The sequence below is a fragment of the Pinus tabuliformis genome, chromosome 1_2, assembly GCF_031772625.1.
Source record: "Pinus tabuliformis cultivar Carrire ecotype Pingquan chromosome 1_2, CPIR1, whole genome shotgun sequence".
Classification (NCBI taxonomy): domain Eukaryota; kingdom Viridiplantae; phylum Streptophyta; class Pinopsida; order Pinales; family Pinaceae; genus Pinus; species Pinus tabuliformis.
Genome location: NC_142298.1, coordinates 501,738,999 through 502,027,356, shown reverse-complemented (window position 1 = coordinate 502,027,356; position 288,358 = coordinate 501,738,999). Strand labels below are relative to the sequence as shown.

General features: G+C 40.3%; 1 protein-coding gene and 1 pseudogene across 2 annotated transcripts; one reads left to right on the top strand and one right to left on the bottom strand.

Annotated features, from left to right (window-relative positions):
* Positions 1-91,571: 91,571 nt before the first annotated feature.
* On the top strand, positions 91,572-284,890 carry LOC149206539 (mitogen-activated protein kinase homolog MMK1-like). 2 transcript variants are annotated; one of them, XR_016252554.1, is made up of 7 exons: positions 91,572-93,176; positions 106,794-106,923; positions 203,171-203,308; positions 203,690-204,022; positions 204,258-204,441; positions 284,202-284,267; positions 284,471-284,594. XR_016252554.1 is itself a non-coding variant. In XM_089395468.1 (6 exons), exons 1-6 carry the CDS (start codon positions 92,995-92,997, stop codon positions 284,632-284,634), a joined length of 1,131 nt encoding a protein of 376 aa, XP_089251594.1. In that variant the 5' UTR covers positions 91,579-92,994; the 3' UTR covers positions 284,635-284,890. The 2 variants fall into 2 exon arrangements, 1 of the variants encoding a protein (XP_089251594.1); XM_089395468.1 differs by lacking the exon at positions 284,202-284,267 and having other exon boundaries at positions 91,579-93,176; positions 284,471-284,890.
* Positions 264,987-278,309, bottom strand: LOC149206540 (AP-5 complex subunit mu pseudogene; annotated as a pseudogene).
* Positions 284,891-288,358: the final 3,468 nt, after the last annotated feature.

Sequence of the window (288,358 nt, the reverse complement as noted above, 5' to 3'; positions counted from 1 at the left end):
GAGGCAGAGGCCATCAAGGTGGTAACATTGCATTTGGATGGCGAGGCCCAGGATTGGTGGTTTCATGGGATGGTTAAACTGGGGCACTCCACAATGACGACGTATGCCGAGTTTACCAGGAGACTGATGGAGTGATTTGATCGGAGGGATCTAGAGCAACATTTCATTGAGGGAACCCAGAGACCTACATTGCAGATTTCTTGAGGGTCTCCGTGATGGTGCCAGACCTATCCATGGATTGGAGGATCTATATGTATGTTGAGGGGTTAGCAGAGCCACTTCGGGGTCTAGTTAGATCCGCTAGACCGATCACCCTTCAGGATGCTATCAGCAGGACCCAAGACCTATAGGATGTCTTACCCAGGACCGGACATCTTACCCCCAGAGACAGACTTTCCAGTCTAAGGGGAAGGATGTGAGGATTCCACCTCCAAAGGGGAATCCAGGACGAGTGTAGATTGACGATGATGTCAAGAGGGAGTTGAAGAAGAAGCGGTTGTGCTTCACATGTCAGGAGCCATGGGCACCAGGGCATAGATGTGCTGATGGCAAGGAACATTTCATTGAGGTCTTCTCCAAGAGCAGTCGAGAAGAGGATGATGAGGAGGATGTGGAGGCAGGAGATAGTCATGCCATACAGGGACCTTTGCCACCTCCACCACCAGCAGTAGGTGGTGCATCTTTTGCACCCACCGGAGGGACCCTTGCAACGTTGTGAGGATTTCCAAAGTATCTGACGCTGTGCGTGCGAGGGACAGTACGTGGCCAGCACGTATCAGTTTTGGTTGACAGTGGGGCGACCCACAACTTCATCGATGAAAAGATGGTTGAGCGGAGAGGTATTCAGACAGAGAGCTTCGATGGGTTTTCAGTATTGGTCCCAGGAGATCAGACCATGATGTGTGCTCGTTATGTCCCAGAGCTTTTAGTGACGATGGGCACCTACACATTGACTAACCACTTTTTCGTGGTCGATATTCCGGACACCAACATGATACTGGGTGTTAAGTGGCTTATTACTCTAGGGAAGGTCATGACGGATTGGAAGACCCTAGAGATGGAGTGGGATGATGAGAAGACAGGGAGGCATGAGAAGATATGGGGACATCGCACATATCCGCCTCAGACTGTGTCGGCTCATCGGATGGAGGCAGTCTTCCGGAAGGCAGACATAGAGTGGGCAGTGGAGCTGCGTGCATCAGAGGCAGGGACTATAGGTCAGATGGTACATCCAAAGATCCAGTCCATCCTTGATCGGTATGCCATAGTGTTTGGAGAGATTCCACCAGGACAGCCACCGAATCGGGGGTTTGAGCACACTATCGAGCTTGAGCAGGGCATCTAGGCAGTGATCACCACCCCCTATAGGCATCCCAAGGCCTATCGGGACGAGATAGAACGGGCCATTCAGGAGTTGCTGGCTCTTGGGCACATCTGACTGACCACGAGTCCTTTTGCTTCTTCTATGGTGTTGGTGAAGAAGAAGGACGGTACATTGAGGATGTGCATTGACTACAGGGCCCTGAACAAGAGGACACTGAAGAACAGGTACCCCATACCCAGGATCGATGAGTTGATGGATGAGTTGAGAGGAGCACGGTTCTTCTCAAAGATTGGTTTGAGATCAGGGTACCATCAAATTCGCGTGAGGGAGCAGGACATTCCCAAGACCACCTTCAAATGTCATTATGGGCACTTTGAGTTTTTGGTGATGCCCTTCGGGCTAACCAATGCCCCAGCTACATTCCAGTCTTGCATGAATCACATCTTTCGTAGTCACTTGAGGAAGTTTGTGTTGCTGTTCTTTGATGATATATTCATTTACAGCAGGACGTGGGAGGAGCATCTCTAGCATATTGAGACTGTATTACGCATCTTGGAGGAGTAGCAGTTCTATGCCAAGCTCTCCAAATGTGAGTTCAGGTTGACGGAGATGTTATACTTGGGGCACATCATTGGAGTGGATGAAGTGAGGGTCCACGAGGAGAAGATTAGGGCCATCAGAGATTGGCCGAAGCCGTGAAACGTGACGAAACTTCGAGTATTCATTGGCATTTGTACTTACTACCGAAAGTTCGTCAAAGGTTTCTCACAGCTTGCTGCACCCCTGATAGATTTGATGAGGAAGGGGGCATTCAGTTGGTCGGGTACAGTGCAGCAAGCCTTTGACAGGCTCAAGGAGGTTATGAGCAGCTGCCCAGTGCTTGCATTGCCAGATTTTATGCAACCATTTGTTTTGGAGTGTGATGCATCGGGAGAGGGGATCGGCGTAGTATTGATGCAGGGAGGTCACCCTATAGCCTTTGAGAGCCGGAAGCTCCTTCCGCACGAGAGATTTTATTCTATATACAAGGAGATGCTGGCCATCATGCATGCATTGGCTAAGTACCAGAAATATTTGGTGGGGAACAAGTTTAGGGTGAGGGCTGATCACAACAGCCTCAAGTTCTTCTTGGAGTAGAAGCAGTTGCAAGAGAGGCAGCAGAAGTGGATCAGTAAGATCCAAGCATATGACTTTGACATTGAGTATGTCAAGGGTAAGAACAACGTGGTAGCAGATGCCCTTTCACATAGACTAGCCACATTGTCTCTTATGAGCTTGGATACACACTGGAGGGCTCGACTCCAAAGACAGGTTTGCATGTGAGGTTCTGGACGGATAGGTGGCAAATGACAAGTTCAGGGTGATCGATGAGATCATCTATTACAAGGATCAGATCTTCTTGACTGAGGGGTCTCAGCTCAAGAAGAAGATACTCCAAGCATCGCATGATTCACCATTGGCAGGCCATCAGGGGTTTACCAAAACCTACAGGGCCATTAGAGAGAGGTTCTCCTGGAAGGGCCTCAAGGAGGACGTACTCCGGCATATCAGGGAGTGCGATGTTTGCCAGCGGAACAAGGGAGAGATGAGCCATCCCGCGGGTTTATTGCAGCCGCTACCCATTCCAGAGGGGAAATGGGAGAGCATTTCGATGGACTTCATCACAGGATTTCCCACGGTACAGGGCAAGGATTGTATCTTTGTTGTCGTTGACCAACTGACAAAGTACGCGCATTTCTTTGCCATATCCGCACACTACATAGCAGCACAGGTGGCCGAGTTGTTCTTCAGGGAGATCTTCAGGCTACGTGGTCTTCCTAAGACCATCGTCAGTGATAGGGACAACCGTTTTATGGGTGGGTTTTGGCAGGTGCTTTTCTGGTTGGTGGGGACGGAGTTGACACCGAGTACCAGTTATCAGCCACAGACAGATGGGTAGACAGAGATAGTTAACAAGTGGCTAGAGGGCTACCTGCGTAACTATGTCAGTGGGCAGCAGCGAGCATGGTTGAGGTAGCTGCATCTAGGGGAGTACTGCTACAATACTTCACATCACATGTCCATTGGTATGTCACCATTCTATGCTTTATATGGGTATCATCCTTTATCTTTTGCTGACGTGATGTTTGGTGATAGTAAGGCTCCCAGAGCCAAGATATGGATCCAAGAGAGTCAGGATATTCTCTGAGCTCTCAAGGATAACATGGCTATAGCACAGAACCAGCAGAAGCTGTATGCCGACAGGGGTCGGGTGGAGAGACAGTTCGAGGTAGGGGACATGGTCTACCTATGGTTACAACCATACCGACAATCGTCACTAAAACAGAAGGGGGCTGAGAAGCTTAAACCCCGCTTTTATGGGCTTTACAGGGTGATACGCAGGGTTTGACAGGTTGCATATGAGTTCGAGCTGCCACAAGGCAGAAAGATTCATAACGTTTTCCATGTATCATGCCTGAAAAAGGCAATGGGGCAGAAGGTGACAGTGACAGATGAGCTACCACCCATGGATGACAAGGGGCATTTGGTATTGCATCCAGAGGCTATCATTGATACCAGGGAGAGGCAGCTGCGGAGCAGGACGGTCCGGGAATTCTTGGTGAGGTGGAAGAATTTTCCAGATGAGGATGCCACTTGGGAGAGTGAGAAGATGTTGCAGCATCCATCACTTCAGTTTCTTGAGGACAAGCAACTTTTTGCCAGGGGAGACTGTAATATTCCTAATTAGCTATGGCTAATTGAAATTTTCGATTTTGTTCAATTTTTGCCTTCTATAGTTATTTGTAAATAAATAAAAGTGAGGAAGTGGGACATAACTCACTTTAGAATAAAAAGTCACTTCCTAGGTAGCACAACGTTGTGACTTCAAGGGGAGCCAAGGGGGCCAAAGGGGGACGCAGAAAGGGAGCCCACGCAGACACATGGAGAGACTGCGTAGGAGGGAAGAACACGTGGCAAGAGGAGAAGCACGCAAGAGGAGGTGAGCCTAGGGATTACGAGAGGCAGAGGCTATAAAATAGAGAGGAGCTCCCTCATTTTGGATCATTCAGTTATGTGCATTTTGAGCTAGTCGTTTCGACTTCTGAGCATGCTGACTGTTTAGCTAGTCTGCAGCACTGTTTAGTGCATTGAGTGTCTCCGTTCGAAGAACTCAACCTTAGCCCAGGGGGACTTCGAGTGCCTGCTCGAGCAAGGTATTTCCTTTGGTGTTTCAGAAGTAGTTTCATCAGTATTCCAGCAGCAGTTTTAGTGGCGTTTTGAAGGACTGCGTAGCACTGGGAGAGGGACGCAGTTTTGTTTGGTTGTTGTGCTGGATTGGGGTCTTGCAGGTGGATTTTTACTGGGAGATTGAGTAGGGGTCCAGCTCTTGTCTCATTGGAGGATTTTGGCAGGGTTTCAGGCAGTGTTTTAGGCAGATTTTAGAGGGGTTTTCTTCAGGGGCAGCACAGGGCATTGGAGGACTACACAGAATGCCAAGGGGGTGTTTTTTAGGGGTCGACCATTCCAAGAAAGCTTTTTGGGTTTTTCTGGGTTTCTCGATTAGAGCCTGAATCCAAAGTTTCATCCCTTTCTGAGGAGGGGAGCAGCCCCAAATCATCATTTGTTTCCTAGTAGTAGCAGCAATGTCAACGAAAAGAGGCCATTTTGGTCATTCTGAGAGTATTTCTTCACTTGCCTTGTGCAAGTCGAGGTGCCATCTGTCTGTTCACCTCTTTTACTCAGTTTATTGCTCAGTATAATAAAATGGCTTAGCATTTTCTCGCTGCATTTCTTGTGTATCTGCTTATATTTGCAGTTTACATTATTATATGTTGTTCCACTATTCTTTTATCACTTCTGGGTTATTATATCATTTACACATATTTGGTTGGAGTTTTTGCTGGGGTTTTAGGAATATTCTAGGTTAGGAACATTACACGGTCCCACCTCTCTTCACTTGGGATAGAAAAGAATATCATATTCATGAATCTTTCATTCGCTTTGGTGTAAGTTTCAAAAGTAAGTTTATTTACAAAAAGGTGGTGGACTTCATGTTGGATATTCAAATCAAATTGTATTCCCTGTATGAAAGCTTCACCACTGATAACACCTTTGGCTTTTGCAAACTTGGAAGCATCAACACCTATGTTACACAATTGTTCTTGATAGTTTTCTAATGGGATCAATTTGCCATTAGAATTCCTGAGTGTGGGTAAGCCTTTTTCCTACAACAAAGTGAATTTCTTGTTGAATCTCTTGACTTGCAACTCAAGATCCTTGCATTTATTTTCCAATTGTATCATTAAATTTTTCTTTGTCAAGACCCTCTTGACCTCCATGATTGTTGTTGTTTTGTCTGGAATATTGAGGTCTTCAAGTTCCTCCTTGGTTTTGGAATTCAACAGCTTGATGATCTTTTGTGCTTCTTTCGGCCTGTGTTCTAAATCCACCTTTGTATTTTCTATAACTGCCTTAACTCTGTGTACAAGATCTTCTTGTTCAAAGATAATCTGTATGGAGGGCCACATATTTGTTATATTGGCATTTATATTCTGCCAAATATTGTTTTTAGCCTCAACTAACATTTGGATTACAAAGGATTGATCTTCATATTTCTGCACCTACTGCATGAGTTTATAATTTTTCTGCAATTCTGACAAATATGCATTGTCAGTTTTGAGTTTACTTTCCTCCATCTTAGCCAATTTTGTTGATAGTTTATCCTTTTCTGACTGAACAACTGATAATTCATCTAGAGCTCTAGTAAGCTCTTATGTGGATTCTGAAACTGTAGACCTCGCTGGAGTTTCTACCCGATGTAGATACTCCTGTTGCTTCCCCCTGTTGTTTTTTTTTCAATAGTGCTTCCATGCCCTGCTCCATCTTTTGAATTTGTGCATTTTGCTCAATTACTATAGTAAAGAGCTTCTCTTTTTCTATTTCTATGTTGGCAACCTCTTTAGCTTGAGGATGCTCTGTAGAGGGTAGCTTCAGTTGCTTCCTCAATGCTTGGATATTTGCTTCCTTGTTTTGATGAGCTCTTCTGTTGCTTTAACATCTTTAGGATCATGTCCTAGCTTTATGACCAAATCCTCCAGGGATTTGATTCTATTATCTTTAGCAAATGATGACATCTTTTCAATTTTTAGCTGAGAATTCATATTATTTAAAGATGATTGCAATTTAGAAACAGTCATTGTTGAACTAGTGAGTGATGAAAAGATAATCTCTCATGTCTGTTTATATAAATCGATCTAATTGATTTCATGTATTTTCTTGGTATCAATGGAAAAGATGGAGGCTTTATAATCTTCAGCACTCCTAGGAGCTGACACTAGTGGTTCCATGAAGGCCATCTGGAACTATCCCTTCTCTACATCAAATGCAGAAAGTAGTCTATGTTGGGTCTTGGTTGTTTGTTTCCAAAACTCAAAGTAAGTAGAAGCCTTCAGAGCTTCATTCTTCAACTTTATTTCTCTGTATCTGGAAAAGATACTCTGTTGAGTAGAAACCTGTGAACTGGTGGATACTAGAGATTGGACATTTTCTTCAATAGTATTTGATTGTACTGTTTCTTCTACTTGGGTAGAAGGAGTAATAGGTGTCCCTGATAAGATCATTGTGGTTGGTTTCTCCTTGTTTCCTTCATCTGCAGTTTCATCCTGAATATTTATTATTTGAGATCTATTCAAAGGATTAATTAGAGAATGTAATTTTTGAGTAGCATGGGGTTCCTTCTTCTTCCTTTTAAAAACAATGAACTCTACATCTGGATTGTCAGATTCTGTAGGAGGTTCTCTTTCCCTTTTCTGCACCTTCTCTTTAGAAATAGGTGTCTGCATGGATGACTGGGTGACCTATCATTCTTCGGCTTCTTGTAAAGTACCTTCTATCCATTCTTCTTGATTGGCATATTGCTCAATCTCAGGCCTCGGTGTGTGTGCATAAGGGGCGATTTTTTGCTCTAGCCTAAGCTTAGAAATAATACCTTGAGGATCATATGACCAGGAGAAATTGAGCTTGAACTTCATCTGACTTAAGATTGTATCTATTTATTTTGCAGTAGCTCTAGTGTTGGTGATGTATGGTCCTATGTGCGTTTTGAGCTTGAATTGTGCCTTCTTTTTGTAGGAAACAAAATGTACTTCATCCATGTTTAACATCTGCATATTGTACTCCAATGCAAAAATTATGATAGGTACAAAAACTGGCACCCTATAGGGAGGCAATTATGATCCATAAACTCTGATTTGAGTATAATTCTGGTATAAATACCAGTCTCCCACTTTGGCCTGCTCTGATAAGTGTAAAAAATTCTTAAACCCGGGAGAGATCCTTGGGATTACATCGCTTCTTAAAAAACATAGTGAGGTATACAAGAATTTTTCAATAAAATCAGTATAGGAATACTCCTTTGATTTATTTCTAACCAGAGAAGTCTAGTGAATGACTCAACAAGGGTTACCTTCACTATCATTTTCATGTAAAGGGAACTTGAATTTATCTACCTGATAACATAGCATAAGGTAAACTAGGACTGACTGGTATTTGAAGACACCTTTTGCCTTGAAATTAACAAATTGTTTATGGATTTCAATGGCCAAAAATTGACTGTAATTAAAAAGGAGAGAGGGTTGTTTACCAACTGCAAAAGTAGACATAAATCCTAACACTATGTCGTCTACCCATTGATCAGTATAATGCCCAAGCAATCAAGTTACCATGGAAATGACTTGCTTGGACATTTCAAGGAAAATGGAAGCTGGATATGGGGGACTAGTCCTGGGTAACTCAACATTCTAAGGAAGAAAATATTCAAAACTCTGGGCTCTCTGAGGGAATGTGAGTTTGTTGTACAATTCCATTAAGATTTCAGTAGAAAAAGGTGATGAGAAGGTTGATATTTAATTAGTGGGGCCTCACAGATGCTTTGAGGAGAAACAAAGAAAATGACTTCATTACTTTGGGAAATGACGACCCTTTGACTGGGTAAATACCTAAATTGACACCAAACAGAGAATTCAGGAAAGAAGTGAGTCTGGGGGAAAATGAAATATGGGAGAAAGGATTCCCAAATTCTCAATTCATCACTCTTGTCTAAATATTTTTTCTTAGCCCAATTATGTAGCTCGTAGAGGTCAAACTCTAACAGGGTTTTTGCAACTTTATATTGGGTGTCTATTAAAGGGGCTTTGTCGAAATCAGGGACTGGAGGAAGAAGGGGATTAGATTCTGTAGCTTTTCCCTTTCCCTTATACTTCGGCATTGTAGAGGATAAAAACCAGGTACATAAGATAATGCTAAGGAAAATTATGACAGAAGAAACTTTAAAAAAAAAAGAAGGTTTAAGCATAGGGTTACCCGCGAAAGCTATCAATAGTACACAGGGAGAAACACTATTAAAATGATGATAGTTGGCGGCAGATAGTTCTTCGTTCAGTAGAATCAATGGCGAGAAAAGGAAATAAATAATTAGCGTAAAGGGTTTTTTATAACAGGTGAATTGGTTGTATAACGACCAATTAAATGTTTATGGAGCAGGGGTTTTAATTGATTAAACAGATATGTGGTGGGAATAAATGATATAATGTTCATAGGATTTCATGGGAGATTCAAATGCTAGCAGATAGGTGACGTGGAGGGATAATGATGTGGCAAGACAGGTCGTAGGAGTGGAGTGGTGAAGGGTAACGGCTAGGTGGCGGAAGACGAATGGCGGAGGAGATAACCACTGGTAGGAGCGGAGGTGGTATTTTGGGGGGGTGGGGGTTGTCAGCAGTTTGTGGTATTAGGAGGTGGCCCCCCAAAATTCTCGAGTGCTTGCCACGTACTCCTCAGCAATTTCAGTGGAAACTTCTTCCCCCTCCCCCCCCCCCCCCACTGGTGTTAACTATAGGGAGTGCGGGGGGGGAGGGGCTAAAATGCCTTGCCCACCGTAGATCTTGGCAAAATAAATCTTAGTCGTTACTTTCAATGCTTTGTTTATTCACAAGCGAAAAAATCATTTTGTCATATTACAACTTTACCAAATGCATATAAAATCGAATAAATCAAACATCCAAAGTTTTAACTTAACAAAAATTTAACTTTTCTGAATTTAATTAGTGACATTTAAATGTGCATCGCTAATTTTTTTCTAGGGATTTCATAGATATATATATATATATATAATGTTTTTCTTTATTTTTCTTTATTTTTCATTTTTTGACATATAAATGTAAAAATGCAGAATAATGTTATAACAACTATCGTGGTCTTATTGAGGTATTTGTCTTAGTTATACATGTCATATTTGTCATTTGATAGTAAAGGTAGTGTAAATACCTATGATGTAATCATTGAAAAATTTCAGTCATGTATGGATTATCATGGTTAGTCTTTTTGGGCATGTGATGTAATTTGTAACCCCACTATGATTGGGTGGTTGATGTAATCATGAAGTCAAATATGTAAACCCATTGTGATTGGGTGATTGATGTAAGTTTGAGTCCTTGGTGATAGGAAAATTCATATTCAGTTGAGTCATAGAGTCATGTACTTCATTATACATTTGTCAGAAATTTCAGCATGTGCTCAGGGGGAGAATGGTCAGTATTCAGTACTTAGCAGTTTAGATCTACCACGCTCAAGAAAGAAGCCGTCATTCAACATTGGTCAACCCTTTAACCTTGATGTCAAAGGGGGGGAGTAACTTCGTGTTTGACTTGGTGTTTGTAAAGATTGGTGCTTAGCTTGATGTGTTTTACAAGTATTTATAGGTGGTGGTGACCAAACACCAAAGTGGCTGCCATCAAGTCCAAAGAGGGAGATTGTTGGTATTATGAATTATGTGTTCTCCTTGATGGAAACCTACTTGATGGGTTGTCCTTTTATGGCAATCTACTTGATGAAGACGTAAACAGGATGTGTCTACATGTGACAAAGAATTTGATCAAAGGCATAGCAGTTCAGAGGCAGAGGAATGACAAATTTGAAATTTCAAGAAGTATATGTGGGTTTTGTTAAGAAAAGTCACGTACACACGTGGGTATGAAGAAGAAAAGGTGCGTACAGTTTTCGCACCATGGTATTCTAAATACCAACGGTCGCTACCATGGTATTGCCCTATGGTATTGAGCCCAACAACAAATATTTAATATTGTCTAAGAATACCATCGGCATTAGTATGGTTTTGACCTATGGTATTGGATAAGAGCTAAGCTATATAAGGAGATGAAGATCAAAGTGGTAAAAGCGTGCAAGTGATGAATATTTTATGAAGAGTTAGATCTAAAGAAAATATGCATGTAATGGGGTGTTGATGTCTTGTTTGATCTAAAACTAAGTATACACCTAGGAATTTGATGATGGATCAGATCCAATAGATCTGAGATGAAAATCTTGATTATGAGATGATTTGATCTGTGTTGGTAGTGTCTTCACGCATGATTTTTTTGTGTATGCCAAGATCCGGGTATGTCTGAAGTTCTATGATGCAGCGAAGTTTTTGTGCCAGTAATTGCAAATCTGTGCCCAGGTTTTATAACCTGAAAGGCGTGTATACACGTGGGTTTGATACTGGTAAGTTGCATATATATCCTGATCTATACACAGGTTTGTTTCCTGAAAAGCGTGTGTACACGCGAATATTCTATGAGGAAAGCGCATACATAAACTAAGGTTTTGATAAAAAGGATGTCTGATAAGTTTAATCAGTCTTGTTTTGTTCCTGTTGTGTGTTAATGAAGTCTTCTAGGTTTAACATGTAATGTTTAAAAGATGAATTGACTAATTGAAGAATGATGAAGATACTTGATGGTTGTGATTGAAGTTCAGTAAAGGTTTTGTGATTATTTCATAATGATGTAGTGGATTTCTATGTGATTTAGATTTTATTTCATAGTAACAGTGGTTCAGTTTTCAAAATTCAGTGGTTTAATATTTGTACGCGGGTATGCTTCATGGAAAGTGTGTACACATGTGGGTTTGCTACTGTAAAGTAGCGTATATATTTTGACATATGGTTGATCAGGGTTTACCATAACAGAATCTCGTTTCTGTGATGTGCAGTATGCTGATTAGTATTCTCGTTATAGTGATCTCACTGTTTTGGTTGTTTAAGTTGATTGATTTGGATTTCAGATGATTGGTTGAGTTTTGGTTAATTCAGTGATTGGGTTTCAGTTGATGGTTGATTCAGTTGGGTTAGATATTGTTTCAGTTGATGTTTGAATGATTTATTGCACAGATTAATTTCAGTTTTGATATTTGGTTTTGGGCTTAAATGTCGGTAGTGGGTCTAGTCTAAAAATTTGATGAAATGTGGCATACAAGTTGTGATGTGTTGTAGCAGGTGGATCCAGTATGAAAATTTATGAAACGTGGTCCCTGAAGGTGTTGAAGGTTGGAGCATTCAATGAGGGAGTTGAAACTTCCTTCCAGTGGTAGCTAGTAAATCAGATCAGAGGGTTGGATCTTCCTTCCGGTGGGTGTCGGTAAATGAGATCAAGGGGTTGGAGCTCCCTTCTAGTAGGAGATGGAGAACAAGTGAAGGTTGTAGCCTTCTACAGGTGGGTGCTTGCATGTTGGTATGAGTCTACGCCGATACAAGATTCTAAGAAGTTTTTCTTTATATTAAAAAGAAGACAAAGATAACAACAATGGTAGTCTTTGTTGATTTTTGGTAGCATCAGATGTGATCTAGCCATGAAAATTGGTGGAGAGGCTAAGGAATATGAGATATCCAAGACCCAGAAATTGTTTGGAGAAATTCCACCCGAATGGAGAGATATTAAAATAATTAATATGTTTAATGGGGTTCCTAAGTTTAAACTTAGGAAAATTAAAATATTAATGTGTATTAATATAAAATGGGTGGGAATGTTCTAAATGACGAGGATCAAGCCAAATCTAATCTTAGTCGTTGATTAGGTACTTAATCTCGGTCGTTGAATCATCAATAGGAAAAGTATAAGAGGAGGCTTGAGGGTCAGTTGAAGATACACGAAGTTGATCAAGAATTCGATTTCCTGGGGTAGGGTTTGTTGAGAGAATCGAGTTAGTGATCTATTGCAGCGAGGGGAAGTTCAGAAAGAGGCCGAGAATACATATCAGAGAGGCAGAGAAAGTGTCAGAGAGACAGCTCACAACCTAGTAAGGCTAACGCAGAGGCAGCCATGACTATTGTAGAGGCTGAGGAGGCAAGTGCAAAAGAAACAGAGGGCCAAGAGGCTGACGTAGAGGCAGCAGAGGTTGCGCAGTGGCATGTAGCTCTGATGCTGGGAAGACAAGGTAGAGCTGAGGAATTTTCATGGGGCTAACTGGGAGTTGCGAGGCAGATGCAGAATAGAAGAGGGTGACACAGTTCCAGAGAGAATCTTAGAGCAACTTTTGCTATCCAGCTAAGGAACTGTCGAAGTTGTTATGGGATCAATCATCCGGTTGCTGATTAGCTGAAATATCTGTCTCTAAGGAGTGGTACTTCTGCCAAGGAAAATATCTGAAGGCTGAGCCATTTCTGGCACCCTAATTGTATTCAGAAACTGGATAATAATAAAGCCCTCATATATGTTGCACCGGTTTTCCCGCATTAGGTTTTTCCAGGGACAATTGTCCAAAAATAGCGGTGTCCCTTGTGTGGTTGTCTCAATTATTTCAGTTGTTTATCTGTATATGTGTGAAGGTTGCATTTGTGTTTATTTCGGTATTTATATTAATAAATAACTTGTTAATGGAATGAACAAGTAGGAGATAATAAACCAGATAATGGAGTAGGGATTTCTAGGCTGGTGTCTTCAGTCTCCTATGTTCTGCAATCGCTCAGTTATTTCAGTTGTTGATATGTATATGTGTGAAGGTTGCATTTGTGTTTATTTTGGTATTTATATTAATAAATAACTTGTTAATGGAATGAACATGTAGGAGATAATAAACCAGATAATGCAGTAGGGATTTCTAATGTGTCAGACATAGAAATTTCCACAGTTTTTTCCCACATTGTGTTTCCACCTTAAATTCTAGTGTTCATGTGTGTTTCTTATGTGTGATGGCTTATTTTGTTCTTACTTCACATGGTTACTCGTGAACTGGCTTAAGATAAACAGAAGGCGAATTAACTGAAAAATATGTTTTATTGGATATACATTAGTTGTATGAATAATAGTCGTGTACACACACGAGTTCCTTCAGTAAAATCGCATACATAAATCAAGATATGAAATTGAAAATATTAATGGTTTGAAAATATTGATTCACCCCCCCGCTATCAATATTTTTCCCAACACTTATTTTGGATTTTTTTCTCTCAACTTGTTGGGAGCATGATTCAATGATAGTTTCTACCCTGTTTTTTTAATAAAATTATCTAAATTTTCATTTTGTTTGCATTTGGCTAAGCTTGCAAGGAAAATTGCCATTTTTATTGAAAACTATTAACTTAATGCAATATGCCTATAAGGTAAATTACACTCCATAATCTAAAAATAAAATGTTTGGTTTTTTAGTGTTTTTGGGTAAGCTTTATTGAATTAAACAGAACAAATTCAGAACTGAATTAAATAGAACAATTTGGGTCAGCGGGCTACTTATTATCCAACATCCATGTGCAGAGTAGGATCTAATGAACTTAACATAGAAGAGTAGAAGAGTAAATGTTTGAAGAATAGACTTAGAAAATAGAAATAGAAAGTTGGAACTTGACTATACTAGAAATACAAATAAAAGCAATATTGTGCTTAAACTTGATTATAATGTGCACTCTCTCTAATGGTATGTCTCTAGGGTTGATAAGTACTTTGAATATTTAAAATCAAAATTTTGCAAGGGTTGCAGTTCTTTTGTAGTTATTTGTTGTTTAATTTTAATGGTAACAAGGATTAACATAGATTGCAATCTCTCAAATTTGAATGTGTGCTCTGGATTAATTTTGATGTGATCCAAAGGTTAGGAATTTTTTATGGTTGATCCTTGTGTTTTGATCTGTTTAATGGGGAATTTAATGGATTGGGTGTCATGTATTGAACTTAGTCGGTTGAATTGTTGAATAACCATGTATTTATGGCTGACATACATCAACCTTGTATATGTGCAGGTATGAATGTGCCTTGGGATACTTAGCTCCAACTGAGTTCAATGGGGGTTGAAGTGATGGGTACCTTGTACTGGTGGACTAGACAATGTTGGGATAATTTGTAGTTTTATTTGTTTTGTATGTCAAAACATACCTGGAGGTTGTTGGGACAAGATGTTTTGTACTCTTCATATTATAATGACTATTTATGGATAGTTGTGGGCCCAATCAACGTAAGAGCAAGTTTTTGACATAATTTAAAATACTTTTGCACTTAATATTATTTATTTTTATTTAAATATTGATGATATATGTGTCAAGTTTTGGTGGATTAGTGGGACCAATACTATGACAACTACTATGTAACAACCTCCTCCCACATTTACCCAAGTTAACTGGTTCGTTGGGGTAAACATGTGATGAGAGGCTACTACAATCTGAATCAACTCCCCATGTATAGTTAAGTAAGTGGAACCAACACAACACAACCAATCTGACCTTCAGCACATGTCACAGAAGGCATAAGAGCCAACCAACTCTTCCAGGCAATCAACCCCGAGACAAATTGACACTTCACTGCCCTAGAGCCTCAGTCTCTCCCATGACATGGGCATGCATTCAACTAGGGCCCTCCGGTCACTCTCACAGCAAGGACATGCAAGCGACTAGGGTATTTTTTAGCTAGTTTAGAGCCAGCGACCCCAGATTCTATGCCACTTTTCCAGGGCCAAGTCTCAGGTCGCTACCCAGAACTTCATGGAACTTCCATAAATGAAAAATAGCATTGAAACAATGATACAAATGCAAATACTTGAACCAGGACTTGACTGGACCCCTACTATCCATAATAGGCATTTCGTCAAACATGTCACAAATATGAATTCTAGAGGTCATAACAATAGATCTGAGCATAGGGGTCTTGTACTTATCTTAGAATCGTTAAGAAACATTGATGCCTTTTCACATTAGCTACATTATCATTTATTAGGTCATATATTCATTGTTCATTCATTTACAAGTCAAAACATTATGAGAGCCATACATCATCATTATCATAAAACATTCTCATAACCAACATATAACCAACAAGAATAGCAATGATATAATAGCCATAAAAACCACATATAAACAAGTATATGTACCCATCAAATACAAGAGGAAAGAAGATCTTATTAGCATATGTAAAATGTAACCAGGTCTGGGACTTCCACGAACCACCCGACCATAGACTAGGTTGAACCAAATCTCTCTTCTAGTCAGTCACCCCCGTGCCATATTCCAAGCATGAATGTGGGATCTCATGGAACACATCCAACAAAACCAAATTGAGGCTTCCATAGGTCAAACCACCTCAACCCTCAACTAGTGATTCCACCTCACGGTCGGACATCACTAACCATCAACTCTGTACCTGCAAGAAAAACCTGTTGTAGTTGTTGATCCCGATGTCCTCTTGCGCTTTCTTGCTCTTTCTTGTTTTCTTTCTCCAAAACTCCAAGTATGCCACACTCCTCCAAGAGTGCTCCAAAAAAACTCTAAGTGTCCAAGAATATGAGAGGGAGAGAGAATAGAGAGAGAGAGCTCCAAAACTGAACTAGTGAAAGTCTGTCAACTAATCCTCATAAGCCTTTTTATTAATGAGGTATTTATTTCTTCAATTTTCCATTATTTTCCTTCAATTTCCTCCTCACATGCAACTTGTGATCTTTCACCTTCCTTTTCTCCTAATTTCTATTATTTTCATAAATAAAATTCCAATTAGTGCCTCATGCCTTTCCAAAGCCTTTGTCATTGCCTTTGCCAATTTCCATAGCCATTAATTAATAACATTTGATCCCCATCACTATGTTTTTTCCTAAAATTTAGCTTAGAATATGTGTCCCATGACCATGGTGATTATTTTGCCTTTATTAACTTTATTACATGAAATTTTCACCAGGGTTGTTACAAACCCCCCCCCTTGAGGGAACACCATCCTCGGTGTTCAATGACAACTACAACCAACAAGACTGCTGAAAAGAAAAACATATTGCCTATGGCGCTTTGTAACTTATCTCATTGTAGTATTTACAATGATCATCCTGCTGAAAAATAAACCAACATGACAACCATAATGACCGGTTATTGGAGCTTTATAACACAACTCATGGCAGTATTTATATCCATATACATCTATACATATACCAAAACATCATACCAAATCATATACCAAAATCATTCGCTCAACTAGCGAACATAGAAGGATTCATAGCCTGCATCTGATCCCCATCTCCCATGTAGCTTCATCAGGCCCAAAGTGCTTCCACTGCACTTTAACTTGATCAATTGCTCAATTCTAGAGCATGAGAATCTTTCTCTGCAAAATGCACTAAGGTTCCGATTGAAATTCTCCTTCTGGCTCCACATGCAATAAAAAATATTCAATCACATGATCAACATCTTTAACATACTTCTTAAGCAATGACACATGGAAAACATCATGAACTTTCACTGTCGAAGGCAGTGCAAGTCGATATGCTACTGGTCCAATCCTCTCAAGAAATCTGAAAGGTCCACAAAACAAAGGTGCCAACTTGGAACATGATACAATCCTCAAGGATCTCTTCTTAGGCTTGATGTGCAAGTACACCTATTCCCCAACCTAAAACTCTTTAAACAACCTATTTTGATATGTATAACTCTTCTGTCTATCTTGTGCTGCCTTTAGAATCTTCTTGATTACCTGCATTTCCTGTTCCATTTCTGCCAACATGTCTAGTCCAATCAACACCCTGTTCACTGGATCACTCCAACTTATGGGAATATTACAACTCCACCAATACAAATGCTTTAAGCAGACTCATCCTCAAAGATTCCTGGTACCCATTGTTGTATGTGAACTCAACTAGTGGAAGATACTCTTCCCACTTTAGTTGTTGATGCATGACATACTTCCTCAACATGTCCTCCAATATCTTATTGACCCTCTCTATATGTCCATCTGTACGCGGATGATAAGTTGTAGTGAAGGCCAACTTTGTACCCAAACCGACAAATAACTCTTTCCATAACCTAGAAGTGAACTTGGCATCCATGTATGATACGATCTTATTTGGTACACCATGAAACCTCACTATATCTCTGATGAATATCTGTGCTACATCATTAGGTAAATATGTAGACTTCATCATAATGAAGTGCGCTACCTTTGTCAATCTGTCAACCATGACCATGATGGAATCATGTTGTCTAGATTTCCTCGGAAAACCTGTAATGAAATCCATGGAAATTACCTCCCATTTCCACTCTGGAATCGGAATCGGCTATAGTAATCCACTTGGATGCTTACACTTTGCTTTTACTTGTTGACAATCCAAGCATCTAGCCACAAAATCTGCCACTTCCTTCTTCAAATTCGGCCAATAGTAGAACATATTCACCGCTATCAATGTCTTTTTATATCCTTGGTGACCTGATATGACTTAGCATGAAATTTCCTCAAGATAAGCTTCTTGAGGTCACTGTCGTCTGAAACATATATCTTGTCCCTAAATCTGACAAAGCCATCTACTATGAGATGATAATCCACATCCTGATCACTTGTACCTTGTTGTAAACTATGCATAAGCTCCCTATAAATGTCATCCTGCGGTCCTGCCTGCAAGATCTAATCCTGTAAATATATCCCATAAGAACTCATAGCTGCTATGTGATTTACCTATATCCGCCTACTAAGAGCATCTGCAACCCTATTCTCTTTACCTTTAATGTACCTGATCTCAAAGTCAAACTCACTGATCGTGGCCAACCATCTAGCTTTCCTAGCATTTAGATTCGGTTGGTCAAATAAATACCTCAATCCACTATGATCACTCATCACGTTGAACTCCCTGTTAAGAAGATAGTGCCTCCACATCTTCAAAGCACAGATGATCACTGCCAACTCAAGATAATGCGTTGGATAATTCTTCTCGTGCTCATTCAGTTTCTGTGACTCATAGCATACTACCTGTCCTTCCTACATAAGGACTCCACCAAGACCTCTCTTTCTAGAATCTGTATATACCACAAATTCTTTGTCTGAATCTGCAATTTTTAACATTGAAGCATTCATCAACAACTGATTTAACTGCTCAAAACTCACTGCATATTCCTCTGTCCATTCAAATCTATTACCTTTCCTTGCAATGATGTAATCAGATAATCAATGCAAGAGAATTTCCTGATGAAACTCCTATAATAAGCTGCTAATCCCATGAATGATCTTACCTCATCCACATTCCTAGGAGCTTCCCATTCCATGATAGCCCTTATATTCTCCAGATCCACTGTTATGCCTTCCTTGGAGACCACGTGCCCCAAGTAATGTACTTTTGTTTGAAAGAAACTACATTTACTGAGCTTAGCATACAACTGATGCTCTCTCAATAATATCAATACTGTTGTTAAATGTTCGACATGCTCTTCCTCATTTTTAGAATATACCAATATATCATCAATGAATACAATAACAAACTTGTCCATATAAGGACACAACACACTATTCATCAAGCACATAAAAGTAGTTGGAGCATTAGTCAAACCAAATGGAACTACAACAAACTCATAATGCCCATACCTAGTCTGGAAAGCAGTGTTGTAGATGTCCTCTTCTTTAATGCATACCTGATGATATCCTGATCTTAGATCAATCTTCGAGAACATTGTTGCTCCCTTCAGTTGATCAAACAAGTCATCAAAATTCGGCAAGGGATACCTTCTCTTGATGGTCACCTTGTTCAACTGCCTGTAATCAATGCATAACCTGAGAGTACCATCCTTCTTCTTCACAAACAACACTGGTGCACCCCAAGGTGATACACTTGGCCTAATGTATCCCTTGTCAAGCATCTCCTTCAACTGCAAATTCAACTCCACCAACTCTAGTGTGCTCATCTTGTAAGGTGCCTTTGATGCTGGTGTTGCCCCTAGTACCAACTTGATAGAAAAGTCTACTTCCCTGATTTTGAAATATTTGTCGTAAATACATCCTGGAACTGTTATAGAACTAGGTACCTTCTCAATACATCTTCATCCTCAACTTACTTACCTTTGTCACTAGAAATATGCACTGCAAATAACACACACCTTTTCTTGCGATTGTGTTTCGCCTGCATAATTGTCACCATTCTAACTGATGTTGCCTTCTTCTTAGCCTGTGAGACTCTTTGTTCCTCATTATCATCCAATGACTCAATGAATTTGTCATAAAAGTCTACCTTGGTCTTATGAAGATATAACCAGTCCATGCCCAACAACATACTATATGATCCCAATGGAAGTACATTCAAATGTGCTGACGTAGGCATACCATTCAACTTAAATGCATAAGCTCTTACACGGTGATGAACTATCTTCTTTATACCTATAGCCAATTGCACTAACCAAGACTTTGCATGAACTTCTTTATTCAAATCATACTTATGCATTAGGTCAGGATTAACATAACTATAATTAGATCCAGGGTCAATCAAAATAGAAACAACTTAATCACAAAGCTTACTGCCCATCTCAATAATAGATGCCTAGTGATATACCTGCCTACTCTCCAATGTTGCATAGATCCATGGAATGATCTGCCCAACATCCCCAATTGTCTGCATGCCCTGTGCACTGTAAATATGAGGCCTACCACCCTGATGTTGTGGACAATCTATCCTACGATGTTCTCCTCCACAAGTTCAACACTGCAAGGGCTTCCAACCATCACCCTTGTTCTTCTCCTCGGACTGAAATCCCTATCCTCTATCAGATTCATTGAAATTCTTATGTGGGGTTCCATTCTCTTTGTTACTTGTGTCCTGAAATCTAGCTCGATTCTTGTTCCATTTTCCTTTACTCTTATCATTACCTTTCCAGTCCTGCTTAATCTCAGATCCATGCTTTCATTGCTCAAAATAATGTTTTAGCTTTTAGATGTCCTCCTCCAATGATCTAGGCTCATCAAACTCAATCCTGTCTTTGAATGCTATCGGAAACCCACGGATGAATATTTGAATCTCGGCCTTCTCCTCCTTGAGGTAAGGCACATACCTCAATAATTTCAAGAAACTGCTAGTGTACTCTTCATCAGTTATAGATCCCATTTTCAGTTCATACAATTATTTTGCCCTGTCGTCATATTATTTGTCCAATAGATACTTCTTCATGAATAGTCTCTCGAACTCACTCCAATTCAACTCCTCTTCATAAATACCTCTAACATTCTTTACATCTTCCCACCAACTTGAAGAACTTATTCATACCAAGGAACCATCCTTTTGCATCCCATGACTTCTTCATTTCCCCATCGAATGTAGGTGGCTTTGATTTCTTGAACTCATCTAGCAAATATACCCTATCAATCCTCCTGTAAGGATGATAACGATGATGACCATGATCCCTGTCAGAACGAGAACTAGAATAGTACCTGTGTCCATCACCTCTCCTATCCATAGTATCCGAGAACCTGTCATCTCTAATAGTGTCATCTCTATCCGATATGTGCCCACCATGAGATCTACTGTCATATGCCCCATTAGTATTGTCCTCCTGCTCATGGTTGATCTGAATTGGTCCTTGTCTCTGTAATTCTGACAAACTCTAAAGGAATATTACTGCGTTAACTTCTGCTTGTTTCTCTAGGCGCTGCATGATTATGTCATTATCTACTTTACAACTTCTTATTTTTTCCTTCAAACTTCTCAATGTGTCTGCTAAGTCAGAATAATGCCCAACACCACACTACTCATCTGATCCATAGGGAGAGTCTTGGGAACTGTAGTTTACCATCTTGCTAGTCATCTTTGTTGTTTTCTTCATGCAAGGTATATCATGTCAGATAAACCAAATCATGAACAAACCAACATACCGCATTGTAGTTCAGGGAAGGATATCTTGTCTGCAAGACCAACCAAATTAGCACAATATATCTATATATATATATATATATATATATATATATCAACATTTAATCATCATTTCAATCATTATTCAGTCATCAATGCATGACCATATTGACCACATACCATGACCTCGTGCATGACAACTACAACCATATCAATGTATAAGCACTGACATGCATAATCAATGCATAACCGACATACACTCATGGCAACCACATACAAAAACAACACTATCAACTTTCACATGGCAACTATGACCACCTCCATGCATATGCAATGAGCACATAGACCATAAGCATAAGGAACACATATATGCAACCGACATGAATGCATAACCAACGCACCGCCCATCCAATCCAAGGGGTGAACCATGCTCTGATACCACTTTGTATCACACTCCTCCCACATTTACCCAAGTTTGTAGAAATTTTGAATAATTTAACACATATTCAATGGAGATTATCCTGATCATGTACTATTGCGGAATACATACACAATACATAAGCTCCTCTACGTTGATCATCAATATAGCAGCATCAATAACAATAAAACATCAAGAGCATTCACACATTAACACAATATGTAACCCGGGGAAAGCATCTCGTTAAAAACCCCACACTATCTGTATATTAATGATTGAGACCATGTAACATTACAAAGTACAATGCTTATCACAAGCAATCCAGTACCAGCTCCACCTGTTACACACAATACAGCTAAGATCTAATCTCCAAATCTATTCCACTGCTTGCCTGTCTCCACTGCTCAATACCTGCTCAAGAATGAATGAGAATGTTCTACCAAACTCGTATTTCACCTCCAAAGAATCACTCACAATGTGTAAGACGTGAGAAGAAGCTACAAACTGGGAAAATACATGAGCAAACTCATTGGCATACTCAATTCCTTGATTGTGCAAGATCTGATGCACAACTATAGTCACAACTGATAGCAATCTGATTCTCTAACACCTGTCCCTACTGAACTGAACATGCACTGACATGCAACTGAGTTAACTGATGTATTCTATAGTTGTATTATGAGTTAATAATTAGTTTAACAACTCATCATTAGTCTATTTGCAATTAGACTAACTACAACTAGTTTAACCAAGTCAAACTGAACACAACTCCATCAACTCCACAATCAACTCCACCAAACTCAACTGATTGAGTTCTAACTGAAGTCATGCATGCACCAACTCAACTGACTCATAAGAAAAGCGTACTTCTTTCTAACAACTACATGGGCCACATCTGTAGCTCAAACTGAAGTCCTCCAAGAGAATAAGATCAAGTTTATAGTCCAAATATTATTATGAGACAATAATATTTGACTTTTCTATTTTTGACAGCCAGTCTAAAAATAGACTTTGATCACCCACACTGTGGTCACCCACACTTTGGTCACCCACATTTTGATCACTCACACTGTGATCACTCACACTGTGGTCACCCACACTGTGATCATCCACACTGTGATCAAAAATAGAACTTGCGCCATAATTTGTCTGCGGGCCCACTTAGTGAAGGCGACTCTTTCACTAAGCTCCATCATCTTGTTGCAATCTCAACACTCCCTCTCGACAAGATATGGATTATCAGCAACCCCTATCCTACCTCGGTGGTACTTGAATTTGCTCCTGGTGAGAGCCTTCGTCAGAATATCAGCATCCTGATCCTCTGTTGGAATGTATGAAAGCAACATGATCCTCTGATGCACACAATCTTTGATATGATGGTACCTGATGTCAATATGATTAGATCTATCATGAAATACAGGATTAGCCGAGAGTTTAATGCAACTCTGGTTATCACAGTAAATCACAGTAGGATCCAAATGAGAACCGAACAAACCAACCAGGATCTTCCTCATCCATATAGCCTCGCATGCAGCCAAACTTACTGCCATATACTCGGCCTCTGCTAAACTGAGTGCCACGGATCTCTGCTTCCTGTTGTACCAAGAAATTGCTTTCGATCCAATACTGAAGACCCCTCCTGATGTGCTCTTTCTGTCCGTTAGGTTCCCTGCCCAATCTGCATCCGTGAAGCCACATAGCTTCACCTCATCCTCTTGTCTGTACCACAAACCATATCCCGATGTGCCTCTCAAGTAGCGCAATACATGCTTGCCCGCCTTCCAGAAGAGCTTGGTAGGCTTAACCATAGCTTGTGAAAGCTGGTTAACTGCATAGCATATATCAGGTTGTGTATTGACCAAATACATCAGCGACCCCACCAACTGTCGATAAACAGTGGCATCCACTTCTTCTCCCGAAGTGGCATCCTCCTTCCTCCAACCTCCAGGAAGAGGAGTATCAACAGGCTTGCAGCCATGCATGTTGAACTTCTCCAGTATCTCCCGAGCATACTTGCCCTGAGAAACAAACAATCCACCACTGCGCTGCCATATTTCCAATCCTAGGAAATTGTGAAGGAGGCCCAAGTCCTTCATCTCAAACTCTGTAGCAAGATCCTTCTTGCATGACAGTATCAACAGCTCATCACCTGTTAGAATCAAATCATCAACATACAGTACAATGATAAGCAACTTACCCTCCACCACTATCTGGTATAGGTTAGGATCCGCCTCGCTCTTGGAGAATCCAAGTCCTGTGAAATAGCTGTCTATCCGTGTGTACCAAGCACGTGGTGCTTGCTTCAACCCATACAACGCTCTCTTGAGCCTGCACACATGCGACTCGCTGCTGAAGACCTCAAAGCCTTCGGGCTGCTCAATGTACACCTCCTCCTCAATGACTCCATTGAGGAACGCAGTCTTCACATCCATCTGATGAATGTGCCATCCCATCTGCGCTGAGAGAGCAAGAATCGTCCGTATGGAAGAATACCTTGCGACAGGTGCAAAGGTCTCCTCATAATCGATCCCCTCTATCTGTGAAAAGCCTCGGGCAACAAATCTTGCCTTGTACTTCTCCACACTCCCGTCAGCTGCCTGTTTGACCTTGTAGATCCATCTCAAACCCACCACTGATTTCCCTTCCGGTTTAGGAACAATCTCCCATGCATTGTTTCTGACAATAGAATCATACTCTTCCACCATGGCATCTACCCATGCGGGATCCTCCACAGCTTCCTCGAAAGAGGATGGCTCAGTCACAACACACTTGATCATCAGAGCCATGTATCCAGTGTACCGATCAGGTGACTGTCTCTGCCTGCGTTCGGCTGTAGGTGGTCCTACAACTTTCTCTGCATCTTGAGCCAGTCGTTTAGCTTCTGTCAAGCACTTTCACCCTCTGATGGTTGGCGCTGCATGAGTGGTCTCTTCCACTCCATGAACCTCGTCCTGTGGCTGATCCACGTCCTGAAGCTCATCCTTAGGAACTAATAGCTCCTCATCTGCATGCAAGTGTAGCTCCCTCTCAAGCGAACACTTCATGGCTTTCTCCTCCTGAAATTTTATATCCCGTCGCACAACAGTTTTACCACTGTCTGGCAAATACACATGATAGTTGTGGGGTGTATCAGTGTACCCCATAAATATCCCAACCTCTGCGGTCGGCTGCAACTTCTTCCTGGCATCCTTCGTCACATGCATGTAAATGTTAGCACCAAAAATCCTCAAATGAGAAAGATCAGGCTTCTTACCAGAATAAGTCTCCTCAGGTGTACTCATGCCAAGTATCCTATGAGGACAACGGTTCTGCACATAAACTGCTGTATTGCATGCTTCCGCCCACAAGTGAAGGGGTAGGCCCTGATCATGCAACATTGCCCGTGCAGCACCCACAATCGTTATGTTCTTCCGCTCAGCTACCCCGTTCTGCTATGGGTTATGGGGAGCTATGAGCTCTCTACGAATCCCTTCTGCCTTGCAGAAATCCTTGAACTCGTCCGAGATGTATTCACGACCATTATCGCTCCTAAGAGCCTTCACCTTCTTCCCCGACTCCTTCTCGACCAGTGCTTTGAATTCACAGAACTTTGAATATGTCTCGCTCTTCTTCTGCATGAAGAAGATCCAGCACTTACGAGAGAAATCATCAACAAAAATCACATAATACCTGTGTTTTGCTGTCGAAGCAACTGAGAAAGGTCCACACACGTCTGTGTGAATTCTCTCAAGGATCGTCGTGGCGCGACTATCCTTCTCGTGAAAGGTGGCTTTCACAAACTTCCCCAAAGTACACCCCTTGCACTGATCTGACTGCGCAAGTGTGCCTTTAGGAAGCCCTGTAGTGATCTACTGCAGTATCTTCAAGGCTCCATGGCGAAGGTGACCCAATCTCCTGTGCCACAACTCGCCATAATCCCGGCTCACCAATCCTTCTGCCTTGCCCGTCATTGCTGCGCATCCATCTACATGCAACTGATAAAGTTTCCTCACTCGAACCCCTATCTTCCGGGTCTCACTAGTTGTCTTGTTGCGCAGGAAAGCCTTTCCCTCACTAAAAACAACATCATACCCCTTGTCTTCTAACATCGCCACTGAGATGAGATTCTTCGTCAATCCTGGAACATGCATGACTTCCTTCAATATGAAGGGTTTACCAGACTCCCTCTCAAAGGAAATGGTACCGATACCGGTCGCGTTGTATCGACTACCATCATCGCCCATCTCGATGTGCACTCCAAGATCTTTGTCCTCCAGATCAGAGAACAAATCTCTATCTCCCGTCATGTGAAAAGACGCACCACTGTCCAAGAACCACACTGATCCCATCACACTTGAAACCAAGCATGCGATCAATGAAAAATCAAGCTCAAACTGTGAGGCTAGAGCCTCTCCTGCTGAAGATCCAGCAGCCTGCTTGTTCTTCTTCTTCTGCGGACAATTAGTGGCATAGTGTCCGTGCTGGTGACAGTGAAAACACTTCACCTTGAACATATCCTGCTTCTTGCCTTTCGCACCAGACTGAGAAGCTTTCTTGCTCTTCCCTTTCTTTGCTTTGGCAGCCAAAGCACAATTCTCTTCATCAGCTCCCTTTGACAAAGATCCGTCCCTGGTACTCCGCCTAATCTCCTCCTGCACAAGATCTGACCATAGTCTTTCCCATCCTGGCAATTTCTCCCGACCATTGACAGAGTCCTGATAGGAATGCCAACTCTTCGGAAGACCAAGGAGAGCCAAGCTCACCAAGTCCTCATCATTGACAGTAACCCCCACACTTCCCAGCTCATCTCGACACTGAGTGAACTTCGTGAGATACTTGGGAATACTGTCACCCTTCTCGCATTTGATGTTTCTGAGTTAATCTTTAAGCGCCAGCTTCCTCTGATCGCTCTTGCTTTGGAATAATTCTGTTAATGATTTCCACATCAAATATGGAGTAGCCTTTCCATGGAGGCTGGACACAATGTGATCCTTCACGCCCTCCAACAGAATCCTTCGACATTTTGCAGTCTTCTTTTGCCAAACTTCCGCCTCAGCAGCATTAGTAGGCTTTGGGATATCCGTATCTATGAACTCCTTCAGCCCGTTATCATCCAATACTGCCTCCATCTTGTCCTTCCATGCAATATAGTTTGAGCTGCCCTCAAGAGCATACTCCAATCGCAATCCGTTGAAAGACATTGTTGTGTTGTCACTAAGAAAACACTGCTGCAAATTCGAATTCCACTAGCAACCAACTCAACCGCCTCGGATCTAAGATTCGTGAGAACACAATATTTCTCGTACAGAGATTGACTGTATGGGCTTTCACCAGATATCTCACCTTCCAAAGGAAGGATGAATCCAGAGGCTACCTGGCCCGATTACAGACTATGCCTGAAGAAATAGAATGTAAACACTTCCTGAATAGTAGATCTGATGATCAACAGCTCCGATACCATGTAGAAATTTTGAATAATTTAACACATATTCAATGGAGATTATCTTGATCATGTACTATTGCGGAATACATACACAATACATAAGCTCCTCTACGTTGATCATCAATGTAGCAGCATCAATAACAATAAAACATCAAGAGCATTCACACATTAACACAGTATGTAACCCGGGGAAAGCATCTCGCTAAAAACCCCACACTATCTGTATATTAATGATTGAGACCATGTAACATTACAAAGTACAATGCTTATCACAAGCAATCCAGTACCAGCTCCACTTGTTACACACAATACAGCTAAGATCTAATCTCCAAATCTAGTCCACTGCTTGCCTGCCTCCACTGCTCAATACCTGCTCAAGAATGAATGAGAATGGTCTACCAAACTCGTATTTCACCTCCAAAGAATCACTCATAATGTGTAAGACGTGAGCAGAAGCTACAAACTGGGAAAATACATGAGCAAACTCATTGGCATACTCAATCCCTTGATTGTGCAAGATCTGATGCACAACTATAGTCACAACTGATAGCAATCTGATTCTCTAACACCTATCCCTGCTGAACTGAACATGCACTGACATGCAACTGAGTTAACTGATGTATTCTATAGTTGTATTATGAGTTAATAATTAGTTTAACAACTCATCATTAGTCTATTTGCAGTTAGACTAACTACAACTAGTTTAACCAAGTCAAACTGAACACAACTCCATCAACTCCACAATCAACTCCACCAAACTCAACTGATTGAGTTCTAACTGAAGTCATGCATGCAACAACTCAACTGACTCATAAGAAAAGTGTACTTCCTTCTAACAACTGCATGGGCCACATCTGTAGCTCAAACTGAAGTGCTTCAAGAGAATAAGATCAAGTTTATAGTCCAAATATTATTATGAGACAATAATATTTGACTTTTCTATTTTTGACAGCCAGTCTAAAAATAGACTTTGATCACCCACACTGTGGTCACCCACACTTTGGTCACCCACATTGTGATCACTCACACTGTGATCACTCACACTGTGGTCACCCACACTGTGATCATCCACACTGTGATCAAAAATAGAACTTGCGCCATAATTTGCCTGCGGGCCCACTTAGTGAAGGCGACTCTTTTCACTAAGCTCCATCATCTTGTTGCAATCTCAACAAAGTTAATTGGTCTACCAGGGTAAACATGTGAGGAGAGGCTACTACGATCTGATTCAACTCCCCATGTACAGTTAAGGAAGTGGAACCGACACAACACAACCAATTTGACCTTTTGCACATGTCATAGAAGGTACAAGATCCAACGAACCCTTCTAGGTGATCAACCCTTAAGACAACTTGGCACTTCACTACCTTAGAGCCTTAGTATCTCCCATGAAATGGGCATGCATGGGACTAGGGCCCTGCAGTCACTCTCATAGCAAGGGTATGCAAGTGACTGGGGTCTTTTTAAGCTGGTTCAGAGTCAACAACCTTGAATTTTGTGCCACTTTTTTAGGGCTAGGTCTCAGGCCAATGCACAGAACTTCATGGAACTTTCAAAAATGAAAAATAAAATTGAAATAATGATACAAATGCAAATACTTGAACCAGGACTTGATTGGACCCCTACTAGCCATAACAGGAATTTCGTCAAACATGTCACAAATACATATTCTATAGGTCATAACAACAAATTTGATCATAAGGGTCTCGTGATTATCTGAGAATCGCTAAGAAACATTGATGCCTTATCACGTTAGCTAAATTATCGTCTATTAGGTCATATATTCATTATTAATTCAATTACCAATCAAAATATGATGAGATCCATACATCATCACTGTCATAAAACATACTCAGAACCAACATATAACCAACAACAATAACAAGGATATTACAACCATAAAAACCACATATAAACAAGTATATTTACCCATCAAATATAAGAGGAAATAAGTTCTTATTAACATATGCGAAATGAAACCAAGTCTGGGACTTCCATAAACTACCCGACCATAGACTAGGCTGAACCAAGTCTATCTTTCAGTCAGTCACCCCTGTGCCATATTCCAAGCATGAATGTGGGATCTCATGGAACACATCCAACAAAACCAAACCAGTTCTTCTAGAGACCAAACCACCTGAACCCAACCAGTGATTCCACCTCATGGTCGGACATCACTAACCATCACTAGATTGGTCTCTACCCAAGTTGTTTAGGGCTCCAAAACATTTGTTCCAAGCAGGTCTTCTAGGACTAGTAACTCATCCTACAATTGTTTTCAAGGTTCCAGAGAGTTTGTCCAACCAGGTCTTCCAGGTCTAGTAACTCAACCCACCAAGGGCTTCCAGAGCGTTTGTCCAACCAAGGCTTCTAGGACTAGTAACTTAGCCCAAGATGGTACAGGGATTCCAAAGCATTTGTCCAACCAAGGCTTCCAGGAACTAGTAACTCAACCCATAGCCAAAGGAACATGAGAACCAACCAAAAAACAAAAGGAAAGAAACCCACAACACCATGGCTATCCAGGAAATGGAAAGGCTAAGCAAATCCACTGTCAATCCAGACATTCCTCCATGCCAATGATAGATCATAACCAAGAAACCACATGCATATGTCATGCATGCCAAAATTAGCAAGGAAATCATACATGCAACTCAATACCTACAAGAAAAACCCATTGTAGTTGTTGATCCTGATGTCTTCTTAAGCTTTCCTGCTCTTTCTTGCCTTCTTGCTCCAAAACTCCAAGTATGCCACACTACTCCAAGAGTGCTCCAAGAAAATTCTGTGTCCAAGAGGATGAGAGAGAGAGAGAGAAGAGAGAGAGAGAGCTCCAAAACTGGACTGACAAAAGTATGTCAACTGATTCTCAGAAGCCTTTTTATTAATGAGGCCTATATTTCTTCAATTTTCCATTATTTTCCTTCAATTTACTCCTCACATGCAACGTCTGACCTTTCACCTTCATTTTCTCCTAATTTCCATTATTTTCATAAATAAAATGTCAATTAATGTCTCATGCCTTTCCAAAGCCTTTGCCATTGCCTTTGCCAATTTCCATAGCCATTAATTAATCACAAGTGATCCCCATCACTATGTTTTTGCCCAACATTCAACTTGGAATACGTGTCACATGACCATGGTGATTATTTTACCTTTATTAACTTTATTACATGAAATTTTCACCAGGGTTGTTACATATTGGTACTTGCACAACAATAGATATATCTCCCCTAAATAATTATTAGTTGGAGTGGTTTTAACCTCTCCAACTATTTCCTTGATAGCATAAGTACTTTTGAAAAAGGGGAAAAAACTTGGTTGGTTAATCTTCTCACATAAATCTCTTGAGTATTAATCTATTTATTCGCTGCAATTTTGTCCTTTCTTGAATATGTAAACTAAATTTTCATTATTTTACTCTCAGTCAATTCTTCAAATCTTCCAAACACTAATAATGAAACGTTTTATAACTTGAGGAATAAAAATCTTATATTATTGTCTCTTGCAACAATGGTACTAAAAGCATTGTCCTTCTAAAGGTTATCAATCTAAATAATACTTTCAACCTTTTAATATTAAAGACTTAAGGCAGTGTGAGCTTAGATAGCCACTGAGCTCTATAACCTAGTAAATCATTGTGAATCCTAGGTGAGATTCTGTTACCAATTCTCCTTGGGTTACCTTGGGTAAGGCTAGAGCTCTAGAGGGGAAATTGTTTGGGTAGGATTTCCCAATGTATGGCCTAAGGGATGTCTGGAGACTCCCAAGGGTAGTGTAATTAGAGCTACATTACTATGAGACTTCGTGACTAGTTTATGTTGGAAGCTTATGAAGGGTATTGGCATAGCCTGAGGGACTTGATAGGTAGAGAACATGGTGCACTGATATTATAGGGTGGGGTGCTATTAGAGTTGGTGCCTTAGCCTAATACTATATGGTGGGGTGTTGTTAGAGTTGGTGCCTTATCCTAATACTATAGGGCGAGGTGTTGCTAGAGTTGGTACCTTAGCCTAATACTTGTTTACTACTAACAGCGTGACCATAGTTAGCTTTAGGTAAGCCTTTGTCCTAGTAGAGTCACAACCCCAAGTCGAGGAGACATATTGCTAAGATATTTAGAGTAGTGAGGTCTATGGCTGGGTGGAATATCTAAGGTACACAACTAGTCAATAGGCAATTGCAAAAGACAATTATTCTTGTATTTCATATGTTGTTTATTTGATGTTATCACGAGGTCGAGGTTGACCCACAACTAAGAGATTTGAAGCAGTGATATCTAATGGTTGGGTGGATTTAATTTGTTCTTGTATTCATGCGTTGTTTATTTGATATAATTGCTTGTATTAATTATTGTTGGTATATTAATCAATGAGTTGCGCTTATTCTATATAAGTCTAAGTCACAAGGTATCGTATGCATTTAGACTTTCATATATGTAGCACACACAATGCATGCTTATTATATGGTAAATTTATGCATACAATCGATAGACACTAGATTTGTACATGCAATCAATGAACAATAAATATATTATAGATCTATATAGAAAATTGACAAATAATAAATGTTCCATCTAAACTACGTTGTTATTATTATAGCAACAACTTCTCAAAAAAAAGTCTCTTATATTTTAGTTACTCTAAACAATCATGTAAACTCATGTAAAACTCATAGGCCAGTGCTTCTCTTACTTATACATTGTACCATGTCAATGAAAATGGCATTTACACAAAGCGCCATGTACAATTCATGCTCACAAGATAATCAAATAATACTATTTAATAAAATCATGATTTTTATAACATATGTTATAAATTCATCGTCTCTATTTAATCGTTAAGCAAATTTTATTAGAAGAATTTGGAATATAATAACTTAATGTTCTAATTAATTTAATATTTTGATAAATTGAAAAAATATATTTAATAACATTATTTTATTATATATATAATTTGAATTATAATGAAATAATCAGTCTCTAAAATTGATACTATTATTTTTTTTATTTGTTTGACGTTTAATTTTTATAAAGTCTCAAATTCAAATGGAAATGATATTATTATCAAAATTAAAAAATCTTTCTTACAAAATATGTATTTTTACTTATAAAAGTATTATTTTTTTTATTTGTTTGACATTTAATTTTTATAAAGTCTCAAATTCAAATGGAAATGATATTATTATCCAAATTAAAAAATATTTCTTACAAAATATGTATTTTTACTTCTAAAAGTGTGATTTGATTTATAAAATTATCAATTAAATATAATTTTTTATTTTTATTTATTCATAGAATAATTATCATTTAATTTTAATCTTTTAATTTTATTAAATTATCTCTATATTAAACTTAATAGAATAATTATCATTTAATTTTAATCTTTTAATTTTATTAAATTATCTCTATATTAAACTTAATTTATAATTTATAAAGTATGAATTGTTTAATTTTTATGAAGTTTAATTTATAACTTATAAAGTATGAATTGTTTAATTTTTATGAAGTTTAATATTGATAAAATTTCAAATTTAAAAAATGAGAAATTTTCAATGAACTTTAAAGATAAAACATATAAGAAAAAACACAACTCCTAATTAAAAATATGCTTATCTAATATTAAAGCTAAACCAATCTAAATTCAAGTTCTTACAACCACCATCCCAAAGAAAACCAAAAACTCCAATTATAAAAAGTTCATACTACAATGAAGCTATTTTTTTGTTATGGAGAAGTTCCTAAATGTGTATGAAAGAAGAAAGAAGAAAGAAATTATTTTAACGTCCACGAGGTTAAAGATAGCCTATGAGATAGATTGCTTCTTCATTTGCTTATGTATTCAGCCCTTTTTCTTTGAAGCTTCAAAATAAGTGCTTCCAACTTCTCGACAAACCCCTCGCTAAATAGGTTGTCCCAAGAACTAGTTGCTAGCATATCTGCATAACTTTCCCTGTTGTCTTTGAAGACCTCACATTCTAAAATGAAATGTTTTTCTGTTTCCACTTTTCCGAAAGAACAAAAAACGCATACTCTTTCCTCCCACACTTCTTTTGGCATTTTCGAACGCCCTGTTTCACAACGAAGTTGATGAGAATTAGTCTTTAACTGAGCAATAAGAATTTTGACTCTCCAAGAGATATTGGCCTCTATGTATGCTTTTGGTTGATGACTATGAGTGGGACTAAACACTTCAATATAGTACTTTTTCTTTATTCCTAGCTCCTTATCCCAAGTACGCTTGTGGGACTTTCCCATAACAAAAGATTTTATCTCTTTGCTATTTATGGGGCACACGTTCAAACAAATACCCCATTTACTAAGCCATTTGTTATTTTGTCACATCCAAGTTTTTTTTCTCTTGCACAATCTATCATTAAAGACAACCTTAGGCCATCTACCCTCTTCCATTTGCTCATTTTTTTTAAATACCTTATGAATCGCACCATAACAATTGCTTCAATAGGAGCAGTCCCTATTTCACTTAACAAGATAGCATAAGGAACTGCAATTTTAATCTTGAATTTGTTTGTAATCAAACGCTTCTGAATTTTCTCAATTTGTCTCCACTGCATGTTGGATGTACTGTTGGCCCACAGTTCACAACCATAGAGAATCATCGGAATCACTAGAAGCCCAAAAAGAGTTTGAGTGGTTTTCCAGTCCCATAACTCTGCCTCTCTACACCTATTTTGAAAAGCATAAAATGATTTCCAACCCCCCAAAGTTCTTTTCTTTCTACAACCATTCCAGCTTAGATTTTTGTTGCATTCAATTCCGAGGTATTTGTAATCCACAACTTCTTTTAGAACTTCAAAGTAGAACTTATGCTGGTTATGTTTTCTTTTCTTAGAGAAAAACACTACTTTCGTTTTGTTGATATTGACTTGCATCCCCACACTTCTACAAAAATGCTCAAGGGATAGTAAGTGCTCTTGCAAAAAAAGAGCCGATTTAGCAATCAGAATAAGGTCATTTGCATACAAAAGAAGCCTTATAACAAACTTGCCCAAATAGATACCATCACCCCCTTGGGAATTTAACCACTCCTCAAGCTTGTCAATATATAAACCAAAAAGGGTAGGAGAGAGTGGACAACCTTGCTTCACCCCGATATCGCTTCTAAAACTTTCAGAAATGGCTGTTGAAGTTCTAATTTTGACTTTCACCTCTTCATAGAGCCTATGCACAGCTTCTCTCAAATGTTTAGGAACCCCAAGTTCCTCCATTCTGTGCCAAAGCTTATCCCTAGGAGCTGATTCAAATGCTTTTCTGAAATCAACAAAGCAACAAAATACTTCTTCCTTTTTCTCTCAATCTTTTTCAATGATGTGCCTTAAAGTTATACAATGATCAACTATGGAATGTTTAGGTCTAAAACTTGTTTTCCCTTTAGCACGCTTATCTCTTTCTTCTGCCCACTTGCTAATTTTGTTTTCTAGCATGCTTCCAAATAGCTTTGCAAACAAAGGGTTTATCATGATGGTCCTATAATTGGAGGGATTATTGACGCCATCACTCTTGAAAAGAGGTATTGCCAGACTAGTTGTCCAATCTATGGGGAGTCCTTGTTGTATGATGTTGTTGAAGATTTTTGTAATGTGAGGTGCAAGAATCTTTGAGCCCCACTTTAGATATTCTGCTTGGAGTTCAGCTAAGTCTTTTGCTTTTCCAACACCCAAATTCTTAATACCCATCTCTACCTCTTGTACCGTGAAGAGTTCAACATCAGTGTTGACCAAGGGGGAGGGTCAATCTTGTGATCCAAGTGGATATTGGTGGCCACCCGCCTATTCCACTTGGACCCTCACCATTGTTGCTTTCGATTTTTTAGTTTCCTTAATTGTAGCACAATTTACATTTTTTGGTAGTTTTTTAGGTCCTAAACTTCCAGAGCCGTTTTGAGGCCCTAAACGACGTTTTTCCATTTTTCCAAAAAAATGTTGTTTAGGGCCTCAAAATGGCTCCAGAAGTTTAGGACCTGAAAAACTACCAAAAATAGTAAATTGTGCTACAGTTAAGGAAACTGAAAAATTGAAAGCAACAATGGTGAGGGTCTAAGTGGAATAGGCAGGTGGCCACCAATATCCACTTGGATCACAAGGTTGACCCTCCCCCCTTGGTCATTTTGCCAAAAAAACGTCGTTTATGGCCTCAAAACGGCTCCAGAAGTTTAGGACTTGAAAAACTGCCAAAAATAGTAAATTGTGCTACAAGTAAGGACACTGAAAACCTGAAAGAAACAATGGTAAGGGTCCAAGTGGAATAGGCAGGTGGCCACCAATATCCACCTAGATCAGTCCTCCCCCCCTAGGAAGCAATGGTCCCCATTGCATTGAGTTCCTCCATGAGATGAGGAAACTTCTGCTTAACTTAGTCCTTGGTGAGCCATTTGCCTTGGTGAAGGAGTTGGCCTACTTTGACAACTCTATATAGTTATATCCTCTGTTGTCAAGTGTTCTTGATCTATGTGTCCATGATCTGATCAGTTGTGGCCTGTTCCATGCAGTCTGAGTTGAGCTCTGTTGGTGTGAGTTGTTCTGCAATGTCAGATGTGTCCAACAATAGTGAAAAGTATGGCCGAAGGCGATCTACATTGAACACTGGGTGCAGACCAAGGAACGGTGGGATGCTGAGCTCAAAGGCATTGTCCCCGATGGCCTTGGTGATAGTGTATGACCCATATCAGAGCGGGAAAAGCTTGTTGTGGGATCCAGCAAGGCACTCCTTCTGCAAATGTAACCAAACTTTGTCGCCCACCTGTAATTTGTGCAACACTCAATGTTGATCATGGCACTAGTTGTACTTAGAATTGGATCTATCCAATATATCATGGACCTGTTGGCAGATGTGTCGAATGCGCTCAATGACGTTGTTAGCCCTTTCAGCTTCGGACTGCACATGAGTCGTACTTGAGTGGCTGTAAATGGTATTGCCACATCAATGGGGCATAATGGCTGAAATCCCAGCCTTGCCTGAAAGGGGTTGTGGCTGGTTGAGCCATGGAGAGCTCTGTTGTAACTGTGTTGGATATAGGGGAGACTTTCATCCCATGTGCATGGATGCTTTGAGTTGTACATGCACAGAATGTGGACAATCATCCTATTGACAACCTCTATTTGGCCATCAGTTTGGGGGTGGAAAGCTGTGGACTTAATGAGTTTTGTATCCAACATCGACCAGAGACTTGACCAAAATGCACTCAGGAATCTATTGTCCCAATCTGATATAATGGACTGTGGGATCCCAAAGTGTACCCACACTCGCTTAAAGAAGAGCTTAGCAGTGGCCTCTGCTGTGATACTCTTCTTGTAGGCTGCCATGATGGCCATCTTAGAGAATCTGTCGACGACCACAAAAACGCAATCGTTTCTGTGCTTATTAGAAGGAAGGCCCGACATATAATCCATGCAGACAGATTCCAAAGTCCGACTAGGAGTAGGTAGAGGAGTATACAGGCCTTGCTTCTTGATGGTTGGTTTGGCAATGGCATAGGCAATGCAGGATCTAATGTACTTCCCAACATCCTAATGAAGTTTCAGCCAATAAAAATACTTCTGCAATACCACCACAGTTTTCTCTACTCCGAAATGTCCAATGACCTGACTATAGTGCGCCTCCCAAATCATCTTGGCATGCTCACTTGAAGGAACACATATGTGTCCCAAGTGGCATAACAGTGCATCTTGAAGGTGAAATTTTGGAACTTTCTTCCCTTCCAGGAGCATCTGGTATATGTTGTCGAATTCTGGATCACTCTTGTAAAGATGCATCCACCCCGATGTCTCGTGCCCATAGGAGTCGAGCACAGTGATGATCGGTGAACAGTTGAGGCAATCAAGGACATTATTGGTGCTGCCCTTCTTATACTTAATGTTCAAATAAAATTGTTGCAGATAGGTGGACCATTTTTTATGACGATCATTCTGTAACTTCCCTTGTGTCTGTATGAACTGTAGAGGTCGGTGGTCTGTGTGGATGACCGTTTCCTTCCCCATAATGTAATGCTTCCATTGACAGCAGGCCTGCACAATGGAATACATTTCTTTGTCGTAAGTGGGGTACTTTCGGACTATGTCTGAAAGTGTCTCACTGTGGTAAGCCACTGGATGCCCATGTTGAGTAAGAACTACACCAATAGCATAGTCGGAGGCATCTGTCTCAATCTCAAATGGTTGTTGCAGGTTTGGTAATGTGAGCACTAGTGCAGAATAGAGGCGATTCTTCAACTCGAAGAACGCCCGTTGTTGGGTTTCCGACCAAAAGAACTTGGCTTTTGCTCCGCCCTTGGTGACTTGACTTAAAGGCCAAGCGATATGAGAGAACCCCAACACGAACCTACGGTAGAAATTGGCAAGACCCAAAAAGTTGTGGAGCTCTGTTAGAGTGGTTGGGGCTAGCCAATCCCGAATGACTTGTATCTTGGATGGGTCCACATGTACACCCTGATCATCAATGATGTACCCCAGATATTGAACCCGGGTCAGGCCAAAGATACATTTCTCTAAGTTAGCACACAGCTTGTGTTGTCGAAGGGTTTGAAGGACCTATCGAATATGGTGGAGGTGCTCTTCCCAACTCTGGCTGAAGATCAAGATGTCATCTAAATACACCACCACGAATGCATTGGTGAAGGGCCGCAAGATGTCATCCATCAGTCTCATGAAGGTTGCAGGGGCATTCGTCAATCCGAATGGCATGACCAACCATTCAAAAAGGCCCTCCTTGGATTTGAAGGTAGTATTCCACACATCAGAGGGTTCGATAGGCACCTAGTGATAACTTGATTTCAAGTCAATCTTGCTAAAATATTTGGCCCCCTTGAGTTGGTCCAGAAGGTCATCAATCTATGGGATTGGGTACCTATTCCGGACAGTGATCTTGTTCAGCGCCCGATAGTCAATACAGAGCCTCCAGGTCCCATCCTTTTTCTATACTAATACAATCAGGCTCCCACGGGGTGATGAGCTTGGCCTGATGTGCCCTTTCTGTAGTAGTTTCTCAATCTGCCTCCTGATCTCATCGTTCTCCAGAACAGAGCGTCGATAGATTGGTCTATTGGGCAGCAGCGCGCCCGAGGTCAGATCAATGGAGTGCTTGACCTAACAGTGCAGAGGTACCCCTGTGGGTGAGGCAAAAATGTCCCTATACTCTGCCACGACCTTGTCAATCTGCTATTGTTGTTGTGCAAAGGAGCCCTACTTGGAAGCCATGGCCACAACCTTCTTCTTGCCCTAAGGGCGAATCATAAGGAAAATGAATTTCCTGGTCTGGGAAATGATCTTACTACATTGCTTTGTAGTGATAAAAGAGATGGTGGTAGGTGAGACTACCTCCGGTATCTTATACAACTTATTAGCCAAAGTAATAATCACATAATGAGGTCTAGACTCATATACAACATGTCGTTTCCACAAGTATGGTTGTCTTAACAATACATTAGAAACTTCAAGAGGAGAAACGTCACACAATACCTCATCTATGAAGGGCTTGATGCTATAGGGAAGGCGACACTGTTGGTTGACGTGAAGATCTCATCCTTGGTGAAGCCACTCGATGGTGTACAACTGTGGATGTGCTATAGTCTTTAGGCCCAGCCGCTTCATCACTTCTACTGAAATGAGGTTCTTTTGGCTCCTGATGTCGACAACGAAAAACATCAAAGAACCCTTCACCCACATCTGTGAGTGGAAGAGGCGTTCCCCCTCCTCTGGATCTTCAGGCTCAATTTTCTGGATCTTTGTGGTGGCCACGATGGCACTGGGCTCCGCATCAATGATATTCTTCCCTTTGTCAGTCCCCTTATCGGGTTTTGATTCAGAGTCAGAACCTACGTCTGATTCGGAAGCCTTCAGCTCAGCCACCAATGACTGCTTGGCCCGACACTCACTTGTATTGTGAGTGGAGCTCTTATGGAACTCACACCATTTTCCCGTATCCTTCTTCATCTTCGTGGTGTTGTTCTTTACTTGCGGCTTCGGCGGGTTATCATGGGTAGTCCCGCCTTATTTTGGTCCCTTGTTCTGTGGTTTGGGGGTGCCTTTTCCTTGCTTTGGATTCACAAATCCAAAGTCCCGCTTCTTCTATTTAAACTTCTGCTCAATCTTTACAGCATATTGATACATTGTGTCATGCAAGGAAATGTATAAGAACTCCATCTCATCCTGGATGTCTTTGTGTAGACAGTCGCGGTACTTGAGCACCAAATGCCACTCAGTATCCTTGATACCCATCTTCATGCAAAGGGTATGGAAAGTATTTGTGAACTCCGACACATCTTGGTCCCTTCCCCACCGTAGCGTGGTCCACTTTACATATTTATCTTCATAGCTCCCGACAAGGTAATATTGTTCCTTGATGGCGTCTCGAAAGAATTCCAAGTGGGTGCAGCTGAAAACAGTGAGGGTTCACTCTCGTCCTTCCAATAGATTTAACCATTTGTCTACTGCGTCTGCATCTATGAGGCATTCGAATAAGGGAATATCGAAGTTAACTTGTACCTTAAAAGGAGTGATGCCTCCAGAGTGGCTGCTGGATGAAGATGCATCGCCTGTGGGTAGCCGTCGAAGGATCTAGGCAAAGTTATCCATCATCGCATCCCTCTGTCGCTCGAGGGCTTCTTCGAGCAACATTTTGAAAGGATCTCCTACCCCCTCATCTTTCTTTTCTTTCGCCATGGGAGGTCGTCGGGTTTTGCAAGGCTGATCCTGCAATGGTTCAACCAGATCAAGCCCTAACTCCTTATACCCTGACCTCGTTAGGGACATGCAAAGAAAAATAGAGAAAGAACAGACCGCTCTAATACCATTGATCCAAATTTAAACATGAACACAACAACTTACAGATATACTCATAAACATAGAGATGCAGCAGAAAAACACTTCATTTCATTAATAGAAAAATATTGAACTATGCTTACAAATAGAATGGAAATAAGATAGCTCGGGCGATGGTAGCTTATCTCTGAGAAGAGATTTGGTGGCTACATGCCTCTGAATTGAGTTACAATGAGGCTTGAGGGCCTTTTTATTATTGAACAATAAGATAAAACCATAAACAACCAAAACCCTAACCCTAGGAGATGTAACACCAACTTCCCAGGGTTGTAACTTGATCATATTATCTTCGTTTGACATGTATGATACCTCGTTGAAAATATCTCTCTGAGGACTACAAGTGCCGACGCGATTACCTACGTAATCGCTAGACAACCAACTTCCTAGGGTCGTAACTTAATCATATTATCTCTGTTTGACATGTATGATACCTTGTTGGAAAGATCTTTCTGAGGACTACAACTGCCAACGCGATTACCTACGTAATCAACGGCCTATAAACTCTTGGTGTTACATCTCCTCGGGTTATGGTTTTGGTTGTTTAGGGTTTTCTCTTATTGTTCAATAACAAAAAGGCCCTTGAGCCTCATTGTAACTCAGTTCAGAGGCATGTAGCCACCACATATCTTCTCAGAGATAAGCTACCATCACCCGAGCTATATTATTTCCATTCTATTTGTAAGCATAGTTCAGTATTTTTCTATTAATGAAATGAAGTGTTTTTCTGTTGCATCTCTGTGTTTATGAGTATATATGTAAGTTGTTGCGTTTCTGTCTAAGTTCGGATCACCTTGGGATCCTGCTCATAGAGTTGTCTTGCATAGTCAAACCATTTAGGAGTTGTAATACTATTTCCAGTTTGTATCTTTTTCGGTTGGAGATCCTTCCAAACTAATTTCGGATTAATTTTCCCAAGGAAGATTAGTTCTTCCCTCCTTGAAACCATGAAATCGAACTTTTTCTTGCTTAATAATTGCTTGCAAGCTTTGAGCTTTATGTTATCCTTGTTTGACTATTTCCACATTCTCCTTGCCTTTTCACATTCCTCATCAACCAAGCATTAACTAGAAAGAAATTTGTTTCAGACTTCTTAATTTTTGCTCTTTTGCACTTTGCAAGTGCGCATTGAATTAAATGTGTTAATCCATGACTATGAAAGCTGTGAATTGTGATTTTCTCCTTCTCAAAGAGCCTCTCTAGTGTCATTTTGAAGGTATTACAATTTTCTGGGGTCAAAATAATTCTACCCTGTGGGAGTTTTGTTGGACATGATAAATCTTTGACTCTAATTGTTTCTTTCCAATCCAAGAGAAACATAAATAAATTGGCTTGTGATCTGATTTTAAGTCCCACAGCTGATCTTGTTATGAAACCAGCTCAAGAAAAGATAGAAAAGATAGATCAACGCCTTAGAATTCAGCCTCTTCGAGGGGGCAACCTCCTTTACATTACATAAATGAACAATTCTTGGATGATAAAAATGAAAATACCTCCTTTATATATATAGGAGTATAAGGGGTCATAACATAATTAGAGCCGACATAACAATAATAAGGTAAGGGCACAATAATAACAATAGTGGGCTTCTATGGGGCACAATAGTAACAATATGGGCACTACATGGGTACATCAATATAATAAGTTGGTTGTACTAATAACAATAAGGGGTTACACTAGTAGTATAGGGGCCTAACATGCCCCTCTCCTTCAAAAAGCGTTGTCCTCAACGCTCGAATAGTTCTTGATGCTTCTGTATAAAATTCTTGTCCTCCCATGTGGAATCTTCAGTGGGTAAGTTCTTCCACTTGATGAGATACTCTGAAATTGATCGATTTCGTAGCTATCAGGTTCTTTTTTCTGTGATTGCTCCAGGTTCCAATATGATTTTACCTTCCTCTTCAATTTCTAGTAATATTGTTTGAATTGGGATCTTTTGCAACTTTTGAATAAGTGGCCATACTTCTTCGTCCTTCTTCCATTCATCCCTTGCTTCATTTATCCAATCTAGTTGGATAATAGAAATAGCACAAAACAATGCTTCCACATCCTCATCCTTGAAGAGTCTTCCCATTCGGTAAGGTCGCCATTTTTTAAGTGCATGTAGTATTGCCAACATTTCCTTCTCATAAATAGCTTTCTTGAGATGTAGTAGTAAAAATACCCAATCACCTACATCAAAAGATTTTTCACTACAATGTTGATCTACCAGTTGTTTCATTTGATTTTGCACCGAAGTGGCGTTATCCTTTAAAATTTGGAGAACTTGTTGTTGATGCTCAATGTGATCTTTCACTGCTTGAACCTTTTTCTTCTTGATATGTCCTTTTATCTCTAGAGTTTGAGGAGTGGTAATTTCTTCCAATCCTTTACAAGATATGGTTGGATTCATTTCTTGATGCTCGATGTGATCTTTCACTCCTTGAACATTTTTCTTCTTGATATGTCCTTCTATCTTGATAGTTTGAGGAGTGGTAATTTCGACCAATGAATTACAAGATATGATTGGATTAATTTCTTCTTTCTCGATGTGATCTTTCACTTCTTGCACCTTTTTCTTCTTGATATGTCCTTCTATCTTGAGAGTTTGAGGAGTGGTAATTCTTGCCAATGCTTTACAAGATATGGTTTGATTCATTTCTTCTTTCTCTGGGGTGGGGTCTTGGTGTATATCTTCTTCTTTTGATGTTTCTTGATCCTTTTCTTCCTCCTCTTCATATTCTATGTAAAATAATTTCTTCTCAGCACACTTATGACCTTTAGTGCATTTGCTATCACAATTATAACAAAGCCCTTTTTCTCTTTTTTCTTCCAATTGTTGTGGTGTAACCCTTGTAGGTTGTGGAACACTAGGAGAAACAACACTTCCATCTTTATAGTTGTGAGGGGTATGCTTCCTGGTTTCCATAATTTTGCTTTCCACTATGTCACAAAGCCCTTTTACTCTTTCCAATTGTTGTGTTGTTGCTCTAAAGAAGGTGTTGCTCTTTGTATCCTCATAATGTGCTATCATTTCCTCCATGAAAATTGACCACGTAACAAGTTGTTTACGAGAACAAAGCCCTTTGTACCATAAAAATTGATCCGGTTCTAAATATGAAGATGCAATACATACCTTTTGTAACAGTGGTACACCATGTAGATCAAAATATTGTTCCATTTGAAGTATCCAATTTACCGGATCCTTGCCATCAAACATCCTCATCTTGCTTTTTCTTGATTTTAGGAGCTCGATCTTGAAACGACTGTAACTCTGTACTTTCGAATCTTTAAGTTCTGAAATTGCGATCTGTAGTAGCCCTCTGTGTCCTCCTTCCAATGCCACTAGTCTGATCCAAATTGGATTCTCCAAGAAAGAGTTATGCACAATCTCCCAAGATGACCTGATTATAGACCTTTCCAGAAGAGTGAACTTGTATGAAGTGCCACATGTCACTGTTTCGACCTTTGGCTCTGAAAAATATCTACAAGTAACTATAGTCCGTCCTATTTCTATACCTTCTTACTAAATTTCAATCCGATGCTCAGAGAGAATGTTATGATGATTTTCCCCAAGTCACATGTTTGGAATGTAATTCAGGAATCTGCAAAAAGACCGACTTCCTCAGATCATATCTCCGCAAATGTAGCGTGAAAAGCTCTAAAATTCAGACCCGACGTTCAGCGCGATTTCTTCTCAAATGGGTTTTTTTTGCAACTTCTAAAACGTCGCAGAAACAAAGTTATAGCGAAAATGCCATGATGACCTGTTTGGAGCAGCGAAACCCTAGAATCCAAAGCTTTGATACCAAATGTTATGAAACCAGCTCAAGAAAAGATAGAAAAGATAGATCAATGCCTTAGAATTCAGCCTCTTCAAGGGGGCAACCTCCTTTACATAAATGAACAATTCTTGGATGATACAAATGAAAAGACCTCCTTTCTATATATAGGAGTCTAAGGGGTCATAACATAATTAGAGCCGACATAACAATAATAATGTAAGGGCACAATAATAACAATAGTGGGCTTCTATGGGGCACAATAGTAACAATATGGGCACTACATGGGTACATCAATATAATAAGTTGGTTGTACTAATAACAATAAGGGGTTACACTAGTAGTATAGGGGCCTAACAAATCTCCAGTCAAAACTTCCTCCATTTTCTCACACAAACCATGTGAGCAAATTACATAATCTACTACAGTTGTTCTATGGTAAGTATTGCAAGTGAAATTACTAGACTTTGCCCATCTAGTCAAGCCATTACAAATGACTAAATCAAAGGCCCCACATAGAGTAAGCAATTGTTCACCAAAGAGATTGCAGCCCTTGTCCTCTGAAATTCTTTCCCACTGATGATTACTCTCTTCTGTAAGCCAAATAGGGTCACAATCATCTTTACAACAAAGAATGCTAGCTTGCTCACTTGTAGTACTAGCATTGAAATCACTATAAGGACTTCACTTAGCTGTGAATATGTTGCAATATCTACTTTTAAGGCTGCAAATGGATCTTTGTGGTCAAAACCTCTACCTTTGTAGATTTTTGAAACCTGTGGCGCAAAATAGCATGCTGCAATTCTGATGTGGCTTCCATTTTATGATATTTTAAACCAAATGAATTGCTTATTTGAGTCTTCTTTTTCTAACTGAATGAGACAACCTTCTTTCTCCCTTACTAAAACCATGATACCCCAGTTCCCTTTGCCATTCCCTGCTACCTTGTTCCACACTCCCATCTTCCAGTTTCCTTCAAACAGAGGTGTCTTGCACCCTTCATGCTCATGTGATTCTATGAGGCAAATTATGTCTCTATCTTCCTCAATAGGCCTTAACCCAGGTCCTTGTCTCCTTGGGTAACCTCTGCATTTCCAACAAACTAATCTTAAGGAAACCCAGGTATGACTTGATTTCTTTTTATTTTGACATGCAAGACTCACATTTGAATCTTTGTCCCTGCTTTCCCATACTAACCTTGCTTTCTGATTTCCTATTGAAGAGTTTGTTGCCTCTTCTTTATTACCATATTTCTGCTCTGTTTTGGAAGGAGGTCCAAATCGCGCTATCATAACTTTGCCTTTATAGATCCTTGCTCTCTTGCCTTTATCTATTGCTACCCTAACCTTTAAAATTTCCTCCCTTGTTTCCTCCTATTGTTTTACAGTTAAATCTTCTTCTGGGAAAACAAGAGAACCCCTCAAGAGATGTTTCTTGCTTAGAATGATATATTTATCACACAAGCTAGGCATGATGACTCTTATGGGCTTGACTCTCTCCTCGTTAAACTTACCCACCCTCCATGCTTGGCATATTTGTCCTTGCAATAGCAACTTGTCTTTCAAGAAGTCTCTTGCAAGGTCAAGAGTACATTAATTTTTCCCATAGTCTTTCACCCCTTTAATAATTTTGTTGGCTGCCCTATTTTGTCTTTCCTTGCCTTCTCTATCTTGCATGTTGTCAACCTGAATATTTGTTTCTCCTTCCTTATTAGCAAAATTACTAATAACTTGAGCCCAAGTTTTGGAAACTTTGGTGGAATCTCTTTACATTTCTTCTCTTGCCTTCTCTTCATGGTTGATTATTTGGGCAATCATTTTCCCTTTATCCTGGGATGATTTCACATTCACCACCTCTGTACTTTCCTGATCAGAATTGGATCCTTGAAATCTCTTAAAGCTACCCAAACTCTATAAAGAAACTCATTCCGAAGTTCAAAGTCTTGTGGATATCGAGCTTATCAGAAATAACCTCTGAATAATGGTAATTTGTAGCCAGCATGAAGCAACGAGGACCTTCGGTCAAAGTGCTTGACCGTTGGCCCATGGAGACTATGCATGGCGAAAAAACGACATCTGGGAAGCTCAAACCCAGAAACGGAGGTTGTTTCTGATGTGCAATTAGCGCAAGGGCAAAACCCCTCGAGTGCACGATCACAAGGGGAAATCAAAAAACCATGGGAAAAGCGCTAAAACAACAGGCGGGTTCTTGTGCTCCAAAACCAATGGAATATCGGAGGCGTTTTGGGTGGTAAGTGGATTTGTCAAAGGACCAAGTGATGCCATACGTTGAATGACGCGTGTCTGGCAGATGAGAGAGAAAACCGCTCTTAACACAGGCTAATGATCAAGCAAGTCAACTGCGTGATAAGAGAAATGATTGTAGGATCTAGAGGCCCCAGATCTAACAGTGGAGATTGCACCCGATGGATGACCGGACCCGAGGGAGAAATAAGCTACGACGCATAAAGATTTGAAGTCCAACGTGGACGATGAGTTGGCAGAGATTCGTGTTTTGCGGGAATTCTTGGAGTAAACGGAAATAACGGTCGTTTCAAACGATCGAGTGTTTCCGGTGAACCTGACACTTATCTGTTAAGAAATAGGTGGCCACTTCCCTGTGAGGTGTGATAAAGTGATTGTAACAGCTGAAAGAAGGGATTCAAATGGACAGAGGCAGGGAACGAGAGAGTTGAAAGCAAAAATGAACAGTCAGGAAGTAGATGGCTTAAAGCCACAGACTGACAGAGATAAAAAAGCGGAATGCGTAGAGAGGATAGAAGAAGAGAGGAGAGTGAACAACAAGACAAGCTGAATGCGCAGAGAGTCCTTGGAGTCACTCGGAGGTCGAGTGGAAAGCCAGAGAGCTCAATTGACAACAGTATATTGTTGTTGAAGTTGCTTGGAGGTCTAGCGACTCACAAAGGAATGCAAAGGCTGAGAGAAAGAGCCAGAGGAGTGCTGAGAGCCAGAACCAAAGCCCGAGCCTAAGAGCCAAAGCCAGAGTCAGAGCCAAGAGCCAGAGCAAGAGCCAGAGCCAGAGCCAAAGACCCAGAGCTAGAGTCAGAGCCAAGAGCCACAACCAAGCCAAAGCCAAAGAGACAGAGCTAGAGTCATAGCTAAGAGCCAGAGCAAGAGCCAAAGCTAGAGCCAAGAGCCAGAGCTAGAAAGCCGAAGAGCTCCAAGAGCCAAGGGATAAGATGGTGTTCTCAGCCCAATGTTCCTGTGTAAAACATTGGAGTTGAGTGTGGAACTTGTAAAAAAATTGTTGCAATAATCCCAGAGAGCCTAATCGAGTTGATTAGAGCTCAAGGAGACGTAGCCCAAGATATCAAGGTGAACTCCATATTATATTGTTGTCTTATGTGTTTGTCTTTACTGCTGCTCTAACTACTGTTATATGCATTTATATATCAGTTTAAGCACATTCCCATATCAGCACAAACAACAGATTTTAAAGTAAATAATCAGTTGAAAGCAAATACAACCACACACCTTATTTTCAAGCATTTCTTAATTCCGCATTGGTTAATCATTAAGACTTGGGAAAATTTAAAGCTTTGGAAGTGGGAGAGTTTCTTGTAAGTTAGACAAGAATCCTAAGAGCCCCATTTTCAGACCAGGTGGTATCGCAGCTTAAGATTGATTAACCCCACCTTCAAAGAAGGTTGTATCAGAATGCTTGATTGACAGGGCAAAGATTGCTTTTCTGAAAGGTGTTTGGACAGTCAAGGATTGATTACCTCATCGATTGTATGCTTGGTTGCAAACTGACTATTGTTTGATTTTGCAGAGGTGAAGGGAAAGCTATTGATCTCTCAGTCCAGGAAGGACAAGAAGGAAGAAGGGTTGAAGGCATTCTTCTATCCCAAAGGACCTCAAAGCAACCCTTGAAGCACCAGAGGTTTGTTGCAAAAGGTTGCTTGAGTAAGCTCTTTATTAATCTTGTTTGAAGTTCTTTTCTTCATTGGCACAATGACAAATTCTACAAGTGAGTCCTCAAATTCTTCTTTCTTCACAAGAGTCTTTGATGAAGATATGAAGCAAGAATTGTCCACCATGATGGATATGGTGAGAGAAATGTATGAGGATGGTAGGAAGAGCAACCTACTTAGAGAGCAGTTGAATTCCATGGAGGAAGAGAAGCAAATGCTTTCTAACAAATTGCAGGAAATGGAGAGGCAACTTCATATTGCAAGTATGAACCTAAAAAGGATGCATGAGTTGGAGTCACAACTCTTTGTGGTAAAAGAAGCCTTGGCCAAGTATCAGCTTGACGAAGAGGTAAACCATTCCTGTTTGTCTTCAAACTCTTCTAAGAATGCTTATATTGGTTCTTTTGAAAAACATACTAGAGGCATAGGTTCCAAGCTAATGTCAAAGATGGGCTATGAAGGAAAGGGCTTGGGAAAACATGCACACGGTATTGTTGAGCCAATAATGGTTGAGGAAAGGCCTAAGTATTTGGATCTCGGCTATGGACAGTCTTATGGAGAGAGTTCCAAAGCTGCCATGAAGGCCATTGAAACAGTTCTGAAAAGGAGTTTCATTGCAGGTCCTCTACCTCAGAAGTGTGAAGATTGTACTCAGGAGGAATGCAATAGCTCGAAACATCATTCGCAGGATGTAGGTGTTAAAAAGCACATACTCGAACCAGAGGGTTGTGGAAACTCTGACAGCCTTGAAGAAAGTAATAGTGTTCCAAAGGGAGCTACTTCTTCATTTGTCTCACCTCCTCATGAAGGCAATAAAGGTGAAAGAGGCAGGTATAAATCTGATTCTAAACACATTCCTTTTGATTTTGTAAAGCATGGAAAAAGAATTGCATGTTCCTTTTGTGGTTTGGATAACCATTATGTTTCTAGATGTTTGAAGAGGATGGCCACATACAAGAAACCTTAGAAGAAAAAGGAGCAAGCAGCGAAAGGTCCACAGGACAAGGCAAATCATGTTGTCGAAAGGATGCACATGTGTTGAACTTACTGCCACAAGCAAGGGCATCTTGTTTAAGGGTGTTTGATTTTGAATCCAGCACTGCTTCCACCAAAGCTGAAGGAGAAGGTGGGAAAAGAAAATGGCAGGGATGGAAATAAAGATTCCATGATTGATGTGTTTCAGGATGATTCACATATTGATGTTGATGTGCAAACCAATGAGGGACCTTTGAAATGGATTGGAAAGAAATGGTTAGGATTCTTATCCAATTAAGATTGCATGTCCTTTTATGCATCTGTTTGCATTCCTTTGTGGAATAAATTCAAGTTGCAAGATCTTACCAAAATGGTAAATGGAAAGAGGTTGAGTAGGAAACCCATTTTATTGCTGCAACAATATGTTCATTTCAGCTTCAAAAGTACAGTGTCCTTAAGCGAAATTTGATAGATGGAATGCATGCGTGAGCATGAGATGCATGTAATGTTGTCTTGGGAGAATTTAACTTGGTCTCCAAAATGGAGATAATGATGAAGTGTTTCATCTTTTGGAAAAGAGTCCTAAAGGTCTTTTTCCTACATGCTTGACTTGAAGGGTCATTTGTTGTAAAGGCATGTTTTATTGGCTTGTTATCTAGTAAATCATTTGTATGCAGATATAAGACATGGAAGGTTTCACAAGATGTGAAATCTGTTTCTTTGTTGAAGCATGAGTTAGCCCATGCAATTGTTGTCTGTATGTCTGCTATTGTTAACAGTTGTTGTTGGCAGATTTTCAAATAGGAACAAATGAAATTTTTGTGGAGAAAATGTACTTCACATTTGTTTGAGCCACCTTAGATCAAGGATCAAGGCAAAGAAGTTCAAACTGCCTTTTGTAAACTTCATAGCAGAAGTTCTGCATGAAGTCAAGGAGGAAAACAGTTCTTCCCAAGACGACCAACCTATCCAAGAAGGGAAGTGGTTAGAGATTGTGGTTGAGAGGCACTATGCAAAGGCAAGTGTAGGGAGGCCGAAAGAAGAGGGTGTTGTTAATCTCATTACTGCTCAGATCAGTGTATTAGTCTTTTGGTGGACCAAAAGTTCTTTTAGTGGGAAGGCGTGATCCGAATTGGATCGGACCTTAAACTTTCTTAAAGTTACCAAAACTCTATAAAGAAACTCATGCTGAAATTCAAAGTCTTGTGGATATCGAGCTTATCAGAAATAACCTCTAAATAATGGTAATTTGCAGCCATCACGATGCAATGAGGACCTTCGGTCAAAGCACTTGATCGCTGGTCCATGGAGAATGTGCATGGTGCAAAAACGACAGTTGGGAAGCTCAAACACAAAAACGGAGTCTGTTTTTGATGCGCCATTAGCGCAAGGGCAAAACCCCTCGAGAAGGAAAAAGCCCCAAGCACTCAGTCACAAGGGGAAATCGGAAAACTGTGGGAAAAGCACTAAAACGAAAAGCGGGTCCCGCGCTCCAAAACTAGTGGAATATCGGAGGCGTTTTTTGCGGTAAGTGGATGTGTCAGAGGACCAAGCGATGCCATACGTTGAATGACGCGTGTCCGGAAGGTGAGAGAGAAAACCACTCTCATCGCAGGCTAATGATCGAGCAAGTCAACCGAGCGATAAGAGCAATGGCCATAGGATCTGGAGGCCCCAGATCTAACGACGAAGATTGCACCCGATGGATGACCGGACCCGAGGGAGAAATAAGCTACGACGCATAAAGATTTGAAGTCCAACGTGGATGATGAGTTGGCAGAGATTCGTGTTTCATGGGCATTCTTGTAGTAAATGGAAATAATGGCCGTTTCAAATGATCAAGTGTTTCTGGTAAACCTGACACTTATCCGTTACGGAATAGGTGGCCACTTCCCTGCGAGTTGTGATGTAGTGACAGTAACAGCCGAAAGAAGGGATTCAAACGGAGAGGGGCAGGGAATGAGAGAGCTGAAAGCAAAAAATAACAGTCAGGAAGCAGATGGCTTAAAGCCACAGACTGAGAGAGATAAAAAAGCGGAATGCACAGAGAGGACAGAAGAAGAGAGGAGAGCAAACAACAAGAAAAGTTGAACGCACAGAGAGTCCTTGGAGTCACTCGGAGGTCGAGTGAAAAGCTAGAGAGCTCAATTGACAGCAACATATTGTTGTTGAAGTTTCTTAGAGGTCGAGCGCCTCACAAAGGCATGCAAAGGCCGAGAGAAAGAGCCAGAGCGAGCGTTGAGAGCTAGAACCAGAGCTAGAGCCAGAGTCAGAGCCAAGAGCCAGAGCAAGAGCCAGAGACAGAGCCAAAGACCCAAAGCTAGATTTAGAGCCAAGAGCCAAAACCAAAGCTAGAGCCAAAGAGCCAGAGCTAGAGTCAGAGCCAAGAGCCAGAGCAAGAGCTAGAGCTAGAGCCAGGAGCTAGAGCAAAAGCCAGAGCCAGAGCTAGAAAGCTGAAGAGCTCCAAGAGCCAAGGGATAAGATGGTGTTCTAAGCCCAATTTTCCTGTGTAAAACATTGGAGTTGAGTGTGGAACTTGTAAAAGAACTGTTGCCATAATCCTAGAGAGCCTAATCGAGTTGATTAGAGCTCAAGGAGACGTAGCCCAAGATATCAAGGTGAACTCCATATTATATTGTTGTCTTATGTGTTTGTCTTTACTGCTGCTCTAACTACTGTTATATGCATTTATATTTCAGTTTAAGCACATTCCCATATCAGCACAAACAATAGATTTTAAAGTAAATAATCAGCTAAAAACAAATACAAGCACACACCTTATTTTCAAGCATTTCTTAATTCCCCATTGGTTAATCATTAAGACTTGGGAAAATTTAAAGCTTTGGAAGTCAGAGAGGTTCTTGTAAGTTAGACAAGAATCCTAAGAGCCCCATTTTCATATCAGGTGGTATCGGAGCTTAAGATTGATTAACCCCACCTTCAAAGAAGGTTGTATCAGAATGCTTGATCGACAGGGCAAAGATTGCTTGTCTGAAAGGTGTTTGGACAGTCAAGGATTGATTACCTCGTCGATTGTATGCTTGGATGAAGACTAACTATTGTTTGAGTTTGCAGAGGTGAAGGGAAAGCTATTGATAGCTCAGTCCAGGAAGGACAATAAGGAAGAAGGGCTGAAGACATTCTTCTATCCCAAAGGACCTCAAAGAAACCCTTGAAGCACTAGAGGTTTGTTGCAAAAGGTTGCTTGAGTAAGCTCTTTATTAATCTTGTTTGAAGTTCTTTTGTTCATTAGCATAATGGAAAATTCTACAAGTGAGTCCTCAAATTCTTCTTTCTTCACAAGAGTCTTTGATGAAGATATGAAGCGAGAATTGTCCACCATGATGGATATGGTCAAAGAAATGTATGAGGATGGTAGGAAGAGCAACCTACTTAGAGAGCAGTTAAGGATGGTAGGAAGAGCAACCTACTTAGAGAGCAGTTGAATTCCATGGAGGAAGAGAAGCAGATGCTTTCTGACAAATTGCAGGAAATGGAGAGGCAACTTCATATTGCAAGTATGAACCTGAAAAGGATGCATGAGTTGGAGTCACAACTCTTTGTTGCAAAAGAAGTCTTGGCCAAGTATCAGCTTGAAGAAGAGGTAAACCATTCCTGTTTGTCTTCAAATTCTTCTAAGAATGCTTATATTGGTTCTTTTGAAAAACATACTAGAGGCATAGGTTCCAAGCTAATGTCCAAGATGGGCTATGAAGGAAAGGGCTTGGGAAAGCATGCACAAGGTATTTTTGAGCCAATAATGGTTGAGGAAAGGCCTAAGTATTTGGGTCTTGGCTATGGACAGTCTTATGGAGAGAGTTCCAAAGTTTCCATGAAGGCCATTGAAACAGTTCCAAAAAGGAGTTTCATTGCAGGTCCTCTACCTCACAAGTGGGAAGATTGTATTCAGGAGGAATGCAATAGCTTGAAACATCATTCGCAGGATGCAGGGGTTTAGAAGCACATACTTGAACCAGAGGGTTGTGGAAACTCTGACAGCCTTGAAGAAAGTGATAGTGTTCCAAAGGGAGCTACTTCTTCATTTGTCTCACCTCCTCATGAGGGAAATAAAGGTGAAAGAGGCAGGTATAAATCTGGTTCTAAACACATTCCTTTTGATTTTGTAAAGCATGGAAAAAGAATTGCATGTTCCTTTTGTGGTTTGGATAGCCATTATGTTTCTAGATGTTGGAAGAGGATGGCCACATACAGGAAAATTTTGAAGAAAAAGAAGCAAGCAGCGAAAGGTCCACGGGACAAGGCAAATCATGTTGTCGAAAGGATGCACATGTGTTGTACTTACTGCCACAAGCAAGGGCATCTTGTTGAAGGGTGTTGGACTTTGAATCCAGCACTGCTTCCACCAAAGCTGAAGGAGAAGGTGGAAAAAAAAATGCCAGGGATGGAAATAAATATTCCATGATTGATGTGTTTCAGGATGATTCCCTTATTGATGCTGATGTGAAAACCAAGGAGGGACCTTTGAAATGGATTTGTAAGAAATGGTTAGAATTATTATCCAATTAAGATTTCATGTCCTTTGATGCATCTGTTTGCATTCCTTTGTGGAATAAATGCAAGTTACAGGATCTTACCAAAATGGTAAATGGAAAGAGGTTGAGTAGGAAACTCACTTTATTGCTACAACAATATGTTCATTTCAACTTCGAAAGTCCAGTGTCCTTAAGCGAAAGTTGATAGATGGAATGCATGCATGAGCATGAGATGCATGTAATGTTGGCTTGAGAGATGTTAACTTGGTCTCCAAAATGGAGATAATAATGAAGTGTTTCATCTTTTGGAAAAGAGTCCTAAAGGTATTTTTCCTACATGCTTGACTTGAAGGGTCATTTGTTGTAAAGGCATGTTTTATTGTCTTGTTATCTAGTCAATCATTTGTATGCAGATATAAGACATGGAAGGTTTCACAAGATGTGAAATCTGTTTCTTTGTTGAAGCACGGGTTAGCCCATGCAATTTTTGTCTGTATGCCTACTATTGTTAACAGTTGTTGTTGGCAGCTTTTCAAACAGGAACAAATGAAAGTTTTGTGGAGCAGATGTACTTCACATTTGTTTGAGCCACCTTAGATCAAGGATCAAGGCAAAGAAGTTCAAACCACCTTCTGTAAACTTCATAGCAGAAGTTCTGCATGAAGTCAAGGAGGAAAACAGTTCTTCCTAAGATGACCAACCCATCCAAGAAGGGAAGTGGTTAGAGATTGTGGTTGAGATGCACTATGCAAAGGCAAGTGTAGGGAGGCTGAAAGAAGAGGGTGTTGTTACTCTCATTACTGCTCAGATTAGTATATCAGTCTTTTGGTGGACCAAAAGTTCTTTTAGTGGGAAGACGTGATCCGAATTGGATCCTTAAACTCTCTTAAAGTTACCCAAACTCTATAAAGAAACTCATGCCAAAGTTCAAAGTCTTGTGGATATCCAATTTATCAGAAATAACCTCTGAATAATGGTAATTTGCAGCCAGCACGAAGCAATGAGGACCTTCAGTCAAAGTGCTTAACCATTTGCCCATGGAGACTGTGCATGGTACAAAAACGGTAGTTGGGAAGCTCAAACCCAGAAACGTAGGTTGTTTCTGATGCGCGATTAGTGCAAGAGCAAAACCCCTCGAGAAGAAAAAAGCCTCGAGCGCTCGATCACAACGAGAAATCGGAAAACCGTGGGAAAAGCGCTAAAACGACAGGCAGGTCCCACGCTCCAAAACCAGTGGAATATCAGAGGTATTTTGGGCGGTAAGCGGATTTGTCAGAGGACTAAGCGATGCCATACGTTGAATGACGCGTGTCTTGCGGATGAGAGAGGAAACCACTCTCATCACAGGCTAACAATCGAGCAAGTCAACCACGCAATAAGAGCGATGACCGTAGGATCTGGAGGCCCCAGATCTAACGGCAGAGATTGCACCCGATGGATGACCGGACTCGAGGGAGAAATAAGCTACGGTGCATAAAGATTTGAAGTCCAACGTGGATGATGAGTTGGCAGAGATTCATGTTTCACGGGCATTCTTGGAGTAAACGGAAATAACGGCTGTTTCAAATGATCGAGTGTTTCTGGTGAACCTGACACTTATCCGTTACGGAATAGGTGGCCACTTCCCTGTGAGGTGTGATGCAGTGACTGTAACAACCGAAAGAAGGGATTCAAATGGACAGAGGCAGGGAATGAGAGAGCTGAAAGCAAAAACAAGCAGTCAGGAAGAAAATGGCTTAAAGCCACAGATTGACTGAGATGAAAAAAAGTGGAATGTGCAGAGAGGACAGAAGAAGAGAGGAGAGTGAACAGCAAGAAAATTTGAATGTGCAGAGATTCCTTGGAGTCACTCGGAGGTCGAGTGAAAAGCCAGAGAGCTCAATTGCGTTATGAAACCAGCTCACAAAAAGATAGAAAAGATAGATGAACTCCTTAGAATTCAGCCTCTTCGAGGGGGAACCTCCTTTACATTACACAAATGAACAATTATTAGATGATACAAATGACAAGACCTCCTTTCTATATATAGGAGTCTAAGGGGTCATAATATAATCAGAGCCGACATAAAAATAATAATGTAAGGGCACAATAATAAAAATAGTGGGCTTCTATCGGGCACAATAATAACAATATGGGGACTACATGGGTACAACCATATAATAAGGGGGTTGTACTAATAACAATACGGGGTTACACTAGTAGTATAGGGGCCTAACATGCCCCTCTCTTTCAAAAAGTGTTGTCCTCAACACTTGAGTAGTTCTTGATGCTTATGTATAAAATTCTTATCCTTCCATGTGAAATATTCAATAGGTAAGTTCTTCCACTTGATGAGATGTTTTGAAATTAATCGATTTCATAGCTGTCGACTTCTCGGTTCTGTAAATGCTTCAGGTTCCAATATGCTTTTTCCTTCCTTGTCAAGTTCTTGAAATATTGTTGGAACTGGGATATTCATAAACTTTTGAATGAGTTCCCACCCTGCTTTGCCATTCTTCCATACATACCTTCCTTTGTTTATCAAATTTGGTTGGATAATTGTAGCAACCTCTAACATTTCTGCAACCATATATTCAATTTCACTCCTTCGGGCATATGGATACCTATAAGGCTTGACGTTTGGAGGAACACATCCTGAAATAAAATGAATAGCATGATCATGATCACGAATACGTGGGAGACCTTTGGGAGCCTCAACTACCTTGGAATGATTGTACAAGACTTTTTGGAGATCTGGAGAAATACATGATTTCGATGTGCGAATAGTTAGCGAACGTAATTGTGCAATTACGCCTCGTTGTTCTTTCTTTAGAATCTTTGTCATTCCATCAGAGTTGATTATCTTTCCTATTTTCCCTATGATACCCCTTAATTCAACTTCCTTTCCTTCCGAAGAAAATTTCATAAAACGTTCTTGAAAATTAAAAGCTATTGTACCCAAAGATTGTAGCCATTGGACTCCTAATACAACATCAGCACCACCCATTGGAACGGAAAACATTGGGCTATTAAATACATATTCTCCCATGGATAGCTTGATATTATGGCACTTTCCAGAGCAATTTATGGTTCCTCCACTTACAACTGTCACTTGACACTCTGGTGCTGGATCTAGGAAGCAATTCAAGTCCTTGGCTATATTACAATTAATAAAATTATGGGTACTACCCGAATCAATCAACACTATTACCTTTTTCTTCTTGATATGTCCTTCTATCTTTACAGTTTGAGGAGTGGTAATTCCGACGAATGCATTACAAGATATGGTCGGATTCATTTCTTCTTTCTCTGGGGTTGGTTCCTGGTGAGTATCCTTTTCTTTTGATGTTTCTTTATACTTTTCTTCCTAATATTTCACTGTTTGAACCTTCTTCTTCTTGATATGTCCTTCTATCTTGAGAGTTTGGGGAGTGGTAATTGCTTCCAATGCTTTACAAGATATGGTCGAATTCATTTCTTGATGCTTGATGTGATCTTTCACTTCTTGAACATTTTGCTTCTTGATATATCCTTCTATCTTGATAGTTTGAGGAGTGGTAATTCTGGCCAATGCATTACAAGATATGGTGGGCTTCATTTCTTCCTTCTCGATGTGATCTTTCACTTCTTGAACCTTTTTCTTCTTGATATGTCCTTCTATCTTGAGAGTTTGAGGAGTGGTAATTCTTGCCAATGCTTTACAAGATATGGTCAGATTCATTTCATATTTCTCTAGGGTTGGGTCCTGGTGCATATCCTCTTTTTTCTTCCTCCTCTTCATACTCTATGTAAAATAATTTCTTCTCAACACACTTATGACCTTTAGTGCATTTGCTATCACAATTGTAACAAAGCCCTTTTTTTCTTTTTTCTTCCAATTGTTGTGGTGTAACCCTTGTAGGTTGTGGAAGGCTAGGAGAAACAACACTTCCATTATTATAGTTGTGAGGGGTAGACTTCCTTGTTGCCATAATTTTACTTTCCACTTTGTAACAAAGCCCTTTTTCTCTTTCCAATTGTTGTGGTGTTGCTCTAAAGAAGGTGTTGCTCTTTGTATCCTCATAATGTGCTATCATTTCCTCCGTGAAAATTGACCACGTAACAAGTTGTTTACGAGAACAAAGCCCTTTATACCATAAAAATTGATTCGGTTCTAAATAATTAGATGAAATACATACCTTTTGTAACAGTGGTACACCATGTAGATCAAAACATTTCTCCATATGTAGTATCCAATTTACCGAATCCTTGCCATCAAACTTCTTCATCTCACTTTTTCTTGATTTTAGAAGCTCAATCTTGAAACGGCTGTAGCTCTGAAATTTCAGATCTTCCAGTTCTGAAATCACGACTTGCAGTAGTCCTCGGTGTCCTCTTTCCAATGCCACCAATCTAATTGAAATTAGATGCTAAAAGAAAGTGTTATGCACAATCTCCCACAGTGACTTGATTATAGACTAGTTTCATAGAGCGAACTTGTACGACGTGCCACATGTCACTGTTTCGACCTTTGGATATGAAAAATGTATACAAGAAACTACAGTTCGTCCTCTTTCTGTAACTTCTTACGAAATTTCAATCTGATGCTCAAAACAAAAGTTATGACTATTTTCCCCAGGTCACCTGTTTGAAATGAAATTCGAGAGTCTGCAAAAATTCCAACTTCATCAGATCATATCTCCGCAAATATAGCACGAAAAGATCTGAAATTCGGACCTACAGTTCATAACGATTTCAGCCCAAATGGGTTTTTTTTTAACGTCTGAAACGTCGCAGAAAAAAAGTTATAGCGCAAATGCCACGATGAATTGTTTGGAGCAGTGAAACCCTAGAATTCAAAGCTCTGATACCAAATGTTATGAAACCAGCTCACAAAAAGATAGAAAAGATAGATGAATGCCTTATAATTCAGCCTCTTCGAGGGCGCAACTTCCTTTACATTACACAAATGAAAAATTCTTAGATGATACAAATGACAAGACCTCCTTTCTATATATAGGAGTCTAAGGGGTCATAATATAATCAGAGACGACATAACAATAATAATGTAAGGGCACAATAATAACAATAGTGGGCTTCTATGGGGCACAATAATAACAATATGGGGACTACATGGGTACAACAATATAATAAGGGGGTTGTACTAATAACAACACAGTGTTACACTAGTAGTATATGGGCCTAACAAATTGACAGCAGCATATTGTTGTTGAAGTTGCTTAGAGGTCGAGTGACTCACAGAGGCATGCAAAGCTCGAGAGAAAGAGCCAGAGCCCAAAGCTAGAGTGAGCGCCAGAAGCGAGAGCTGAGAGACAAAACCAAAGCCCGTGCCCAAGAGCCAGAGCGAGAGTCAGGGCCAAGAGCTAGAGCCAGAGCCAAAGAGCCAGAGCTAGAGTCAGAGCCAAGAGCCAGAACTAGAGCCAGAGCCAAAGAGCCAGAGCGAGAGTCAAAGCCAAGAGCGAGAGCAAGAGCCAGAGCCAAAGCAAGAGCAAGAGCCAGAGCCAAGATCCAAAGCTAGAAAGCTGAAGAGCTCCAAGAGCAAAGGGATAAGATGGTGTTCTGAGCCCAATGTTCCTGTGTAAAACATTGGAGTTGAGTGTGGAACTTGTAAAAGAACTGTTGCCATAATCCCAGAGAGCCTAATCAAGTTGATTAGAGCTCAAGGAGACGTAGCCCAAGATATCAGGGTGAACTCCATATTATATTGTTGTCTTATGTGTTTTTCTTTACTGCTGCTCTAACTACTGTTATATGCATTTATATATCAATTTAAGCACATTCCCATATCAGCACAAACAACAGATTTTAAAGTAAACAATCAGCTAAAAACAAATACAAGCACACACCTTATTTTCAAGAATTTCTTAATTCCGCATTGGTTAATCATTAAGACTTGGGAAAATTTAAAGCTTTGGAAGTGGGAGAGGTTCTTGTAAGTTAGACAAGAATCCTAAGAGCCCCATTTTCAGATTAGGTGGTATCGGAGCTTAAGATTGATTAACCCCACCTTCAAAGAAGGTTGTATCAGAATGCTTGATTGATAGGGCAAAGATTGCTTGTGTGAAAGGTGTTTGGACAGTTAAGGATTGATTACCTCATCGATTGTATGCTTGGTTGCAGACTGACTATTGTTTGAGTTTGTAGAGGTGAAGGGAAAGCTATTGATAGCTCAGTCCAGAAAGGACAAGAAGGAAGAAGGGCTAAAGGCATTCTTCTATCCCAAAGGACTTCAAAGCAACCCTTGAACCACCAGAGGTTTGTTGCAAAAGGTAGCTTGAGTAAGCTCTTTATTAATCTTGTTTGAAGTTCTTTTGTTTATTGGCATAATGACAAATTCTACAAGTGAGTCCTCAAATGCTTCTTTCTTCAGAAGAGTCTTTGATGAAGATATGAAGCAAGAATTGTCCACCATGATGGATATGGTCAAAGAAATGTATGAGGATGGTAGGAAGAGCAACCTACTTAGGGAGCAGTTGAGGATGGTAGGAAGAACAACCTACTTAGAGAGAAGTTGAATTTCGTGGAGGAAGAGAAGCAGATGCTTTCTGACAAATTGCAGGAAATGGAGAGGCAACTTCATATTGCAAGTATGAACCTGAAAAGGATGCATGAGTTGGAGTCACAACTCTTTGTTGCAAAAGAAGCCTTGGCCAAGTATTAGCTTGAAGAAGAGGTAAACCATTCTTGTTTGTCTTCAAACTCTTCTAAGAATGCTTATATTGGTTCTTTTGAAAAACATACTAGAGGCATAGGTTCCAAGCTAATGTCCAAGATGGGCTATGAAGGAAAGGGCTTGGGAAAACATGCATAAGGTATTGTTGAGCCAATAATGGTTGAGGAAAGGCCTAAGTATTTGGGTCTCGGCTATGGACAATGTTATGGAGAGAGTTCCAAAGCTGCCATGAAGGCCATTGAAACAGTTCCGAAAAGGAGTTTCATTGCAGGTCCTCTACCTCAAAAGTGTGAAGATTGTATTCAGGAGGAATGCAATAGCTCGAAACATCATTTGCAGGATGCAGGTGTTCAGAAGCACATACTTGAACCAGAGGGTTGTGGAAACTCTGACAGCCTTGAAGAAAGTGATAGTGTTCCAAAGGGAGCTACTTCTTCATTTGTCTCACCTCCTCATGAAGGCAATAAAGGTGAAAGAGGCAGGTATAAATCTGGTTCTAAACACATTCCTTTTGATTTTGTAAAGCATGGAAAAAGAATTGCATGTTCCTTTTGTGGTTTGGATAACCATTATGTTTCTAGATGTTGGAAGAGGATGGCCACATACAGGAAAATTTTGAAGGAAAAGAAGCAAGCAGCCAAAGGTCCACAGGACAAGGCAAATCATGTTGTCAAAAGGATGCACATGTGTTGCACTTACTGCCATAAGCAAGGGCATCTTGTTGAAGGGTGTTGGACTTTGAATCAAGCACTGCTTCCACCAAAGCTGAAAGAGAAGGTGGAAAAAGAAAATGCTAGGGATGGAAATAAAGATTCCATGATTGATGTGTTTCCAAATGATTCACATATTGATGCTGATGTGAAAACCAAGGAGGGACCTTTGAAATGGATTGGTAAGAAATGGTTAGAATTCTTATCCAATCAAGATTTCATGTCCTTTGATGCATCTCTTTGCATTCCTTTGTGGAATAAATGCAAGTTGCAGGATCTTACCAAAATGGTAAATGGAAAGAGGTTGAGTAGGAAACTCACTTTATTGCTACAACAATATGTTCATTTCAGCTTCGAAAGTACAGTGTCCTTAAGCGAAAGTTGATAGATGGAATGCATGCGTGATCATGAGATGCATGTAATGTTGGCTTGGGAGATGTTAACTTGGTCTCCAAAATGGAGATAATGATGAAGTGTTTCAGCTTTTGGCAAAGAGTCCTAAAGGTATTTTTCCTACATGATTGACTTGAAGGGTCATTTGTTGTAAAGGCATGTTTTATTGGCTTGCTATCTAGTCAATCATTTGTATGCAGATATAAGACATGGAAGGTTTCACAAGACGTGAAATCTATTTCTTTGTTGAAGCAGGTGTTAGCCCATGCAATTGTTGTCTGTATGCCTGCTGTTGTTAACAGTTGTTGTTGGCAACTTTTCAAACAAGAAAAAATGAAAGTTTTGTGGAGCAGATGTACTTCACATTTGTTTGAGCCACCTTAGATCAAGAATCAAGGTAAAGAAGTTCAAACTACCTTCTGTAAACTTCACAGCAGAATTTCTGCATGAAGTCAAGGAGGAAAACAGTTCTTCCTAGGACGACCAACCCATCCAAGAAGGGAAGTGGTTAGAGATTATGGTTCAGAGGCACTATGCAAAGGCAAGTGTAGGGAGGCTGAAAGAAGAGGGTGTTGTTACTCTCATTACTGGTCAAATCAATATATCAGTCTTTTGGTGGACCAAAATTTCTTTTAGTGGGAAGGCATGATCCGAATTGTATCCTTAAACTCTTTTAAAGTTACCCAAACTCTATAAAGAAACTCATGCTGAAGTTCAAAGTCTTGTGGATATCGAGCTTGTCAAAAATAACCTCTAAATAATGGTAATTTGCAGCCAGCACGAAGCAACAAGGACCTTCAATCAAAGCGCTTGACCGTTGGCCCATGGAGACTGTGCATGGCACAAAAACGGCAGTTCGGAAGCTCAAACCCAGAAACAGAGGTTGTTTCTGATGCGCGATTAGCGCAAGGGAAAAACCCCTCGAGAAGGAAAAAGCCTCGAGCGCTCGGTCACAAGGGGAAATTGGAAAACCGTGGGAAAAGAGCTAAAACGACAGGGGGGTCCCGTGCTCCAAAATCGGTGGAATATTGGAGGCATTCTAGGCAGTAAGCGGATTTGTCAGAGGACCAAGCGATGCCATACGTTGAATGACGCGTGTCCGGCGGATGAGAGAGAAAACCGCTCTCATCGTAGGCTAATGATCGAGCAAGTCAACCGCGCGATGAGTGCGATGACCGTAGGATCTGGAGGCCCCAGATCTAACGACGGAGATTGCACCCGATGGATGACCGGACCCGAGGGAGAAATAAGCTACAACGCATAAAGATTTGAAGTCCGACGTGGACGATGAGTTGGTAGAGATTCGTGTTTCGCGAGCATTCTTGGAGTAAACAGAAATAACGACCATTTCAAATGATCGAGTGTTTCCGGTGAACCTGACACTTACCCATTACGGAATAGGTGGCCACTTCCTTGTGAGGTGTGATGTAGTGACTGTAACAGCCGAAAGAAGGGATTAAAACGAACAGAGGCAGGGAACGAGAGAGCTGAAAGCAAAAATGAACAGTCGGGAAGCAGATGGCTTAAAGCCACATACTGAGAGAGATAAAAAAGCGGAATGCACAGAGAGGACATAAGAAGAGAGGAGAGCAAACAACAAGAAAAGCTGAATGTGCAAAGAGTCCTTGGAGTCACTCGCAGGTTGAGTGAAAAGCCAGAGAGCTCAATTGACAACAACATATTGTTGTTGAAGTTGCTTGGAGGTCGAGCGACTCACAGAGGCATGCAAAGGCCGAGAGAAAGAGCCAGAGCGAGCTCTGAGAGCCAAAACCAAAGCCCGAGGCCAAGAGCCAGAGCCAAAGTCAGAGCCAAGAGCCAGAGCAAGAGCCAGAGCCAGAGCCAAAGAGCCAGAGCTAGAGTCAGAGCCAGGAGCCAGAACCAGAACCAGATCCAAAGAGCCAGAACTAGAGTCAGAGCCAAGAGCCAGAGCCAGATCCAAGAGCTAGAGCAAGAGCTAGAGCCAGAGCTAGAAAGCCGAAGAGCTCCAAGAGCCAAGGGATAAGATGGTGTTCTGAGCCCAATGTTCTTATGTAAAACATTGTAGTTGAGTGTGGAACTTGTAAAAGAACTATTTCCATAATCCCAGAGAGCCTAATCGAGTTGATTAGAGCTCAAGGAGACGTAGCCCAAGATATCAGGGTGAACTCCATATTATATTGTTGTCTTATGTGTTTATCTTTAATGCTACTCTAACTACTGTTATATGCATTTATATATCAGTTTAAGCACATTCCCATATCAACACAAACAACAGATTTTAAAGTAAATAATCAGTTGAAAACAAATACAAGCACACACCTTATTTTCAAGCATTTCTTGATTCCCCATTGGTTAATCATTAAGACTTGGGAAAATTTAAAGCTTTGGAAGTGGGAGAGGTTCTTGTAAGTTAGACAAGAATCCTAAGAGCCCCATTTTCAAATCAGGTGGTATTAGAGCTTAAGATTGATTAAACCCACCTTCAAAAAAGGTTGTATCAGAGTGCTTGATTGACAGGGCAAAGATTGCTTGTCTGAAAGGTGTTTGGACAGTCAAGGGTTGATTACCTCATCGATTGTATGCTTGGTTGCAGATTGACTATTGTTTGAGTTTGCATAGGTGAAGGGAAAGCTATAGATAGCTCAGTCCAGGAAGGACAAGAAGGAAGAAGGGCTGAAGGCATTCTTCTATCCCAAAGGACCTCAAAGCAACCCTTGAAGCACCAGAGGTTTGTTGCAAAAGGTTTCTTGAGTAAGCTCTTTACTAATCTTGTTTGAAATTATTTTGTTCATTGGCATGATGACAAATTCTACAAGTGAGTCCTCAAATTCTTCTTTCTTCACAAGAGTCTTTGATGAAGATATGAAACAATAATTGTCCACCATGATGGATATGGTGAGAGAAATGTATGAGGATGGTAGGAAGAGAAACCTACTTAGAGAGCAGTTGAATTCCGTGGAGGAAGAGAAGCAAATGCTTTCTGACAAATTGCAGGAAATGGAGAGGCAACTTCATATTGCAAGTATGAACTTGAAAAGGATGCATGAGTTGGAGTCACAACTCTTTGTGGAAAAAGAAGCCTTGGCCAAGTATCAGCTTGAAGAAGAGGTAAACTATTCCTGTTTGTCTTCAAATTCTTCTAAGAATGCTTATATTGGTTCTTTTGAAAAACATACTAGAGCCATAGGTTCCAAGCTAATGTCCAAGATGAGCTATGAAGGAAAGGGCTTGGGAAAACATGCACAAGGTATTGTTGAGCCAATAATGGTTGAGGAAAGGCCTAAGTATTTGGGTCTTGGCTATGGACAGTCTTATGGAGAGAGTTCCAAAGCTGCCATGAAGGCCATTGAAACAGTTCCGAAAAGGAGTTTCATTGCAGGTCCTCTACCTCAAAAGTGTGAAGATTGTATTCAGGAGGAATGCAATAGCTCAAAACATCATTCACAGGATGTAGGTGTTCAGAAGCACATACTTGAACCAGAGGGTTGTGGAAACTTTGATAGCCTTGAAGAAAGTGATAGTGTTCCAAAGGGAGCTACTTCTTCATTTGTCTCACCTCCTCATGAAGGCAATAAAGGTGAAAGAGGCAACTATAAATATGGTTCTAAACACATTTCGTTTGATTTTTTAAAGCATGGAAAAAGAATTGCATGTTCCTTTTGTGGTTTGGATAACCATTATGTTTCTGGATGTTGGACGAGGATGGCCACATACAAGAAACTTTTGAAGAAAAAGAAGGAAGCAGCCAAAGGTCCATAGGACAAGGCAAATCATGTTGTCGAAAGGATGCACATGTGTTGCACTTACTGCCATAAGCAAGGGCATCATGTTGAAGGGTGTTGGACTTTAAATCCAGCACTTCTTCCACCAAAGCTAAAGGAGAAGGTGGAAAAAGAAAATGGCAGGGATGGAAATGAAGATTCCATGATTGATGTGTTTCAAGATGACTCACATATTGATGCTGATGTGCAAACCGAGGAGGGACCTTTGAAATGGATTGGTAAGAAATGGTTAGAATTATTATCCAATTAAGATTGCATGTCCTTTGATGCATCTGTTTGCATTCCTTTGAGGAATAAATGCAAGTTTCAGGATCTTACCAAAATGGTAAATCGAAAGAGGTTGAGTAGGAAACTCACTTTATTGCTGCAACAATATGTTCATTTCAACTTTGAAAGTATAGTGTCCTTAAGCGAAAGTTGATAGATGGAATGCAAGCGTGAGCATGAGATTCTTATAATGTTGGCTTGGGAGAAGTTAACTTGGTCTCCAAAATGGAGATAATGATGAAGTGTTTCATCTTTTGGAAAAGAGTCCTAAAGGTCTTTTTCCTACATGCTTGACACTGAAGGGTCATTTGTTGTAAAGGCATGTTTTATTGGCTTGTTATCTAGTAAATCATTTGTATGCAGATATAAGACATGGAAGGTTTCACAAGATGTGAAATATGTTTCTTTGTTGAAGCAGGAGTTAGCCCATGCAATTGTTGTCTGTATGCCTGCTGTTGTTAACAGTTGTTGTTGGCAACTTTTCAAACAGGAATAAATGCAAGTTTTGTGGAGCAGATGTACTTCACATTTGTTTGAGTCACCTTAGATCAAGGATCAAGGCAAAGAAGTTCAAACTACCTTCTGTAAACTTCACAGCAGAAGTTCTGCATGAAGTCAAGGAGGAAAACAGTTCTTCCCAAGACGACCAACCCATCCAAGAAGGGAAGTGGTTAGAGATTGTGGTTCAGAGGCACTATGCAAAGGCAAGTGTAGGGAGGCTGAAAGAAGAGGGTGTTGTTACTCTCATTACTGCTCAGATCAATATATCAGTCTTTTGGTGGACCAAAATTTCTTTTAATGGGAAGGCGTGATCCGAATTGGATACTTAAACTCTCTTAAAGTTACCCAAACTCTATAAAGAAACTCATGCCGAAGTTCAAAGATTTTTGGATATCCAGCTTATCAGAAATAACCTCTGAATAATAGTAATTTGCAGCCAGCATGAAGCAACGAGGACCTTCAGTCAAAGTGCTTGACCGTTGGCCCATGGAGACTGTGCATGGCGCAAAAACAACAGTTGGGAAGCTCAAACCCAGAAACGGAGGCTGTTTCTAATGCAAGGAAAAAACCCCTTGAGAAGGAAAAAGCCCCGATTGCTCGATCACAAGGGGAATCGGAAGATTGTGGGAAAAGCACTAAAACAACAGGCGGGTCCCGCGCTCCAAAACTGGTGGAGTATCGGAGGCGTTTTGGGTGGTAAGCGGATTTTTCAGAGGACCAAGCGATTCCATACATTGAATGACGCGTGTCCGGCAGATGAGAGAGAAAATCGCTCTCATCGCAAGCTAACGATTGAGCAAGTCAACCGTGTGATAAGAGCAATGACCGTAGGATTTGGAGGCCCCAAATCTAACGACGGAGATTGCACCCGATGGATGACCAGACCCGAGGGAGAAATAAGCTACGGCGCATAAAGATTTGAAGTCCGACGTGGATGATGAGTTGGCAGAGATTCATGTTTCGCAGGCATTCTTGGAGTAAACAGAAATAACAGCCGTTTCAAACGATCGAGTGTTTCCAGTGAACCTAACACTTATCCATTACGGAATAGGTGGCCACTTCCCTGTGAGATGTGATGCAGTGATTGTAACAGCTGAAAGAAGGGATTCAAACAAACAGAGGCAGGGAACGAGAGAGCTGAAAGCAAAAACGAACAATCAGGAAGCAGATGGCTTAAAGCCACAGACTGACAAAGATAAAAAAGCAGAATGCGCAGAGAGGACAAAAGAAGAGAGGATAGCGAACAGCAAGAAAAGGTGAATGCGCAGAGAGTCCTTGGAGTCACTCAGAGGTCGAGTGCAAAGCTAGAGAGCTCAATTGACAGCAGCATATTGTTGTTGAAGTTTCTTGGAGGTTTAGCGACTCACAGAGGCATGCAAAGGCCGAGAGAAAGAGCCAAAGCGAGCGCTGAGAGCTAGAATGAGAGTCTGAGCCCAAGAGTCAGAGCCAAGAGCCAGAGCAAGAGCCAGAGCCAGAGCTAGAGTTAGAGCCAAGAGCCAGAACTAGAGCCAGAGCCAAAGAGCTAGAGCTAGAGTCAGAGCCAAGAGCTAGAGCAAGAGCCAGAGCCAGAGCCAAGAGCCAGAGCAAGAGCCAGAGCAAGAGCCAGAGCTAGAAATCCGAAGAGCTCCAAGAGCCAACGGATAAGATGGTGTTCTGAGCCCAATGTTCATGTGTAAAACATTGGAGTTGAGTGTGGAACTTGTGAAAGAACTGTTGCCTTATTCCCAGTGAGCCTAATCGAGTTGATTAGAGCTCAAGGAGACGTAGCCCAAGATATCAGGGTGATCTCCATATTATATTGTTGTCTTATGTGTTTGTCTTTACTGCTGCTCTAACTATTGTTATATGCATTTATATATCAGTTTAAGCACATTCCCATATCAGGAAAAACAACATATTTTAAAGTAAATAATCAGCTGAAAACAAATACAAGCACATACCTCATTTTCAAGCATTTCTTAATTCCCCATTGGTTAATCATTAAGACTTGGGAAAATTTAAAGCTTTGGAAGTGGGAGAGGTTCTTGTAAGTTAGACAAGAATCCTAAGAGCCCCATTTTCAGATCAGGTGGTATCAGAGCTTAAGATTGATTAACCCCACCTTCAAAGAAGGTTGTATCAGAATGCTTGATTGACAGGGCAAAGATTGCTTGTCTGAAAGGTGTTTGGTCAATCAAGGATTTATTACCTCATTGATTATATGCTTGGTTGCAGACTAACTCTTGTTTGAGTTTGCAGAGGTGAAGGGAAAGCTATTGATAGCTCAGTCTAGGAAGGACAAGAAGGAAGAAGGGCTGAAGGCATTCTTCTATCCCAAAGGACCTCAAAGCAACCCTTGAAGCACCAGAGGTTTGTTGCAAAAGGTTGCTTGAGTAAGCTCTTTATTAATCTTGTTTGAAGTTCTTTTGTTCATTGGCATAATGACAAATTCTACAAGTGATTCCTCAAATTCTTATTTCTTCACAAGAGTCTTTGATGAAGATATGAAGCAAGAATTTTCCACCATGATGGATATGGTGAGAGAAATGTATGAGGATGGTAGGAAGAGCAACCTACTTAGAGAGCAGTTGAATTCTGTGGAGGAAGAGAAGCAGATGCTTTCTGACAAATTGCAGGAAATGGAGAGGCAACTTCATATTGCAAGTATGAACCTGAAAAGGATGCATGAGTTGGAGTCACAACTCTTTGTTGCAAAAGAAGCCTTGGCCAAGTATCAGCTTGAAGAAGAGGTAAACCATTCCTGTTTGTCTTCAAATTCTTCTAAGAATGCTTATATTGGTTCTTTTGAAAAACATACTAGAGGCATAAGTTCCAAACTAATGTCCAAGATGGGCTGTGAAGGAAAGGGCTTGGGAAAACATGCACAAGGTATTGTTGAGCCAATAATGGTTGAGGAAAGGCCTAAGTATTTGGGTCTTGGCTATGGACAATCTTATGGAGAGAGTTCCAAAGCTACCATGAAGGCCATTGAAACAGTTCCGAAAAGGAGTTTCATTGCAGGTCCTCTACCTCAGAAGTGTGAAGATTGTATTCAGGAGAAATGCAATAGCTCGAAACATGATTCGAAGGATGCAGGTGTTCAAAGGCACATACTTGAACCAGTGGGTTGTGGAAACTCTGACAGCCTTGAAGAAAGTAATAGTGTTCCAAAGAGAGCTACTTCTTCATTTGTCTCACCTCCTCATGAAGGCAATAAAGGTGAAAGAGGCAAATATAAATCTGGTTCTAAACACATTCCTTTTGATTTTGTAAAGAATGGAAAAAGAATTGCATGTTCCTTTTGTGGTTTGGATAGCCATTATGTTTCTAGATGTTGGAAGAGGATGGTCACATACAGGAAACTTTTGAAGTAAAAGAAGCAAGCAACCAAAGGTCCACAGGACAAGGCAAATCATGCTATCGAAAGGATGCACATGTGTTGCACTTACTGCCATAAGCAAGGGAATCTTGTTGAAGGGTGTTGGACTTTGAATCCAACACTGCTTCCACCAAAGCTGAAGGAGAAGGTGGAAAAATAAAATGGCAGGGATGGAAATAAAGATTCCATGATTGATGTGTTTCAGGACGATTCACATATTGATGCTGATGTGCAAACCAAGGAGGGACCTTTGAAATGGATTGGTAAGAAATGGTTAGAATTCTTATCCAATTAAGATTTCATGTCCTTTGATGCATCTATTTGCATTCCTTTGTGTAATAAATGCAAGTTGCAAGATCTTACCAAAATGGTAAATGGAAAGAGGTTGAGTAGGAAACTCACTTTATTGCTGCAACAATATGTTCATTTTAGCTTTGAAAGTACAATGTCCTTAAGCGAAAGTTGATAGATGGAATGCATACGTGAGCATGAGTTGCATGTAATGTTGGCTTGGGAGAAGTTAACTTGGTCTCCAAAATGGAGATAATGATGAAGTGTTTCATCTTTTGGAAAAGAGTCCTAAAGGTCTTTTTCCTAAATGCTTGACTTGAAGGGTCATTTGTTGTAAAGGCATGTTTTATTGGCTTGTTATCTAGTAAATCATTTGTATGCAGATATAAGACATGGAAGGTTTCACAAGATGTGAAATCTGTTTCTTTGTTGAAGCACGACTTAGCCCATGCAATTGTTCTCAGTATGCCTGCTGTTGTTAACAGTTGTTGTTGGGAGCTTTTCAAACAGGAACATATGAAAGTTTTGTGGAGCAAATGTACTTCACATTTGTTTGAGTCACCTTAGATCAATGATCAAGACGAAGAAGTTCAAACTACCTTCTGTAAACATCACAACAAAAGTTCTGCATGAAGTCAAGGAGGAAAATATTTCTTCCCAAGAGGACCAACCCATCCAAGAAGGGAAGTGGTTAGAGATAGTGGTTCAGAGCCACTATGCAAAGGCAAGTGTAGGGAGGCTGAAAGAAGAGGGTGTTGTTACTCTCGTTACTGCTCAGATCAGTATATTAGTCTTTTGGTGGACCAAAAGTTCTTTTAGTGGGAAGCCGTGATCCGAATTGGATCCTTAAAATCTCTTAAAGTTACCCAAACTCTATAAAGAAACTCATGCCGAAGTTCAAAGTCTTGTGGATATCGAGCATATCAGAAATAACCTCTAAATAATGGTAATTTGCAGCCAGCACGAAGCAACGAGAACCTTCGGTCAAAGAGCTTGACCGTTGGCCCACGGAGACTGTGCATGGCGCAAAAACGGCAGTTAGGGAACTCAAACCCAGAAACAGAGGCTATTTTTGATGCGCGATTAGCGCAAGGGCAAAACCCCTCGAGAAGGAAAAAGCCCCGAGCGCTCGGTCACAAGGGGAAATCGGAAAACCTTGAGAAAAGCACTAAAACGACAGGCGGGTCCCGCGCTCCAAAACCGGTGGAACATTGGAGGCGTTTTGGGCGATAAGCGCATTTGTCAGAGGACCAAGCGATGCCATACGTTGAATGACGCGTGTCCGGCGGATGAGAGAGAAAACCGCTTTCATTGCAGGCTAACAATCGAGCATGTCAACCACGCGATAAGAGCGATGACCGTAGCATCTGGAGGCCCCATAGCTAACTGCGGAGATTGCAACCGATGGATGACGGACCCGAGGGAGAAATAAGCTATGACACATAAAGATTTGAAGTCCAACATGGACGATGAGTTGGCAGAGATTCGTGTTTCGCGGGCATTCTTGGAGTAAACGGAAATAACGACCGTTTCAAACGATCGAGTGTTTCTGGTGAACCTGACACTTATCCATTACGGAATAGGTGGCCACTTCCCTGTGAGGTGTGATGCAGTGACTGTAACAGCCAAAAGAAGGGATTCAAACGGATAGAGGCAGGGAACGAGAGAGATGAAAGAAAAAACGAACAGTCAAGATGCAGATGGCTTAAAGCCATAGACTGACAGAGATAAAAAAGTGGAATGTGCAGAGAGGACATAAGAAGAGAGGAGAGCAAACAACAAGAAAAGCTGAATGCGCAGAGAGTCCATGGAGTCACTCGGAGGTCGAGAGAAAAGCCAGAGAGATCAATTGACAATAGCATATTGTTGTTGAAGTTGCTTGGAGGTCGAGCGACTCACAAAGGCATGCAAAGGCCGAGAGAAAGAGCTAGAGCCAAGAGCCAGAGCGAGCGCCAGAAGCGAGAGTTGAGAGCCAAAACCAGAGCTCGAGCCCAAGAGACAGAGCCAGAGTCAGAGCCAAGAGCCAGAACAAGAGCCAAAGAGCCAGAGCTAGAGTCAGAGCCAAGAGCCAGGTCCAGAGCCAAAGCCAAAGAGCGAAAGCTAGATTCAAAGCCAAGAGCCAAAGCAAGAGCCAGAGCCAAAGCCAAGAGCCAGAACAAGAGCAAGAGCCAGAGCTAGAAAGCCGAAGAGCTCCAAGAGCCAAGGGATAAGATGGTGTTCTCAACCCAATGTTCCTGTGTAAAACATTGGAGTTGAGTGTGGAACTTGGAAAAGAACTGTTGCCATAATCCCACAGAGCCTAATCGAGTTGATTAGAGCTCAAGGAGTCGTAGCCCAAGATATCAGGGTGAACTCCATATTATATTATTGTCTTCTTGTCTTTACTGCTGCTCTAACTACTATTATATGCATTTATATATCAGTGTAAGCACATTCCCATATCAGCACAAACAACAGATTTTAAAGTAAATAATCAGCTGAAAGCAAATACAAGCACACACCTTATTTCCAAGCATTTCTTAATTATGCATTGGTTAATCATTAAGACTTAGGAAAATTTAAAAGCTTTGGAAGTGGGAGAGGTTCTTGTAAGTTAGACAAGAATCCTAAGAGCCCCATTTTCAGATCATTTCCACTACAAATTTCTTTATGTTTTGCACATTCTCCTTCATGCGTTGCCATTATGTCTTTCCTATCAAGAGAGCTTCCTGTAGCACTGCAACTTGTTCTTTTAAAACTTTATTGCTTTTTGCTAAATCCTTGTTCTCAGATGTTATTATATGAATTTTATGATCTCTTTCCTGCTCTTTAGCTTCTAAGACCTCCAACTTTTGTTTTGAATTTAACAATTCTTTCACGTAAAGATCAGATGACTAGGTGAGAGGTGTGGATGTGGGACTATATAAGGCATAATCATCAATGGCGGATGAGACAATTTTCACTTGTCCTAAATCATTTGTTTCCACATGTTTTGAAACTTCTTGTCCTTTGTCATGTTTGAATGCATTCATCATCCACCTTGTTCTGAAAAATATGTAGGTCTATAAAATTCCAAAATTACTTCGCATTGATCCCTAATGTTCAGGTTATCGCTGCTCCTTGCTCGCTGCTCGATACTTTTGCTGCATAAAAGCTCCCTGCTCTCACACTGCTCATTGTTCATTGGTCGTTGTTCTCACTGCTGACCACACTGCTCACACTGCTGTCCACGCTGCTCGCTGCTCATCTATTCGCTTCCATTATGTGCATTGGTGATCGACTATCCTCACTTTCCATTCAACACTCCCTTTGATATCTGGCTGGCCTATTTTCATGAAGGCTTTCTAGCTAAAGCACATTTTGTAAGAACCGAAAAACAGATGCAAAGAAAAACAGTAAGGGATTAATCATGAACCTGTAACATTTTCCTGAAACCTGACAAAATCAATTAACGGGACTGTTGAGGTACCTACCTGCACTCTTGCAGTTGAAGATGCCTTTGGATGCATTGCTACAGTTACCGAAAGACCGAATCCACCCAACCAGACTGAGCAGAGCATGGCTGCTCAATCCAGTAAGCTTCTTAATAGAAGCTGACTGTTTCCCCGTGCCCAAAACCTCAGAACTCTCAAGCTCTTCCTGTGGCTGATTCCCTTCTCCTTCACAATTCTTCCCTCTGGTTTCTGTCCCCTTCCCAAATCCATGTCCCGTGGTTTTATTCTCTTGTTTGGCGGTGGCCGCCCTTCCATCTGCAGCCACCGCTCAACCTGTTGATGACACGCCCTCTCTTACGTATCCCTCCCTTGTCTCATTTAAGGTCGTGAATGAATATCTTTTATGTTTGAAACCATATGATATTTTATTAAATATTCTTTTAATATAACCTATATATCGTATATACCACATTAGGATTTAATATATCATTAAAACATTATAAACATTATTTTTAACATATCACATTGTTTTAGTATATATTTGTTTTAATATAACATTATAAACTTTATACTTGGATCCCTTTTTTAATTAATTACTTATATATATTTTAACATTTATTTTATTAATTTATTAATATAATTTTTATCAATAATGTGGAATATATAATATATATAGTCCTCTTTTAAGATCTACCCATACATTAAGCAATATTGATGAATGAGTAGAACCTCTATTCCAAGAAGTGTCATGGTATTTAGCACTTATAATCAATTTAGTATAAAATACTAGTGCGGTGTATGCGACACATGCATATGTAGCTATCATATGCATGTACTGTATACCTGCTATTATGCTTGCGTTCTTTATATTTATAGATGGGTCGTTACACATTTCTTGTAAAAATATTCAACAAGAAATCCCTATTTTTCGAAGAATGGACGCCCTCATATTCATCTATAAAGCTTTTCTTATGAAAATAGTCTAGAAGGCTAGACACTGTGCCGATTTCATGCTGGAATCGTCAATCGGAATGCCATTTCAAACGCAGTTCAATTTCAAACGAAGTACCTCCTACCAGTTTTTCTTGTCTCGGTGGGAGTGGCGCTATTTGTGCGAAAGTTGGTGCTCTAGAAGTAATTTCTTTTCAGACCGAACACAAACCCTAGTGGCGAAGAAACGATTGAAGAATTGGGTAGAAAAAAAGAAGTACTACATTGAGGAATTAAACCTACATGTGATGTTTAATAAAAATAGTACAATGGAGCAAGCATTTCATGCAGGGCAAAGGTTCTTATTGCTCAATTAAGAACCAACTCGCATCAACTTAGGTGTGACACAGGATGGCGGAAAAGAACGGGTGTGTACATTTAGGAGCAATGGAATCGGAAAAACATTTCATTTTGGAATGTTATGCGTTCAAAGGCATGAGAGAAAATTATGATAATATGTTAACATGGGTTCAACATTTCATTTTGGAATGTTATGCGTTCAGAGGCATCAGAGAAAATTATGAGAATATGTTAACATGGGTTCAACATTTCATTTTGGAATGTTATGCCTTCATAGGCATCAAAGAAAATTATGAGAATATGTTAACATGGATTCCTTGACATTATTTTTTAGAGAAGAGAACCTCAGAAAATTGAACCAACTCATCATCCATTTAAATAAAAAAAATTATTAAATTATAAAAAAAAACCAAAAATAATAATCCTATATAAACTATTTTAACATCACAAATATTAAAATATCATTTCATTTTATTTCACAAATTTTCAGTAAACCACAACAAAGAAAAGAAGAAACACACCACACAATCGTTTATAAATGCCAATCCTATAACAGTGAAGGTTGCCGAACTTGCCCTGATAATATCGATGATATGATAATCACAAACCAACTCTTTTGACCAAATCGTGTGATCCAATTCGATACTGTAAGAAATGCCAAAACAATGTGCTGGTTGTCAAGTTGGCACAGGCCAGCCTATCTGATCAGAACCTATATGTAACAATAAAATCTAATGTGAGTCGACACCTGTCACTCCAGAATGGTCACATTCCAGAGTCAAGCTGCCCCAGTGTTTGTGGCGACAAGGTGGGTAAAGTTCAGATCTGCACACGCTGGGCGTCTCGTCCATCCTCCGCCTCAGATCCCAACAGTCTCGCCGCGGGCTTCACAGAGACAAACACGGCCGATTCTACCGGACGGGTCGCAATCACCATGATCGATAGATACAGTTCGAGGTGAATGGAAGCTTCGCCGTTGATCCAAGCCACCTCCGTGGAGGGACGTGTATTGTCTTGACTTTTGGCTGTACAAAAGAAAGAAGTAGCAAGTCAACCGTGTGATAAGAGCGATGACCGTAGGATTTGGAGGCCCCAGATCTAACGACGGAGATTGCACCCGATGGATGACCAGACTCGAGGGAGAAATAAGCTACGGTGCATAAAGATTTGAAGTCCGACGTGGATGATGAGTTGGCAGAGATTCATGTTTCGCGAGCATTCTTGGAGTAAACAGAAATAACAGCCGTTTCAAACGATCGAGTGTTTCCGGTGAACCTGACACTTATCCGTTATGGAATAGGTGGCCACTTCCCTATGAGATGTGATGCAGTGATTGTAACAGCTGAAAGAAGGGATTCAAATGGACAGAGGGAGGGAACGAGAGAGCTGAAAGCAAAAATGAACAATCAGGAAGTAGATGGCTTAAAGCCACAGAATGACAAAGATAAAAAAGCAGAATGCGCAAAGAGGACAAAAGAAGAGAGGATAGCGAACAGCAAGAAAAGGTGAATGCACAGAGAGTCCTTGGAGTCACTCAAAGGTCAAGTGCAAAGCCAGAGAGCTCAATTGACAGCAGCATATTGTTGTTGAAGTTTCTTGGAGGTTTAGCGACTCACAGAGGCATGCAAAGGCCGAGAGAAAGAGCCAAAACGAGCGCTGAGAGCCAGAACGAGAGTCCGAGCCCAAGAGCCAGAGCCAGAGTCAGAGCCAAGAGCCAGAGCAAGAGCCAGAGCCAGAGCCAAAGAGCCAGAGCTAGAGTTAGAGCTAAGAGCCAGAACCAGAGCCAGAGCCAAAGAGCTAGAGCTAGAGTCAGAGCCAAAAGCCAGAGCAAGAGCCAAGAGCCAGAGCCAAGAGCCAGAGCCAAGAGCCAGAGCAAGAGCCAGAGCTAGAAATCCGAAGAGCTCCAAGAGCCAACGGATAAGATGGTGTTCTGAGCCCAATGTTCATGTGTAAAACATTGGAGTTGAGTGTGGAACTTGTGAAAGAACTGTTGCCATAATCCCAGAGAGCCTAATCGAGTTGATTAGAGCTCAAGGAGACGTAGCCCAAGATATCAGGGTGATCTCCATATTATATTGTTGCCTTATGTGTTTGTCTTTACTGCTGCTCTAACTAATGTTATATGCATTTATATATCAATTTAAGCACATTCCCATATCAGCACAAACAAATATTTTAAAGTAAATAATCAGCGGAAAACAAATACAAGAACACACCTTATTTTCAAGCATTTCTTAATTCCCCATTGGTTAATCATTAAGACTTAGGAAAATTTAAAGCTTTGGAAGTGGGAGAGGTTCTTGTAAGTTAGACAAGAATCCTAAGAGCCCCATTTTCAGATCATGTGGTATCGGAGCTTAAGATTGATTAACCCCACCTTCAAAGAAGGTTGTATCAAAATGCTTGATTGACAGGGCAAAGATTGCTTGTCTAAAAGGTGTTTGGACAGTCAAGGATTGATTACCTCATCAATTATATGCTTGGTTGCAGACTGACTCTTGTTTGAGTTTGCAGAGGTGAAGGGAAAGCTATTGATAGCTCAGTCCAGGAAGGACAAGAAGGAAGAAGGGTTGAAGGCATTCTTCTATCCCAAAGGACCTCAAAGCAACCCTTGAAGCACCAGAGGTTTGTTGCAAAAGGTTGCTTGAGTAATCTCTTTATTAATCTTGTTTGAAGTTATTTTGTTCATTGGCATAATGACAAATTCTACAAGTGATTCCTCAAATTCTTATTTCTTCACAAGCGTCTTTGATGAAGATATGAAGCAAGAATTTTCCACCATAATGGATATGGTGAGAGAAATGTATGAGGATGGTAGGAAGAGCAACCTACTTAGAGAGCAGTTGAATTCCGTGGAGGAAGAGAAGCAGATGCTTTCTGACAAATTGCTAGAAATGGAGAGGCAACTTCATATCGCAAGTATGAACCTGAAAAGGATGCATGAGTTGGAGTCACAACTCTTTGTTGCAAAAGAAGCCTTGGCCAAGTATCAGCTTGAAGAAGAGGTAAAACATTCCTGTTTGTCTTCAAACTCTTCTAAGAATGCTTATATTGGTTCTTTTGAAAAACATACTAGAGGCATAAGTTCCAAACTAATGTCCAAGATGGGCTGTGAAGGAAAGGGCTTGGGAAAACATGCACAAGGTATTGTTGAGCCAATAATGGTTGAGGAAAGGCCTAAGTATTTGGGTCTTGGCTATGGATAGTCTTATGGAGAGAGTTCCAAAGCTGCCATGAAGGCCATTGAAACAGTTCCGAAAAGGAGTTTCATTGCAGGTACTCTACCTCAGAAGTGTGAAGATTGTATTCAGGAGGAATGCAATAGCTCGAAACATGATTCGAAGGATGCAGGTGTTCAGAGGCACATACTTGAACCAGTGGGTTGTGGAAACTGTGACAGCCTTGAAGAAAGTAATAATGTTCCAAAGGGAGCTACTTCTTCATTTGTCTCACCTCCTCATGAAGGAAATAAAGGTGAAAAAGGCAAGTATAAATCTGGTTCTAAACACATTCCTTTTGATTTTGTAAAGCATGGAAAAAGAATTGCATGTTCCTTTTGTGGTTTGGATAACCATTATGTTTCTAGATGTTGGAAGAGGATGGCCACATACAGGAAACTTTTGAAGGAAAAGAAGCAAGCAGCCAAAGGTCCACAGGACAAGGCAAATCATGCTATCAAAAGGATGCACATGTGTTGCACTTACTGCCATAAGCAAGGGCATCTTGTTGAAGGGTGTTGGACTTTGAATCCAACACTGCTTCCACCAAAGCTGAAGGAGAAGGTGGAAAAATAAAATGGCAGGGATGGAAATAAAGATTCCATGATTGATGTGTTTCAGGATGATTCACATATTGATGTTGATGTGCAAACCAAGGAGGGACCTTTGAAATGGATTGGTAAGAAATGGTTAGAATTCTTATCCAATTAAGATTGCATGTCCTTTGATGCATCTATTTGCATTTCTTTGTGGAATAAATGCAAGTTGCAAGATCTTACCAAAATGGTAAATGGAAAGAGGTTGAGTAGGAAACTCAATTTATTGCTGCAACAATATGTTCATTTTAGCTTTGAAAGTACAATGTCCTTAAGCGAGAGTTGATAGATGGAATGCACGCGTGAGCATGAGATGCATGTAATGTTGGCTTGGGAGAAGTTAACTTGGTCTCCAAAATGGAGATAATGATGAAGTGTTTCATCTTTTGGAAAAGAGTCCTAAAAGTATTTTTCCTACATGCTTGACTTGAAGGGTCATTTGTTGTAAAGGCATGTTTTATTGGCTTGTTATCTAGTAAATCATTTGTATGCAGATATAAGACATGGAAGGTTTCACAAGATGTGAAATCTGTTTCTTTGTTGAAGCACGAGTTAGCCCATGCAATTGTTCTCTGTATGCCTGTTGTTGTTAACAGTTGTTGTTGGGAGCTTTTCAAACAGGAACATATGAAAGTTTTGTGGAGCAGATGTACTTCACCTTTGTTTGAGTCGCCTTAGATCAATGATCAAGACGAAGAAGTTCAAACTACCTTCTGTAAACTTCACAGCAGAAGTTCTGCATGAAGTCAAGGAGGAAAATAGTTCTTCCCAAGACGACCAACCCATCCAAGAAGGGAAGTGGTTAGAGATTGTGGTTCAGAGGCACTATGCAAAGGCAAGTGTAGGGAGGCTGAAAGAAGAGGGTGTTGTTACTCTCATTACTGCTCAGATCAATATATCAGTCTTTTGGTGGACCAAAAGTTCTTTTAGTGGGAAGGCGTGATCCGAATTGGATCCTTAAAATCTCTTAAAGTTACCCAAACTCTATAAAGAAACTCATGCCGAAGTTCAAAGTCTTGTAGATATCGAGCATATTAGAAATAACCTCTGAATAATGGTAATTTTCAGCCAGCACGAAGCAACGAGAACCTTCGGTCAAAGAGCTTGACCGTTGGCCCACGGAGACTGTGCATGGCGCAAAAACGGCAGTTAAGGAACTCAAACCCAGAAACGGAGTCTATTTTTGATGCATGATTAGCGCAAGGGCAAAACCCCTTGAGAAGGAAAAAGCCCCGAGCGCTCGGTCACAAGGGGAAATCGGAAAACCTTGAGAAAAGCACTAAAACGACAGGCGGGTCCCGCGCTCCAAAACCGGTGGAACATTGGAGGCGTTTTGGGCGATAAGCGCATTTGTCAAAGGACCAAGCGATGCCATACGTTGAATGACGCGTGTCCGGCGGATGAGAGAGAAAACCGCTCTCATTGCAGGCTAACGATCGAGCAAGTCAACCACGCGATAAGAGTGATGACCGTAGCATCTGGAGGCCCCATAGCTAACTGCAGAGATTGCACCTGATGGATGACCGGACTCGAGGGAGAAATAAGCTATGACGCATAAAGATTTGAAGTCCAACATGGACGATGAGTTGGCAGAGATTTGTGTTTCTCGGGCATTCTTGGAGTAAATGGAAATAACGACCGTTTCAAACGATCGAGTGTTTCCGGTGAACTTGACACTTATCCATTACGGAATAGGTGGCCACTTCCTTGTGAGGTGTGATGCAGTGACTGTAACAGCCAAAAGAAGGGATTCAAACGGATAGAGGCAGGGAACGAGAGAGCTGAAAGCAAAAACGAACAGTCAAGATGCAGATGGCTTAAAGCCACAGACTGAGAGAGATAAAAAAGCGGAATGTGCAGAGAGGACATAAGAAGAGAGGAGCGAACAGCAAGAAAAGCTGAATGCACAGAGAGTCCATGGAGTCACTCGAAGGTCAAGTGAAAAGCCAGAGAGCTCAATTGACAATAGCATATTGTTGTTGAAGTTGCTTGGAGGTCGAGTGACTCACAAAGGCATGCAAAGGCTAAGAGAAAGAGCTAGAGCCAAGAGCCAGAGCGAGCGCCAGAAGCGAGAGCTGAGAGCCAAAACTAGAGCTCGAGCCCAAGAGCCAGAGCCAGAGTCAGAGCCAAGAGCCAGAGCAAGAGCCAGAGAAAGAGCCAAAGAGCCAGAGCTAGAGTCAGAGCCAAGAGCCAGGTCCAGAGCCAGAGCCAAAGAGCGAGAGCTAGATTCAAAGCCAAGAGCCAGAGCAAGAGCCAGAGCCAGAGCCAAGAGCCAGAACAAGAGCAAGAGCCAGAGCTAGAAAGCCGAAGAGCTCCAAGAGCCAAGGGATAAGATGGTGTTCTCAGCCCAATGTTCCTGTGTAAAACATTGGAGTTGAGTGTGGAACTTGGAAAAGAACTGTTGCCATAATCCCAGAGAGCCTAATCGAGTTGATTAGAGCTCAAGGAGTCGTAGCCCAAGATATCAGGGTGAACTCCATATTATATCATTGTCTTCTTGTCTTTACTGCTGCTCTAACTACTATTATATGCATTTATATATCAGTGTAAGCACATTCCCATATCAGCACAAACAACAGATTTTAAAGTAAATAATCAGCTGAAAGCAAATACAAGCACACACCTTAGTTCCAAGCATTTCTTAATTTTGCATTGGTTAATCATTAAGACTTAGGAAAATTTAAAGCTTTGGAAGTGGGAGAGGTTCTTGTAAGTTAGACAAGAATCCTAAGAGCCCCATTTTCAGATCATTTCCACTACAAATTTCTTTATGTTTTGCACATTCTCCTTCATGCGTTGCCATTCTATCTTCCTTATCAAGAGAGCTTCCTGTAGCACTGCAACTTGTTCTTTTAAAACTTTATTGCTTTTTGCTAAAGCCTTGTTCTCAGATGTTATTATATGAATTTTATGATCTCTTTCCTGCTCTTTAGCTTCTAAGACCTCCAACCTTTGTTTTGAATTTAACAATTCTTTCACGTAAAGATTAGATGACTAGGTGAGAGGTGTGGATGTGGGACTATATAAGGCATAATCATCAATGGCGGATGAGACAATTTTCACTTGTCATAAATCATTTGTTTCCACATGTTCTGAAATTTCTAGTCCTTTGTCATGTTTGAATGCATTCATCATCCACCTTGTTCTGAAAAATATGTAGGTCTATAAAATGCCAAAATTACTTCGCATTGATCCCTGATGTTCAGGTTATCGTTGCTCCTTTCTCGCTGCTCGATATTTTTGCTGCATAAAAGCTCCCTGCTCTCACACTGCTCATTGTTCATTGCTCGTTGTTCTCACTACTGCTCACACTGCTGTCCACGCTGCTCGCTGCTCATCTATTCGCTTCCCTTATGTGCATTGGTGATCGACTATCCTCACTTTCCATTCAACACTCCCTTTGATATCTGGCTGGCCTATTTTCATGAAGGCTTTCTAGCTAAAGCACATTTTGTAAGAACCGAAAAACAGATGCAAAGAAAAACAGTAAGGGATTAATCATGAACCTGTAACATTTTCCTGAAACCTGACAAAATCAATTAACGGGACTGTTGAGGTACCTACCTGCACTCTTGCAGTTGAAGATGCCTTTGGATGCATTGCTACAGTTACCGAAAGACCGAATCCACCCAACCAGACTGAGCAGAGCCTGGCTGCTCAATCCAGTAAGCTTCTTAATAGAAGCCGACTGTTCCCCCGTGCCCAGAACCTCAGAACTCTCAAGCTCTTCCTGTGGCTGATTCCCTTCTCCTTCACAATTCTTCCCTCTGGTTTTTGTCCCCTTCCCAAATCCATGTCCCGTGGTTTTATTCTCTTGTTTGGCGGTGGCCGCCCTTCCATCTGCAGCCACCGCTCAACCTGTTGATGACACGCCCTCTCTTACGTATCCCTCCCTTATCTCATTTAAGGTCGTGAATGAATATCTTTTATGTTTGAAATCATATGATATTTTATTAAATATTCTTTTAATATAACCTTTATATCGTATATACCACATTAGGATTTAATATATCATTAAAACATTATAAACATTATATTTAACATATCACATTGTTTTAGTATATATTTGTTTTAATATAACATTATAACTTTATACTTGGATCCCTTTTTTAATTAATTACTTATATATATTTTAAAATTTATTTTATTAATTTATTAATATAATTTTTATCAATAATGTGGAATATATAATATATATAGTCCTCTTTTAAGATCTACCCATACATTAAGCAATATTGATGAATGAGTAGAACCTATATTCCAAGAAGTGTCATGGTATTTAGCACTTATAATCAATTTAGTATAAAATACTAGTGCGGTGTATGCCACACATGCATATGTAGCTATCATATGCATGTACTGTATACCTGCTATAATGCTTGCGTTCTTTATATTTATAGATGGGCCGTTACACATTTCTTGTAAAAATATTCAACAAGAAATCCCTATTTTTCGAAGAATGGACGCCCTCATATTCATCTATAAAGCTTTTCTTATGAAAATAGTCTAGAAGGCTAGACACTGTGCCGATTTCATGCTGGAATCGTCAATCGGAATGCCATTTCAAACGCAGTTCAATTTCAAACGAAGTACCTCCTACCAGTTTTTCTTGTCTCGGTGGGAGTGGCGCTATTTGTGCGAAAGTTGGTGCTCTAGAAGTAATTTCTTTTCAGACCGAACACAAACCCTAGTGGCGAAGAAACGATTGAAGAATTGGGTAGAAAAAAAGAAGTACTACATTGAGGAATTAAACCTACATGTGATGTTTAATAAAAATAGTACAATGGAGCAAGCATTTCATGCAGGGCAAAGGTTCTTATTGCTCAATTAAGAACCAACTCGCATCAACTTAGGTGTGACACAGGATGGCGGAAAAGAACGGGTGTGTACATTTAGGAGCAATGGAATCGGAAAAACATTTCATTTTGGAATGTTATGCGTTCAAAGGCATGAGAGAAAATTATGATAATATGTTAACATGGGTTCAACATTTCATTTTGGAATGTTATGCGTTCAGAGGCATCAGAGAAAATTATGAGAATATGTTAACATGGGTTCAACATTTCATTTTGGAATGTTATGCCTTCATAGGCATCAAAGAAAATTATGAGAATATGTTAACATGGATTCCTTGACATTATTTTTTAGAGAAGAGAACCTCAGAAAATTGAACCAACTCATCATCCATTTAAATAAAAAAAATTATTAAATTATAAAAAAAAACCAAAAATAATAATCCTATATAAACTATTTTAACATCACAAATATTAAAATATCATTTCATTTTATTTCACAAATTTTCAGTAAACCACAACAAAGAAAAGAAGAAACACACCACACAATCGTTTATAAATGCCAATCCTATAACAGTGAAGGTTGCCGAACTTGCCCTGATAATATCGATGATATGATAATCACAAACCAACTCTTTTGACCAAATCGTGTGATCCAATTCGATACTGTAAGAAATGCCAAAACAATGTGCTGGTTGTCAAGTTGGCACAGGCCAGCCTATCTGATCAGAACCTATATGTAACAATAAAATCTAATGTGAGTCGACACCTGTCACTCCAGAATGGTCACATTCCAGAGTCAAGCTGCCCCAGTGTTTGTGGCGACAAGGTGGGTAAAGTTCAGATCTGCACACGCTGGGCGTCTCGTCCATCCTCCGCCTCAGATCCCAACAGTCTCGCCGCGGGCTTCACAGAGACAAACACGGCCGATTCTACCGGACGGGTCGCAATCACCATGATCGATAGATACAGTTCGAGGTGAATGGAAGCTTCGCCGTTGATCCAAGCCACCTCCGTGGAGGGACGTGTATTGTCTTGACTTTTGGCTGTACAAAAGAAAGAAGTAGCAAGTCAACCGTGTGATAAGAGCGATGACCGTAGGATCTGGAGGCCCCAGATCTAACGACGGAGATTGCACCCGATGGATGACCAGACCCGAGGGAGAAATAAGCTACGGTGCATAAAGATTTGAAGTCCGACGTGGATGATGAGTTGGCAGAGATTCATGTTTCGCGGGCATTCTTGGAGTAAACAGAAATAACAGCCGTTTCAAACGATCGAGTGTTTCCGGTGAACCTGACACTTATCCGTTATGGAATAGGTGGCCACTTCCCTATGAGGTGTGATGCAGTGATTGTAACAGCTGAAAGAAGGGATTCAAATGGACAGAGGCAGGGAACGAGAGAGCTGAAAGCAGAAATGAACAATCAGGAAGTAGATGGCTTAAAGCCACAGAATGACAAAGATAAAAAAGCAGAATGCGCAAAGAGGACAAAAGAAGAGAGGATAGCGAACAGCAAGAAAAGGTGAATGCACAGAGAGTCCTTGGAGTCACTCAAAGGTCAAGTGCAAAGCCAGAGAGCTCAATTGACAGCAGCATATTGTTGTTGAAGTTTCTTGGAGGTTTAGCGACTCACAGAGGCATGCAAAGGCCGAGAGAAAGAGCCAAAACGAGCGCTGAGAGCCAGAACGAGAGTCCGAGCCCAAGAGCCAGAGCCAGAGTCAGAGCCAAGAGCCAGAGCAAGAGCCAGAGCCAGAGCCAAAGAGCCAGAGCTAGAGTTAGAGCTAAGAGCCAGAACCAGAGCCAGAGCCAAAGAGCTAGAGCTAGAGTCAGAGCCAAAAGCCAGAGCAAGAGCCAAGAGCCAGAGCCAAGAGCCAGAGCCAAGAGCCAGAGCAAGAGCCAGAGCTAGAAATCCGAAGAGCTCCAAGAGCCAACGGATAAGATGGTGTTCTGAGCCCAATGTTCATGTGTAAAACATTGGAGTTGAGTGTGGAACTTGTGAAAGAACTGTTGCCATAATCCCAGAGAGCCTAATCGAGTTGATTAGAGCTCAAGGAGACGTAGCCCAAGATATCAGGGTGATCTCCATATTATATTGTTGCCTTATGTGTTTGTCTTTACTGCTGCTCTAACTAATGTTATATGCATTTATATATCAATTTAAGCACATTCCCATATCAGCACAAACAAATATTTTAAAGTAAATAATCAGCGGAAAACAAATACAAGAACACACCTTATTTTCAAGCATTTCTTAATTCCCCATTGGTTAATCATTAAGACTTAGGAAAATTTAAAGCTTTGGAAGTGGGAGAGGTTCTTGTAAGTTAGACAAGAATCCTAAGAGCCCCATTTTCAGATCATGTGGTATCGGAGCTTAAGATTGATTAACCCCACCTTCAAAGAAGGTTGTATCAAAATGCTTGATTGACAGGGCAAAGATTGCTTGTCTGAAAGGTGTTTGGACAGTCAAGGATTGATTACCTCATCAATTATATGCTTGGTTGCAGACTGACTCTTGTTTGAGTTTGCAGAGGTGAAGGGAAAGCTATTGATAGCTCAGTCCAGGAAGGACAAGAAGGAAGAAGGGTTGAAGGAATTCTTCTATCCCAAAGGACCTCAAAGCAACCCTTGAAGCACCAGAGGTTTGTTGCAAAAGGTTGCTTGAGTAATCTCTTTATTAATCTTGTTTGAAGTTATTTTGTTCATTGGCATAATGACAAATTCTACAAGTGATTCCTCAAATTCTTATTTCTTCACAAGCGTCTTTGATGAAGATATGAAGCAAGAATTTTCCACCATAATGGATATGGTGAGAGAAATGTATGAGGATGGTAGGAAGAGCAACCTACTTAGAGAGCAGTTGAATTCCGTGGAGGAAGAGAAGCAGATGCTTTCTGACAAATTGCTAGAAATGGAGAGGCAACTTCATATCGCAAGTATGAACCTGAAAAGGATGCATGAGTTGGAGTCACAACTCTTTGTTGCAAAAGAAGCCTTGGCCAAGTATCAGCTTGAAGAAGAGGTAAAACATTCCTGTTTGTCTTCAAACTCTTCTAAGAATGCTTATATTGGTTCTTTTGAAAAACATACTAGAGGCATAAGTTCCAAACTAATGTCCAAGATGGGCTGTGAAGGAAAGGGCTTGGGAAAACATGCACAAGGTATTGTTGAGCCAATAATGGTTGAGGAAAGGCCTAAGTATTTGGGTCTTGGCTATGGATAGTCTTATGGAGAGAGTTCCAAAGCTGCCATGAAGGCCATTGAAACAGTTCCGAAAAGGAGTTTCATTGCAGGTACTCTACCTCAGAAGTGTGAAGATTGTATTCAGGAGGAATGCAATAGCTCGAAACATGATTCGAAGGATGCAGGTGTTCAGAGGCACATACTTGAACCAGTGGGTTGTGGAAACTGTGACAGCCTTGAAGAAAGTAATAATGTTCCAAAGGGAGCTACTTCTTCATTTGTCTCACCTCCTCATGAAGGAAATAAAGGTGAAAGAGGCAACTATAAATCTGGTTCTAAACACATTCCTTTTGATTTTGTAAAGCATGGAAAAAGAATTGCATGTTCCTTTTGTGGTTTGGATAGCCATTATGTTTCTAGATGTTGGAAGAGGATGGCCACATACAGGAAACTTTTGAAGTAAAAGAAGGAAGCAGCCAAAGGTCCACAGGACAAGGCAAATCATGCTATCGAAAGGATGCACATGTGTTGCACTTACTGCCATAAGCAAGGGCATCTTGTTGAAGGGTGTTGGACTTTGAATCCAACACTGCTTCCACCAAAGCTGAAGGAGAAGGTGGAAAAATAAAATGGCAGGGATGGAAATAAAGATTCCATGATTGATGTGTTTCAGGATGATTCACATATTGATGTTGATGTGCAAACCAAGGAGGGACCTTTGAAATGGATTGGTAAGAAATGGTTAGAATTCTTATCCAATTAAGATTTCATGTCCTTTGATGCATCTATTTGCATTCCTTTGTGTAATAAATGCAAGTTGCAAGATCTTACCAAAATGGTAAATGGAAAGAGGTTGAGTAGGAAACTCAATTTATTGCTGCAACAATATGTTCATTTTAGCTTTGAAAGTACAATGTCCTTAAGCGAGAGTTGATAGATGGAATGCATGTGTGAGCATGAGATGCATGTAATGTTGGCTTGGGAGAAGTTAACTTGGTCTCCAAAATGGAGATAATGATGAAGTGTTTCATCTTTTGGAAAAGAGTCCTAAAAGTCTTTTTCCTACATGTTTGACTTGAAGGGTCATTTGTTGTAAAGGCATGTTTTATTGGCTTGTTATCTAGTAAATCATTTGTATGCAGATATAAGACATGGAAGGTTTCACAAGATGTGAAATCTGTTTCTTTGTTGAAGCACGACTTAGCCCATGCAATTGTTCTCTGTATGCCTGCTGTTGTTAACAGTTGTTGTTGGGAGCTTTTCAAACAGGAACATATGAAAGTTTTGTGGAGCAGATGTACTTCACATTTGTTTGAGTCACCTTAGATCAATGATCAAGACGAAGAAGTTCAAACTACCTTCTGTAAACTTCACAGCAGAAGTTCTGCATGAAGTCAAGGAGGAAAATAGTTCTTCCCAAGACGACCAACCCATCCAAGAAGGGAAGTGGTTAGAGATTGTGGTTCAGAGGCACTATGCAAAGGCAAGTGTAGGGAGGCTGAAAGAAGAGGGTGTTGTTACTCTCATTACTGCTCAGATCAATATATCAGTCTTTTGGTGGACCAAAAGTTCTTTTAGTGGGAAGGCGTGATTCGAATTGGATCCTTAAACTCTCTTAAAGTTACCCAAACTCTATAAAGAAACTCATGCCGAAGTTCAAAGTCTTGTAGATATCGAGCTTATTAGAAATAACCTCTGAATAATGGTAATTTGCAGCCAGCACGAAGCAACGAGGACCTTCGGTCAAAGCGCTTGACCGTTGGCCCATGGAGACTGTGCATGGCGCAAAAACGGCAGTTAAGGAACTCAAACCCAGAAACGGAGTCTATTTTTGATGCATGATTAGCGCAAGGGCAAAACCCCTTGAGAAGGAAAAAGCCCCGAGCGCTCGGTCACAAGGGGAAATCGGAAAACCGTGAGAAAAGCACTAAAACGACAGGCGGGTCCCGCGCTCCAAAACCGGTGGAACATTGGAGGCGTTTTGGGCGGTAAGCGGATTTGTCAGAGGACCAAGCGATGCCATACGTTGAATGACGCGTGTCCGGCGGATGAGAGAGAAAACCGCTCTCATTGCAGGCTAACGATCGAGCAAGTCAACCACGCGATAAGAGTGATGACCGTAGCATCTGGAGGCCCCATAGCTAACTGCAGAGATTGCACCTGATGGATGACCGGACTCGAGGGAGAAATAAGCTATGACGCATAAAGATTTGAAGTCCAACATGGACGATGAGTTGGCAGAGATTTGTGTTTCTCGGGCATTCTTGGAGTAAATGGAAATAACGACCGTTTCAAACGATCGAGTGTTTCCGGTGAACTTGACACTTATCCATTACGGAATAGGTGGCCACTTCCTTGTGAGGTGTGATGCAGTGACTGTAACAGCCAAAAGAAGGGATTCAAACGGATAGAGGCAGGGAACGAGAGAGCTGAAAGCAAAAACGAACAGTCAAGATGCAGATGGGTTAAAGCCACAGACTGAGAGAGATAAAAAAGCGGAATGTGCAGAGAGGACATAAGAAGAGAGGAGCGAACAGCAAGAAAAGCTGAATGCACAGAGAGTCCATGGAGTCACTCGAAGGTCAAGTGAAAAGCCAGAGAGCTCAATTGACAATAGCATATTGTTGTTGAAGTTGCTTGGAGGTCGAGTGACTCACAAAGGCATGCAAAGGCTAAGAGAAAGAGCTAGAGCCAAGAGCCAGAGCGAGCGCCAGAAGCGAGAGCTGAGAGCCAAAACTAGAGCTCGAGCCCAAGAGCCAGAGCCAGAGTCAGAGCCAAGAGCCAGAGCAAGAGCCAGAGAAAGAGCCAAAGAGCCAGAGCTAGAGTCAGAGCCAAGAGCCAGGTCCAGAGCCAGAGCCAAAGAGCGAGAGCTAGATTCAAAGCCAAGAGCCAGAGCAAGAGCCAGAGCCAGAGCCAAGAGCCAGAACAAGAGCAAGAGCCAGAGCTAGAAAGCCGAAGAGCTCCAAGAGCCAAGGGATAAGATGGTGTTCTCAGCCCAATGTTCCTGTGTAAAACATTGGAGTTGAGTGTGGAACTTGGAAAAGAACTGTTGCCATAATCCCAGAGAGCCTAATCGAGTTGATTAGAGCTCAAGGAGTCGTAGCCCAAGATATCAGGGTGAACTCCATATTATATCATTGTCTTCTTGTCTTTACTGCTGCTCTAACTACTATTATATGCATTTATATATCAGTGTAAGCACATTCCCATATCAGCACAAACAACAGATTTTAAAGTAAATAATCAGCTGAAAGCAAATACAAGCACACACCTTAGTTCCAAGCATTTCTTAATTTTGCATTGGTTAATCATTAAGACTTAGGAAAATTTAAAGCTTTGGAAGTGGGAGAGGTTCTTGTAAGTTAGACAAGAATCCTAAGAGCCCCATTTTCAGATCATTTCCACTACAAATTTCTTTATGTTTTGCACATTCTCCTTCATGCGTTGCCATTCTATCTTCCTTATCAAGAGAGCTTCCTGTAGCACTGCAACTTGTTCTTTTAAAACTTTATTGCTTTTTGCTAAAGCCTTGTTCTCAGATGTTATTATATGAATTTTATGATCTCTTTCCTGCTCTTTAGCTTCTAAGACCTCCAACCTTTGTTTTGAATTTAACAATTCTTTCACGTAAAGATTAGATGACTAGGTGAGAGGTGTGGATGTGGGACTATATAAGGCATAATCATCAATGGAGGATGAGACAATTTTCACTTGTCATAAATCATTTGTTTCCACATGTTCTGAAATTTCTAGTCCTTTGTCATGTTTGAATGCATTCATCATCCACCTTGTTCTGAAAAATATGTAGGTCTATAAAATGCCAAAATTACTTCGCATTGATCCCTGATGTTCAGGTTATCGTTGCTCCTTTCTCGCTGCTCGATATTTTTGCTGCATAAAAGCTCCCTGCTCTCACACTGCTCATTGTTCATTGCTCGTTGTTCTCACTACTGCTCACACTGCTGTCCACGCTGCTCGCTGCTCATCTATTCGCTTCCCTTATGTGCATTGGTGATCGACTATCCTCACTTTCCATTCAACACTCCCTTTGATATCTGGCTGGCCTATTTTCATGAAGGCTTTCCAACTAAAGCACATTTTGTAAGAATCGAAAAACAGATGCAAAGAAAAACAGTAAGGGATTAATCATGAACCTGTAACATTTTCCTGAAACCTGACAAAATCAATTAACGGGACTCTTGAGGTACCTACCTGCACTCCTGCAGTTGAAAATGCCTTTGGATGCGTTGCTACAGTTACCGAAAGACCGAATCCACCCAACCAGACTGAGCGGAGCTTGGCTGCTCAATCCAGTAAGCTTCTTAACAGAAGCTGATTGTTCCCCCGTGCCCAGAACCTCAGAACTCTCAAGCTCTTCCTGTGGCTGATTCCCTTCTCCTTCACAATTCTTCCCTCTCGTTTTTGTGTCCCCTTCCCAAATCCATGTCCCATGGTTTTATTCTCTTGTTTGGCGGTGGCTGCCCTTCCATCTGCAGCCACTGCTCAACCTGTTGATGACACGCCCTCTCTTATGTATCCCTCCCTTGTCTCATTTAAGGTTGTGAATGAATATCTGTTATGTTTGAAATCATATGATATTTTATTAAATATTCTTTTAATATAACCTTTATATCGTATATACCACATTAGGATTTAATATATCATTAAAACATTATAAACATTATTTTTAACATATCACATTGTTTTAGTATATATTTGTTTTAATATAACATTATAAACTTTATACTTGGATCCCTTTTTTAATTAATTACTTATATATATTTTAAAATTTATTTTATTAATTTATTAATATAATTTTTATCAATAATCTGGAATATATAATATATATAGTCCTCTTTTAAGATCTACCCATACATTAAGCAATATTGATGAATGAGTAGAACCTGTATTCCAAGAAGTGTCATGGTATTTAGCACTTATAATCAATTTAGTATAAAATACTAGTGCGGTGTATGCCACACATGCATATGTAGCGATCATATGCATGTACTGTATACCTGCTATAATGTTTGCGTTCTTTATATTTATAGATGGGTCGTTACACATTTCTTGTAAAAATATTCAACAAGAAATCCCTATTTTTCGAAGAATGGACGCCCTCATATTCATCTATAAAGCTTTTCTTATGCAAATAGTCTAGAAGGCTAGACACTGTGCCGATTTCATGCTGGAATCGTCAATCGGAATGCCATTTCAAACGCAGTTCAATTTCAAACGAAGTACCTCCTACCAGTTTTTCTTGTCTTGGTGGGAGTGGCGCTATTTGTGCGAAAGTTGGTGCTCTAGACGTAATTTCTTTTCAGACCGAACACAAACCCTAGTGGCGAAGAAACGATTGAAGAATTGGGTAGAAAAAAAGAAGTACTACATTGAGGAATTAAACCTACATGTGATGTTCAATAAAAAGAGTACAATGGAGCGAGCATTTCATGCAGGGCAAAGGTTCTTATTGCTCAATTAAGAACCAACTCGCATCAACTTAGGTGTGACACAGGATGGCGGAAAAGAACGGGTGTGTACATTTAGGAGCAATGGAATCAGAAAAACATTTCATTTTGGAATGTTATGCGTTCAGAGCCATGAGAGAAAATTATGAGAATATGTTAACATGGGTTCAACATTTCATTTTGGAATGTTATGCCTTCATAGGCATCAGAGAAAATTATGAGAATATGTTAACATGGGTTCAACATTTCATTTTGGAATGTTATGCCTTCATAGGCATCAAAGAAAATTATGAGAATATGTTAACATGGATTCCTTGACATTATTTTTTAGAGAAGAGAACCTCAGAAAATTGAACCAACTCATCATCCATTTAAATAAAAAAATTATTAAATTATAAAAAAAAACAAAAAACAATAATCCCATATAAACTATTTTAACATCACAAATATTAAAATATCATTTCATTTTATTTCACAAATTTTCAGTAAACCACATCAAAGAAAAGAAGAAACACACCACACAATCGTTTATAAATGCCAATCCTATAACAGTGAAGGTTGCCGAACTTGCCCTGATAATATCGATGATATGATAATCACAAACCAACTCTTTTGACCAAATCGTGTGATCCAATTCGATACTGTAAGAAATGCCAAAACAATGTGCTGGTTGTTAAGTTGGCACAGGCCAGCCTATCTGATCAGAACCTATATGTAACGATAAAATCTAATGTGAGTCGACACCTGTCACTCCAGAATGGTCACATTCCAGAGTCAAGCCGCCCCAGTGTTTGTGGCGACAAGGTGGGTAAAGTTCAGATCTGCACACGCTGGGCGTCTCGTCCATCCTCCGCCTCAGATCCCAACAGTCTCGCCGCGGGCTTCACAGAGACAAACACGGCCGATTCTACCGGACGGGTCGCAATCACCATGATCGATAGATACAGTTCGAGGTGAATGGAAGCTTCGCCGTTGATCCAAGCCACCTCCGTGGAGGGACGTGTATTGTCTTGACTTTTGGCTGTACAAAAGAAAGAAGTAGCGAGGAAAATCCGAGAAATATAAAATTCAGGTTCAAATTCTCAGGAAATAGCTTAAATTTCGCTTTCGATCGCTATCAGAGCCTTGAAAGTTCAGAAAAGATTGAAAACGCGGTCATTTTGGCAAATTGAAGAAACGGAAATACTTCGGAAGGATTCGGTAATCCCGCACGTTTGAGCTTCTTAGGTCAAGCCTTAAAGTTTTGTGGCTATGCATGGGGATAACTTGCTTTCAGGTGATTGAAAATTGAAAATTTACTAAACTTTGATGGCTTTGTTTTGAGGCTCGGTGAATTGATCTTTACGGTGCTTTATGTGAGAAATTCTGTGGAAAAATATGGTCTTCAGAGATCTTTAATGGTTTTTCTTGAAGAAATGATCATGCTCCAAAAGGATTCCGCAGTTCTGCACATTTAACTTTCTTAGCTGAAGCCTAACAGCTTTCCGGGTATGCATCGGGAATAACTTGGTTGAATTTGCTGAAAATTTTCAAAATTTACTGAAATTCGAAGGATTTGTTTTGAGGCTCAGTGAGTTGATCTTAACGGTGTTCTTTGTGAGAAATTCTGTGGGACAAATTGGACTCGAGAGACATTTAATGGTTTTTGCTACAGAATTGTGGAATTATCTTGTGTGACCTTAAAGGCTCTTGCGGTCTTCGTTCTTGCACGAATTTTGGCTAAAACTGCTGAAAGAAGTCCAGTTTCAACGCATTTAAGAAAACTACTCAAACATCGGTGAATTCAGTGGTGGAGTCTTCCAATCGAGGAGGCTGCAACAAGAAACTGTTCCTGCCGGGACTATTTATATCGGCAAATTAACCGAAGTTGTGAGGATACGGAATTGGCTCGGAAATGGTTCATTAGCGGGACAATTTGATAGGAATCATCAAGCTAAGCTTTTGCTTGGAACGCTTATATAATTTTCTGTTAGAGATCGGTCAATTTGAACTCCGGCAGATAAAAGTCTGGTTTTTGGTGTGGAGCGGAAGCGGCTGCTGTTGCAGTTTAATCTAACGATCCGGTAATGGCCCAACCAGCCCAACCAGCTTTAGATCCCAATGCTTATGGGAACGGCAGTATTCCCGGCGTTCTTACTCATGGAGGCCGGTTTGTGCAGTATAATATTTATGGCAACATGTTTGAAGTTACCGCAAAATATGTCCCTCCCCTATTTCCTATTGGACGAGGAGCATACGGTGTGATCTGGTAACTTTGCTTGCGCTCTGAGCTTTACATAAGATAGCCGATTATATTTCTACTTCTTCAAGTGAAATAAATGATTTTCGATATATATTTTTCGTCGAATACAAGATCCTAAAATGATTCCCTGAGATGGTGCAGTTGTGATAACCAACAAATCATAGAATTGTAGGACCTGAAGACAATAGGTTTCGTCTAACGGTTTTACATTTGGCTTTGTTTTTAGGGGTGAAATTCAGTGATATAATTTTTTTTGGTGGGTAAGGAGGAATTTTTTTTGTTATTTACATTTTTTTTTTTTTTTTTTTGAATGTATAAAGGATTTAACACTTTGAAAATTTTTAGGAATATTTGAATTGTACAAATTACACAATTTAGATTTGTGATTCAAATAAATATTTATTAGATTTTGGACAAAATTGACTGGAAAAAAGACTAAAATATAGAGAGTTAATCAGTGTAGTCTAAATCTTCTATTTTTGGTTTTTTAATGTATAAATAAATTATCTTGTAATTCCAATAAATTCTTATCAAATTTTAGTTAAAATAACTAAAAAAACATTATTAGAAAATAACTAAAATGTAAATGAGTTAAACTATAACTAATTATAATAGCAAAATTTTGCCACATTACTTTTGCCACATTAATCTTTTGTATACAGAAATTTGAAAAAAAATGAATTTTCTTTACAATACAAAAACTGTATGGTCAACTTTTTATTATATTTAAAATTGACCTAATTTTTTTTCCACCTGAAAGATTACCTTTTTTGTTATTCATTAATTGTTTTAGGATCTTTGAGAGTGTTTCTAACCTCATTGGTCTTTATATGGAGAGAGTAGAATTTCACATCCTATTCAAAATTCAATAGACTTAACAGCTTTCATAATTTCAGGACTATTTTCATTAGATTATATCACGTAGGAGGGTATGGAATCAGTAGTTAATCAAGAGCACCAAGCCCTTTATGTACTTTGATGTTAGCGATATTTCTTGTTGGACTCCTTTGTCATGGCCCTAGCAAAAATGTCTCCTTCAGTGAAAACAAAATCGTTGATCAGGGATGCTAGGACTTTCATAGAATATTTTAAAGCTAGGATTAGTTAGTTTCATTGAAATTGGGTGGTGTTGATTGATGTCCCTAGAGGATTGAGTTAGAGGCAAAGGGTGATACTAATGATGAGGATCCCAATATAAGTGATGGTGGAACATTGCTTGTCATATATATATATATATATAGATATATCATGTTTCCTTGTTTCCAATTTTTTGAGGTTTAGGTTTCTAGTGTGTTTCCATTTCAGAAACATGTACCTGTTTCCTCATATCATGCAACTTAGGTTCCAAGGTGAGTGCTTCAGGAGAAGTGTCTAATGCTCCTCCTCCAAAGGTTTTCAATGCTCCAGTGCTCCCTCCTAATCCACATGTACCTCTACGTCCACTACATCGATATGACGCTCCTCAACCCAAGTATTTGGAAGTCAATCACAAGCCTTCATGCAAGCAACTAAGTGTCCCTATGCTACCTAGTGCTCAATGCCCTTCTCTTTGATGCTCATTGCTTCTTCTCAAAAAGGGTTATCCTTCGAAGCGAGCAGCCAAGCCCTCTATGTGAGTGCCTCGTGAAGAATGCCACTTAGCTGCATAGTCCTCCAACCTTCCAAGAAGTTCACCACACAAGGACAAGTCAATGCATAGCAATCCAAGTGTAATCTATCTTCAATGTGTATGTCTACTACAATACAAGCAAGTGTGGTCGACACATTAATGCACTTGAAGCACCCCCAACATGTGTAAACACCTTTGGAACAACCCTAAAAGCTAACACTCCTTCTTTATGAGGAAAGTGTTGTCACCAACACTAGTATTCTCCCTCTACATCTTAATTAAACTTGCCATTTGCAAATGTAACTCTGCATTTGTCTTGAAATCAATCACTAGCCCTTCGAAAGGAATTGTCACCAAACATCACCTCCTCCTTCAAAGCATTGCACGTCAACTCCAACTAGAAAGCTCACAAATGGAAGCAACTAATGCAATATGGTTTGTGTTGCCTCAAAATCTAGCAGGCCTTGTGAGAGGCCTCACAAGGCAAAAGCCAGACTATGACACAACAATGAGGTGGATGCCACTATCACCTCAACACTCCACCTCTTGCTCTTTAGTGGAATTTCACCACACGGGAGGCTTCCCAGTATAGGTCACCTAAGGGTATTCTAGGTTGATAGGATCAAGGTGAAACTTTAGAAGGCTAAATCAAGGTACTTCACACTAGGAACAAGGCACAATTCTTTGTATTGTGGAAAAGCGTACCTATGAAAAAGCATATGAGATAAGGCTTGTAGCCTTGGGTTTTCAAAATGTAGCTCAACAATGGCAAATTTAGGCATACAAACAAAAAGAAAAGGTTTGTTTGCAAGATATAATCAACCAATGGAGAGACAAACCTTCAAATGACCCTAAGTTGAAGCTTTTATGCAGAATTAGGGTTTTACAAGCCCTAGAATTGCCTAGGGTTGATGACATCAACCCTAGAGAGACACTTCTAACCATGCAAATTGCTAGATTTGATGTTATAAGGTCGAGCAAGGTGAAATAGTCCCAAATTAGCTTAATGCTCAATCCATAGTTGAATCAGGCTTGAAACCCTAACCCAAGCAACTTTCCTTGAAGGGCCAAAATTTTAGGAATAGGGGAAAAGATGAAGTTTTGAAGTTTTTGGTCATCAAGTTGGTTCCCAGTGCCTTTTACTTACTTGGGTGATGGAGTCTTAGGAACTTTAACCATGGAAATATCAAACCCTTAAAGGGAGTAAGGGGGAAAACCCTAGGTTTTCACTTGCTAACCTTAGGTATCATAATACGAGGGCAGAAATTGACTAGAAAAATGCTCTTTAGGAGGTTTTCTAGAGAGTTCAATGATACAGGATTAAAGAATGCAAAAATACCAAGCATTCCATGTAAACATAAGCATTTAGACAAGGAACATAAAACCCCTAGCAATATTCCATTACATGCAATAACCATAAAGATATTCAACAAAAACTACTTAGGATATATCTAAGAACATGCCTTCTTTCAATCCCAAAATGAAGTCTCCACAACAAGTATTAGTCTCCAATAGCAAAAATTCAAATAAGATCACATCTCCATAAGTAGTGAAGTACAAAGAGCTAGGCCAATTTCTCTTTCAGAGAGGTTGAATTCACACAAGTGATCATGATACAATGAGAGAGGTGATACTCTACTTATATGAGGTCTACCTCTTCTAATTTATGACTAAAATCCCCTACACAAGTTTGATTTTTGAGTGGAGATAAGTAAAATTGGGTCACAAGCCAACCCATTAGCTTAACAACTAAACATGCCAAAATAAGCCCACGCGTGTGAGCCGTAATTGTAAAAGGGTGATGATGTCATGCCCTTGGCTCCAAATGATCCATTAAGGCAAAACAAAGGCCGAAAGTGTCTCCAAGCATCATGATCATCCTCCATTTGAGGGAAATCCTCAAATCAAGCCTCAAAGTAGCTCTGAGGGTCGAAAATCTAGTTGTGGGTGCCACATGTCATCTCCATGGGTGCCAAGTAGGAAACGTGGTGCCTTCTCTCTCTAGCATTGGGGCTCCATCAGGCGCAACAAGTCCTCCACAGTCATCCTAGGGATGGCCATCTCATCTAAGCCCTGGATCATGGGATGCTCATCAAGTAGTGTCAAGGCCAGCCTAGGGTCATGCTAGGTCCACTTGTACATCGTCAAGAATCCTCCATGCTAAGCAAGAGAAGCTCAATGTTCTGGCTCCTGGGGGTGCTATGGGATGTATATCAACTGCTCAAGACATCAAAAAGCCCAATGTTTTGCCAAAAGTGGGAAGCATTGATCTGCTGTTGAAAACTGTAGTGAGAATGGGTTCCTTGTTTTGTGCCTTGATTCAAGGAGTCTCAATGAGTTTCTCCTTGAGCATGCATGAGTTCCTATGAGTTAGGAGCTAATTCCTAAAAAGTAGGACGAGTTCCTAAAATTTAGGAAGTGTTCATGAAGCAGTTAACTGATGTGTCAAAGTGGAAGGCCTTGTTATCAATCTCCTAGTTCGAGTTAATTAAGGAAAAAAACTTGTGGTTGAGTCTCAAGAGATAGGACGAGTTGCATGAGTAGTTAACTCATGCTAACTCAAACAATCACAAAAGCAACCTCCTTAATTAGAAACTCACCAAATTTGGCCATTGGAATTGCTTTAAAAGGAGGAGCGAAGGCCCCTTGTTACTCATTGTTTTGTGAGCATGGGCTAGCGAGACAAAGCAATAGGAGTACGCACAAGGTTGTGTGTGAGCTTGTGAGGAAGAGTGTGCAAGAGGAACTTGTGCACTTAATTATTGTGAGGAACAGTTCCCTAGGGCAGTGCGCATAGAAATAGGAGGAAATTCCTATTTAATAGGAGCACCTATTGCACAAGGATTTAGGGAGCAGATCAAGCTACATCAAGTGTGTTTTTCAAGCCTGGGCAAGGCAGGGAGAAGGGTGTATTCTCTATTGAAAACAAAGTTGTATTGTAAGAGATCATTCCTCAGTTTCTATCAATAATATTCTCAACAAGCAGAGGGTTTTCCCAGTTGGGTTTCCTAGAAATTCTGTGTCTTGAATTGTGTTTATTTCTATTCGTATTCCATTGCAAAGTTTAGTAGAGATCTTATGTGTTTATATGAGAAGAAATTATATGTCACATCACTCATTTTAGCAGATCAGAATTTCGTGGATTTTCTACATGGTATCAGAGCAGAGAACAGAATAAAGACTAGCACAAGTTGAGAGCAACACATCATAGGAGAAGAACTTCTGAAGCAACCTAAGAACAATAAGTGTATGGACTGTTAGTGGCTGATTTGCAAGCCCTAGATCAGTCAAAGAGTTGACTGTGTGTGGGTAGTTTTGGAGGCCCTGAGGAGAGTGACAATAGGGTTGATGTGTCACAGTGACAGGGAAGATTTGTGTGCCCTAGGAGCAACATTTTGGAGCAGCCAAAATCTTGACAAGTGGGCAGTCCTTGAAGTCCTCATGTACAGTGATCATTGAAGGACTAATGAGTTGTTAGGAGGTAGAGTTGTGGAGTGCTAGTTTAGTGCGTTGAAGATGGCCAAACCACTGATAAAAAGGCAGATCCAGAAGACCCAATGAGCAGTCTTCTTAATGGAGTTAGAGGCCTACTAGTGGGAAGATCAGTAAACCAAAGTTCAGTGACACAAAAGGAGTTGTGATCGTTGATAGTGGCATATTGTGGACTCACAAAGCATGGTGGGAAAGAACAGGTCTTCAAAGAAGGTTTTGCAGAAGAAAGAAGGGAAGCCTTACAGTTCAGAGGGAGCAGTTGCATGCTCGGAGAACTTGTTAGAGTTGGAGATAGATCTAGGTGGATGATGTTCTTCTAGGAACACCTTCCTCGCTAAGAGGGAGTGTTGAAAATTGTAGCGAGAATGGGTTCCTTGTTTTGTGCCTTAATTCAAGGAGCCTCAATGAGTTTCTCCTTGAGCATGCATGAGTTCCTATGAGTTAGGAGCTAATTCCTAAAAAGTAGGACGAGTTCCTAAAATTTAGGGCAAATTCCTAAAATTTAGGAAGTGTTCATGAAGCAGTTAACTGATGTGTCAAAGTGGAAGGCCAAGTTATTAGTCTTCTAGTGTGAGTTAATTGAGGAAAAGAACTTGTGGTTGAGTCTCAAGAGATAGGATGAGTTGCATGAGTAGTTAACTCATGCTAACTCAAACAATCACAAAAGCAAACTCCTTAATTAGAAACTCACCAAATTTGGCCATTTGAATTGCTTTAAAAGGAGGAGCGAAGGCACATTGTTACTCATTGTTTTGTGAGCATGGGTTGGTGAGACAAAGCAATAGGAGTACACACAAGGTTGTGTGAGCTTGTGAGGAAGAGTGTGCAAGAGAAACTTGTGCACAAAATTATTGTGAGGAAGAGTTCCCTTGGGTAGTGCACATAGAAATAGGAGGAAATTCCTATTTAATAGGAGCACCTATTGCGCAAGGATTTAGGGAGCAGATCAGGCTACAACAAGTGTGTTTTTCAAGCCTAGGAAAGGCAGGGAGAAGGGTGTATTCTCTATTGAAAACAAAGTTGTATTGTAAGAGATCATTCCTCAGTTTCTATCAATAATATTCTCAACAAGCAGAGGGTTTTCCTAGTTGGGTTCCCTAGAAATTTTGTGTCTTGAATTGTGTGAATTGTGTTTATTTATGTTCCTATTCCGTTGCAAAGTTTAGTAGAGAAATTCTGTGTTTATATGAGAATAAATTATATTTCAGATCGCTCATATTAGCAAATTAGAATTTTGTGGATTTTCTACATGGTATCAGAGGAGAGAACAAAATAAAGACTGGCACAGGTTGAGAGAAACACATCATAGGAGAAGAACTTCTGAAGCAACCTAGGAACAGTAAGTGTATGGACTGTTAGTGGCTGATTTGCAAGCCCTTGATCAATCAAAGAGTTGACTGTGTGTGGATAGTTTTGGATGCCCTGAGGAGAGTGACAATAGGGTTGATGTCTCACAATGACAGGGCAGATTTGTGTGCCCTAGGAGTAGCATTCTGGAGCAGCCAAAATCTTGACAAGTGGGCAGTCCTTGAAGTCCTCATGTACAGTGATCATTGAAGGACTAATGAGCTGTTAGGAGGCAGAGTTGTGGAGCCCTAGTTCAGTGGGTTGCAGATGGCCAAACCACTGATAAGAGGGCAGATCCAAAAGACCCAATGAGTAGACTTCTTAGTGGAGCTAGAGGCCTGCTAGTGGGCATATCAGTGAGCCAAAGTTCAGTGACACAAAAGGAGTTGTGATCATTGATAGTGGCAGATTGTGGACTCACAAAGCATGGTGGGAAAGAACAGGTCTTCAAAGCAGGTTTTGTAGAAGAAGTAGGGAAGCCTTCTAGTTCAGAGGGAGCAGGTGCAGGCTCGAAGAACTTGGTAGAGTTGGAGACAAATCCAAGTGGACAAGGTTCTTCCAGGAACACCTTCCTCTCTAAGAGGGAGTGTTGAAAATTGTAGCGAGAATGGGTTCCTTGTTTTGTGCCTTAATGTAAGGAGCCTCAACGAGTTTCTTGAGCATGCATGAATTCCTATGAGTTAGGAGCTAATTCCTAAAAAGTAGGATGAGTACCTAAAATTTAGGGCGAATTTCTAAAATGTAGGAAGTGTTCATGAAGCAGTTAATTGATGTGTCAAAGTGGAAGGCTGAGTTATCAATCTTCTAGTGTTAGTTAATTAAGGAAAAAAACTTGTGGTTGAGTCTCAAGAGATAGGACGAGTTGCATGAGTAGTTAACTCATGCTAACTCAAACAATCACAAAAGAAAACTTCTTAATTAGAAAGTCACCAAATCTGGCCTTTTGAATTGCTTTAAAAGGAGGAGCGAAGGCACATTGTTACTCATTGTTTTGTGAGCATGGGCTAGTGAGACAAAGCAATAGGAGTACACACAAGGTTGTGTGTGAGCTTGTGAGGAAGAGTGTGCAAGAGAAACTTGTGCACAAAATTATTGTGAGGAAGAGTTCCCTTGGGTAGTGCGCATAGAAATAGGAGGAAATTCCTATTTAATAGGAGCACCTATTGCGTAAGGATTTAGGGAGCAGATCAGGCTACAACAAGTGTGTTTTTCAAGCCTAGGCAAGGCAGGGAGAAGGGTGTATTCTCTATTGAAAATAGAGTTGTATTATAAGAGATCATTCCTCAGAAACAATCAATAATATTCTCAACAAGCAGAGGGTTTTCCCAATTGGGTTCCCTAGAAATTTTGTGTCTTGAATTGTGTGAATTGTGTTTATTTCCGTTCCTATTCCACTACAAATTTTAGCAGAGAAATTTTATGTTTATATGAGAAGAAATTATATTTCAGATCTTTCATATTAGGAAATCAAAATTTCATGGATTTTCTACATCCCGAAGTCATCATGCTCTTTGAAAATGTAACATATGGCCTAGGAAACATGTGGAGAAGGATGTCCTCAAGGCCTCTATTGCACTGGACCACATGGCAAAACCAACTCAAACTCAAGCGAAAGCAACCATTCACGAGAGACTAGGATCATAAATCCATCTAAGTGGACCATACTTTAGTGTCTAGTGCATATTAATACTTCAAACCATGATCACCTTCAAATATCTAACTAGACTAACTCTTGTAGAAGTGTTCCCTCCCTTTGTAAGGGTGGCTATGTAGATAACCCTATTAGGTGCTTCTAGCCCCTAAGGGGAGGTGACATTTCCAAGGTCAACCCTTCAATCAATAGGTGTTAGTGTAAGTAGGTGGCAATGGAGGGGAAGGACTTTAGGACCAAGTGCCATGGTCATGGGACTAACTAATGGGAGTCTACATCTTGAGTGTATCGATGTAATGGAGGGAGAAAATGTGGATGTGTGAGTTACCCTACTTGGCCTGCTTTTCCACCCCTCTTGTGCGCCTTTTACTTCTTTTTGATAATTCTTTTTATTTTGGTGGATAGCTCAATGACCAAAGCTTTCTCTTTATCATATAGCACCCCTTAAGATGAGGTGGTTTATCTCTCATCAAGGTTGGGACATGCCAAGGTTCCTTTTAAAGGATTGAGCATCATGTTCTCAAGAACTAGATGATGGCTAATGAGGAAGGTAGAGCTCATGCTAGGCTTTTGCCCATGTGCTAACTTATATCTCGACCATCTCTTGCATTTTAACTTTCCTTTTCTTTTATTGTGGCCATATTATGCTTTTCCATTCTTTTAGCTGCATCAACCTCCAGGGCAATGTTTTCTGGCCCTACTCAAGGATGTGGATAAGAGAGTGCCAAATCCCAATGAACCAGTGGCAGTTAACCTGAAGAATGGAGGTGATATCAAAGGATAATAATGTGTCATGGAAAATGTTAAGTATGGTAAAGGAGAATGGACACACTATTTCAATTCAGGTCTTCCAAGTAGTGCCCCTCTTATAATCCTAAGGACTTAGGGGAGGTCCCACTAGACTAATGCTAAAGATTAACCCCTTTGGTAAGGTGAGAGAACAAGTTTACAGTCAAGATTGGTCAATCATTCAAATGACCCCTTTATCCATACTGAATGCCCAAAATATTAAGTAAAAACACTCAATTGCAAAATGATCAAAGTATTTTTTAAGTGGTAGCCCACCTTCATCCAAGAGGAATGTTGGTTGGTGAGAGGTGTACGACTGGTGTAGATGGTAGAGGAATTCACATATCATCATCAATAAGCAAATGTCTAGGTCTTTTGGTTGGTTAGCTATCCAAAATAGGAGAAAAAGTTTTCTTTTATGGGGTTACCCATTTTGGTGGGTAACAATTAGCATATCTCCTAGGAGGTGTACTCGTCCTCATCGAAGATATGGGCACTTCTACAAGTTCTTGTACATTATGACATATCTAAGTAAGTCATCTTGGCTTCTTGCAAGCTAGACTAGAGGTTGAGGTCACATCCTTCCTCAAGCTTTCTTTGCCCACACCTAGAGTTGACTCTTCTCTAACCTTTAATTTAGATTATGGAATAGCAACACCCTCACTCCCTTTATTCATAAGAAAGATATGTGTGATCTAGAGGACCACACATCTAAAATGTCCCCTCTGCTAGGGGTTTGATCACCTATGAATCTAAAATAATATAACCTTCAGTTTGTCAAACTCCATCATCCCTCAAGTCAACTTCATAGCCCAAAACTTAAAACACCACATTATGAGTTGTTTAGGGCCTCTTGAAAAGATGATCACATATCCATATAAGACCAATATAAATGGATTAGATCTATCCAAATCCTAAAGATAAAAACGTGCACAAATCTCATCCATCTTGAAATACCAAGCTCATAGTGCAAATGCCAATGCATGCAAGGCCTCTGATAACTATAAACATGGGTATCTCGCCCATGCACCTCAAAACCCAAAACAATTGAAGCAAAACCTTCAATATGGTCAATTCCCTCTTTTTGGGAGAATCCTCTAGTGATTGGAGTAAGAGTCTCATTAAGGTCAATTCTCTCTTTCCTAGAGAATCCAACAACCTTGTCTTGGTACTCTTGAATGCTCCCAGCAACTACAAGATTGGAACCAATCACAGATTCTAAAGTAGGTTTGGAACCTATAACCAAGGCCTCCTACCATACTTGTTTTGCATATGCCTCCTCAAAATTGGAAGGCTCAACTAGCTTCCTACTGATATGCGCAAGCACCATAGGATCAAGAAATAACCTATAAAGGCCACCGTCTCATACACCTCTAGGCAAAGTCTTCAGACTTGCTAGACTATAATCATTGATAGTGCAATGTTGTCCCGCGAATGCAACTCTACATTGAAAATCTACCATACAAGAAATTGAAAGAAGATTTTTTTCAAACCAAGAACAAACAAAACATGATTCACCTCAAGAACATCCCTTGATGCCATTCAAAAGGAAATGGATCCCACTCCTTTCATAGGATATGTAGCATTGTCATTGAACTCCACATTCATTCCTCGCTCTTGCTCCTGGAGCTTACTAAAGATTTTCTTATCATAAGTCCTATGTCTTGATATCCTATTGTCCACACACCATCCAACATTTGACATAGAGTTGGAAGATAAATGAGAAAATATGGAGAAGGTGGTCTCAAGCTAGGATGATAAGTAATCTATTCTTGCTGCATTACCTACATTCCATGCTATGTGTTTTTATTGCATGGCCTTCCCATTCTTCTTCTTTGGACATTGGTTGGCATAATGCCCTTCCAATGACACTTAAAACATTTCACATACTCAAATCCTTCTTACCTTATCTTGATTCTTCCTTCTTTCCCTTCTTATATGCTTTCTCGTTTTCCTTCTTTCCCTTCTTATATGCTTTCTCGTTTTCCTTCTTTCCCTTCTTATATGCTTTCTCGTTTTCCTTCCTCATCCTTCGGCCAAGTCTTTTACTTGTTTTTGCATAGCTAACAAGATTTGAACCTTATCTCTTGCTGCAAAAGGTCATCCTAAAGCCTCTTTTCATTGGCCTCTTTCTTAGAATGGACAGCCAATAGTTCCATATTGGTAGGTGCAATGATCACATTTTCAATACGTTCCCAAAACTTAGCCTCCTCCAACAACATTTCCGCCCTGCACTTCCAAGGTATAAAATTGAAAGCAATTTCCAACCTGTCACACTCTCTAAGACTAAGAGTAGTCATCCCTATAAATCTAATTCACACCTCAAAGAAAACTTAGCAACAAATCAAGTAGATGACCCTTCTAGGGTTCAACCTCTTCTTCCAATGTGCACTAAGGTTTCACACTTAACATTTACTAGGACAAGCATCTCTCCTATGTACAAAACAATTGAAATACATAAGTCCCTCTTCACTAATAGAATGATCTTGGTCGCATCAACTTTGAATCCATGTTGGAATTTCCCAAAATGGCTTTTAATGCAAATTCAAAAATTCCACGTCAACCTTGAGGTTTTCCAAATCTATTTCCTGTGAACTTGCAGTCTTAGGGCTGAATCTAAAATATAACTTATAGTAGTATACATTTTAATCTAGCCTAAACATTTGACATTTTTTACCTTTTACTAGTCACAATTTTCAAAGAGTTTGGCCCAAAATTTAGAAGAATAATTGAAATTGCAGAATCAAATGTTGAAATTACATAATCTAGATGGGGTTTTTTGGGGTGCCGAATCTATCTATGCCTTCAAAATTGCAATTTCAATAGTGTAAAACTGTATTTTCACCAATAATTGTATACTTGATTTCCGGTGATAGTTGCCATAAAAAAGTAAAAAAAGTTGAATGTTTAGACTTGTCCATATTTCTCTTTTGCCCATCCAATTATACAAAGTATCCCAAAAAAATACTTTAGACAAGTGAACTTCAAGGGAAATATTTTCCAGCCATTAGGGCACACTTCCAAACTCTCAAACAAAAATGAAAATTACTTATTATAGAAGATTTACAACAGTCATAAATCTGCCCACTTAGCTTCTATATGTGTGTCATATCACTTAACAAATTCCTCTATGATATATAAAATTAGTAATCACAATCAACTCTAAAAACTACTCAATCATCATGAGAACCTAAACTAAGAGTCAGATCTGCGAGTAAGTTTGAACAACAAAACATGCTTTATATATACATAAGATGAAGTTACAAGTACATGCCAACAACTTAATACAAGATAGTATAGGTTCTCTCCAAACCCTATCTAGGGCATCCGCCATAAGTAGCATGCCCTAGTCATCAACACCTCCTATTTAGTAATCACTTCCAATCAAAGCTGGTCATTCCATCAAAGATCCACAACAAGCAAGTTTACACACTAACAAGTCCTCTTTGGCGCCTGCACTTGCATCCCACAAGTGTACTAGAGAAAACAAGATAGTATCCCACTATCTTCCCCACTTCAAACTCTCCAAATAGCTCCAAGGTTGTCAAATGCCACAAAATCCTAGTCTTCATCTCTCACAAAAACCAGAAGAACAAGTGCTCCTTTTGCTCCTCCAATGTTCCTCACAAACCCTAGCATCCCTTGTTTTCTTAGGCAAGCCCGAACCCTAGTCTTCTTGAATCAACTCAAGGGCCCTTGTGCTCAAGACAAAGAGAACAAATATAATGAAGACGAGTACACATGAAAGAAACAAGTTTGTTGTAACTTTCACATCTCTAACACATGATGTGATTGATATGATTTATGAAAAGATCTATTTATGTGAAATGTGTAGGGACGCCAACAATGACAAAGGGGATGTCGACAACAGGCAACCTAACTAATCACTAGATAGATCAACATGTGAAGTGTTCCAACTCTAAGTGACCCATGTTAAGCTCCAATTTGTGCATGTTCAACAAGTAAGAGCCCCAAGGTGAATGCTCCACAAGAAATGTCCAACGCTCCGCCTCCAAAGGCCTCCAATGCTCCTATGATCACTCTTAAGCCATGTGTACCTCTGGTTCCACTACCCCTATATGAATACTCCTCAACCCAAACATCTTCACCTCAAGCTCAAGACTCTGTGCAACAAAGTGTTCCCATGCTACCTAGGGTTCAATGGCCTCCTCCAAGATGCCCAATGCTCCTCTTCCAAATCACTATTCCCAAGAAAGCAAAGAAGCCCTCTATGTGTGTGCCTCGTGAAGAATATCACTAAGCCACATAGGTCTCCAACCTCCTAAGGAAGTGCACCACTTAAGAATCAATTCAAGGCATAGCAATCCAAGAGTAATCTATCTCCAGTGTGTATGTCTGCTACAAAACAACCAAGTAATCAACACAACATGCACTCCACATCACATGAAGGACACCCAAGCATGGTGTAAATATTTTGGAGTAACTCCAAAGATAACATCCATGATAAGTAAAATGCATTTTTGAAATTATAGATGTCCTTAAATTTCGTGTCTGCTCCAAAGATAACTTCAAAAACACATCTGTTTGTGAATTCCTATTTCCAGCAACAACTTAGGCTTCTAACAGCCATGGGGGTCTTTTCACTGAATTTATTTGCAAGGATCTGCACATCTTTTTGATAATCAAAAATTCTTTTTGCGGCTATATTGGGTGTATTTGGTCAGTTTGTATGATATTACAGTGACATATTGTCTGTTGCATGTTGTTGTTTCAGCTCAGCACTGAATTCAGAAACCAATGAGCAAGTTGCATTAAAAAAAATATCCAATGCCTTTGACAATTTAATAGATGCAAGGCGGACCCTACGAGAAATAAAACTGCTTCGACACATGCAGCATGAAAATGTATTATCTTCTCCCGAACTTGAATTTTCTGAGTTTGCTACTTCTGAAAATGATTTAGTTGTTACAATTAGTTAGTATATATTTGTTGCTTCTCAGTGGTCCTGTATTGCCTTGCTCTGATTTTCCTACTTGTAAATTTGCAATTAATATGTAGTCATTGAAAGTAGTTAGTATATTTTTTCTGCTGCATGGTGGCTTTTCTTGATTAGGGAAAAACTTCAATGACTCTTTAAATCTGTATCTTGCCCATTTTGACAGAGAGAAGAGACTGCTACTTGCACAACAGTTCATTATTACGAATGTCTTTATTTTATTGGTTAAATATTTGCTTACAAGTATATTCTTGAATCTAGCAGTTCGATGATTGTGCAGAGAGTAATCAGTGGTTAATCCTAACGATTTATGACTTGTCCAAGTAAGAACTTGTGTTAAAAGCTCAACAAGATTTTTTTATGAAGTTTATCTCCTACAGAAGACTTGCCCATACAGACTGAAATAATTTCTTTGATCACCAAAATCACATCAGTGATTCCCAGGATTCATGACTGGGTTAGACTTAGAACTATTGTTTCATTTCATGTGTAGAGGACCAGTCCTTCATTGTCTAGAAATATCTTGTTATTACCCTTGTTTTTTCTTCTCTTCCTTTTATGGTGAATACGAAGAGAAAAAGGGGTTTTGTTACTTTCCTGGGAAGGGAATCTGGCATCTGAAATCCCATGCCATAGCCCTCTTATGTCATTTCCAACTCCTGATGCTGTCTTTTTCATACCATGTCCTCGTCAAAGGAAACCCTTATAATTCTCCCTTGAGTGCCACCCCAATAATTGATAAGGATTTAGAGATGCTCCAACTCCTTCTAGCTTGTCTATTTGGTTTGGTATTTACAGAGCACAATTCACAATGAATCACAGGGAAATCATTATCAATGTTATCAGAACCGAATTAGTGATCGAACCGAAACACCTTGTGGACTGGGAATCGGACCAGAACCAAAAAAAACAGGGAAAAAATGGTTTACCAAAAACACATAAAATATTCATATTTTAAAGAAAAAACATATATATATTCATGTGCATCCATATGAATCCAAACCATTTATACACAAATATGCAAAAGTTCTCATTTATATAGAGAGTAATAGTGCATATAACCAAAATAACACTGTGCAAAACATTGCTGAACCAAAAAGTTAAAAACATCAAGAAACAAGCTCTAAAAGGCCTTTATAGTCCAAAATAACATTATAGTATGATACTACAATCTACAATAATACAACTACAATCTACAAGTGCTAATTGTTAGTGCCATCAATCATCATCAAAATTATCATCCTGAACATCCTCCTCATCCTCATTTGAAGAATGAGTAGCAACCAAGTCTGCAATGGGATTATTGCTTGATACCCCTAGCCCTGAAGTTGCTACTGGTGCTTCTGGTATATCTGCCTCTGCAACCTATGGAGGTGGGTCCAAGTCCAACCAAGAAAATTTTCATTGTCAAATGCTAGTGCTTGAATCTCACAACCATTCTGATGTTGGATCAAAGTCAGCCAAGACAATGTTGCTTGATTCAGGGGTTGTATTCAACAATTTGTTGTTCCTCAATCTAAGGTTGTATTGAACAAAAACCATGTCATTCAACCGCTTTTGCTCCAAACGGTTCCTCTTCTTAGTGTGTATACTCTCAAACACACCCCAATTCCGCTCACACCCTGAAGCACTGCATGTCTGTAGTAATCATAAACTTGAAAGCAGGAACCATAAAAAATTTGATTTGCACTTACCTGAACTGCTATCTGATCCCGTGAAGTTGATGATGCTACTGCTGTTTTGCTCCAATTACCCAGGGAGACCAATGCCACCCAGCCTGATTGAGCAGAGACTGGCTGCTCAATCCAGCAAGCTTCTCACAGAAGCCCACTGTCCCCCGTGCCCAGAACCTCAGACGGATTAAAGCTCTTCCAATGGTAGACCTCTCTCACTGCTGAATTTCCTCCTTCTGGTTTCTAACTCCATTCTTCCAGCCCCCTCTCTCGGTTCAGGCCTCCGGTTTTTATCTGCGGGCTTGGCGGTGGACGCCCTCCTACCTGCAGCCACCGCCTTCCCTCGTCCCGACACGCCTTCCATGCATTTACGGCTCTCAGATATTTTCCCTGCTGTCATATGCGCTCTGTTATAAATATTCAGTTGGTTTTAAGCGCCCCCTTTGTATAAGGGTCCTTCTTTTGATTTTTGGTATTTTTAGTATATAGTTTAGTTTATTAAAGTTTTAATTTATATATGTTATAAAGTTTAAATTATATATTTTATAAAGTTTAATTTATATATGTTATAAAGTTTAAATTTATATTTATAAAACTTAAACATATTTATTATTTAAAATTCATCATATTTGTTTTATTATAAAGTTTAAAACTTTATATAGTGGATCAGTTTAGATGGGTCGTTACATACACTCCCCCTTCTGAAAACTTCGTCCCGAAGTTAGAGTTTTAGGTTTAAGGTTTTAATGGACATGACCTTTTTCTATCCAGGTCCCCAAGCTATTCTAAAATCATCCTATCCTTCCTAATCTCTTCTGCTCCCATCCTATCCGTCCTCTACCGGAGTATGCCATGGCGTCAGTTTTACTGACCTGACCATTCATAAACTCTAAGGTGACAGCGTCGGCTATACCGACCTGATTCCCAGTAGGCATCCGACAGTCATCATCACACGTCTAGGGGAGCGTGATCCGCACAGTCCTCCCATGACTCCAGGGTTCGAAGGATAAATGGTGGGCAACACCTCCACCCCTCCTAGTAGGATTTAGGGTTAATACCCTATCATAGAATCACTTGGAGCTTTAATTGTTCTGAGGTTCTGTCATCACGTGGTCATCCCGGTAACTGTCTATTACCTGCAATCAGACGCTTATCCATGCATTCGTAAAATGTGCATCAGCATATTCAAAATAACTCACATATTATTCCCTTATGAATTCATCTATGATACTATAGTACAACATATTTTGCCATATTCCACGCATGTCTTTTGACGTTCATCTAGAATGTATTCACTTCCTGATTTCTATCCCATTGATCATATTGACATAAATAAATAAATCAGATCTATAATATCTTAATTTCTATCAGAAGAAAATTTATTCAACTATCTTAACTTTACTTCAACAACTATAATTTAGTAAAATGAACCACATATATTGTTTTGGTATCCATGTACCAGCAGGAATTAAACATATATTATGCCACAAAATTTCATGTTTATCCATAATCATTCAAAATGTTTCTGAGTCTCTGATTGTAGTGAAGTAAATATATACTAAACATAGTGTAAAGTTCTTCAAAATGGACATAAATTAGGGTATCTCTGACATATGTCCTCTGTATTTTCCCAAGTTGCTGATCCAGGACTATACTTGTCCCATTGGACCTTAACTTGGTCCACCAGACGGTTCCTCAGCTGTCGAACTCTACATTCCAGTATACGTAACGGTTCGACCGTTATGACTCCCTCGTCCGATACCTGCAATTCTTTCCACTGGAGGTTATGAGATAGATCAGCTATATAATGTCTTAATACAAAAACATGAAATACATTATGAATTCTATGCAGGTGAGGTGGCAGGGCAAGACGATAGGCAACAGGTCCATCTCTTTCCACGACTTTAAACGGTCCAATAAATCGGGGTGACAACTTTGTCCCTTTTCCGAATCGAATAGTACTTTTATTTGGTTTGATGCGGATGAAGACCTGATCCCCTACTTCATACCTCCTATCAATTCGGTGAGTATCAACATAACTCTTTTGTCTATCCTGTGCTTCCTTTAATCGTTGTCTAATTTGTCTGATCTGCGCTTCCATTTCATGGATTAATTCTGGTCCTATTATCACTCGATCTTCTAACCTGTCCCAACTTAATGGTGTTCTGCAAGGTCTGCCATATAAAGCTTCAAATGGAGGCATCCCAATCGAACTGTGGTAACTGTTGTTGTATGCGAATTCGACTAAGGGTAAATACTTTTCCCAGTGTGATTGCTGATCCATCACATACATTCGCAACATGTCTTCAAGTACTTGATTTACTCTTTCAGTTTGCCCATCAGTCTCAGGATGGTAAGCAGTGCTTAAATTTAGCTGAGTACCTAAGGCTGTTTGCATGCAAGTCCAGAATCTGGAAGTGAATCGTGAATCTCTATCGGATATAATCTTCTTAGGTACTCCATGAAATTTGATAATTTCATTTATGAATACTCGAGCTACGTCAGCAACATCGTAAGTATCTCTTACCGGAATGAAATGGGCGCTTTTTGTTAATTTATCCACCACTACCAGAATGGCATTGTGTCTTTGATAAGTAAGAGGTAGTCCTGTGATAAAATCCATAGAAATGGTCTCCCATTTAGACATAGGAATGTCGTGGGGTTGTAAGAGGCCCGCTGGGTGACAATGATCTGCTTTTACTTGCTGACATTCCAAACATTTTGCAACAAATTGAGTGATATCACGTTTCATGCCTGCCCAAAAGAAGAGTTTCTTGGTATCCGCATACATTTTCCCTACTCTAGGATGAGCACAATATACTGCTTTGTGGGCTTCCCCAAGGATGGTATCTCGAAGATCTTTATCATCAGGAATGTACATCCTTCCATGGAATCGTAAGATCCCATCGTTTTCTAATTCATAACCCTCAAATTTAGATTCTTTTGCCCTAATACCCTCAAGACTTGCTCTCACCTTTAAATACCAGCTGTCTTTTATAAGATGATCCAGTACTCGTTGTCTTAAGTCCACTTTAATGGGTATGAGAGAAAATATCCGAGGTCTCCTGCTTAAGGCATCGGCTACTACATTTTCTTTTCCCTTAATGTATGATATTCCGAAGTCATATTCACTTAGGAATTCACTCCATCGCCTTTGCCTGGCATTTAAGTCTCTTTGGGTGAACAAATATTGTAGACTTTGATGGTCGCTTTTAAGTGTAAAATTTCGTCCCACTAGATAGTGTCTCCAAATCTTTAAAGCTAGCACTACAGCGGCTAATTCTAAATCGTGAGTAGCATAGAGTTCTTCATGAGGTTTTAGCTTTTTGGAAGCATAAGCTATCACTCCCCTATCCTGCATCAACACTGCACCCAACCCTTGCTTGGATGCATCAGCACATACCGTAAAGTCTTTGCCCATATCAGGGACTCTTAGGATTGGTGCACTAGTGAGTAGTCTTTTGAGTTCAGAGAATGCTTTATTACATTCCTCGGTCCATTCATACTTAACACCTTTACGCTGAAGGGTTGTGATTGGCTTTGCGATTTTGGAGAATCCCTCCACAAATCTCTAGTAATAATTGGCTAAACCCATAAAGCTTCGTATCTCATGTGCATTTTTCGGTATTGGCCATTCCATGATCGCTTTTACCTTCTCAGGATCTACTGAAATCCCTTCACCTGATATGATGTGACCCAAATAATGAATCTTTTCCTGAAAAAAAGAACACTTGGATAGTTTTCCATATAACTGACGTTCTCTAAGGCAGGACAATACTATCCGCAAATGATCTTCATGCTCTTCCTCATTCTTGGAATAGATGAGAATATCATCTAAAAAGACTTGCACAAATTGATCAAGATATTCACGGAAAACACTGTTCATAAGATTCATGAATACGGCTGGTGCATTTGTTAACCCAAATGGTACCACAGTAAATTCATAATGTCCAAAACGTGTCCGGAATGCAGTCTTAGAAATATCATTTTCAGAAATCCTTAGCTGATGATATCCTGATCGAAGATCAATTTTTGAAAAGACAGCAACTCCTTTCATTTGATCGAAAACATCATCGATTCGCGGCATAGGATATTGATTCTTTACTGTAGCTCGATTCAAGTCTCGATAATCTATGCATAATCTTAAGGATCCATCTTTCTTCTTCACAAAAATTACAGGAGCGCCCCAAGGTGATGTACTGGGCCGAATATGCCCTATATCGAGTAGTTCCTTCAATTGGATTTGCAATTCCTGAAGTTCTGGAGCTGTCATTCTATAAGGTGTTTTAGAGATCGGTTGGGTACCTGGCTTTAATTCAATAGTGAGATCCAATTCTCTTACCGGGGGTAATCCAGGTAGTTCCTTTGGAAATACATCTGGGAACTCGGCTAACACCGGATATTGTTTTAAGGATGGCCCTTTTTCTTGGCTTACTTCATGAATTGCATAAGCCTGACAACCTTTTCTTAAACAACACTTCACCTGCATTGTTGAAATGTAGCGTAAAGAAACTTCCCTCTTGATTCCTTGAATTTGGATTACTTCTCCCTCATCATTTATGCCCAGAATCCTTTTCCCATAACAGTCCACCCAAGCTTGGTGAGCTTCTAGCCAATCCATACCTATGATAAGATCATACGTTCCTAAGGCTGTGACATAGACTTTCAGTTTAGTCGAATAGACCCCTAGGTCAATTTTGCATTGATCCACACTCAAGCCCACGGTTTGGAGTTCTCCTGAGGCCATTTCCACTTGGTGGAAATCATTTTGTCTACGAGCTGCCAACCCACATTTGTTTAATGCATATGACGAAATGAAACTATCTGTGGCACCAGTATCAAATAAGATTTTGAGTTTTATGCCATTGATAATACCTGAAGATTCCACTACAGTGGATTGATGGGCTGCTTGGTCATGGTTGACTACTGCATGAATTCTATGATTACTTTGATTGGTTGATATCGGCTCCTTCCCAGTCCTATGCAATATATTCGATGAAGCTTCTGGGTAGTCACGTTGGAAATGCGGTCCCCCACATCCCCAACAATTGAGTTGCGTTGATCTTCTTGAATCAAGGTGTGAATTTCTAGAGAACGAGCTTCGTCCTCTCATGTTGATTCCTCTCGCACTTCTTCCTCTACCGGCAGTCCCTCGCGATGCCCATGGTCTGGTGTTGGATGATTCCGCGGCTATGGTGTTTACTGCCATGGGAGCTCTTGTCCCCACATTTGGGGTAAACCTGTTACCGTAAGGTGGCCTCGAGCTACCTCCTCTGAAGAAGTTCCGGGGAGCCTTCCCTGGAAATCCTGATTGTAAAGGCCCTGCTGGCCCCATATCTTTTTTGATTCCAAGGTGCTCTTCTGCATAACGACCACATTCGACTGCCTTGGCTACTGATGATGGTTTCCACATGCTTACCAAGGCTCTGATGCGAGGATTTAACCCAAATATGAAGCGTTCATCTTGACGTTCATCAAAATCTAAGTAGTGAATGTATTTTACAAGTTCCATAAACCTTATCTCGTATTCTTCCACCGTTTTATTTCCCTGAATTAATGTATGAAAGGCTCTGGCTTGTTGTTGTTGAAAGTATGGAGGCAAATACTTTGCGCGGAACCTTTCCTCAAATAGTTCCCAAGGGACATTATCCGATGTAAGGTGCAGCTGCTTTTCCAGATTTCCCCACCAAATTAAGGCACTTTCCTTTAGTTGAAACACGACAATTTTTGTTTTTGCTGAAGACGAATATTCTCTTAACCTAAAGCATCGGTTCATTCCTTCCAACCATGCTTCAGCGCGTTCACCTGCTCGACCTCTTGAGAATTCTGGGAGTCTAATTTTCTAAAGCTCCCTAGAAATGTCTTCTCTCGATTTTCTGGGCTCAAAATTATTTGGTTCCGCTGAACTGGTGGCTACATGTTGAAATTCCCCTTTGGTTTTGGCCTTAGTTGATTCTTTTAATGTTTCCAATAAGGCCTCCAAAGAATTCATTATCATAGTCAACTCTGGCGTTGGGGCGATTGATGTTGATGATGGTCTTGGCGGTGACGATGGTGATGGGGATGATGATGGCGACGGTGGCGGCATTAATGGTGGTGATGCTGCCTGATCACGTCGTCGTCGCTCATACGTCCTTACCATTGTGATGGTTCCTGAACATATAATAAAATTCCGTAAAAATTTTGAGGTGGATAACCGAATTTTAACACACAATTTCCTTGTGCAACTTCACATTCATAAACGGGTATAGTTTTGCTATTTTTACCCGCTAGGCGGATCTTACTGGTACCGAGGTCAAGGAGGGTGGTCTCGCGACCTCCTTGTCCTAATGCAGGGTATTCTATCCTAATATGAATAATGCAAAAGTGTATGGATATTAGCCCCTAAGGTAAGGCACCTAAAGTTTATTTACCTAACAACATCCACAAAATGAAAATGTTAGATGTCTCGTTTACAATGTACATCGGTAACATACCTGTCATATCTCAATCTGACTATTACATTTAAAGAAGGTCATATATGATTATTTTATTAGATAACCCTGAGTATGTTGACAATGATGGTAAAAAATGAGAGTCCAACAAAGAATCATGTTTTAATTTATTATTTCTAGTCGTGGTAGATTTATCTGATGCGAATGATTGAGTAGATTCTTTTATCTTCACCAATTAAGAGGTCTACTATCTATGTGACTAAATAATGTATGGGTACTTTTGTAATTTTCTTAATATCATATATATTCTACTTTATTAATTCCTTCTATGACATGGTTTAGTATTTAGTATTTTACTAAGTCCTCCAAAGGAAGGATGGGGAGGTGTTCTTGTACTCTAGGAGATGAATTAATCATTGGCAGTGTGAAAATAAAATCTGCGAGAATATTTGGAGAATCACAAGAAGCTATAAACCCTGACAAGGCGTTTGCAGGATACAACTCATTCTACAGGAAGTTCCACTAAAAGTGAAGGTATTGCAAAACTAGTAATACATGTGAAAGCACACCAACGTCTGTTGAGGCAGGAGTGTACCTCAATAAGCAAGAGAAGGTCACGGGTAAGCCCTTATTCAATCTGTTTGTAGAGTTCGTGAAACCGTTGCAGACAGATCTTGAAAAATGTGAAGGATTCATTGATCTTCAAGAGAGTAAGAAGTTTCATCACATTCACATGCTCAGTCAACAGTAGTAGCTATAAATGGTTTGCTTGGCGTTGTGAAGGATGATAGAAATTATATAGCTACAGAGGATACACCAGGACAAGCACACTTTAATTATTTGAAGAGGATATATAATACAATATTTCAGTTGGGTGCTTGAGTACCCACTTTGTGCACAAGAGTGGCTGCTGGAGTTGACAACAGGGTTAGGAATGAACTCGTTGAAAGATTTGGAAACAAAGAACAGGTTTTTGGTCCAGGCCTTGAAACATTGGCTATAAGGATAATGAAGGAAATTGTCCTTGCCTTGGGTTACTTACTGAAAATAGAATACAGGGTAGGCAGAGGAAGAATTGCTGGATTCGCGGCTGCTTTTGCTTTCGTTCTTAGCCTTGGATTCTTGTGGGCAATTTCTCCTGTAAAATTTCCTTTGGATTACTTATTTAAACAATAGCATGTTTGTTATATATATATATATTTTTAATAAGAATATAGAGGCATAAAATAACTGAAGCCAGAGTGCAAAACAAAGAGCAGCAATGGCCCATAGGGAAACAAGAAATCCCCCAGTAAGACAACGGACGAAAGCCTTCAGGTATAGTGACTCATCATCAGAGAGTCGCACATTAAATGAAAATTCAGTACGACATGGAACTGTAGGTGTAAAAATTAGGAAGAACCAAGAAAGGTCATTGAAAAATGACAAGAAAGAAATGCAGATAAAATATAATTCCAAAGCGGAAGAGAGAATGCATGAAGATGAAAAGCAAGGGAAAGATGCGGTACTGATAACAGAAGATCTCCAAATGACAGTAAGAAAGGAAGGAAGAGGCAGAAAAATTTGAAGAGAACGAAAGTGTAATTTAATATCAATTAGTCCCTTCACTGTGAAAGTAAAAGAGAAACTTCCATGGGAAATTTAAATGTTCCATTGGTGACTATCGATTCTAGCGGAGATGTTGGTGGTGATAAAATTAAGGTTTCCATTGGCGTAGGTTCCGAGTTTCAAACCCGTAATCGTTTCCTCATATGTTGGCTGGTGATGATAAATGATCTTAGCGGATTTCTCATAGGCAGTTCATTGGATTGCCGGAGATGTGTTGCTTGTTACACACCCGGAAGCCATGTCAGAATAGAACAATCCGTGCCATGTAGCACAGTGGTGAAAATTATAAAGGTCACACCGCAGTTCAGGTGTTCGATCAACAGCGGCAATAGAAATACCATAGGCGTCTGGGCTGGATAACACGCGCTAGCCAGGCTGTCCGAGCAGTTCGGATGCAAAAGAGTAATTCACATACCGCATGTAACTCCAGAAAGTTGGTTAGCGGTTGTTGTGAGATCGGTCGGAAACTGATGGGTATTTATCCGGAATATCGGGGAAAATTATTTAGATTCTGCTGAAGCACAGACTCTGTCTTCACTGAAAGCATGAAGATCCAGGATTCTGTTTATTGATCTGCGTCGGTCGTTAAAATTTTATTATCAGGAATATCGGGGAAAATTAATAAAATATCAAAATTTATCGAGAAACAACCAGAAAAAATACAAAGAAAATAGGAGCAAAACTAGGCTCCTTGAACAACGCGTCTCTGGACGTAACGTCTGAAACGATAATCAATGCTTCCAGGTTCGAATCTCGCGAAGCAAGATTCCGTCTATTGATTAATTGAACCCATAGAAAGCTACGCGCGATTCCTCATTCGAATTTCATGGGAATTGAATGGTTAGATTGTTTGCAGCCAAAACAGGAAAGGGTTTATGCAATTTAACCCAAATGCAAGCAAAATAAATGGTTAACTATTAATATTGGTAGAAATTGGAACCGAATCGGTAAATCGGTAAATTAGGCAAAGGCGAAATGGGTAAGGCAACAACACAGCCCTGTTACGATAAAGTGAAGCTTACACAGACCACAACGCAGGCCCTATCAGGTCGAAAGGGTTTGAACCAACCGCTCTGATACCATGTGTAGTAATCATAAACTTGAAAGCAGGAACCATAAAAAATTTGATTTGCACTTACCTGAACTGCTATCTGATCTCGTGAAGTTGATGATGTTGCTGCTGTTTTGCTCCAATTACCCAGGGAGACCAATTCCACCCAGCCTGATTGAGCAGAGACTGGCTGCTCAATCCAGCAAGCTTCTCACAGAAGCCCACTGTCCCCCGTGCCCAGAACCTCAGACGGATTAAAGCTCTTCCAATGGTAGACCTCTCTCACTGCTGAATTTCCTCCTTCTGGTTTCTAACTCCGTTCTTCCAGCCCCCTCTCTCGGTTCAGGCCTCCGGTTTTTATCTGCGGGCCTGGCGGTGGCCGCCCTCCTACCTGCAGCCACCACCTTCCCTCGTCCCGACACGCCTTCCACGCATTTACGGCTCTCAGATATTTTCCCTGCTGTCATATGCGCTCTGTTATAAATATTCAGTTGGTTTTAAGCGCCCCCTTTGTATAAGGGTCCTTCTTTTGATTTTTGGTATTTTTAGTATATAGTTTAGTTTATTAAAGTTTTAATTTATATATGTTATAAAGTTTAAATTATATATTTTATAAAGTTTAATTTATATATGTTATAAAGTTTAAATTTATATTTATAAAACTTAGACATATTTATTATTTAAAATTCATCATATTTGTTTTATTATAAAGTTTAAAACTTTATATAGTGGATCAGTTTAGATGGGCCGTTACAATGTCTGGCTCAATATTCGAATTGCAATTTTTTGCAATTGAGAGCATTCACTACCAAATTGTTGCCGCCAATAGGCTGCAAAAAGGGTGGAAGGAAAATAAGTATTAGCAAATGAATTTGAAAGTTGAAACTTGGACTCAACAATTGCAAATTGAAATGAGTAATATAAGAATTTGCAAATTTTGACAGTTCTTACCTGGGGGATTCTTTGCTCTATTTCTTATAGCCATATAAATGCCAAAGGTACCGATACTCTCATTGAAATTCAAGAGCTTGTTATGAATCTGATCTTGAGTCTTGGAATTTGGGACCATGCGCTCAATGCATTTATACAATCCCCCTAATACCTCCCCATCAACCTCAAAATTTGTAGTGTAATGGTACCTTCAAAGTTCAGAAAACAAAAACATATTCATCATGTCAACAAAAGTTAAAAGTTAAAACTTATAAGCAATGAGCATTGAAATCCAAAATTACATACCTTGGATTTAAGTAGTAGCGAGCTGCATGTAAAGGTCTATGGAGTTGTTTGTTCCACCTTTCATCAATGATTCTCCATGGAGGAATGTGCGTATGTCTTTTATCCCCATATGTTGCCTTTATTTGTTCCTTGTCCTGATCCATGGCCTCATAAACAAAACCCATGGCAGGTTTATCATTATCCACCATCCGCAAAACTCTGACAAGAGGCTCACTAAATAGCACAATCTCCTCTGCCTTTGACCAAAATATTTTGTCAAACACTTGGTCAATCATTTATTTTCCTTTAGTCTTTTTGCTCCATTGAGATGCATTCCATTCATCACATGAAAACATCTTCCTCAAGTTCATTTTTTGTTGAACAAGGGATTGCATTGAAAGGAAGTTGGTTGAAAATCGTGTAATGGCTGATCAAACAAGCTCTTTACCCCCAGTGTGCTTTCTCATAAGGTTCAAAACCCATGTGTGGTTGTAGATGTACCTAGTTATGGATTTTGCATCATCCACACACTTCTTCATCCACTCAATTTTGCTAATATCTTCAAGCATGAGGTCCAAAAAATGGACTGCACATGGAGACTACCAAATGGTGGGGTGTTTTTCCTCCAACGTCTTTCCCGCTGCAACATAGTCAGAGACATTATTTGTGATCACTCGTACAACATTTTCAACCCCTACTTCCATAACTACTTCATCCAAAAGACGAAATAGCAATTGTGCATCCTTCACCTGATTAGATGCATCAATAGATTTGAGAAACATAGTACCTTTTGGACAAGCAATTAAGAAATTTAGTATGGTGTGAGATCTACCATCAGTCCATCCATTAGACATAATTGTGCATCCTGTTTTGGTCCATGAGATCTACCATTAGTCCATCCTCATTTTGTAAAAGTACCCCCTGATATCATGAAAGCTAGGGCCTTTGAAGCCTACTTCACATGAAGCTATAACATCAATCATGGGTTGATAATATGCAAAATTAGTAGCATTAAAAGGTATGTCTGCATCATACCACCATCTAGCAATGCATTCACATGCAACCTCCTTCTCTATCTTCTTCCATTTAGCATCAAGGTTTGGTTGAGAACCAGGGGTGGTGCAGGGTACAAAGAAGGAGTCAATCCCTTTACGGGTTGCTGTCCTCTTCAAGTTAAAAGCACTTGAACCAGGGCTAGAACTACCCTCTCCAACTCTAGCAGGGAAACTAGAGGAATCTTCAAAACTGGGCATATATTCTTCAAAATCAGGGTCACTAAGCATAACATCATCCTTTTGACTTTTTCCTATATATTTTTTAATTCTTTTGTTTTTCCCCTCTTCTTCATTGTAGGCTTCAATTAGGCTTTGCATCCTTGCTTTAAGATCATCAGCAACATTTTCACAAAGTTTTACTTGCCCTCTCCAATGTGCTAGGTGTTATTTAATTCTATGGATCCCCCACCCTTAACTTTCTTCTCACAATAGTTGCAGACTTTTATCCCTTGTTCATTTAAATGGCAGTGAACCCAAGCCGAATCATTCTTGTTTTGGGGGTCAAGACAACTTCTACAGGAAGAAATGAAAAATATGCATAGAAAACTTTAGGGTTTTTAGAATGATATGACATTTTTTTTAGAGAAAAATAAAAGAGGAATAGAGGCCATGAAATACTTGGAGAAGAAATGTAAATTTTGAGAAGAGAATAAGCTCCCACAAATCGAAAAATAACTCTTCAATCAGCTCTAAAATATCCCTCACAAATTTGCCGATGAAATCCCTCAAAATAATCTTGCAAATTTCAACAATTGTTGAGAAAAAAATAACGGCCACATTTTTTTCCCAAAAAAATAAATTACAAATCTGGATTCTGCATAAAATCATTAGGGCTTTAAAATTTTTAGGGAAAAAATAACATATTTTTGGAGAAAAATAGAACAATAATGGTTGAAAAAATTACCTTGATTTTCTAAAGAAAACCAACTCCAAAATCCTTCCAAATCAGCATTGGAGCAGCCCCTACAAATTTGCATAAAAACACTGGGGTTTTTAATTTTTTTGGGAAAAAAATTGATTTTTGGAGAAAAATGGAACAAAAATAGATGAAAAATTACTTTGATTTACCTTGTAAATTTTCTGGTGAAAATTAGCTCCAAAATCCTCTCAAATCAGCGATATAGTAGCCCCCTGGCCCCCCCCAAAAAAGCTCTTCAACCAGCGCCAAAAACCACTCAACAAAACCCAAAGATCTCTGGGAAAAAAAACCCTTGAATAGCTCGAAAATCTCCTTTAGTAATCAACCTAACAACTCTCCAAGGCTCTAATCAACTCTTCAAATCTGCAAAAAATCTCCTTCATGTTGAAAAGTGTAACTAGGTTCGGTCTTCATAATGACATGTAAATATGATTTTAGGTAATAAGATGTAAATAATAAAAATGAAATTATTTTATTGGCTTGCTTCATGGGTTTCATGAGCAAGGATTTTGTTTTTGAGTCAAGACTCCCATTGAGAGTCTTTAGGATTTACTTTTCATCTAGTCATAAAATGTAAGAGTCATTATCATGTAATGAAGTCATGTTACACTTTGTGAAAGGTCATCTTGTCTTTGTAAAAGTATTCTCCAAGAACTTGTCACCTAAGTTCTTCAAGTCGGCCTTCAACGATGATGGAATATATTAGAAACAAGTCGGCTTAAAGTCCAGCTATCAAGTCGGCCTAAAGACCCAATGAAAAGGTGTATATATGCTGATTTGTGGTAGCATCGGATGTGCTCTAGCGACGGAATTTGGTGAAGAGGTTAGGGCACATGAGATCTCCAATACCCAGAAAGGGTTTGGGAAGATTCTAAACAGTTAGGGAGATATTAAAATAATTAATATTTTTATTGGAGTCCTGAAGTCTAAACTTTTAGAGAAATTAAAATATTAATGTGGATTAATATAAAACTGTGTTAGAATGGTCCAAAAGACATGGATCAAGCCAGATCTAATCTTAGCCATTGATTAGGGACTTAATCTCGACCGTTGATATGTTAACGAGAAAAGTATAAGAGGAGGCTTGAGGGTCACTTGGAGAGTACATCAATGATCAGTCATTTTATTCTCTAGAGCGGGGTTTGCTTAGAGAGATAGAATCAGTGATCGGAGTTGCAGTTGAGGGGAAATGAGTATAGAGAGACAGAGAGGTAGAGATAGTGCCAGGAGATCAGCGCAGGAGCCAGAGAGTGACGTAGTAGTAGCCAGGGCTCACGCAGAGGTGGCCAGGGACTGCGCAGTGCTTCAGAAAGGCCAGCGTTGCTGACGCAGAGGGCCAGATTGCTGACGCAGGGCCTCCTGAGGCTGACGCAGGCCCATACAGGGTGATGCAGGGCCAGCGCTTGGCAGAGAGGTTGACATAATCCAGAAAGGAACATGTTGGGGTTTCTGGGGCAATTGGCGCTGAGGAACTGCTGGAGGGTTTATCTGGGGTTTCAGCCGGGATATTTGTCTCAGACTGAGAGGTATTATTGCCAAGGGCATTCTATGTTGGGTAAGCCGGATTTGGCACCCAGATTGTCCTCTGAAATTGCTTAATAAGAAAACCCTAAGATAGCTGCACCGGTTTTCCCGCACTGGGTTTTTCCGGGGATATTGGTCCAAAAATAACAGTGTCATTTTGTGTGCTTGTTTTTGTTTCCTTTAGTTGATGATCTGTAATATGTTGAGCATGCACTAGTGTTTATTTTCAGTATTTACATTGTAAATAACCTGTTAAATAACAGAACAAGTAGGTAGGAATAAATTAGTAAAGTGCATGGAGGGTTTCTAACTGGTAGACTTAGAAACTTCAACAATATATAGCCCAACTCGGCCTCCATTCAAGAGAGCAATTTCGATTTGAATTTGGCCTATAAGAAGTGCGAAGAAGGGTGCATAGAAGTGTGAAGAAGGTGCAGAAGGAAATACAAAGTATGGGCAGAAAAAGGTGACTCTTCTGGATCAACAAAGAAAGGATATTCTGGATCAGCGAAGAAGACTTTGTTCTGGGGTAGCGAAGTTTCTTCTGGGCAGTGTTTAGTTAGGGTAGCGAAGTTTCTTCTAGGGCAGTGAAGTTTCTTCTGGGATAACGAAGGAAGGAATCTTCTGAGACAACAAAGGAAAGACTCTTTGAGGTAATCAAAGTAGAGATCGAGTTTCTCTATAGAAGACCTAGAGACTGAGATTCTCTAGGGAAGTTGTGGAGGTGCATGGAGAAAGATAGAGATCGAGTTTGTATAGGAGTAGGAAAGGAGCAGTTGTAGATCAAGAAGAAAGGCAAGGGAAGGAAGAGGCAGAACATTAAGGTTGGTGACAATGTTCTTGAGAGGATACTAGAGTCAAGGGTTTGTGTCATGGTCTTGGTACTTATCAATTGAAGATCTAGAAGAAGAATTTTGAACGGGTTTTCCTCTTAAGAGGTGAGAGGTTTTGGCCCTGGTTGGAGAAGCCTACATACTGTGTCACTTGTCTTTTATTATGTATTTTGGTAATTGTCTCGCTGAAAGAACACATTAATAAGCTAACGAAGAAAATACTATAAGATTAAGAAGTAAAAGTGCATCACAAGCAATTATCAAGTAGAGAAATTGTTAACTTTAAATGCCCTAGATTTCTCAACACCTCAGAACAACCTTGCAAAAAAATCTTTGAACTCTCTTCACAAAACTCAACTCAAGAATTGCAAGAGACTCAAATGAATAGTGTGAGAGAAATAGAGGGGGCGGGGGTGTTTAAATAACTTTAGAGGGGGCTAGATTAGAGTTACAAATTAGGGAAAAAAATAAAAATAAAAATATTTTTTTCTTTGCTTGGGCCACGCGGTCGTGGGCCATGCAAACCAACAAAACTAGCCTGTTCCGGTTCAGACCGAAAAATGCCCCAAACTGGTCGGACCGACCGGTTCTACCGATTTCGGTCTGGTTCCAATAACATTGATCATTATAAGAAACATTAGGACAAAATTGAATATTACCAATTATGCAAGGCTCAAGGGAGTTCAGAGAAGGATTTGAAAGTTTTGGTGCTCTGGGAACAACGTTACCAAGAAGTAGCTATACAAAAGAAACCCCTTTACTTCAAGAAGCTCACTATCAAGTTTAAAGGGCCTATTGCCAAGGCATCCCCTGAGCTTGTCCTCTTGGAGGAAAAGCAAGGCAATATTTCCTATAGTTGTAAGTGGAATTGTGGCCTAGGTGGCTGCTCCTACCCCTTAGAGGCCCTCTTTGAAGTGGAGTTCTTCATTGACATTCAAGGAAACCCTTGTTAATCCTTAACCCTTCACTTTAGTCGGGTGAATTTGACACAAATTTTTTGATGGATGAAGAGGTTATTTTGTCGTTGAACATCTCATGAACAATGCCACTATTCCTCACTTCTTAGAGTCACTAGATGCCTCTATGTTGAAATACGTAACTAGGTTCGGTCTTCATAATGACATATGTAATGTTGATTTTATGTATTCAATGAAAAAAGAAAAATAAATTTATTGTTATTGTTCTTGAGGTATGGGTTTCATCTTGATTTTGGGTAGCATCAGATGTGCTCTAGCTCCGAAATTTGGTGGAGGGGCTAGCATACATAAGATCTCCAAAACCCAGAAATCGTTTGGAGAAATTCCACCCGGATGAGGAGTTATTAAAATAATTAATATTTTTAATGGGTTCCTAAGTCTAAACTTATGAAAATAAAAATATTAATGTGTATTAATAAAATTATGGGTGAGAAGGTTCTAAGTGACCAGGATCAAGCCTGTTTTAATCTTAACCGTTGATTAGAGATTAGTTCACGGCCTTTGATTCATCAACAGGAAAAGTATAAGAGGAGGCTTGAGGGTCAGTTGGAGATACACCAAGAGATCTAAGAATTCGATTTTTCTGGGGCGTGGTTTGTTGAGAAAGTCGAGCTAAGTGATTTGAGTTGTAGCGAGAGGGACAGTTTGGCAGAGGGAATTCAGTCCAAGGCCGAGGATACATAGCAGAGCAATAGTAGGAGAGACAACGCAACTCCAGAGAGGGTGACACAAAAGCTAGAGGGGCTGACACAGTTCCTTAGAGGCAGCGCTGGGGTTCTTTGTGGGGTAGAGAAAGCAACAGTTCAACATATCGAATTCTGAGCAAGGGAGGCTCACTGGGAAGGTGACGCAGCTCCTAGAGGAGGTGACGCAGTTCCGGCGCAGAGCTTGGAGCAACCATCATTGCTCAACACTGGGAACAACAATTGTCATCTATGGGGTTTGATCATCTAGTTGTTGGAATTGCCAAATATTTGTCTCCGGATAGAGGTACTTTTACTAGGTTTATTCTTTGTTGCATGAGCCGGATTTGGCACCCTAGTTGTTTTTAGAAATCTGCGTAATAATACAAACCCTCTATCTGCTGCACTGGTTTTCTCGAATTGGGTTTTTCCAGGGACGATTGTCCAAAAATAACGGTGCCCCTTGTGTGATTGTCTTAGTTTATTTTAGTTCATGATATATATGTATGTGTAGGCTACAATAGTGTTTTCATCACTGTTTAAATATTTTAAATAACTTGTTGAATGTAAAGAACAAGTAGGAGATGATAAACCAGTGATTGCAATAGGATTTCTGATGTGTAGATTCAAAAATTCTCACATGGTATTAGAGCATTGCAGATCATAGGAGACTGAAGACACCAACCGAGAAATCCATAGAATTTGCTGCAGAGAAGCAGCTGTCCCGAGTGACAGCGCTGTTTCAGAGGCAGGGGAGCAGCTGCAGGAGTGATGCAGAGCTAGAGGAGGTGACACAAAGGCTCACGCAGTGCCTGCGTCAAAATTTCTAGCCTGTAGAGGGTGATGCAGAGCCAGAGAGGAGCTGATGCAGTAACTACGTCAACTCTCTGAGCCAGCACAGAGCCTGAGAGGTTCGAACCAATCAGTTGCCAGGGCTGAGCAAGCAAAGCAGATTCGATTTGAGGTGATGGCGGGACGTTGTTTCTGTTGGTGCAGAATGGTGTCTGTGGAGAAAGAGTCGAGGTAGAGGGAGTTATTGCTTTGACAGATTTCTAGCCAAATAAATCTAGATCTCGGTTGTAGCAGCAAAGGAGGATTGGAGAGGAAGTGATTCGATAGTTGGCGGGAGGATTTCTGTGAAGGAAATCAGGACTCAGAGGGAGTCTAGAGGAGCTTGTTCCTTAGAGAATTTCTAGTGCCAAAGAAATCCAGATCCAAGTCTTGCTAGATTTTCAGCAGGAGAGGGAGAAGAGAACCAGTCCTATTTTTGAGCAGAGATGGCAATGAATGGGTTGAGGGATTATGACAGATTGGATGGAGCATCCAATTTTGTCATCTGGAAGGCCAAGATCCTGGCAATCCTAGACAAACATCGCATCAAGGACTATGCCTTGAAGGTAGTTGCTGAGCCAGTCGACGTTGATCCATTGAAGAAGTACGAGGAGGCCTAGGCTAAGGCCAAGTGCATGATTCTAGATGGGGTCAAAGATCATGTAGTACCACACATTGCTGAGAAGAACACATCAAGGGAGATGTGGGAGGCGTTGACCACCTTTTATTAGGGCTCTTCCGTCCAACGAAAGATGCTATTAGAAAATCAGCTAAGACAGTGCCAGATGTAGAAAGGAGAGGAGATTGATCCCTTCCTTCACAGGTTGCAAGGGATTCGCGACCAGTTGACTTCCGTGGGGTCTACACTAGATCCTGAGTTCATGGTCAGGACTTGCCTGAACGAAGTCACCGAGGACTGGAAGACCTTTGTCCAAGGTATCTTGGGCAGAGCGACTCTCCCCAGTTGGGAGGAGATGTGGGCAACTCTTCAACAAGAAGAGCTCAGGAGGATGACCAAGACAGGGAGTAGCGGCAAGGGAGCCCGGGTCAAGAAGGAGGAGGAGGAGGATGCAACTCTTGCATCATCGGGACAACAAGGGCAACAAAAGAGAAAGAAGAAGGACATCACCAAGGTCAGATGCTTCAACTGTGGGGAGCTGGGACATTATGCCACTCAGTGCCCCCGAAAGAAGGGCAAGGGGGAGGCTTCTAACTCAAAGGCTACTCCAACGAAAGTTGAAAACGAAGGCGAGTATGACGATTGTGCCATGAGTGCTCATGTGCCTCTGGAGAAGAGGTGGGGCGACATAGAGTTGTAGTCGAGAGGACTACATGTAGGGGCAGGATCCTTGAGGTGCCCAAACTCTTGGATCACATACGGCTACGGGAGCCCTTAACGACAATAGCATAATGATGGGTGTCGGTTGGTGCGAGGTATGATGGAGCAACAATGGCAGAGCTAGAGTGCCAAAGTCTGAGGCAGTGCAGTGGATGTTGTAGCAGTGCGAGAGGCACAGAGCAGTTTGCAGCAGCGCAATAGCAGTAGAGGGTCAACACAAATTAGCAGCAGAGGTAGCTTCAGCATCACGAGGCATCCATACTGACCAGGATGTCAGTGTTTGGGTGAGTTTTCAGTTGCTTACTTCTCAATAACTGAGTTGCAGTGCAGCAGTTAGCAGTGGCAGTGCTATGGGCAACATGATGTAGCATTTTGAGAGGGAGCTGCAGTACAGATGTAGCAGTGGCAGTGGCAGAGTCATGGGTAGCAGTACAGGAAGCAGCGGTGCAGTGGATGAAGGGCAGTAGGCCAAGCATCAACAGCACAGAGGACTGATGTAGTGGATCAGTGTAATGCTTCTATGGGGAAGTATTGCTAGAGCACATTCCTTGCTAAGAGGGAGTGTTGATTTTGGGTAGCATCAAATGTGCTCTAGCTCCAAAATTTGGTGGAGGGGCTAGAACACATAAGATATCCATAACCCAGAAATCACTTGGAGAAATTCCATCCAGATGAGGAGTTATTAAAATAATTAATATTTTTCATGGGTTCCTAAGTCTAAACATAGGAAAATAAAGTATTAATGTGTATTAATAAAAATATGGGTGAGAAGGTTCTAAGTGACGAGGGTCAAGCCTGTTTTAATCTTAGTCATTGATTAGAAATTAGGTCACAGTCGTTGATTCATAAACAAGAAAAGTATAAGAGGAAGCTTGAGGGTCAGTTGGAGATACTAAGAGTTAGATTTTTCTGGGGCGTGGTTTGCTGAGAAAGTCTAGCTAAGTTGTCTCAGTTGTAGTGAGAGGAGGGTAGCTTGGCAAAAGGACTTTAGTCCAAGGCCGAGGATACATAGTATAGAGGTAGAGAAGTATCAGGAGAGACATCACAACTCTAGAGAGGGTGATGCAAAAGCGAGAGGGGCTGACGCAGTGCCTTAGAGGTAGTGCTGGGGTTTTTTGTGGGGCAGAAAAAGCAGTAGTTCAACATATCGACTTCTAAGCAAGGGAAGCTCACTGGGAGGGTGACGCAACTCCTAGAGGAGGTGACGCAGTTCCAGCGCAGAGCTTGGAGCAGCCATCGTTGCCCAACACTGGGAACGACAATTGTCATCTTTGGGGTTTGGTCATCCAGTTGCTGGAATTGCCAAATATTTGTCTCCAATTTTGTAGAATCTCTGCTCTTATCTTGTCAAGTCAAAGTGTTGACCTCTGATGTATACATACTATCTCTCTCTCTCTACTGAACTATTGAAGAACATAAGAAGAATCGATCAAGTGTTTCCCCACATTAGGGTTTGTCCTTGGCTAGTGCCATATTTTGTGTCCTTTTGTCTTGGCTTGTTTTCTGCGATTTATGTTTATGTTCTATTTGCATTTTACTATCATGCTAAATGTGATTGCCAATCTGGAATTGATATTGAGCGTATATGGAAAATTGAAGTAAATTTGCTCTCAGCATAGAACATACCTAAAATTAACAAATAGCCTCATACATTATGAGGATATCTGAAATAGAAGATCAACTACAAGAATTGGGAGAGATAATGTCTGACAAAGAGATGACTACCGTAGTTCTTAATGCACTACCAGAAGCATGGGGCAACTTCACATCAAGTACCTATGGGAAGAAGGAAGCTACTCCATTCAATGATTTGTGGTCACTATGCAAAATTGAAGAATCCAGGTTGAAGGAAAAATCCAATGTAGGATTAGATGAACAAACTCAAGCATATACTCCTATGGCAAAAAGAAAGGGGAAGTTTGGAAAAATTGGTCCTTAGAAAAGAAAGAAGAATATGGCAAAGGTTCAATGCTACGGATGTCAAGAATATGGGCACTACAAGAGAGATTGTCCTAAGCTTAAGAAGGAAAACAACAAAAGAGGAAAGGAAGAAGCCCCTATCACTGAAGAAGTGGAGGAAGTTGGAAAGAAGAAATCCAAGAAGGAGGAAGTAAAAGATCTCTACTATGATTGAGATAGTCTTCCTCACCTAGTTCTTTTCAATTTTCAAATTTTCTATTGTATAGCTATCATAATAGGAATCACTAAGAAGCGTGATAGGATGCATCACGGCATCATAGAAGCATATGATTGAAAGCAAGAGTCCGTGACATCATCATAGAGAAACATGAAAGATAGCTGAAATAGAAGTCTATAGTAGTCACTTATAGAAGGATGTATCTCTTGATAACCTCATTCAAAGCATAAGTAGTATTTATAGGAAAAAGAAAGTCATCTAGCATAGAGCTCATCATACATCATTCAAGAGGAGCATTTGTTGGATGAGGATGATCAAGATCCTTTGTTGGAATCTTCATTGGAAGGTTCACCTACTGGAAGAAGCAAGTGTCTCGTCAAGAATTCCACCTTGTATGAGATTCATGGAATGATGGTATGATGTCATAAGAAGTGAAGCAGGTCAAGGTGATTGAAGTTCTTTCAATCAAGGAAGTTGTTGAAGGAAGTCTAGATGACCTAAAGGAAGAAAAAGAGGTATGTATGCTTGTATTTGATAAAATTGAGTCATGTCATATAGTTGCAGATAACATGGATAAATGCTCTACCTCAAGAGCATGATCAAAAGAAAGGGATCTCTCCCTTTGGAAGGATGCATGAAGGCATGGTTCACACATTGACTAGATGAAATCAACATAATATGTCCTCATATGGAATATGAGGTGATTGACAAAGTTGAAGGAACTATGATTGGAAGTTCTTGGGGAGAAATGTGTGAATAAAGAAAGGAAGAGATCATGAAGAAGGCAATCAATATCCAAGGACTAAAAAAAATAAATTTGACTATGATATCTCCATGGGAAAGGCATAAAGACCCTAATGAAGCCTGAAAAAGGAGACCCTTGACATCGTATATTTTTTTGGAAATGTGTCAATATATATGTAGGATGTTGATGCAAACAAGGAGATGTCATGATGAAATACCATCACAAAGGTAATTTTGGTTTAATATTCATTTTCTATTTTTGAACGATATCTAGATGGGCTAATGCAGGGCTACCAAGGAAAGAGTTGTAGATGTCATCTACAACTGATATTCATGTGATAGGATGAAAGATCTTGAAGGAATCATGACATGAAGAAGGTAGAAAGGCATGAAGGAAGGCCAGATATGGACTAATGGATCACTTTCCGATGAAAAGAAGGATGACATGACTGACATAATTCCTGAATGAAAGTGATGGATGGTCTGTGCCCTACAAGAAGTCCCAAAAAGATGTAGGCTCCATATCAAAGAAGAAACTCATGACATCGAAGGAAGGAGTCCTACAAGCAACTGTTTGTCCCATGATCTCCACCTAAAGAGCTGTTGGAAGCAAGTCCTTGGTCAAGTCCCTAATTAAGAGGGAGCTTGGACACACTCCTTTTATAGGAATGACGTACATCCCTTCATTGGAATGGGTATATCCTCTCTAGTTACGAGGGAGAGATAGACACATCATTCTTGTCTTCACTTGGGAAGATAGAATGGAGGACTGGGTAAGCATCTAGCATTCGATACTCTTTGAGGATGTGATAGGGCATCCAAGATAAGAGTAGTTGTAGAGGACCGATATTCTTTGAGGACTGGGAATCCAAGATAAGATTAGTTCAGGTGGAACATACTCTGAGAGAACCTAGGTGGGGTATGTTTCGAGAGAGACAATGATGAGGGTGTCTATAAATCATTGGACTCACCAACATTCTGCTATGACCTTGTGGAGAGACAGAGTGGTTCGTCAAGGCCTTGCTATGTGACAATGTTGTATGATATGATGCTATACAGATGGGTTACCAATCCAACTCTTTTTATGATAATTCTTCAGATTGAATGTCCAAGTACCTTGTATGGATTATGAATACCTCCCCAGTTAAGAGGGAGTGTTGAAATGTGTAACTAGGTTCGATCTTCATAATGACATATGTAATGTTGATTTTATGTATTCAATGAAAAGAGAAAAATAAACTTATTATTATTGTTCTTGAGGCATGGGTTTCATGCTCAAGGGAAATTTATTTTAGGTCAAGCTCCCATTGAGAGCTTCTAGGATTTGTCATTGAGCCTCTAAATTTAAAAGAGTCACTGTCATGTATGGATATTCTTGGGCATGTTACATATTGGAAGAAAAATTGTTTGAGTCAAAGTCAAGTCAAATACCCCTTCAAGGCCTGTCAAATGTAAAATATCAAGTAAACCTACTAAGGAGCAGTCGACCTCTCTAGAAGGTGAAGTCGGCCTATTTGAGGGCTCAAGAAGGGCTATATAAAGAGGAACTCGGCCTCACTCTAGACACACTCAAGCATTGAAGAAGTTCGATCTAGATAAGAAGAGAAGCCTAATACCTAGAAAAGGAGAGAGGAAGAAGAGAAATATAATTTCTGATATGTTTTGGGCTAAAACTCATTCACACATGCGAAGATTAGGGCATCATTCTACTGCAATAGAAGCCGAAATTTCTATCACTCAAAGGAGCCAAAGTTTGGGACTATTCAACAAGACAAGATATCAAGAGGAGGGGTCAAGGTCAAGCGAAGTCAAAAGGAGGCAAATCTATCCATAGCTTAGCCACACGTGTGAACTAGGGGCTGAAAAATTGCAGGTCTGCAACAACTAGCCGAAATTCTAAGTTAGGGCCGAAATCTGAAGCTGTGGCACAAGTTTGACTAACGTTGACTTGGAGAAGAAGAAGTTCATCCATAAGAAGCATTGACTTGGTCTTGGAAGGGTTGTAGGTCAAGGGTCTAGATATTGGAACTTGTCAACTGAAGATTCTATAAGAAGAAGAATTCTGTGGGTTTTCCTCTCAAGATTGGAGATGTTTTGGCCTTGGCTGATAGCCTACATCTTGTGTCCTTTGTCTCATTGTTCTTTATGATTTGCTAGCTGTTTGATGAAGAAGAACACATAATCATAATAATTAAGTCAAGAAGAACCTAATTAAGAAAAGTAAAAGGTCTTCACAAGCAATTATGATTGCTAGAGAAATATCGTCATCTCTCTGCCCTAGATTTATCAACACTTTGGAAAAGGAACTTTATAAGTGGTATGTTGTTGATAACTGGGGAATGAGGGGCAAAATGGTTCTCTCGACGTTTGGGCAAGGGTTACATCTTTGTAGTGCTAGACAAGGAGGGGGAGGCTTAAACAATGTTCCTGAATGATGCTTGGATGACCATCAATCTTTAGCATATGTATAACCTTGGTATGAGGCCTTTAACCTTGAATTTGAATCTCAACATAAATATCCTCTTTGGATAGAGTTTCCACGTATACCAGGGCACTTTTGGGTATGAATCAAAAAGATTGTGCAACCTTTTGGCCCCACTGCTGTTGGGGAACAAGCATGGTATGCATATGCTCTAATGATTTTGGTGTGGATATCTCAAGGCAACTCCCTTTTGAGATTTGTCTACTTTACAATGGTTCTGCACACATTCAAAAGGACTTGCATCTAAATCTCCGCAACTATGGCTTGCCTATTCATCACTTATTCATTTCATTAAATATTGTCCACTTCATAAACAAGAAACTTCTTTTGCTATTGCTCAAAATTCCTTTGTTGAGGAAAAATCCTACTAAACCACCTTTAAAGAATTCTAAAGATTTTGAGGGATGGTATGCGCAAAATCCTGCTACTCCTCTTCGAGGCTCCCTTAACAAGGTATAATCCAAGATGTTGGGTACCTCAAGGATGTTGCCCCTCATCGCTTGTAGTCCTCCTGACTATCGCTCGATGTCTCCCCACTTCTTCTCAAGTGGCACATGAGCACTCATGGCACAATCGTCATCCTCCTTGAATTCTTTCTCTGCCTTCACTGGTCTGCCTTCGAGTCAAAAGCCTCTCCCTTAATCTTCTTCCTTGGACACTATTTCGCAAAATGACCCAATTCTCGACAATGGAAGCACTTGACCTTGGAGAGGTCCTTCTTCTTCCTCTTCTCCTGCTTTCCCGCAGATGCTAGGGCCGCATCCTTTTCTTCCTCCTTGATCTTGACCCCTTTGTCGCTACTCCTCACCTTGGTCAGCTGTCTGATCTCTTCTTGACGTAGAGCCGCCCATAGTTCTTTCCAATCCGGAAGACTCGTCTTGCCCAGTATGCTCTGGACAAATACCTCCCAATCCTCAGAGACTGCGTTAAGTGTGGTCCTCACCATCAATTTCTCATCCGGCGTGGCCCCTATGGAAGTTAGGTGGTCATGATCGCCTTCAACCGACCGAGGAAGACATCTATCTGCTCTCCCTTCTACATCTGGTATGCCCTTAGCTGATTCTCCAAGAGCATCTTCCTCTGCACGGAAGGATGTTGGTACAATGTCTTAAAAGCGTCCCACATCTCCTTTGCTGTTTCCTTCTCGACAATATGTGGTACCACATGATCTGTGACCCCATTAAGGATGATGCACTTTGCCTTAGCCATTGGCTCCTCGTACCTATCATTTGCTATCGGGTCAACTAGGATAGCCATCGTTCTCAAGGTGAAGCCCTTGATGTGATGTCTGTCTAGAATGGACAAGATCTTGGCCTTCCAGACCACAAATTTGGACGCTCTGTCCAGCTTGTCCTGATCTCTCAGCCCATTCATGGCCATTTCGTTGCTCTTCTTTGATGACTCCTCCGAGTTTCTCTACTTCCCTTCTGGAAGTCCTTTGTTCAACTCCTACTGAGTCTCTCTACTTCCTGTTTGGAAGTTCTCTTCTGGACTCCCTCTGAGTCCCGATTTCCCTCCTGGAAATCTTTCTGTCAACGTTAAGTTGACCCACTCCGATTGTCTATGCAACTGCAACAGTGATCCAGATTCCTTGGCTAGAAATTCGCCTCGGAAGAAACTCCTTCCACCTTGGTCTTGCCCTATTAGGTACTGGTTTGATTCTTGAACGCAGTACCCAAACTACCCACAGCCTCCTATGGCCCAACAACTGAAGGATTGAGCCTCTTGGCTCTGTGCAATCTCGACATTGAAAAAATAGCTCCTTCAACCAACTGTGTCAGCCCACCTGGCCTCTGCGTGAGCCTATTTCTACCCTCCTTAGCCTTTGCGCTGCCTCTCTCTAGCCTAGACTGATGACGCAGTCCCTCTGTGTCACTCCTTCCACTGTCGCTTTGTGCAAGGATCAACTCTGTCACTCGGGATGGCTGAATCTGCTGCTTTGCTAAGCTGATGCCTTCAGTTATCTTGTGATAGCAACCATGCTCTGATACCATGTTGAATTTTCTAATTCTATTCGTTAGAAAATTAATCTGTATTCTGCTGGTTTATTTCTTCGACTTGTTTAAAATCGAACAAGTTATTTAATACATTAAACACTGAAATAAACACAATACAGTCACAACATCCACAGATCATCAACTGAAAGAAAAACAAGAACACAAGTGACACCTTTATTTTTGGACCAATGTCTCTGGAAAAACCCAATGCGGGAAAATCGGTGCAGCTATTCAGAGGGTTATATTATTATGCAGTCTATCTGAGTACAACTAGGTGCCTAACTGGTTCACCCGACAGAGAAAAATACACAGCAGCAATACCTCTATATCCAGAAACAGGTATTCATAAAACTTGTCCCACGAAACCCTCTTCGGCACAACTGAAGCTTAGCGCTAGCCCTTCTGGCCTCTGTGTCATCCCTAAGACCCTCTGTGTCAGCACCAAGACCCTTTGCGTCAACCCTCTGAGGCACTGCGCAGCCTCTGGGAGCCTCTACATCGCTCCCTTTGCCCTTTGCGTGGATGACGCAGTCTCTCTAGGCCTCTACGTTGCCTCTGCTGGGCTCTGCATAGCCTGCACTGACTGCTGCTCTCGCTCTCAGTATTGTCCCTACCTCTCTGCCTCGTACTCATTGCCCCTTGCCGCTGATCACTAATTCAAGTTTGCTTAGCAACCCCACTCTAGCAAAATGAATAACTGATCACTCTGGTGCGTTCTCCAACTGACCCTCAAGCCTCTTCTTATACTTTTCTCGTTGGTCCATCAACAGCCGAGATTAAATCTCTAATCAACGGTTACGATTAGATTTGGCTTGATCCATGACTTTTGGAACTTTCTAACCCAGTTTTATATTAATACCCATTAATATTTTATTTTTCCTACATTTAGACTTAGAAACTCCATTAAAAATATTAATTATTTTAATATCTCCCAAACTGGGTACAATCTGTCCAAACCATTTTTGGTTCTTGGAGATCTCATGTGCTTTAGCCTCTCCACCAATTTTCATGGCTAGAGCACGTCTGACGCTACCCCAAATCAATAGTACGACAGTACACAATGTGTCCATCAGTAGTGCTATGGTCCCTATCCACTTTTCCCCACTCATTGGTTAGATGAGAGGTACTTCCCATGAGTCCCAGACTACATGGGTAGGATGTATGCTGGGGCATCAACAGGAGAAGGTGAACCACTCATCCTATGCATATGCCAATCATAGGGGAAGGTGAACCACTCACCCTACACACGTGTCATCAATCGTAGGGGAAGGTGAACCACTCACCCTACACACATGTTAACCATCATGGGGTAACACAGGGGAAGGTGAAACACTCACCCTATGGTCGCTCATAGCTCCAAGAAATACCCCAAGCCCCCAGGAGCTCTCAGAGCTTAATGCCCAACTCAAGCGGGACCCTCATGGGAGGGTCTTTCCGCGACTCCAAGTCTCTCTCGGAAGGCTAAAAATTTTACCTTCCCTAAGCGCTTCGTGAGGATGTCTGCGACCTGCTCATTAGTCCTGATGTGTTGGAGCCTTAGTTCTCCCCATTGTACCATATCTCGGATACTGTGGTACCTGATATGAATGTGCTTGGAGTGGTCGTGGAACACTGCATTATCTGAAAGTGAATTCCACTCTGGTTGTCGCAGAAGATCATGGTGGTATCCAACACGTGCTCAAATAGCTCATTGAAGAGCTTCCTCAACCAAACAACGTCAAAACATGCCATTATGGCTGTAATGTATTCGGCCTTGGTGGTGCTTAAAGCAACCGATTTCTACTTCCTACTCTTCCACGAAATTGAAGCAGACCCCAATGAGAACCAACATCCTGATGTGCTCTTTCAATCCACCACACTGCCAGCCCAGTTAGCATCAAAATATCCATGTAGCCTCAAATTCTCGACAGTGTATTTCAACCCATAGTTGATTGTGCCATGGAGATACCTTAGGAGATTCTTAGCAGCAATCCAATGTATGTGATGAGGCTCGACTATAAATTGATTCAACGTATTCACAACAAGGCATATGTCCGGAGGGGATATTACCAATAACATCAGGGCCCCCACAAGTTGTTTATATTCAAAAGGGTTTGCCAATTCGGGCCCAACAACACTTCCACATAACTTCTTGAAGTTGAGTTCCGTTGGAGTAGACACAAAATTGCAATCCACCATCCTACATCTCTCGAGCAACTTCACAATGTATCTTCCTTGAGAAAGGAAAATCTCACCAAGCTTTTGCCAGACCTCCACGCCTAGGAAGTAGTGCATTAGTCCTAGGTCCATCATCTCGAACTCAGAAGCCAACTCCCTCTTGCATTGATAAATGAGATGGTCGGCACCTGTCAGAAAGAGATCATCTACATAAAGGACCAAAATGAGAGGCATGTCCTTTTGAACCTTGAAGAATAGGTTAGGATCAGCATCGTTCCTTGTGAATCCCAACTTCATAAGATAGCTATCAATCCTCTCATATCAAGCCCTAAGGGCTTGCTTCAACCTATAGAGTGCTTTCTTCAACCTGCATACATGTGTCCTTCGATTTTGTACTTTGAACCCCTGTGGTTGTTCCAAGTAGACTTCCTCCTTAAGCGAGCCATGTAAGAAAGCAGTCTTAACATCTATTCGATGTAGGCTCCACCCTTAAGTGGTAGCTAGAGCAATAATAGATCAAATGGTTGTATATCGGGCAACTAGTGCAAATATCTTGTCATAGTCCACTCCTTCCTTTTGAGAGAAGCCTCGAGCAATGAACCTGGCCTTGTATTTCTCAGCACTCCCATATGGTCCATGTTTGATTTTGTATATCCATTTTGAGGTAACTACGAACTTTTCCTTCGGTCTAGGCACCACATCCTAGGCATCATTTTTCTTGTCCTAAGGATGAACCACATTAGTTGGTTCAAAACGTCAACCCAATCCTTACAATGTGATTAATCCGAAAGTTTGTTTTCTACATTATGGATCACAAAAGTCTTAGATCTAACATCATTTTTCATGATAGATTCATACCCTTCATTCATTGCATCCTTCTAGATTTTGTGCTTTACGACTTCTTCGAATGTACATGGCTCAGTTTGAACAATAGTACTCATAGTAGCTAAGTACCCTTGATACCTGTTTGACTTCTTACTTTCGTGAAATGTCCCTCTTGGAGCAATATGTTTTTCAACATCTTTGAGAGTATCTTTGAGCCACAAAGATCTTTTCCTTGAGGTAGAGGGATCACTAGGAGGTGGATCAATGGGATCCATCGGGCCTTCAACATCGGGCATAGGCTCATCTGTCGGAGGTTCATCCTGTTTTTTTGCAGCATCATCATTATCCTTCCTTGGAATGGGGAGATCTCTGGCTTTCCCAAGGGCAGTGTCTTCATCGAAGGTGACATCATGGCTTACTTCCACATTTCTTTGACAAGGCACATATTCTATTTGCCTTTAAATTCTCACTGTAGCCCACAAATGTACCTTTCTTCCCAGATGCTTCCAACTTGTTTCTTTTCTCTTTAGGCACATGAAAATACACGGACAACCAAATATTCTAAAATGAGAAACATCAAATTTCTTATCAGTGAAAACTTATTTGGGTTTCTTGAAATCCATTGCTTGATGTGGGCTCCTATTTTGAACATACACGACAATGTTGGAAGCTTCTCCCCATAAGAACTTCGATAAACCTTGATCATGGAGCATGGCATGGGTGGCTGCCATAATTGTTCGATTCTTCCTTTCAACAACTCCATTTTGCTCAGGAGTGTATGGAACGATTGTCTCCCTCTTAATGGCAACCTCTCTGCAAAAGTCATTGAATTCATTTGATTCATATTCAGTTCCATGTTGGTCTTCAATATTTTGATCTTCTTCCCTATTTGATTTTCCACCAAGGCTTTGAAAGAATGAAACCATTTGAACACTTCATCCTTCTCCTCCAAGAAATAGATCCATGTTTTGCGATAGAAGTCATCCACAAAAATTGCATAGTATAAGTATCCTCCCAATGGTGTTACGGGTAATATTCCAGATAGGTCTGAATGGACCAATTGAAAAATGTTGGTAGTTTGGATTTCACTTGAGGGGAATGGTCCCCTTGTAAGTTTCCCAGCTGCACAACCCTGACAAACTCCTCATGATTCATGTTGAACACGGGCATCCTTGTGACCATCTTCCATACCCCAAGTAAGGCTTTGTAATGAAGGTGGGAAAATCTTTGGTGCCATAATTCAGATAAGGGTGAAGCATCACAAGTCAAGGCTCCTAAAGGACTTACTGCAACTTGATAGAGACCATCAACCCTAAATCCAAGTGTGGAAGCATCTTTAGGGTTTCATTGCCAAATACATACATTTCCATCAATGAATGCTATCTCAAAGCCTTTATCTTCCATCGCAGAAATAGACACCAGGTTCTTCTTCAAATCGAGCACATACAATACTTCTTGTAGATGAATGGTTGACCTTGATTCCAGTGAAGATTGACAGTACCTATTCCTTTCATAGGGTAGGTGGCATTGTCTCCAAGTATGATCTCCAAATCAGTCTTCTTTTCAATCAAATTTGAGAGGGCTCTTTGTATCCAATGAGGTGCTTTGAGGCTCCACTATCAATCAACCAATGATCCAAAGTATCCAGAGGAGAGGCAGTAGATAGAGTGGAAATAAGATAAACTCCTTTTGTTTTTCTACAACATTACTTTCCTCATCCTTGGAATTTCTCGATCTTTTGTGAGGTTGACCATTTCCATATCGAGCAGTGGGAGCATTCCTTTTTCCTTAATTGTTGAAATTGTTGTTCCTTTGATTGCCATTGCCTTTGAAGTTGTTTTTGTTGTTTTCATCATCCCTTGGAGAATTCTTCTTGTGAGAACACTCTCTAGCATAATGACCAAATTTGTTACAATTGAAGCACCTTCCTTTCCTTCTTTGAACCCTTGCTTGAATCCTTGGCCCTGTCTTGTTAGACCAACACTATTTTTCTTCTTTGTATGAGCGGAGAAAGCAGTAGGTTCATTTCCATTTGAGGGCTTGTCTCTCTCCATCATCCTTGTCTCCTCTTGAGTGCATCTAGCCAATAATTCATCGAAATTAGGAATCATGTCATTGTTGAGAATGGTGGTGTTAAACACATTCCATGCTCTTGAAAGACCCCCAAGTGCAATGAGAGTGAGCTCCCTGTCAGCAATAAATTCTCCAATAGATAGAAGGTCATTCTTGATTTGAGTGATCCTCATGAAGTAGGATTGGATGGACTCCCCTTTATCCATCTTGATGTCCTTCAACTTGTTTTTGAGAAAGAGGATTTGATTTGCACTGTTCACTTTGAAAATCCCATCCATCTTATCATATATCTCCTTAGAATTTCCCAAATTAGAAATATAGGCAACCAAATGCTTTTGAATAGAATCAACCATTTTTTTTTTTGCATTGACCTCACCTTTTCTATATTTCGTCTTAGAAGCAACTGGTGCATTTGAAGGAGGCTCCACCACTTTTCCTTGCACATGGTCCAATACTTCCTGCTCCTCCAATGTTAGGTCCAAAGTCATCTTCCATGCATGATAGTCAGATTTTTCATTGAGCTTGTCCTCAGTGTTGAAGTAAGATGAAGAAGCCATTGACACTTGTCCAATAAATCTCTATTGGTGATTGCCTTTCTCTTTCTTGCTTGGGATTTTTCTTCACTTGTGCTCTGATACCATGTTAAATTTAGTTAACAATGGTATGTTATATGCTTGAAACAATTACTTCAATGTCCTTTTATTAGCCCAATGATAATTTCCGCTTAATTTCCAATAGCAACCATATAAACCATTATTCACATTACAGTAACTGTAGACAGAACATAAAAATGCAGAAGACAAGCCAAGGCAAGAGAACACTAGTATTTGGCTCAAGCTAGGGAAAAATACCAAGATGGGGAAAACCCTTGATCAATTCTTCTTATTATAAATATCAAATATTCAGCAGAGAGAGAGAGAGAGAGTACAATAATACAAATTCAAAGTCAAAGTATCAACAATTCTGCACTTTTGGCCTATTCTGTACCTAGTTTGGTAGTTACGGTTCTACACCCAGTTCAGTACTTATGCTAGAAACTTCAGATATATTAAGAAGAGAGAGAGATAGAATCGTGTTGAGTGATGTTGTGCCAAATGAGGTGAGAGGTCACTTGTATTTATCCAAGTCAATGAGGTGAGAGGTCACTTGTATTTATACAAGCCAGTGAGGGTAAAGTGACACATCCATTGGGCTTCATGAGCCTACATGATGATGTGGCTGACCTGAGCAATTTGCACGTGTGGGCATAAATTCAAAAACACATTTTTGCTTGTCCAAATTAGATGATCTTTATATCGATTTTGTTCCTCTCAAAAAGAGGAATTTAATGCAATCATCATCTCCATCAAATGAGCTATCCCAAGGTTGAATTTGGCCCTTATCATTATGGCCATCACCTTGGTTCCTAGGGCCCATGAGTGTTGCTTACATCATCAAGGGAACCCTTGCACGTCCCAACCCTTGGTGGGTGATGAAGCACCCACCTTAAGGGTGTATTAAGTGCTTTACATCATTCATAGCATCCTTTCATTCCTTGGAGTCCCGAGTAGTAATATAAAAAAAAACTAATAAAAGGCGAAAGACAAATAAAGAAGGGTTGAAAAAAAAGGCTAGGGTAACTCATGTAACCACAATTGCTCGCTCCTCACATATGTATGCCCAATATGTGGACATCCTCATCATATCTATCCTTGTACCCATGGCATTTGGCCTTGAGATCCCCATGTCCCCATCCATTCATCAACATTCAAATGCCACCTATTAATTGAATGATGTACCAGGTACATGTCTTTCCCCTTAGGTGTTGGGAACACCTAATATGATCGTTTATTAGCCACTCATACCTAGGGGGGTAACACTACTTCAAGATTAAAACCCCAAATTTGGAAGAGAAGCCCCATATGTTGTCTCAGTGTGCCCTTGATTAACAAGCTTGGTTTACATAGATGCACAAATGGTTAATGTTACTTAATGGTGAAGATGCAACGCTGGACATTATGTGTGATTGGCAGGTGGTTTCGTCATGGGTTCAGCAACTTAATTGGGGCCTAAGTCCACTAGAGGAGCATATGATACCTGACAAGAGAATCGTTGAGAGCCATGGGACTCCTGTTACGTGCAGAGCATCATCATTCCACTCTATGGGCACCTACAATACCACAACAGTCCGCATTTTTCTCCACATTGTTCTTGAGATGATGCACTTGGACTTGTATGCCCCAAACCGGTTTAGTAGTGTGAACACAATGTGGTAGCTGATCGAAGGCCTAGATGAGGTTTGTCTCACCCCTTGAGACATGGGAGGGCTAGCACCATTCTCCGAACACTCAACGATGGAGCAAATCTAGGCTATTTCATCACAAGGAGACCCATGAGACCCATTTTGTGCCCCAAACACAAAACTAGGGACCACATCATGATTTGCATTGATGTCTAGGGGCCAACCCCTAGAGGATGATTTTTGGAGCCCTTACTTCCTTCAGTTTGGCACCTATGTGGTTGGCTTGTAACCACAATTAGTTTTTCCCCTCCATTTGACAACAAAGAGGGGCTTTAGGCTAATATTAGGTTTGATTAAACATGTATAATTATGAGAGACCTCATTTAGTCACTCATCATCATCACACTTGGAATTCAACCTCTTGAGAGAAACTCACACTTGTTCCTTCTTGGCTATTGGAGATCTATTGGATGCATTTCGATATGTGGAAGCTATTTTTTATTGGCTTTGGAGCTACTTCTTTGGATAATGAATTGATATACTACATGTTGTCTTGTAAGTGGTTATTGTTGAATATATTCTATCTTGAAATTGTCTAATGTATGGAATTGTTGCTTCTAGGTTATGCTAATGTATGGAATTGTAGCTTCTATGTTATGCTATTTTGTGCCTTAATTGTTGAAAATGAATGTTCCTAGTGGAGGAAATCTTTAATTTCTCCATCAAACTCCATTTTCTTTTGAAGTGGGTAAATGCTAAAAGTTGATACCTAGGGCATCAATTTTTAGCCTCTTTAGAAAGGATATAGCTTATCTATTTCATCTTTGGCTCCATATGGTTAAAGGACAAGGAACTAGTCCAAGTCATTGGTGATCAATCCTAAATTTTCTCCCCTAAAATCAGTCCTTTAAGGCTAGGGCGAAAATCTAGGGCTTGTGGTGAAATTTAAGGGAGGCTTTTTGGTGATTTGAGAGCCTAAACATCAAGCTTAGGGTTTGGGCTACCTATTCTCCAAGTTTGGTGGGCATCCACTCAAATTTCAACCATAAAATCTCTTGCCCTAGGTGTTGCTCCAAGAGCGAAAACCTAGTGCTTTTCTTTTCAACTTGAGGACTTCCTTGAAGGTTGTATGGGCTTAGTACTTGTTGAATTAGATCATAAGAAGCCTTTTCTCCTGATTCTTGACCATGTGAATACCTATCACCATTGAAAATCTCAATACCCTAGGTCTTGAACCTCCTTTTCTAGGGATTTTGTTTGAGAGCATTTTCACTTCCTTGAAGCCTTGAACCATTATTGAGTCTCTCTCTAGAATGAGCTCTAGCTTGATCACTTTGTGCCTTATACCTAGCATATCTATTTAAGTGATCTTATCCTATTGGGACTCCTCCCATCAATGAAATTTTGTAAAGAGAAAAGGGTTTTGGCTAAGGTGACATTGGGTCTCTACCCCATTGTTAGCACTTTATCTAGCTCTTGTCTTGTAGGGTTTCCCTCTCCAAAGACTGGTAGATTTTGTGGTAACACTTTTGGCTTCGTTGCTAGGGAAGAAGCGTGTCCACCTTTATGAAATATTTACTTTCTTCCCTAACAACAATATAAATCGTTATTTGGCGACTGCATTGGAAGAATGAAGACCTAGTTCTTCATCAAACCTCAATGTTCCAATGCTTGTAGGGTAAATCAAGAATTTTTAAAGGCACCTTAAATTCACCTTGACGACTCTTCACTTGATTGTTATGCAAAATTCAAAAGAATGGCTCCTTGGAAGTTGTGTGAGATATTTCTTGATATCCCAAAATTCAATGATAATATGTTATTCGTACTTGATCATTGTAATACCCCTTTTGGGAAAAATACAGTAAATAAGTTGAGATGAGCTTAAAACAACAAATAATAATAGGATAAAACAACCAACAAATCAGATACATAAGAGACACCAACAAAATCACTGAGCCATTTTATTAATCCGCCAGAAAGAGTATCAGTAGGAAGAAATGGTGGAACCTAGGCTTGTTAAGCAAGTAGAGAAAATCCCAGAAAGATACCTTTGACCCAAGTGAAATATAACCCAAGATGAGAATGCACACTGCCTAGTGAATAATTTGTTGAAAGATAGTTGAATAGATGAGGTCGTTTGGCTTGGAAAATGACCAGATCACCCTAAAATTACATTCACCAATTCCTCTCCAAAAACCCAGAAAAATCCAACAAGGATTTGGTCCGAATCCGGAAGATGTGAGAACCCACCAAATGGTGTGAATGGCCCAACTGAATAGTCTATGCGGCCTCAAGCTATCCATCGTAAATTCCTACAAATCCTTGTTGAAATCCTCTGAATTGATTTGCAACTGATAAGTGCTCCTGTGAATTCTGGATGAATTCACCAAGGGAAGAGATTGTCCCTTGCCCACTCTCACTGAATCACCCAAGGGTTTCCGTCTTAGGGCTACAAAATTTAGGAACTGGGTTTTCCAAACCTCACCAAGACCAAATACATAAATCCAAGATGTCCCAATGCTCCCCCTCTCCTTTTATAGATCTAATGGGCCCCCCTCCAACCTTCTAGAAGTATTTTACTTTATTATTTTATTTTTCATTCTAGAATATTCTCCCATTATCTTTATCTTAAGTGACTTTTTATTTTAGTCACTTTTCCCCTTTTTGGCCCTTTTTCTCCTATTAAGCACCTTTCCTCTTTTCATCACTAAATTGATTAATTAAAATCAATTTTTAATCTGGAAAGATGATTATTCGACCATCATAACTTCTCTGTCCACTAGAAACCTCTCCTTACCATCCCTGGAACTCCACCCTATCTGCATCATAAGGAAAACTGGAAAATGGGAACATTACAATTCCTCTTGCCCTAAGATTGCTCGGCCTCAAGCAATCCATACTTGTCCACCGTAGACGCATCTGCACACTGATACTAGGATCCCATACAAACCATTGGGTCACTGCATGCCTCCGTGCTAGACAAAAATGAACAGGTCCCTCGATACTTGGATCCCAAACAAGCTTCTGACTCGATCTGCCATCAATGGATCCACCTGGATCCTAAAGCCCGCTAATTATCATCACTCATACCCTATGGCTCTAGCCGTGCTCTGTCTCTAGCCATTAATGTTGCTCTACTAATAGAATACCAACTCATAAATTCTCTCCAATCCAACTCTTGGCATAAACCAAGGTCAACTCCACTATGTTGATGTGGTGCTAGCACAATTGGATCGTTGATGAATTGTCGGCCTAGATCCCCCTGGCAACTGGAGCATGTAGTATCCCTCATATTTAAGGCCCCCTTTTGTACTATGCCCTTGACTAAGAATGACACCTCATCAATAGGATACCAACTCATGCTCACTTGCCAATGATCAGTCCTTCATGTGGGAAGAATCAAATGCATGGACACCTGTATATGGAACAAGTCCACTATGCTGCACCATGCTCAACTCATGCAGCTTTGCTTTGTCAATTAACAAGATTCGTCTAGGAAACCCTGCCCCTCTTTCTACGATGAACCAAAGTGGGCAAACCATGTTGCAAGCATTGTCTATGTACTCTTGGAGAGGGTTGTTATCTAAAATTATTGTAGCTTTGCGCGTTGCCTGTGCATTTGTCTACCCCTCGTCAATGGCTGGTACAAAAGATGGTTTCTCATCCTCCTACACCATGGGCTCATTATGAACCACTAACTGGCTATCCAAAAATGGCTCATCATGCACATTGTGCATATCATCCTCCTCATTTGATTCACGCCCCTTTATGTGCTCTCCACTCTGAATCATTAGTCGCTCATATCACAAGTCTCCTCCTCGATCTTCTTCCCTCATGGTGTCAATCTGCTGCTCACCATACTCTTCCATCAAACATGGTTGTATATCTAGGCTACTTTGAACAACTCCAAATGATTGCTCATGCTCCCTAGAGGTATACTCACAAAAACCCATGGACTCAACTATAAAAGAAGAATCCTCATCCAGAAAGTCAGAAGGAATATCCTCCTGATCTATCTTTGTCATCTCCTCTGTGTCACTCAAGCATGAGTAGTTAGACCCCCAAGGTCCCTTGCAGATGAAGCAAAGACCCTTTCTCCTTAACTCATTCTTGCTACATGGTCCACAAATCCTCAACAACTCCTCCCTGGTCAAATGTCCTCTGAACAATTTAATGTTTTTCTCAACCAAAATTTTGGCTAGTTCATAAGCGACAGGTCAGACCAATTATTCCTTTCTCTAAATGACCAACTGACACTGCAACTTCTTGCAAATGGCATCACCGTCTCCCATAACTAAAGACAAAATGGATTGCATATTTGTTTTGACCGTGTCGAGATGATGTTTCTTGATGCTGAATACGCATTGGAACATTTGAAGAATCAGGTCATCACACTCTATATCAAACATGATGTCATATGATCTGACCATGGACATGATTTCTAAAATTTGGATCTTTTTCCCAAAGGTAAGACCCACAACGATATCCAAGTCCCAAAAGCTCTCTACCAACATCCTGAAGATTCCCCTCATAATATCATCATTGTAAGGGGGTATAGGTGAGGTTAGCCTCATGATATTACTGAGACAAGAGGCATCTCAAAGTTTGACCCCATCGCAAGGGTGCTCCAAGAATTTGTGTTGTATGAGGGCAAGCATGGCTGGTTTAAGAGCCCAACTTAAACTCTTCCAATCTGACTAGTTCACCTTGGAGAGGAGTGAGTCTAGTTCTTCCAATTTGATAAGGGCTTTCACTGTAACCCTCACGAACTTTAGATCTATCCCAAGTGCAAAGAGTTTGTGTCTGATTTCCTGCTCCTTCTAAAAATTCCCAAGCTGTGAAAATTCCTGAATCTAAAACATCAGAAACCCATACTGCAATTAATGGTTTACAATCTCCTACTTGTTCTTTACATTAGCAAGTTATTTAATTGCATAAACATCGAAATAAACACTATTGCAGCCTTCACAAATATACAGATCATGCACTGAAATAAACTGATACAATAAACAAGGGACACCGTTCTTTTTGGACAATTGTTCCCAGGAAAACCCAATTCGGGAAAATCGGTGTTGCATATAGAGGGTTTGTATTATTAAGCAGATTTCGTGAATACAACTAGGTTGCCAGAAATGGCTCACCCAACAGAGAATATCCTTGGCAGTAGTACCTCTATCTGGAGACAGATATTCCGACAAATGAACAATCGGATGATCAAACCCCATAGTGACTCTGGTTGTTCCTTATGCTGGATAGCGAAAGCTGCTCCAAGCACTGCTCTGGAACTGTGTCACTCCTCCAGGAGCTGTGTCACCCTATCCCGACTTAGAATCTGCTGATCTGCTCCTAGTCTGCCCCACAAAATCTCCCCAGCACTGCCTCTGAGACCCAGAGTCAGCCTCTATGACTTCTACGTCACCTGCGTCAGCTCTTTGGCCTCTGCGTCAGTCCTTCTTGGGCCTGCGCTGTCTCTTCTGGCACTACGCTGCCTCTCTGCTATGTATTCTTCAGCATCAGATGAAAATCCCTCGCTGAACTGCCATTCACTGCAACTCTGGTCACTAACTCGATTTCCTCAGCAAACCTTGCCCTAGAAAATCGAATTCTTTGATCACTTAGTGTATCTTCAACTGACCCTCAAGCCGCCTCTTATACTTTTCTCGTTGATGAATCAACGGTCGAGATTAAGTCCCTAATCAATGGCTAAGATTAGAACTAGCTTGATCCTCATCACTTAGAACTTTCTCACCCATATTTTATTAATACACATTAATATTTTATTTTCCTAAGTTTAGACTTAGGAACCCATTAAAAATATTAATTATTTTAATAACTCCTCATCTGGGTAGAATTTCTCCAAACGATTTCTGAGTCTTGGAGATCTCATGTGCCTTAACCTCTCCACCAATTTTCAAGGCTAGAGCACATCCAATGCTACCCAAAATCAATAACATGGACCCCTCTTGAGAAAGGTTTGGTGTTTTGCTTGGGTCTTTGGTCCAATGATGCAGTGTGGTCCAAAGAACCAACCTCTGCACTATTGGATTGAAGGTTTGAACCTTCTGAATTCGTTCAGGAGTTCTATGAGGCTGCCCATATTTTTTTCCCAATGATGACAAGTGCCATCATAAAACTCCTACCTAGAGATGCCCCAAAATTGCCACTGTATTTTCTGATTTTAATATATTTCTTTAGTGAGTGGTTTTATCAAACTTATGATGCACAAGTGTTGTAGGTTCACCTCTTCCTCATTTTTATGAAATAGATATGATCAAAATGTATGTTCCAACAGAGGCACTTCAGAACAGTGGTTTGATAATCTTAATAAACCCAACAAGAAATATGTATCTTTGGTTTGATACAGTGATGCATTTTCATTGCGACATTCAGTCCCTTTTGTCGCTACAGGTATGCTGACCTCAGGAAACCATTCCTCTTTATTACTCTACATTTCATCCTCTGCTACAACCACACGTATGTCACAGGAACACCTTCAGAAATTGCTCCCACTGTAGAATTTCCACTTGGAAAATGACCCCAAACTGCCAAATGGCTTCAGGTATTAAGCAAAAGTTCCAAGATACATGAGTACAATGAACACCAATAGCTCCACTAGTGGAGTGTTAGAGCCACTACTTGCTGACCAAAAGTACTATCTCTATCTCTCTAATGCCTTGTGGGAGAAGCCACAGTTAAAATTCTTTTGCTTGAGTAATGAGGATCCTTTTATAACTTGAGGCTTGACCTTTCATATCCTCATGAGTCATGACTCGTGACTTTCCAACTTCTAATGAATTTTGGACTTCTATAACTCTTGGACTTCCAAATGACTTTTGGAATTACATATGACTCTTGGAATTACATGTCTTTTGGACTTCTATACATGGATCTTTTGTCCATACATTACTCTTGGACTTCCACTTCTTTGTCTTTACAATAATTATATGATTACATCATAACTTCCACATCATCGTGTGGTGAGGACATGGCAAGTATCTATCATTGATGACTTGGACTCATAGTGACTGATAACATGGACTTTCTTCAATAGCTGTCAACACTGCCACTTGTGTCTTCGATCTTGCATGCAGCGTTCGTGTCGTTGATGTATTCACCCTCCAAAGGGTTTGATCACATGGAGTCTTTAGGCTATTTGAATCATCAAGATTTCGATGTGTTCTTTGTTCTTGAATGCTTCCTTTGACTGCCCTCTTTGCCCGATCTTCTTCATGCATCCTTTCCATGCTATTCTTGAAATACCTGCAACTATAATCACTCATGGCAAGAAAACATCATCCTGAAAAATCTCCTATCTTAACATGTTTCATGCAAATTTCTTGTTCATGACTTAATAGTGCGCTTGGGAAGAGCAAGGAGAACTTATGGGTGCAAGGGTGCACCATGAAAGGCTGAAGAGTAGAAGCTTCGTGGTGCGCTCATGCACTCAAAAGAAGAAGAGATCTCAAGGGAGGGCGTAGGGCATAGGTTCGAAGGATGAAGGAAGAGAATTCAGGCTTCCCAAGTGCACTGTGCGCTCAAGGGAGATAGGAAGGGCGTAGGGCACATTGTCGAAGGATGAAGGGGTGAGGCTTTAGGGTTTTGGGGTGTGCTCATGCGCTCAAGGAGGGCGTAGTTCTTCGAGTCGAAGGAGTGTGCTTAAAGGAAGACTTGATTTTTTTGGGTGTAGTTCAGAACAAGGAAGGGGAATGAGGATTAGGAGTGCACTATGCACTCTTGGAGAGCGCAAGGCACACTTCCGAACAATGAAGGATTCCTGATCAAGGCTTAAGAGTGTGCCTTTGCGTTCCTAGCCTTAATGGGTTCACTTGTGCAACCAAAATTTGTCTAAGTCTGGAAGATAGAACAAGGAGAAAACACAATGAGTTTAAACACATGCCAACTCATCAATTAGACTTAGACAGACTTGAACAATGAAAAATACACATCAAAACGTCAGTTTACAAACACTCCCCAAGTACAATGAACAAAGTGTGTGCAACTGCAACCAAAAGTGTCGTTTTACAACAAACAAAGGTGTTATGACCATGAAATGCACTAGAGATGTTATAAACAATGTGACGACACTTAAGAATGATCAAGAACACTTGAAACATGTAGAATGACTTGAGACGACACTTGACGACCAAAGCGACACTTGATGCGACAGTTAGGTAGGCTCCAAAATTTGAATGTAGTGAAATTTTGGAGGGTGTTGTAGCAGCGTCAACAAGTTCCTAGTGTGTTTGTGTGCTTGGTTAGCCATAGACCAGATCTAGGGACTAAGGACAACTCAACATGGTATCAGAGCTACTTTAAATATGAAAGCAGAGTGAGCCAGTGGAGGTTGTGTAGACTCGTGGGAGTCTAGCTTCAGAGGGAGATTGCAAAGGAACAACATATGCCCAATGGAAGTCTGAATCTTAAGGTTCGTGTAAGAGAGAAGAGTTTTTAGCCCATGCAAGGACAATCACGAAGCATGTGAGAACACTCATGGCGGTGCAAGGAAAAGTCAGCTGTCATGTTGCATGTGAGGACAATCATGCACTATGCAAGATGAATCTTGACCAAGTACAAAGAAGACACCGCACATGCGAGTACAGATATGGTTACACAAGGAAAGTCATGACTCAAGCGAGGACAGTAAAAGGTATGCAAGGAAAGTCATGGAGCTTGAAGCGTGAAGGAAATACCTGCCTCACTAAGAGGGACTATTAGAATTTTGGGTATCTTGGAAGGTATTCTGAGAAGGAAACCCACCAAAAGTAGTTGGTTGGGCAATTTACCCAAAGTTTGGGTTTGGACCTGTTGTCGCACAAAGTGTCTAGGCATTGCGACAACGCTCAGAGTAAGGGCTGTCACTCTTGATCCTTACTCACTCTGTTTAGACTCTCTCCTAGGCAAGTCAAGGGGGGTAGTCCTTGAGGTAAATGGATGAGAAAGCCTGTGAAACACGGGCTTTAGGAGATTTTAATGATGGACAACTTAAATGAATTTAAATGAATCTCGTTTAACTCAGATGAATAGATTAAACTCTAATGTAACCAAGACACGACCACCAACTAGAGATAATTATCGACCAGTGCCTTTAATTTGAATTAACCATAGATAAAGTAAGAAAACAAGTCATCCAGAATAATTTTTCCAATATGTGACGAACAGTGACAATCAAGTATGATTAATATAAACGCCCAAAATTGTATCATGCAAGAGATTCCAGATTTAAAATGATTATCGTTAATGACCAAGATCTAGAATTGATTAATTTTCTCCAATAGTCAATATAACTTAAAACATTTATTGTACTTTGACCATATGAAAATCATAAAAATGCATTTAATGACCAAATAACACTAAGGAACTTTAGGTCTAAATTTTAATTATTCCTTAGGCAAAAACTTAGATGGTAACTAAAAAAATTCAAAATCTTTTAATGCGATGGAAAAAATGAATCAAAGGGTAAAAAAAAAAATTAAAATTTTAATGGGCCATAGGCCACATATATATATATATATATATATATATATTTTAACGTGAAAGCAAATCCCTTCAATTTATTTCTTTAGTCACAAAAATTATATTTTTTTATGATTTTTTAAAACTTTAATTTTTAGTTTTTTATTTATTTTATTTTATTTTTTTAATTTTGAGAATTTTTAATTTTGAGAATTTTTTAAATGTTCAGGATTTTTTTTAAGATTTGTTTTAGATTTTTAGACTTTTGAAATTTTATATTTTTTAATCAAAATCATAAATCATAAATCATAAATCATAAATAAAAATAAAAAATGAAATAAAATGGAATAAAAAAAGGGTGAAAACAAAATCGATTATTTTTTTTTTTGTTTTTTTTTTTTTGTAATTTTATGAATCTCACTAAAAAAATTGATTTTATGAAAATGTATATCTAAAAAACCCAACTGAAACATAACAAATATAATTTAAAAGGGGAACTAACTAAAACCTAAACCACTAATATATAAAAAAGAACCTAAGATTATCTAACCTAACCCAATATACATGAAATAAAAAAAAAAATCGAATGTATCTAAAACCCAACCTAAATACATAAAAAACACGTGCATGTAATGTTTTTGGTGTGCGTATGCAGGGTCTGACAACAGAATGGAAGAGACATAAGGGTGGAATGTGGATGTAGGTTAGGGAGCAGTGTGAATGTGCATGGAGGATGGAGCTAGGGACGCGAACAGGTTCGATGATGTTGAGGGAAGGGGATCTGAACAAGGTGGACTGTTCGCGGAGCTCGAAGAAGGCAGTGGATGAGGGTTCTATGGGAGAGCCGCATGGATGGCACCGCGGTAATGCAATGAGAAGGACGCAGATTATGGAGGAGACTTCGACCCTCTTGCAGTGTGGAGAGGTGGAGATGGCAGATTGTGCAGGAGGAGGGACAATTCGATGTAGCAGCGAGGGTTTATGGGAGCAATATGTAGGTTTTGAAGGAGTGAGCTGCAAAAGGAAAATTGTAGAAATGTGTGGAGGGAAAAGCTGACAGAATGAGGGGTATGGCAATGTGAAATAGGGAAGGAGCAGTAAGGGAAGACGACATGGAGAGGATTTGAGAGTAGTTGAAAAGAGAGGGTTTTCTAAAAAAAAAAAAATTTGAAAATTTACAGCAAATCCAGAAACCCAAAACTGTAGACAGATGGCCAGAAACCCTTATAAATTTTCCAGATAATTTTTTTTAAAACCCAAATGCAGACAAGAAAAATAATTTCAAAATTTTCCAGAAAATGACAGTAAAAACGAATTCAAAATTTTTTGCTCAGGACACCCCAGGCAACAGAGAAACTGTAGCCCAAGAACTGAAGATAAATTTACCAGATTAAGATTCTATACATCTGCTTAAGATTTACCAGTAAAACCCTTAAAAATTTTCAGATCTGAATATTTATTTGAACCCTGGACTGCAAAATGTTTGAATAATATCTCTGGAAAACGATTGTTGATGAACCCTAGAGATCTAGATCTTACCCTCTAGGGCCTAGATCTGGGATTTGCACAGTTTTTGCTTCAGATCTGCAGCTACATGACAAGAAGAAACACCCCAACGATATATACAATGACCCAGAAAACCAAAACTAATTTTACAGATCTATGTACATAAATGGCAGATCTATCAGATCTATGGAGTGTGAGTCTGACTCTGCTCCCAGATTTGATGATCTGAGGCTCTCAACAGTCAGATCTATCAATTTAGCACCGAAAAATTATTTTTTTTGAATTTTAGAGGAGGTATTGAGCTCAAAACCCTTCATGCATCACCCATAAAAAATATTTTATGATAAGCCCGGGATCAAATTAAGTTGGGCTCTTCAGAAAACACGGATCAGGAGTTGGCTGGGTCAACCGAGAACTTCCCCGAATGCTTGATGATATAAAAAATCAGGACTTTCCTGCAAAACTCAATTCAACCATCAACATAGAGCGAGAAAACGATAATAAAATTCAGATAAATAGAGATACCTGCTATTATATTCAAAACTTAAATTATCATTCAAACCCAAGCAACTGAGCAAGATACCTGTACTCAAATCACTCTTCAGAAAGATATTATTAATGGCTAAAAAAAAATCTATGCATGAAAATGACACATCTTACAGTATTTCCATGAAGAGTAACACCAATAGAAATTGACCCCAAAGTCTTTTTTTATTGCTCATAAAAAAATTACAAGGGAGCTTTTTGCTTAGTACACGATCAAAAGATCGGATGAATTGACTGACAAATGACCTCCTATTTAAAGATAAATCCTCCAACGGCTAGTTCGAGTGATCCTCATCAAAGCAATTTCGACCGTTGATTAGGATTAAAATTTATTTTAATCTCATTCGTCGAAATTTTAAATTATTGAGGAAATTCGAATTTTTCAATTGAATGTATTTTAATTAATTCAAAAATTAAAATTTTGAATTAATTTCCTCCAAATTTTGACTTTGACTTTAACCCCAGGGACCAAAGGCTTAAAATTTAGCAAAATAATTAATTTACCTTAGTTCCTGGACCTCTTAAAATTTAATTTTTTAAGGACCAACGAATTTTGCCTTCGGAGAATTTAAATTTACTTAGGACCTAGAATTAATCAAATTTCTGGCTTAGGATTTTAATTAATTTTGGCCAGAAAATTTAATTAATTAACCTATGAGGGGATAAATTATTTTTCTGACTTTCAAGACATTCTACATCATGATTTTTACATTTTTTACATCTCAAGGGGAAAAGCCCATTTGCAAAAGACCCTCACAGATTACCCAGTTCTACTACACAAATATAATCTAGCAGATCAAGCAATTTGTAATAAAATAACCTAACCAAATAGTTAGGATTATTCCCAAATCACTTTTACATAGACTCGATTTAGAACACTAGGACTCCCCTAAGATCCCAGTGACAATCCATTCCGGCTTTGGGGTAAGGCTGAAGGAAAACTCTGCCGACCATCCGAGAATGGATCAGTGAGACAAAAAACCTCTCGGAATGTAGATCGTCACTAGAAAAATAGGTTTACCTAGGTGATTACATACATGACACGAATCTGCTGAGATTAATTACATTATACACATGCAGACTGGGTTTACATTGTAAGATGATCCTCAGGCTGATGATGATAACTGGATGGCAGGAACACATTGATCAGGCGCTATCCCTTTTGCGAAGAAAGGGGGTGTACTGCTATGGGTCATTGACACGTAGTGGTCAATAGGACCCAAAGTAGTGGGTTTGGGACCTAAGAAATCAATTGTTTATTCTAAGGGGTTAAGAGATAGAAAGTCCTAAAGATAGAGTTTTCTTATGAAACTGCGAGACAAAAATATAAATAAGAGCCTAAGGAAAGGCTCATACATTGGAAAATGTAACTAGGTTCGGTCTTCATTAATGTATTTGAGTCATCATGAAATGTACTTGTCAAAAGAATAAAGAAAAGAATTTTTATTATTGTATCAATGAATTATTAAAGCATGGGTTTCATGCTTGGGTCATCATTATATTAGTCAAAGTCCCCATTGTGGACTCCTAGGATTAATATTGAGTCTATAGAGTCATTGTACATTTAAAGAGACCCTTCTTGGGCTTTTGAATCATGTAAAAAGGTTTAGTATTGAGTCAAATATAATTTATGTAACCTCCACACCAAGTCGGCCTAAGGACACCAATTTGACCTCACTTGGAGCCTATAAATAGAAGGAAGTTGAATTCATTTGGAGCATCTCATCTCAAGCTAGTTCGATATCTCTAAGGAAGCTGGAGAAGTGTGAAGTAGGAAGAAGAAGCCTAAAAGAAGTGTGAGTTGGGTCAAGTCTAAGGAGAAGAAGAAAATCGAAGTTTTGGAGCTACTCTCTCTGTTTCGTGCCCTAGTTTGGGAGATCAAAGTCTTCCACGTATTGATGCTGGTAGTCGCTGCCTAGTCGAAGTTGTTGAGGAAGAAGTGCTGCTACAAAAGGGTCGAAGCTCTAGAAGGTTGACTTGGTGTGGAGGGAAGGTTTGGTCTTTGTCTAGGTTGAAGAGTCTCAAAGAATACTATTGAAGGAAGAGAATTTTTGATTAGGTTTTCCCCTCGAGGGGGGTTTTTCCCTGGCATAGTGCCTACATCTTGTGTCTCTTGTTTTATGATCTTCATACACACATAATATGGTAATTGCTTGATGAAATATAAGATAATAAAGAAGTAAAAGAAGCCAACATAACTCACAAGTAATTATCAAGAAAGAGGAATCAAACCCTAATCTACTTGCATTGATTTCTCAACATGGTATCAGAGCTAAGGTCAGGAAAAGTTGAAGATCACTTTGTTGGCATGGATTCTCCCTCTTTGATGAACTACATAAGGATGGGTATCAACACTGCTGGAAGATGGATCAAGAAGGTCATCTACTACTTATTCAACAAGGTCAAAAGTCAAGGATTCTTGGCTGCTCTTACAGGTTCTCTTAGTGATGACAATGCATGGATCATTGATAGTGGAGCATCAAGACACATGACAGGAGAAAGTAAACAACTCCATACACTATCAAAGGAGCCATCTTCTCATGCAGTGGAATTGGGTGACAACAAAAGCTATGTTTTTAGAGGTATGGGATCAACATCGTTGAAGCTAGAAAATAGATTGAAGCTGCACCTCAACAACATTCTATATGTTCTAGGTTTGAAAAAGAATTTGCTTTCTATTTCTTGTTTAGAAGATAAAGGGGAAAGAGTTGCTTTTGTTGATGGAAAAGTATTGGTTTGGGGAAAAGACTCTAGCATTGATAAAGCTAGGGTTATTGGAGTTCGTGAAGGAAGCCTTTATAGAGTCATTACACCACCTCCTCAAGCTTTGGTTCACATGGAAATCAATCCCATTGAGCTATGGCATAGGAGGTATGGTCATCTACATTATAAGGTCATCCCTACTCTTAGTCAATTGGTTCATGGCATCCCCAATATGAAGTTAGATCATGAAGGTGTGTGCAAGGGATGCTCTTTGGGAAAACATACAAGAAAGCCATTTCCAAATAGTGAATCTAGGTCTAAAGAGATATTTGATCTCATCCATTCTGATGTGTGTGGGCCCATGTCTAACAAATCACTTGGAGGTCATCTCTACTATGTAACATTCGTTGATGACCATTCTAGAAAGACATGGCTCTACCTTCTCAAAACTAAAGATGAAGTATTTGATAAGTTCAAGGAGTTTAGGTCCGACAATGGTGGGGAATACACTTCTAAGGAATTGATTGCATATTGTAAGGAAGCAAGTATTAAGAGGGAGCTCATTGTTCCCTATTATCCCGAACAAAATGGAGTGGCTGAAAGGAAGAATAGGTCAATTGAAGAAGGCATTCAAACTATGCTCCTTGATCAAGACCTACCAAAATTCTTATGGGGAGAAGCAACAATGACAATTGTGTACATTCAAAATAGAAGTCCTCATAGAAGTCTTAATAATATAACACCCGAAGAAGTATTCACAGGAAAGAAGCCGAGTGTGGATCACCTCTGAATCTTTGGAAGTCCAACATACATCCATGTTCCAAAGGACAAGTGAAAGAAGTTGGACTCTACAAGTATCAAGGGAATATTCGTTGGATATAGTCTCTCCTCAAAAGCATATAGAATCTACATTAAGGAAGGAAGACATATTGACGTAAGCGGAGATGTCATATTCGATGAAAATCAAGCATACAAGAAATCAAAAGATATTCCTATTGATTCTGATGACGAAGAAGTTCCCATATTTGAAGAAGAAGAAGATCATCATGAAAACCCTACTACAAATCAAGAAGAAGAAGAAGGACAAAGTGAGCCTATTCAATCGGTGGTCATCCCAACCATAAGGAAAAGGCTAAATTGGTTGAAAACTACATTAGAAGATGTTGAAGGACATGAAGCTGCGAAAGGAACCTTCAGAGAAAGTAAGAGACCGAAAAGATATTCTGGTTATGCTGCATATATGATAGTTAATTGAAGCCGAACCATCTACATTCAAGGAAGCTGCTCATCAAGAGGTTTGGAAGAAAGCAATGCAGGAAGAATATCAATCCATCATGAAGAATGGGGATTGGGAAATCGTTCCTAGACTTAGTGACAATTTGGTTGTCACCTCCAAATGGATCTATAAGATCAAACATGCTGCTGATCGAAGTATAGACAAGTACAAAGCTAGATTCGTTGTAAGGGGTTTCTCTCAAAAGGAAGGCATTGATTATGAAGAAACCTTTGCACTCACAATAAGGTACATTACCATTAGATCTTTGGTTTCATTGTCTAATACAATGGGTTGGAATATCCATCAAATGGATGTGAAGACCATATTTCTGAATGGGACCATAGATGAGGAAGTGTATATCGAACAACCCGAAGGCTTTGAAGTTAATAGCCTAGAATCTCATGTTTGCAGACTTAAGAAGGCCCTATATGGTTTGAAGCAAGCACATAGGGTCTAGAAGTATGGCAGAGACCTGGGGAGATATATTTGGGGCAAGGAAAGTACATCATCAAGTTGTTGCAAAAATTTGGGATGATGGATTCCAAGCCGATGACTATTCCTATGATCACCAATCTCAAAAAATTGAGGGGTTTTGACTCTAGTCTCGTGGATCCTACCTCCTATCATCAGTTGGTAGGTTCCCTAATATATTTGGTAAATACTAGGCCAGATATATGTTTTGCAGTAAACATTCTTAGTCAGTTTCAGTTAAATCCTCGTCATGATCACTGGATAGCTGCCAAACACATATTGAGGTATCTTCATGGAACAATACATCACTGCCTAAAGTATGATAGTAAGGAAGTCAAGCTAATTGGCTTCACAGATTCTGATTGGGGTGGCAGTGAGACCGACGGTAGGAGCACTACTGGAGGATATTTTAGTCTGGGAGCTACTATGATCTCATGGATGAGTAGGAAGCAAGATCTTGTTGCTTTAAGTAGTGTTGAGGGAGAATATGTAGCTACATGTGAAGTAGGAAAGGAGGTTGTTTGGTTAAGGAAGCTTTTGACATATTTGTTCGAAAAGTCTCTGGGTCCTATTGTGATTAATTGTGACAATCAAAGTTGTATCAAGATATTTGGAGATCTCGTGTTTCATGCTAGAACGAAGCATATCAACAAGAAGTTCCACACTATTAAGAACTTGGTGCAGGATGGGATCGTGAAGTTGGAGTATGTCTTGACAGATGAACGGGTAGCAAACATACTAACAAAGGCTCTTCCTAATAAGAAGTTTGAATATCTAAGGAGCATGCTTGGTTTAGTAGATATTTTTGATTGTATTGATGAGAAGAGATTGGAAGAGATTTGTTGAGGCTTTGCGAGTGAAGCATTGCCTGAGAGGACATCTGGCTGACACTTTGTGTTGATGTCTAGGTCCCAAAGTAGGTAGGGTGGCGTGGGTCATAGAGCTCTGACCATGGATACGCACCTAGGTCCCTGGGTTGGCGGTTAGCAAGCCTGATGGTACTTAGAGAGACTGAAAGATTGAAAGCTTGAGTCCACCTTATTCCCACTTGGATAGATTGCCCTGGTCAAGAATCTAGTCCATGGCATTACGGTGCCTAAATTGATGAGAGACTAATGGATAGATTGCCCTGGTCAGGAATCTAGTCCATGGCATTGCGGTGCCTAAACTCTTCATTGTTCATATAGTTTGAGATCTTCCATTGTATTTGTATATTATGAATACCTCCCTAGTTAAGAGGGAGTGTTAGAAAATGTAACTAGGTTTGGTCTTCATTAATATATTTGAGTCATCATGAAATGTACTTGTCAAAAGAATAAAGAAAATAATTTTATTATTGTATCAATGACTTATTAAAGCATGGGTTTCATGCTTGGGTCATCATTATATTAGTCAAAATCCCCATTGTGGACTCCTAGGATTAATATTGAGTCGGTAGAGTCATTGTACATTTAAAGAGACCCTTCTTGGGCTTTTGAATCATGTAAAAAGGTTTAGTATTGAGTCAAATAAAATTTATGTAATCTCCACACCAAGTTGGCCTAAGGACACCAATTCGACCTCATTTGGAGCCTATAAATAGAAGGAAGTCTAATTCATTTGCAGCATCTCATCTCAAGCTAGTTCGATATCTTTAAGGACGTTGGAGAAGTGCGAAGTAGGAAGAAGAAGCCTGAAAGAAGTGCGAGTTGGGTCAAGTCTAAGGAGAAGAAGAAAATCGAAGTTTTGGAGCTACCCTCTTTCTATTTCGTGCCCTAGTTTGGGAGATCAAAGTCTTCCAAGTATTGATGCTGGCAATTGCTGCCTAATGCCGTAAGTTGTTGCATAGTCAAAGTTGCTAGGGAAGAAGTGCTGCTGCAGAAGGGTCAAAGATCTAGAAGGCTAACATGGTGTGGAGGGAAGGTATGATCTTTGTCTAGGTTGAAGAGTCTCAAAGGATACTATTGAAGGAAGACAATTTTTTTACTGGGATTTCCCCTCGAGGGGGGTTTTTCCTTGGCATAGTGCCTACATCTTGTGTCTCTTCTTTTGTGATCTTCATACACACATAATATGGTAATTTCTTGATGAAAGATAAGATAATAAAGAAGTAAAGGAAGCCAACATAACTCACAAGTAATTTTCAAGAAAGAGGAATCAAACCCTAATCTACTTGCATTGATTTCTCAACACATAGCACACAAGTGAGATGGACTTTACTTGTGGAGTGAAGAGAGTCCAAGGAGGTTGCGCTTCTTAGAAGGAAAGAAGTCTGATCTAGGGGGGGGTTGAGTGGATTGTCTTTCATAGCAAAAGAGGTTGAGTCATGGAGCGTGGGAAGAGAACTTTATGTGGGTGATAAGAGGTTCAAGCCCTAGTCCGAGGGTTGGAATGAGTTCAGTGTGAGTCGTAGAAAGCACCAAGGAGGCCGAGCAAGGGTTGTCGGCCAAGAAAAAGTTTGGTCGTAGGTGTAAGTGTGGCCATAGTTGGTAGAAGGAAGCCACAAAGCGCAGTCAAGGCTAGAAAATCCGGCCAAGATCAGGGAGGAAGTTGTAGAGGGATGATTTGAAGGTTAGTAGCCCTAGCAAAGGCATCCACAAGGAGTTTAAGGGCAAACTGTGATAGGAGGAAAGGTCATAGGCCTGGGGATGCTCTAAAGGCTAGCCATAGCCTAGATAAGAAGACTGAGTGAGATCAAACCTAGTTGAGGCCTACTATGGAGGCAACTTGGAGTCTAGGTTGTTGTGGTAGCTTGTTGAGGAAAGGAAGGAGCAGTTCATTGGTGATTGAAGGCCAAGACCTACATAGAAATCTAGAAGAATGCAGGACGAGGAAAAATTAGTATTGGTCAAGGTGCAACAGAGAAGATATGTTGGAACACTGAGGGGGGGTGAATCAATATTTCTTTCAATTTTTATTTTATGCCAATTAAGATTTTTATCACAAAATAAACCATAACACAAGAGATAGAACAAAAATAATTTTATTGATCTTAATAGTGAGGACTCCAATCCTCTTTTACAACAAATCAAGCTCCAACTTGTACAACATTTTTTTTTACTTCTCAAGGCTCCAACCTTGAGTGAGGACTCCAATCCTCCCAACAATGCAAGCTCCAACTTGGTCAACTTGAGGACTGCAATCCTCTCAACAGTGTCTGCTCCAAAAACCTGCTAGAAAACAATAACTTCAAGACTTACTTCAATAGGTTCCAACACTTCTCCAACAAGGTCTTGAACTATGCTTACTAGGGTGTCTTCAACAATCTTCAATGCTCCAAGAATGCCTTAAATATTGCTTCAATGTTGTTGTTGATTTTGGGTAGCATCAGATGTGCTTTAGGCATGAAATTTGGTGGAGAGGCTAAGGCACATGAGATCTACAAGACCCAGAAATTGTTTGGAGAAATTCCACCCGGATGAAGAGATATTAAAATAATTAATATTTCCTAAGTCTAAACTTAGAAAAATAAAAATATTAATGTGTATTAATATAATATGGGTGAGAAAGTTCTAAGTGACAAGGATCAAGCCAGTTCTAATTTTAACCGTTGATTAGGGACTTAATCTCGGTCGTTGAATTGTCAATAGGAAAAGTATAAGAGGAGGCTTGAGTGTTAGTTGAAGATACACCAAGTTGATCAAGAATTCGATTTTCTAGGGCAGGGTTTGCTGAGAAATCGAGTTAGTAATCTGTTGCAGCAAGGGTCAGTTTGGAAGAAGGCCGAGAATACATATCAAAGAGGCAAAGAAAGTGTCGGAGAGACAACGCAGAGCCTTGGAACACTGATGCAGAGGCAGCCAGGACTAACACAGACGCTGAGGAGGCTAGCGCAGGTGGTGCAGAGGGCCAAGAGGCTGACGCAGGCAGCGCAAAGAGCTGCAGAGTTGATGCTGGGCTGAAGAGGCAGTGCTAAGGAATTTTCGTGGGGCAGACTGGGAGCTGAGAGGCAGACGCAAAGCCATAGAGAGTGACATAGTCCCTGGAGGGTGACGCAGTTCTGAAAGGAAGCTTGGAGCAGCGTTTGCTGTCTAGCTAAGGAACTGTCTAAGTCGCTGTGGGATCAATCATCTGGTTGCTGATTAGCCAGAATATCTGTGTCCGAGGAGAGGTACTTCTGCAAAGGAAAATCTCTGAAAGGTGAGCCGTTTCTGGCACCCTAGTTGTATTCAAAAACTGCATAATAATAAAACCCTCATATCTATTGCACCGGTTTTCCCGCATTGGGTTTTTTTGGGCACGATTGTCCAAAAATAACAGTGTCCCTTGTGTGATTGTCTCAGTTATTTATGTTGCTGATCTGTATATGTGTGAACGGTGCATTTGTGTTTATTTCGGTATTTATATTTATAAATAACTTGTTAAAAGAACAAGTAGGAGATAATAAACCAGATAATGCAGTAGGGATTTCTGATGTGTCATACTGAGAAATTTCCACAGATGCTCCATGAATTTCTTCTTCAAGAAGTGGCTAAAGTCTGCTCCAACAAAAGACCTTAATCAGCTTCAAAAGACTGATCCAACAAAAGCTTTTCAAGACTGCTAGGAGGTCTGCAAACTCTACTCAATATTGCTCCAAACTCTGTTAGATATAGCTTCAAGTTTGCTCCAAATATCAGGATTGAGGGTATTGCTCCAAAGGGGTCGAACTCTGCTGCTTCAGGAGGCTGAAAACCAAGTCTGCAATTTTCTCAGGTCTGTCTTCTATAACAGGTCTGAGATCTCCAACTTACAGTGTAGAAATATGACTCCCACAGGCTGAAGTTTTTCTTCACAGAGCTGAGGTGAAAAGGCCGAGGTTTTGTCCTTAACCAAGGTGCCTTGTGCTCCTAAAATAAGGTCCAAAATCTGCCTCTCCACCGGACTGAAATTACAAAGATATGCCTCAGGGCCGAGATCTGTTTTAAGAGGCTGAAATGTGGGCACAGGTCAAACTACAAAAGAGGCTGACGTCTGATCACAGACCCAAGCCACAGAGGGGCCGATACTAAGAACCCTTGTCCCAACAACAACCAAGGTCCTTTTCCCAAAAAAACTTGCCTTCTTCAACTCGAGGCAATGACACAAACTCTTTACAAAGTTTAGGTTCCCAAATCTGGGACAATGGCCCAATTACAAGATGTACAATGCTTGACTTCAATTGATAAATGGGACTCTTGGACAGACTCTTTACAATTTGTATACAAGACTGTTATACCAACTGAGCTGATTGAGAATCTTGCTGCTGCTCTGTTTTGTTCTTGAATTGCTGTCACTGCTTCTGACTTCAATTTGTTCTTTTGCCCTGATGCCTATGCTTGTTTCTTGTGCGATGTTTCTTATGTTGCTCCTGTTAAGGATCTGCTTTTAACTTTGGGTGTCTTGAGCTAATTTGTACCTTCATGGAAAGATAGTGCAAGCGCAACCCAATAACCAAAGGAGAATAAAATTTTTAATCCCTTAACCAAAGCACTTACCTTTGCCTGCAATAGAGAGTTAGTGCAACAATTCTAGAATGACTGTAATAATAATAATATTGCAACAACAAACATGAACATACCTGAGATACTTAACCTGGTCTTCCACCTGGACCTTGCTAGATGCCACCGAGAGCTTCAGAACTTATCACAGATTTCAACAAACGTAAACAATCCTGAACCTTTTGCTACTTCTACAACATGATGACCTTAGACTAATACTTTTGCTCTAAATACTAATACATGCTCCTAGAGATAAACATTGACACCCTTACTCAGTCCTGAGTTAAAAATGAATAACTTGATTCAAATCTTGTTACAGGATGATTAAATATGCTGCTTTAAGGTAAGACCGAGACTTGACTAGGACTGGTCTTGATAGTTTTGCATACCTGTAGCAGCATGTGTTCCCTAGCTACAGTCCGACAGCAAAGAACTAGCCTTGACAGAATTTTACAGTGTCTCAACAATATAAGAGTCTTGTTTAATTACAATCAAACCTTCATTTTTTTCTCTACACAGTGGCCTGCAACAGGATGGTTTTTAAAAGAATTTCAAGTGACGTCTTCAGACGCTGGCCTGAACTTACTCTCCTTTACTAGTTAATGATTGTCGATGTTCTGAGGGAGGATTTGAAGCCTAAATCACAGATCTGCATTGTAATAGTGTAGCTGTAGGTTTGCTCCAATGGATCTGCAATCTAACCGAACCACAAGACAAAACAACTATCCTATCCAGTGCCTCGTTCTCCTGGAGCACGAGTCCTGTACTCTGAACAGTCCCAATAATCATCAAGAGCAAGCTTAAGACAAAAACCTTATCCTTCTTGTTAATCCTGTGAAATTTCAGAAAATATGATCAAGGAGTTCTTTGCTCTCCTTTTGCAAGGCACCCTGCAATTAGACCGAACCTCCAAGAGACCAAAAACACACCTTACACCTCTTTTGATACTTGCGTTACAGCTCCTCAGGTGTGGACGAAAATTCAGAGTTTTTTATTTTTTTTTTACTTAATCATCCGTTTAAGTACATACCAAAATAGGTGATGTAGGGTCACATTTTTATAGATCTAGGATGACCGTTGAAGAACATAGAAGGGGCTCCAATATTAAACGTTGGAGACCTTAAAAATTGGAACACAATTTCCTAATAAAACACTATTAAATTGATACGTCAAACCTTAAGTAAGGATGTCGTTGGTCTTATGGAGAGGAGATTGTAGTTGTTAAGGTAGGAGTGATACTTTTTATGAGACAAAACTAATATACTATGCTTCTTAAGATGATGCTAGTAAACTTAATTAATTACCTTCAATAATTCTTAATAAATTTGATGTTAATTGCAAGCAAACCAATGATTGGCTTAGTGCATATGATCCTACCCAAGTGTGAAGTCAATGATTGGCTTACTATCTTTGGATTTTCAAGTTATTCAACTTATATGTGGTGAGATTACGGTGAGAATCCCTGTCATATATTGACAACCATTGGTGAATAAGCTGTCATGTCTCTACCCCTGGGGTTTTAGCCCACAAAATTGGGTCTTCAACTTCAACCTCAATTTTCTCTCAAACCAAGAGGAACCACGAGGCGTACCATATATCAATGGAAACATCTCGTTGAGGAGAATCTATCTAGAAGGATCTTGACACAAGATTCCATGAATTGCCATGTCAAATTTGCCATGGAAGATCGGGGTAGCTCCTGGTGCTGCTTGGGTTGACATCAATGACAACCACCTATCAACAATCTCCCCCTTTGGCATTGATGGCAACACAAGTACTCCCCCCATGATCATAACTCCCCCTGACATCATGCTTCTAACCTTCCTAACACTTTCTCTCCCCCTTTGACATCAATGGCAAAGGGTAACTCCCCCTGACAAGTTGCCTCTCCTGCAGACTTGTAACCTGCCTTAACTCCCCCTTTCGACTTGACTGGATAAAAGAATAGTCTAATGGGAACATGGGATAATCCCAAGCTTTTAGCGAAGATAGTCAAATGCCTCATGTGGTAAAGGTTTGGTAAAGATGTCAGTGATTTGTTCTTTTCATGTGGTAAAGGTTTGGTAAAGATGTCAGTGATTTGTTCTTTTGTCCCAATGTATTCAACCTTGATGTTTTTCTCAGCAACCTATTCTCTAACAAAATGGTACTTGATCGGAATGTGTTTCTTTTTTTTAATGCATCACAAGATTCTTGGAGATACTGATGGCGCTGGTGTTATCACAGAAGATTGGAATGGGCTCATCAAACTTCACTTGAAGAGTGTGCAAAGTTTGTTTCATCCAAAGGAATTGGGTACAACAAGTTGTTGCTGCTATGTATTCTTCTTCCGCTATGGATAATGAGATTGAATATTTTTTCTTGCTCAACCATGAAACAAGACAACCACCTAGATAGAAGGTTGCTCCACTAGTGCTCTTACGATCATCAACACTTCCTGCCCAATCTGCATCGGTATAAGCCTCGATGGTTAGCTCATTTCCTTTAGGATACCATAGTCCATATTCTGTTGTTCCCTTAAGATATCGAAAAATCCTTTTTACCACAATGACATGGGATTCCTTTGGTGCTACTTGGAATCTTGCAACTTGCCCAACTACCTGCATCACATCTGGCCTAGAAGTTGTTACATATAGAAGACTACCAATCATAGATCTATACATCCTCTGATCCACATCTTTGGATGAGTCATCTATGCTCAACTTGCAACCTGTCACCATTGGGGTGAGAACTGGCTTGCAATCTTCCATTTGAAATCTCTTCAACATTTCCTTGATATATTTGGTTTGATAGATAAATATTCCCTTGTCTTGCTGAGATATCTGAAGTCCCAAAAAGTATGTCAACTCACCAAGTAGTGACATCTCGAACTCACTCTGCATATTTGTAGCAAATTTTTTACTTAACTTGTCATCATTACTCCCAAAGATTATATCATCCACATATACTTCAATAATTGTCAGACTATCATGTTCAATCCTTACATAAAGGTTGCTATCCGCACTTCCCTTCTTGAATCCTTGTAGTTGCAAATCTCTGTCAAGACGAGCATACCATGCTTTGGGTGCCTGTTTGAGACCATACAACGTGTTAGGCCCCTATACTACTAGTGTAACCCCTTATTGTTATTAGTACAACCCACTTATTATATCGATGTACCCATGTAGTGCCCATATTGTTACTATTGTGCCCCATAGAAGCCCACTATTGTTATTATTGTGCCCTTACATTATTATTGTTATGTCGGCTTTGATTATGTTATGACCCCTTAGACTCCTATATATAGAAATGAGGTCTTTTCATTTAATTCATCGAAGAATTGTTCATTTATGTAATGTAAAGGAGGTTTCCCCCTCGAAGAGGCTAAATTCTAAGGCGTTGAACTATCTTTTCTATCTTTTCTTGAGCTGGTTTCATAACATTTGGTATCAGAGCTTTGGGTTCTAGGGTTTCGCTGTTCCAAAAAGGTCATCGTGGCATTTTCGCTATAACTTTTTTTCTGCGACGTTTTAGAAGCTAAAAAAAAAAACCCATTTGAGAATAAATCGCGCTGAATCTCAGGTTCGAATTTTAGAGCTTTTCGCACTATATTTGCGGAGATATGATCTGAGGAATTTGGTCTTTTTGCAGACTCTTGAATTACATTCCAAACAGGTGACCTGGGGAAAATCGTCATAACTGTCTCTCTGAGCATCGGATTGAAATTTTGTAAGAAGTTATAGAAAGAGGAAGGACTGTAGTTTCTTGTATATATTTTTCAGTGCCAAAGGTCAAAATAGTGACACGTGGCACTTCATACAAGTTCGCTCTTCTGGAAAGGTCTATAATCAGGTCATCTTGAGAGATTGTGCATAACTCTTTCTTGGAGAATCCGATTTGGATCAGACTGGTGGCATTAGAAAGAGGATGCAGAGGGCTACTACAGGTCGCAATTTCAGAACTTAAAGATTCGAAAGTACAAAGTTACAGTCATTTCAAGATCAAGCTCCTAAAATCAAGAAAAAGCAAGATGAGGAAGTTTGATGGCAACGATCCGGTAAATTGGATACTTCAGATGGAGCAGTATTTTGATCTACATGGTGTACCACTGTTACAAAAGGTATGTATTGCATCTTCATATTTAGAACCAGATCAATTTTTATGGTATGAATGGCTTTTTCTCGTAAACAACTTGTTACGTGGTCAATTTTCACGGAGGAAATGGTAGCACATTATGAGGATACAAAGAGCAACACCACAACAATTGGAAAGAGTAAAAGGGCTTTGTGACATAGTGGAAAGAAAAATTATGGAAACCAGGAAGCATACCCCTCACAACTATAAAGATGGAAGTGTTTTTTTCTCCTAGCCTTCCACAAGCTACAAGGGTTACACCACAACAATTGGAAGAAAAAAGAGAAAAAGGGCTTTGTTACAATTGTGATAGCAAATGCACTAAAGGTCATAAGTGTGCCGAGAAGAAATTATTTTACATAGAATATGAAGAGGAGGAAGAAAAGGATCAAGAAACATCAAAAGAAGAGGATATACGCCAGGACCCCACCCCAGAGAAAGAAGAAATGAATCAGACCATATCTTGTAAAGAATTAGCAAGAATTACCACTCCTCAAACTCTCAAGATAGAAGGACATATCAAGAAGAAAAAGGTGCAAGAAGCGAAAGATGACATCGAGAAAGAAGAAATGAATCCGACCATATCTTGTAATTCATTGGTCGAAATTACCACTCAAACTATCAAGATAGAAGGACGTATCAAGAAGAAAAATGTTCAAGAAGTGAAAGATCACATCGAGCATCAAGAAATGAATCCGACCATATCTTGTAAAGGATTGGAAGAAATTGCCACTCCTCAAACTCTAGAGATAGAAGGACATATCAAGAAGAAAAAGGTTCTTGCAGTGAAAGATCACATCGAGCATCAACAAGTTCTCCAACTTTTAAAGGATAACGCCACTTCGGTGCAAAACCAAACGAAACAACAGGTAGATCAACATCGTAGTGAAAAATGTTTTGATGTAGGTGATTGGGTATTTTTACTGCTATATCTCAAGCAAGCTATTTATGAGAAGGAAATGTTGGCAATACTACATGCACTTAAAAAATGGCGACCTTACCGAATGGGAAGACTCTTCAAGGATGAGGATGTGGAAGCATTGTTTTGTGCTATTTCTATTATCCAACCAGATTGGATAAACGAAGCAAGGGATGAATGGAAGAAGGACGAAGAAGTATGGCCACTTATTCAAAAGTTGCAAAAGATCCCAATTCAAACAATATTGCCAGAAATTGAAAAGGAAGAAAAAGTCATATTGGAACCTGGAGCAGTCACAGAAACAAGAACCCGACAGCTACGAAATCGATCAATTTCAGAGTATCTCATCAAGTGGAAGAACTTACCTGCTAAAGATTCCACATGGGAGGACAAGAATTTTATACAAAAGCATCAAGAACTACTCAAGCGTTGAGGACGACGCTTTTTGAAGGAGAGGGGCTTGTTAGGCCCCTATACTACTAGTGTAACCCCTTACTGTTATTAGTACAACCCACTTATTATATCGATGTACCCATGTAGTGCCCATATTGTTACTATTATGCCCCATAGAAGCCCACTATTGTTATTATTGTGCCCTTACATTATTATTGTTATGTCGGCTCTGATTATGTTATGCCCCCTTAGACTCCTATATATAGAAAGGAGGTCTTTTCATTTAAATCATCGAAGAATTGTTCATTTATGTAATGTAAAGGAGGTTGCCCCCTCGAAGAGGCTAAATTCTAAGGCGTTGAACTATCTTTTCTATCTTTTCTTGAGCTGGTTTCATAACACAACGCCTTCTTTACCATGCAAACATAATCTTTCTTGTCAGTGAGAAAAAATCCCTCAGGTTGTTCTGTATATACTTCTTCTTCTAATTCTCCATTTAGAAATGTTGATTTCACGTCCATTTGATAAATTTTGATCTTTCTCGAACATGCATAAACCAAGAACATCCTGATAGCTTCCATTCTAGCAACGAGAGCAAATGTTTCTTCAAAACCAATTCCTTCAAATCTGTGCATATCCTTTGCAAACCAGTGTTGCCTTCTTCCTGGTAACATGTCCATCCTCATTTAACTTGTTCCTGAAAACCCATTTTGTCCCAATGACATTTTTATCTTTTGGTCATGGGACCAATTCCCAAGTGTCATTCTTCTCAATTTGATCCAATTCTTCATTCATAGCAGCTACCCAATGTTCATCTTGACTGGCTTCTTCAAAATTGTTTGGCTCAAATGTAGCTAAGAGAGCAAGATGGGCTTGTTGTGGTACACGAAGTTGGCAATTTCTTCTAGTTCATATTCCTTCATTGAGATCCCCAATGATTTGATTTGATGGATGATTCTTTTGATACCATTATTTGGGGGCCTTTGGGGGTGTTTCTTGTTCAACCTGTTGTCCGTCTCTTATCTCTTCTTGGTTGGTAGTTGTTTCCTTATTCAATTGTGCTTGCTCTGGGACTTCTTCTTTGACCTTTTCTAGTTCTGACTCATGTGTCTTTGGTTTGCTTGAAGAGGAGATTTCCTCATTAACCTTTGAGCCATAATCTTCATTAAATGTTACATTGATGCTTTCAACTATTCGTTTAAGTCTTTGATTGTAACATTTATAAGCTTTTCTTTTGCATGAATAACCAACAAAAATACCTTCGTCTACTCGAGAATCAAACTTTCCTATTTCCTAATCTTCTCTTTTAATGTAGCATTTGCTTCCAAATACCCTAAAATATTTGACATTTGTTGGTCTTCCTTTCCAAAGTTCGTATGGAGTCATATCACAATTGTTTCTAAGCAAACTTTTGTTCAAAATAAATACAACTGTATCAACTGCTTGAACCCAAAATTTGTCATCTAATTTTGAATCATTTAGCATTGTTCTGGCCATTTCTTGTACAATTCTATTCTTCCTTTCAGCAACTCCATTTTGTTGCAGTGTTCTGTGTTGATTTGTGGTAGCATTGGATGTGCTTTAGCCATGAAAATTGGTGGAGAGGTTGAAGCACATGAGATCTCCGAAACTCAGAAATCGTTTGGAGAAAATCTACCCAGATGAGCAGATATTAAAATAATTAATATTTTTAATGGGGTCCTAAGTGGAAACTTAGGAAAATTAAAATATTAATGTGTATTAACATAATTTTGGGTTAGAAGGTTCCAAGAGACGAGGATCAAGCCAAATCTAATCTTAGTCGTTGATTAGGGACTTAATCTCGGCCGTTGAAGACTCACTCAACAGGAAAAGTATAAGAGGAGGCTTGAGGGTCAGTTGGAGATACACCAAATTGATCAGTCAGTTCGATTTTCTGGAGCAGGGTTTGCTGAGAGAATCGAACCAGTGATCTGTTGCAGCGAGGGGCAGTTTGGCAGAAGGCCGAGAATACATAGCAGAGAGGCAGAGATAGTGCCAGAGAGACAGCGTAGAGCCTAGGAAGGTTGATGCAAAGGCAACTGGGACTGACGCAGAGGCTGAGGAGGCCAACGTGGGTGACGCAGAGGGCCAGAGGGCTGACGCAGAGAGCCAAGTGGCTGACGCAGAGGCAGCAGTAGTTGCGCAGAGGCTAGCAGAGCTGACACAGGGCCAAGAGGCAGCGCTGGAGATTTTCGTGGGGCAGACTGGAGCTGAGAGGGTGACGCAGTCCCTGGAGAGTGACACAGAGCAGTGGAGAAGCTTGGAGCAGCTTTCGCTGTCCAACTAAGGAGCTGTCGTAGTTGCTGTGGGATCGATCATCCGGTGACTGATCAACTAGAATATCTGTCTTCGAGGAGAGGTACTTTTGCCAAGGAAATTCTCTGAAGGGTGAGCCATTTCTAGCACCCTAGTTGTATTCAGAAACTGCATAATAATAAAACCCTCATATCTGCTACACCGGTTTTCCTGCGTTGGGTTTTTCCAGGGACGATTGTCCAAAAAATAACAATGTCCCTTGTGTGATTGTCTTAGTTATTTCTGTCGCTGATCTATATGTGTTGAGGCTGCATTTATGTTTATTTTAGTATTTATATTTATAAATAACTTGTTAATGGAAAGAACAAGTAGGAGATAATAAACCAGATAATACAGTAGGAATTTTTGACGTGTTAGAATTAGAAATTTCAACATGGTATTAGAGCATTGCAGATCACAGGAGAACTGGAGGCACCAACAGTAATCTGAAGAATTTGCAGCGATAGTAGCGGTCTCGAGAGACAACGTTGTTCTAGAGCAGAAACAGCTAGAGAGGAAGTGACACAGAGCTTGCGTCATCATTTCGAGCGAGGAAGAGGGTCAGCGCAGAGGAAGAGGGGCAGATCAGACCTACACAGTGCCCAATCATGTTTTTCAGCCAGGAAGGATCGACGCTGTGGCTAGGAGGTGCAAATTCAGCTGTTGTTGGGATTGCGCAGAGCCTAAAAGGCTTAGTTTCTTCGATTGCTAGGGCTTGGGGAGCTGTGGGCAGATTGTGATTTGAGGAGCTAGTGGGATGCTGTTTCTGTCGAAGCAGAACAGTGTCTACGGAGACAAAACCAAGGTAGAGGGAGTCGCTACCTTGACGGATTTCCAACCAAGAAATCCATATCCGAGTTGTAGTTGCAAGGAGGATTGGAGAGGAGCAATTCGACAGTTGGCCAGAGAATTTCCAGGAGGGAAATCAGGACTTAGAGGGAGATTTCCAGAAGGGAATTCGAGACTCAGAGGGAGTCCAGAAGAGGAGCTAAAATGGTAGTAAACGGACTGAGGGATCAGGATAGGTTCGACGGGGCTTCCAACTTTGTCATCTGGAAGGCTAGGATCCTGGCAGTCCTAGATTGACATCGCATCAAGGACTTTGCCTTGAGAACTGTAGCTATCCCAGTTGACCCAGCTGAGAACGAGAAGTATGAGGATGCAATGGCAAGGGCGAAGTGCATAATCCTAGACGGGGTGTAATATCCCTTATCAAGAATATTCCTCAAACACAAGCAAACTCCAACCAGAGATGGACTGGGAGGGCATTTACCAGATATGTCGCCTCTGAAAAGAGGACGAGATCCGGAGGCTACCTGGCCCTTTCCAGACTCTGTCTAAGAGTATAGGAGAAAACACACAAGTGGTATAATAGCCGAGAAGCTCAAAGATATAGAATAACAATGGTGCAACATATAACAATATAACCATAAGCAGATACTCAAGAAATGCAGAGAGAAATGCTAAGCCATTTTATTATACTGAGTAATAGAATGAGTACAAGAGGTGATCAGAAAGATGGCACCTCAACTTGCACAAGGCAAGTGAAGAAATACACTCAGAATAGCAAAGGAATGGTCCCTATTTGAACTGCGTCCAAGCTGCTGGAGAACTGCCGTGCTGTTGCTGTTGCTAGAAATCAAATGAATATTTGGGGCTACTCCCCTCCTCAGAAAAGGCTGAAACTCTGGAATCAGACTCTACTCAAGAAACCCAACAAAACCTAGAAAGATTTTCTGAAATGGCCGACCCCCGAAATTCACCCCCTTGGGGTTCTGTGCAGTCCCTCAATGCTCTGTGCTGCTACTGAATGAAACCCTCCAGAAATCTGCCTGAAACCTTTGCCAAAACTCTCCAATATGCAAGGGCTGATCCCCTGCTCAATCTCTCAACACAAATCCTATTGCAAACCCTCAACCCAGACTCCTGCCAGAAAGAACTACGTCCCCCTCTCAGTGCTGCGCAGTCCTCCAAAACGCTGATGAAACTGCTATTGGAATGCTGATGAAACTACTGCTGAAATGCAAATGGAAATACCTTGCCCGAGCAGGCACTCGAAGTCCCCGGGGCTAAGGGTGAGATCTCCGAACGGAGACACTCAATGCACTAAACAATGTTGCATACTAGCTAAACAGCCAGCGTGCTCTAAGTTGAAATGACTATCACAAATGCTCATAACTGAATGATCCAAAATGAGGGGGCTTCTCTCTCTTTTATAGCCTTTGCCTCTCTCAATCCCAAGGCTCACCTCCTCCAACGTAATTTCCCTCTTGCCACGTGTTTCTTTCCTCCTGCGCAGTCCCTCCAAGTGTTTGCGTGGGCTCCATCTCTGTGTCCCCCTTGGCTCCCCATTAAGTCACAACGTTGTGCTACTAGGAAGTGACTTTCTATTCTAAAAGTGAGTTATGTCCTCCTTCCTCACCTTTTTATTCATAAATAACTATAGAAGGCAAAAATTAAGCAAAATCGAATATTCCATTTAGCTGTGGCTAATTAGGAATATTACAGTCTCCCCCGGCAAAATGTTGCTTGTCCTCAAGCAACTGAAGTGATGGATGCTGCAAGATTTTCTCTCTCCCATGTGGCATCCTCATCCGGAAAATTCTTCCACCTCACCAAGAATTCCCGGACCGTCTTGCTCCGCAGCTGCCTCTCCCTGGTATCAATGATAGCCTCCGACTGCAATACTAAATGCCCCTCATCATCCATGGGTCGTAGCTCATCTGTCGCTATCACCCGTTGCCCCAATGCCTTCTTCAGGCATGATACATGAAAAATGTTATGAATCTTGCTGCCTTGGGGCAGCTCCAACTCATATGCAACCTGTCCAGTCCTGCGTATCACCTTGTATGGCCCATAAAAGCGGGGCTTGAGCTTCTCAGCCCCCTTTTGCTTCAGTGATGACTGTCGGTATGGCTGTAATCGTAGGTAGACCATGTCGCCTACCTCAAACTATCTCTGCACCCGACCCCTATCGGCATATAGCTTCTGTTGGTTCTGCGCTGTAGCCATATTATCCTTGAGAGCTCAGAGGATATCCTGACTCTCGTGGATCCAATCTTGGCTCTAGGAGCCTTGTTATCACCAAACATCACGTCAGCAAAAGATAAAGGATGATATCCATATAAGGCATAGAATGGTGACATACCAATGGACATGTGATATGAAGTGTTGTAGTAGTACTCCCCCAGATGCAGCCACTTCAGCCATGCTCGCTGCTGCCCACTGACATAGTTACGCAAGTAGCCCTCCAGCCACTTGTTAACTATCTTTGTCTGCCCGTCTGTTTGTGGGTGATAACTGGTACTCGGTGTCAACTCCGTCCCCACCAATCAGAAAAGCTCTTGCCAAAACCCGCCCATGAAGCGACTGCCCCTATCACTGACAATGGTCTTATGAAGACCATGTAGCCTAAAGATCTCTCTGAAGAACAGCTCGGCCACCTGTGCTGCTGTATAATGTGCGGATATGGCAAAAAAATGTGCGTACTTCGTCAGTCGATCAACGACGACAAAGATCTAATCCTTGCCCTGTACCATGGGCAACCCTGTGATGAAGTCCATCGAAATACTCTCCCACTTCCCCTCCGAAATGGGAAGAGGCTGCAATAATCCCGCGGGATGGCTCATCTCTCCCCCGTTCCTCTGGCAAACATCGCACTCCCTGATATGCTGGAGTACGTCCTCCTTGAGGCCCTTCCATGAGAACCTCTCTCTAATGGCCCTGTAGGTTTTGGTAAACCTCTGATGGCCTGCCAATGGTGAATCATGTGACGCCTGGAGAATCTTCTTCTTAAGTTGAGACCCCTCAGTCAAGAAGATCCGATCCCTATAATAGACGATCTCATTGATCACCTTGTACATGTCATCTGCCACCTGCCCATCCAACACCTCACATGAAAACCTGTCCTTGGAGTACTCTACTAAGAGTCGAGCCCTCCAGTCTGTATCCAAGCTCATAAGAGACAACGTGGCTGGTCTACGTGAAAGGGCATCTGCTACCACGTTGTTCTTACCCTTGACATACTCAATGTCAAAGTCATATGCTTGGATCTTACTGATCCACTTCTGCTGCCTCTCTTGTAGTTGCTTCTGCTCCAAAAATAATTTGAGGCTGTTATGATCAGTCCTCACCCTGAACCCGTTACCTACCAAATACTGCCGGAACTTGGCCAATGCATGCATGATGGCCAGAATCTCCTTGTTGTATATGGGATACAACCTCTAATGCGGAAGGAGCTTCTGGCTCTCATAGGCTATAGGGTGACCTCCTTGCATCAATACTGCGCCAATCCCCTCTCCCGACGCGTCACACTCCAAAACGAATGGCTGCATGAAATCTGGCAATGCAAGCACTAGGCAGCTGCTCATAACCTCCTTGAGCCTGTCAAAGGCTCGTTGCGCTGTATCCGACCAACTGAAAGCCCCCTTCCTTGTCAAATCTATCAGGGGTGCAACAAGCTGGGAGAAACTCTTGACGAACTTCCGGTAGTAAGTACAAATGCCAATGAATCCCCGGAGTTCTATCACGTTTCTCGGCTCCGGCCATTCTCTGATGGCCCTGATCTTCTCCTTGTGGACTCTCACTTCATCCACCCCTATGATGTGTCCTAGATACAACACCTCCGTCAACCCAAACTCACACTTGGAGAGTTTGGCATAGAACTGCTGCTCCTGTAAGATACACAATACTGTCTCAACGTGCTGGAGATGCTCCTCCAAGTCCTGTTGTAAATGAGAATATCATCAAAGAATACCAACACAAACTTCCTCAAGTCACTGTGGAAGATGTGATTCATGCAGGACTGAAATGTAGTGGGGGCGTTGGTTAGCCCAAAGGGCATCACCAAAAACTCAAAGTGCCCATAGTGACACCTGAAGGCAGTCTTGGGAATGTCCTGCTTCCTCACGCGAATATGATGGTACCCAGATCTCAAATCAATCTTTGAGAAGAACCGTGCTCCTCTGAACTCGTCCATCAACTCATCGATCCTGGGTATGGGGTACCTGTTCTTCAGGGTCTTCTTGTTTAGGGCCCTGTAGTCAATGCACATCCTCAATGTACTGTCCTTCTTCTTCACCAACACCACGGAAGAAGCAAAAGGACTCGTGCTCGGTCAAATGTGCCCAAGAGCCAGCAACTCCTGGATAGCCCGCTTTATCTCATCCCGATAGGCCTTGGGTTGCCTATAGGGGGTGGTAATCACTGCCTATATGCCCTGCTCAAGCTCGATGGTGTGCTCAAACCCCCAATCCGGTAGCTGTCCTGGTGGAATCTCCCCAAATACTATGGCATAACAATCAAGGATGGACTGTATCTCTGGATGTATCGTCTGCCTTGTAGTCCCTGCCTCTGATGCACGTAGCTCTACTGCCCACTCTATGTCTCCCTTCCGGAAGACTGCCTCCATCCGATGAGCCGAAACAGTTTGAGGCGGATATGTGTGCTGTCCCCGTATCTTCTAATGCCTCCCTGTCTTCTCATCATCCCACTCCATCTCTAGGATCTTCCAATCCGTTGTGACCTTCCCTAGAATGATAAGCCACTAAACACCCAGTATCATGTTGGTGTCCAGAATATCGACCACGAAAAAGTGGTCAGTCAGTGTGTAGGTGCCCATCGTCACTGAAATCTCAGGAACATAACGAGCACACGTCATGGTCTGATCTCCTGGGACCAAGACTAAAAACCCATCGAAGCTCTCTGTCTGTATACCTCTCCGCTCAACCATCTGTGCATCGATGAAGTTGCGGGTTGCCCCACTGTCAACCAAAACTGATACTCGCTGGCTACGTACTGTCCCTCGTATGCGTAGCGTCAAATACTTGGGAACTCCTCGCAACGCTGCAAGGGTCCGTCCGGTGGGTGCAAAAGTGCACCACCTGCTGCTGGCGGTGGAGGTGGCAAAGGTCCCTGTACGACATGGCTATCTCCTGCCTCCACATCATCCTCTTCTCCACTGCTCTCGCAGAAGACCTCAATAAAGTGTGCTTTTCCAGCAACACATCTATGTCCTGGTGCCCATGGCTCCTGACAGGTGAAGCACAACCGCTTCTTCTTCAGCTCCCTCTTGGCATCGTCTTCAAGCTGTAATCATCCTGGATTCCCCTTTGGAGGTGGAATCCTCACATCCTTCCCCTTAGACTGAAAAGTCTGTCTCTGGGGGTAAGGTGTCCGGGTCTTAGGTAAGACATCCTGTAAGTCTCGGGTCCTGCTGATAGCGTCCTAGAGTGTGGCTGGTCTAGTGGATCGGACTAAACCCCAAAGTGGCTCTGCTAACCCCTCAACATACATATAGACCCTCTGTGCCGTGGATAGGTCTGGCACCATCACAGAGACCCTCAAGAAATCTGCGATGTAGGTCTCTGGGCTCCCTGTCTGCTTGAGCCTTGCCAGCTCAACAAAATGCTGCTCTAGATACCTCCGATCAAATCGCTCCATCAATCTCCTGGTAAACTCGGCATATGTCGTCACTGTGGAGTGCCCGAGTGTAACCATCCCATGAAACCACCAGGCCTGGGCCTCACCATCCAAATGCAATGTTGCCACCTTGATGGCCTCTGTCTCCGACATCTGGTTAAGTTGGAAATAAATGTCCAGCTTCTCCACCCAAGACTTTGCCGAATTGTTTGATGAACCATCAAACGTAGGCAAGTGGAATCTACTCGCTGCACAGTGGGTGTCACCATCATGGTAATGCCAGTATCCTCTGTGATGGTCGCAGGGTCTACTATCCCGCTGGAGTTGAACAAAATCTTTGAATGAGAGAGCTTCCCTGAACTCCTGCCCATAGGCCTGGTACTCTGTAAAATAATCGTCCATATGCGCGAGCTCTGCCTCCTGCTGGGCTACGACCCCCGTGTTGGCTCCTAAGAAAGTGGGCATGGTAGAGTGTGTAGGGGCATGTGAGGCCATCTGCTGTGCAGTATCACGCTGCTTTGGCAAATGGTGGGATGCGCCCGACCCCTCACCAACCTGGAAAACCCATGGGCTCTCACGCTGTCTGGCCTCTACTGCCGTGAATCTCTGCCCCATCACTTCAATCTGCCTCGACAGATCTTGCACTGATTTGAGGAGCATATCCGCAAATCTCTTCCCGTCATCATCTACCATCTGATCCCCCTGCTCTGTGTCCACCACAGGTTCTTCCTGTCCTGCGTACACCATAGGCTCCTCCTGTTCTGTGTCCACCACCGGAACACAGTCTCCCTCTCCGTAAGTGTTCTCCAACCTACGCCCAGTGTCTCTGTATCTCCAACCTTTGTAACAGATGTAGGGTTTTTTCCCCAGTGTCATAGATTGTTAGCTCCCCAGGCTGAGCCAGATCTATGCTCTGATACCAGTGTAATATCCCTTATCAGGAATATTCCTCAAACACAAGCAAACTCCAACCACAGATGGATTGGGAGGGCATTTACCAGATATGTCGTCTTTGAAAAGAGGACGAGATCCGGAGGCTACCTGGCCCTTTCTAGACTCTGTCTAAGAGTATAGAAGAAAACACACAAGTGGTATAATAGTCGAGAAGCTCAAAGATATATAATAACAATGGTGCAACATATAACAATATAACCATAAGCAGATACTCAAGAAATGCAGAGAGAAATGCTAACCCATTTTATTATACTGAGTCATAGAATGAGTACAGGAGGTGATCAGAAAGATGGCACCTCGACTTGCACAAGGCAAGTGAAAAAATACACTCAGAATAGCAAAGGAATGGCCCCTCTCTGAACTGCGTCCAAGTTGCTGGAGAACTGCTGTGGTGTTGCTGCTACTAGAAATAAAATGAGAATTTGGGGTTGCTCCCCTCCTTAGAAAAGGCTAAAACTCTGGAATCAGATTCTACTCAAGAAACCCAGAAAAACCCAGAAAGCTTTTCTGAAATGGTCGACCCCCGAAATTCACCCCCTTAGGGTTCTGCGCAGTCCCTCAATGCTCTGCGCTGCTACTGAATGAAACCCTCCAGAAATCTGCCTGAAACCTCTGCCAAAACTCTCCAATATGAAAGGGCTAATCCCCTGCTCAATTTCTCATCGCAAATCCTACTGCAAACCCTCAACCCAGACTCCTGCTAGAAAGAACTGTGTCCCCCTCTCAGTGCTGCGCAGTCCTCCAAAACGTTGATGAAATTGGTACTGGAATGCTGATGAAACTACTGCTGAAATGCTAATGGAAATACCTTGCCCGAGCAGGCTCTCGAAGTCCCCCGGGGCTAAGGGTGAGATCTTCGAACGGAGACACTCAATGCACTAAATAGTGTTGCAGACTAGCTAAACAGCTAGCGTGCTCTAAGTCGAAATGACTATCACAAATGCTCATAACTGAATGATCCAAAATGAGGGGGCTTCTCTCTCTTTTATAGCCTTTGCCTCTCTCAATCCCAAGGCCCACCTCCTCCAACGTAATTCCCCTCTTGCCATGTGTTTCTTTCCTCCTGCGCAGTCCCTCCAAGTGTCTGCGTGGGTTCCATCTCCGCGTCCCCCTTTGGCCCCCTTGTCCCCTTTAAGTCACAACGTTGTGCACTAGGAAGTGACTTTCTATTCTAAAAGTGAGTTATGTCCTCCTTCCTCACCTTTTTATTCATAAATAACTATAGAAGGCAAAAATTAAGCAAAATCGAATATTCCAATTAGCCGTGGCTAATTAGAAATATTACACGGGGTCAAAGATCATGTCATACCACATATTGTTGAAAAGAACACAACAAAGGAGATGTGGGACACCCTGACCACCTTATACCAGGGCTCTTCCGTGCAGCGAAAGATGTTATTGTAGAATCAAATATGGTCATATCAGATGTAGAAGGGTAAGCAGATAGACCCATTCCTTCTTAGGTTGTAGGGGATTCGTGACCAGCTTACTTCCTTTGGGTCTACACCAGATCCAGAATTTATGGTCAGGATTGCCCTGAATGCAGTCTCCGAGGAGTGGGAGACATTTGTCCAAAGTATTTTGGGCAGGGATACTCTTCCCGGTTGGGAGGAGATGTGGGCAGCTCTTCAGCAGGAAGAGATTAGGAGGATGACAAAGCCGTGCAGTAATGGCAAGGGAGGTCGAATCAAGAAAGAGGAGGAGGAGGATGCGGCTCTAGCATCTGTGGGACAACAAGGGAAGAGGAAGAAGGACATCTCCAAGGTGAAGTGCTTCCATTGTGGGGAGCTGGGACATTATGCATCCCAGTGTCCCAGGAAGAAAAACAAGGGAGAGGCTTCCGATTCAAAGGCAGCTCTAGCTAAGGCGGAGAAAGAGGTCAAGACTGATGATGATTGTGCCATGAGTTCTCATGCACCTCTAGAGAAGAGGTGGAGAGACATCAAGTTGTAGTCAGGAGTACTACATACTAGGGACAGGATCCTTGAGGTGCCCAAATTCTTGGATGATATCCAGCTACGAGAGCCCTTAACTATAGTAGCAGGATGACAGAGGTCGGGTGGAGCAAAGTGTAATGGAGCAGCAAGGCAGTGCTTGGGTGCAGAAATCTGAGGCAATGCAGTGGAGGTTGCAACAGTGTGAGAGGCACAAAGGTGTATGCAGCAATGTAGTGGCAGCAGAGGGAGCACAGGATAACAGCAGAGGCAGCTTCAGTTTCACGAGGCTTCCAGACTGACTAGGATGCCAATATTTGGGAGAAGTTAGTTACCTACTTCTAGGTAACTGAGTTGCAGTGCAACAGTTAGCAGTGTCAGTGCTAGGGGCAACATGGGCAGCATATTGAGAGGGAAATACAATACAGATGTAGCAGTGGCAGTGGTAGTGTCATGGGCAGCAGTACAGGAAGCTGTAGTGCAGATGATGTGAGGTAGCAGGCCAAGCATCAACACAGGTACCGGTGAGGAGGATCAGTGTGATCTTTCAGTGATGGAGCATTACTAGAGCGCATTACTTGCTAAGAAGGAGTGTTGATTTGTGGTAGCATTGGATGTGCTTTAGCCATGAAAATCGGCGGAGAGGCTAAGGCACATGAGATCTCCAAAACCCAGAAATCGTTTGGAGAAAATCTACCTGGATGAGGAGATATTAAAATAATTAATATTTTTAATGGGGTCCTAAGTAGAAACTTAGGAAAATTAAAATATTAATGTGTATTAACATAATTTTGGGTTAGAAGGTTCCAAGAGACGAGGATCAAGCCAAATCTAATCTTAGTCGTTGATTAGGGACTTAACCTCGGCCGTTGAAGACTCACTCAATAGGAAAAGTATAAGAGGAGGCTTGAGGGTCAGTTGGAGATAACCAAATTGGTCAGTCAGTTCGATTTTCTGGAGCAGGGTTTGTTGAGAGAATCGAACCAATGATTTGTTGCAGCGAGGGTCAATTCGGCAGAAGGCTGAGAATACATAGCAGAGAGGCAAAGATAGTGCCAGAGAGACAGCACAAAGCCTGGGAAGGTTGACGTAGAGGCAGTTGGCACTGATGTAGAGGCTAAGGAGGCCAGCGTGGGTGACGCAGAGGGCCAGAGGGTTGACGCAGAGAGCCAAGTGGCTGACGCAGAGGCTAGCAGAGCTGACGCAGGGCCAAGAGGCAACGCTGGAGATTTTCGTGGGGTAGATTGGACCTGAGAGGGCGACAGAGTCCCTGGAGAGTGACGCTGAGCAGTGGAGAATCTTGGAGCAGCTTTTGTTGTCCAGCAAAGGAGTTGCCGTAGTTGCTTTGGGATCGATCATCCGGTGGCTGATCAACCAGAATATCTTTCTCCGAGGAGAGGTACTTATGCCAAGGAAATTCTCTAAACCCTATTTGTATTCAGAAACTGCATAATAATAAAACCCTCATATCTGCTGCACTGGTTTTCCTGCATTGGGTTTTTCCGAGGACGATTCTCCAAAAAATAACAGTGTCCCTTGTGTGATTGTCTCAGTTATTTCAGTTGCTGATCTGTATATGTGTTGAGGCTGCATTTGTGTTTATTTCGGTATTTATATTTATAAATAACTTTTTAATGGAAAGAACAAGTAGGAGGTAATAAACTAGATAATATAGTAGGAATTTCTGACGTGTCAGACTTATAAATTTCAACATTCTGGTTGTTGAGAATTGCCTTTTTATTTCACTTTCTTCACAAAGATGCTGAAATGCTTTGGAGGTAAATTCATTGCCATTATCAGATCTCAAACATTTAATCTTTAAATCAGTTTCATTTTCAACCATTTCCTTGTAGATCTTGAAACATTCAAATGCCTTAGACTTTTTCTTCAAGAAACTAATAGTCGTCATCCTGGTATAATCATTTATCATTAGCATAAAATATAATTCACCATTCAATCCTTTAGTCCTCATTGGTCCACATAGATCAGTATGTATTAATTCCAATGGTTGTGATGTGAAGTGTTCTTTTGTTTTGAATTCGACTTTTGTCTACTTGCCATGCCGACAATGTTCACATACAGTGTTGTTTGGTTTTAAAATCAATGGCATTTCTCTCACAATTTTTTTTTTTGCTAATTCTAACAAGGTTGTCAAAGTTTATATGTCCCATTCGTCTATGCCATAGCCAACTCTCATCTTCTTTTGCCAAGAAACATCCTTTAATGACCTCATCCAAGGTGTATATGTCATTTGGAGCTCTACTTGCAGTAGCCACAAGTTGACCAGATTTTTCTTTTCTTATTTCACATTTCTTTGAGTCAAATAACATTGTGTGTCCTTGATCACACATTTGACCTACACTTAGCAAATTGTGATTCATATTTTCAACAAGAAGCACATCTTTTGCTATAGCATCCTTGCTTCCAAGCTTGACAATACCTGTTCCTATGACATTTGAAGATCCATCATTTCCAAAGGATATTGTTCCATCTTTTCCTTCCTTTAAAGATATAAATTTATTCCTATCTCCAGTCATATGTGTAGAACAACTACTATCGACATACCAAACATTCTTTTTACTTTGAGCCTTTAATGCAAGAGCGCACCTTTTAGTTTTCTTCTTCTAGACTTGTTCATTCCGATTCTATTGTGATTCCCTTGAGGGGAGCATAAACCTGCAATCCTTAGCCAAATGTCCAAAGTTGTTGCATTTATAACATTCTACTTCATTTCTTAACCAGTCAAATCTGTTATAATTTTGCCTAAAGTTTGCTTGTGGATTTTTGGAATAGATATTCCTAAAAGATCTTCCAAAGTTGCTTTCATAAGTATAACAATCTATAGCTTTATGCCCAAACTTTCTACATGAATAACAAAAACCATAAAAGGTGGGTTGATACTTGGGAGGAAACCTTCTTTGTGGAATCGTTTTCCAAGAGCCTTCTTGTCTATCTTGAACCTTTGTTTTGGCTGGGAAACATCCTTGCTTGGTAGATCCTTCAACATAGGTTTTCTGTGCATTTTCCCTTTCGAAGTTTGAACCCTTTTCAAGGATTTCTTTGTAGCCTAGACCAGTCTTGTCATTGTATGACCTTTGGTTGCTGATGAGCTCATCCAAAGTTTTAGAACTGTTAGCAAAATTTTGCAGAACATTTCCCTTTTTTACTTCCTTTCGAAGAGACACTATTTGGGCTTCTAGTTCTTCCCTTGCCTCGTTGCTTTCTTTTAACTCATCCCTGAGTGATTCTTCAATTCTTTTGGCTTCTTCTAACTTTACTCTGAGGTTGATGATTTCTTCTTCATTCCTTTTGTTGAGATTCTTTACCTCCTTCAATTCGATTTCCAGAGAATTAACATTTTTCCTTTCTGCTTTGAGTTCTTTTATAATTCTGACAACTTCGTTTTGAAATTCGATTTCAGTCATTTCTTCTTCTTTGTCAGATGCTTCCATCTTGTTATGCTTAGCCATAAATAATACTCTTTCTTTGTTTTCTTCATCATTGTCACTTTCTTCTTCAGATGAGGAACTATCTTCCTTGGAGAGGAATTTTTTCTTAAACCCTTTCTTCTTACCTTGGTTGTTGAAATTTTTGTGAACTTTCTTTCCTTTTGTAAATGTTTTATTCTTATGAGGGCACTTAGCAGCAAAATGACCTCTCTCACCACAGTCAAAGCATACTAATGGAAGTTTGCCTTTATACTTACCTATTCCTCTTTTCATCTTCCTTGTAATGTACGCAAATTCTTCATCTAAAAGTCCTACTTCTTCTTCTTCTTCCTCTTTGCAACAACTAGATCTAATTTTGGATACTTGTTTGCCCTTCTCGGTTTTCTTGGATGCTATGAATGCAGTTTCTATATTAGATGAGCCATCTTCTTCTTTAATCCTCATTTCATAAGCTATAAGTATCCCATGTAGTTCGTCCATACTCAAGTTGCTTAAATCTGATCTATCTTCTAATACCAAAACCTTAGGATTAAATCTTGATGGAAGAGTTTTGAGGACTTTCCGAACAATGACCTTCTTATCAACTGGTTCTCCTAATCCTTCCAAGGCATTTGTTATTTCATCTACACATTGAAAGTAAGCTGCAATGTTCTCATCTTCTTTCATCCTTAGTTGTTCAAATTGAGCTCTATAAATTTGAAGTTTTGCTTCCTTGACCTTCGAGTCTCCTGCATATATATTTTGAAGCTTGTCCCATACCTCCTTAGCTGTTTTACAACCCAATACCTTAACATAGATAGATTGAGTGAGTCCACTTATAATAAGATCCTTTGCTTTAGCATCATTTACGATATTTTTCTTACCTTGTTCATCTTTTGTTGTTGTGTAGCCCTGCTCGACAATTTCCCAAACTTCATATCCTTGCGCAAGTAAATGAACTTGCATCCTTCCACTCCAAAGTGCATAGTTATCTCCATTAAATAGAGGAATTCTATTCTTGGTGTACTCCATGATCTCCTTCCAGTTGTCAAACTGCTACATAAGGAAACAAGCTCTGATTCCAATTGTTGGAAATACTGAGGAGGGGGGGGGGGAGGTGAATCAATTTTACTTAGCAATTAGCACTTTATTAATATTTTTAGAGCATTAGTTAATCTTCAATTATTATTATTGTTGTTTAGTAAGAGTAGTAAACAACCATGCAAAAATATAGACAGTAGGCACAAGATTTTAGGTTGAAAACTCCCTCCGGCTCAAAAACCACCGAACGCTTTTCTAATAAGTTCTTTAATATTCAGCCCCAACTGAAAAGAAAGCTACAACTTGAAGCCCCAACGCCCTGGTTTCATCAGCAGTCAACTGAATGGATGTCCCAACACCCTAGCGAGCCACAATTCGCCCTAACACCACCTTACCACCCTGAAGTGATTACAGGCCCCAACTTGTGGGTGACTTCATTCACCTGCCTAGCACCACCCTACAACCCTATAGAGAAAAAATAAAATAAAAGTGTGGACTCTCGTACCAGGGACAATGATCCACATTACAATGATATTACAATGATTTTTTTTTGTATAACTGACACACTAGGACCTAAACCCTTGTCCCAACAAACTAAGAACCCTTGTCCCAACAACAACCAAGGTCATTTTCCCAAAACAAGCTTGCCTTCTTCAACTCGAGGCAATGACACAAACTCTTCACAAAGTTTGGGTTCCCAAATCTGGGACAATGGCCCAATTACAAGATGTACAATGCTTGACTTCAATTGATAAATGGGACTCTTAGACAAACTCTTTACAATTTGTATACAAGATTGTTATACCAACTGAGTTGATGGAGAATCTTTTTGTTGCTCTGGTTTGTTCTTGTATTGCTATCACTGCTTCTAACTTCAATTTGTTCTTTTGCCCTAATGCCTATGCTTGTTTCTTGTGTGATGTTTCTTATGCTGCTCCTGCTAAGGATCTGCTTTTAACTTTGGGTGTCTTGAGCTAATTTGTACCTACAAGGAAAATAGTGCCAAGCAAAACCCAATACCCAAAGGAGAATAAAACATTTAATCCCTTAACCAAAGCACTTACCTTTGCCTGCAATAGAGAGTTAGTGCAACAATTCTAGAATGACTGTAATAATAATAATATTGCAACAACAAACATGAACATACCTGAGATACTTAACCTGGTCTTCCACCTGGACCTTGCTAGATGCCACCAAGAGCTTCAGAACTTATCACAGATTTCAAAAGACTTAAATAATCCTGAACCTTTTTCTACCTCTACAACGTGATGACCTTAGACTAATACTTTTGCTCTAAAAGACTACAATACATGCTCCTAGAAACAAACATTTGTTAGATGCCCTTACTCAGTCCTAAGTTAAAAAAAATAACTTGATTCAAATCTTGATACAGGATGATTAAATATGTTGCATTAAGGTAAGACCGAGACTTGACTGGGACTAGTCTTGATAGTTTTGCGTACCTGTAGCGGCATTTGTTCCCTAGCTACACAATTACCTAATAAAACACTATTAAATTGATACATCAAACCTTAAGTAAGGATGTCATTGGTCTTATGGAGAGGAGATAGTAGTTGTTAAGGTCAGTGTTGCGAACATCGCGATCGGGATTAAATCGGCAAGGGGAAAAAATCGGGAAAAATCGGTAAAAATCGGCAAAACATTGGCAACATTAAAAAAATATAAAAAAATCATTTTTTTTTCAATTTTTTAAGTATCTAAAGCATCCACGATTTTTTGACGATTTTTACGATTTTTTGGCGATTTTTATGATTTTATCGCGATTTTTATGATTTTTATCGCGATTTTTTCATTTTAGAAAAAATCTTGGCGAATTTTTCACGAATTTTTGGTGATTTTTACGATTTTTTCAAAATGAAAAAATCGCCGATTAAATAGGCTGATTAAATTGCCATGGCGAAAAAATCGCGATTTTCGCAACACTGGTTAAGGTAGGAGTGATACTTTTTATGAGACAAAACTAATTTAATATGCTTCTTAAGATGATGCTTTTAGTAAAATTAATTAATTATCTTTAATAATTCTTAATAAATTTGATGTTAGTTGCAAGCAAACCAATGATTGGCTTAGTGCATATGATCCTACCCTAGTGTGAAGTCAATGATTGGTTTACTATCTTTGGATTTTCAAGTTATTCAACTTATACGTGGTGAGATTATGGTGAGAATCCCTGTCATATATTGACAACCGTTGGTGAATAAGGTGTCATGTCTCTACCCCTGGGGTTTTAGCCCACAAAACTGGGTCTTCAACTTCAACCTCAATTTTCTCTCAAACCAGGAGGAACCACGAGGCATACCATATATCAACGGAAACATCTTGTCAAGGAGAATCTATCTAGAAGATCTTTACACAAGATTCCATGAATTGCCATGTCAAATTTCCATGGAAGATCGGGGTAGCTCCTGGTGCTTCTTGGGTTGACATCAATGACAACCACCTATCAACATCTTAAACAAGGCTTCAACATAGGGCTTATCTTGAAGGTTTTCTATCTCCTTATTGTTGATTTCATCATTAAGAAAACCTTTTCTTTATGCTTGCATGCCTAGATACTCCTTTGTTGAACTATACCTTGAAACCCTAGGTATGAAGCATCTCTTAAGGCTTTGTTTGTGGTTTGTTTTTCCTATAAATAGAGAATTGTACCATTTTTCCACTCAAGAAATACATTGCTTATCCTTCATATATACCACCTTGAGCTAGTTGACTTAGAATATCCTTTAGGTGAACACTGGGAAGCCACGTGAGTGGTGAAATTCCACTAAAGAGTAGGAGGAGGATTGCTAAGGTGACAATGGCAATCCACCTCATTGTTGCATCTTGGTCTAGCTCCTGCCTTGTGAGGCCTCTCATAAGGCTTGCTAGAATTTGAGGCAACAGGGCTTGTTACCCATGAAAAATTGTGTGACCCCCAGGAGAAAAAGTTTCTCCTTTTGGATAGCTAGGAAGCCAACAATCCTATATGATCAACACATAGCATTGTTTCGATTTACACATTGCATTATTCCCCCCTTCTCCACTTTTTGTTCCAGTGATATTTCTCTCTCATTCAACATTATTTCTTGAAGAAAGGTGAGTATCCATTGGGAGGTGCTATAACCATTTTTGGAATCATGTGCTTTCACTTAATGTTATGAGCATACTATGAATCATAGGGAAAAACTGGATAATTGACTTATCTCAATTTTATTTTTATTCCCTTAATTCACCTGGGAGTTTAGTCTTTGACTCTAGTCTAGTGGGACCTCCTCTAAGGCCTTAGGGTCTTAGAGTGGGCACTACTAGGGAAGCATTGATTGATGTAGCATGTCCAAGGTAATCCATCCTTACCATTTTCCATCTCTCCCTATTATTCATTTCCATTGTTTGGGTTGGTGGTCATTGGTCATTGAGATTAGCACCCTTCATCCTCATCCTTGAGTTTGGGCCCAGAAACCTAGCCACAGAGGTTGATGCAGCTAAAAGAAAAGGAAAAGCATATAAAACCACACTGAAAGAAAAATGTAAAATGAAAAAGATGGTTGGGGCATAATTTAGCACGCAGACTGTGAAAATTCCTATCCTCAAGGAATCTCTACTGCAGCAAAACTAAATTTACTTCTACTTGATTTTAATATACATTATTAAGTTATTTTCTGAAAAATACTAAAGTAAATTACTTCTGCAACCTACGCCAATTTAATTTGATTACATGAAACAAGAAACTGCGCAAAGAACAAGATACATAGGACACCATTATTTTTGGACAAAGTAGTCCTCGGAAAAACCCAATGTGGGAAAACCGATGCAACAACTCTGAGGGTTTTATATTATTAAGCAGTAGTTCTGAATAAAATGTTGGATGCCCTCCCGGCAATCCAGTTACAGAGAAAAATATAATGGTGGAAACTGAGTGAGATTACCTTACTTCACCTGGCAGTTTCCGGCTGATCTGGCAGCAGAACTGGCTAACCCCGGCTATCTCTGCGTAGGCCCTGCGTCAGCCTTATAGGCTGTGCGTCAGCCCTGCGCTATCTCTTCTACCTCCTGGAGCTTTTGTGTCAACCTCTCCCGGCTGTTCCTGTAGCTCCCCGACAGTTTCGTATTTTTGCGTGACGACAACCTCACTTCTCCGCTGGCCCTTCTGGCTCTGCGTCAAGATTGCGTGGGCCCAGACTGGCCCAACGTCAGTCCCTCTAGGTGCTGTGTTGCCTCCACTAGTGGCTCTCCGCCTCTCTGCCGAGTATTTTTGAACTATCCTTGCCCCTCTGCTGTAGAATGATCACTTAGTTCGAATTTCTCAGCTTCCTAGCCCCAGAAATCGAACTCTAGATCAATTTGTTCTCTCCGTGTGTGTTTCCAAATGAACCCCAAGCCTCCATTTTATACTTTTCTTGTTGAGTCTTCAATGGTCGAGATTAAGTCTCTAATCAACGGCTAAGATTAAAACATGACTTGATCCGCCTTCTAGATCATTCTCACCCATATTTTGATTAATACCCATTAATATTTTAATTTTCCTAAGTTTAGACTTAGGAACTCCATTAAAAATATTAATTATTTTAATAAAATACAATCCGGGTTGAATTTCACCAAAGAGTATCTGAGTTCTTTAGAACTCATGTGCCTTAGCCTCTCCACCAATTTTCAAGGCTAGAGCACTTCCGATGCTACCAAAAACTAAAATGGACAAGAGTCGAGCATGAACTCTACCCCCCTTACGAGCCATCACCTAGTTCCTCAAGCATTTAATGCTTCATCTAAATAAAGGAACTCTTGAATTTCCCAACCCTAACGAGCGAGAAATTGCTTTATCTTAAAGGGGTAATGGAAAAATTGAAAAACAAGCTTGAGCTCCTAAGTTTTGTGCCTAATAAAGAAAAATCTTAAAAAATAAAAGATGCACCATACGGGTGGAAAAAATAGGCCAAGGAAAGAGGTAGCTCATGCCACTATGATTTCTCCCTCCTTACATCTATACACTTAGGATGTTGGACCTCTATTAGCTGGTCACATGGGTATGACACTTGTCCTAAAGTCTTTCCCACTCTGCAACCATCATTATCACACACACCTATGGATTGATGGGTTAACCTAGGACATGTCATTCCCCTTGGGGGCCGGAAACACCTAATGGTATTATTTATCTAGTCATCCCTAATATAAGTGAAGTAACTTGTTTACATGTCTTGATCTAGTTAGACATTTCAAGGTGATTTTTGTGTGAAGTATTCTTGTGCCCCTAACATTAGTTTTGGTCTATTGTGATGCATTAATGGTTATTGTATTTAACGATTGTTGGTTTCACTTGATTATGAGAGGTTTTTTTTAGGTGGTGTTATCACAGCAGCAAAGACCCCTTGAGAGTTGGCCTTGATCCCATTCAAAAGTACTCCAAAGGTTGTTGTACCCCATTGAAAGAGCAACTCTGACCTTGATGATGCAGTTTTGTACCTCCAAAGATGAGCATTGAGCTATGAGATGATTCCCAGGGCACGTGACTCTCATGAGTACCCCCAAATGCTAAAATGTGGAGCCATTGAGGTTTGGTGTTGGATTTATTCATGAAGTTCCCGGATGGACTCAAGATGCCCCTAGGCTGGTCTTGACATTGTTTGATGGGCGTTGCTCATTTCAAAGCCCATATGATGGTTGGTTATCCTTGAGATGACATGGGAGGGTTTGCACATCACTTTTGGACCCCAACGCTTGAGCGTGATGGTGCCACTTCACCTCTTTTACCCTTAGAAGGGTGATGTTGATGATGACATCATGGTTTTGGAGGTACTTTTGGAGCCATACCTGTTGCACTCCAAATTTTCCTTGGAGTATGGAGCACTCATGATCCATTTGTCACTTGCTTATGGCATATTGAACATTTGTGGAGGATGACATTGTAGTGGAGGACATTATTTCGCACACATGTGGGCTATTTTTGCATTTATTGTTATGACTTTGAGCTATATTGAGGTTGGCTTGTGAACTCACACTTGTTGTACACTTAAGCAAACTTGTTTTAGGTCTTTGCTTGAAAACTTGGTGGAAATAAGGAAATTTAATCCTCATATAAATAGTGGAGGCCTTATTTCACTTTTGATGATCACATATTCATCAATCTTCTCTTCCAAAAGAGTGCAAATTAGTCTCTTCTCTCTATTTTGGGCCGAAATGTGATCTTTTCATGGTGCGAGTTCTCTTGGAGATGGTTTTTGCTTGGAGATGTTTACCCGAGATTGATTGAAGTGCCTCTTAGAAGATTTTGTAAGTTTAATGCATATTTTCGATATTTTGCATATTGTATCAGTGTAGTAGGGCTTCTATTTTACGCCGTGATATAATTACTAAATCTATCTTGAAATATTGCTCCTCTATGATATGTAAATTTTTTTTCCCGAAAACGTCTAAGTGAACTTCGAGTGTGCATCCCTTAAATTTAAAATCTTCCCCCACAAGAAATTTGCTAGGGTTTAAAGAGGATGTCCTAATCATCACTCTCACCTCCACAAGGCCATTCTCATTGAGTTAACCCTAAAAGATTCCATTTTCCCATTTATGATAAGACACTAGTCATAAAAATGTTGATCAACTATCTTTATTATTAAATTTCTCCTTCCTTTCTCTTATATAGCTAGGGTTAGGGCTAGGATTTTATGGGAAAATTGCCAAAAAGTACATTTATTTTTTATGTTTTATGGTAAAGTAAGAATTGCACTTAATAATTATTTTAAAACAAAATATGGCATTGTTCCATGTTAAAGCCCTCCTCTTTAGGGCTAATGTCATAATTTATTTGTTGTTTATGCATGATTCCAGCAATAAAACTCCATTAAAAGCCCTAAACCTTTGGTGTCTATTTGAAGGTCTTGCCTCCTTTGTTGATTAACCATTGAAAGACCTTTTCTTTAGGCTGTTATATGACATCACATCCCTTATCACTAAAAATCTACAAAAGTCTAACTTATAACAACCCTCTAATTGGTCTAGGAATAGAGTATCTAAACTTTAGCATAGAATACTTGGGTCTTCTAGGCTTCATCGGTATTATATCCCAATTTATAGGCCTCTATCAATCATCTTCAGCCATTCTTATTGACAATATTTTAGGTGGGCATTTAGGCAAGCCTCCCTTGTGGTCAAACACCACTAAAGAGTAGGAGAAAGGTTGTTGAGGTGACGGTGGTGTTGAGAAATCTAGGGCATAATAGTTAGGGTTATTTTAAATTTGATTTTGTTGATTTTGGGTACCATTGTATGTGCTCTAGCTTTGAAATTTTGTGGACGGGCTACAACGCATGAGATCTCCAAGACCTAGAAATCGTTTGGAGAAATTCCACCCAGATGAGGAGTTATTAAAATAATTAATATTTTTAAATAGGTTCCTAAGTCTAAACTTAGGAAAATAAAAATTTTAATGGGTATTAATAAAGATACGGGTGAGAAGCTTCTAAGAGATGAGGATCAAGGCTGTTTTAATCTTAGTCGTTGATTAGAGACCTAATCTCGGTCGTTGATTTATCAACAGGAAAAGTATAAGGGTAGACTTGAGAGTCATTTGGAGACACACCAGGAAAATACTCAGTACCTCGAGGGAAATCGATTTTCAAGGAGAAGGAGTTCGATTTCAGAGGAAGAGTTGCAGGGTGGAGGAAGAGGAGGGCATCAACAACAATCAGTGACTAAGGAGGAGGTGACGCGTGGCATTCGAGAGATAATACAGAGGGAAGAGCATGCAGACAACACTATGGAGACACAGTCCTCACGCAGATTGAGCAGAATGACACAAAGTGACGCAGAAGTGACGTAGAGGTGGGTGAAGGGTCTCCAGGGTGTCAGAACTTCTCTAGAAGGAGGAGAAACTTTGTCTCAGGTGTTTTTCTCTGTGAAATAATTCCTTGTAAAGCGATTGTTGCTGAAGATTAATAAAACCCTCATCTGCTGCATCGGTTTTCCCACATTGGGTTTCTCTGTGGACAATTGTCCAAAAGCAACTGCGTTGATGTGATTTATTCTTGTGCTTGTATATCACTGTTATTTTCTCTATGTAATTATGTGATAACTGTAGTAGAATTTATTTTAATGTTTACTGAAGGGTTTTAGTAAATAACTTATTGTGAGAGATAAGTAGGTGAAATAAATCAGTTACTGCAGTAGAATTTCATATTAGAAATTTTCACATGGTATCGAAGCAAAGATTGGGCAATAGGATAGAAGAATTTGCTATGAGTCAGAAGCATGATGCTGAGGCATCAACTCAGAGGGACTCACGTAGATCTCTAGAGAAATAAGAGAGCACGAAGAACATGGATCACGATTATTCTATGTTAGCTTCCAGACTGGAAGAAGAAGTTGCTTGCCTAGCAAGTTCAGCCTCCTTTGAGGTTTGGTATATAGATAGTGGAGCTTCCTGGCATATGAGAGGAATACAAGAATGCTTTTCGAATTATCAGTAAGAAAGGATGAATTTTTAGATCACCATGGGGAATAAGGCAAAGTGTACCCTCGTAGGAAGAGGTATTGCAGCTTTTCAAACAAAAGTAGGGGATTGACATCGAGCAACCAATGTGCTGCATGTGCCAGGATTGAGGATGAACTTACTCTCTGTATCCCAGCGTCAAAACAAGGGCTATGATGTTTTCTTCATTAAGGAGAAAGTATATGTCAAACACCCGAGTTGGAAAAAGAAGGCCCAAATTGGAATAAGAAGTAACAGGATGTATAGATTACAGCTAGAATCTCTAATGGCACTGGTAGACAGCAGTGAGGATAAAGATTTGAATGAACTATGGCAAAGGAAGATGGAACACTTACACCATGGGGCTCTGAGAATTCTCGGGAAAACAGTATCAAGAGTTCTAGAATTAAGTACTGAACGAGATGATGTATGCAAAGGATGCGCACTAGGCAAGTATGCCGAGGCGACATTTTCCAGAAGCAACAATAGGGCTAAGAGTGTTCTGGGATTGATACACCCAAATATGTGCGGACCCATGTCCACAAAATCTCTTAGTGGTGCCGAATATTTCGTCACCTTCATTGATGACCATTCCAAAAAGACTTGGATCTACTTTCTAAAAACCAAGGATGAGGTTTTTGGTCGATTCAAAGAGTTCAAGGCTCTAGTTGAGAATTTGACAAGAAAGAAGATAAAGATATTGCGCTCAGACAATGGTGGAGAATACTCCAGAGAGTGTCTTCACCGGTAAGAAGCTTGAGGTGAGTCATTTCATGATTTTTGTGAGTTTGGCATACTGCCATGTACCCGAAGAGAAGAGGAAGAAATTGGATTAGATTGCGGAGAAAGGATATCTTGTAGGATATAGCGAGAATGCTAAGGCATATAGAATCTATCTTCCGGGGAATAAGAAGATCGTAATTCAACGTGATGTCAAGTTCATGGAGGACATCAAAAAATCCCGAGAAATGCCTTCCGAAGAGAAGTCGAAGGATGATCCGTTTGTTCAGCCACTTCGACCAGTAGAAACTAGCGCTAGTATTTTTCCTAAAGACAAAACTCTAGAGGTGGAGCCTCAGGAAGAGGAGGAGAAGATAGATATACCCACTACCAGTGGTAGAGCGAGCCGGGAACTTCGATAGATACTACGAGATGCAGAGGATTTTGTCGAGGCGCCCAGGAACGAGAAAAGGGAGCGTAGACAGCCAGACAGATACCAAGCCTTGGTGGCTTGGGTTGGAGAACCCTCTAGTTTTTAGGAGGTCGTTCAACATCAAGTATGGGTAGATGCTATGGTGGAGGAATACAGTTCCATTATGGTCAATGATATCTGGGAAGTGGTACCTAGGCTTCAAGACAGGTCAGTTGTAGGTTCGAGATGGCTCTACAAAGTCAAATACACTGCAGATGGCAGTGTAGAAAAATACAAAGCCAAGTTTGTGGCTAAGGCATTTGCTTAGAAAGAAGGGATAGACTACGAAGAAACCTTCACCCCCAGTGGCCAGGTATACTTCTATTAGATCCGTGATATCCCTTGCAGCTTAGATGGGGTGGGAGATTCACCAGATGGATGTCAAGACGACGTTCTTGAATGGGGTGATAGAAGAAGAAGTATACATTGAACAACCAGAGGGTTTTGAGACACATGAGAAGGAATCTCATGTATGCAGATTGAAGAAAGCTTTGTATGGGCTTAAATAGACACCTAGAGCATGGTACAATTGAATTGATGGCTACTTGCAGAAGATGGGATTCGTCAAGAGTGACACAGATCCTAACCTCTACTATCTGGCTGTAGAGAATGAGCCTCTAATCCTGGTTTTATATGTGGATGGTCTCTTTCTGACAGGATCATCGAGGCTCATCAAAGATTGCAAGGAGAACCTAGCCACATAATTCGACATGAAGGAGTTGGGACGGATGCATTATTCCCTGGGGTTGGAAGTTTGGCAACAGAAGGGTGAAATTTTCCTTGGGCAAGGGAGATATGCTACAAAGATTTTGAAAAGGTTCAGGATGCAGGACTGTAGACCTATGGCTACTCTAATGATGACCAACTGGAAGAAGATTGATGCATTTGAAGCTGTGTTGCACGGGTACCCGCACCCGGGGGTAGGGTTCTCGAACCCGTCCCGGGTTCCCGCACCCAAGTCCCGGATTCGGGGACGGGTTCTTCTCAGACGCACCCAAACGAACCGGGTTCTTCTATGAAGAACCGGGTTCTTCTATGAAGAACCGGGTTCTTCTATGAAGAACCGGGTTCTTCTATGAAGAACCGGGTTCTTCAAAAAAAAAATTTGGGTTCTTAGCCTTTGACGGGTTCTTGGGTTCTTGGGTTCTTCGGGTGCTTGGGTTCTTGGGTTCTTCGGGTTCTTCGGGTTCTTCGGGTGCTTGGGTTCTTGGGTTCTTCGGGTTCTTCAGGTTGGGTTCTTGGGTTCTTCGGGTTCTTTGGGTTCTTCATTAAAAAATTAATGGGTTCTTCAATATGGCTTCACTATGTCATGTTTCATGATAATATGTGTGTCCTCTAGGTTTGTTGGATTTAGTCCAAATTAATACTTCTTGTGACAATCAATTTAGGATCATTTTGTTGGTGGGGAAGGCATGATATTTGTTGTATAGGACAACTCAGACTGAAATTGAATTCCTTCCATTTTTGGATTTGTTGTCATTTGAGGCAAACTTTTGTTGACTCATTTTCACTATTTGTCCTGCTAGTTTCTTGATTACAGCACAACGCTCATGTGGTCTGCCATGCTCAAGCATATGCTGCAATATAACAAGACACAAGAAAGACCAAGACATTGACCAGATTAAGAAAATACTTGTAAAAGTTTGAACAATTCCAAATTCTAACTTCTGTGTACTAAGAATATTGAAAGCAGGTCTAAACAAGACAACTATCAAAAATAAACAGGGTATGTGTTTAAAATAGCCTGTCTGTGGATGGTTTATCATCGTATCTGAATAAGCCCAACAAATTTCCTTCTTTTTATGTATACCACATATCAATAAATTTGAAACCTGCTCCAGTTCTCTTTCTCTAAAAAATCTTTGCATAACTTGGAAACCTTGCTCCAGTTCTTTTTATTCAACAAACATAACAAGGTTGACAAAGTGGAATCCACAGTACAATTTCTATAAAAAGGTGAGCAAGAAATTTCCATAAAAATCTAAGTAAGAAATTTCAATATGATTATTATATTCCACATTTCTAGGTGAAAACCATGTATTAGTTTTAACATCGACATTTCAATGCAAAAATTTACTACTACAATACATTTTCAATAAAAGGCGATGAAGTTGAAGGTGCCCTAAAGAATTGACTTGGGTTGCACAATATTGCAGCTCAATTTGCTTGTTCTCTGTCATCAGTCAAATGAAGTGGCAATGCACTTCCACGTGTTTGTTACAATCATGAAACATAGGGTTCTTTGCCAATTAAGTACACCATGATTGTCATAGTGGAGTGTTGTAGAATCAACTTGTGATATTTGCAGATCAACAATTATCTCCTCACAAGCTACACTAATTGTCGCTCTATACCCTCATTCAATGGAGGGAAAAGACATTGCATGCGGCCTTTGACTCAGCCATGAAACTGCACCTGTACCAACCATAAAACTATATACCATGAAGGGGATTTCCTGTCATCCTTCTATTATATGAATCTTTCTACTATAGAAAAGCATGCATGCTTCTAGAGTCTATGAGATTATGATATTTTTATTATTTTTCCCTTGAGTTTGTGTCATGGAATCATGGATCAGAGTCAAAATCTCAAGGTTTTTTGCATTTTTGGAATCAAAGCTGCCTCCAATTGAGGAATTTGCTACTCGTCTTACCAGGTGCGGTCAGATTGTCATAATCGTCAAGGATTTAGGCCAGAATCGAGGAAGCAATGTCACTTGGGATACCAGCTAAGGAGAACTCTAAAATTTCACAAAGATAACCATTATTTCCTGTGTTGCACGGGTACCATTTCAATGTCAATGTTGAATGTTGAATGTGCATGTTTAAATGATTATCATTAAAGTTTTCTTGTTTAAAGTTGAAAAATATACAAATTGAAATTTCATATATATTATTAATTATAAATTTATAATTTATAAAATATAATTACTAAAATTTAATATTATTATATTACCCGACGAACCCACGCACCCTGTTTCCAAAAATGCCGTCCCCGTCCCCGCACCCACGTTTCCTGGCAACATAGATTTGAAGATAGAGAAGTCGATCCCACCTTGTACAGGAAGCTCATAGGGTCCATGATGTATCTGGTCAATACCAGGCCAAATATTTGTTACATTGTCAACACCCTTAGTTAGTTCATGGTAAAACGAAAGAGGGCGCATTGGGCAACAGCCAAGCTTGTTCTCAAATATATACGAGGAACAGTCGAGGATGGACTGATGTACACCCAAGGCAATGACATCAAGTTGAGTGGGTTCACTGACACAGATTGAGTTGGAAGCTCAGTAGATCGGAAAAGTACTACTGGGTACTGTTTCAGCATTGGATCAGGAATGAGCTCCTGGTGTAGTAGGAAACAAAAATCTATGGCTTTGAGCTCAGCTGAAGCTGAATATATGGCAACTATCATAGCTTCGTGTGAAGCCATATGGCTTAGGAAATTGCTTGTGAGTCTATTCAGAAGAATGATGGAAGCGATCAGTATTTTGTGTGATAATCAGAGTTGCATCAAGCTCTCTGAGAATCCAGTCTTTCATGATCAATCAAAGCACATTGATATCAGGTGTCACTTTATCAGAGACTGTGTCCAACGAGGGGTAGTACAGTTGAGGTACACCCCAATAGGAGAACAGGTGCCAAACATTCTCACCAAGGCCCTAGGAAGAACTAAGTTTGTTTACTTCAAGGAGAAGATGGGGATGGTGAAGAATCCATTTCAGTAGCAGAAGCAGATAGTATAAAGAGTTGTTGTGTAGCAGTTAGCAGTGATAGTGCTATGGGTAGCATGACGCAACATATTTAGAGGGAGTTGTGGTACAGATGTAGCAATGACAGTTATAGTCTCATGGGCAGCAGTACAGGTTGTAGCAGCACAGTGGATGAGGGGCAGTTGGTCGAGCATCAACAACGCAAAGGACTAATGTCGTAGATCAGTGTGATGCTTCTATTGGGAAGTATTGTTAGGGCACATTCCTTGCTAAGAGGGAGTGTTGATTTTGGGTAGCATCGGATGTGCTCTAGCTCCGAAATTTTGTGGAGGGGCTAGAACACATGAGATCTCCAAGACCCAGAAATCGTTTGGAGAAATTCCACCAGGATGAGGAGTTATTAAAATAATTAATATTTTTAATAGGTTCCTAAGTCTAAACTTACGAAAATAAAAATGTTAATGGGTATTAATAAAGATACGGGTGAGAAGCTTCTAAGAGATGAGGATCAAGTCTGTTTTAATCTTAGCCGTTGATTAGAGACTTAATTTCAGTTGTTGATTCATCAACAGGAAAAGTATAAGAGTAGACTTGAGAGACATTTGGAGACACACTAGGCAAATACTCAGTACCCTGAGGGAAATCGATTCTCAAGAAGAAGGAGTTCGGTTTTAGAGGGAGAGTTGCAGTGTGGAGGAAGAGGAGGGCATCAGCAACAGTTAGTGACTAAGGAGGAGGTGACGCAGGGCATTTGAGAGACAGCGCAGAGGGAAGAACATGCAGATAACACTATGGAGACGCAGTCCTCACGCAGGCTGACGCAGAATGACGTAGAGTGACACAAAAGTGACGCAGAGGTGGGTGAAGGGTCTCCAGGGTGTCAGAACTTCTCCAGAAGGAGGAGAAACTTTGTCTCAGGTGTTTTCTCTCAGAAGTGTCTCAGTTTCTCTGTGAAATAATTCCTTGTAAAGCGATTGTTGTTGAAGATTAATAAAACCCTCATCTGCTGCACCGGTTTTCCCACATTGGGTTTTTTCGGGGACAATTGTCCAAAAACAATTGTGTTGATGTGATTTATTCTTGTGCTTGTATATCACTATTATTCTCTATGTGATTATGTGATAACTGCAGTAGAATTTATTTTAACGTTTACTGAAGGGTTTTAATAAATAACTTATTGTGAGAGATAAGTAGGTGAAATAAATCAGTTACTGTAGTAGAATTTTGTATTAGAAATTTTCACAGATTTCTCTTTAATCATGACATCTTCTTGTGACATATTATTATCATTTAGTTATGTTTTATCATCAAGACAAATGCCAATAAGAAGATAACGATACAAACACAAGAACATTAGATGTAGGCTACTGGCTAGGGCCAAAACCTCTCCTAGAGAGGAAAACCCACAAAAATCTCTTCTTATAGAATTTCAATGAAGACTTCCAACTTCCAAGAGCTTGACCTTGACCAAACCCCAGGTGGTGAGCCAGCCAAACCTCAAAAGATGTCTTTGCAAAAACCAAACTTAGGAAACTTTAGTTCTTCCTTCAAACTCGCACGTGTAAGCAACAAAGACAAAATTTCCCTTCCTTTCATAGATTCACTGGCCTCCCAAGAATTCACTCCTCTTCCCACACAATTTCGTTAGATAAGACCTCTCTTTTCTTCGTTTAGGATCAGAGATAACTTGTTCTTCGATGTGTGTTTCAAATAAGGTGAGGTTCTTCTTTTTATAGGCCTCCATGAGAGTGAATTAGGCCTCTCTAGGCCGACTTGAAGAGGGTTCGCTGACTCATCACTTGGAGGCTTCTAGACATGACATATTACATTAAATATTTTTCCTTCTTATTACATGGGCCCTCAAAGGGCTAGTATGTCATGACCTTGACTCTTGAACGTCATGACCTTGACTCTTGACTAGACAACAAGACCCCTAGAGCACTCAATGGGTGCTTTGATTTAGGACCACAACATGATTGGAAAGAAACCCATTTCAATAAAATAATCTTTTCTTTATATATATATATATATATATATATATATATCTATATATCTATATATATATATGTATATGTTGATCACATCACTATAGAAGGCACAAATTATGGATCTCATACCATAGAGACTTATACTATCTCCACAGGTCATCGTATATTCTTATGAATGACGGTAACTGATGTTAGATGAATACACCTTTTCGACGGCCTAGATTGCCTTTCATTATTCATATAATTTCTTCTTGACTTTCGAATGCCCAAGACTGATGAAAAAGCTGGTAGCCAATTCTACAGAATATCTTGGCTCCTTGTCTCAAGAGTAACTGTAGCTTTTAGCTTTTAGTCCAGAACTTCTTTGAGACTATACCATACGCAAGAAGATTCTTCAAGTAATTAACGTGCTTAGGAATTCTAGTTCCAAGATGACACTTATGTATAGGAAGAATACCACAGAGCTATACTTCAAAATTTCGGGTTAATGATATAAAGTTCTGCTCCTTTCATACACAGAGTGATGCCACAAAAAATCTCGGACCATACAAAGGATATTTCTCTTTTCTAAGGTTAGTGTAGATGCCAATAGATAGTGCCTTTAGAGTAATTCTTCCATCAAATTCATTGATCAATAATTACCAAGGAGTACATACCAGAGATGTGAATTTTGCTCAGGAAAGAAGGGGATTGCAGACCTTGTGGTCTTCTTCAGATCTTTGCTCCATTGCCAGAGATTACGGCTTCCTTTAGGCTTGTAGACGAGTCTGTTGCTCCTCCAGAAATGTCATCCTTATGCCCTTGCTACGATAGATTAGGTCTGTGACCTAGTAGTAGAGGTTAGGGCTAGGAGTGCTAAAAAGGCTGTGATCTTCTTGCCAGAGAGTGCAGATTTGAGAGTGGTGTACGATGAGTCCTTAGATCTCCTTGAACAAGACTAGTATGCCCTCCAAACAATCTTGCTCTTGCACTTTTGTTTCTGCAATAAGGACTTGATGAATTGAAGCCAAACTTGATCTTCTTTCTGCCCTTTGATCAAAGCCCTTGCTCTAATAACGTGTTGATAAATCTAGGGCATAATAGTTAGGGTTATTTTAAATTTGATTTCTCTTTAATCATGACATTTTCTTATGTCATTATTATTATCATTTAGTTTTGTTTTTTCATTAAGACAAATGCTAATAAGAAGATCACGATACAAACACAAGAACACCAGATGTACGCTATTAGCCAAGGCCATAACCTCTCCTAGAGAGGGAAACCCGCAAAAATCTCTTCTTATAGAATTTCAATGAAGACTTCCAAGATCTTTACCTTGACGAAACCCCAAGTGATGAGCCAGCTACACCTCAAAATATGTCTCTGCAAAACCCAGACTTAGGAAACCCTATTTCTTCCTTCAAATTCGCATGTGTAAGCAACAACAACAAAATTTCGCTTCCTTTCACAGATTCGTTGGCCTCCCAAGAATTCGCTCTTCCCACACAATTTTGTTGGATCAGACCTCTCTTTTATTCATTTAGGATCATAGATAACTTGTTTTTCAATGTGTGTTTCAAATGAGGTGAGGTTCTTCTTTTTATAGGCCTCCATGAGAGCGAATTAGGCCTCTCTAGGCCGACTTGAAGAGGGCGGGCCGACTCATCACTTGGAGGCTTCTAGACATGACATATTACATTAAATATTTTTCCTTCTTGTTACATGGGCCCTCCAAGGGCTAGTACATCATGACCTTGACTCTTGACTTGACAACAAGACCCCTAGAGCACTCAATGGGTGCTTTGACCTAGGACCACAACATGATGGGAAAGAAACCCATTTCAATAAAATAATCTTTTCTTTTTACAAATAAATTTTCTTTTCTTTTCTTTTGACAAGTACATCAATAATTACATCAAGTCATGACTCAAGTACAAATTATGAAGACCGACACTAGTTACATTTCAACAAGTGGCAACCGATCTCTTGTTTTCCTAAGGTTTGGTTCTGCCTAGTGGGGCTTTGCACTAGGCCTGCTAGGTTTTGGGGCAATAGGCTCCATTGGTCCAAGTTACTCTCCTGATGAAGTTCTTAAACAATGCATTGGCCACTTCATGGTGATTGATAACTTGTTTGAGGAGCCTTCTTCTCTATATCTTTGCCTAGCATTGACCTCTAGCTCTAGAACACCTTGACATCCTTTCTCCCCATCATGGTGTGTTTTTGGCGCACATCTCATTCTATACTTGTTCACTTTAACTTTATACATAGTTATTTTTCTGCATTTGATAGAGCATCATTAGCAGCTACTTTTGCTCTCTCACTATGTTTGGTTCATGGATGTATGTTTTAGTGTCATTGATCTACTTATCATGGTCATTTGTTGGACATTAATAATATTACCTTATCCACATTTCCTTTCGCTGGAGGAAATTGTTGATTCAAGGCTTTGAGGTAGTCAATGTTTGCGCTCAGGTGAGCAGCCTCTGAATGAACTAGAAATTCTTCTAGACAAGCATTAAGGGTCCTAAGCAATAGGTTCTATCAACACTAGGTGCTTCATAGTTGGTCTTTAGTGGATACCTTTTCCTATGCTTGTGACAGCATTATATTTGGTGTAGTTCAGTTATGGTTTAAAGTAGTCTATGTTTTGGTCAAGTCTTGTTTCATCTCTTTGACATTGTGATATATGGTCAAAGAAACTGAAAATGCCACTAGACAAGCATGGAGGGTCCTGAGTGATAGGAGTTCTCAGCACTAAGTGCGTCATGGTTGGTCGTAGGTGGAGTCTTGTTCCTATTCCCGTGTCAGTGATATATTTGGTGTAGGTCAGTAACGTCAGTTTATGGTTTAAGCTTTAAGTAGTCAATGGTTTGGTCAGTCCTTAGTTATTCTTTGGACATTATGCATTTAGTTTTTTTGAGTTTCTTCTGCAATTTGTTTTATAATAGTAATATATAATTTCAATGCAAAAATAGTAATATAGTGGGTTTAAATATTTAACCAACCAAACCATCCTAAATAGTCATTAACACTCACTGAGTTATACCTTGGACTCTTCCTATATATCTGACTGAGTTATATATTGTAAACATTTACATGGCACTCACTGAAAGTTGTTTATCTTGCATGTGGCACAGGTTATTTCCATCAAGGACATACTGCTTCCCCCTCAACGAGAAGCTTTTGATGACGTGTACATTGCATTGGAGTTAATGGATACTGATCTCCATCAAATTATCCGTTCAAATCAGGCTTTAAGCGAGCAACATTGCCAGGTTTAGTCCTTTACAAACAACACTATATTATCTAGAAAAGATTCGATGAAACATTATCTTGATTCTCATCTTATGATATGTCTGAGCTTGAGATCATGTCCTATAGGCACTTGATAAATTTTAAATTAGTTGCTTAAAATAACCAAGTGGATCCTGACAGGTTCACGTGATCAAGAGGACTTTACGCTACCAGAAAGAGAAGCTTAATATGGATAGTGCATTCTCTACTATTTTTACAACCAAAAGCACCTCTGCTTTGAATTAAAAAGTAAAAAAAATATAGATCAAAAGAATAAATGTGTCACCAGTCTGTAAGGAAATGGTCAAGTTGTGATTCATGTCATTGAGAACTAATTATTTTGTCAAATCTTTTCTCTGCAGTACTTTTTGTATCAGATTTTGCGAGGATTGAAATATATACATTCTGCAAATGTCCTTCATAGGGACTTGAAGCCCAGCAATCTTCTACTGAATGCAAATTGTGATCTCAAAATAGCTGATTTTGGACTAGCACGTACTACATCCGAAACTGACTTCATGACAGAGTACGTGGTTACACGATGGTATAGAGCCCCAGAATTGTTATTGAATTCACCAGATTATACTGCAGCTATTGATGTGTGGTCAGTAGGTTGCATTTTCATGGAATTGATGAATAGGAAACCCTTATTTCCTGGCAAAGATCATGTGCATCAGCTCCGTTTAATAACAGAGGTAAAATCCTGGATTCTTTAAGATTGGAAGTTTTCTTTTTCCTGATGTTTGATTCTTTGAGGTTTGCAGTTCTATTTAGCACAAACATTGTTAACAACTTAACATCTTTATTGTGCTGGTACTTCAGTTTGGTTTGATAAAACAGTGCACTAGGAAATAACTATTTTGTTGTTTATGCTAGCAACTATATGAAGTGGTTCCAACTTTCAACTGAGTAAAATTGTTGTCTTGGCAGTTAACTGGTACCCCAACTGATGCTGATCTAGGTTTTATTCGGAGCGAAAATGCAAAACGACTTGTTCAGCTGTTGCCTCAACTTCCAAGACAATCATTAGCTGAAAAGTTTCCACATGTACAACCTTCAGCTATAGACATTTGTGAAAGAATGTTGACATTTGATCCAAACCAGAGAATTACAGGTTCAGATTCCAAAACTTATTCTTTTTCCCAAAAATATCTTGATGGCTTACTTTACTTTCCTCATATTATATTTGGGAGATGGTCACGGGACAATTTATTTACAGCCATCTAAAAATGCTGTAAGAAACTCATTAGTCCTATAAGAAGGTCCACCCTAGCCCCACTGAAATGTGCCATAAGGTACTGGATCCAATAACCTTTGACAAGTTAGATATTAGCCCCAAAGGGTCAGTGTATTAGGAAAACAATCACAAGCATGGTTAGCAATAAAACAAAGGGACATCAAAGGTTGCAGGGCCTAAACTGTTGAGAAATCAATAGGGCAACAATTAGGGTGATTTCTCTTTACTTGATAATTGCTTGTGAAGTTATACTGGCTTCTTCTTACTTTTATTATGTTCTTTTCATCAAACAATTACCAAAACCATAAACCATGAAGATCACAAAAAGACAATGAACACAAGATGTAGGCTCCAAGCTAGGGCAAAACCCCTCCAAGGGGAGAACCCAGAAAATTCTTCTCTTCTTATGGAATCATATCAAATGAGAAATCCAAGACCCAAACTTCAAGACCAAGATCTCCCACAAGACCCAAGTCATCCCTCCTTTCAAGTTCTTCCAACAAGTCAAAGTCCAACCAAGTCAACAATAGTCAAAGCCTTCCAAATCTGGTCAAATCTCTGATTCAGCCCCCTGCAATTAGGTCTGCAACTTCGCACGTGTGAGAGATTTAGGTCAGAAAGTTTGATTCTTCTTCCTTCTTGGTCTTCACTCTCTCTTCCTTGACTTCTTTCTCTTCTTCACTTGTAGTTCACTCTTCTTGGCACAAAAATCGAAACTTGCTTGATGGTCTCCAAACGAGGTTGAATTGTCCTCTATTTATACACATCCAAGAGGTCGAATGGGTCCCTTCTAGTGCCAATTTGTCCAAGCAAGGCTGACTTGGTCTTGTGGGGACAAAATTGACAATTTTGACTTAAATAAAATTCTTTTTCCACTTTTTTTTCAAAGTTCAATTGGGACTTGACTCAAGTACAATTATTTGACTCATGACAAATATTCTTTTGACTCAGAAAACCCTAGAAGCATGAAAATCATGCTTGACCTAATTAACAAATAAACTTGAGCATGAAATCCATGCTTGAAAATAATATTTATTTTTTTTCTTTTGCTTTTTACATGAAATATAGAATAACATAAGTACAATGACAATTATGAAGGCCGAACTTAGTTACATTTTTCAACACTCCCTTTTAACTAAAGAGGTATTCATAATTCCACAACTAGTACAAGGATACTCTCAACTTGAAATATTCTCATAAGAAGAGTCGGATTGATAAGACATCATTAAGCATCAACATCATAACCAACATTGTCAAATTGCAACCACTTTTATCTTGGATACCCTGTCCAATCCTCAAAGAGTGTCAGTCCACGGGACTACTTCCTATCTTGGAATCTTGGATTCCCAATCCTCAAGGAGTACCAATCCCATATGCTTATCCACTCCTCCATTCTCCCACCCATTGCCTTCACTAAGACTTACGGTTGTCAGTGTTGGTCTAGTGCATGACACATGGAGAATACGGTGTCCCACATCACTCCCTCTCAATCAGGGAGGAGTTCTACGTTCCCTCTCAAATAGGGAGTAGATCATAGCTCCCTCTCAAATAGGGAGATATCATTACAGTCTTTGGCTAGACTCGATCATCAACTACTTTATTCTTCTATGGAGATCTTCAATAGTAGCTGCAAGGGATCCTATCTCACATCATCATATCATATCATTCCCGAGCTTCGACCTTCGTGGATGTTATGGAGCCAAACTCTCTCTCAATCCATATTTATGAGAGGGTTCGTTCCATCAAACTTTTATATCACTTTCCATTAACCAACATCTTTGTCATCATCAGTGTCTTGTCAAACCAATCAATGTAGAGCTCAATTCTAGCTCCCTATGTCCATCTAGGAAAGTGATTTTCAACACCAAATCCATCATGACCAACAAATCATTTCTTGACTTGCTACCTTTCCTGCCTTTCATGGTGTACATAACCATATATTCTTCGAGGCCTTCATTAGCGTTATCCAATCACTTCATGTGCTCTTGAATTGAGTGAATCCAAATAGCTGTAGATATATTATCTCAACTGTTAACTTTCCAACCTGTACTCCTGCAATAGGTAGCCAAATCACATCTCAAACGAATCATCAATATCAGAAGTTACCAAATCATAAAATCCTTTATTCATGATGTCAAATTCTGCTACTTGCTCCTCTGAGATCAACATCCCTTTACTTGGTCTATCTTCACATAGTACTCAGAGTCCTTTCTTCAAGTTGCAAACATCAATCAATGTGTTCCTAGAACAAATCGATCAGCAAACTTCAACATCATATTGATCAGGGTCTTTACAGCTCCCCCTGAAATTATCGTTGCTCTCCCTTTAACATTCTTCAAGAGATCATATCAGATGTTAATCAATATCACCATGTGCTCTACACAATTGTCATGCTTCTAGCTATATGGAAGAGTCCTTGTCTCATTTAACCAAGACATACCATGCACACAATCCCAAGTATATTTCTGCATCCAACTCTTCTTGCAATATCTCTGAAGACATGAAGTCTACTTACTAAAGAAGAGCTCTTTCTAAAGATGTGCATACCTCTTTTCTTCATCCTATCATCTAGTCGACTTCATTCACGATCTGCCTCTTTCTTTGAACAAAATGTCTAAGGTGAGGCTCCTTTCTCAAGATGAGAAAATGCTTCAATTATGCTTTCCTGCTGCAACTATACCAGCAAGCTTCTTTGATGCTTGCTTCCATGATCTTCTAGACTGCATCCATAAACTTCTAGTGGAATATACTTTTTCCAAGATTCTTCCATATACTGAAGAACCTTCTCATCAAAGATCTTTTTGATCATTTCTAGAAGACTGTTTCTATAACAACAAGATGTTAAGAAGTAACATCATGAACTGTGAAGTGCTAGATGGTCCAAATCCTTCTATCCTTGTCTTGCTAGATGACTGCTTCTAATAAGATGCAACTGTCTATGTAGACTCTAACCTTTTCAAAGTTGTATGCAAAATACAAGACTCTTCCAGTGCACATTCTACTCTAATTGCTATCTTCTTAATAAAAAGAAAGCAAACTACTTACAGACTAAGTGGAGTTCTTCAATAATAAAGATCCTTGAGATCTTCATTCTTTGTCTTCTTTTCAGGTTCTTCACTTTCTTCAGCAACATTAGCTCCACTTCTTTCCTTCCTCTTATTGTTTTTCCTATTTTGAGGATCCTTAGGACAATCTCTTTTAAAGTGTCCATATTCATTACATCCAAAGCATTGTACTTTGGACATATCTTGTCTTCCTCGTGGTTGATTGTTGTTCTTATGATGAGGTTCAAACCTTCCAAACTTTCCTTTCTTCTTCTTTGATTTAGCAATGAAGGCTTGAGACTTTTCATTGGGATCGGTGTCATCCTTTGCCTTCAATCTTGTTTCTTCTAGAATACATAAAGACCATAGCTCATTGAAGTTTGGAGTGTCCTTTAGATGCTTGTCACAAAACTACTCCATCCTAGTGGTAAAGGATTGAGTGCACAGGTTATTATTTCATAATTAAAACCACATCTCCAAGCCCTTGTAGTTGATCCTTCACTTGTGAGATTTATATGAAAAATGAGGTCAAGTATGTCATGTCCCCATTTTTTTCCCTATAGTACAACTAGGATGGATTTCCATGGCACAGGATGGCCAGGTCATGAGAACAGGTTTATGTCATCAGGGGTCCCGACGGAGCTTTGAGGAGTTTTTATGGGATCCGATGGCATTTGCTTGGCATATTCCATTATCCACACAACTTTCCTTTCATTCCGTTGCATTTTGACAACTTTCATAAAACAATGTTATTATTGGGCATAATTAATTACGATCAAGGTGGCATTTTGGGATGAGTATTTAACAGAACACCTTAGTGTAATAACTTGTTGGAACTGGAACGAGAAGATCTATGGGATAGGATATTGAGAAGTGATTTCTAGTAGTCAGAGAGAGTATGGTGGGCGATTTACCATTTTCCTAGATTAAAAATGACTTTAATTAGCCATTTAATTAAAAGGAGAAAAACAATAAATTGGAGGAGAAAGGTCAAAAGTGACTTAAGTGAAATAAAATAAAATTAAAAGGTTACTTAAGATAAAGTCAAGAGAGGAGCTTCTAGAATAATAATAAAATAATAATATAAGATGCTTTTGGAGGCTTGGAGATTTATTCTGTTGAGAAATCTAAGGCATCAATAGTTAGGTGATTTCTCTACTTATGATAATTGCTTGTGATAGACTTTTAATTCTTGATTATGATATTCTCTTCTTGAGTTATTATTGTGTTCTTTTCATCAAGACAATTACCAAATCATGAACAATAAAGCGACAAGAGACACAGTATATAGTCTTGTTAGCTAGGGCCAAAACCTCTCCTTCTTTGAGAGGAAAACCCAAACGAAATTCTTCTTATAGAACCTTCAATTGATGAATACCAAGACCATGACAAAGACCCTTGACACTAGAGTCCTCCCAAGACCAAGTAACTAGCCTCCTCTTCAACGCTTACCTTTCTCTTCCTCTTCTCGACTTCCTTTCAAATTCTCGGCCTCTTCTTGTAGGTCTGCAACCCTAGCACAAAAACTCTAGATGCCTTTCGTTCCTTGAATAGTCTCCTTAAGAGAGAGACTCGTTACACTTCTACTTGACTTCTTCTAGCGAAGTCTTCCACCCAAACAATATCACCCCACTGTTGCTGCAATCCTTCTACCTCCTCTTGACACATTCAGATTTGCTACCTTCGCACGTGAGAGGGTAAACTAGCCCAAAACAGTGCACAACGATCTTCGCTATCCTTCCTTATTGCTTCATTGATGTAGAGGCTTCTTCTAGTATGTTTCTCGCACTTCTTCTTAGACTTGCTTTACCGAATTTCTTGTCACCAAATGAGACCGATTATGGGTATATATACTTGTTTTTCCATGTCCATTAGGCCGACATGATTTCTACAGTAGGCTGACATGATCTTTCTCGAATCATCCGTACATCTTAAGCCGACTTGAGTGAGGGCTAGTGACAAGGTCTTGGAGGGTTACTTACAAAGACAAATATAACTCTTTACAATGTGTAACATGCCTTCATTACATGACAATGACTCTTTAGACTTTTATGACTAGATGACAATATCCCTAAGGGCTCTCAATGGGAGCCCATACTAAAAATAAAAATCTTGCTCATAAAACCCATGATGCAAGCATTACAATAATTTTATTTTTCTTCTTTACATCTCTTAAATAAAATCACAATTACATGTCATCATGAAGATTGAACCTAGTTACACTTTTCAACACTCCCTCTTAACTAGGGAGGTATTCATAATGGTACTTGGTCATTCTCAATCTGAAGAATTTCTCATACGAAGAATCAAATTGGTAACTCATTTGTATAGCATCATATCGACCAACATTGTTACATAGCAAGGCCTTGACTAACAACTCTATCACTCCACAAGTTCTAAGCTCAATGCTGGTGAGACCAATGATTTATAGACACTCTCATCATTGTCTCACTCAGAACATACCCCACCTGGATTCTAAGGGTGTGTATTCTTATCTTGGATTCCCTAGTCCTCAAAGAACATCGGTCCTCTATGACTACTCTTATCTTGGATGCCATATCTCATCCTTATAGAGCATCAGATGTCGATTACCCAATCCTCCATTCTGTCTTCCTAGGTGAAGACTGGAATGATGTGTCTATCTCTCCCTCTCAATTAGGGAGGACATATCTATTCCAATAAAGGAATGTACTCATTCCTACAGAAGGAATGTACCTAATCTCCCTCTTGGCTTAGGAATTTTCAAGTTTCTTCCAAGTAAGAAACTTGTTTTCAGGCTCCCTCTTAATTAGGGACCTACAACAGCTCCTTAGGTGGAGATGATGGGACAACCAACTGCTTGAAGAACTCCTTCCTTCGATGTCATGAATTTCTTTGTCATAGAGTCTTCATCTTTTGGGACTTCTTCATAGGGCACAGACCATCCATCACTTTCATCCATGAGTCAGTCATGTCATCATTCCTTTCATCAGAAAGTGATCCATCAGTTTACATCTAGTGATCCAGGTTGGTGCTGGTGGCCACCCGCCTATCCCACTTGGACCCCCACAACTGTCTCTTTCAATTTTTTCAGTTTCCTTAATTGTAGCACAATTTACTAATTTTGGCAGTTTTTCGGGTCTTGAACTTTCGGAGCCATTTTGAGGCCCTAAACGACTTTTTTTGAAAAAACCGGGAGCAACATCAGTTTATAACCGATGTTGCTCACTCAAAAGTTGTAGCCCTTACTTTGAGGGCCTGGATCTTGAAGTTGATCTCTTATTTGTGAAATCCTCATAAAATATGAGGTTATTCCCTCTTCCTTTGAGATCTTCAATTTGTAGAGTTCTTGTCTTAGAGAGATAACTTCTCCTGCAGTACTTACGGAAAACAACTCTACCAATTTGTCATATGAAGTGTCTAATTTTGATACATATGGGATGAGAGTCTTTGATGGATTCTATGAGAATCCTCTGGGCCCTCACTTCCCTTTCATGAATTTAGCAAGTGCTTGAGTATCTTCTTTGGGAGGTTGGGTTATTGACCCCTTGATGTGATCCATGACTTCATTCTCAATGAGGTTTAGGTCTGTTCTTTTCTTCCATGCAAGAAAGTTTGAAGCCCCAACTAATTTGTTGCTCTCCTTGCAAAAATACATTTTGATAGATTCAAATGAAGTCATATACTTGAGTAGATGTTGCTTTCTTCACTTGCTTCCTTCTTAATCTTGATAGTGATATAGATAGTAGAAGACTACTCCTTGAAAGATTCTTTGATGAGAGAGAGCTTGCTTTACAAACCTTTTGAAGATGATGACAATGTTCTTAGTCTTTGAAAAACTTCAACTCCTTAGATGATGGGGACGAGTGATGATCTTGGAAATGCTTCTAGGGTTTTGGTCTTTCTTTCTGCTTCCTCCTTGATGATGATTCCTAGACGCTAGCTAAAGTAGATTTTTTTGATCTAGGGTTTCGGTATGATGAATATCTTGATCTCTTGCTTGGTATTCTTTGTCTCACTTTGATCCCTTTCTTGAAACTCGATCCTTGTGTGTCTCCTTGATTAGATGCCCCTCCTTGACTTTAACACCTTAGCTCTGATACCATGTTGAGAAATCTAGGGCATCAATAGTTAGTTGATTTCTCTACTTATGATAATTGCTTGTGATAGACTTTTACTTCTTGATTATGATCTTCTCTTCTTGAGTTATTATTGTGTTCTTTTCATCAAGACAATTACCAAATCATGAATAATAAAGAGACAAGAGACATAGTATATAGGCTTGTCAGCCAGGGCCAAAACCTCTCACTCTTTGAGAGGAAAACCCAAACAAAATTCTTCTTATAGAACCTTCAATTGATGAATACCAAGACCATGACAAAGACCATTGACACTAGAGTCCTCCTAAGACCAAGTCATTAGCCTCCTCTTCAACGCTTACCTTTCTCTTCCTCTTCTCGGCTTCCTTTCAGATTCTTGACCTCTTCTTGTAGGTCTGCAACCCTACCACATAAACTCTAGATGACTTTCGCTCCTTGAATTGTCTCCTTAAGAGAGAGACTTGTTACACTTCTACTCAGATTTTTCTAGCGAAGTCTTCCACCCAAACAATATCACCTCAATGTGGCTGCAATCCTTCAACCTCCTCTTGACACCTTCGGATCTGCTACCTTTGCACATGAGTGGGTAAACTAGCCAAAACAATCCACAACAATCTTCGCTATCCTTGCTTCTTGCTTTGCTAACGTAGAGGCTTCTTCTAATATGTTTCTCGCACTTCTTCTTAGACTTGCTTCACCGAATTTCTTGTCACTAGATGAGGTCGAGTATGGGTATATATACTTGTTTTTCCATGTCCATTATGTTGACATGATTTCTAGAGTAGGCCGACATGATCTTTTTCGAATCATCCTTACATCTTAAGCTGACTTGAGTGAGGGCTAGTGACAAGGTCTTGGAGGGTTTCTTACAAAGACAAATATGACTCTTTACAATGTATAGCATGCCTTCATTACATGACAATGACTCTTTAGACTTTTATGACTAGATGAAAATATCCCTGAGGGCTCTCAATGGGAGCCTATACTAAAAATAAAATATCTTTTTCATGAAACCCATGATGCATTACAATAATTTTATTTTTCTTCTTTACATATCTTACATAAAATCACAATTACATGTCATTATGAAGACCAAACCTAGTGACACTTTTCAACATATCCATCAGTTTTATAAAAGAGGAGGCGATCATTTGGAGAAATCTTGGATTTGAGCATTTGTCTTTGGTGTGGATTGGAGAATTCAACTATCTACCATAGCAGCCCCAAGATAGAAACCCTCGGGTGATTCATAGGAGAGCTTAACAATTACATTTTAATTCAGTTTTGAGGGTCAGCTCAACATTGGAGCAAATTCTTGAGGCCACTTTTTCATCTCAACTTTATTGGTTGTATCTGCATGTAACCCTAGTTTATCTAATATAATAAAGCTGAGAAAGTTTTTGTTCATCATGTTGTTGGATTACAGTGCTCTTATAATGTTCCTAAACAGGAATTTAAGTGATATACAAAGCACGCAAACAATCCAGAAATCAGAAAAACGAAATATACATCAAGCACCCATGAAAACGCTGGAAATAGAGAACTGCTGAATCATTTTATTAATTCTTCAAGGGAAAATACAATGACAAAATAGAATGGTGCACCTGGGCTTGTCTCAATGGACAAGCGTGACAAAACCCAGGTGAGCAAATGTTGAATTGAAGGCTGCCCCAACTATTGCACCAAAACTGAACTGCGTTGCCCAGAAACTACACTGTCTATTGACTTCCAAGCGATGGAATCACTGCTTTCCGTGCTCAGAAAATTATGAGATTTCAGATCCTTGCTCCTTAGCCTAAACCCAGAAAAACCTAGGAATTGTTTGATCTGGTTGAGTCTTCTGAAATTTGACCCCCAAGGAGCCCAACCTCAGTTGCAACTGCAAAACTCAGCATGCTAGAATGAAGCTGTAAAATCTCTTGGAAAATGCCCCAAATCATTGAGATGATCCCTACTATGAATCTCCTTCCTTCCTCGCTGAGATTCTGGGCTATAGCTCTTCCCCTCAAGACCCATGAATTGGCTGAATTGGCCCTCTGCGATATCCTCCAAGCCTGGAATTCGAACTGTTGGTTTGCTGCCTTCTCTGACCCCAAAATTCCTCCTGAATGCTGGCCCAATAATGTCCCTCAGATTCCTTGGCTTCTTTGGCTAATGGTTGACCCAAGGTAGCTCTCTCTCCCTTTGTGTGTTCTCATTGTCGCCCAGAAATACGCACTCCCTGAAGATAGCTGAATGACTGTGTTGTAGATACTCCCCAGAACTCCTGAAAATGTCAGTGTTGATAATATCGCCGAGATATCGGCGATATTCGTAAATATCGCGATATTTTCGGCCAGACGAAATATCGCCGACCAAATATCGCGATATTTTCCAGTTTTTAAAATCGCGCGAGATTTACGATATTTCGGCGATATATTTGAAAATATCGCGCGACGACCTTAAATATCGCGGGTGACCCTAAAAACAATACGCGCAGGCTATATAAATCGATTTTTGGTCTTTTTGAAGTCATTTTGGTTTTTTCTGAGCGTTGGAAGGTTGCTGCCAAGGAGGGTTTGAAGCCAATATTTGCCAATACAGGTACGTATTTTTAAGAAATCTGACTTGCACCATGAAAGAGTAATTCAAATTAATACGCATGAGAAAAAAGTCCGATTTAAGACTGTGTGCCCAACACATTGGCAATGTCACTTATGATGAATAACATCGTTTTGACTCTTGAGTATGTGCTTCGTGTGGTACTGGTACCCAACGATCCTGCACTAACTGCTTCAAAAAATATTTGAATAAGGTCCTGTTTTTCCTTGTAGGTGATAAATGTTACTCTCCTTCCATTGTATATTCAAATGTAGCAATCTCTGCGTTTCCTTTTCAATATTTTGTTGATTAACTGCTTCAAGGAATTATAACGATGGCTAGGCACCGTTATGTCATTTAAGGAATGCCAATGCGTGCAACTTTGTGAATTGAAATTAAGATTGAAAACTTTACACTTTTACCTGTGTGGCAGTGTGCTATTGATACCACAGTTCTAAGATGTAGATGATTCTAATTTCTGAGAGCCCATTTGGTGATCAACTATTCTGGGTTCAGCTGATTCCGTAAATGTTTTGCAATCCTAATAGGGCCCATTACCATATTGGCATATAATATATATGGCAACACATGATAATTATTAATTATAATTACATGGGTCAGAATTCTGTGGGTGTTGTTTTCTTTTTGTTTTTGCACTGGATCATGTATGAGAACATGTTTTCTTAAAGATAACCCGATGTATGTTTTTAAAATTTCTGAATGTTGCATTGTGTGGTTTTGGAATTGGACTCTTGTGATTTATAATTATGCACAGCGTGACAACAGTGGTATAAGTTATAAGTTATAACAGTTATATATTTTTCCCATGCTTGGCATAATTCTGAAAGAAATTGTTCTCATTCCATGCCAATTTGCTATGTGTTTCATGTGCCATTTGGATACCTCACGTTACAACATGTTCATACTCTTTTGTTCAAGAGTATTCAACAGTCAACTTGTATTACACTTCTATTCAACAGTCAAGTTAAAACTGTTTTGTAAAATGATGTGGTTATTTGTAATTTGAAAATTTCGTATTACTTATTAAGTTACTAATTCCAAATTTTTTTTGGTGCTCTAGGTTTCCTTTTGAGTTAGCCCACTACAAAATACAAATATGCCAAAAGCCTTGGACCCATTTTGGGAGTATGGGAGCCCTGATGGTGGGACAAATCGTGCATATCTTACATGCAAATTGTGTGGGGACAAGATGACAGGTGGCATTACACGACTGAAATACCATCTTGCTAGACTCAGTGGACATGATGTTGGGCTTTGTACAGTTTCTAGTCCGGAGCTTATACAAAAAGGTCTTGAGGCAATTGAAGAAAAGGACAGAAAGAAGGAAGAGGCGGAAAGAAACAAAGTTGAACGTGCAGGTAGATCTTTCGGGATATCTTCTCCTGATTTTGGTGTTGAGGGTAGTGGGCCTAGTGGGAGGGGCTCCACAACTGGCACACCATCACATGCTACTGCTAGTGTGAGTGCGAGGTCATCATTTTTTGTTCCACGAATAGGCGCTGGAGCACAACCTGGCATAAAATCGCTTGTTAAAAAAAAGGAGAAGCAAGAAGCAGATAGAGTCATGGGGAGGTGTATTTTTTGGAGCGACTTACCTCTCAGCATCACGAAAACCAATCCATTTTGGCAGCCAATGTGTGATGCTATTGCTGTTGTGGGCCCAGGGTACAAAAGTGCCACATATGAGGAGTTGCGGGGGCCAATTCTTCAAGCAGAAAAACAGGACATCAACTCTAGATTGGCGGAGTTGAAAAAGACATGGGAAGTCACTGGATGCACAGTGATGTCTGATGGTTGGATAGATAGGAAGGGTAGGACCCTTCTAAATTTCTTGGTACATTGTCCTAAAGGTACCATGTTTATTAAATTGTTGGATGCATCAGAACATATCAAAGATGCAGCAACGATATGTGAGTTGTTAGATGGGTTCATTCGGGAGATTGGTGTGTAGAATGTGGTGCAAGTCATAACAGACAATGCAGCTAATTATGTGTCTGCCGGCAGAATGCTTATGGAGAGGCATCCCACATTGTTCTGGACTCCATGTGCAACGCATTGTCTTGATTTGTTGCTTGAGGATATGGGGAAACTCTCCTTCATCAAGGAGGCAGTTGATATGGCTAGGAGCATCCCCAAGTTTATTTATAACCATGCTTTTGTTCTTAGCCTTATGAGGAGGTTCACTAGAAACAAGGAGTTGTGGCGTCCTGCCATCACACGTTTTGCCACAACCTTTATTACTCTTCAGTCTTTGCTTCGATGTCAGTTCGAGTTGAAGCAAATGTTTGTGTCTGATGATTGGCGTAATTGTAGATACAACAGGAGACCTGATGGGATAGCCATTGCAAAAATGGTGTACTCTGAGACATTTTGGCGTGGAGTAGAAGAAGCATGTGCAGTTAGCGAACCTATAGTAAAGGTTCTTAGATTGGTGGATGGAGAGAAGCCTGCAATGCCTTATTTGTATGAGGGCATGGATAGGGCCAAGGAGGCCATTCGTTCCTATTATGCAAACAAGGGTTCTGCTGGCCTTGATAGGCAGATGATGTTATGGGATGTGATCGATAGTCGGTGGACAGGGATGCTTCATCGACCCATTCATGCAGCAGCACTCTTCCTCAACCCCGCATTTTCATACAAATGCAACTTTGATTTTGATGGCGAGGTGATGGAAGGGCTCCATTCCTGTATTCAGAGGATGGTACCTGATCCTGAGCTTCGTAGCAAAATCAATCGCGAGTTACAGTGTTATCAGGATTGTGTTGGCCTATTTGGCTTTGATGATGCCATTAGGGAAAGGGCCCTCTTCATGCCACGTAAGTGACAAGTCATCACTCATTAGAAATTAGAAATTTGAATTTAATTATGTTTTAACTTTTAAGTTTTTGAATTTTTTATTTCATTATTTTGTTGTAGATATTTGGTGGCGAAGCTATGGTGCAAGGGCACCAAATTTGCAAAAATTGGCTATACGAATCTTGAGTCAAACATGTAGCTCTTCAGGGTGTGAGCACAATTGGAGTGTATTTGAGAAAATACACGCCAAAAAGCGCAACAGGTATAACTTTGAACTCAAGCCTTCAGTTGAGCAATTACACTTATTGTAATTTTTAATTTTTAATTTATGACCTTCAAGTGTCAAGAGTCAAGAGTCAAGACTCATTACTTTTTTTGACACTCTTACAGGTTGGAGTTCGCACGCCTCAACGATTTGGTGTATGTGCATTACAACATTCGACTTCGAGTGAGGCAAATAGAATCACCAATGGATCCAGATGCCATTTCCTTAGACAATATTGATGTATTGTCTCCGCGGAGGGTGGAGTCTGAGGAGCCCATATTGGAGGAGTCACCTTCATGGTTAGAGCCAGTGGCAGATGATCCATTAGAGCAGGGGCAGCAAGAGGAGGACTCGGAGTTAGAGGAGCAGCAGCACTTAGAGGAGGAGCAGGAGGAGGAGGACACTGCGGGAGCATCAACATCAACACCATCTGCTATAGATATAGGATAGCATAGCTCCATGCCTAGCGCTCATTATTTGACATTAGGTGCAGAGGCAGGGTCAGGGCCTTCTACTACTAGGGTCAGGCCTGGCAAACAACCCATCATGTTTTCCCGTAAAAGGGGGAGAGGGCAGTAGATAGATAGCTGCTAGTTTTATTTGTTATGCTACATGTAACTCATGATGATGAGATACTTTTATATATGTGATGTTATTTTGTATTGGTTCTCCACATTTGAGTCCTTGAATGGACAATTATCAGGGATCAGCAGGATTTGGTATCGCCTTTGATATATCATTTCTATTTGACATCATATATATCAGTGTTTTCTTCATATTTATGTGCCAATGTGTTTATTTCATGTTGTTATTGCTTTATATGTTTAAAAATCTGAAAAAAATGAATATATTATGCATTTTTTATGCTTGCCGATATTTGCCGATATTTTCGCCGATATTGCCGATAAGATATTTTCTGGACCCTCGCCGATATTTTCCCGATACCGATATTGTCAACACTGGAAAATGTTGTGGAATTGCCTTCTTAGGGTGGTACTCGAAATCCCCTAAAGGTAAAGTTGAATCTCCCGCTTGAGAGATTTGTGGCTGAACAACCAGTTTACTTGGCTAAGCAATTTGAGCAAACAATCAAGTAAAATTCGATATGCAAGAGTGAATGAATGCCCAAGTGAGAGGATCCTTCTCCTTATGACTTCGTGGGCCTTCCCTTGCCTCATGTGGGCCCCTCCAACAACTATTCGAATTCCCTCCAAGCCATTCGAATTGCCTAGTTCAAATTCCCACGTGTGTGGCCCCCACCTTCCACTAGCAAATTGATCTGGACCAAATTTCTCCTAAGTCCCTAAGTCGAAACTGTTGGGTCCTTTCCTTTTGCAAAAATGTGCAAAAATGTGTAGAGATAAGCCTGTTACAAATGTATTTGGGAAGGGACATGATAGTCCTCCCCTCCCAAATGTTGCTTGCCCTCAAGCAACTTCAGAGCTGGGTGCTCCAAAATGTGCTCACCCTCCCAGGTGGCATCCTCATCCGACAAGTTCTTCCAGTGTACCAAGAACTCCCTGATGGTCCTGCTCCTCAGCTTCCTCTCTCTCCTCTCTAAATAGTCTCAGGCTCCAAAACCAAGTGGCCCTCATCATCCAATGGGGGTAACTCTATTGTTGTTGTCACCTGTTGCCCCAACACCTTTTTAAGGCACGAGACATGGAATATATTGTGAATCTTACTCCCTGGAGGTAGCTCCAGCTCGTAGGCCACCTCCCCAACTCGCCTGATCACCCTGTATGGCCCATAAAAGTGGGGTTGTAGCTTCTCGGCCCCCTTCTACTTCAATGTGGACTGCTTGTACGACTGTAACCGGAGGTACACCAAATCCCCCTCCTTGAAATGTCTCTCAGTCAGGTGCCAATTTGCATACACCTTCTGCTAGTTATGTGTTGTCACTAAGTTATCCTTGAGAGCCTTGAGGATGTCTTGGCTCTCTTGGATCCAATCTTTGGCCTTTGGGGCCCGATTGTCTCCAAAAACAACATCAGCAAAAGATAATGCATCATAACCATACAAGTCATGGAAAGGAATCATACCGATGGACATTCAGTGAGTGGTGTTGTTGCATTACTCGCCCAAATGCAGCCACCGTATCCAAGCCCTCTGTTGCCCAATCACATAGTTCCTCCGATATCTCTCCAACCACTGATTAACTTGCTTTGTCTGGTCATCTGTCTGGGGGTGGTAGCTCGTGCTAGGAGTAAGCTCGGTACCGACCACCCTGAAAAGCTCCTACCAGAAGCCTCCCATGAACCTACTGTCCCTGTCACTCACAATGTTCTTAGGAAGCCCGTGTAACCGGAAGATCTCCCTAAAGAACAACTTTGCAACCTGTGCAGCTGAATATCTAGCGGGGATGGCGAAAAAGTGGGCATACTTGGTCAACAGATCGACCACTACGTAAATGCAAGTCCTTGCCCTGCACTGTGGGGAGCCCTGTGATGAAATTCATGAAGATACTTTCCCATTTCCCCTCGGGGATGTGAAGCGGTTGTAACAATCTTGCAGGGTGAATCAGCTCCCCCTTGTTCCTCCGACATGCCTCACACTCTTGTACATGCTTTAGCACGTCCCCCTTGAGGCCCTTCCATGTGAATCTCTCCCTAACTGCCATGTATGTTTTCTGGAACCCTTGATGCCCTGACAATGGCGAGTCATGTGTTGCCTGGAGCACTCTCAACCTCAACTACGAGTTGGGTACCAGAAATATGTGCCCCTTGTAGTACATAACCTCGTCCATCACCCGGTAGCGCTCATTTGCGTGGATACCCTCTAGAATCTCGCATGCCCTCCTGTTCTTGGAATACTCCACCAATCACTGGGCCTTCCTATCATGGCAGATGCTCATGAGTTACAGGCTTGTGGGCCTACTTGATAGAGAATTAGCCACCACATTATGCTTTCCCCACACATACTCTATGTCGAAGTCATAGGCCTGCACCTTGCTGACCCATCTCTGTTGTCTGTCGTTGAGGCCTTGCTGCCCCATGAAGTGACGAAGACTGTTGTGATCAGTCTTCACTTGAAACCTGTTACCCACCAAATACTGTCGGAACTTGGCCAATGCATGCATGATGGCTAGCATCTCTTTGTCATATATAGAATATGACCGCTCATGTGGTAAGAGCTTCTGACTCTCGAAAGCAATGGGGTGCCCATCCTGTGATAGTACTGCTCCAACTCCCTCCCCGGATGCATCACACTCCACGGTGAAGGGTTGGGAAAAATCTGGAAGTGCTAAAACTGGACAACTGCTCATCACCTCCTTGAGGTGATCAAAAGCTGCCTGTGCCCCATCAGTCCATGCGAAAGCCCCTCTCTTGGTCAAATCTGTCAGGGGTGCTGCCAACTGCGAAAACCCCTTGACGAACTTCCGGTAATAAGTGCAGATACCCAAGAAGCCCCTCAACGCTGTCACATCTCTAGGTACTGGCCAATCACGGATAGCTCGTATCTTCTCCTCATGGACCTTCACCCCATCTGCACCAATGATATGCCCTAAGTAGAGCATCTCTGTCAGGCCAAACTCGCACTTGGACAGTTTGGCATAAAACTGTTGCTCCTCCAAAATACGCAGCACCTCCTCCAAGTGTTGGAGATGCTCCTCCCAAGTCTTGCTGTAAATCAAGATATCGTCGAAGAAAACCAACACAAATCTCCTCAACTGCCTCTGGAAGACATGGTTCATACACGACTGAAAAGTAGTCGGAGTGTTGGTCAGCCCAAATGGCATGACCAGGAACTCGAAGTGCCCATAATGGCACCGAAAAGCTGTCTTGGGGATGTCTTGATCCCTCACCCTGATTTGGTGGTACCTTGAACGTAGATCTATCTTAGAGAAGTACTTGGCTCCTCTAAGCTCATCCATCAACTCATCTATGTGGGGGATGGGGTATTGGTTCTTCAGTGTCTTCCGGTTGAGGGCCCAATAGTCAATGCACATGCACAAGGTTCCATCCTTCTTCTTCACCAACACTACTGAAGAAGCGAAGGGACTGGAACTTGGCCTGATATGGCCCAATGCCAACAACTCTTTGATGGCCCTCTCAATCTCATCCTTATAGGCCTTAGGATGCCTATAAGGGGTAGTGATCACCGCCTGCACACCCGGCTCCAACTCAATGGTGTACTTGAATCCCCTGTTTGGCAGCTGCCCTAGTGGAATATCCCTAAACACCACTGCGTACCTATCCAACAAGGCTTGTATGTCCGGAGGTGGTGGCTGGACTTGTCCCCCAACCTTTGAAACCCTCAGCTCCACTGCCCATGCTATGTCCCCATGTTGCAGATATGCCTCCATCCTATGCGCTAAGACTGTCTCGGGTGGATATGAATGCATGCCTCTAAGGACCACTGATTTTCCATCCAGCCCGGTGAACTCCATCTCCAATTTCTTCCAATCAGTAGTGACTCGCCCAAGGGAGTACAACCACTGGACACCCATCACCACGTTGGTGTCTGGCACATCGACCACAAAGAAATGGTCCGTCATAGAGTAGTTCCCCATAACTACTGTCAAAGCAGGCACATACCGAGTGCACTGCATGGTACAGTCACCTGGTACCAGGACTGAAAAGCCCTCAAACTCAGTCGTGGTGAGGCCCCTCCTCTGAACCAACTGGGCATCTATGAAGTTGTGGGTAGCCCCACTGTCAACTAAGACCGACACCCATTGTCCCTATATAGTGCCTCTGATCCTCAATGTCAAGAATTTGGGGACCCTGCATAAAGAAGCAAGGACTCCCCCAGATGGGGCAAAGGATGCCCCTCCCTGTGGAGGTGGTGGTGGTGGTCCCCTATCTGTCAGACTCTCACCATCTCCCATACCACACTCCTGCTCCAACTCATCCTCCTAGTCACTGTCTGAAAAGACCTCAATATAATGTGCTTTGCCAGCAGTGCACCGATGGCCTGGTGCCCAAGGCTCCCAACAAGTGAAGCACAACTTCCTCCTCCTGAGGTCCTTCCGTGTCTCATCATCCAGCTGCCCCTATCCCTGGGTGGTTCTCTGAGGTGGGGGTCTAGTGTCATGCCCCTTCTGTGGAAAAGGGGTCCGTGCAGGAAAAGGTGCTCTAGTCTTGGGGATGGCCCCCTGTAGATCTCTGGTGCACATAACTGCCTCCTGCAACGTGGAGGGTCTGCGTAACTTAACCAGTCCACGCAGGGACTCGAGTAAGCCCTCTATGAAAGTATATCCCTGAAATCATTCTACTTCCTTGCCTCGTCGAACTTCTCTCTCATTATTGGAAAGAGGCTTGGTGGGTCAGTTTACTGGCCTTTGGCCCTCTCCAAAAATTGTGCAAAAATGGGTTGAAAGGAACTGGTCTCATTCAACCCATGGGAAAATCTCCATTCGATTTTGTGGTAGAGGTTTTTTCACCTTCCATTTTGAAACTAAAGAGGACAAAGATCTAATATTTAGGAATGGGCCTTATTTCATGGATACAAGGGGTCTATATCTAAACAGGTGGACGCTAGACTTTGACCCTGAGCTGGATGTCCCAAGCGTTGTTCCAGTCTGGGTTCGTCTTCCTCACCTCCCCCTTCATTGCTGGGGAGATGAGTCGGTAAAAGCAATAGGGAATGCAGTGGGAAAATACATAGACAGAAGCAAACCAAAGGAGAATATGCATGCTTGCACAAGGATCTGCATTGAAGTCGACCTAGGCAAAGGACTCCTGGAAGCAATAAAGATCAAGGTGGATAGGTGGACGCAATGACGCACATTTAGCAACTGGACTATGATCAAATCCCATTCAAATGCAAGGTATGTCACGAGTATGGTCATTTCGCTAATAGATGTCCAAAATAAGAACCTGAAGTAGTAGAAGCTCAAGAAACAAAATGGGAACCAATAAAAAAAAAGAATATTACAAATAAAACATTTGCCCCACCATCCCCCTCGTCGTCAACCCCTCTCCCCTCAAGTGCTCCCCTAACCCATTCACCTATTTTGCAACCCCTCTCATCTAATCCCCTCCTTGACTCCAATCCCTTTGGACCTCTCAATTCTTCCCTCGACCCTCCTCTTGCTTCTCATGAACCTCTCGTTGCTAATCCTTCTTCATCCCCCCACCTCCTCCATTGGCCCCTCCTCCCTTCCTCTCTTTTCCCTCTCCTCTTCCCCCAACCTCCCTCTCAGCCACCTGCCCCCCCCCCCCCCCCCCCCCTCCTTCCTTTGAAAGAATCCTCACAAGAAACCAGTCTAGAGAATCCCTCCTCTCTTCAGACCTCCACAAAAGACAAGGAAGAAAGACCAATAAGGAAATAAGGGATGAAGCAGCAACAAAGGAAATGGAAATGGGAACACAACAACCAATGGACTCTTTCCTTGAAAAAATCATAGGAAACAAGGAGAAAAGCCATCAACCTAACTGAGGGAAAGGTCCCTCTGCATCAACCCAAAGCAAGTAATGAATTTGGTCTCCTGGAATTGTAGAGGCCTGGGACACCCTACGAAATTCAATGCAGCAAAAGACCTCCTAACAATGGAAAAACCTGATATATTCATGATCCAAGAGACCAAAATCAATGAACAGGAAATGGGAAAAATGATTCAAAAACTAAGGAATTATGATGGCTCAGCTCTCTAGGCAACTGGGGCATCGGGAGGAATATGTACAATGTGGAGGAAGGACAAATGGGAACTGCAGAACCAACAAATAGATCAACATTGGATCAAAACAGAATTAAGAAATAAATTATCTGATCTACAAATTTGCCTTTACAATGTGTATGCCCCAAATCACTATAGAGATAAAGAGTCTTGTTGGAGATCCCTCAAAGAAAACCTATTGCAGGATCAAAACAAAAGCCTTATAGTAGGAGGTGATTTAAACTTGGTTCTAAATGCTGAGGAGAAATCAGGAGGTATTTTTCATGCAGACCCTTCTTGAGACTCCCTCGAAAGTATAATAGAATGTCACAACCTAATGGACATTCCCCCAAAGAATGGGAAATATACTTGGAACAATAAAAGGATTGGGAAAAGTAATATAAAAGAGAGACTGGACCAAATTTTAATACAAGACAGTATCATAGCAGAATTCAACTCTGTATCTTCAAAAATCATTCCCTCAACGGCCTCTGATCACAAACCAATGGCTATCAGCTTAGGGACAATCGAAAACTTGGGCCCTCTCCCATTTCGATTCAACCCTTTATGGAACAGCAAAGAAGAAGTTAATCAAATAATAGCAGCAGCTTGGACTCAAAAGATCACAGGCTCGCCAAGCTATGTGTGGGAAACAAAATTAAAAAGTGTTAAGAATAGTCTAAAAATTTGGGCAAAAAATAATCACAAGGAACCACAGAAAAGAAAGGAAGAATTGCAGAGAGAAATGGAAATAGTTCAGGAAAAGATAGAAGGCAGGGAAGACACAAAAGAGAATCAATTGAAGGAGAAAGAGATGCACTGGGAAATCTATAGAAACAACAGGAAAGAGGAAGAAGAATGGAGACTCAAATCCAGAAATCTTTGGATTCAGGTCGGGGATAAAAACACCGCATTCTTCCATAACACAACAAAGATGAGAAGAATCATAAATCAGATTGACACAATAAAAGGTGAAGGAGATCAAGAGATCAAAGGGCAAGAGGCACTTAAAAAAGAAGCATACAACCATTTCAAAAATTTATTAAAGCTGAGTTAGTAAATCTAGATTTCAAGAGTTTCACAAAGCACATTCCTAAGAGGATAAATGAAGAAACAAATTTAGAACTCTTGAAAGAAGTTGAAGAAAGTGAGGTTCAAGCAGCTGTGTGGAGCCTCCAACCCGATAAAGCACCAAGACCGGACGATTTTTCAATAGCTTTCTACTGCTTCTATTGGCCCATCATTAAAAAGGATCTAATAAGAATGATTAGAAATGTCTTCCGGAAAAAAAAAGTTGGGAGGTTACACAAACTCGACCTTCCTAGCCCTCATCCCAAAAGAAGCAAGACCCTCAACTTTCAATCGCTTTTGGCCTATCTCTCTATGCAATTCATCATATAAAATCATCACCAAAATCCTAGCCAATCGCATAAAACCTCTCCTACCCAACTTAATCTCAGAAAACCAAGGTGGTTTTGTCCCTAGCAGATAGATCATGGATAACATCATGATCGTTCAAGAGGCACTGCACTCCAGTTTAGCAAGAAAAGAGTAGGGATTCATTCTAAAACTTGACATGGCAAATGCTTTCGATAGAGTCAATTTGTCTTTCTTATTAGATGTCCTAAATAAATTCGGCTTCTCTATTGAGCTTATAGAAATTTTAAATGCATGTATTGTCGGCTCGTAGATAGCCCCTCATCAATGGAAGGTCGTGTGAATATTTTCAAAGCTCTTGGGATTGAGACAAGGCTGCCTGTTGTCTCCCTTCCTCTATATATTAATGGCAGATTCATTGAGTAGAAACCTTGAGCATTGCAGAAGAAATCGTACCCTGACAGACCTCTCAATATGTTCTGGAATTAAAAATATAAACCACTCCTTCTTCGTAGATGACACTCTTCTAATGGGAGGAGCTTCTTGTATAGTGGCACGAAGATTCAAAAAAGTGCTTGACAGGTTTATGGAAGCATCAGGTTGTTTACTCAATAACAAAAAGAGCAGAATATATGGATGGAATGCACCCTCCAGAGAATTTCGCAAATCCTTGAGATCCCCTCCAAGCACAGTGGAACCATTTCCTATATTTGGGATTACCAATGTCAAAAGAAAATTTGAGAGCAGCGCTGTGGACAAGCTATATAAAGAAAATGAAAAAGAAAATACAAAATTGGGGAATGATCTGGCTTAATCTAGTGAGTAGAGTTACACTAATTAAGTCAATCCTGACAGCGCTTCCCCTCTACCAATTTGCAACAATTCTAGCTCCGGCAAGTGTGCACAAGAAAATCAAATTAATCATAAGAAGATTCCTTTGGCAAGGAGGTAAAACAAAGACAAAAAATTCCAGTCTCATAAAATGGGAACAAGTTACATCTCCCTACGAGAAAGGAGGACTCTCAATTAGACTTTTGGGAATGATGAACTTGGCCTCCAGAGCGAAAATAGCTCGGAGATTCATCACTGGAGACAACTACTGGTGGAAGCAGGTGCTGGAATCCAAATAACTGAATTATTCTCATTTCTCCTTTCTCTCAGGGAAAACACCAATCAGGCCTTGCACCTAAACGTGGAAACTCGTAAAAAAGCTCCTACCTCTCATCAATCATAATACATCAAGACTGTCAGGTGATGGTCGAGACATAAATATATGGAACGATAGTATAATGGGAAAACCCCTTTTATCCACCCACCCAAAAGTTCAAAGGATAAGGAGGTGGATGAATTCAAAAGGGTTATGTACATTGGAGTCAATATCACAATGGGATCAAGATGACAACTCATGGAAAGAATGGAAGACACCTGATCTACCTCAAGATCTCAAACATCAATGGGATTCTCTAATCTCCCTCCTCAAAGGAGCAACCCCAATCAATCAAGGAATCCAAGACTCTTTCATATGGGACCCATCCGGAGGAGACTACTCAGTGAAATCGGGATATCTAAAACTTCAAGAACAGCAAGGGCACCAGGACTGGTCTCCATGGAAATCGGTATGGAAAACTGAAAGTCTCCCAAAAATTAAAATTTTTATATGGATACTTTTAAAAGGGAAAATCCTTACAGCTGACAATCTCAGGAAAAAAGGTTTCATCGGGCCTTCTCGTTGTCCTATGTGTCTCATTGCAGAAGAGAGCATCCAACATCTCTTCCTTGAGTGCAATTTTGCAAAAGAATGTTGGAATCTTCTTGTATGCCCTCTGGACATAGTTGTGAATCTATCTCGTCCCATCACTAAATTCTATGTAGCATGGAAAAACAAGTATCCTTACTCTCTCAAAAATAAGAATACCATTAAAAGATTTTGGACAAGCTTACCCTCCTTCCTCTGCTGGCAAATTTGGCTTGCAAGGAACAATCAAATATTTCATAAGCAAGAAGTTGGCAAGGTGCTCTCAAAAACATGGGGGCTAGCAACAAAATTCCTATCAGCCAAAGGAACAAGAACAATAGATTTCAACCAGCTACAACAGGAAGAAAGAGCATGGATCAACTATGCAGACAGTAGGCCAAAACTGCCAAACATACCCAAAAGGAAAGAGGTCAATAAGAGCTGGAAAATCTGCTTAAAGGAGGAAGAATTCATACTATGGTTGATGGTGCATCAAACTCTAACCCAGGAAAGCAGGTGCAGGAGGCATTATTCTCGACCAAGACAGGCAAAACACTACCTCTTTTGAGTGGGGATTGGGCACGGTCTCAAACAACAAGGCAGAGGCATATGGGTTCCTTTTGGGAGCCAAAAAAAAGAAGAAAGAAATCTAATGAACCCAGTCATTTTGGGAGATTCCTCCATCCTCATCCAAGCAATGGTCAAGAAGACCAAACCGAAAAACGCAACGCTAGGCCAAATCACAACCAGGATCAGTCAACAACTAAAATATTTGGGACAAATCACCTTCTTGCATATCTTAAGGGAAAACAACAAAAATGTAGACAATCAAGCAAATAAAGTAGTGGCACGATCCCTAGGAGAAGTGTGGATTGAAAATGATTTTTTTTTTCTCTTCCAATTCCATAATCATTGCTCCCCCTCACAATCCAATCACAGTCACTTCGTAAATTGGATTGGCATTCATTAAACTTTGCTCCTTTCATTTCAGGACTGGAGCATAATCTCTTCCATATCTTCCTTGTTGCAGCTCTCTGCCCAATATCGATCATCTTGAAAGATCGACCCTCTCCCTCTTCCCGTGACCTCCTCTTGTCCTTCTCCCACATGCTGCTCCCCTCCCTCATGTTTTTCTATTTATTATCTCCCTCCCCCACAGTTCTCTCCATTCCCTCCCTTCGCATTGCTTGCCTCGCATTGTTTCCCTTCACATTGTGTTAAAATTGGCAACTAGGGCCAAACTTCATGTGGGTCATATTATTCATGGCTGATAATATGTTCATTAGATTCCTCTCGTCGAGAGGTGTAGGATTGATCTAAAGATCATCCGATTCCGATAAGTATTCATGGAGATATGAATTTATTTTGATTATGGAATTATTATCAAGCCGACCTACAACTCATGTAGGCTCAGAAGCCCAACAGTCGCATCTATTCAAACATCAACAGTTGTGTATAAATACAAGAGGACTTTTCCTCATTTGCACTCACTCATCTCATCACATCTCTCTCTCTCTACTGCGCAGAAAAGAGTCTCTTCTCTACTGCGCAAAAAAGGGTCTCTCTCTCACACGTGAAGTCGGAAGCCGCTAAAATTGAAGCTGCAATTGCAGAAGTGAAGTTTGACCTGCGTGGACCAGAAGATCTCCTCATCTGATCTGCGTTGTAGGTTCATCTGAACCTCCTCTGAAGGCTGCAACTTTTGGTGGTGGAATCAAGTCGATCTGACGGACGGTTTGTGAGATATCGACTGCCCTAGTTTTGATGATGAAGCCGCTAATGCTGATGCTGCTGATCTAGGGTTTGCTACTGCTGATGTAAATCAAATTTATTGTACTATTTCTCTCTGCTGAATTATTGAAGATAAAAGAAGATTTGATCAAAGGGTTTCCCCACACATTGTGGGGTTTGTCCCTGGCTAGCTGCCACATCTTGTGTCTCTTGTCTTGGCTTGTTTTCTATCGATCGTTTAATGTTCTATCTGCACTTTACTTTATGTACATGTGATTGCTAATCTGTGGGATATAATAAGAAAAAGAAGTAAACTGTTATACGCATAGAACATACCATAACTTAACATGGTATCAGAGCTGAGGTGAAGACAAAGCCCGAGCAAGAGCAAGAGCAATCACCGAAGAGAAGATTGGCAAGGCTATCCTAAAATAACTATGGGGTCCTCAACACTTTTTCCTGCCGAAGACAAGCTCTGTGAGAACGCTGATTATCACGGATGGAAGATGTCTACTGATCTAACCCTAGAAGATCAAGGAGTGTTGGACCATGTAAGAGGCAATATTGTTGAGCCTCCATCAAATGCATCCGTTGCTGCTTGGAACAAATGGAAAAATGGAGAAGTCAAAACAAAGAAGATCATCTGGGACTCTATCGACAAGCACTTGGTGGCCTACATCTCTGAACTGGACACCTCCAAGGAAATCTATGATAGACTGGTGAGTATATTTAAAGTCAATGATGCAAATCAAGTTTTGTTTCTTAGAAATAAGCTGAGGGAAATCAAGAAGGGTAAAGATGAGAGTATGCAGGCATACTTTTTAAGAATCACCGAGATCAAGAACGATCTCCTATCTATTGGGGAAACTATTACTGACAGGGAAATGACACTCACAACTCTTGGAGGATTACCATCCGAATGGTACTTGTTCAGGGCTACTCTTCTGAACAATAATGTAATTCCTGGTTTCGAGGAATTAATGGCTAGATGCATTCAAGAAGAAACAAGGGTAGAAGAGCAAGAAATGCCCTTGCCTAAAGGTCCTCCTGCTACTTTTTCTTCTCATGCTAAGAAAAGAAATAATTTCGGGTCTAAATCCAAAAGAAAGGCTAGACCTAAGGGTGGAAGAAAAGGACGATGTTACATTCGCAATAAAGCAGGTCACTATGAAAGGGAATGCTTTGATAGAATGGACTCTCACTGAGATGATGATCAAAATCCCTCCCATGGCAATCAAAGAAATGGCAAATCTAATAGCAAAGGTAAAAGGTGTGCTGGAAATCAAGGAAGAGGACAACCATTCAAGAAGGCTAGAAATTCCAGGTATGAATCGAACACTGTTGACAATAAGCAGGCTGAATATTATCTACTAGTTGCCCTATCTACCTCTGCTCCTTCGGAATCAATGGGAATTTGGCTCATTGATAGTGGTGCCTCAAGACACTTAACTGGTTACAAAGAAGTACTCCATAATCTGGTAGAGAAAGAAACTAACCTAGAAATTGTCCTTGGAGATGACATGAAATACCACGTGAAAGGTGTAGGCAATGTTTCTGTCAAATTGAATCAAGGTAATACGATCCACTTACAAGATGTATTATATGTACCTGATCTCAAAAAGAACTTGGTATCCATATCGGCAATGGAAGACAAAGGCTACAAGGTAACCTTCAGCGATGGCAAGGAACGTATATGGAAAAATAATGTTAAAGATGCTTTCACTCTTGGGTTTCAAGTTGATTCTTTATATCAGGTTAGTGGAAGTCCACTAGGTGTCATGCCTTGTGACACAACTCTTCAATCCAAACTTTGGCATTGAAGGTTTGCCCACCTTCATTACAAAGCTCTACCCGATGTAAGACAGATGGTAACAGGCTATGTCACACGGTTCGAGTTCGAATTCGAGTTCGACAACGATTAAGTTCGATTCGAATTCGAATTTTCCGATCAGGTTCGAATGAGGTTCGGCATTAGGTTCGACTATACATATTTTTCAATATATATATATATATTTATGATGAAAAACTTTGGATTTCACCATCATAATGCTCATTTCTTTAACCTATACAAAATTCTATTATATATTTTATTTGAAGAATCGAGAATCTCAGTGTAATCCATACATTATAAATTAGTTTAATAAGTTAGATATCTCATTTTATAGCCTTTGATACAATTTTATAAAGTTAATTAACCAGAATCTGTTAAATATAGACTATAGTCGAGCAGACCACCGGTTAAATATAAAAGAATATACAGATACCAAGTCACAGTCAAACTTCATCGTTCTTTTAAAAACCCAGATCCCAGAAGTCGTTGGAAATGCAATTTTCGTAAAGTTGACGAACACAAATTTGTTAAACACAAATTGTAATTGTCAATTAAAGAAAGCCAGTTGTTTCACGTAATTATCTCACCTGCAACAGTCAAATTTCAATGTTCTTCAATATTCAAAAGTCCGATTTCAAATAGGACACTGTTAAATATTTTGAGTATATTATTCATAATCAAGGAGGCACGTTGCAGGTCTCGACTGTTTCCCAGATTTACATTCTCAAAGCAAAGTAATCAGTGTCCCTTATCTATAAAAGCCACCCTGCGTAGTGAGCTCATCCCACACTTCTTCTCTGCGTAGTGAGTTTACCCGTTTTCCTTTTTTGGGGTGAACAACAAATCAATGGAGTTTTTAGATTCAAACAGTGCAATTATTCGGTGTGCAATTGCACTTTTATTTATGAGTTTTATGTTGTTTCCTGTAGCATTATGTTGTGATAGTTGCCTTCACAAAACCAAGCTCGTGTACCACAGTCAGCCAAGAAAACCGTCAAGAAAACCGCCGAACTTCAAAAAATTCGTTTAAGTTCGCGATTAGGTTCGATTAGGTTCGTTGAGGTTCGATTAGGTTCGTTGAGGTTCGATTAGGTTCGATGGAGTTCGATGAGGTTCGAGTTCGACTTCAGGTTCGGCTTTCAGGTTCGGCGAACCTGAACGAACTTCAAATTTTTTTTACAGGTTCGCCGAATTTCGAACCTAAAGCTTTAGGTTCGCCGAACCCTGTGACATAGGTAACAGGCATGCCCGAATTCCAAGTAGAGAAAGAAGGTGTATGTCCGGGATGTGCCGAAGGAAAGCTCAAAAGGGGACCATTCCCCTCAAGTCAAAGTAAGACCTCCGATATATTACAACTAGTTCACTCAGACATATCTGGTATGATGCCTGTGAACTCCTTGGGAGGATATTCATATTATCTTACTTTTACAGATGACTATTCTCGAAAGACTTGGATATACTTCTTGAAAAAGAAGGATGAAGTGTTCTCTTGGTTTCGACACTTCAAAGCCCTGATCGAGAATCAAACCGAAAGGAAGATAAAGATCTTAAGAATTGATAATGGGACTGAATATGAATCTAATGAGTTCCATGATTTTTGTAAAGAGGCTGGCATCAAGAGGGAGACTACTACACCATATACTCCTAAACAAAATGGTGTGGCAGAAAGGAAGAACTGCACGATTATGGAAGCTGTTTGGGCCATGCTACATGATCAAAGACTTCCGAAGTTTCTATGGGCTGAAGCTGCAAACACCGCCGTATACGTACAAAATCGATGCCCTCATCAAGCATTGGGTTCCAAGGCTCCTGAAGAAATGTTCACCGGTAAGAAACATGATTTTTCTCATTTTAGAATTTTTGGAAGCCCTGTATATTTTCATGTGCCGAAAGAAAAAAGAAATAAATTGGGTGCATTTGGAAAGAAAGGATTTTTCGTGGGCTATGGTGAAAATACTAAAGGCTATAGAATCTATGTAGTCGGTCAAAGGGAAGTCGTGATTAGTCATGATGTCACCTTTGACGAAGATATGGCTCTCAGCGAGGTGGACAATCTTTCGACTTTGAGGAGCTCTCAAGAAGTCGACACCAGGGAACCGAACGAAAAGGATGATGAATCAATGCCTGATGTAGAAGTACCCATGGATCTGATTGATCCCCCTCCACATGAGCCTTCCTCTTCTAGGAAGAGGCCTTCATGGCTTACGAGGCTACTTGATGATGTTGAAGGACATGCTGCACCCTGAGGAACCTTTCGTGAAAGTAAAAAACCTAACAGGTATCAGGGATACTTGACCATCATTAGCACGATCATACAAAATGAGCCTTCATCATTCTCAGATGCCGTCAAGCATCAAGTATGGAAGGATGCTATGACCGAAGAATATGAGTCTATTATGAAGATTGATGTTTGGGAAGTAGTTCCCAGACCCCAGGACAAGACAGTTGTTACTTCCAAATGGCTTTACAAGATAAAGCATGCAGCAGATGGAAGTACGAAAAAGTATAAGGCTCGTGGTTTCTCCCAGAAGGAAGGTATAGACTATGATGAGATATCTGCACCTGTTTCCAGATATACGACCATCCGCTCAACCATAGCCCTTGCCGCTTCACAAGGATGGAACCTACATCAGATGGATGCCAAGATCACGTTCTTGCATGGTTCAATCAAAGAAGAGGTCTATGTGGAGCAACCCGAAGGATTTGAGATTTATGATCAAAAATCTCATGTATGCAGGTTGAAGAAGGCTCTCTATGGGCTAAAGCAAGCACCCCGAGCATGGTATGAGAGGATCGGCAACTACTTGATGAAGCTGGGGTTCACTAGGAGTGAAGCCGATCCTAACCTTTACTTTAAGGTTGAAGATGACAAACCTCTCATACTAGTGCTGTATGTGGATGACCTCTTTCTAACAGGGGCAGACCCTCTCATTCTCAAATGTAAGAGGGAGTTGGCTTCTGAATTTGAAATGAAGGACCTAGGACTGATGCACTATTTCGAAGGATTTGAAGTGTGGCAGAAGCCATGGGAAACTTTCCTATCTCAAGGAAAATATGTGGTGAAGATATTGGAAAGATTCGGTATGGTGGACTGCAAGCTTGTAACTACCCCGATGGAGCTTGACTTCAAGAAGTTAAGCAGTAGTGTTGTTGGACCTATTTTACGAAATGTTACCGAGTATCAGCAACTCGTCAGAGAATTAATGTTCTTAGTGAACTCCCGTCCAGATATATGCTCCGTAGTCAACACGTTGAGTCAACATATGGTTGAACCCCACCACATACATTGGATTGGTGCCAAGAATCTGTTGAGATATCTTTGTGGCACAATCACTTATGGGTTAAGATACACTGCCGGAGATGTGAGACTATTTGGATACACAGATGTTGATTGGGCAGGCAATGTGGAGGACCGTAAGAGCACTTCCGGGTGTTGTTTCTCCTTGGGATCTGCTTCAATATCCTGGATGAGCAGGAAGTAGAAGTCGGTGGCCTTGAGCACCGCCGAAGCAGAGTATATTGCTGCTAGCATGGCCTCTTGTGAGGCAGTCTGGTTGCGAAAGCTCTTTAGTGAGCTGTTTGGATTTACATTGGATACCACCGTGATCCTTTGTGACAACCAGAGTGGGATTCGTTTGTCAGAGAATCTCGTATTTCATGATCGCTCCAAGCATATCGATATCAGGTACCACTATATTTGAGATATGGTGCAGCGGGGAGCTATAAGGCTCCAACATATCGGTACAGATGAACAGGTTGCCAACATTCTAACAAAGCCCCTTGGGAAAGTAAAATTCCTGACTTTCTGAGAACAACTTGGAGTTGTTCAAAGACCCTCCAATGAGGGTCCTGTATGATGCATTGAGCTCTGGGAGCTCCAGGGGGGTGCGGGGTACTTCTTGGAGCAGCATATGACCACAGGATGATTCACTATTCCTTGGTGGTATACATGTACAGCCCATGGCAACATTGTAGCAGGATTGATGTGTTCTCCTGTGAGGCCTGGATTGATGTGTTCTCCATGGTGATTGTAGCAGGATCGATGTGTTCTCCTGTGAGGCCTGGATTGATGTGTTCTCCATGGCAGCTTGGATTGATGTGTTCTCCATGGCGATTGTAGCAGGATTGATGTGTTCTCCTGTGAGGACGGGATTGATTAAGTTCTCCAGTCGAGACATCCTACCCATGCAGTCTGGGACTCATGGGAAGTACCTCTCATCTGATCAATGAGCAGGGAAATGAAGTTAGGGACCATAGTAGTACCGATGGACGCATCATTGTATCTACCGTACTCCCTACGTTAGGATGACCTCCATTGATCTGGGATCAATGATACTGGTCTGGGACCAGTGGTAGGAGTGGTACATTCTATGACACTGACTTCGGGTTGGTTGTTACTGGTCTGGGACCAGTGGTACGCACTCTAAGACTGACTTTGAGTCAGTGGAGGATGTTACTGGTCTGGGACCAGTGGTAGGAGTTGTACTCACTATGACGCTGACTTCGGGTTGGTTGAGACTGGTCTGGGACCAGTGGTACATACTCTGAGACTGACTTTGAGTCAGTATGATACATCCTCGATCATTTCTTCTTCTTCATAATTCGGACAAAAGCAGAGTAGAGCATAACAGAGCAGAGCCGTACAGATCAGTACAGGGCAGAACAAGACAAAGCAAAACAGGCAGAATAGAGCAGAGCAGGGCAAGGGTCAGGCTGTACAGGGTAGTGCATTTGATGGATGAATAGTAGCGACTAACAGACAGATTGCAGATGAAGTTCTCCCTAGTTGAGAGGGAGTGTTAAAATTGGCAACTAGGGCCAAACTTCATGTGGGTCATCTTATTCATGGCTGATAATATGTTCATTAGATTCCTCTCGTCGAGAGGTGTAGGATTGATCTAAAGATCATCCGATTCCGATAAGTATTCATGGAGATATGAATTTATTTTGATTATGGAATTATTATCAAGCCAACCTACAACTCATGTAGGCTCAGAAGCCCAACAGTTGCATCTATTCAAACATCAATAGTTGTGTATAAATACAGGAGGACTTTTCCTCATTTGCACTCACTCATCTCATCACATCTCTCTCTCTCTACTGCGTAGAAAAGAGTCTCTTCTCTATTGCGCAGAAAAGGGTCTCTCTCTCACACATGTGAAGCCGGAAGCTGCTAAAACTGAAGCTGCAATTGCAGAAGTGAAGTTTGACCTGCGTGGACCAGAAGATCTCCTCATCTGATCTGCGTTGTAGGTTCATCTGAATCTCCTCTGAAGGCTGCAACTTTTGGTGGTGGAATCAAGTCGATTCGACGGACGATTTGTGAGATATCGACTACCATAGTTTTGATGATGAAGCCGCTAATGCTGATGCTGGTGATGTAGGGTTTGCTACTGCTAATGTAAATCAGATTTATTGTACTATTTCTTTCTGCTGAATTATTGAAGATAAAAGAAGATTTGATCAAAGGGTTTCCCCACACATTGTGGGGTTTATCCCTGGCTAGCCGCCACATCTTGTGTCTCTTGTCTTGGCTTGTTTTCTGTCGATTGTTTAATGTTCTATCTACACTTTACTTTATGTACATGTGATTGCTAATCTGTGGAATATAATAAGAAAAAGAAGTAAACTGTTATAAGCATAGAACATACCATAACTTAACACATTGTCTCATCGTCCCTCCCTTCGCATTGTTACCCTGTTACACGCCCGCAGAGAGTCTCCCTTATCCCTTCTGCTCTTTCTGCAAGACAAGGGCAGGAAACTAATTTCGTTTCGGGCTTCCCTACTCCTAGATGCCTCTTTGCCCTTCAGTATAAGTTGGAATTCCTTTTGTCAGGCCACAGTTCTTTACAACCTCCTCTTTCTCTGTCAAGAATTGCTGTGTCGACCCTTACTCTGTCAAGGCCTTCGGATTTGAGCTTCTCTCTATCCAAGCCTCACTATCCTCATAACTCCAGTCGGAATTCTGCAAAGGCTTCCAATCGTAGCAAAGGGCAAATGGATCCCCTCGATCAAGCATCCAAGAACGAGGCATGTGTTCATTGCGGAGCCAACAAGTAATGGCATTCTTAATGGGACGACTTGCCAACTAGAACACACAAATTGAATCTTTGAACAAGAAGTGTGCACATTTGGAGAACTCCATAACATTCCTGAAAAGTATCCTCACCAACCACACTGGGGAAAACTCAGTCTCTAGGGACAAAAGCAGCAAAAACGAGCCAAGAGATGAGCCCGCTATAAATCAGAAGTAGGATGAACCAGTGTTCAGTCTTTTATGGATCTTTTTTGTAGTTTTTACCAAGGTTGAGAATATCAGTATCGGCAAAATATCGGCGAAGGTCCAGAAAACATCTTATCGGCAATATCGACAAATATTAGCAAGCATAAAAAATGCATAATATTTATTTATTTATTTATTTTTTTTTTTTAATTTCAGATTTTTAAACATATAAAGCAATAACAACATGAACTAAACACACTGGCACATAAATATGAAGAAAGCTCTTATATATATGATGTCAAATAGAAATGATACATCAAACTTCAAAGGCGATACCAAATCCTGCTGATCCCTGATAATTGTCCAATCAAGGACTCAAATGTGGAGAACCAATACAAAATAACATCACATATATAAAAGTATCTCATCATCATGAGTTATAAACTTATATGTAGCAAAACAAATAAAACTAGCAACTATCTATCTGAGACCAGTGCCCACTCCCTAGTAGCTATATTTTTGTCTTGTTCAGCGATTGCTTCAAGAGCTTTTTGTATAACCTCCACACTAGAAACCATACAAGGCATTACAGCTGCATCATGTGCAGGGAGTCTAGCCAGATGGTATTTCAATTGTGTAACCCCTCGTGACATCTTGGTCCCACACAATTTGCATGATATATATGCCCGATTTGCCCCACCAACAGGCTCCACATACTCCCAAAATGGGTCCAAGGCTTTTGGCATATTTGACATTTGTAGTGAACTAATTCAAACCTAGGGCACAAAAAAACAAAAAATTGGCATTAAACCCCCTAACACAAAAAATAATAAGTAATAACTACCTCATTTAAAAAAAAATACTACATTATTTGCATTTTGCAATGTGAATGAAAAATGGCAATAAGAGGGTGCATAAGAAAGTTGAAAAAAAAAAGGAAGCTTGTTGTCCAAATATGGAGAAAACCCTTGCATTGGCTCATGGGAATGAAAATCATAGCAAATGGAAAAAAACAAGGAAACAAAATGTTGGTAGGAAAAGAGGCAAGCAAGCATAACCCTAAATCTATGAAAAAATCATTAACATAGGGGATTTTAAGAACATACCTGTTAATGGAAGAAACGAAATTTGTCTCACTGTTCTTCAATCTTTGATCCACAAAAAAATCTTAGTTTGTGGTGATAATTGTTGTTTGATCCTCAATCCCTCCTTGACAACCACCACAACACTCTTCCCCTTCCTTCTCCAACACTCAGAAATAGAAATGAAGAAAAAAAAGACAATTTTCCCTTTTACTAGCCGCGGCCTAGCCTGCCCGGTGATATTTTCTATCATCGAGCGATATTTTGCCGAGATATCGGTGATATCTTGGAAATATCGCGATATTTTCTTGGTGATATTTCAGCTCGCTGAAAATATCGCGATATTTCCAATATTTGGCGATATTTCGCCGATATTATCATCGCTGGTTTTTACCTTGCATCAGCTCTAGTAATTCAAGCTTTGTAACTAAGTAGTTTCTTGCACTATGAAATGTAAATGTTAGGTATTTTTGCAGCAGTATGTAAGAATATATAAGCAATCAGTAGTAGGTAAATTTGGAATTTATGAAATTAGGAACGCAGCTAATTGGGTAGGTGCCTTCTTCTTGCCCTCCCTCTCAGTCTTGTCGGCTCCAAAAAAGTTGTAATAGGAGATTGCTCCCTCCTCTTTTTTGAATAGAAATTCCAATATCTGACTTTGTTAAAAAAAGAAAAAGAAAAAAAAGAACTTAAGAAGTCTAGTGCTACATCACATGTTGACAGTGAATCAAGTCCCGAGTCCTGAGTCTTGAAAAAAATAGTCAAAATATCAATAAAAAATATAATAAATGTATATCATCATCATGAGTCACCTACATGTAATAAACTAATCAGTCACTAAGTTCCTCTGCCCCTTTTACAAGAATAGAGAATGGCTTTTCCACGCCATAACATTGGGTCAAATCTCCTCCTCGATAGTGACAAACTCCTCCTCTCTCCACAAGGTCGAATCATTAAAGATTGAGTGCAAAATGAATTAAAAAATCCAATTTTCCCTAACTTATATGCAGCCTAGAAAAGTCTCAGGATTTTTTGGATAAAGTTGTGAGTTTATTGATTAAATCACAATTTTTTTAAAGTTTGAAAAACTCCTGAAAAACGTGGCCGATAACATTAGCGAGTTGAAAAACTCGCGATTTCTGATTTTATCAGGATGTTATCGGGAGGTTTTCCATAGAGCTTCAAATTGCTCAAGCTTGATCTTGGTCTGCAACAATTCGGCCTATCCTCCTTGATCTAAAAATGCAACTCGGCTTCTCTTGTGGGTATAGAATTCGGCCTCTTTCACTGATCAACACCCAACTTCAAAGAAAATAATCTATATATGAAATCAATTTTCTCTTTGAGGTACAAAATCAGAAATAACCCCTGATATATCAAGCTGAGCAAATGGCCTTGTAAGGATATGTTCGGTTTCTATAGAATGTTGGACAATGCAGCCTTGATGGAGGCAATATAAGCTTCAGAGAACTTGGCCCCTCCTTCTGAATAAGGGATCTAGAATAGCACTGTTATTTTTGCTAAGCGAGTGCCACAAGAACTATCAACTCAGTCTCTTTGAAGAAATCTGAATCGACTTCTTTGAGTAATAAACAATTCTAGAACTACTCGGCCTCTATAGCAAGAAAAAACTTCATCTTCCTGCAGTTAACAAAATTGCTCTATGTCCCTGCAATAAACTTGATTAGATCCACAAATTAATCTTTGGAAGTAATCCAACTAGGTGGCAAATTTGTCCACCATAGATGGAGAGATACTAGCTAGGGTAGCAAAGAATTCCACCGAAACTAGTGGGAGGGTCTCCCTTGAAACCCTCAGTCTGAAACTCGCCAGAGCCTCTCTTCAATGTCAACGAGAGATGATGAGATCGAATGATGAGAAATTGAGCTCCGCCCTCCTTTTATAATTTTTCATTGAGTTTTCTCCAAGCTTCTAAAACTCCCCATTTTAATAGTGTTTTATTGATGGAGTCACTTTTTCTTCTAAGTGACTTTTCCCCCTTCTAATAAAATAATTTTTCCCCTCCTCATTAATCAAAATTGGGCAAATTTCTTTGGTCTCCTTGATAACTTTTCCTTCTCGCTAGCCTAAAGGAGACAATCAAGTGAGTGGAAATAATGGCTCCAAGCTCACGAAATAGGGGACATTACAATTTTGGTGGTAAGTGATCCACCCTACCTGATCCAATTAGGAGGGGTTTTGGTATTGAGACATATACCCTAGCCACTGAAAAAGTAGGGATCAAATCAGATCCGCTCATTGGGCTTAATGTGGAGATTGTGAGGAGAGGTCAATCAGATCTCTCATAGGTGCATAACGTTGGAAGAGTCATTGTCAGCCATATAAAGATCTTGCTAGTGTTTTTTAACAGGTTTTAGAACCATATTGGCATGTATTTCCAGATCCATATTTAATACAATAAGGCCGAGTTTCATTGCATATGTCTCATGTTTGTTTTGAGTTGCAACATTTCTGGGTTTTCATATTGCCCAAATTTATTTGTTGTGCTGATAATTTAATGGTGCAATTTGGTTGGGTTTTAAATAAGGAAATTTATGGTGTATTTTTTTGAAGCAAAACTATGGGAAATTGTCAAATTATTTTTTGGAATATTACAAAATTCTTATCAATTAATGTTACTTTTAAATAAATTACGTCAACAAGTTAATAACCAAGGTTAGGAGTCTAAGGCATGTCACTAGCTGATCTAAGAGTAAACAAGTTTGAGGAATTTGAATTAGAACTCATTGTTGATTTTTGGGCAATGCACAATGGTTTCGAGGTTTCCACCTGCCTTATTAAAAAATCCACTATTTAATTTTATCAACTTTAAATAAAATGTAGCAGCTATAAATTGGTAGCTAGGTATGCATTATGATGAATCGGTTTATAGGTAATTGAATATGAGGAACATAATTTTAAGTTCATATTTTTCCATCTATCACTTAGTGCTCCATGTTGATTACAAAAAACAATCTTGCCTGTAACACTCAAATAAACATTTCTCCTGCTCTTTACTGAATTTAACCCACAAGGGAGGATTCCCTAAATCACCTAAAAGATACTATAATACTAGGGCTCAAGGTGATGAGTTAAAGCCTAAAGGTCTATTGTTCGGTAGAGTACCGGCAAGGCCTAAGATGGCCTTGGTCTTTGCTATGGTTTGAGTACTTTACACAAAAACCAAGAAGTAGGCTATTTAGGGCTTGGATGATATGCAATGATAGGGCATTCAATGTCATATAGCAGCCCAAGAAAAGGTCTTAAAATGATGTTCAACAATAAAAGAGCAAGGCTTTCAAATAGAGGCTAGGTTTAGGCTAGGGGAAATAATTCTATGGCTGTTACATATGCATGGACAGCAATAAACAGGGTTACGTCAGCCCTATTTAGTAGGTTTAGACCATGGTCTATGCTAATTTTTCTTTTAGCCAATTTATAGAGGAAATCCTAAATTATGAGCCACCAACATGCATTTAAAATTCACTCTTATGCACACATCTGCCATAGAAGCCTTAGTGGCTGCGCTAGACATCTAGGAGATAGAAAACACAAATGATTTTAGGTTAATTTTATGGATGATCAACACACTCTAGATCAATTCCTTATCCTACTAAGGTTTAAAGGAGTCTTCAGGGAAAAAATTCAAGGGAAGGATATTGATGGAGTAAGGGGGCATGCCTAGGGCATCCACTTCTAAAACCCTAGCTATTGCTCTTATGAGGGGAGAAATTAAATATAAGGTCTGCGCATTAAGAGTTTCCCTTAGGCCATAGAGGGGGCAATTTTACATGCAATATTGAAGCAAAATTTCAACAATAATGAAGCATTTATTCATGGCATAATAGAAATCCAGATAACATGACTCATCCTCCCTCCCCACCCCCCATGTCATGAATTGCACATGTTGGACTTAACACATGTATGACACGTGTCCAACACAAGTTTGACTCGTGTCTTGTTTGCAGTGTTGGATTTCTAACTATGGTCGGTCTTCATAATGTACTTTTGGTCACTTGATGTAATTATATTTATCATTGTAAAGCATATTTATAAATGCTTGAGTCAAAAGAAAATTCATTTTGAGTCGAAGGCTCATTGAGACTTTTAAAAGATGAAATTTGAATTTTTGAAATGAAAATTTTGGCTCCAAAAGTGACAAGTTGGCTTCCCTCCAAGTCTAGTCGGCCCTGGCCACGAGACACGTCCATTCATCCAAGACAAACTACTATATAAAGGTAGCTTGACCTCCTCCATTTGGACATTTGCATTCTCTCACACAAGACAGTTTTTGGGCAAGCAAGCAAAGGACAAGAAGGACAAAGGAGGCCGAAATTTCTCTTTTCTCTCTCTAGTAACTCACACGTGTGGAATAGTCTCTCTCTGTGTGGTTCACATTTTTCTGGGGCAACTGTTGCAGGGCCAAAATTTTGGGGCAACTGATAACTGCATGAGGACCAATTCTAGGTCAAAAAGGCAAAGTGGGTTGCTGCATCTAATTGGGTGACTTGACTTGGAGGAGAAGACCAAGTTTGAAAATAGGTCTAGGTGCGTCTCTCACTGAACAAGAAGAATTTCTCTATTGAAAAAGATTGCTTGGTTTTTCCCTATTGTGGGTTTTTCCCATGGTAAATTTTTTCTTCTTTTCTGTGTTGTGATCTCTACCATTCCACTGTTCTTTATGGTTGAATTTTTGAAGTATAATTGCTATTGGAATAAGTTAAAAGATCTACATTAAAAGTAATTATCATAATTTTAGAAATATTGTGCTAAGCCTAATTGCACTAAGAAAATCAACACGAGATCAGAGCTTTGGTGAAGAAGGGAACATTGAGATCATTGATTTCTATGGCTTCCTCTATGAAATCTAAAACAAGCTAGAGGGAGCATCTAATTTCACAGCTTGGAAAGATAGAATAGATATTCTTCTTGCCAAGAACAAGGTTTTGGATATCATTACAGGGAAGGTTATTGAACCAAAAAATGATGCAGGAAAAGCAAAGTTCAAGGAGGATGACATCAATGCTATGAGCATTATAGTGGACTCCATTAGAGATCATTTGGTTCCCTACATTGCAAAACTTGATACCTCAAAGATGTATGATACCATAATGAATCTTTACACTATGGCTTCTTACTTCGTAAGGATTTGTAACAACCCATATCAAATTGCGAGTAGCATGGCAATATTATTATTAGCATGCATGTGAGATATGCATATGATAGCTACATATGCATGCACCACATACATTGCACTAGTATATGTGTTAATTACTCATTAAGAATGTCTAAATATAGAGTAAATAAATTAATTATCAAAGGTGCTAATTAAACACCTAACCCTCATAAATATAATGAATATATATATTAAGAGATAATGAATATATTAAGTTTCTCCATAACTTTACCACCCCGTATATATAGTTATACCCCAGTATACAAATACACTTATAACCCTAGATATAATTTAAATAATTTCATAAGCTAAATCCAAAATGTGAAAATTCCATCATTGCAACAACTAATTTATTTTACCTACTTATTTTCTAATAAGTTATTTACGAAAAACCCTTCAGTAAACATTAAAATAAATCTGTTGCAGATATCACACCATAATACAGAAACAAACACATGCACAAGAATCAACATATCAACACAGATATATTGGACAAATGTCCCAAAAAAACCCAATGCGGGAAAACCGGTGCAGCATAGGAGGATTTTATTATTCAACAATTCTTCAATACAACTGGGTGCCAAACTGGCATACCCAACAGAGAGCAAATTCTCCAGCACTTCTCCCAACCTCAGTGTCAGGCTTACTAGCCTCTACGCAATTCCTAGACCTACTGCGTCAGCACTGGGCCTCTCTGCGTCACCCACACAGGCCTTCCAGTCACTGTGCAGTTTGCTACCTCTGTGTCTGCCTCTCCAACCTCTGCGCTAGTCTTCTAGTGCTGATCCCGACTCCCTGTTCCGTACTCACTGCCTCCTGCTGCTCCCCAGACCACTAGTTTGAATTTCTTAGCTAACCTTGCTCCAAAAATTGAACTGACTGGTCTCCCTCAATGTATTCTCCAACTGACCTTCAAGCCTCTTCTTATACTTTTCCTGTTGGTCTTTCAATGGTCGAGATTAAATCTATAATCAACAACCAAGATTAGATTTGGCTTTATCCATGACTTTTGGAAACTTCTAACCCAGTTTTATATTAATACCCATTAATATTTTATTTTTCCCAAGTTTAGACTTAGGAACTCCATAAAAAATATTAATTATTTTAATATCTCCCAAACCAATTAGAATCTGCCCAAACCATTTATGGGTCTTGGATATCTCATGTGCTTTAGCCTCTCCACCAATTTTCATGACTAGAGCACATCCGATGCTACCCCAAATCAACACTCCCTCTTAGTGAGGACTGTGCTCTAGTAATACTCCACACTGAGCATTACCCTGATCATACGTCATCGGTACTTGTGTTGATGCTAAGCCTCCCTGCCGAACATCATCTGTATTGTTGCATCCTATACTGCTACCCATGGCTCTATCACTGCCACTGCTACATCTGTACTGTAGCTCCCTTTGCATCCATGCTACCACTGGTCCATCTTCCCAACACTGCAACTCTCTCTGCATCCGTGTTGCTGCTGGTCCTTCTTCTCAACATTGCATCTGCACTGCAAACTCCTTCTCATCATGTTGCATCGTGCTAATGCTGACTGCTATTGCACTGCAACATCATACCCATTTCTGCTACTAAAATGGATTCTTTATCATCCCCATCTTCTCCCTGAAATAATCAAACTTGGTTCTTCAAAGGGCCTTGGTAAAGATGTCTGCTACTTGTTCTCTTATAGGATTGTAGCTCAATTGTACAGCTCCTCGTTGGACATAGTCTCTGACAAAATGACACCGGATATCAATATGCTTTGATTTATTGTGGAACACTGGATTCTCAGAGAGCTTGATGCAACTTTGATTATCATACATGATCCCGGTCGCCTCCATCTTTCTTCTGAATAGGTTCACAAGCAGTTTGCTAAGCCATATGGCTTCGCACGAAGCTGTGCTTGCGACCATATATGCTGCCTTTGCTAAGCTTAGAGCCACGAATTTATGTTTCCTACTGCACCAGGAGGTCATTCCTGATCCAATGTTGAAATAGTACCCAAAGGTACTTTTCCAATCCATTGAACTTCCCGCCCAATCTGCATCAGTGAATCCACTCTGATATCCTTACTCCTAGTGTACAAGAGTCCATAATCGACTATTCCATGTAGATATCTGAGAACATGTTTGGCTGCTGCCCAATGCGCCCTCTTTGGTTCCACCATGAACTGACTGAGGGTGTTGACAACGTAACAAATGTTAGGCTTGGTATTGACTAGATACATCAGGTACCCTATGAGCTATCTGTATAAGGTGGGATCAACATCCTTGTCTTCTGATGCATCAATCTTTTTCTAGTTAGTGATCATTGGAGTAGCCATGGGTCTACAATCCTCCATCCTGAATCTCTTTAGGCTTTCTGTAGCATATCTCCCTTGCCCAAGGAAGATCTCCCCCTTTTGCTGCCAAACTTCCAACCTTAGGAAATAATGCATGTGTCCCAAATCCTTCATATCGAATTTCATGGCTAAATTCTTCTTGCAGTCCCCGATGAGCCTAGATGATCCTGTCAAAAAGAGATCATCCATATACAATACTAAGATTAGAGGCTCATTCTCTACAACCAGATAGTAGAGATTTGGATCTGCATCACTCTTGACAAATCCCATCTTCTGCAAGTAGCCATCGATTCGACCATACCATGCTCTAGGTGCCTGTTTCAGCCCATACAAGGCTTTCTTCAATCTGCATACATGAGACTTCTTCTCATGTGCCTCAAAGCCCTCTGGTTGTTCAATGTATACCTCTTCTTCTATCACCCCATTCAAAAATGTTGTTTTGACATCCATCTGATGAATCTCCCACCCCATCTGTGCTGCAAGAGATATCACAGTTCTAATAGATGTATACCTGGCTACCGGGGCGAAGGTCTCTTCGTAGTCAATTCCTTCCTTCTGAGCATACCCCTTAGCCACAAACCTGGCTTTGTATTTCTCAACACTGTCGTCTACAGCGTATTTAATCTTGTAGATCCATCTCGAACCTACCACTGATCTGTCTTGAGGCCTTGGCACTACCTCCTAGACATCGTTCACCATTATGGAGTTGTACTCCTCTACCATCGCATCCAACCAAACCTGATGTTGAGCTGCCTCCTGAAAACTAGCAAGCTCCCCATCCTGAGCTACTAATGCCTGATATCTATCTGGTTGTTTTCGCTCCCTCTTATTGTTCCTTGGCGCACCGATGAAGTCCTCTGCATCTCGCAGAATCTGACAAAGTTCCCTACTCGTTCTTCCTCTGCTAGCAGGTGCTTCTGTTAGCTCCTCCTCATCTTGAGATTCTTCCTGATCCGAGGAAGAATTCTTTACTTCCGTTGGTTGAAGAGGTTTGACCCTCTTTTGATTGCTCCTCGGAAGGCATTTCTTGAGATTTTCTGAAAGCCCTGTCCTCCATGAACTGCACATCTCGTCGAACTACTACCTTCCTGCTCCCTAGAAGATAGATTCTATATGCCTTAGTGTTCTCACTATATCCCACTAGATATCCTTTCTTTGTAGTTTGATCCAGCTTCTTGCTCTTTTCCTCGGGTACGTGGCAATATGCTAAGCTCCCAAATAGTTCAGGCGTTTTACCTGTGAAAACTTTCTCTGGAGTAATCTTGCCCAATGCCCGATGAGGAGTCATGTTCTCAACATAGACTGTTGTGTAGCATGCTTCTGCCCACAGGAATTTTGGCATATCCTGATCATACATCATGGCCCTAGCTGCTTCTACAATAGTCTTGTTCTTCCTTTTTGCTACTCCATTTTGCTCCGGATTGTAAGGAGTTGTCCATTGTCTTCTAATGCCCTCCTTAGAGCAAAAATCAGTGAATTCCTTATCGACATACTCTCCACCATTATCTAAGCACAAAAGTTTTATTTTCTTCCTAGTCAGATTCTCCACCAGAGCCTTGAACTCTTTGAATCGACAAAAGACCTCGTACTTGGTTTTCAGAAAATAAATCCAAGTTTTCCTTGAGTGGTCATCAATGAAGGTAAGGAAGTACTCGACACCACTAAGAGCTTTAGTGGACATAGGTCCGTAGATATCTGAGTGTATCAATCCTAGTACACTCTTAGCCTTGTTCTTACTTCTAGGAAATGTTGCTTTAGCATACTTTCCCAGAGCACATCCTCTGCATACATCATCTCGTTTCGTACTAAGATCCGGAACTCCTGTTACAGTGTTTCTGAGAATTCTCAGAGCCCCATGGTGCAAATGTCCCATTCTTCTGTGCCATAGTTCATTCAAATCCTTGTCTCCATGATTGCCTATTAGTGCCATTGGTGATTCTAGTTGTACTCTGTACAATCTTTTACTTTTGATCCCGATTTGCACTTTCTTTTTCCAGCTTGGGTGTTTGACGTATACTTTCTCCTTGATGAAGAAAACGTCATAGCCTTTGCCTTGAAGTTGTGACATGGAAAGTAAATTTATCTTCAATCCTGGTACATGCAGCACATTGGTAGCACGAAACCGCTCTCCCGTTTCTGTTTGAAAAACTATGGTACCCCTCCCTACTAGAGTACACTTTGCCTTGTTCCCCATGGTGATCTGAAAGTTCATCCTCTCCTCCCGATAATCTAAGAAACATTCCCGGATTCCTGTCATATGCCAAGAGGCTCCACTGTCTATATACCATACTTCTGATGATGCAGAGCTAGTCACACAAGCCACTTCTTCTTCTAGCCTAGAAGCCAACATAGAGAAATCGAAGTCATTGTTTCTTGTGCAATTTTCTGAAAATTTGTGCGGATCTCCTAGTGGAAATGCCTTTGCATCGTGGTTTCGACCCATAATTGATTTTCCCTTCCTGTCTTTAATTACTTCCTCTGATACCATGTGAAAATTCTATCACTGCAACAACTGATTTATTTTACTTACTTATTTGCCAATAAGTTATTTACGAAAAGCCCTTTAGTAAACATTAAAATAAATTCTACTACAGATATCACACCATAATACAGAAACAAACACATGCACAAGAATCAACACATCAACACAGATATTTTGGACAAATTTCCCTAGAAAAACCCAATGCAGGAAAATCGGTGCAGCATAGGAGGATTTTATTATTCAACAATTCTTCAGTACAATTGGGTGCCAAACTGGCTTACCCAACAGAGAACAAATTCTCCAACACTTCGCCCAACCTTAGCATCAGGCTTACTGGCCTCTACGCAGTTCCCAGACCTCCCTGCTCAGCACTGGGCCTCTCTGCGTCACCCACGCAAGCCTTCCAATGATTGCAGTCCGTTGCCTCTCCGTCTACCTCTCCAACCTCTGCGTTGGTCTTCTGGTGTTGATCCCGACTCTTTGTTCTGTACGTGCTACCTCCTGCTGCCCCCCAGACCACTAGTTCGAATTTCTCAGCTAACCTTGCTCTAGAAATTGAACTGACTGGTCTCCCTGAGTGTATTCTCCAACTGACTCTCAAGCCTTTTCTTATACTTTTCCAGTTGGTCCTTCAATAGCCGAGATTAAATCTCTAATTAATGGCTAAGATTATATTTGGCTTGATCCATAACTTTTGGAACCTTCTATCCTAGTTTTATATTAATACCCATTAATATTTTATTTTTCCGAAGTTTAGACTTAGAAACTCCATTAAAAATATTAATTATTTTAATATCTCCCAAACTGGTTAGAATTTTCCCAAACCATTTCTGGGTTTTGGAGATCTCATGTGCTTTAGCCTTTCCACCAATTTTCATGGCTAGAGCACATCTGATGCTACCCCAAATCAACACAAAATTTTATTGTTAGATCTTATATGTTATAAAATAAAGATTATTCAATCATTATATAACTATATACTAATTTACTAAATCAAAATAAACCAACCGTCTGAATTAAAAGAAAGGTGATGTCACTCCATGTATAGTGTCATTCGATTCAATTCAATGCAAACCATGACAAGACAACCACCATAACTCAATTGAATGAAGAAACATGACAAGGCAGCCACCGTTTAACAAAAGATAATATCCTTTCATACGACAGTGGGTGAATGCGTAGAAAGGGAGGAACCTTCGCTACTTAAGAAAGGAAAGCGGGGTTTTGTAAAGTGGGGAATGGAGGATTATTATTTTCTCTAGAGTTGGAGGAAAGAATTTCAAGGAGAGTTACTAATAGAATGAAATTGAGCCTTAGTTCTTGAAGTTTTTGGGCACGGGGGCCAGAGTGTTGAATTCTCGAAGTATTCTAGAGTTGGGTACCAAGGTTGTACTCAGTTTGGCAGGGAGGAATTGGTCATTTTGATAACGGGAGTGGATTTGGAGCTACAACATCTCAAGATCGACTTCATACACAGAAACCAGGGAGGTGTCTATGTATTAGATTGATAAATTCTTGTTTAAATTGTAGTTGCTAAATTTGGATGAATTTAGGAAATTAAATACGAAATAATAATTGGTTTAAGCTATCCTTCAAAATTCTGCATTTTAGGTATCAGAGTAAGTCCATTTGGGTATCAGAGTATTACAAGATTTCTCAAATAAGAGATCAGATCCAAGCAATTGGAGAATCCATTCTTGATCAAGAACTAGTGATTACAACACTCAATGGTCTTCCTAGATCATGGGATGCTTTTGCAACAGGTAGAAGCAGTTGGACTTTAGCCACGCCTCAACTCTAGATAGCTTGTCTATATACTCGGCACACACCACTCTTAACTTCTCAAATTTACTATTCTGCTGCAAGATGGTGCCTCGTAGTGTTTGGATCTTCTGCTTCAATGCCATAAGATCGGTTCTGAAATGCTCAATCTTCTCGTGGAGGCTTACTATCTGAAAATATTGAAACCTTGTTGGCTGCCCCTGCATCTATTTTCACCTCACAATGGGTGGACCCAAAGATGGATGCTCAACCACCTCCACCATGTCTCTAACTTGAGCCTCCATTTGGCTCCTCAAAGGTGACTCATCATGCACACGATGAGTGTCATACTGTTCCTTTGACTCATGCTCTAAGTGTTCTTCATGTTGATCTATGAAGAGCAGCTCATTCCTCAAGTCTCCCTAAGTGTCCTTTCCTTGGCCTTCTTCACACATGGGATCAATCTGCTACTCATCATTCTCAATTGTCAAACATAGATGTATAGGTGAGATACTATCATTATTTTCACATGACTACTCATGCTCCTCAGAGGTATCCTTGTGAAATTTAATGGACTCAACTATTAAAGAAGAATCCTCATTAGAAGGGTCAGAAGGAATCTCTTCCTGATCTACCTCCATCTCCTCTGTATCACTCAAGCATGAGTGGTTAGGCCCCCAAGGTCTCTTGTAGATAAAGCAAAGCCCTTTCCTCCTTAGCTCATTCTTGTTGTCAGTTTGAATCTTCACATCCTTGTCTTCACTACAAACTCGCATCCTCCTTAGCTCCTCCTTGGTCAACTTCCCTTTGAATAGTCTCATATTTTGCTCAATCAACCTTTTTGTTAATTCATGAGCAGCAAGTGAGACAATTTGCTTCTTCCTCCAAATGGCCAACAATCTGGATTGCAACAACTTGTAGATGGCCTCATGATCACCCAAAACTCCAATCATGATCTCTAAGATCTTGAGCCTCTTTCCAAAGGTAGGGCTCACAATGTCATGCAATCCCTAAAAACTTTCTTCTATCAATTGGAAAACATCCCTCATAATGTCATCATTGTAAGGGAGCATAGGTGAAGTTATCCTAATAATCTCACTGAAGCAAGAGGTAACTCTAAGTCTGACCCCTTCACAACTAAGTAACCGGATTCGTCCTAAACCTCCTACGAATCCCGAATCCATCGAATCCGACACGATTCGGTCCGGATTCGTGTCCAAATCATATGACACGTCGTGTCCTTTTCCAACATGTCGAATCTGAGGTCGTGATTTTGGGAATCATGCCCTGTTTCCAGGACTCGCTAAGCTAAGCGCGAGTATGAAAAGGGCGTGTTTGCTCATTAATATTTTCATTTGGCAAGTGATTTGTGCTGTTGCAGCAAGGAGTAGAGCATTCAACAAGGAGAATCGACCACCGGTCCATCAGGTAAGTGCATTTGCAGCATTTTTGATCTCACTGTTCAGTGTTTACAGTTTGTAGAATGCAACATTGCAATTTCTTCCATATGGCATAAACTAATGAATGGGGTGGTGAACCATTAACGGTTCCGGGTTTACATTATGGCCCCTCGTGTTGTCCATTAGTTCACCAAGCAGCTCCATGCCACAGACTTTTCTGACCTCGGATTACCAGTCAAGCCCTTTGACAATCCTCGGTCTCCATCTACAGGTCTGTGGCCTATATTTCTTCACTTGTTGGGAATCTGAGGGTATTCGGGTTCCCAGGCAGCAGTCCCAAAACATGTCATGTCCCTTTTGAACTCCCGTCGTTGTACTGTAATGAGAACACTGATTAGATTCAATCCTCTTTGAAATTGCTTAATGCCATTCTTGTTGAGGGAATGAACACCTAACTGCAGCATGGTGTTTCAGAAACATTCCCTTCGTTGTTGTCTGGGAATGCATTATGAAAACATTTTCAAAAGGAAGCCTTTTTCTTTGTCAACTTGTCAAGGCATTTCTTCCACTCCATTCATTCTCAAGGGCCTCAACTTACTTGGATCCATACCAATCACACTATTATTCAACCACTCCACACCATAGATAACGAAACTTCCTTGGATTCTTTCCTTTAGATATCAACTTGGAGTCCATATCTCGGTCTTAAAAGGCCTTCTCACCTGGGTTGTGTATTGAGGTAACTCGGGCTTCTATTCTGCCAGCAACCAAGCTTTATGGCCTCCTTTTCATGGTGAACAGAGGCTTGGCCCTCCTCCACAGAATTGTGGCCATTCTCTCATAGATCAAAGAATATAATGCCTATTCTCGGCCTCTCCTTCCACAGGATCAAACTGCAATCTTGGAGAAAACTTGGCTGCCCAAATACACTGAAATCCATTACGTGCTTGGCAAGATCAAAACCCTTCTTTGCTGCGAGTCATGAAATAACTTTATATCTGGACAGTGGAATCTATTTAATTATAGTTTATGTGTATTGTAACCTTGAATTTCTTAGAATAATCTGGCAAGTTGCAACCTTGAATTTCCAAAAGACATGCTAAACTGTCTCTGTTCTAAGATTGGCATTTCACCTCCATTTTTTTGCATTTTTTACAGCAGTTTGTATATGATTTTCATTTTTTATATACAAATTTGTGTATGCTTTGTAAGTTTGTTCATTTTTTTTACAGGTAACAGTGTTCATGGCTTAATCAAAGGCAGCAGTTAGGGGGCAAAGGAAGGGCAAGAATGTCATGGGTAGAGATGCCCCTCCGCCCCCAATATCATCAGAGTCTGCTGCAAGTAATGTTGAGGGAATAGAACTTAAAGATAATGATAAATATCCATTGTGGAAATATGTCACAAGAGAGGATGGGCCAGACAACAAGGGAAAGGGAGGAGGCAATGTGCAATGGAAATGCAATTTTTGTAACATTTCTTTCAAAAGCACATATTACCGTGTGAAATCACATTTGTTGGCTTTACCAGGTTGTGGGATTGGATCTTGTAGAGCTATTACTTCACAAAAGAGAAAAGAATTGGAAAAGGAGGCCAATGTTGGTATGGAACATGTGGCACTGGCTTCAAAATAAAAAAACCCAAGAATGAAGACCCCCTTCCATTTTTGAGGAAAGCCACCACCAAATTTCCATTTGAGAGTTCTACTTCTACTAGGGGACAAGCATCAAAAAGAAGAGCACTTGGTCCAATGGAGAAGATTTTCCAAAAAGAGAGACGGGAAGAGCTTGATCTCACCATTGCCTTCTTCTTCTATCAAAACTTCATATCATTTAATGTTGCACGTTCACCTTTATTTGTTGAGATGTGCCGAGCTTTAACTCAAGGGGCTCCAGCAGGGTATGTGCCTCCTAGGTCAGAGAAGCTGAGAACCACATTGTTGATGAAGGCAAAAAAAAGAGGTGCAAAAAATGCTTGAGCCTATTGTGGCATCATGGCCAACATCTGGGGTTAGCATTGTTTCTGATGGATGGACAGATCCAGCACGACACCCAATCATCAACTTCATGGTGTCTTCCTTGAATGGTCCAGTTTTCATGAAAGCAGTGGATACACTTGGCGAATACAAGGATGCACAATTTATGGGTGAGTTATTTATTAAAGTTGTTGAAGATGTAGGTGTTGATTCTTGTGTGCAAATCATTACAGATAATGCACCTGTTTGCAAGGCTGTTGGCATGATTGTGGAAGCTAAATATCCACAAGTGTTTTGGACACCTTGCATTGCCCATTCATTGAACTTAGCACTGAAATCCATTGCTTCTGATGTGCTTTGGATTGGAAGCATTATTGAGGATGCAAGACATATCCGTAACTTTGTGCAAAATCATACAAATGCCCTCACTATCTACAAGGAGTACAACAATCTATCATTGTTGAAGATTGCTGATACATGGTTTGCATCTTCATTCATGATGTTGAAGAGGTTGAGGGAGGTCAAGACCACCCTTGGGTCCATGGTTATTTTTGAGTTTTGGTCTTTTTGGAGAAAGATAGATCAAGCAGCCTCTAAAAGAGTGAAGGACACAGTGCTAGATGATGCTTGGTGGGAGAGGGTAGATCTAATTATTTGGATCATGGACCCTATCATTTCTTTGCTTCGAGTTGCAGATACAGACAAACCCATCCTAGGAGAGGTTTATGAGGGATGGGATTCCATGATTGAGTCTGTGAGGAGCATTATTCTACAGAGTGAGTGCCCCGAGTATGAGACATCAACAGAGGCCTTCTGCGATACCATACATGATATTCTTGTCAGCAGATGGGACAAGAATTGTACACCTTTACATTGTTTGGCTCACTCATTGAACCCCAAATACTAGAGCCATGAGTGGTTGAATGGTGGACCTTCCCGCAGATTCCCTCCTCACATGGATGGTGAAATCTCACAGGGGAGGAAAGAGGCACTCAGGCGGATTTATCAGGATAGTGCATTGCTTGCTAAGGTGGAGGATGCCTTTGCAGAGTTTTCCACTGGCAGTGGTCGATTTGGAGGTTATGATGTGATTAGAGATAGGGGGGCTAATAAGCCCTATTCTTGGTGGGCAAATCATGGGGCAACAAGCCCTCCTCTTCAGCAGTTAGCCATGAGGCTCCTCTCTCAGGTGACTTCATCCTCTTGTTGCGAGAGGAATTGGAGAACATATGGGAATTTGTGTAGTGTGAAGAAAAGCAGGCTTGAGCAGTCCAGGGCAGAGACAATGTTGTATGTGCACACCAACCTTCGTCTTATTTATAGGCAGAGGGAAGAGTGGTTGAGGGGAAAGACAAAGATGTGGGATGTCTTTCCTGATGATATGGGTCTGGACACCACTGTTGAGTTGGCATTGGCCAACATGGATCTCAATGATCCAGTGCTAGAGCCTGTTAGATTTGATGACTTAGAGGGGTCAACCTCCATACCAGCAGATGCAGAGGCGAGTCAGGCGACTATGGATACAGGGGAGGAGGAGGATGCAGAGGAGAGCAGTGGGGAACATGATGATGGGGATAGTGATGCTGATTTTGATGCTGATTGATGCCTTGAGGCTTGTATACCTGTAGTTGTTTTATATTTTCTATTTCTATTTGCCATTGGCATTGCACCAACACTACCTATGTAACACCTTTTGATTTGATGACTTAATGAGAAAACTACAGTTGTCAGTGTGTTTATCTTACTATCTTGTAGTTGTAAGTTGTCTTTCAGTTATGAATTATGAATCATGATTTAAATTTTTAATAGATTATCATTTATGTGACCAGTACCACTGACATTTATTTGAATTTTGTATGTACTATGCATGTTAATAGCTATAGATGAAGATCTATGTTTGAAATCAATAAATTTGTATCATTAATTAAAATTTGTGTAAGAAATATCTAATTTTTAATATATATATATATATATATATATATATATTTAAAAATTTAAATATATATATATATATATATATATATTTTTTTTTAATTTTTAAATATATATATATATATATTAATAAAATAATATAGAACAAATCCTAACGTGTCCTGTTCCGGAGGGTTAGCGTGTCCGAATCTGACACCACGAATCTCGAATCCTACGTGTCCCGAATCCCTGTGTCAGGGGACTTAGCTTCACAAGTGTGCTCCAAGAATCTCTGTTGGATCAAGGTGAGCATTGTTGGTTTCAGTGCCCAATTTAGAACCCTCAAATTTGATTGGCTCACCTTAGAAAGATGTGAGTCCAATTTCTCCAGATGAAGGGGAGTTTTCGCTGTCATCTTCATGTTCTTCAAATCTGATCCAAGTGCATAAAGCCAATTTCCTACCTCCAGTTCCTTCTGCAAATCCCTTATTTGTTCTAATTGTAGGATAGCATGTACCCCCTTTGAAAAGGGTTTCTTGTTTAGTTTTATTCTTTGGCCCATGGAACCAACTGCTGATAAGTTATTAAGAGTATTTATGAAGGTTTTGTCCAAATCATTCATAGTGACAAACTCTACTTATGACAAATAAATCAAGTTGGCAATGGGCTAAGAATGATAACACCTTGTGACTATGACCCCGACCCCACAGATTTACAAGGCTTCATTTATGATACGAAGCAAGATTTTTACTTCATTCTCAACCTCTCAACAATACAATGATCATGGGTATAGCAGATACATCTGCAGCCCTAATGTACTCAGTCAACACACCCTTTGACTGTTAATTTCACCAGCAGTATATAATAACATTTGACTCAATAAACCTGTGCTGACTCATGACATAAACCAGACACATTCAACATATAGACAAGATTCTACCCAGACTTTTTAGACTAGAAACTTGTTTTCAATTTCAATGACAACAGTTGAACATTATCAACATACAAACCCTATCCTCATACATTAAGCTACTGCAGGGCATATGTTATTAGTCCATAGCAACCCCTGCATCCACAACTCTTATAGCACTTAGAATGCAAACGTTTATCCACTGCTACGAAACTCTCAATCAGCTACAGGTATAATTCTTTGCCCTTCGATCAGCTACAAATAATGATGTTTATCATTCTCACACTGTGCTCTGCTATAGGTATACTTCTTCACAACATTTTCTTATATGTTAATCCCCTTTCAACGCACATGTTGACAGATTGCATCTCAACAAGTGCACGGTAAATCAATTTATTGCTCCAGCAACATTCATAGACAGAAGTTGATTCTAGGAGATAGATTCCAACATTATGTTCTAACAGCAGTACTATGTAGTCTTTTCCTGGCAGCAACAACAGTCTTAACAAAATAAATTCAGTACAATAGCGCTGTCATTGACCATACAAGACACTATCAACAGTGTACATGCACAAACTTAAGACTCAACACCTCACAGCATACACAATACTCTGTTGTTCAGTGACAACATCAAACCCACAATCCCTGGCAGTAGCATTCATCATACTCACACATAACCACGAAAAAAAAAAACTCTCTCATCACCTCAAACAATACATTAGCTAACACATTCTAGTCATCAAATTCTAACACTCTGTGTGATTCATATGCACAGTACTAGCAGCAAAAAATAACTTGCCCACTAGACTTGCCAATATAATGACATCTTCAACATATGGATTAATAATCAAGGTTTCACTAACACTAGCATCTCCTACAACATTGTCAACATGCCATTAAGCCATGCACGCTTTGTCTCTTAGATCAATCTACAGGAACGCCAACTCTCTGCCCATATGTACTAGTTTTCTACCCACTCACACAGTTTTCTCTAACCTTATAGCGACAATAATAGCTTTGCGTAATCTCAGCAAGTTGCCATTTCACTCACGCATAACAGCAGCACTCTCAAGCCACATATACTGACAAATCTCCAACAGGTCAATTCAAGAAGCAAGGCTATAGGCCACCAAAACTAATCACACTCAACTAATTCTCTGCTATCACACCTTTGTATTCTCACCAGCTAGTTGTCACAGCCCACAGGTACACTATCAAAGCCCCTAATTAACCCATCGCATTGATCTGGATTGGATACTGCCATACGATTACACACCATTGACCCGCTCTCATTGCAAAGCCTCTTTCAACCGTTCACAGTGCATACATACTGGCATCTGATCGCATTACACACTCAGATTCTATGTGCACACCACTATTCAGACTCTGCTACGGAATCAATTCTCATTAAAATCTTCGTACAGGAATAACATTCGGCCCTCTAGATTGTAAAGCACTAAATCTCACACTCGCACACTAGAGGTACGCACATATTATTGACGGCTCGTTACGATGTGGTTTGGCTGGAGCCTGGCACGAACAACGATTTAACTCTTCGACCCTTCGCAATTAGCTCATCCCACCGGCGAGAAGAAGAATTGGCCTAACGAATTAACTCCAATCGTGACCCTAGAAATACATGAACTCGGTCTCCGAGCTGTATTTTCCATGCACCACCTCCTTCAAAATTTTCGTAGCTTGACCACATGGCTTTGAATTTATGCGACACTCTTGAGATACGAGTTACTCTACCCAAGCTCGCTCGATCTCATAGAAACTCGTCCACCGCAGATCGATAGCTTCGATCCCTGCGATTCAGCATCAAGCAATGTGTGTTTGCTTCAAGTGATTCATTGCGCGGGAGTGGTTTCCAATGAAACTCAACCCGCACATCTGGTCTTCAAATCCAATAGCAGACGTGTCCACGAACTACAGCCCTGTAGCTTTATGCACGCCACCAATCACAGCTATGCTTCGAAAAAATGACAAATTGGGAATGTGCACGTAGAGATCCCCCCCATGAAAGATTGTTTGATCGGCCTCCTAGAACGAAGCTCGATCTCAGCTTTTTTTTACGTACAATTTGGCCACCATTGAATTAATCACTCTCAGGAATCAATACCATTGGAATATTTTGTCTCCTGCCTCAAGGCCGGTTTTGCTGAGATCAGCCGTCAACAACAATATGTCTTCACATTGGTCCGCACGACTCAGTTGGTCGGCTCTAGACCCCACGCGTTTCCTTAAGGTTGATACCTTGCCACAACGACTGTGGTTTGGCTGGAGCCTGGCACCAACAACGATTTAACTCTTCGACCCTTCGCAAGTAGCTCATCTTACCGGTGAGAAGAAGAATTGGCCTAACAAAGAAAGAAAGAAAGAAAGAAGAAGAAATAAATTATTTTAACGTCCACGAGGCTAAAGATAGCTTATGGGACAGATTACTTCTTCATCTGCTTGATGTATTTGGCCCTTTTTCTGTGAAACTTCAAAATAAATGCTCCCAACTTCTCGACAAATCCCTACCTAAATAGATTATCCCAAAAGCTAACTATCAGCATATCTGCATAACTTTCCCTGTTGTCTTTGAAGGCCTCACATTCTAAACTTCTCGACAAATCCCTACCTAAATAGATTATCCCAAAAGCTAACTATCAGCATATCTGCATAACTTTCCCTGTTGTCTTTGAAGGCCTCACATTCTAAAATGAAATGTTTTTCTATTTCCACTTTTCCGGAAGAACAAAAAATGCATACCCTTTCCTCCCACACTTCCTTTGGCCTTTTCCAACACTCTGTTTCACAACAGAGTTGATGAGAATTAGTCCTTAACTGAGCAATAAGAATTTTGGCTCTCCAAGAGATATTGGCGTCTATGTATGCTTTTGGTTGATGATTATGAGTGGGATTAAACACTTCAATATAGTAATTTTCTTTCTTCCTAGCTCTTTATCCCAAGTACGTTTGTGGAACTTTTCCATAACAAAAGCTTTTATCTCTTCGTTGTTTATGGGACACGTGTTCAAGCAAATACCCCCATTACTAAGCCATTTGTTATTTTGCTGCATCCAATTTTTTTTGCTCTTGCACAATCTATCATTAAAGACAACCTTAGGCCATCTACCCTCTTCCATTTGCTCAATTTTTTTAAATACCTTATGACTTGCACCATAGCAATTACTTCAATAGGAGCAGTCCCTGTTTCACTTAACAAGATATCATAAGGAACTGCACTTTTAATCTTAAATTTGTTTGTGATCAAATGCTTCTGAATTTTCTCAATTTGTCTCCATTGCATGTTGGAGGTACTGCTAGCCCACAATTTACAACCATAGAGAATCACCGGAATCACTAGAAGGCCAAAAAGAGCTTGAGTGGTTTTCTAGTCCCATAACTCTGTTTCTCTACACCTATTTTGAAAAGCATAAAATGCTTTCCAACCCCCCAAAGTTCTTTTCTTTCTACAGCCATTCCAGCTTAGATTTTTTTTGAAGTCAATTCCGAGGTATTTGTAATCCGCAACTTCTTCCAGAATGTTGCCTTCAAAGTAGAACTTATGCTGTTTATGTTTTCTTTTCTTAGAAAAGACCACTACTTTTGTTTTGCTGATATTGACTTGCATCCCCACACTTTCACAAAAATGCTCAAGGGATAGTAAGTGCTCTTGCAAACGAAGAGCCGATTTAGCAATCAGAATAAGGTCATCTGCATACAAAAGAAGCCTTATAACAAACTTGCACAAATAGATACCATCACCCCCTTGCGAATTTAACCACTCCTCAAGCTTGTTGATATATAAACCAAAAAGGGTAGGAGACAGTGGGAAACCTTGCTTGACCCTGATATCGCTTCTAAAACTTTTAGAAATGCTGCTGAAGTTCTAATTTTGACTTTCACCTCTTCATACAGCCTATGCACAGCTGCTCTCAAATGTTTAGGAACCCCAAGTTCCTCCATTTTGTGCCAAAGTTTATGCCTAGGAACCGAGTCAAACGCTTTTCTGAAATCAACAAAGCAACAAAAGACTTCTTCCTTTTTCTCCCAAACTTTTTCAATGATGTGCCTTAAAGATATGCAATGATCGACTGTGGAATGTTTAGGTCTAAAACATGCTTGCCCTTTAGCACGCTTATCTCTTTCTTCTACCCACTTGCTAATTTTGTTTTCTAGCATGCTTCCAAATAGCTTTGCAAACAAAGGGTTTATCATGATAGTCCTATAATTGGAGGGATTATTGACGTCACCGCTCTTGAAAAGAGGTATTTCCAGACTAGTTGTCCAATTTGTGGGGAGCCCTTTTGTATGATGTTGTTGAAGATTTTTGTAATGTGAGTTGCAAGAAACTTTGAGCCCCACTTTAGATATTCTGCTTGGAGTTCAGCTAAGTCTTTTGCTTTTCCAACACCCAACTTCTTGATACCCATCTCTACCTCTTGTACCTTGAAGAGTTCCGTATCAGTGTTGACCAAGGGGGGAGGGTCAACTTTGGGAACCTTCTCATAGAGTTGTCTTGCATAGTCAAACCATTTAGAAGCTGTAATATTATTTCCAATTTGTATCTTTTACGGTTGGAGCTCCTTCCAAAATAATTTGGGATTATTTTTCCTGAGGAAGATTAGTTCTTCCCCCTTGAAACCATGAAATCAGCCTTTTTCTTGCTTAATAACTGCTTGTAAGATTTGAGCTTTATGTTATCCTTGTTTGACTCTTTCCACATTTTCCTTGTCTTTTTTCATTCCTCGTCAAACCAAGCATTAACCGGAAAGCAATTTGTTTCAGACTTCTTAATTTTTGTTCTTTTGCACTTTGCAAGTGTGCATTGAATTAAATGTGTTAATTCATGACTATGAAGGTTGTGAATTGTAATTTTCTCCTTCTCAAAGAGCCTCTCTAGGGTCATTTTGAAGGTATTACAATTTTCTGGGGTCAAAAGAATTCTGCCCCGTGGGAGATTTTGTTGGACATGTTGTATTTTTTACTCTAATTGTTTCTTTCCAATCCAAGAGAAACATAAATAAATTGGCTTGTGATCTGATTTCAAATCTCGCAGCTGGTCCCCAACCAAAACTTCTTCCATTTTCTCACACAAACCATGCGAGCAAATTACATAATCTACCACACTTGCTCCATTGTAAGTATTGCAAGTGAAATTACCGGACTTTGCCCATCTAGTCAAGCCATTACAAATGACTAAATCAAAGGCTCCACATAGAGTAAGCAATTGTTCACCAAAGAGATTGCAGCCCTTGTGCTTTGAAATTCTTTCCCACTGATGATTACTTTCTTCTGTAAGCCAAATAGGGTCACAATCATCTTTACAACAAAGAATGCTAGCTTGCTCATTTGCAGTCCTAGCATTGAAATCACCCACTATAAGGACTTCACCTAGCTGTGAATATGTTGCAATATCCGCTTTTAAAGCTGCAAATGGATCTTTGTGGTCAAGCCCTCTACCTTTGTAGATTTTTGAAACCTGCGATGCAAAATAGCATGCTACAATTCTGATGTGGTTTCCATTTTCTGATATTTTAAACCAAATGAATTGCTTATTTGAGTCTTCTTTTTCTAACTGAATGAGATGACCTTCTTTCTCCCTTACTAAAACCATGATACCCCCGTGCCCTTTGCCATTCCCTGTTGCCTTGTTCCACACTGCCATCTTCCAGTATCCTTCAAACAAAGGTGTCTTGCACCCTTCATGCTCATGTGTTTCTATGAGGCAAATTATGTCTCTATTTTCCGCAATAGGCCCTAACCCAGGTCCTCGTCTCCATGGGTAACCTCTATAGTTCCAACAAACTAATCTTAAGGAAACCTGAGTATGACTTGATTGCTATTTATTTTGACATGCAAGACTCACATTTGAGTCTTTGTCCCTGTTTTCCCATACCGACCTTGCTTTCTGATTTCCTGTTGAAGAGTTTGTTGCCCGAGTTGTATTTTCCATGCGCCACCTCCTTCAAAATTTCCATAGCTTGACCACACGGCTTTGAATTTATGCGGCACTCTTGAGATACGAGTTACTCTACCCAAGCTCGCTCGATCTCATAGAAACTTGTCCACCGCAAATCGATAGCTTCAATCCCTGCGATTCAGCATCAAGCAATGTGTGTTTGCTTCAAGCGATTCATTGTGTGGGAGTGGTTTCCAATGAAACGCAACTCGCACATCTGGTCTTCAAATGCAATAGCGCGCGTGTCCACGAACTCCAACCCTGTAGCTTTATGCACACCACCAATCACTGCTACGCTTCGAAAAAATGACAAATTGGCAATGTGCACGTAGAGATCCTGGAAATACATGAACTTGGTCTTCGAGCTGTATTTTCCATGCGCCACCTCCTTCAAAATTTCCGTAGCTTGACCACACGGCTTTGAATTTATGCGGCACTCTTGAGATACGAGTTACTCTACCCAAGCTCGCTCGACCTCATAGAAAATTGTCCACCACAGATCGATAGCTTCGATCCTGCAATTCAGCATCAAGCAATGTGTGTTTGCTTCAAGCGATTCATTGCACGAGAGTGGTTTCCAATGAAACTCAACCCGCACATCTGGCCTTCGAATGTAATAGCACACGTGTCCATGAACTACAGCCCTGTAGCTTTATGCACGCCACCAATCACTGGTACGCTTCGAAAAAATGACAAATCGGGAATGTGCACATAGAGATCCCCCACCGTGAAAGATTGTTTGATCGGCCTCTTGGAACGAAGCTCGATCTCAGTTTGTTTTTACGTACAATTGGGCCACCATTGAATTAATCACTCTCAGGAATCAATACCATTGGAATATTTTGTCTCCTACCTCAAGGCCAGTTCTGTTGAGATCAGTCGTCAACAACAATATGTCTTCACATTGGCCCGCACGACTTAGTTGGTCGGCTCTAGACCCCATGCGTTTCCTTAAGGTTGATACCTTGCCGCAGCGACTGTGTTAGAGATGGTCCCTTTCAAACAAGTCGATGAGAACAACCTTGGCAATATATTTATAATCGGCTCGCTGTGAGTGGTGAGCCGGCTTCATAAAAAAAAAAGGACAAAAAACAAAAAAAATTGATTTCGGCACCTTCGAACAATTACATCCCATGCAATAAACTCGGCTAAATAATATGACCTTCGTGAATGCAACAATGCAAGTCCACGAACTCGATCTGGTGAAGTACAAAAATTCGTCCACCTTAATGCTATGATCTCGGCCTCAATTGCTCTCAATCTCCAATGGAAAGGGTTCTCGTCCCACTAGAAAAAGGAAAGTACTTGATCTCATCCAAATAGTGATAACTTCGGCACCTTGCTTCAGAAATTTCGCTCCAACACCTGCAATAATCTGATCTGGCAATTTGTAAAACAAACCCTTAGGCTGGTAGGAAAACCAACTCTGTTACCATTGTGATATCCCAGTCTGATATTTTCATTAAAATATTCAGGAAATTACTTTAGAAAATTACGTCGTGAATTTGATCTAGAAACACAAAAAAAAATTCACAAAAAATGCCAACAATTACAATAAAATACAAAAATTACGTAAATGTTGCTACTCCAACAAATTGATAAAATGCTGCAAATATATATATATATTGCAGAAATAAACCTGGATACATGAGGAATGGCAGCAACTCAACTTTATTTATTTATTATAATAAGATTACATGTCATTACAAGATATCAGTAGCTGGGCTGAAGAATAGTTGAGATGGCCTCCAAAATTCTGCTACAATTCTGATGCTGGCCTCCCACAATAAACTGCGATTGGAAAATATGCGGAAATTGAGAATCTGGATGATCCTCACTCCAATCTCAGATCTGCTCCAAATCTGATCTCCAATAACACCGTTGAAGTGCCATGAGATTTCTAGATGAAATCTCCTCAACAATGGGTTGGATTTTCATCCAAATCACAATAGGAAACCCAAGGGTTTTTGTCAGGGGCTTACGAAAGTTGAAAACCACGTTCCCAAAACCTCTCCAACAAGAAAATATCACAACTCCAAGACGTCCTAAATGATCTCATTCCCCTTCACTTAAAGGATGATAGATAGATCTCCAATCTTCTAGAAGTGTTTACTTTTGATTATTTTAGTATTATTCTAGAACCACCCCTTGACTTCATCGAAGTGACTTTTAATTTTATTTTATTTTACTTAAGTCACTTTTGACCTTTTTCCTTCAATTAATCATTTTCTCCTTTTATTTAATTGACTAATTAAAGTCACTTTTAATCTAGGAAAATAGTGAATTGCCCATTATACTTTCTCTGGTCGCTGGAAGTCACTTCTCATCATCCCATCCTGTAGATCTTCTCGTTCTAGTTCCAGCGAGCTATTACACTAAAGTGTTCCATCAAATATTCTTGCCGGAATGCCACCTTAAGCATAATTAATTAAGTTAGGCTCAATAATAACCTCATTTTACGGGAATTATTGAAATGTAATAGAACCAAAAACAAGATGTGCAGAACTAACCCTGATGATGGAAATGCCAAGCAAATGCCGTTGGACCCCATTAAACTCCTCAAAACCCCTTTGGGACCTCTGATGACGTAATCCTGCTCTTGTGACCTGGCCATCACGTACCCTAGAAATCCATCCTGGCAATACTATAGAGTCGAGCACCTAAAGGTCCTCTCCTTAACAGTCGAGCCTGCTTACGCATCCTTATGGTCGAGCACCCTAAAGGGTCCTCTCCTTAACAGTCGATCCTTTATGGCTTTAGGAGATGGTTTGCCCAATCCTACAAAGACCTTATTATTCCCTTCCAATGAGGGAGACATTCAACATCATACTAAGTTCGTCTTTGAAGTATGTCCACAATCTGCTCATCTGTGGATATGTACTACAGCTATACTACTCCTTTCTACACCATGAAGTGACTCGGCCATGTCCTTATGGTTTCTTCCTTTGTCATTTAAGCAATTCCTTCTGCTATTGCTGCTTCCTTTTTCATGTAAGCAAGTTCTTTTGCTATTACTACTCCCTTTGTCATGTAAGCAAGTCCTTTTGCTATTACTACTCCCTTTGTCATGCCAGCAAGTCCATTGTCAATCTTATCAAGCTTAGATTCCTTTGTCTTTTTTTGAGGTGGATGCTCATCCTCATCCTCGTCATCAAGCTATTTGCGCTTGCTTGTCCACACCTTGCTCAAGAACTTGTGCACATGGGTGGAAAGATAATGCTTCAATGTGAGCTATATTCAGGCTTGTTAAGGCAAAGGAAACATATGGCAAACCTTCTAAACCAGAAATGGATATAGTATTTGGAATATCATCCCTGTCATACATTGTTGCATATAAGACTTCATGAATCATAAACAATATCCTCTTCTTTCCTTTGAACAGGTTAGGCTTCCAAGCTAGTTGTTTTAGATTTAAATGAGGTATGTCCAATGATAAAAACCCATTCCATCTCATAGTAGAAAGATTAGGAACACCAAGTTCCAAAGGAGTACCAAAAGGAATCAAACAACTGATGAAGTTCCTCAAGGCATCTTTATCCATTGTTCTTGAGCTACCTTTTCTACAAGGAAGATTTGATGTTGTAGTTCTTGTAGTAGTAGGACTAATAGTTGCAGTAGCTGGAACAGGTGTTCCTACAGGCTTAGCCCTAGTTGCAATGTTGTTGGTTATGATTTGGGCTGACCCAGGTTCGATCTATACTGCGCACCAACAAAACCTTCAATCACTACCCCTTTCGGCAACGACCTACAAGCAGATCGCAGTCTCACCCGAAGTGACTATGGGAGGATGCAGAATCAGGTTTCTGTAGCCTTGAAGGATGATGCGATGTGTTTTATATTATCTTTTATTCCTAACATTCATAAATCACTTCGCCGCATTCATTTAATTACTTAAACATACCATATAAAGCCATAAATCATCATTGTATTGAAATAAAGTGCAACTGTAATAAACTGCTACCCTGCAACAGATAATAAACAAATATAAACATGAAGACGCCAATTTTACCGTGGTTCATCCCAATGTGGGACTACGTCCACAAGAACTGTTGCTTATAGTAATAATTCTTGTACAACAAACAGTTTTTGACTTGCACACTAAGCTGCAGGTCGTTTGTGCACTCAGCTACAGACTCGGGCCTCTACGCACTCAGCTGCAGAGCCTTGCCTTCTTTTCCAAACCACAGATCACAAGAATACAACCATTCAATTCAAGATGTGATGTCTCTCTTCTTTATTATTGATCCCTATATATACTATTACATCGAGGGATATATCATCAAAATACCATGGTCCATATACCATGGACTCCCTAAAACAATCTACGATGGTCCAAAAACCATTCATCTTTTACAACATTACATGCTTTTTACAAAAAGGAGGGGCTTCGACCCACTTCGACACCCTTATACCATGCGGTATATTCCAATTGCTCTGCTGCGTGCTCCACTTCACACTCTGATGCGCACTCCACTGCGTGCTGCAATCCACAAAACACAGAGTTTTTGTCAAAAACTAGGCCAAGTTGTGCTTACCCAATGGGCCCCCAACACTCACATGTGACTCGTCTCGAGTCACTCAGTTGCTTTGCCTCTGATTTTTATTGCAATATTGTTGTAGACCTTGTTGAACTTCTGCAGAATCTTTGTGACATGCTTCTTTTCGTTGCGTGCTTCCTCTAGCAGTGTCTCTGTCACATGTCCTGCAACCTTCTACACCATCGTTGTCTCCCCTGTCGAAGCTCTTGAAGCTTCCCATCTACTGTCTGCGATAGTTAGAGAGCCTCATCCTGCCATGGCTGAGTCCTCTCTGCTAAAACCTATTATTCCTTCTTCTGTTCCTCAATCTTCTTCTGAGTCTGAGGTACAAGAACTATCATGCTCCCAAGTCAACTTGCCTTCTGCAGTGGGGTTAACCCAATCTTTTTCCTTTGTTGTCATTTGATAGATATTATCTATATCAGCTGCTCAATATTCTTCTCTAACTAGTTTTGTATATCTTATCCCTTCTAATGGATTCAGGGGAACAATTACTCTTATATTATTCCTTTCAAATATCATCTGTCTCTTCTTCAAATTAATTATAGCCATATTGTCAAATGCCCAATCAATTCCAAGCAATGCAAGATAAAGGTTACTGTCATCAACGATCTCTATTACTTCAAAATCAGCAGTAGTGCGAACTTCTTCAATGTCCACTATTATACTTGGTAGTCTTCCTAAGGGGAAGATCTTTTGTTGATTTGTCATCCTTAACTGAATAGGTGACCATTGTAGCTTTGACTTACCCATTAACTCCCATGTTTGATTCGTTAAGACATTAGCATCAGATCCCAGATCCAGGATAACTTGATCCATCTCATATACTCCTATCTGCGCACTAAGCCTCATCTCTCTTCCGATTCTTTTTTGTCGATGCAAATTATTGACTGCGCGCATCTCACTTCGCAGTGCTTCTTTGGATGCACAGGAATCTATCAACTCCTAAAGCCCTTCTACACCCTTTAAATTACTTGTTTGATTTGTTGAATCCTGGTCTTCTGTCGGAGCTCGATCTTGTGTTGAAGCTCGGTTCTGCGTTGAAGCTTGATTCTGTGTCGAAGCTGATGATATGTCGCAGCGAGTTCTCTGCTTTGGCTGCACACTGGAGGTCGAAGCTCTGGCATCCATAAAGCTTCACTTTGCTTCCATAAATACTTCTTTTTCCTTCTGATTATAAAAAACATGAGCTTTCTCAATAGTTTTTCTAACCCATATACTTTCAGATTCTTTTTTCTCATCTTCTCTATCACTTTCTGTTGCAGCTCCACTTCTAGTGACAATACTAATTTGAGGTTCGTCAATCCTCCTTTTAGCAGTCATCATTTGAATATTTTGTGTCGGCTGTTGATTCCTTTTTTCTTGCATCTTTGCCATAAGTACAGGGCATTCTTCAATTACATGGTCAAAGGATTTACAGTACTTACATGTCGTTGTAGGGTTCTGACAATCTCTCGCAAAATGACCTGCCTGGCCGCAGTTATAGCAAATGATTTGCCCATATCCTCGAGCAGCTCTAGCACCTTGAGCTCTTCCTTGGTAGCCTCCTCAACCATCGCAATGTCCACTACCTTCATGTCCATGTTATTATACTTGCATTCTATAAGTGTCAGCACTGTGCTCCATCATTAGTTCATAAGCTCGACAATTATCATGTCCTACTGATTTACAAAATTTGCAATATAGGTTCCTTGGAGTTTTCACATATTTCTGTAACATGTAGCAGTTTTTTGAGCGATGTTGGCCTCTGGTCTTACATATCTCACACCATACGTTGGATCCTGCATTTAAGGGATTCGGTGCCCACTAGCCATGTAATCCCTAAAGATAGGACATTGTTCTTTAGAATGGCCCTCTAATCTACACTTCGTACACCATACTTCTTCTCTAACTTCTTTGCTTTTCTTGATATCTTGTATCTGCAGGGTTAGGTTCGCCAGCTGACTCTGAATCTGTTGCATACTTGCATTAGTATCTCCTATAGGTGAAGCTTCCAACTTCATCGCAATTTGTAGAGCTTCGGCTTGACTTGTTATCTTTTGTTGCATCAATGGTAATCTGATATGCGGTAACAGTGCAACTATAAACCATTCTTGATGTTGTTGCAGAGCTATTTCGAAGCTCACTTGATCCAACAATTCCTTAAATCTCTGATCAAATTCCCAAATAGACTCAGTAGGTTTCTGTTTAATTTCTTTTAACTCAGTGATGCACTGCGACTCAGACTTCGGCTTCTTAAATTCTCTTATCAGCGCTGCTTTAATATCTGCAAATGTTCTAATTTGATTATTTGAATACTTCATATATCACGTTAATGCTCTATATCGAAGTGTCGTAATGAGCTACGCTTGCTTTCTATTTTCATCGTTGATTTGCTTTGCGGTCCATACAACTTCACATAAAAACCAAATTTTTTCTGGATTCTTTGATCCAATTCCTTTGAAAACAGGCAACTTAATATCATCAGCGATATTTCTTCTTGGAGGGGGAGGGGATGAGTAAGGGGAGGGGGATGGGGGGTAGGGGGAGAAGGGGGAGGGGAAGAGCCAAAAACACCCTGGCTATTACTGGATTCTGGCTTCTGCGAACTCTCAAGTAGTGAATACTATGAAGTTACCTGGGGTTTATCAGGGTGTCTATCTTCTCTTTCACTTTCAGATTCACTCAACAGAGGACTATATTTAGTCTCTACAAAGGTCTTTGGGTCTTGTCCACGAGCTCTTTTTCTGGTATCTACTCTATATCTTTGTCTACTTCGTGTTGTTCCAATCTCTTGCTCAGATTTATTCTCTTTTCTTCCAAACATAAGTAAACTAGCAATTTGATTGTGTCCATAAAACTCCCTTTTCACACAGAAGCGTCTTAATCCAAAGTTTCAAAGACTTCAAATACTTACCTTGTGGTCCTTTGAATAATTGTCATTCCGCTTCGCTATAGGACACGGTCAAGTCTACTGCAAACTCAGTAATGAATCCTCCCAAGATGATATCAATCCAGAAATTGACAACCCTTGAAATCTTATTTTCAGTGCTCTTGAGTCGCTGTATCAGTTCAGGAGTCCACGTCGTAGGTTCTTCGCCTTTAAAACAGATCTTTCTTTCATTCAACCTCAATATCCACTCGTACAATTCAACTGGAAATGATGCGAAGAAAATTTCATATTGATCTGTGAAAATATACTTTTGTAACAAAGCTTCAGGCGTGTTAAGTTTAGGTATGTTCTATGCTTAGAATAATTTATTTCAATTTTCATAGTTAGCTCAATATCTTTTCCAGATTAGCAATCACATCAGCATTAAAGTAAACTGCAGATAGAACATAAACATAAATCGTAGAAGACAAGCCAAGACAAGAGGACACAAGATGTGGCGCTAGCCAGGGACAAACCCCAATGTGGGGAAACCCTTGATCAATTCTTCTTATATGATCTTCAATAGTTCAGCAGAGAGAGAGAGAGAGATAGTACATTTACAACAGAAGTCAACACTTTGACTTTCTAGATAAGAGAATAGATCATCTCTACATGAGATCAGTTGAAGACATGCTGCTTCAACTGATTCTCCAAGGTGACTCCTTCACCTATCATTGTGCTGCATCTCGTCCATGTGCTGCACCTCACCGTGTTGCACCATGCTGCACTCATCATCACAGTGTTGGACCTAATGACCATGTTATGCACTTCATGTTGTTGCTCCTGTCACTTTGCTTCTCCAATCACTGGGTTGTTCTCATCACAGATCTGCACTCTATGTTGCACTCATCATCACTGCATTCAGTCATGTAGCTACATCATACATAGTGTTGCACCCTTTTTATATTATGTTGCATTGCTACCCATCACTGTATGCTGATAGCACTATGTTGTACTAGCTGCTGTCCCATAATATATCTAGCTAGACCAACATGCCCAAATAGTCCAATTAGACCATGCTCTCATTTGTTTGCACAACTGTTTTCTGCACACCTGGTTAGGGCACTTGCAACAGCCCTAGTTTCATCCCACAGTCAACAAACTAACCCTTTAAGGGCTGCGGCATACCCTCATAGGTCTCCTCCTCACCCACATTGCTTGCTTAGGGTGCTGTCCACCCTTGACAACCCTCACACAACCTCTAGTTGTGTGTTATGGCTTGCGGCCTAGCACAACAGATTGTTGTAGCAACAAACCTCCGAAAATGTGCCAAAATAACTTCCAAACAGCAATGTGTTTGACCCTTAGGAACTTGGCCTAACAGTTAGCCTTCTCGGCCCTCTTCATAGCAAACTCGGATCCTGATTATACCACTGTTCCAGCCCTAAGACTATCCGCACTTACCTTAGCCACTCTGCCTCCTGTAGGAGACTTCGAATCCCTATTTTCCCACGCTGTCCAAACTCTAGGTTGCTGCGGCTAGGGTATATCCATATCACCCTTAGGTAGGGCAGTGTAGGGCCTCCTCTAGTTGCTGGTTAGGGCCTTCCCTTTGTTGCGGATTAGGGCTCCCTCTAGTTGTGGATTAGGGCTCTTCTAGCTGCGGATTAGGGCCTCTTCTAGCTGTGGATTAGGGCCTCCTCTAGCTATGGATTAGGGCTCCCTTTAGCTGCAAATTAGGGCTCTTCTAGCTGCGGATTAGGGCCTCTTATAACTGTGGATTAGGGCCTCTTAGATCTGTGGCCAAATATCCTACAAGTCTGCAGCTAGGGCTCTCCTAGATGACCCTTCTTTAGGGCTGCGTAGAAGGCATCTCCTCTAGACCTCCTCTTCCACCAAAAACCCAAAACAAGTGGAGAGTGAGATCACAAGAGATGAGTGTTAAATGACTTGAAGTCCTCCTTTATTTATACTAAAACATCGAGCACAAGTGGGGTTTATTTTGTTGTTGGCTCACCTTGATGAATTGTCCCACAACACTAATAAATTCATATCTCCATGAATACTTATCGGAATCGGATGATCTTTAGATCAATCCTACACCTCTCGATCAGAAGGATCCAAAAAAAATATCAGCTGCCATAAATAAGATGACCCACATGGAGCTTGGCCCTAGTTGCCAATTTTAACACTCCGTCTCAACTAGGGAGAACTCCATCCGTTGATCCATATGTTCGACTGTACTATCTCTGCCATCAGTGCCCTGCACTGCTCTGCTATGCTAAACCATGAAGAAGAAGAATTGATCGAGAATGTCTGTGACAATTCTCTACTGACTCGAAGTCAGTTTTATTGATCCCAGATCAATATCAAAAGAGAGTGTCTCAAACCACTCATACTGATCCCAGATCAATGGAGGTCATCCTAGCATAGGGAGTATGGTAGATACAACGATGCATCCATCGATAGTACTACTATGGTCCCTAACCCCATTTCCCTGCTCATTAATCAGATGAGATGTACTTCCCATGAGTCCCACACTGCATGGGTAGGATGCCTCGACAGGAGAACTAATCATCCTGTCCCATAGGAGAACGAATCATCCTGTCCACAGTCGCCACAGGAGAACTAATCATCTCGGCACACAGGAGAACTAATCATCCCAGCCCATAGGAGAACTAATCATCTTGTTCCATAGTTGCCACGGGAGAACTAATCATCCCGGCCCACAGGAGAACTAATCATCCTGTTCCATAGTCACCACGAGGTATCGCAGGGAAAGGTTGAACCTGTCACCCTGTACACGGCGCACCACCAAGGGAAGGTGAGTCGCCCAGTGGTCGTATGTCGCTCCAGTAAGTACCCCAAGCCCCCGAGAGCTCCTAGAGCTCAGTGCATGCAACATGTAGGACCCTTATACAAAGGTCTCTCAACGACTCCAAGTCATTCGAGAAAATCACAGATTTGACCTTTCCCCGGGGCTTTGCGACCTGTACATCAGTCTCAATAAGATGGAGCCTCCTCGCTCACCAACTTACCATATCCCAGATAAGGTAGTATCTAATGTCTATCTGCTGGAGCAATCATCGAATACGGGATTCCTCAATAATTGAATCCCACCCTAGTTGTCACAAAGAATCACAGTGGTATTCATCATGTGTACAAACAACTCACTGATGAGCTTCCACAACCAGGCAGCTTCACAAGAGATCATACTCGTAGCTATGTATTCAGTCTTGGCGATGCTTATAGCAACCGACTTCTGCTTCCTGCTCATCCATGATATCGAAGCAGAATCTAGAGAAAACCAACACTGAGAAGTGCTCTAGCAATCCTCCACACTGCCTGCCCAGTCAGCATTCGAATAATCATGCAGCTTGATATTTTCGGCAGTGTATCTCAATCCATGAGAGATTGTGCCCTAAAGATATCTCAGAAGATTCTTGGCACAAACCTAGTGAGGCTCAACCAAATATGAGCTCACCATGCTTATTGCAAAGCATATATACGGACGGAAGTTCACCAAGAACATCAATGTAGATGAGTTTATGAAACTCAGAGGCATTTCCCAAATCTGGTCCAGCATCACCACCATATAACTTTTGAAAGTTAAGATCCTCGAGGTAATCACGGGCTTGTAGTTTACCATTCCATATCTAGAATCCAACTCCCTCTTACTTTTGCAAGTGAGAGGGTCTGCACCTGTCAGAAATAGGTTGTTTCTTAGAAGGTGCCGGTATGAGAGGCCTATCATCCACAACCTTCAAACAATGGTTTGGATTGGCTTCACTTTTAGTGAATCTCAGCTTCCTCAAACAACTATCAATCCTCTCATATTAGGCCTGGGGTGTTTTACTTCAAGCCATAGAGGGCTTTCTTCCACCTGTATACATGAGATTCCCAATCATGAATCTCAAACCCCTCAGGTTGTTCCAAACTTGTGGACCTGCTACATGAGGGGAATGGTCCCCTTGTAAGTTTTTTCTTCGGTACATCTCAGACATGTACCTTTATGCTTTTCTTGAATTCAGGTATCCGAGTCACCATCTGACTCACATCGGTTAGGGGCCTCATAAAGGAGATCTCAGGTGTTATAGATGAGATATGTCATGATCCCCAATGGACCATCCTCCAACTTAACACAAATTGCCAACCCTGAACCCATGAGTAAAAGCATCTTTGAAAATTTCATTTTCAAACACGTATCTTTCCATTGATGAATGTCACCCTGTAACCTTTGACTTCCATTGCCGAAATAGACACCAGGTTCTTCTTTTGATCAAGTACATAAAAGAGATTCTGTAAATGAATCGAGTTACCCTCATTCAATTGAGGGGTAACACTCCCTACATCCTTTCTAGGATAGGTGGCATCGGCTCCAAGTATAATCCCACAAATGTTTCCATCTCTACCAAATTAGAGAGAGCACCTTTCTATCTGATGAAGTGCCTTGAAGCACTATAATCGATAAGCCAGATTCCCAAAGAATATGAAGGAGAGGGCCAATACAAGATAGCGCTTCTTTATCTTATCAGAAACAACATTTGATTCTTCATACCTGGGGTTCCTTGCTTTCTCTGAAGAGTCGGCCGTTTCCATGATGATCTGCATTACCTGTCATTCCTCTGATCATTGAAGATGACACCGGAATGATTGTTATCATCATCAAGTGATGTGTCCCTGCCATGCAGACACTCCTTCGCATAATGGTCAAACTTATTGCAACCAAGACATCTTCCTTTCCTTCCCCCCTTAGATTTGATCTTTCCATTAAAGTGATCTTTAGGTAGGCCATCAAAAACTTCTACTGCGCCATTCTGATAATATTCTCTGCTTCGACTTCACCCTCGGTGAATTTGAAGAGGGATGAGGAATCCACTGATCCTTTTGTTCTTTCCCAACTGTCTTCGGTGATTGCTCTTTCACTCTTGCTTGGGCTTTGTCTTCACCTCAGCTCCGATTCCATGTTATTTTTAGGTATGTTCTATGCTTAGAGCAATTTATTTCAATTTTCATAGTTAGCTCAATAGCTTTTCCAGATTAGCAATCACATCAGTGTTAAAGTAAACTGCAAATAGGACATAAACATAAATCGCAGAAGACAAGCCAAGACAAGAGGACACAAGATGTGGCGCTAGCCAGGGACAAACCCCAATGTGGGGAAACCCTTGATCAATTCTTCTTATATGATCTTCAATAGTTTAGCAGAGAGAGAGAGAGAGAGAGATAGTACATTTACAATAGAAGTCAACACTTTGACTTTCTAGATAAGAGAATAGATCATCTCTACATGAGATCAGTTGAAGACATGTTGCTTCAACTAATTCTCCAAGGTGACTCCTTCACCTATCATTGTGCTGCATCTCGTCCATGTGTTGCACCTCACCATGCTGCACCTCACCATGCTGCACTCATCATCACAGTGTTGGACCTAATAACCATGTTATGCACTTCATGCTGCTGCTCCTGTCACTGTGCTTCTCCAATCACTGGGTTGTTCTCATCACGGATCTGCACTCTATGTTGCACTCATCATCACTGCATTCAGTCATGTAGCTGCATCATACATAGTGTTGCACCCTTTTTATATTATGCTGCATTGCTACCCATCACTATATGTTGATAGCACTATGTTGTACTAGCTGTTGTCCCATAATATGTCCAGCTACACCAACATGCCCAAATAGTCCAATTAGACCATGTTGTCATTTGTTTGCACAGTTGTTTGCTGCACACCTGGTTAGGGCACTTGCAACAACCCTAGTTTCATCCCACAATCAACAAACTAACTCTTTAAGGGCTACGGCATACTCTCATAGGTCTCCTCCTCACCCACGTTGCTTACTTAGGGTGGTGTCCATCCTTGAAAACCCTCACACAACCTCTAGTTGTGTGCTATGGCCTGCAGCCTAGCACAACAAATCGTTGTAGAACAGACCTCCGAAAATGTGCCAAAATAACTTCCAAACAGCAATGTGTTTGACCCTTAGGAACTTGGCCTAACAGTCAGCCTTCTCGGCCCTCTTCACAACAAACTCGGATCATGATTATATCACTGTTCTAGCCCTAAGACTATCCGCACTTACCTCAGCTACTCGGCCTCCTGTAGCAGAATTTGGATCCCTGTTTTCCCACGCTGTCGAGACTCTAGGTTGCTGCAGCTAGGGTATATCCATATCACCCTTAGGTAGGGCAGCATAGGGCCTCCTCTAGTTGCTGGTTATGGCCTTCCCTTTGCTGCGGATTAGGGCTCCCTTTAGCTGCGGATTAGGGCCTCTTCTAGTTGCGGATTAGGGCTCTCTTTAGCTGCGAATTAGGGCTCTTCTAGCTATGGATTAGGGCTCCCTTTAGCTGCAGATTAGGGCTCTTCTAGATGCGGATTAGGGCCTCTTCTAGTTGTAGATTAGGGCCTCTTAGATCTGCAGCCAGATCTCCTACAAGTTTGCGGCTAGGGCTCTCCTAGATGACCCTTGTTTAGGGTTGCGTAGAAGGCATCTCCTCTAGACCTCCTCTTCCACCAAAAACCCAAAACAAGTGGAGAGTGAGATCACAAGAGATGAGTGTTAAATGACTTGAAGTCCTCCTTTATTTATACTAAAACGTTGAGCACAAGTGGGGTTTATTTGGTTGTTGGCCGACCTTGATGAATTGTCCCATAACACTAATAAATTCATATCTCCATGAATACTTATCGGAATTGAATTATCTTTAGATCAATCCTACACCTCTCGATGAGAGGGATCCATGAAAAATATCATCTTCCATAAATAAGATGACCCACATGGAGTTTGGCCCTAGTTTCCAATTTTAACAAGGCATTAGACGCGGGTTTTTGTTCTCTTGATCTGCTAATTCTTGCTCTTTCAATTCTAGCCAATCTTGAATTTCCTTCTTCGATGGATGCCACATTCACATATTCCTCAAACAGATCTTGGTCCTAGCAACAAAACCATTTGTTGGTTATGATTTGGGCTGACCCAGGTTCGATCTATACTGCACACCAACAAAACCCTCAATCATTGCCCTTTTGTCAACGACCTGTAAGCATATCACAGTCTCACCCGAAGTGACTATGGGAGGATGCAAAACCAGGTTTTTGTAGCCTTGAAGGATGATGCGATGTGGTGTTTTATATTATCTTTTATTCTTAACATTCATAAATCACTTCGCTGCATTCATTTAATTACTTAAACATACCATATAAAGCCATAAATCATATCCGTACTATAACAAATTGCTACTCTACAACAAATAATAAACAAATATACACATGAAGACACCAATTTTACCATGGTTCATCCCAATGTGGGACTATGTCCACAAGAACTGTTGCTTATAATAATAATTCTTGTACAACAAACAGTTCTTGACCTGCGCACTCAGCTATAGACACATGCCTCTGCACACAATTGTAGAGCCTCGCCTTCTTTTCCAAACCACAGATCACAAGAATACAACAATTCAATTCACGATGTGATGTCTCTCTTCTTCATTATTGATCCCTATATATACTATTACATCGAGGGATATATCATCAAAATACCATGGACTCCCTAAAACAATCTATGATGGTTTGAAAACCATTCATCTTTTACAACATTACATGCTTTTTACAAAAAGGAGAGGCTTCGACCCACTCTGACACCCTTATATCGTGCGGTATATTTCAACTGCTCCGCTATGCGCTCCACTTCGCACTTCGTTGCGCGCTTAGCTCCACAAAATGCGGAGTTTTTGCCAAAAACTAGGCCAAGTTGGGTTGCGCCCAACAAATGCTCGTTATCCCCATGCTCCTAGTTAAAGTGTCCAACAAGCCTCCTACTAAAGGTGGTGGACTAAACATCATCTTTGGTTCAAGTACCTCACTAGTAACCACATCTCCTAAGGCTTGCGCCACAGTGAATGCCCATACCCTGTGAGGCATAGAAGATGAAGTAGGAGATAGACTTTTCTGAGAAGCTATTTTTCTTAACTTCATTCGAATTTCCATAGTCATCCCTTTGGCATATTTTCTCGTACATCATCAAGTGATAAGGTTCTACCAATGGAAGAACTAGAATATGATATTGACCCTTAATGTGCAAAACTAGAGGCCATAATAAAAATGAAGGAGCACTCTCTAACATTTTTGTCAAGTTGAAGGCTTATAACATGGCGAGTGATGGGATCATCCACGCATGAATCTAAATCCTTTTGTGATGAAGCAATGCATATTCCATACCCAAAAATTGAATCGTCTTCTTATCAATGAAACCCTGGGTTATCTCCCCATCAGTTGGAAGACGGGAAGACAAGTTTGAAGCTGACTTCCCTTCATCTGATATCTGCTCTTCTTTTTTACAGGCGATGTGCCATTGCCTTTCTACTACTGGGAAGCATCTAGAAAAGACAACATTGTTAGCATTGCTAAGAACCCATTTGGCTCAGATGTTGCAACTAGGCATTCTGCATAGTACAAATTTCAAGAGACTATCTATCAGAAGAAATCACTTGTTTTGAGTGTCCCAACTAGATGTGGAACTCCTCTTCGGTGTGGGCTAAGCATCAACTAGAACACCAATACGGCTCCTCTTTTGGCCAAAATCATGCAATTACAAATACAACAATGCAAAATTACAATTTTACCCATTTTAAAACACATTTTAAAGCATTTGATATCGTTTGCGAATCGACCCAATTGTTGTCTAAACAATGGATCGATTGAATTCACAATTTTTTTATTTGCCAACTCTAATAGGGTGCCTACTCTCAAGTGAATTTGATTGATTTCGTTGGAGCAAAATTGCTCTGACTATATCCAAAGGCTGAGTTGACTCATATATTCCTTTCGATCGATGTTTGTATTTGTAAGTTCAAAATCCTTGTGAATATATTTGAGGGCAACACTAGTTTAATCATTAGACTCAAAAATTTTCTTCATCTTGCCATAGTGAATGCAAACTCCCCACAAAAATCCTTTATGTGGAGGGAATTCTCAACTACTACTAGATTTTTGTACATTAACTTCGAGGTCTTGCAACCCTCAGCCAGACCCACAGCCTGCAGCCAAGACAAAATTTCCACCTTCCTTTATTCGACCTCTGAACAAAACAGAATAGCCCCTTCCTTTGAACTCAGTTAGCATAGAATATTCCAAATTCGGCCTTTCCCAAAGACAGAACTCCTCTTCTTAGGTTGACTTGATGACTTCTCTTTTAGCCTTCTCTGATACCATGTTGAATTTTCTACAATAATACATAGTAGAAACTGATCTCTTGATCTAATAACTACTTTTTAATGATTTTCAATTAATTTATCTTGTGCCACATATATCATTAAATAATTATACACAAAATTTCAATAGTAACGTAGTGAAATAGCAAGATAAAAGAGAGACAGCCATGCACAATAGAGACAACAAATTTTCCCTGGGAAACCCAAACTTGGGAGAAAACCCAACAACTCTTCTTCTAGGAGAAATTCTTCTTTAGCAAGGTTTACAATAAAATGTCTAGAAATTTGTGCCAAAAAAAATCGAGTCCAAACTTTAGCCATTTCATCCTTTTTTCGCTCCCACGAGTGTCTTCTATATAAGAAAGATGATGAGTGAGTAAAATGAAGTGTCACATCATGTGTATATATATACAAGTCAAATGGGTGCAATTACCCCAAGGGACACACCCTTTCATGGTGGGGATGGCTTGTTCCTTTTGAGCCTACATGAAACCCAAAAATAAAAAATAAAAAAAATCATTTTTAATTTCCATAATTTTTCTAGGCTGATTTAAGAGGGCTCTTGGCATGCGGGAACACCTCCTAATGCTACTAAAAAATTCAACACTATGAACAATGGGAGTCTCCTCCCACATAGTATAACGACCGAGTCCAAAACCAGAAGGCACATAACCTCTACACAATGCTGCAGATGAAGGCGCTGACAAAATTGGTGCAACTTGAGCCCTACTAGTGGATGGGGGTGGATGTTGTTCCTACTGCTTCATCCTCATCGTCCAAAAGTTTTGCTTTCAACTATTCTAAATGTAAGGCTCCATCCTCCAAATTATTCTGCTTCGGGTTGTTGTCCCAAGTGATATATGCTCTATCAAATCAAGCCTGTTCACAATAATGTGTCAACAACCTTAATTTGTAGTGTACATAAAACCAATATAGATCCATCTTAACCACGGATCTACCAAGAGTCAAGAGAGATCAAATCTCATTATATGCAAACCTCTTTTTAGAATGCAAAACTTGAAAAAAGATTTACACGTCAAGAGATTTAATCCCTTTTAGTGCTTGATAAATCCGTGATTAAGATAGATCTATAGTGGTTTTTTGTCTCTCTCTATATATACCATGTGTAATTTTTCATTGTTTAAATTGTATTTTTGAATAATTTATTATTATTAATATTTTATATTGAAAATTGGATGAGATACATATTTTCCTCTCATTAAGAAGCTACTAAATTATTTTACCTTTAATTACTTTTTCCTTTTGAGTATTGAAATATTTTACTAAGGTAAACATTAACACACACACATATATATACACACACATTATATATATATATATATATATATATATATATATTGAAATATATTAGTCAATATGGATATTCAAACAGTTTATTTAACTTCTATATTGAAATATTTATAAGAGAAATATACATTTTTTAATTACTTTATTTTTGTAAAGTTATATAAAAGTATATTATTTAACATAGACATCGAAATGTTTTATTTATTACTCAAAGAATGAAGTGAAATATCAAACTAACCAAGTGAGCACAATGAGAATGCGATTATTAATGCTTTTAATTAAAATTAACCAAATATGTATAATGATTCATGTTTTTTTTTATAGCCGACAATGTTTTTTCATTTAAAGTATTTTTCTAAGAGACACGTGTCAACTCCAAGTTGAGCACGGAGAGAATTACACATCGTCCTCATACTGGATTGTAGAATGAGCCTCTTGGCTCAACAAAGCTTTTTTCCTAGTTTTCATTGAGGCAATTTCTTTTGACATTGTGGATGAAGTTATAGGTGCTCCAACAGCTTTCTGCAGAAGAAGTATTAACCATGTGTAAAAGCACTTTCATTGCCAATTTCGCCAAAGGTTACCCAGAGCCATACATGTTCCACCATTCAACGAGATCCAAGTTATCTCTATCATCGATTGCATGCAAAGAACCAAACATTCCAGTTTGACTGAAGTATCTGCTTAATTCTCCACGTAATCTAGCACTCTTCCTTGTCAAGGACCAACTAGTCTAATGCTATCATGTACCCATTTTGTACCTCTGGATCTATATGGGGTTTTCTCCTAACCCCACTCCCAGGTGTAGGTTTGGCCAATTAAGATGGAGATTAGTATTTTTGTGTAAGGACATATGCCAAGGCATGGAGTAGAACATTAAGATTATCCCACCTTTTGACCACATGTTTTTGAATATGATCATACGAGATGGCATCTTTCAGCTAAACAATATCTTTGATTTGCCCTAGCATGCTATCTATCTGCTCATACACCTTCCCAATCACCAATGCATGTGTATCTGCAGAATGAATCATGTTATAAATGGGCTTGGTGAACTGCAAAACATACTTCACACTTCCCCAAATCAAACCATCAAGAACGATGTCCTCCACCTCTTGAAAATCTTCCCTGTCAGATGCGGTTGTAGCCTTGTCCTTTAATACCTACCATGATTCACTTGATACCATGTTAGTCAATGCCTCTCTTACCTTCAAAAGGTTCCTGAAGGTGAGGTAATAGCTAGCAAATCTAGTCTTTACAATATTCAATAGCTCCATCCTTGAGTGACTGCGGAAAAGGCCATGGGCATTGCTACGATTGGTAATAAATCTTATTATGTACTTGCCTCTCTTGTACAATAAACCAATCCATTTGTTTTGAGGTTCCTTAATCTTAATTATGTCATGCATCAAAGGGTTCATTGTCTAAACCAAACACCCAGACCAAAATATGTTGGGTTATCTATGTTGAGAATTCAATAGGGTAGTAAGTATGTTAATTCTCTTAACTTGATAACTGTTTGTGTTACCTTTTTCCTTATTAGCTTTGTTCCTTATTATTACAGTGTGAGATACATCAAACAACTACCAAAACAATAAGAATAGTGACACAGTATATAGGCTGCAAGCCAGGGCCAAAACCCCTCCTCTTGAGGGGAAAACCCTTAAATCTCTTCTCTTCTTATAGATTCTTCAATTGACGAATACCATGACCTAGTGACTCAGACAAATACCCTCCAAGATCAAGATCAACTTGGCCTCTTGCTGCAATGACTTCGACCTCCCATTGTAGATCCGAAATTTTGTCTCACGGCAACTGCTGCAACTGTTGTTGCTCCTCCTAGAGACTTTGATCTCCCTCGAATAGCCTTCTCTTCCCTTCGCTTTCCTTTCCTTGAGACTTAGGGCTAATGAGATGCCCTAAGTGACCTTCGCTTGCCTTTCCTTCTCTCTTTCCTTCAAGATCGAACTAGAGATAGACCCAGCGCAGAAACCCTAACTTTGACTTTCACAAGAGAGATAGAACTAGCCCAAGCACTTTGACTTCTTCAACTTCCTCTTCGCACCTTCTTCTTCGTCCCTTCTTCGCTCTTCTTCGCATAGAATGAGATGAGTGAGTGTGTCTAATGGAGGATGAGTTCCTCTCTATATATAGGCTCTTTCAAGGGTAGACATGGCTCTTCATGTAGGCCGACTTGACAGCTCTTTAGGCCGACTTGATCTTGGAGGTATTTCAACATTTTAAAGACAAAAAAATTGTTTTACAAGACACAATGTGCCCATAGGGTCTTCAATATATGACAATGACTCTTCTAACCTAGGACAAACCCTAGAAGCACTCAATGGGTGCTTGGCCTATAAAATAAAAGAACTTGAGCATGAAACCCACGCTCCAATAATAATTTCTCTTTTATTATTTACAAGAATACATTTCATACTTATGAAGACCAAACCTAGTTACACATTCTTCAACAATCTATCCTCAATAATTGCTCTCGTTACCTTACAATTAGAAGCATTATCAGTAATGACTTGGATGACATTGTATGGCCCAATACTTTAAATTGCTTGAATTAATGGTTCTGTAATGTTGATGCCAGTGTTGAACTTATCTGAGTAGCCATGAGATGAAAGGAAGATTGCACCAATAACAGACACACCAAGAACAATTATCAATGGCTTGCCTTTTACATTTGTTCAACCATCAGATACAATGGATACCCCATATTCATTCCAAGAATTTATGAGTTTACCCAAAGCATTTTTTATTTTGGATTTTTCCTAATCAAGTCCCAGGGTTCTAGCTTTTTCATACCCAGAGCTCTTGTATTCTTTAGGGGCATCATTGATAACAGCAACCATTTCATGCTCATAAGGTGAGCGAAGAACATTGAATGGTATGCCACATGCAAAGAGAAACTGGGAAATTTTTGCAACTATGTCATCCCTACAACCTTGATCAAGGAGTTATGATATTTTTCTACGCCTTAAAGGGATCTTTGTGCATAAGGTTGTGAATCCATTATCATGGGTGGATGACATTGGAGTTCTTGTTCGACCACTAAATGCTCCATGTGTGCTAGTGGTGTCATGTTAACCCTTTGATCTTTTTTATTTGTATTGTGCTTCCTCGTCTTCCCTTATATATTTGGTTCTCTGTTGTGTTGACACATTTGCACAAGTTTTGATTCCTATTTGCTTATTTCCATCCCATGGCCTTTTCCCACATAGATGCTTTCTGGCACAGATATATGAACCTGTGTAAGTAGATTTGCAATGGGGTCATATAAATTTAGTGGTTCCACCCCCTTTCCAACCTCCAAGCCTTGTAACATATTTCCACAAGGGTGTTTGGTCTATTTTGGTTTTCTTTCCATCATCATCTTCAGTCCCATTAACCTCCTCCTCTTCCTCTTGGTACCAAGGTATCCTAATCCACCACTGCTCATGTCTTCATCATCTTCATAACTTCTTCTGTTTCCAAACACCATCATCATAGCCAAAAATGGAACTAACAAGATAAGGCTAAGCCATATACCCATCATGTTTGTTGAAGCGTGATATTCTTGCCTACAATAAAATGAGAGAGGAACAGGAAAGAGTAGAAGAGAACATCTAGATTCTAGGCTCATTCAACATATAAAAAACACAAATGTTACATGGAAAAAAAAAGAATGGGATTAGACCCTACCTCTTTGGCTCTCCAATGGTGGTGGTAGCCTTCAATCTCCCAAGCTCTCACAAATGGCAACCTTCAATCTCCCTTGCAAGCTCACACAATCTTATCTTCTCAATCCTCACAATTTTTCTCCTCAAGGCCCAAACCCTCTCAATCTCTCTTACAAACTCATAAAATGATGTTAAGTGGGAGGGGAGGAGGCCTTTGATTCCCCTTGGCCCCTTCCATTTCCCTCAACAAAAAAAAAAATTGCCCTTATTGGCCGCGCACAGGCAAAAGAGGGCAGGATCGGTTTTTTTTAACAGGAGCAATTGCTCCTAGAGCAACCAGGGAGTGGACATTTTTTTAGGGGGTGTGCTCCCAAACAGAAGCGATTTGGGAGCACACTCCCTGAGTATCTCCCTGAGCACTTCCCTTTGGAGCGCGCTTTGGGATGGGTTGCCAGATGGGTGGGGGGGAACGCTTCCCCGCAGCCCTGGTCCATAGAGCAGAACATAAACCAGTGAATCTGAGCTGGGATCCTCTTCCTGCAATGATTTATGCAATGGCCTCACCAAAGCTGAAGAACTCTATCAGGTATTATGATTTATCTATCGAAACTTTCTTTCCTCCAAAACACATATCACCAATGATTTCAGAGATTGCACCTCACCATCTATTCTGATAGCTGACCCTGTGCACACTATGACAGACATGCCTTAACAGTGTTGATGTGTCTCGACTCTGTCCAAGAAGAAGAGAAAAGGAGCCACTCAGCACTATCTATTTTCCCTTTCAGGTTACTAAAATTGGAGAAAATGCTTTGTTGAGCCTCAATAAGGGCAGAGTAACTATCAATTGTCAGGCAAGTCAATGTAGTAATTCCCCATAAACCTTAAAAAACTGTTGTGTCAGTTGAGTGTAGAAATCAATATCATTTTGTCGCTTACAAGGTGCAATTGAAATTCAGATGTTTCAATATCATTTTTTTGTTGTCTTTTTGTGCTTCTCTCTGGAACTTGTTGAACTATATAGTGCATAACAAACATGTTTTTTTTCTTTGTCCAGTGGAGGAAGCATTAAATCATCCTTACCTGGGTAGTCTGCATGATGAAACTGATGAGCCTACCTGTCCAGTTCCATTCAACTTTGACTTTGAGCAGCATGCATTGACAGAAGAACAGATGAGAGAGATGATATACATGGAGGCTCTTGCATTCAATCCAGCTTAGAAGGCTGAGTGGTGGTCTTTTTTCTTGTTTCAGATTTCACAACTGGTCGTTTGTTTGATATTAAGATAAATGTTTGATTTAAATTTTGAGCTGTTATTCTCCAGCTGAGAAGCATGTTACCTTGCACAAGGGAAAATCAATATATAAAACATAAATTTGATATTTAAACAGCAATATGCCAGAACCTACTAAACTGGATGCTAAATGTGCCAGACGTTCCAAATAATAGACAGTTAACTAACACCATTATTTAGTACATGCTTCTGCTCAAACTTGCCCCTTTTCTAGCTGCTTGAAAGACTTGTCATGTTTGTAGTTTTTGGATAAACGTTTTCTTTCATTATGAAAGATGTTATTCCCTTTAAGTTTCTGTACGCATAGTAACCGTACACCTTATATTGAGAGATGATGAACTCTATTTTCTTTGGCTTTGGTGAACTTGGCTACTTAATCTTCATTACTAAATACTAATGCACTACCAGTTATATTGTGTTAATAGATCTTCTAATTCCTTGGGCATGAAATTATAAGCTTTGTTTCCCACCACATTTCATGTTGGGATTGAAGGCACAAAGAATATAATATGTATCAGTAGAGCACATTATCTAATCTTGCACTACAATGGTGAACTGGAGAATTGAAAGAAGAATTTTTTAGAAATTGTCTATTCATATATTGCTTGATGGAGTCATTGAAAGAAATTCCTCTTATTGAACTGTAATTAACACAAAATGGGACTGTAGGCTCTCTATCGGATTGATCTAGACAAATCCAAATTCATCAAAGGCTTCCCTAGTTATGGTGGTGTTTTCAGAAGCCTCTCTAAACAAGGTGTAGATAGTATTTAAGGAGGAACCACATCACAAGTCATTGATATTGACTCTAGGAAAGAGCACCTAATATGTTTTCATTCTTTATGCATTCGATTCTTTCCAAAAAGAAAATAAAACACCCAACAGATATCTCGCCTAATGACCTTAATATTTTCATGCCTGTAAATTCTAAGGAAAAGAGCGTTGTCCTTACTGCTCGAACTCTCACTGGGTGGAAATCTCTCAATCACAAACACAAGAGCCTAAAGGAAATTATTAGGCAAGCCACCCATTGTTACCTCAGTGGCCTTGCCCCTCACTTTAGACTAATGGGGAGGGGTTCCTAGCCTTGGGGGTATCCCTAAAGGTTCAATTTAGCCAATTTGTTATTAGTGTTGTAGTGAGATATTAACTTAGATTGATGAGTTATCCAAACCAATCAATTTGGAAATAAATGAGATTAAGTGGAGTGAAGCATGCAAATTTGTCTTCAGATTGTCAAGAGTGAATGCTTAAGGTGTCACTTAGAGAGATATTTCAACTTTACAACACCCCACAAAAATGCATTTACATTAAGGAGAATAATATTCCCATGTAGCAATTAAACTATCCAGTATTATTCCATGAAACGTATAAGTGCAAAGTCCTTAATGTGTGTTTTAGTGTATGTAAGTTGAAACACAAATTACACTTGCGAAATGAGTGCTAAAATATTGCTCCAAAATAAAGAAAAAATAAACAACTTAAGGGATAAATTAGTGAATGTTTAGCATGTTGAAGACGCATTTTGTTCATTAACCATGTGAGAAAGATGACAATATAACAATGTGTTTAACGAGTTGGTTGAATACCGTAGAGTGTTGAAATGAAAAGAAATGCAAGATCATTGCCTAAGAAAATAGAATGCATCCACCAATTAGTGTAAAATTAATTCTTAAAGAGTTATCTGATGTTGCAAGTGGGCTGCATTCTTTAGTATTAAGAATGATTATCTAAAAATACTGCAAAATCACCAATAAAGAACCATTATCACAATATTAATATCTTAAAGATGTGCAGTATTTACCTTAATGAATATTTACTTGTGACTTACGTGCCAAGTCGTACCATGAACATTACCCCAAATCATCATAGCATTAATTTTGAGCAAGTAAATAAGACGTTCATTATGAGACCAAGCCAGAGATGTATAAATTAGAGCCATGGCCTATTCTTTAAGCTATCGGATCTCTTTAGGACAATAGTGAAAGTAATTTCTAGAATTGAATTTAAACCCTTAAATTGCAGAAAATAAACCAGCAAGCAAGGAAATTAGAAAGAGCATAAATTATTGAAACATTAAGGCTAGTGAAGCATCGATTTAGCTCTTTATGTGTGTTAAACAATAGTTCCACTTTATATGATGAATTATGGGTGCTAGATATACTCTAATCTCATAACTTAGTGATATATTCCAGCAAAAAATATGTCACAAGATGGACCAATTCATCAAGTTATTTTTCTCGTTAAGGCTAGGTTTCAACATCCATGAAGTTTAAATATTAGATCTACTCATATCATGTGAAATAAACCTGTTATATTTAGTCTAATTTCTCTTTAAGATGTTATTGTTGTTAAACGAAGAGAAATAGAGAAAATCGACTTGGGATTTAGTCAATGAAATAGAATGATTGGCTAGAAAGTTGAGTTTACTTAGCTAGATCTAAAATTATAGCAATCTGAACTTGAAGTTGCAGCCTCTAAAAGATAAATCCAATTTAAGCCATAGATTGCAATAAACAAAAAAAAAATGTGGCACTTTGAACTTGAAGTTGCAGCCTCTAAAATATAAATTCAATTTAAGCCATAGATTGCAATAAACAAAAAAAAAGAAAAATATTAAAAAAAAATGTGGTTGGCAAAAGCAGGGATAAGATCAATGTTTAAGTCCACTTGGGTTGTGGGGTCATATTTTATCTTACTTAAGGCTATGTCTTCATATCAAATATGAGATTAAAAGCCATCTAGATTTTTCAATCTTCTATGAGGAGAAGTGACCTAAATTAAATCGTCTTTTAAGTAACAAAGTAACCTCTATCTCCACCCTAAAAATAAGAACTAGAAATCAAATATTTAGTAGGCTCAATGTAATAGATCTAGAAATAAGAAATTAAAGACTACAATATATGAGTTAACAATATCTTATAAGCTCCTCCAATTGCAACAAGATGCTCCTCCTTTGGCCTTATGCATCTCTTTCATCCAAGAAACTTGCAACAAAACAAGTGCTCCAAGTTGCCCTAAATAAATGAATCCTCAAGACAATATCAAGATGAATACAACTTGAACAAATTTGAGACAAGCGTTTTTTTGTTATTCTTCAAAAAGTTACAAATGAGTGGGAAGTTTCTTTATATAGGAAGAGAGCATAACAAACTCATGAATAAATCTCTAACCTCCTAGTCGAAAATAGCAACTCCAACAAATTAGAGATAATATGGTCAAGATTCAATAAATTAATGACACCTATTGTTAAACAACTCCTTGAGAAGATGGCCACCTTCAAAAACCATGGTCAAAATGCAAGTAAAAATAGTCGAAGAAAAATTGCACCCTCCAAAAGGTGCTCTAACCACCCACTCATGTGGAACCAAGTCAAGTGGTCAAAATGCAATGATAAGTTTTTCGCGGCAAGCTTAAAAACATGATAACTATGTCAAAATTCTCCTGATTTTCTGTTATGACGACATTTTGGAAATCCAATTGTAAATTTGTAACACCCTCCCACATTTACCCAAATTAACCGGTCCACCAGGGCAAACATGTGACAAAGAGTTGCTATGATATGATTCAACTCCCCAAGTACAGTTAAGGAAGTGGAATCAACAAACCAAAACCAAATTGACCTTACTCGGGAGCTACAGGACCCCCAA

Excerpts from the sequence above, each read along its gene's own strand:
- LOC149206539 (XM_089395468.1), top strand. The coding sequence starts at position 92,995 with ATGGCCCAACCAGCCCAACCAGCTTTAGATCCCAATGCTTATGGGAAC. Across the intron at positions 106,924-203,170 it reads GACACATGCAGCATGAAAAT|GTTATTTCCATCAAGGACAT; the intron begins GTATTATCTTCT and ends CATGTGGCACAG. Across the intron at positions 203,309-203,689 it reads TAAGCGAGCAACATTGCCAG|TACTTTTTGTATCAGATTTT; the intron begins GTTTAGTCCTTT and ends TTTTCTCTGCAG.